The sequence below is a fragment of the Curcuma longa genome, chromosome 16, assembly GCF_044706935.1.
Source record: "Curcuma longa cultivar G26 ecotype Majalengka, Jawa Barat chromosome 16, ITB_CL_G26_1.1, whole genome shotgun sequence".
NCBI lineage: Eukaryota > Viridiplantae > Streptophyta > Magnoliopsida > Zingiberales > Zingiberaceae > Curcuma > Curcuma longa.
This window is the reverse complement of record NC_133876.1, coordinates 10,977,209-11,191,750: the sequence shown is the minus strand read 5'-3', so window position 1 is coordinate 11,191,750 and position 214,542 is coordinate 10,977,209. Positions and strand designations below refer to the sequence as shown.

General features: G+C 36.4%; 20 protein-coding genes, 2 long non-coding RNA genes, 4 other non-coding genes and 4 pseudogenes across 32 annotated transcripts; 15 read left to right on the top strand and 15 right to left on the bottom strand.

The window, feature by feature from the left end:
• Nucleotides 1-3,600: 3,600 nt before the first annotated feature.
• On the top strand, nt 3,601-10,847 carry LOC141847354 (uncharacterized). Its single transcript, XM_074735383.1, has 7 exons — nt 3,601-4,401; nt 5,400-5,524; nt 8,151-8,780; nt 8,868-9,126; nt 9,527-9,686; nt 10,285-10,387; nt 10,460-10,847. The coding sequence occupies exons 1-7, from the start codon at nt 3,616-3,618 to the stop codon at nt 10,575-10,577; spliced, it is 2,181 nt and encodes a 726-aa protein (XP_074591484.1). The 5' UTR covers nt 3,601-3,615; the 3' UTR covers nt 10,578-10,847.
• Nucleotides 10,848-14,860: 4,013 nt separating this feature from the next.
• On the top strand, nt 14,861-19,991 carry LOC141847421 (serine carboxypeptidase-like 51). Its single transcript, XM_074735464.1, is given in 14 exon segments — nt 14,861-14,890; nt 14,892-14,979; nt 15,077-15,171; nt 15,252-15,359; nt 15,485-15,725; nt 15,827-15,870; nt 15,932-15,999; nt 16,085-16,190; nt 16,264-16,460; nt 16,565-16,634; nt 16,720-16,770; nt 18,004-18,056; nt 18,164-18,302; nt 19,738-19,991. Coding segments are annotated over 14 exon segments (1,362 nt in total). The 3' UTR covers nt 19,810-19,991.
• Nucleotides 19,992-23,070: 3,079 nt separating this feature from the next.
• On the bottom strand, nt 23,071-24,275 carry LOC141847594 (putative xyloglucan endotransglucosylase/hydrolase protein 32; annotated as a pseudogene).
• Nucleotides 24,276-29,838: 5,563 nt separating this feature from the next.
• Nucleotides 29,839-31,374, top strand: LOC141847063 (putative pectinesterase 14). Its single transcript, XM_074735047.1, has 5 exons — nt 29,839-30,236; nt 30,307-30,478; nt 30,559-30,765; nt 30,833-31,092; nt 31,161-31,374. The coding sequence occupies exons 1-5, from the start codon at nt 29,839-29,841 to the stop codon at nt 31,372-31,374; spliced, it is 1,251 nt and encodes a 416-aa protein (XP_074591148.1).
• Nucleotides 31,375-34,757: 3,383 nt separating this feature from the next.
• On the top strand, nt 34,758-39,989 carry LOC141847870 (putative E3 ubiquitin-protein ligase RHB1A). Of its 2 annotated transcripts, none has more exons than XM_074735958.1 (5): nt 34,758-34,874; nt 36,100-36,259; nt 38,259-38,646; nt 39,330-39,439; nt 39,598-39,989. In XM_074735958.1, the coding sequence occupies exons 2-5, from the start codon at nt 36,194-36,196 to the stop codon at nt 39,649-39,651; spliced, it is 618 nt and encodes a 205-aa protein (XP_074592059.1). In that variant the 5' UTR covers nt 34,758-34,874; nt 36,100-36,193; the 3' UTR covers nt 39,652-39,989. The 2 variants fall into 2 exon arrangements, with proteins under 2 accessions (XP_074592059.1, XP_074592060.1); XM_074735959.1 differs by having other exon boundaries at nt 34,758-34,932.
• Nucleotides 39,990-45,550: 5,561 nt separating this feature from the next.
• On the bottom strand, nt 45,551-46,375 carry LOC141846900 (RING-H2 finger protein ATL1-like; annotated as a pseudogene).
• A 2,800-nt stretch (nt 46,376-49,175) lies between these two features.
• TRNAA-UGC (transfer RNA alanine (anticodon UGC)) lies at nt 49,176-49,248 on the top strand. Its single transcript has one exon. It is a non-coding gene; the product is annotated as a tRNA-Ala (tRNA).
• Nucleotides 49,249-49,341: 93 nt separating this feature from the next.
• TRNAA-UGC (transfer RNA alanine (anticodon UGC)) lies at nt 49,342-49,414 on the top strand. Its single transcript has one exon. It is a non-coding gene; the product is annotated as a tRNA-Ala (tRNA).
• Nucleotides 49,415-49,503: 89 nt separating this feature from the next.
• On the top strand, nt 49,504-49,576 carry TRNAA-UGC (transfer RNA alanine (anticodon UGC)). The gene has a single exon. It is a non-coding gene; the product is annotated as a tRNA-Ala (tRNA).
• An 11,650-nt stretch (nt 49,577-61,226) lies between these two features.
• Nucleotides 61,227-61,299, top strand: TRNAA-UGC (transfer RNA alanine (anticodon UGC)). Its single transcript has one exon. It is a non-coding gene; the product is annotated as a tRNA-Ala (tRNA).
• Nucleotides 61,300-66,564: 5,265 nt separating this feature from the next.
• On the bottom strand, nt 66,565-68,314 carry LOC141847904 (putative xyloglucan galactosyltransferase GT19). The gene has a single exon (XM_074736012.1). It carries the CDS (start codon nt 68,204-68,206, stop codon nt 66,788-66,790), a length of 1,419 nt encoding a protein of 472 aa, XP_074592113.1. The 5' UTR covers nt 68,207-68,314; the 3' UTR covers nt 66,565-66,787.
• A 4,437-nt stretch (nt 68,315-72,751) lies between these two features.
• Nucleotides 72,752-74,405, bottom strand: LOC141848032 (uncharacterized). The gene is made up of 4 exons (XM_074736145.1): nt 74,344-74,405; nt 73,721-73,768; nt 73,439-73,595; nt 72,752-73,359 (listed from the first exon to the last, which is right to left on the bottom strand). Exons 1-4 carry the CDS (start codon nt 74,389-74,391, stop codon nt 72,932-72,934), a joined length of 681 nt encoding a protein of 226 aa, XP_074592246.1. The 5' UTR covers nt 74,392-74,405; the 3' UTR covers nt 72,752-72,931.
• A 32-nt stretch (nt 74,406-74,437) lies between these two features.
• Nucleotides 74,438-75,732, bottom strand: LOC141847062 (protein FAR-RED IMPAIRED RESPONSE 1-like). Its single transcript, XM_074735046.1, has 2 exons — nt 74,611-75,732; nt 74,438-74,536 (listed from the first exon to the last, which is right to left on the bottom strand). The coding sequence occupies exons 1-2, from the start codon at nt 75,730-75,732 to the stop codon at nt 74,438-74,440; spliced, it is 1,221 nt and encodes a 406-aa protein (XP_074591147.1).
• Nucleotides 75,733-78,115: 2,383 nt separating this feature from the next.
• Nucleotides 78,116-84,924, top strand: LOC141847490 (protein LUTEIN DEFICIENT 5, chloroplastic-like). Its single transcript, XM_074735549.1, has 15 exons — nt 78,116-78,442; nt 78,530-78,755; nt 78,845-78,916; nt 78,996-79,106; nt 79,175-79,366; nt 79,471-79,632; nt 79,888-79,983; nt 80,068-80,169; nt 80,969-81,001; nt 81,083-81,163; nt 81,257-81,339; nt 81,451-81,582; nt 82,533-82,593; nt 84,193-84,258; nt 84,327-84,924. Exons 1-15 carry the CDS (start codon nt 78,162-78,164, stop codon nt 84,546-84,548), a joined length of 1,920 nt encoding a protein of 639 aa, XP_074591650.1. The 5' UTR covers nt 78,116-78,161; the 3' UTR covers nt 84,549-84,924.
• Nucleotides 84,925-88,161: 3,237 nt separating this feature from the next.
• Nucleotides 88,162-89,603, bottom strand: LOC141847319 (caffeic acid 3-O-methyltransferase-like). The gene is made up of 4 exons (XM_074735332.1): nt 89,130-89,603; nt 88,742-89,052; nt 88,605-88,669; nt 88,162-88,524 (listed from the first exon to the last, which is right to left on the bottom strand). Exons 1-4 carry the CDS (start codon nt 89,549-89,551, stop codon nt 88,228-88,230), a joined length of 1,095 nt encoding a protein of 364 aa, XP_074591433.1. The 5' UTR covers nt 89,552-89,603; the 3' UTR covers nt 88,162-88,227.
• A 9,919-nt stretch (nt 89,604-99,522) lies between these two features.
• LOC141847061 (uncharacterized) lies at nt 99,523-100,053 on the top strand. Its single transcript, XM_074735045.1, has one exon. The coding sequence runs from the start codon at nt 99,523-99,525 to the stop codon at nt 100,051-100,053; it is 531 nt and encodes a 176-aa protein (XP_074591146.1).
• An 11,726-nt stretch (nt 100,054-111,779) lies between these two features.
• LOC141848043 (uncharacterized) lies at nt 111,780-112,230 on the top strand. Its single transcript, XR_012603456.1, has 3 exons — nt 111,780-111,904; nt 111,970-112,142; nt 112,215-112,230. It is a non-coding gene; the product is annotated as an uncharacterized LOC141848043 (long non-coding RNA).
• A 5-nt stretch (nt 112,231-112,235) lies between these two features.
• On the top strand, nt 112,236-121,261 carry LOC141848042 (protein CCA1-like). 3 transcript variants are annotated; one of them, XM_074736154.1, is made up of 6 exons: nt 112,236-112,403; nt 112,477-112,588; nt 112,801-112,862; nt 119,020-119,238; nt 119,443-120,654; nt 120,757-121,261. In XM_074736154.1, the coding sequence occupies exons 1-6, from the start codon at nt 112,362-112,364 to the stop codon at nt 121,081-121,083; spliced, it is 1,974 nt and encodes a 657-aa protein (XP_074592255.1). In that variant the 5' UTR covers nt 112,236-112,361; the 3' UTR covers nt 121,084-121,261. The 3 variants fall into 3 exon arrangements, with proteins under 3 accessions (XP_074592255.1, XP_074592254.1, XP_074592253.1); XM_074736153.1 differs by having other exon boundaries at nt 119,344-120,654; XM_074736152.1 differs by having other exon boundaries at nt 119,326-120,654.
• Nucleotides 121,262-127,366: 6,105 nt separating this feature from the next.
• Nucleotides 127,367-129,709, bottom strand: LOC141847754 (WAT1-related protein At3g30340-like). 2 transcript variants are annotated; one of them, XM_074735837.1, is made up of 5 exons: nt 129,516-129,709; nt 129,381-129,443; nt 129,175-129,291; nt 128,713-129,112; nt 127,367-127,779 (listed from the first exon to the last, which is right to left on the bottom strand). In XM_074735837.1, exons 1-5 carry the CDS (start codon nt 129,683-129,685, stop codon nt 127,480-127,482), a joined length of 1,050 nt encoding a protein of 349 aa, XP_074591938.1. In that variant the 5' UTR covers nt 129,686-129,709; the 3' UTR covers nt 127,367-127,479. The 2 variants fall into 2 exon arrangements, with proteins under 2 accessions (XP_074591938.1, XP_074591939.1); XM_074735838.1 differs by having other exon boundaries at nt 127,367-127,683.
• A 13,649-nt stretch (nt 129,710-143,358) lies between these two features.
• Nucleotides 143,359-150,967, bottom strand: LOC141847060 (putative xyloglucan endotransglucosylase/hydrolase protein 30). The gene is made up of 6 exons (XM_074735044.1): nt 150,756-150,967; nt 150,589-150,675; nt 144,434-144,629; nt 144,247-144,347; nt 143,958-144,166; nt 143,359-143,878 (listed from the first exon to the last, which is right to left on the bottom strand). Exons 3-6 carry the CDS (start codon nt 144,615-144,617, stop codon nt 143,359-143,361), a joined length of 1,014 nt encoding a protein of 337 aa, XP_074591145.1. The 5' UTR covers nt 144,618-144,629; nt 150,589-150,675; nt 150,756-150,967.
• LOC141847059 (protein TOPLESS-RELATED PROTEIN 2-like) lies at nt 145,758-148,860 on the top strand. The gene is made up of 14 exons (XM_074735042.1): nt 145,758-145,837; nt 145,921-146,100; nt 146,174-146,446; nt 146,518-146,789; nt 146,867-146,949; nt 147,020-147,158; nt 147,235-147,344; nt 147,439-147,508; nt 147,578-147,651; nt 147,713-147,808; nt 147,895-147,990; nt 148,075-148,202; nt 148,361-148,595; nt 148,675-148,860. The coding sequence occupies exons 1-14, from the start codon at nt 145,758-145,760 to the stop codon at nt 148,858-148,860; spliced, it is 2,022 nt and encodes a 673-aa protein (XP_074591143.1).
• Nucleotides 150,880-163,325, bottom strand: LOC141847696 (MAG2-interacting protein 2). 2 transcript variants are annotated; one of them, XM_074735761.1, is made up of 11 exons: nt 163,102-163,325; nt 162,970-163,018; nt 162,606-162,779; nt 161,131-161,302; nt 160,806-161,011; nt 159,639-160,599; nt 157,079-158,249; nt 156,542-156,901; nt 154,458-155,688; nt 153,726-153,991; nt 150,880-153,645 (listed from the first exon to the last, which is right to left on the bottom strand). In XM_074735761.1, exons 1-11 carry the CDS (start codon nt 163,213-163,215, stop codon nt 151,063-151,065), a joined length of 7,287 nt encoding a protein of 2,428 aa, XP_074591862.1. In that variant the 5' UTR covers nt 163,216-163,325; the 3' UTR covers nt 150,880-151,062. The 2 variants fall into 2 exon arrangements, with proteins under 2 accessions (XP_074591862.1, XP_074591863.1); XM_074735762.1 differs by lacking the exons at nt 162,970-163,018; nt 163,102-163,325 and having other exon boundaries at nt 161,131-161,277; nt 162,606-162,688.
• Nucleotides 163,326-164,529: 1,204 nt separating this feature from the next.
• LOC141846931 (uncharacterized) lies at nt 164,530-165,216 on the bottom strand. The gene has a single exon (XM_074734955.1). It carries the CDS (start codon nt 165,214-165,216, stop codon nt 164,530-164,532), a length of 687 nt encoding a protein of 228 aa, XP_074591056.1.
• Nucleotides 165,217-172,115: 6,899 nt separating this feature from the next.
• LOC141848104 (homeobox-leucine zipper protein HOX11-like) lies at nt 172,116-172,809 on the bottom strand. Its single transcript, XM_074736225.1, has 2 exons — nt 172,487-172,809; nt 172,116-172,409 (listed from the first exon to the last, which is right to left on the bottom strand). The coding sequence occupies exons 1-2, from the start codon at nt 172,748-172,750 to the stop codon at nt 172,116-172,118; spliced, it is 558 nt and encodes a 185-aa protein (XP_074592326.1). The 5' UTR covers nt 172,751-172,809.
• A 1,759-nt stretch (nt 172,810-174,568) lies between these two features.
• Nucleotides 174,569-177,372, bottom strand: LOC141848017 (putative protein-S-isoprenylcysteine O-methyltransferase). Its single transcript, XM_074736128.1, has 5 exons — nt 177,148-177,372; nt 176,145-176,388; nt 175,132-175,260; nt 174,875-174,977; nt 174,569-174,782 (listed from the first exon to the last, which is right to left on the bottom strand). The coding sequence occupies exons 1-4, from the start codon at nt 177,278-177,280 to the stop codon at nt 174,887-174,889; spliced, it is 597 nt and encodes a 198-aa protein (XP_074592229.1). The 5' UTR covers nt 177,281-177,372; the 3' UTR covers nt 174,569-174,782; nt 174,875-174,886.
• A 3,896-nt stretch (nt 177,373-181,268) lies between these two features.
• On the top strand, nt 181,269-191,055 carry LOC141847058 (uncharacterized; annotated as a pseudogene).
• Nucleotides 183,344-185,457, top strand: LOC141848013 (uncharacterized). 2 transcript variants are annotated; one of them, XR_012603447.1, is made up of 5 exons: nt 183,344-183,538; nt 183,643-183,729; nt 183,810-183,912; nt 183,996-184,073; nt 185,264-185,457. It is a non-coding gene; the product is annotated as an uncharacterized LOC141848013 (long non-coding RNA). The 2 variants fall into 2 exon arrangements; XR_012603448.1 differs by having other exon boundaries at nt 183,617-183,729.
• An 11,910-nt stretch (nt 191,056-202,965) lies between the features above and the next one.
• Nucleotides 202,966-203,986, bottom strand: LOC141846910 (squamosa promoter-binding-like protein 10). Its single transcript, XM_074734938.1, has 2 exons — nt 203,472-203,986; nt 202,966-203,125 (listed from the first exon to the last, which is right to left on the bottom strand). The coding sequence occupies exons 1-2, from the start codon at nt 203,984-203,986 to the stop codon at nt 202,966-202,968; spliced, it is 675 nt and encodes a 224-aa protein (XP_074591039.1).
• Nucleotides 203,987-204,739: 753 nt separating this feature from the next.
• Nucleotides 204,740-207,020, bottom strand: LOC141846895 (uncharacterized; annotated as a pseudogene).
• A 176-nt stretch (nt 207,021-207,196) lies between these two features.
• On the bottom strand, nt 207,197-213,426 carry LOC141847176 (protein KAKU4-like). The gene is given in 11 exon segments (XM_074735156.1): nt 207,197-207,413; nt 207,783-207,855; nt 207,932-208,001; nt 208,128-208,387; nt 208,497-208,584; nt 211,102-211,137; nt 211,139-211,276; nt 211,556-211,916; nt 212,583-212,698; nt 212,844-212,896; nt 213,213-213,426. Coding segments are annotated over 11 exon segments (1,626 nt in total).
• Between the last annotated feature and the right edge of the window lie 1,116 nt (nt 213,427-214,542).

Here is a 214,542-nt window from a genome sequence, read left to right as displayed (position 1 = left end):
ATCATGAAAAACTTTTCCCATCTTTCTCCTATTTACTTAATAAGCAAACGGATTTAAAAATCTATCCATGGATTATATTTTTAATAAATAAATATTTATTTAAATCCGATGAAAAGTAATTTTTTTTTCTACAACAAGACAATCTAATTTATTTTTTTCTCAATATGTTTGTGATATAGCTCACAACTATGAACACGCCTCGTACGATTAAGAACGAAGTTAGGAATTTCATATCGAGAAGAAGAAAAATATATATTTATGTTAAGAGGGAGGCAATCATGTCATCGTTCACCATTCTCCTTTCTGTTATTCGTTTTCATTTCTATACTTATGCACCTATTGTATTAAAAAATTCAGATGAGATAGTTATCATCATCGCTCCCACTTTGACTCCGTCCTTGCACACACCTGTAAATGTATGTATGTATATATATTCTTTTTGCCTTCAGAATATAGTTGAGTTGATTACGATAAGATATAATTATTGAAGTGACAAAGATTGAATTTCGATGAAGCTGAGATAATATTCTCCTCCGTCATTATCAATTACAGTTTCTCGATTTACCTTCTCATAGATGATCGTGAAATTAACTGTGTATAAGACTGTTGGATGACGATTTCATCTTTTGCTTCTTTATTTTTTTTTCTGTCTTTAGTTTCTTTTCCTCTCCCATTCCATCTTTCAGAGTAAACAGGGCTTTGCGAAGAACACAACAGGAGATGCGATACGTGGAGCGAAGCGATCGAAGAATGCGAACACATGGATTACTCCAAAACCTCGTTCTTCAGGCCGAAAACATGGGACTCCAGCCCACCGGATTCATCCCGCCCTTCTCGCCGCCTTTATAAATCAAATGCTCATGCACGAACCGCTCTCACTCGCCCACTGCCCCAGCTTCTAGCTACGACTCAGCCTCCCTCCCCCCATGGACGACATTTACATACTGGAGGAGTACCTGGCTTGCCGGAGGAAGGAGAAGGCCGCCGCAGCGGAGGCAGCAGCAGCAAAGAGGAAGGCGGCCGAATCCCTGGCGGAGGAAGGCAAGGAGAAGAGGAGATACGAAGGCTCTGCTCTGAGAGTTATTGAGAGCAGCAGTAGAACCGAAAGTAGGGTTCTGGGCGAAGAAGAGAATGTCTTCGGCTGCTTCTCTGCTTAGCGCACAGCAGCAGTGGTAGTGGAGATAGAATATTGAAAATTTTGGGGGCTGAATTGAAAATATTGAAACAACTGCAATGCTTATTTTTACGTTGGGCAGAAATCAAAGGCCCTGGTCAAAAAAAATAATCTCTTTTTATATTAAAAATATTTTTATTTCAATGATTACTATAATAATAAAATAAAAATATTTTAATATAATAATATTTTTATTAAATGGATATATTTTTTATATTATAACACAACAGAGAACTTTTTAGAATACGATATGTTTTACATGAGTATTGCTATGCTGCGCGACGAGGAATATGCGATCCGATCTGACATCCGTGCCATTGTCGCCACCCCATCGCCGCGCCATCCGACCACCGCCGGCCGCCGCCTCGGGCGTGATCGACGCGTCACTTACGTCAGCGCTTCTGTCCGATGTCGGATTCCAAACAGATTGTGACTGAAATCCGAGTGGATTGTGATCGAAATTCGACACAATTTGACCGAAATACGGGTGTAGTGGCGTGCGTTGCGATAAAAAAATCGCGACCAGAGACCGACGGAGAAAGGGTCAGACATTTCTCGATCAATCGCGATCGTGATTTGGTCGGAATCCGGCGAATTTGGCTGAAAACGTGGCCGACAGTCTTCGCACGATTTTCGATCAAATCGCGATCGCTGTTGACCAGTCGCGCCACTGCCGGCCGACATGTTCGACCAAATTGCGTCGGATTTTAACCACAATCCGATCGGAATCCAACGCCGATCGAATCGCCGACGAGCGGCGTGTCGATCGCGCCCCGAGCTGGCGGCAACCAACGCGTGGCCGAGGGCGGCGGCAGCGGCGGGTGGCGACAGTGATGATGGATCAGGGAGTCACGTCGATGGACGGTGGATCACGTTAAAATATGTATTCGCAGGCGCGCACAATATTTCACGCAGGATATATCTTTTATATCTGTGTCTTAAAATATATATATTTTAATTTATATCGATTTCATATTTTATCTATTAAATAAATTTAAAAAATATCTTTTAATGTAATAAAAATCTCATTAGCTGTTCAAATATTAAATATTAAATTTTAATTATTTAAGAAAAAGTATTTTATTTTCTATCACCGCATTCTATTTTTTGCTTTGTTTACTTGGAGACGCGGATCAAGAAGAGAAAGGAAGACGAAGGAAAAAAAAGTAAACACGAAGACGAGAGAAAGGAAAGTAGCAACGCCACAACCTCGCTATCAGACTCGCGGAGAGGCGGCGGAGGGTGGCCGCTTGGAGGTCTTTCGGGGCTTCTTCTTGGGGAAGGGAAGGAGCAGGTGGAGGTGGAGAGGGAGAAGGATTGGACGTGAGGAAGGTGGAAGGGGACCTTGCAATAGAGCGGAGACTAGGAGGGGACTTCCCCATGAGTAGCTTACTATATCACTGCTCCGTCGACCGCCTCGACGACGCCTGCGCACTCATCCGCCGTCCCCTCGCCGCCGTTACCGACCGCTTTGCCTGCAATTACCTCATCCGCCGAATCGCTCATTTCCACCCCATCTCTTTCTTCTACACCCTCTTAGCGTCGAAGATGTCGGCCGCGACCTCGCAGCCAGGTCTCCTTGCCGCACGTAGCCTGCTACCTCACGGCTAGGTCGCCTCGCCGACCGCCGCAGCCAGCGACTTGGCGACCACCGACCAGGTCGCAACCTGTCGTCGAGATGTTAACGCCATGAACAGATAGAAGAATTCGTGTGGAATCCATCCTTCATATGATCCGCGCTCCGAAGTAAACAGGACATGAGGACAAATACGACTAGCCTACGTGGCACTTCTATTGTAATTTGATACTTTAGCCCCTAAAGTATGACCTATTTGTTTTGGCTCCTTAGGGTAAAATATGCCACATGTGAGTGAGTTGAGTTAGATGATGAACGAGCAACGATTTATCACGTCCAATTTCTCTGCATTTTCTTCTCTTTTTTTTTCTTCTTCTTCGTCTTCAGTTCGATTCCAGATTGCGTGTTATTAGGGTTTGTGCTTGTTGTTTGATCGCCTTCCCTGTCGATTCTGGACTCTGGAGCAGCATCTGCAATCGCTTTGCGCTTTTCCCCCTTTTCTTTTTCTAGATTCGATGGCGGTGATCGACGGTTGAAGTCGACAGCTCAAGTAATGGCGGAGTTCCGGCATAGGGACGCCGATCTGGAGTTCCGGCGCGGACTCGAGGAGCTCGTCCGTGGCCATCTTGACGGTTGCATGAGCGCCTGCGCCGCGGGGGGCGGCGAGGACGACGGGGAAGGGAATGCAATGGAGGCCGAGCAGATCGCCGCCCGCAGGCGCCGCAGGTCCGACCTTGAAGGCGACGACCTCGCTGAGTCTTCTTCCGCTGCGCGCCGACACTCGCGAGTGTTCAGCCGGTGGGTCGCTCGCCAGGCGGAGGAGATGATTACCACCATGGAGAGGCGAAGCCGTGAGTCTGAGCTGATGGCGCTGGCAGGTCTCCACACCGTGTCCATGCTCGATCCCTCCTTTCTCAGGGAGTCCCTCTGGTCGCCGTCGGCCACCGCCGCGGTGGAGAGGCCTGTTGTTTCTCGTGCATCATCGATGCTGCAGATGTGGCGGGAGCTCGAGGACATGACAGCTGGCGCAAGGGAACAGCGCAGGAGCACCGCGGCAGTGTCTGCACTTCGTGCTCGGGTTCCTTCGGAAGGCCGGGACGAGCTGGGTGGCAGCTCGGTTACAGCAGGCGAGAGCGAGTATACTGGATACGCACAGTGGGCTCATGGACATATGGACTCCTCTTCTAGACGGGGTGCGGTGGATGAGGATGATCGGGGATCAAGTAGAGGACAGTCTCCTGACCTTGATGACGAGGTAAGGGAGAGGGTGAGACAGATAGTTCGCGGTTGGATGACGGAGAGTGAGATTTCAGAACCAGCAGCTAGGATTGCCCACAGCATTGACACTCAGAGGGCGCATGGGCTAGGGGATCTTGAAAGGGAGAGGGTGAGATTAGTGAGAGAGTGGGTGATGACTAGTCAGCAGCCGAGAGATATCCGTGCTAGTCGGAGGGAGGAGCAGCAGAGGGAAAGAAATGAGTTTATGACAGATAGCCAACCTGAGCGTGTAAGGAGAGAATTGCTGGGCTTGAGAGGCAGACAAGCTCGACTCGAGTTAATCACAAGGATGGCATCGGAAAGGCAGAACGAGCTCCATGCATTATCAGAGCATCATACAGTCTCACAGTTCTCTCACCGCAATCGCATTCAAGTAATTTGATCATGTTATACATCTCTACAAATACATAGCATCACTTGGGTAGTAAGCAGCTGACTGTCAGCAGGAACCATTCTGAAGGGCAACTACTTCAATAAAAGAAACAACCAAATCATATGACTTTACAGAAATGGTTGACTTCTATTCTGTTATAAAAGAATGATTAGAGTGCCAAAGTTTTGTAAATCATAAAAGTAAATTGCATGTTATTAGCATGTTGTTTGTTTGATATATGCATTGGAAAACTAAGATCTCTAATGCAAAATTAGTAGTGATTTTAGGTTAGAGGATAAGTAAGCATTATGTTTAGTGTCTTTAGGCTAGATTTTGTTTAGTTCTTAATTCCCCTTTGTTTGTCAAACTTATAGTTTGAGCTATTTTATTTCTTCTCAAGTTAATATTTCCTTTGTATAAAAAAGGTTTTATGTATCATTCTTTTGAAGGGATTGAATGCTTATTTGACTTAAGAGACAAAGTTCTTGTCTTCTACTTCATTTTTGTGATTAATGAAGCATTACTTATTGTTTCGATAGCTACTGTAAATCTGCATTGAACCTCAAATTGTTCTTGAATTCAGAGGCAAGTCGAGGGTGTGCTGAACAATCAAACTGTTTAACTAATGAAGAGGAAAACAAACTTGGAAGTAGCAATATCCATATATTAATGTGAAAGTTTACATGCATTTAAGTCATTGTGCCACAGCTAGCCATTCACCTTCTATGGCATTGGTATTAATTCATAGCCGTAGTTTGGTTTCTTCGATATGAATTACCATATTGGCCTTTTGAGTCTGATTTTTTTATGCCCGTAAACCTACTTTACCTTGATTATTCTATGTAGCAATATCCTCTCAGCATTTCTTATTGTGTTCTTTGATTCTCTGATATAAATTACTTTTGCTTCGAGAATGCATGTCTACAATTTTGTTGCTATTTGATAATTCATGGAATTATTCATGTGACCATCTAATTTAAACATCTCTTATTTCACAGGCATTATTGAGGGGACGATTTTTACGAAATGGTGTAATGACACATGATGGTCAAGAGAGGTTGCCTTCAATTGCAGAAAGAGAATTAGGCCAGTTGAGGCAACATCATCGCGTCTCTGGTCTAAGGTAATGCTATCTATTTGTCACTTCATACTTGCCCATAATACAGTGACCAATTTCTGATGATTTTACTTTATAATGTGTAGTTCTTATGGTTGTAGTTTATTTTAACTATCCACATAATCTTGTCTTTTATTTCTGATCATTGTGCCAATGAAAATTAGAGCCATTGGTTGTTTTCTACTTTGCAACTTGAGTAGGGTGTTTTGTTCTAATTATATGCTGTTTTGTCCCTCTGAATAATGGAGTATCCATGCTAAGGATGACAGCACCTCTCTACATATGAAATAAATAATGAGTGTGGCTAATAACTACCACTTCAGCTGATAAGGTTCCAAGTCAAATACATCTTTACCAGAGTAGCAGGTTAGTTGGCAACAGCACGATAATTATTAATCTGTCGACAAGAATTGGGTTGGAAGAGCTTGTGTGTCAAGTGGTAGAACCTAAAACTGATTTTTGTCAATTTTGTAAAAATAGGAAGCTTAGATGGACTTCTATCAACCTGGTAAAGATAGTCCCTCCCTGTTGAATCAAATGGCACCTTGAACACCTGATTGAAAATTTTGACATTGGTCTTGATTAATGTTGCATAGTCGACAATGGTCGAATTCAGTCAACTGTCAAGCTTGGTAGTTGTTCTATTAGTCACTTTGTTGATGTCCTTCCTCCTTTCTCCTTTTCCATTCTAATTTTGATGTATGATTGAATGTATCATGGTAATAATGATCAAGAGAGTAGAATGTTTTTTTTATTCTATTTGGATTAAATTATGTGTAACATTTAATTTATAGTAGATTCACCAGGGATGATAGTGTATTTTGATATTAGAATATTGTTTCATTGATGTTCACATAGCAATTATATCTATTTTTAACATCACTTTATAATAAGCTAGTTGGATAATGTCTTTGAATTTTGAACTGATGCTATTTGAAATTTTGAATTGAAGAGAGCTATAAATAATTGTAAGTCCCAACATATTAAGTTTTAAAATTTGGCCAAATACACTGTTATGTCCAATAATCTTCCTATATCTCTGTCGTAAACTAAAGAGTCATGTCTAAATCTTTTATCTTTTTCTCATTATTATTATATGAATTTTTTTGCCATATTTAGGATGTTATTTACTATTTTGTACTAATTAGCTAGTTTTTAGAATAAATTCAAAACTTTAATTGTGGAGACAAGATTTCTAGTCTAAGTGTTTAAGTACAACTAGCACAGAATACAAGCTCAATGATAAGAAAATGTCAAATTGGATGGATAGAAAATCCTTGAAGGTAAAAAAGATATATATACACAATCAAGTTATTCAACACCTTTTAATGAAGAGGAGTTTTCTATGGTCTTCTATGATTACCATGTGCCCTTTTGTCCCATGGAAATAAAACAAATACCTTGTACATTAGAGATTTTTGTAGTTAAGACTAAATACACAAAATTAGCAGAATAGAACCAAGAATGTTGAAATGAATGTGTGAGTGTCTAAAGAAAGACAAAGCAATTTAGTAATTTACTGTATACAAACAATGAGGTAGCTCTTATTCATGTCAGGAACTAAGAAAATAGGTTATTTTGGTAATGACATGTGTAGCAACAGTTGACAAATTTTGTAGTTAAACAAGTGAATGAGTTAGAGTTGAAGGTGTGATGGAAGACAATGACCAAAGAAATATTCAACTTAATATGATTAAAAGTGATATAGATGACTCGATAAGAGAAAATACAAGTGAGAGAGAGAGAGAGAGATAAGAAGAGAGGTTAATAAAGGGAGAAGAAGATAAAAGAGTGGAATAGAGGCATAATGCCATTTATTAACTCATAACACCACCATACTCCATATGCTGACATGTCAATTTATGTAGGCTTTTCAAAAGAAACTAAAAAGGAGAAAATATAGTTGTGGGCAAGGTTTGAAATCTCGTGCCGTATCGGACGATACGCACGAAATTTTTCGTTCCGACGAGCCACCGGCACCGGCACAGCGCCGGCACACGAAATCCGGCCGGGAACGCCGCCGGAGGCGTCGCCCGGGCTCGTAGTTGTGGGATCATGTGGCTCATAAATTGATCAATCCTTCCCCTGTTAGATAAAATGAATGGAATGAACTTATGAAAATGTCTTATGTCTTTTGAACAAGTTTTCACCTGCGCATCAATAGTAGCTAGCTTTACATAGAGTTGTTTGAAATACTAGTAGCTATCACTATTCTGCCATAATATCCATGTAGCTGTTCGAAATATTTAGGAAATGACTTCTTGTTGTATATTCAGTCACCTGCAATGAGAGTAAATATGAGCAGATCAAAGTTGTTTTATTTTTTCTTTCCTCATTCAATTCACTAAATTCCTGCATAGCCATGAACTCTGTATAATTTTTGTATCTCTCCCTAGTATCACTTGAGATCATTAGGTTATGAAGCTGCTTTCTCATTATACTGGTGATTCCCTATACATCTTGCTACATGCATTTCATATTCACATATGCCCCGTTAATTTTATACTCTACATTGTTGCATGAGGTCCTTTTGTAGGTTAATACTTTGTTGAGACATACATGATGTGGAATGTCACGTTCTTTCTCATATTATCATTTTTTGGTATTGAGATATAATGTCTCATGTGAACAGAGAGGGTATTTACTTTCAATTAGAGAATGCCATTCATGATGAAGCAACAAGCCAGCCAAATTCTTTAGTTGATCATATTTCCGTGATGGATCAATTTCAAGCCAGTAGTGTAACATATTTATCTAGCATCAACACTGAGGAAGAGGCTCAACCTAGTGTGGATATTAACATTAACCAAACAGCAGAGAGAGAAGAGATGTTTGAATTGGAGAGTAATCATCGTCATGATACTCATGATATTCAGGAAACTCCTGCTGATGTAGCTGAGCAACAAGAAGATACGGGACAAGATAGAGTAGGCTGGGGATCAAATACTGTTGTTACTATAGTTGATCGGCCTGAATCAACTGGGGAAATTAATGAGGATTTCAATGCAAACTGGCAGGAAAACATGGATCAGGATTGGCCACTGGAAACCGCTGGGCATGATTTTGGAGAAGATAGTCCTCTACTTGAAGTTCATGAAGAATGGCATGAGGATGAACCTCCTGATACTGCAGAAAACTGGCAGGACGAACAGGAAGATCCAACATCAGATCGAAGGCCTAGTCCAATTAGAAGAGCTAACAGATTTATCCCTCCTGATGATGAACGTGTATACAGTATGGAGCTTAGGGAACTCCTTAGTAGGTACGGCATATTCTTTTAGCTCCTTGTATTTAACCATCACTGGATACTGTACTTCTGTCACTGTTGTGATGAATTACTTTGTTACAGGAGGAGTGTTTCTAACCTTCTTCACAGCGGATTTCGTGAAAGTTTAGACCAATTAATACAATCCTATGTTCAACAACAAGGCACAACTCCATTCAACTGGGATATAGGCAGACCACTGCCTACACTTACACCAGTAGAAGACGGGGATGAGAGAAGGGATGGTCAAAATCGAGCTACTAGGAGGTCTAATGTGTTTCCACCACTACTTTTGCCTCCAAGACCACCACTGTGGCACTCTGGGATGCATCTAAACAATTGGGTGAGGCAAAACATGCATTGCTCAGAAATTGTGTGCAATCTTTCTTCTATAGTTACACAATAAGTTTTAGTCAATATAAACAACCATGAAACTAGTGTTTTGTGACTGTACTTGATTTCCAAATTCCATTTATTGTTATCTGCTCTCTTTTTTTGTGGTTTGTACTCTGAAATTTGTTGGTTTCATCATTATACCTTCCATTTCAATTGTACCTTTAAGTATCCTTATCTCATGATTTCCATTATTTTTAAATTTTTAGTGGTCATGCGACTTCTTGTCCTGGTCATTTGGTAAATACAGTGTTTTGCCATTTTCCTGGATGGGCATTATTAAGAGTAGTAATAATGTTATATATCACGTGTTTTTGCATCCAAGCTAAACATAATGGTATTTTGTGCAGGAATGGGATGCTCTCAATGACTTAAAGGCAGAAATGGCTAGGATGCACCAGGGAATGAATAACATGCAAAGAATGGTGGAAGCTTGCATGGAAATGCAAGTGGAGTTACAACGTGCAGTTAGACAGGAAGTCTCTGCAGCTTTGAATCGGTCTTCTGGAGGTCAGTGCTATTTATTCTTAAGTTTTGTCATTGAATTATTGCGAACACTTGTTCTCCTGAAGCCCCCGCGAAGATGTTGATATCAAAGATTAAAGCATTTTGAACCAAGCATTATCCCAAACCCCTTTATTGAATATTTGCAGCTCTTTCCACTGTATGGTGTTTTGTTCCCATGATGGATTGATAATCTTTTAGTGTCTCCGGTTAGCAATATATTATTATTTCTCTTATGCATATTATCTATTTAATGAAATTACAAACTCTTACTTTGCATAAACTCATGCTTTACAAGTCCTAGATGTAGCTGAAGTCCTTGACTTATTTAGGTAGTCATCCTCTTTTATTCCAATCTGATTTAGAACTTTTTGAGGGCCTTTTCTTAGTCTGTCTACAATTGAGCTTAATCCAAGTGGATTACCTCTAGCTACATTTTTAAGTCTTTAAAAAGTTAGCTAATGCAAGTTTGCAAGAATTTTCATTTGTTTTATTCTGATAATAACCCAGGGCATATCTGCAACTTGTTTGTTCTACCACCTAAAGCTAAAGTTCCACTCATTTCCTCACTTAGAAACCTAACATCAGGCTGTGGCACGAGCAGGCTGCAGTGAGGAAGCATCTGTGGATGGATTCAATTGGAGTCGAGTTAGAAAAGGGACTTGCTGTGTCTGTTGCGATAACCATATCGAGTCTCTTCTTTACAGGTCCGAATCAGTTCTTCTAGAGACAGGTTTAACCTCATTATGCTCACATTTATTTTTCCTGGCACTGAACAGATGTGGTCATATGTGCACTTGCTCGAAGTGTGCTCGCGAGTTAGTCAAAACTGGAGGCAACTGCCCCTTGTGCCGCGCACCCATTATCGAGGTGGTCCGGGCCTACTCGATCAACTAGTGTAGGAGCTCCCCTGTGATGAAGAGGAGTAAGCCTCTTGTTCCAGAATTTTGTGTATGGTAAATGTTCTAAAACCTTTAATGTTTATATGTTCATAGTTTGCTGGTTTTTAGTTTTTAGTTTTTATTTTTTTCCCCTGGTGTTACTTTCTTTTTTTGTTCTGTGTTCTTGGAGCAACAAAAATGTCTCGAGTGGACTTGTAAATTGCCGCCTTGGTTTAAACTCAAACGATGAGAAAGAAATTCAATTTAAAAGTTTAACTGTGTTTTAGCTTGTTTATTTATATATTTATTAAAAATTCATACATCGACCCTCTGAGTAGGAAATAGATATTTTAATCTTTTATGTGGCCTTTGGTAGATATATTAGATAGAATATATAGAATTTAAATTTAATAGTATTAAATTTAATAAGATAATTATTAAGATAGAAAATAATAAATTATTTATAATTGTGAGTTTAAGTATTTAGAATTATTTTTATAAAATGATAGAGGGATTGAGAAAAATGTTTTATATAAAATACAAATGAGATGGTTTAAATGAAAGAGAGTGTTAGGTGTTTTGTGTGATGATAAATTATATTTAAAATTAATTTTTTTTATAAAATGGTAGTTAGATTTGTTATATTATATAGAAGTTAAATGTTAGATATGATTTAATCATATAAATAAAAAATAAGAATTACAGAGATTGAGGATGTTAAGATGGATATGTGAGATATATAAGGATGGATAAGATAAATAATAAAAATATTAAAAAGAAAGTTAATTATTTATTGAGAATTTAAAAAAAAAATATAAGATGATGAATGTGTATTTAGACGATCAATAAATATTTTAATTAAACAATATGAAATTATGACTATCAAACGAGGAAAAATAAGATAAAAAAAGACTTAATTAGTAATAATAAAATAAAATAAAATTTATTTGATGATATAATAGGAGATAAAATTTAATGACGTAGAAAGATATATATATATATGTTTTTCCACCTCGTAGGATAAGATTTGAATGTTATTATTGTATTCTTTGGATGATATTACAATTGCTGTGTTTCATTGACTGAAAAAAATAGCATATCAACTCAACTCTCATAAAGTTGTGATCCTCTCATTCTCTTTGTAGCTGTTCCTTTCATAAACAAAAATAAAAAAAGCTTATTCCTAAATTATTTCAGAACGTAGATTCTTAAGAAAACCAAAAAATCCTAGAGACCCAGTTACAATGTACAGGACCGACATGGAAGGCCAGTCAGTTGAGCTCGAGCTAACCGAGTTAACCGGTCGGAAATGGCAAGTGAGTTAGGCAAATCATGCGACTAGGTAAGTCAAGCAAGCGTGATCGAGACATATTAAAAGGGTTGAGTGGATCAGATAATCCAAGTTGATTAAAGAATTTGAAGAATCATTAGATAGTTGAGCTAATTAAGCAAGTCAAGTAGGTTGGATGATCTGAATAATCTAATGAACAAGACAATTTAGACGAATTGAGCGAGGCGATTCGACTGAGCAAACTAGGTTAAAGGGGCCTAGCAAGCCGAGGAAGTCAAGATAAATTAAATAAGTTGAGTAGGTTGGATGCCTTGGAATATATTGTGAAGTTGTGAAATAGAGAACAAATGCTCTTTTTAAAGAGAGATTTTTTTATGTTCATGGAGTTTAAATCTAGGGTTTTCACTTTCCCTCTTAGTGTTCAAAAAAGTGGTTTAAGGAATATGAATAAATTTTTGTGCACAAGTGTAATATCAATTATTTTTATCTTTTGTTCTTTGTTTAGCTAAACACGAATCTTAGCGTAATTGAAGATTTTAAATTTAGTAGAATAAAAATAAAATATATAAAATTTAAATTCAATAATATTAGACATAATACAATAATTATTAAGATAAAAGATGATGAATTATTTATAACTGAGAGTTTTAAGTACTTACGATTATTTTTACAAAGGATGGAGGAATTGAGGAGATGTTTTACATAGAATATAAGCGAGTTGATTAAAATGGAGAAGAGTGCCCGATGTTTTGTGTAATCGTAAAGTATTTTTAAAACTTAAATGAAAATTTTATACAACGATGATTAGATCTGTTTATATATAGTTGAATGTTGGGTTATGACTCGAGTATATGAATAGAAGATGAGAATTGCAGAAATAAAGATGTCAAAGTGGATGTGCAGACATATAAAAATAAATAAAATAAAAATATTAGAAAGAAAATCGGAGATACAGTTATTGAGGAAAAATTTTGAGCAACACATTTAAGATGATACAAATATATAGTTGGACGACCAATAAATGTTTTAGTTAGATGATATGAAACTATGACTATATTAAACAACGAATAGAAAGATCAAAAATGATTTGATTAGTAATAATAAAATAAAATAAAATTTATTTAATTATAAATGATGATAAGATTCATATATCGGACGTCACCTAGTGGAATAAGACTTAATTGTTATTATTATTTTATTTTTTATTTAAATTATTTTAATAAAGAAGGTGAAGATTCTCTAGTAATATATTTTATTTGATGTATTCATTGTTTTATGGGTAAAATTAAAAGGGTGTCCTTTTTATTAGAATCATCAAATTGAAAACTAAATTCATTTAAAGATTTTTTAATTATTATTTATTTATTTTTAGTTGGTATTAAATATCCAACCTTTTGAACTAAATTCTAGGATGATTGATTCAGTTATACGAAAATTTTTTATTTATTATCTGGGTAAATTGATAAATGCTCATAGTGAACGATTCAACAATTCAACGTTCTTAGATCAATTGCTCATTGAAGAAAATTCATTTGATAATTTAGAATAGTTGGGGCTTGATCATTAGATATTACAAAAGTGTCCTATAGTAGCATCGTGAGCTTCATTTTAAAATTTCTCGAATGGCAAAAGATGAAGTTGTCACCTTAACGACCCCTTCAGGGCAGTTTCACACACTCTGGAATGAGATAAATTACGAGGGCTTATTCAGCCTTAATCTAGTAACCTTCCTAGACATGGAACATGAGATAATCCAAAGTCGTATTTGCACATGTTCATTTTAAGATTTTTCTAGATTTCTATGGCAATTCTACACCGCATGATGATCAACTCGGCTATGCCAGAGGGCTCATTCATTCATATTATGATTTTTCATGGTGGCAAAAATGAATCTATCATCTAGACAACCCTTGTAAGGTGGCTCCTCACTTTATGAAAGAGAGATCCTTAATAACAATAACACTTACACTGTATTTGGGAGGAGGTGAGGAAAGAAAAAAGAAGGGTAAATAAGAGGAAGGGAACTTTAAACCTTGTTTGGAAAGAAGTGAGGGAAGGGTAAGTTTTAACATTCCTTACCTATAAAAAGAAAGATTTTCTTACATTCCAAATTAGGGTGTAAGGAAAGGGAAGGTAAATCTAAATATTATGTATTCTAATTTTATTTCTATTTTTAAAATATTAATTCTCAAATAATTTATTTAACCTAAATTTTTTAAATTTCTCTAGTTGAGCACAATTTTTTCACTCTTTTCTTACATCAATAAATTTTTATAGAAATATATATAAAAATACTGATTTATCCTTTATCGTACCAAAGTATATAGATTTTATATTTCACATACTTATTCTATATCTACTCATATTTTTTTAAAATTTTTTTATTTATTTAAATCATAAATATTAATTTTAATTAGTTTCATAAGTGATTTTAACAAGAAAAATCTTACATAGGTTTAATGACTATATATATATATTTTTCATATTTAGATTTAATTTAAGAAGGATATTTTTATAATTTTATATATTTAATTTTCATTCCCTTTCTTTGTAACATGTTAATGAACATTCCCTTTCTTTGTAACATAAATATTTTTCTTTTTTTTTCCTTTTCTTACTTCTCCTTCCTTCCATTGATGAATTTTCTCTTATCCCATCCAAATAAAGAGCATTCGAGAATCAATGAGATTTGCCCCCGGGGCATAACTGAGTTGGTTACGACGTTGTAGAGTTGCAGAAGAGGACAAGAGTTTGAATCACCAAGCAATACCTATGATTGTGGGATCGATTGTGTGACAAATGATTATGGGATCGATCGTGTGAGACTTACAAAGTTGCAAAAGAGGACGAGGGTTTGAATCGATAAAAAAAAAAAAAAAGGCATTTTAAACTAATTTTATCTCCTCTCTCTATCTTTGACTTGTTGGCCAGCGCAATATATAGTGGCTTTTTGCCTTCCCACATCGAATGAGACTCATTGCGACCATCGTCACCATCTCTCCTCCTCCATGGCTAAATTCCTCCTCCTCCTCCTCCTTCCTTTGCGCCGCCGTCCACTTCACGGTCGCCGCCGCATCCGGCACCGCCGACGGATCCGAGCAGTGGGGATACGTCCAAGTCCGGCCGAGTAATCGATCTCCCTTCGCTGGTTGTCTATCTATCGGGTTCACACTATCGGCGAGCGGCCGCCTCAATCGCTGTTTTTGTTTTTGTTCTTGATGCAGAGGCGCACTTGTTCTGGTGGCTCTACCGGAGTCCGCAGAGGACGGACGCCGGCCCGACGCCATGGCCGACCGTGCTCTGGCTTCAGGGCGGGCCTGTAAGTTCACGCTCCTCCTCTTCGGAAGATCGACCTCGAGATCTCCGACTCTGATCGAAGGTTCTGTTTTCCCTCTGCAGGGCGCGTCCGGCGTGGCCATCGGGAACTTCCAAGAAGTCGGGCCGCTGGACGCCAATCTCCAGCCTCGGAAATCGACATGGCTGCAAAAAGCTGACCTCCTTTTTGTGGTGATTCACTTGACCTTAAAATTGCATAAAGCCTGCAATCCATCGATTCCTGCGGTTTTCTTTAATCGACATTCGATCTTGATCGTCTTTGATGAGAAAGGGGGAAAACAAATTGGATTTGTCAGGACAACCCGGTGGGCACAGGGTTCAGCTACGTGCAGGACGAGAGCCGTTTTGTGAAGAGCGACGTGGAGGCGGCCACGGACTTGACGACGCTTCTCAAAAAGCTCTACAACGGCAATGAGACATGGCAGAAGAGCCCGCTCTTCGTTGTGGCAGAGTCTTATGGAGGCAAGTTTGCTGCCACTGTTGGTTTAGCCATTTTCAAAGCCATCAAAGCAGGGGAACTGAAGCTTAAGTTTGGAGGTACCTTTTCTTCCGTCCCTCCTTTTCTTCCCTTTCCTTCCGTCCCTTGATTCCTTGTCCTGGCAGCCAAAGAAACAAGTTGAATTTGTGCTTATTGACAGGTGTAGCTTTGGGAGATAGCTGGATTTCACCAGAAGATTTTGTGGTAAGCCATCATGATTTTCACTGTATTAGACAGATTGCTCATGCAAATTATTGCACCGCAGTTCTCTTGGGGGCCTCTATTGAAGGACGTCTCAAGGCTCGATGAAAAATCTGCAGAGGAATCAAACAAGTGATGTGTGCAGTTCTCAATTAGAGAATATTAAACTTACTTCTACCAAACTATTAACTTTGGATGATCATGTTGTTGATTTCAGCATGGCTGAAAAAATTAAGCAGCAGATAGCAAATGGGAAATACAGTGATGCAACAGACACATGGAGTAGTCTTGAAGGCTACATCAGTTCTAAGAGCAATGATGTCGTAAGTAACAAAAAGGAACAGTTGTTAAAGATTTTTTTTTTTATCACTCTGAGTTGATTCTGAACATTTGCAGGACTTTTACAATTTCTTATTGGACTCTGCAAGCGATCCTGTTTCACTGGCATCAACTAAAGAAGCAACAAGGAGGTTGGTAATGAAGACGTATACAACATACCTGAACTCCAAGGCTTCGTCTTCAGATGGTGACATATCAAGCCTCATGAATGGCCCAATCAGGGACAAGCTCAAGATTATTCCGAGAAATGTCAGGTATATTTTACTTCCTCTTCAATTAACTCAGAAACAATTAGTTCATAGCATTCAGCTTGGAAAAGATTGGTGTAAAAATAAACTGATTGTTGTCTTAAATGCAGCTGGGGAGACCAGTCTGGTCTTGTCTTCAGTTATCTTTCTAATGACTTCATGAAGCCAAGAATTAATGAGGTAGACCACTAACTGAGCAATAAAATTAGCTACAGAGAAAGTTCATGTTCTGATCATGTTCCGTTTGAATGATCTGTTCTTACAGGTTGATGAGCTCCTTTCCCTGGGAGTCAATGTCACTGTTTATAATGGACAGGTATGAATTGATATCTCACCATCTATGAAGGATTCAAAAGCCATTTCGGCCACTCATTATAGATTTCCCATATTTTTAGAAAGTCTCCTTAAGATTCTCATATCCAGAAAAACCTTCAAACTAATAATGAGTAGGGCCCAAAGAACACTATAAATTGGATCTTTTGTCTATTTAAAAAGTTCATAAACTCTTTATTCGAATAAAGAAGAGAACATAAATAAGAATAAGATGCTTCAGAGATGCCAACTGCCAAGTACAAAACCACTTATTTAAGACACAATAGCTTCCAAAAGCTTTGTAAGAGACAGAAAAGTAAAAAGTGGGATTGAGATCTATTTACTTTTACCTTCAACAGACTGAATTGGTTTTCTTCTTTGCTCAGTAGATTTCTCAACAAAAATACAACTCATAATGCAAAAGAAGTAAAGAATACTATATACATTTGCCAATACAATGAATATCTACTTGCTTAATGTATGCAATCCGTATATGGTTCAAGAGAGTTGAGCCACTGATAAAATAACATTTATAATTTTTAAATTTGATCATGAGTTACGAAATTAATTGGGTTGGAAATTCTAAGTCGTTTGAAACAAAAAAAGACACTAAATGATCTCTTATTCTACCACTGCATGTGTTGTCAATTGACTCTGTAATGAAGAAAAAGGGTGGCAAAGTTGTTGACCAGCGGTACTGGTGAATAATAATGCAAGTGGTCCACATACTGAACTTTGTTCTTGGAAACTAGTTAATAGTTTTTAGGGTATGAACGTGAGCAATAGCCGGTTGGCACCTCATTGAAGACAAAACATGACCTGTCCTGGAATCTGAACCTAGCCTATTAAAATTGAATCCAAATTCTTCACATGTCAAAGTGTATTGAGGTGATCTTAAGTGAATTAATAATAATAATAATAAATTGGCTTAGATGCTTTAGTTTATGCTGTGGTTCTTGGAAAGTGCCTGCCATGTTTAAACAAGTTTCAGATTATAATTTGCTCCTCAATCTCTGACACGGTGTTAGATTGACCCCTCAAAGTTCACATTTAGTCATCATTGTGCCTCTTCATCATAACACAATGCAAATTTGTGAATGGAAACATCATTCAAAATTTATAGTCTTTCCTTTGATAAACAAAATACATTGTGAAAAACAGAAACAATAGTTGTGCCATAGTATTTAACATTTTTTTCTATATGAAAAACTGTAATGTGCTTTGTTTCTGGGCATAGGTTGATCTAATTTGTGCAACCAAGGGCACTGAAGCATGGGTTCAAAAGCTGAAGTGAGAAGCATAAAACAACTTTTTGAATTTCAGTCTATTATTCTCTTTTTTTTTCAACATGGAAATATTTCTCTGGTGAAAGAAATCTCCTACCTTTTTACTTGCAGATGGGAAGGGTTAAAAAATTTCAACAACATAGATCGAACACCTTTATATTGTTCTAGTGAGGAAGCCGAAGTCACCAAGGGCTTCCTGAAATCTTATCAGAATTTGCACTTCTACTGGATTCTTGGAGCAGGACATTTTGTAAGTACTCTTTCTTTGTTGGTATTTTTACAAGTTAAAATGGCTAAAACTAATCTTTTTAAAAAAGAAACTTTTTTATATTTACTAGATATATATGATTTCTCTCTCACATGCCAAGAAAAAACTGTCTAAATTTGCTTATAAAACAACTGGAAGAATGGCATTTACCTTGACCAAAAAAAAAATCCTGAAGAAATGTATTGGGTTTATATGCGAAAGTGACAAGGACAAACCAAACAACAGAGCTGAAACATTTTTGAATAAGTCTTGGAAATAAAAAATGCGGTAAGCAAACCTCTATATATGTGTATATATTTTGAGGAAGAAGCAAAAACCTTAACGAGTTAGGTTTTGAATCTTTCCAAGTCTTCTTTGGAGGATTTTTTTTTTCTTTTTTTTTTGTTTGCAATGAAATTTTTTCCAAAAAGATAAAGATGCTATGCCAAATTTGTCTATTATTTCAGAACTTCTTATAAATTGTGTGACTCCCTAGATTTATGTAGTGAGCTATTATTAACTTGAAGTTTGAGGCAATGATTGATCTGACAACTGAGTTGATCATTATAATTGATTAAATCCTACAGAATTCTGGACATGGTTAGATATGTTTGTGTGAGGGAAGATTTAAGTGGAAGAGTTTATGACATCTTAATTTAGTTTCACATAGTGATTTCCATCACTAAATCAAGCTGCAAAATAATCACATTCTCTAGTTTACCCAGTGGATCTAAAGCATCAATGAGTCTTTCGAACATGATCATCTTGCTCAGCCTATATAGCTCATCCGAGTCCATCCGCTCAATTCGTGCAGATTGTATGATTTGCTCATCTACCCATCCACTCAACTTGTAGGTGCTGCTCAAAGAGTAAACCCTGCATGGTTAGCCCATCAATCCACTTTGCTCACTCAATTAACTCGACCGATCCACTCTACTAGGTGTCTCTAGTTTGCTTGGCTCATTCGACTCATTCACAAGTCTGACCAATCCGTCTTTATAATGCATTTTCTCTACATCACTTAGCCCATCCATTCCACCAAGCCCACTCAGCTCGTCTAGTCCACCAAGCTCATTTGTCCCACACAATTCTCCCAATTCGCTCACCTTGCTTAGCTCATCGGCGCTTCACTTATATGCCCCCACACAATTTGTCATACTTGCCTAACTTTGTGTTGTTCGAACAATCTAGCCCACCTGCTATGCCAAACCCATCTTTCCTACTAGGTCTTCTTGATTCACTAGGATCATTCAACCCGCCCAATGCGTTCGACTTAGTAGCCCTGCTGTTGGTTTGCTCGAGTCGTCTATCGTGCTCGGCCCACCTAACCCATTGTTTCTGAAAAGAATCGATTAGATTCCTGCAAACTTAATGCTAAGTTAAAATTCTCTCTGAAATTAATTCAGCTAAAATTGGAGTATTTCTGTTCTCTATGCAGGTTCCTGTGGACCAGCCTTGCATTTCCCTAAAGATGATTGCTGACATTACTAATTCTCCCGCTGCTTCTTAGCATTGATCATAAGTTTCCTGACATAAAGGACATGGAAAAAGATGCATCAAGGTAGCTCTTTTTTCGAACCATTATGTGTTTTTATTTTTCATATCTATTGTTTCGGTGAAAAGGGAAAATAAGAAGAAGAAGAAGCATTGTTCAAAATCAGACAGTGATTTGTTTATACTGATCAACTTGTCCTTGAATGATGTTGGAGTACTACAATATTCCTGATATATATTTATACTGTGTTTGTTCTTCACCAACTACGTTTATGAAAGACTAGATTTAGGGACAACAACAAACAACAGCATCAACGACAAAGAACGAGGAATCATCTGAGGAGAATCAATCATGAAGCAGAACCGACAGGCAAATCAGATCTGAAAGGCAAAGCCACAGGGCGATCTAAAGCAAAAACCACTTTACAACGATGAGATCGATCATCTATGGCAAGGCAAGGCAGGTAATACCCCAAATTGATATATTCAAATAAGCACTTCAAGTCCCCCGGGGCACGGTACATTGGTAGGGCTATCGGTGGATTTTTCATATAGTCACGGTTTGATTCTCAACTAGAGCATACACATGTTCTATTTGATGGAAAAAATTATGAGAAATAGTACGAAATACGATTAGCTAAGTCGATTAGATTATTATTTTGATGGAGCGATTGTGTTGCAGTTCATGGTTATTATACTCAAATATAAAATAAAATAAGTACTTCAAATATTATACTCCAAAATAGATATTATTTTAAAATATTATAATTTATAATAGATTATTAGATTTATTATTACTTATTCTTTCAAAATATTAAAATAGGTTATTGAATTTATTAATAATTTTTTATTGATTTGATCTTATTAAATGATTATATATATAAGTCATTATGTAATTTTTTAAAATAAATAATAATTAAATTAATTTAGAGATGGATTCTCTCAAAGTGATCATCTCATCCTTTTAGTCTCGTTCTTTTCTTTCATTTTCTATTAGATAGGACACGAATTTCTATCAACTTGATGGTCAATCCCTTTATTGGAGGAGTAGAGATTCTGTTGTTGGATGGATTTCAAAAGGTGAAATATTTTTTCGCTTATATAGTCGTTTCCTTCACGTTTTTAACCAAATTCATTATTGATTAGGATGAAAATTATTGAATATTTTTATAGAAGGATTTCATCCTAAGATCCAAAAAGAGATTAAGATGTACTATCCGATCCTCGCACCCTAAAAGTTTCATTCTCCTTTGCATGATTATAAGAAGAGAAAATCAATGAGTAAACGAGAAGAAATAATAAGTGACATCAAAATCATCAATGTATGCAAAAAACAATATTGATAATGGTTATACTAATAGAAGATTTAAAGGAAGAAAATAATATCAAGGAAGAAGAAATATAAAAAAGTATTAATGAAATACAAGAGGACACTATCCACAAAATCAATTCATGCCTTTGAAGGGTTACAACCTCCACAAATAATAAAAGTAAAAGGATTCACTAATAATAACGAGATATTTATAAAGATAATGTACACGAAGAGCTAAACTTTGAAGTAATTATAGAAGAATTCATCTATCACAATTTTAGTGATATACATCATTGAAGTCATTGCATCTACATAAATCTTTACTTTCATTGTTCAAGTGAATAAAGCAATAATAATTTATCATCACCAACATCCGATAAGTTATGGAATATTTTTCATCACCACTATAAGGACACAATGCAAGGCTAAACGAAGGAAAAAAATATTGGCAAAGAAAATATTAGCATGCTCATAGAAGATCCAAAATAATACACATATTAAAATAGAAAGAAAAATATTTTATTATTAATAAGTTCATTTGTCTTTATTGAAAGAAGAATGCATAATAAAAAAATATTTAATGTAAATCATCTAAAGAAAAAAAAACCTTAGCTTCACGATAAGATTCTGTTGAAGACAGTGGAATAATATAATCTAAAAAGACATATTAAAATTATTCAATTTAAAATATTATCATTAGAATAAATTACTAAATTTATTATTAATTTCTTCTCTCTAAATATAATTTATATTAGATTATTAAATTTATTATTATTTATTTTTTTTAAATTATTAGAATAAATTATTAGACTTATTAATAATATTTATATTGACTATATATATACATTATATAATTTTTAAAAATAAATAATAAAATAATACGATTGATTAATCAGATCAATTTGATTATTGAAAATTGATCCTCTTACTCTCATCATTTTCTCAAATTTTCTATAAGATAGATGTTAGATAAAAACCGATTAAATTTTTGGCAAAGTCATTTGCTTGATTAATTTTATAATCCACGAAATCGAAGTAATATCCTCCATCGTAGTGATCATGAGATCGATAAAATTAGACGGTTGGAGTAGCGGATTTTACTAAAGAGAATGCTTTACTTTTTTACCATCACATCAATTTAAATGTGATTAATTTGCAATTACTTCAGCAAAAGGTGAAATTCACCACCTAGCCCCCGAGGCATAGCTGAGTTGGTTACTGGTTACGACGTAGCAGAGTTGCAGAAGAGGGCAAAGGTTCGAATCCTGTCGAAGTCAGGCAATACCCTCCTGCGTCGTGACCTGCAGTTTCTCGATTTACCTCCTCACAGATGGTCGTGAGGCCGACCGTGTGGGGTCATCGTTAAGGTGACGCGATTATCCCACATCAAGATCATCTATGAGGAAGTAAATCGAGAAGCTGTATTTGATCACGACGAGAAGGGTATTGTCTCAGTTTTGCCGAGATTCCATTTTGTTCACTTCAACAAATCTGTTCCGTCGTAACCAACTCAACTATGCTCCAGTAGCATTAATTTGCAATTACAAGATGCTTTACCTCCAATCCATCAAGGAAAAAAACACAGAACATCTGAAAAAGATTAACGTAAAAGATTGCCGAAGAACAAACACCCTGCAATTACAAACACAGAGGAGGAGGAACAGTCCGGTCCCCCCTTCAGCTTTTAGCTGCGTAAAGGGAAGGGAGATGACAGTCTCCAGCGTCTGAGCTTGGATTTTTCTAACCAAGTTAAAAAAAAAAAAATCGATCGATCAAAAAGCTTCCATCTTTTTTATTCTCTGAAACGGTAGAATATTTAGATCCGAGCATCAAACCAACAGCCAGACACTCAGAAATGACAAACGAAGAAGAAGACAACAAGAAGAAGAAGAAGAAGAAGAAGCAGCAGCCCAACATTATGCTCTGCACTCTTCCTTTACCTTTTGAATTTCTCTCCTTTTTTATTTTCTCCATCATCAAGGCTTGAAGCTCAAGATAATGGCTGATAATAATAATCATAATAATAGTTACATCGATCGATCGTTCTTGTTCAGGATCGGCATTCAGGGATGAAGGAATGATCTCTCTTCGGATCGCTGCAGTAGTTGTAGACCATGAAGTTCTTCTGCGCCCACTGCATTGCCGCGTTCTGGCGAGGGCTGAGCCCGGGCGCCGCTCCCCGACGGCGGAACCGGGAGGCAGCCCGGCGGCGCGAAGGCTGAGCAGCCGTGGACGGTGAACCTGGCGAACCGCGCCACGAACGGCTGGTACCGGTAGTCCGCCTTGTACTTGCCGTCCTCCGTCGCCCACGAGGACGCGTCCCAGATGGATCCGTACAGCCACATCGGCCTCAGCGGGTACGTGCCGGCGTCCCTGCGCCGGTACCGGCGGATGGGTACGTCGTCGACGAAGAACCTGCAGCGCCGGCGATTAGTTGGCTCGATCAAGAAAAAACAGAGCAGACATGATCTTGGATCGAGGTCACTCACACGATCTCAGTTGGATTCCAGAGAATGGCGTAGTTGTGGAAGTCCGCAGTGGGATCGAACCAGAGGTGGAACTTCATCTCCCTGCCGATGACCGTGCCGTCGCCGCTGCCTCTCACGTACACGTTCGTCTGCAACGTGTACGGCTTCCCCGGCGTCGTCCCCAGGAACTCGATGTCCACCTCGTCGTGGTACCCGGGATGCGCTTGGTTGTTGGAGAGCTGAAATCAAGGCCCAAAAATGGCATCTTCTTCAAGCTGAAACAGAACAGAGCATTCTAAAAAAGGAAAAAAAATCCTCACGTAGAAGGCGGTGTTCACTCCGGCGGTGTACCCAGGCTGAAGCTTGATCGATGCGCTAAAGTACCCGTTTCGAAACGGCTTGATGGATTTGAATCCGCTCCCTGCGAAAGCAGAGAATGAGACATTGATGATGCTTCAGACAATGGGGAGGAGGAACCAGCTAGCTGCAACCTGAGTGGCTGTCGAGCCAAATGGTGACGGAACGCTGGTCGCCGGCGACGATCTGGTGCTCGGGGCCCCACAGGTTGTTGAACCCGCGGTAGAAGCCCCTGAGCGGCCGGTACCGGTAGCTGGGGAAGTAACCAGGGGAAGGCTGAGCAGTGCAGCAACGCAGCACCAGATGAAGAAGAAGAAGAAGAAGCCATGGCTGAAGGAGATCCATGAAGACGATTGAGGAAATGCTAAGGCAGTGGCAGATTGTGATGCAGACGCAATAAATAGCAAGGTTTGAGCTCGGGAAGCTGCTAACAGTCGTGGTGGGGGACAATGGAGTTAATGGGTTGGGTAGAAATGGAGCAGCAGCGGTGCTTCTACACAACCTACACCTCCCTCACCACCATTTTTAACAGTGCCGAGGGAGGAAGGCAGTCTGTGCTGTGCTGTGAGCTCGAGGAATGAGGAGGAGGAGTCGAGCGCGGTACAAATCCAATGATTGAGGTCTGAGTCGTTTGACCCAACAGCTCTTTTGCTCCCAGTTAGATCTCGCGGGTTGTGGGCCAGGGGATCTAGAGAGCGAGGGCCTGGATTCGTCGAAGATCCATGGAAACCCTGTGAGCAGGTAGCCGTTGGAGGTTGCATCAAATGTCGTGCGAAGAAGACGAGGAAGAAGGAGAGAGGAGAGAGAGAGACGTTGGGGAAGGAAGAAGGGGAGTTGAGAGAGGTGGAGGGTTGAGGTTTGTAGATAAGATTATTGTTTCATTTGATGGATCTAAACTAGTCTAAATTAGGTCTAGCATTAGACCTAGCCACGAGCTCATGGCCGTCTCGCGAGATCTTAGTCTAAGTTACTTTCTTGTGAGCTTGCGGCTAGGTCGTTATAAGTTCGTATCCTTCTCATGAGCCGTTGGGGAGAAGGAATGGAAATTGTTTTATTTATCTTTATATTAGATGAATGGAATCAAACTTGTTCGTTTGTCTCGAGAGTTAAATTATATGACTCCTTTCTCATGAGCTTATGATTAAAGCTGTTGCAACCTCGTAACCGCCTTATGAGTATATGACGAATGCAATAACACCCTTGCAAACTCGTAGCAACTACAAAAGGTGGCCTCACAAACTCCCTTCTCGCGATCTCACGGAAATCATATGGATCCTCTTCTCTATAGGATCATTAAAGGGAGTTCCATTTTGATTTTTTATCGAAAGAACACTCATCCTACTTTCAGTCGTGTATACTTACTCAATTATCCTTGAATATTATTTAGTACTATTATCTTCCGTCTAAATCTTGCATTGATTAGGTGTATTGTAGCATCTACAAAATTATAGCTATTACAATGTGAATGTTTACCGTTCACATTGTTACAATTATGAAAATCATAAATGCTACAACATAAATAAGAATTCCTGTTCACATTGTAACAGTCACAATTCAATAAAAATTTATATTGTAACAGTTATGAAATCGTAATTATTATAATATAAATTTAAATTCATATTATAGCAGTTACTATTTTATAGTTGCTACAACGCGCTATATTAATTCAGATATTAGATGGAAAATAATAATATTATACAATACTGAAGAGGTAATTAGATAATTATACACAATTAAACATTTAAGTGAGATATCCTTTTGATTAAAAAAATAAAAAAATATATATATCTTCCTGATTTTTATTTTATTTTTTATTATTTCTTTTTATCCATCATTTAGGGTAAATAGATAATAAGTATATCAGTGTGAATGGTTCATGTGAATTAGAAGACGAATTTGAGAATCATAATTGTAATGACATGACACGGTTTTGTACCCTTCGTCCTGTTGTGCAACATGGGCTTGTGACTAGTGAGCCCCACCCACCCTCCAATGTGTTTTTTGTCAAGATTCCTCTTTTGGTGACATATAGTTTTTATTTTGACTTGAAAATGACATTTTCCCCCCAAATTTAATAAAAATAATAATAAATATTGCCTGTGGCTTTACTTTACTTGACTTTACTGGCGAAAGCGCGTGGGGCTGTTTACTTGAGCGGATTCTGCATGGGAGGAGAGGAGAGTTCTTGATTCTGAGGAGGATTCTCAGCAAATGCGATGTCGAAGAGTAAACGAGTTAAAGCTATTTATTTTTTCTTATTTAGCTTGTTCAACATTGTTTTTTAAAAATTTTAATTAAACTTAAACGTGTTAAAGAAACTCACCGACAATTATTTTCATTAAAATATTATTGATGTAATAAAATATATATATATATATATATATTAATATTGAATGAGTTTAAATAAATTCTTATTAAATGAAAAGACGTTTGATTCCATCCGTGTATATGTATAGTGTACAAAGGAATTATAAAAGGATAAATTTAAATTTTAAATAGGATATGTGTAAATTATATTCTAGATTTACTGGGTAAGCAGTCTAAAAAATATATCATCTACTTTCTTTCAGGATTAATCTTATGACATCTGACCACTTAGATTACTTTAAAAAAACTCGATTCATTTACAATACTAGCGTTGTAGTAGGTGCGATAACAAGATATGAGTCTCCGGAACATAGCTGAGTTGGTTATGACGGAGCAGACTTGCAGAAGAAGACAAGGGTTCGAATCTTAACGAAGCCGAGCAATACCCTTTTCCATCGTGATCAATTGCAGTTTCTCGATTTACTTCCTCACAGATGGTCGTGGGACCAACCGTGTGGGGCCGCTGTTGGTTCCACCTTTTTATAGAAGATAACAAGACATGAAACACAAATGATAGACACCGTTCTTAGGAAAGGAAAGGAAGAAAAGGAAAGGAAAGGAGAACATTTTGATCTATATACAAATTGACTTTTGATTCGTTGGTTGGCATGATCACATGAAACTAAAAGGCTCAATCTCCAAAAGACCTCAAATAAACAAATATATCTTTCATCTTATAAATTTATATTTTTTTTCATATATATACGGGGTTTTTGTTGTATCTCAACAATCAATGGTATGATATTGACCACTTTAGACTTAAATCTTTATGATTTTATTTTTGAGCTCAATCCAAAAGGTCTCAAACTAATAGAGATATTTTTCATCTTATAAACTCATATTTTTTATATATATATTTATAATGTAGAACTTTGATTATATTTTAACATTCTTGAGCATAGTCAATCAGCTTATCAATTTGATCAATCTTGACTTAAACAAAGCTCGGATGAGAGATGAGATAACGGATGGCGAACGAGGTGCAACCCATGCAACGACAAGGGCATCAAATGTGATAACTTTGAAAGGAAAAAGGAAAGGAAAGGAAAGGTAAGGTAAGGACAACATTTTTATCTATATACAAATTGACTTTTGATTTCTTGGTCGGCATGATCACATGAAATAGATCTGCCGACACTTACTATTCCACCATAAAATTGACAAACCACTCCTTCACTGATCAATTTGGACCTACAAGAACTATTCTATTTATTACTCAACATTTTTACTCTACAAATTAAGCCCTTTTTTTTATAGGGTGGTGTTCTAAGATAATTCAATAGTTTTTCTTTAATAGGCTTAAACCCTAAACATTAATTGTCTACATTTTATTCTTATGAACCATTATTCACTGTGGATTACATAGGAACATTTCTTTCTTTAATTTTAAATAGTTTCCTATTACTAAACCCTTAAAAACTAAACCCTAAATCCTAAAGTAATATACTTGATTATAGTTAACACATATATATTCTTCTTGACATTGATGACTTACATTAGAAAATTTGTGAGAGCTTCATTCCACAAGCATTATTTGATATAGAACCTTATGTACCCTTCGCCAAATTGGTTCGACACATATGTTATAACTCGACTATGCTACATTAATATTGCCCCCCAAGTCTAAACAAAGGCATTAATATACAAGACCAATCTATTATTCATAGAAGGTACCACTAGCACTTAGGCATTCACCAACCTAAGCTTTAACTTCTAATAATTGACTTCGCAAATTACAACTTAGAGAAACTTCACTCCCTTCCTAGAGAGACAAGTCGAGCTCGAAAACTTCACTACCTTATACAAGAGTTCATGCATCTCCTTAAGCACCACTCTATACGGGGTTGTATAGATAAGGGTTGTACGTAGTTGTAGGTCAATGATGAACTCAATTTGTCATTGGCAAGTCCTTCAATAATACCCATAAGTACTCTTTGATAACAATTACCTCGATAAACTTATTAGGCCAAGTGTTTTAGCCCCAATAGAGAAACTAGGTGCCCCTCTCGTACCCTATCCAAGAGTGTTGTATATCCCGCGATGATAGTTACTTTAAAATTTCCAAGAGAATGTGCTTGGATATGATTAATTTCACCAATAATTCAAGCCTTCGAATCTAAGCTAATCTCTCGAGTATACAATCTTCATGATCACCACATCCACAACTCATTCTCATTAAGTCCATAATCTCTCAAGTCATTAAGTATACAATCTTCATGATCACAATGATGCATCTATCAAAAAATACCCGACTTAAATTATATTGTCAACACATTAAAATAACATAGTTGAGCTCAATCTTAAGGCACGAGTCACTCCTCCAACGAGGTTGACTTACACGAGCATATGCTTACTCTTAACTTATAGGAGCATATCGCTAATCATCCTTATCTTTGTTCAAATACTAAAAAGGTATCGCCTTTGATTTTGGAAACTCGTCTAGCATTTTTCTTGCTGCCTAGCTAGAAGATAGATCTCAATCAAGAGGGGTGATCAGTTAGAAGTGATTTAACTTCTATATTGTGTTCATTTCATATCATCTTGAGAGGGCAATTGCTTCTAAATGGGATCTAGAAGCAATCAATTTGTCATGTTTACTTCTCTCTAGTCTCTAACAACAAGAATGGATCATGGTGGTGGTGAAATGAGCTTTTCCTATATGACCGTGTGAGAAATATCATGAGAAGTGAGCAAAGTATTTCATCAGGATAAATTTGAAGCATAATTTATGTACATTTAGAGATCAAAAATAGAGTATTTTATTTTTACAATTCAATTCATCATTTATTGTCCACTTTGGATCCACACTCCCTTATCATTTTATTTTTAGTACTTTACCCAAAAGGCCTCGTACCAATATAAATATCTCCATCTTATAATCCTAAAATTTTTTTCATATATTTTCAATGTAGAACTTTGATTGTATCTCCACATGACACCACATATATAGACCTATTCTGATACCACTGTTAGATCGGATGAATTCCACATATATCTCTAAAATGGTATGATATTGTCCACTTTAAACTCACGCCCTCATGATTTTATTTTTAAGCTTTACCCAAAAAGTTTCATACCAATATATAGATATCTCCATCTTGTAACCAGGATCTTTTTTATGTATTTCCAATACAAGAAATCCCAACAACATCATCTCTACAGGAGAAACCCTAAATCTTCCATGCAACTTCTGCGTGCGTTTTTGACTTCCAAACACTAGAATTTTGCCTTGCAAGATATCCAAACTCCACTGATCACTACTGTTTAATTGGTTTAAGGAACAATTTTGAGTTGATACTGCCATCGAGTACTTGACCTTTTTCCTTGTCAAGCCATCGATTACGCCCAAAGGAAAAGAGATCTTCTAGAGGAGAATTTATGAACTGAAATGGAGAAAGAGCTCCATCATCACTGTGCCACTGGCACTCTCCAACCTCCACCGGAGCTTTGCACTTTGCTTCCCCTTTACGATTCCCCTCAAGTAGTAGGCGAATAAATGTATCGTAGCCTCATCGCCTACGGCGTCGAAGCTACCACGGTCATGAGGAAGCCAATTACGAGGCCGTTCTTCTTTTGGACCTCAGCCGTCGCCGTCGCCCTCATCTCCATCCTCCTCCACCTCAACCACGTTCCCCCTCACGGCCGACTGGTAGTTCCTAGCGCCAACGCCGCCAGCAATGCGCTGAGCTCGTTCTCGGCCGTCTTCGACGACGTCGCGTCGTCAGTCCTATGGCGGAGCGACCGCCGGAGGCGGCGGAAGACAGGGTGCGATAGTTCTGAGTGGGCGTCGCCGATAGCTTCCGAGCAGAACGTGACGCTGGTGCTCACCGTGGATCAGCAGGGGTGTGCAAATTTCAGCAGCGTGCAGGCGGCTGTCGACGCCGTGCCGGAGTTTAGCCTGAGCCGGACGCTTATCATCGTCGGCGCCGGCATCTACTGGTGGTTTTAATTTCCTTAAATCTTTGAAAAATCTAAAGATTTGATCATGACAAACACCAATTTGAGGCAGGGAGAAAGTTGTGGTGTGGGCTAACAAGACCAACATCACCATGCAAGGCAAAGGCTACTTGAACACCGCCATTTCATGGAACGACACAGCCAATTCCACCGGCGGAACTATTTACAGCGCCTCTGTTTCCATCTTCGCTTTCAATTTCATCGCCTACAACATAAGTTTTCAGGCAAGCGAAATCGAATTGATCGATACTGCCGCCATTTGAATCCAATTTTTCAGATTAATTTACGTATACGATCTCAGCAGAATGCTGCTCCTCCGGCACTGCCCGGCGACGTCGGAGCGCAAGCGGTGGCGCTCAGGATCGCCGGCGACCAGGCGGCGTTCTACGGCTGCGGATTCTACGGCGCGCAAGACACGCTGCTCGATGAGCGCGGGAGACATTACTTTCGAGGCTGCTTCATCGAAGGCTCCATCGACTTCATTTTCGGCAACGCCAAATCCTTGTACGAGGTAAACAATCACGAAGTTACTCGATCGATCTGCTTCCTGTTTCTCTCGTAATCAGTTCTCGTTGCAGGACTGCACGATCAATTCCATCGCGAAGCAAGCGGCGGCCGACGAAGGAGGGATAACGGGATGCATCACGGCACACGGGAGGGCGTCGATGGAGGAGGACACCGGGTTCTCGTTCGTGAACTGCAGCGTGGAGGGCAGCGGCAGGATCTGGCTGGGGCGCGCTTGGGGAGCTTACGCCACCGCCGTCTTCTCCCGGACGTACCTGCCCGGCATCGTAGCTCCGGAAGGGTGGAACGACTGGAACGACCCGTCGAGAGACCAGTCGGTGGTGCATTTCCTCTCTCTCTCTCTCTGTCTCTCTCGTTGGCATTTTATCGAGCAGTTTGCAGGTGGGTGTACTTCGGGGAGTACGAGTGCACAGGGCCAGGCGCCGGCTCCGCGCTGAGGGCGGCGTATGCGAGGCAGCTGGGGCGATGCGAGGCTGCTCGCTTCATGGACGCGTCGTACATCGACGGCGAGGAGTGGGTGCTGCCGCCGGAGTCCGGCGGATGGAATGACCCGTGCGCAGATTCGACGGCTGGAGATCAAATAGAGGACATGTGAGTGGAGATGATGGTGAAAGGGCAGTTATTATAGTTGTCGATTTGGCAGTTATATCCGTTAAGTGAGGAGTTAGATTAGGAGAATCTACGGCATCATATTTAGATGTGCAGAATCGAACATGTTCTCGAACTTTTCCAATGGATTTAAAAAATATTTAATTCTTATTTAAAATTATCAAATTAGAGTCTAACTTAAATACGTTTATAACTTTTTCGAATTGAGTTTGAATTTATAATGTTTTATTTAATTATTCATGAATTATTGATGAATCAAATTTGAATCGAATGATTATATATTTCTGTTTAACTTCATCTTTCGAATAAGTCGTCGGTCACCTAACTTGTAGGTTGACTGTCAAAACGGCAATCACGAGCAGCGAGGGAGTGAGTCAGATCCTCTATAAAGGAAAAGAAGAGGGTTAATGGAAATTAAAGTGTCCTGACTCAACTGCTCCGACGCTTGAATTAGGCCGCCACAAGAGAGGGAAGCATGAACATGAAGAAATGAGAGTGTTCTTGTTTGAGTATGCGTATCTGCACCCGCGAGATGCGGGATCGTTATATAGAGTTACGAGAGAGAAAGACGTCCTATCTTAATTAAGGAGAATATCTCATTGGTAAAGATTTTATTAGAGGAGATATCTTGGTTGGTAAAGAGAATATCCCATCACTGTCGCCGTTGTAGTGAATGGTCTTATCACTCATGCCTGATAGAGTATCAGACTATGCCATCATAAATCGTGGTGGTTTAATGGGACAGGTGAGCTATCTCAAATATCATATCATAGTACGTGCCCTTCTGATGACGGTCTGACAAGCTGAATGATGGAGTGTTAGGAGTCAAACTCGGAGGGACCGAGCTGATTGGACACTAAGCAGTGCACTAGGTGAGAGGAGCTCACACGGCAAAGAGAGTTCAAGCCGAGGGTGCCTGAGATTGAGAGTTGAGACATGGTCCAAGATGGAGTTTGGGACCGAATGGAGACTTATGAACAAATTAGTCACCGAGTCGAGACCTGACCACCTTGCTAGGTTAGAGAGTGTGGGCGTATAATTCGATTGTGGAGCCCAGGTGTGGAATCAAACTATTCAATTTTAGAGTCAAATTTTCCGTCCGATGTATCATTTCTAATCGAACTAGGTCTTAACTTTCTGGATCAAGTTATACCAACCCATAACATTATAAATTCCCGATCACCTAGTTTTGAATGGGTTGGTCTACGACCGTGCTGGAGTTTTTTTTCTACAGTTGAGATCCTTGTCGCAACAGATTCCCGTCACAAATTTATGACGAGAATCTGGACCGTTCGATTTTAAAATAGAAGATTAAATTCAGGCCATCGCAATCACCCATTCAATCTACGGTCTGGATTTAATCTTAACTTTAAAATCGAACGGTGCAGATTTTCGTCATAAATTTGTGACGGGAGTCTATTGTGACAAGCAGCTTTTTTGTTTTTTTGTTTTTTCTAATGTGTTTTTTTTAGCTCAATTTAGTTCAGTTAGAAAAAAATAAGCAATAAATGAATATTTTGGAAAATAAGTGTGATTTTTTTTAATATGAAAGGAAGACGTTTTTTTTTGGAGTATTTTTAAAAGTTGAGTGTCTTATTTGTTAATTTGATAGTAAATCACTGGACTTAAAAGATAATATATTATGAAGGTAAAAGTTGGCTTGAATGCATTGCTTCTGTTATCTACAATCCAATTAGGGATGCAAACGAAATATAATAAAAATATTAATATTTAAATTTGAGTTTGAAATATATATATATATATATATATATATATATATATATATATATATATATATATATATATATATATATATATATATATATATATATATATATATATATGTGATATTTGAATTTGATTATATAAATAATTTTGGTTCAAATTCAGTTGGAAATAAAATTTTGAATTGTTATAGTAGAATTGAACTATAGTTTAAAATGATTTATTCGTGTTTGGTTCAAGTTATTAGAACTTTAATTTGGATATATTTAAATTAAAATTATGTGAAAATAACCAAAGTTCAGTTCGAGTTTGGTTGCGAGTAATTTATGAACAATCAAATAAATTATTATGAGTTCGAATTCATAGGGCTGTAAATAAATAAAGTTAAGCTAAATTTTATGATGTTCAAACTTATTTGATAAGATAACCGAGCTAAGCCAAATCTAAAATAAACCTAGTCAGCCAAATCTAAAATAAACCTAGTCGTTGAAATAATTATTCAATTTTAATTTAGTTTCTTTTTTATGAGCTTGAGTTTAGTTCAAACTTAGCTTGAGCTTGGTTTAAACTTGACTTGAGTTTGGTTTATTTAGGTGTTATCAAACTCTCAATTCAAACTTATTTGATTGTTTGAAATTTTTACATTTTAAGTTTGTTTGGTTGGTGATTGAACTTAATAATATAAATTTATTTATTTATTTTGAAAGTATTTTTATTATGCATATGGATAAGAATTTTATTGATAAACATAGTTCACGAACATTATTCATAAATATTATTCACGAATGTTGTTCATGAGCATTGTTCGTGAATATTATTTACTAATATTGTTCATGAATGTTGTTCATAAATATTAACGAGTTAAATATATATGTGTTCAAGTTTTTTATTTAGTTTAATGAGTTGTTAAAGTTTGTTCATTTAATTGATCTCGTGTGTATTTGTGTCTCGTATTTTTTATGTTATATTTGTGTCTTTAATTAGTGCATGTCTTTATTAAAATGTCAGTAAAAAAAAATCGAGCTTTTGATTTACAAAGTCCTTATTCATCTTTTTCCTCTAAAGATCCGAATCGCTTCTACACTAACATTTCTCATCAAACACTCAATCATGCCAAAGTAAAATTCCTCATCGAGATAAATTTTTTCACAAAAATGTTTAAAATTTGTACAAAATAAAATTTTAAAATTTTAAGCTCTATTCAATAAGATTCTCACAAATCTGATTTAAATTAAGCATGCATTAACTCACTTCAATCATTAAGCTCCCTACGTGACGTCACGACTGAACCAGAACGTCACGGAGAGGCGACTCCTGAGGTCCCGCTGATCGTGACTCAATTCGTCAACCCATTCGCTCCCCTGCCTTCTCCACAATTCACCCACATGTTCTCCGTGCTCGCACCTTCACCAGTCTATCATTGGCTGAAATAACTATCCCTGCCGGTGGTCCCAGACTCGGACGAAGAGGGTGGCGGATTAATGAGTACGACGGACAATTCTGACGTGGCATCTGGCGGTCACTAATTTTGTGCGTTACTTACGTAGAAGTCTACGCATAATTATGGATTTATACGGCGTAGCCGTATTTGAAAATAAATAAAGCCTCAACTATTTTCTTTCTCCCTTTTTTCTGAAATTTTGGAGGAAGCGGAAGACTGCGAACGGAAAAGGCCGACGACGTTCCCCTCTCGCTTCTTCGCCGTCGATGGTTCGACAAGATTTCTTCGCCGATAGGATTTGGGATTTCACGGCCATCTCGGTAAACCTCCGGATTCCCCTTCCTTCTTAGCTGCGGAGTTCAATAGCGTTGATCCTAGGTTCGTTTTTCGTGATCGATTGGAATGGAGTGACTGTTCGATTGTCGTGTTCTTTCTTCGATTTGGTGTTTGAGTTAGATCTCTGTGCACGTCTTTCTTCCTGAAAATTTAAGGAGAGCTCCTGGCTTTGGATTTGTTTGCTCTATTTGTTTATTTAATTTAAGGATTGGATCTACCTTGCGGTCTAGATCATTTGGTTAATGATGAGGAGCTCCCGAATAGGATGCGACCGATGTCTTAAACATCCATAACAATTCGATTATTTGTCAATGGAGTTCTAGCATCTAATATCTGGACAGCATGGATAAAACAGAAAACTTTTAATTCGAGTTATTAAATGAACGGAAGCTTTTAATTACATCAGACAACAACAAATTGTGGAAAAGATTTCAGTATAGTCTATTAACAGTCTTTTTTTTATGGTTTCCTTTTGAAGATTATGCTTTAGAACTTCTAGTTTTTAACGTGTCTACATTCTTAAGGTCAGTTGTATATCTGTATTGCAAATATTTGACATTTCGTATATCATAATAAAGCCACCCAGTGAACATATTGTTTGAACTTTGAAGAATCAAGCACGATCAAGGAAACATACAACTGACTGCAGCTCTCAACGACGATATGGCAGACAACTTGAGTTGTTTCTTGCTTTCCTACATTTAAGCTAGGACAATGTTGGGACCTCTTTGAGTTTGCTTGTTATAATCTTTAGTTTGCTACTAAGTGGAGCAACATTATTCCGAATTAGTTGATGATGGGCAGTTTCTAATCAGGTCTTACAATGACTATAGACTTGGTAAATTCTTCCTGGGACACTGGATAGCCAATCTAATCCTGGTTTTCCCTTCGCTAGACCATTGAGCTATCATCACATTTTTAAACACACGTCTCAGGAACTTTTACTTGAGGATTGAAATACCCATCAACAATGGTTTGTTTGAAGTGTTTCATTTATGAAATTAGTTGAAGGGCCTCATTAAAGAAGAGAAGGCTATCTTTATTTCTATCTGCTTATGTACTTGGACTGATATTTATTGATTATGTTTGATGAGTTAGCATCCTTATGTATGTATGATTGATGTCAAATTTTACTTTTAAGGAGTGCAGATTATTACATGGTATTTGTGCTGTCAAAGATCTAACATGAATTTATGCTTCTTATTTCAGATTGAAAACTCGAAGACAATTATGTAAAGATCCAGTGCACATTTAAGTTGGATTGCACTTTTGATTTAGACTAGTACCAAAAAATAAATTGGTAATGGGCGGTTGTTGTTGCTGTTCTTCAAGAGGAGTTGAATCAGACCGACCACCAGCTTACTACTACGTGAGTAGATCTTTTCCTTTGGGTTATTGTGCTTGCCATGTTTATTCTAGTATGCAAACTTTACATATGTCAGTTGCTCAAGGATTTCGGTATATAACTGTATTTAGGGGTTGGTATTTCACACTGTTTTGTTGAATTTATTCCTACAAGATTTCATTGATTATGTTGGAAGGATTTTTTTTTTATTTAATGATTAAGCCTTGGCCAAAAATTATTGTGCTTCAAGCTTCACAAACTATCCATGCATTACAAAACTTTCTTTCTTTAGATGATTATTGACAAGCATTTTTATAGTAAAACCAGTACTTATTATGAACTTAGATTAATATAAAAGGGGACCATTATATCATTTGGTCACTGCCTTTCCTGGCCAGTCAGTCAGATACAGTATTTGCTATCAACTTATACAAGTGAAAATGAAAGTAATGCATTGAAGCAGGGATAAACACTAAAATAATTGACGTTAACCTTATTCCTTTGGCTCATTGTATTCAAAGAAAACTAACAGTACAAGTTATCTTGGAATGAGAAAAACTTCAAAATGGTGGCGTAGGAAACTAGACCTCGAGGCATCTCAGGAATTGTAAATAGGATGACCATCTGGGAGTTTGGATATGGATTATGGTCTCCATTTTCTACTTAAAGTTAGCACTTGTCTAGGATAGTCTCTCTACTTCTCCAAGTGATCCTACTGAAAGGCATGTAGATAGTTCCCCGGTGATGATCCAAAAACACAAAATAAAGATGCTTGCAAATTCATTTGTCATTTCTCTGTACTATATTGAACTTTCCTGTCATCATATAGTCTAATTTTGAGGTTCATCTCTTTGTCAGGCTTAACAAAATAAGACTTTCTGTGTAAACTATTGTTCCAGAATCTTGTAAGTAGTTATCCAGTTTCCAGAGGTATTTTCTTCCAGCCAAGTTCAGTGATCTTTAATGAAAATATGGGTTCATGTTATTTAAAATAAACTAATAGCACAAGGTATTATGGAATGAGAAAATCTGCAAAATCGTAGGGGGAAACCTAGATTATGAGACTTCAAAAACCACAGGAGCTGTAAATAAGATGACCCTCTGGGAGTTTGGATGTGTTTGGCGCTTACACCGCCAAGTTAGCTACTTCTCCAAGTGACCTACTGAAGGGTGCACAGATTAGTTACCCAGAAATGACCCCAACAACTCAAACTAAAGATGCTTACAATTGTATTTGTCATTTGTGCACTAGATTGAACTGTCCTATCATCGGATAGGCTAATTTTCAGGTCTTTCTTAGGCTAAACAAAAATGGGCTTTCTGAGTAAGACTATTGTTCCATGAATCTGGTAAAAAGTTGTTTCAGTTTCCAGATATATTAGTTTTCTTGTAGTCGCATAGAGGAAAGCATTTTCTGTGAACCATGGAAAAGTTAATCTGGATCTGAGTGGATATTCTTGGAAGCATGTTCAACTCTGTGCTTTTATTGTTAGTCCTTCTCAAGTTTAGGTGTGGCTTGTCATGTAGCATGGCTACATATGAAGAGGAGTTTTGGTAGAGAGTGAAAACGGCAGTGAGTGAAATATTTGAAGAGTAGACGTAGAAAGCAATATAAAGATAGATTAGTTGTAATCATCATGCCTGTTGGCAATTAGCATATGAAACATCTTTGTATTTCTGAAGCAACTGTAATTTCTCTAACACCTAAACAAAAATTAGTGGCCTTTTGGAAAGCAAGCATGAAAACATGAGCTATCAATCTACTGCAAATCTATGTTGGATCCTCATATAGTAATGATCTGTCTTTTTGGTAATAAAATAAGCTGATTAGCTTTTTCGTGACCTTTGAGTCTGCTTGGGACAACTTGGTAGTTTAATTCTATCTTTTTTGTTGATTTTTAATTCTCTTTTATATTGTTGCATGCTTATTTCTATGGTGATAATTGGCTTCATAATCATTACTGCCTATGAAATATCTGGTATCAGAAGAGTTATATTCTAAATTTCTTAGCACAAATTGCAGTGTCCTCAAGTTTTGGAAGAGCATGAACCACTGTCATCTACCAACCATGATACGTTGCCTGCAACCTCTTTAGGACTGCTTGTCAATACTAATCTGGACACATCAACAACTGACACATACCAATCACCTCCTGCACCTTTGCCCTATGATACGAGTTTGGAGAGCCAATCAACATTGCTCGGAGATGCCGAGATCTGTGGCAGTAAAACTGATCAAACACCTATACTGAATTCCCAGACAACAGGACAGAATAATGATTGTTTTGAAACCTCAGACTGCAAGAAGAAAACTGACAGTGAGAAAAATTCTCCTAAAATTAGTGAAGATGAGATCAGTAAGCCCACCACAATTTCAGATGAGGAGGATGTTTGCCCTATTTGTCTTGAAGGTAGTTTTTTTGGTACTTGAAGTGAATTATTTTTCCAGTATATGTTTCAACACTGGAACACAGATACGATATTAAGTGATTAAGATAGTTATAGTCAGTTTCAAGTCTGACAACTTTTACTTGATCTGTTTTAGACTTTTAGCTGCATCTCGTTTGTGCTAATTTGCTATCACCCTAGGACTCCTGGTTATTTTAAATAACTTGATTATAGGCTTTCCCAATGCTCATTTAACTCTGCTTTTCTAGTTGAGATGTGTTATCTGATGAAGTATAAGGACATTATGCAGTTTTATGCCATGAACCATATGTATTATTTGGTGAAGATATTAGAACCATGTTAAAGTAAAAAAATGTGAACTTTTATGCTGGTCCATGACAGTTGCTATTTTTTTTGTCCTACGTCTATTCGATTATAGTTTATTACAAATAAAGTTTATCTTGACACTGTACTTTCATTTGCTTATGAGAATAGTGAGTTTTGATATTGCAACTAAACTGATTTGGATGCTTACGTTTCCTTGGGATGAAGGAACCATATTTAAGCATTAAATGAGAACACATTTCCTGTGAAATTAGTGTTTCTAAATGTTCAGTTTGTGTCAAAGGAAGCATGTGAAACTATACTTTCTACGTGCTTGGTTTTGATAATCTGATCAGTTCCTTTGCTGCCCCTTCCTTTTCAGATTATGATGCAGAGAATCCTCGTATCTCGACAAAATGTGAACACCATTTCCATTTGTCTTGCATTCTAGAATGGATGGAGAGAAGTGATACTTGTGCCATCTGTGATCAGGTAGGCATACTAGATAAACCAAGACAATCTCTAGGAGATGATTTTAATTTTGACGCCTACTTATTGTCATCAAATATTATATTGCTCACTAGGGATCTGAAGATTTGTCTCTTTTATTCCTTGTTCACGGCGTTAACGGTAAATTTTTCTGTTTGCAGATAATGATGATTGACAACATGTACAATACGGTGGCTCCTGATCGAAGTTCCTAACGCCCAATGCAGTTGAGTGGATTCTCATACAAATGAAGTTTTTGGGTGGAATCCTACATGTATACAGTCAAATTCATCTGAAGTCGCTAGCTTATTTGAAGGTCATGATATTTCTTCAAACTATTCCATTTAAATCCTCTCTGATCCCCCTAGTGTTGCAGTACGAGAAGATGTAAATTCCGTTTGACACTAGAACAGGTATATGTTTGTCCAGCAATTCTTTCTGCAATTTTCTCCTGTTGATAACTTCAGCCCTTTTTTCCTCTTCTTTGTATAAATTTTCCTTGTGAATATTTTTATATTTGTCATTGTCATCTTGCTAAATTAACAATTCATAATCAACCGTAGCCCATGTCATTTGTTTCTTTCTAGCTGCATGATTGTTTTTGTTCTGCTAATAGCAATAATATGTTAATAGGCAGGTGTACTGTGTGTTGATTCTCATATATGCTCTAATCAATTTAAGTTGTTAACAAGGTACGTACTATTAAAATAAATAAATAAATAAATAAATTATCCAATGGTCTGTAAAGTAAAACATATTAGCGGGGGCTAGTGTTGCTGGCATTGCTTCTCCGACGATCAAATTAGTATCGGAATGAGAAAGACTCGTAAAGATGTAAGAAAAAAAATGAATGGGTAGTGAAAAAGAGTTTTCTCCATGTGATGAGAAGAAAATTTTACCTTATCTTTAAGTTTGTTATATAGTCGGCGGAAAGAATCTTCACGTATGATGCCAACGTGTCCCTTGAGAGGCGGTTAGAGTACAAACTAAGAGATAATCGTTGATCCGTACCCTAGCACGATCTGGCAGAAACTCTACATAGAATGCTACGTACCTACTAGTCATCCATCTAAGGGGTGGTTAGAGCACCAAGGGGCAATAGATCTCCACATAACAAATACATGCCCATTAGTTGTCCATTTTAGGGTGGTTAGGACACCAAAGGATAACAGTCGTAGAGAGAATGACAGTTAAGGTACCAAAGGGCGATAGCCATTGAAATGTGTATTGAAGAATCTTCACATGAGATGGCCTGTGTTTGCCACATGCACTAATAATTTCGCAAGGGTGTCAACTCATCAAAAGTTGAGATCGCGTACTCAATTGGCTAATTCGAAGTGGGTCTCCTGAGTCTAAATGGATCGATGTTAGACGAATGTCAAGTGGTGGCAGCGCATATCCCAATTGTTGCCTTCTCGAATCTAAATGGGATATCATGGGATGAATACTGAGTGCTCGGGAATGTCGAGCCCAAGTGACCTTCCCGAGCTCGATTGGGATGTCATTGGATGAACGGGCATGTCGGTCCCGAGCAACCTTCTTGAACCCCCGATTGAGATGTCGTTGGACAAGCACTGAATGCTCATGGAAGGAGTTTGGCGAGGTAGGGTGTTCGGGGAATGAAATTGATCAGTCAGGAAGTGAGACTGATTGCTCAGGAAATAATCTCAGATACCACCACATGTCCATCTTCAAGTCAAACTAAAGAGCAGAGTTGAATGAAGCCGATTAAGTATAAGTCGACTGTCACCTTCAGTTGTTGTTGGAGTAGGTAGAGTCTTGAGAAGGCATTGAACCGCGTAAGGGGAGTGACTGACCCTGCCTGTAAATGGGCTTACCCCTCCAAATGAGCTTACCTAAGCTATATCACATGTCTCCCTTCGAGTCAGACAGGGAGTTAATAAAACTTCTCCGCTTAGAATAATGTTGAGCTATAAAATAAAACCAAAGAATCAAAGGACCAATCCCACTGGGATATCACCGAGGATATTGACAAGAGATCAGAAGACCCATCCAAGTTCTTCATCTTCTTTACAGCTCATATGCGTTCTTCATCGAATCCTTTCAAGCACTGTTTTATGACCACTTATGAGAGACTTAATGACTGAATTCACTGAATCCTTTTCCCTATATTCAGGTCCCAAAGATGGAATAAGCAAAAACAGACATCAACTCTGTTATCAAAAAACAGTGGAATGGATCTCGCAGCTTGGCATTTATGTTTACTATGATTCAATGTGATAAATTAACTACAAACTCATGGAGAATTAGACCAAAAACAAGAGACATAATTCTGTTGAGAGATGGATAAGTTTCAGAGAAGTAGTGAAAAGGGTGGTGGAGGACCATAAGCATGGACGAGAACATTATTGGGTGTTGTTGAGAGGAGGCTTTCAGCTTCCCCAGAACTCCTAGCTGTCATTTGCATCGAGGGAGTACAATTTCTCATCATTGTTTCAGCATTTCAGATTTGCTACTGTGTACTTTAATCGAACGATTAAACCACACAAATACTAACCTCTTTGCATTTATTGCGATTTAAATTTGTTTCTTAATGTGCAAGAGTTCTTGTGATTTAAGCCCCTCAGAGCACGGTGCAAGGGTAAGGTACTCGGTGGCATAAACTAGAGCATCATGGTTTAAAACTCCACTCAAAAAGCAATTTCCACCTACGGTGGGTTTCGGACCATGAAAGTCCAACATTGTTGGTATGATGTGAGTAATTTTTGAATTTATTTTGGTGGTCGATGGAAAACTTTTATGGGATCAAGTCGATTATCTATAGGATTAATCGATTTGAAGAGCTGGATACCTTAATTATGTATATAAAAAAGAGTTATTGTGATTTAGCTTGTTTTCATTTTATAAAGGATAATAATTCAGGGATCTTAAATTATATATAAAAGATAAAAATCACAAGAACACCTTTTTTTTATTGAAATAGTCAAAACAACATCCTATCCCACCTCAACACATTTTTATTTCTGAAAATACTTTTTTTAAAGATTGTTATAGCAACTACAAGATTATACATGGTAATTATAATTCATAATCGGTACAATATGAGTACTTCATCTCTAGTCAACACTGATCAATATTATATTGTAACAGCTATGATTCGTAACTGCTACAACATAAACAGTTTATTTTTGATTAACAGTTGTTACACAATTATACCAATCATCTCTAGTTAATACTAATTAGCATTATATTGTAGCAATTACGAATCATAGCTGCTACAATATAGTTTATTTCTTTACCAACTACAGGATCGTAGTTATTACAATTATGTAGTTGTTACATGAGCATAACTACTACAACTGTGTACTATTTTTTCATATATGGTGCAATTTTTCAAAAATAAAAGTATTTTTAAAAATAAAAATAGATTGAGATGGGATAAGATGTCATTTCAATAATAAATGAGAAGGGATCGGAGACCCTTTCTTATATTCTAATAAAAAAATATCCATTTGATTTTTAAAGATCCACCTCTAAATTATATATATATATATATATACAAGTATCCATTTTCTTCCTTGTGAAATTTGATATTTTATAGGGTTGTTAGGGCTTCCATTAATCACAATTTGACACAAGAAGTACGTCCACATGTTGCCTAGAATACAAATTTTGGTGAGGGATCTCATATATATGACTTTCTATGGATACAAAGAAATTTGATTCTGACTATGAATAGTGAAGTGGTTAATCTAATAGCGAAGATCCTTAAGATGGACCCGATCGATGGAGCTTATAAGAAATTGTAGGTCCGGTATAAACTTTGTATTCTAATGATTAGTGATATATGCGGCAGAGATTGCCATTTCATTTGAGAATGTTGATGAAGCTTTTGAAATTGCTAAAGAACATAGTCGACTTTATGAGAAATAATACACATAAGAAGATTCGTCGGGAGTTATTTTAAAATCCTTCCCATGTCTATATTATCATATATATATTATCATATATATATTATCATGGTGTTCCAAATAGTAAAATGAAAAGAGAGAAAGTAGAGAGAGAGAGTTTCCTTTTAGGGAGCATATATATTTGATATTTATGGGTACGAGTAGATAAGATGTTGGAGTTGACCAAGTTAATAAGAAGTCCTGACCTAGGTAAGAGAAAAGCCCAGTCAAGTTAAAATTGATCGGATAACTAGTAAAGGGAAGTAAGTTGGTGAGAAGTTCAAGCAGGTGAATGTGGATCGGATGCTTAACAGATAAGTGAGAAGTCTAAGCAAGGGAAAAGTCCAGCTAGGTCAAGGTTGACTGAATCACTACAAAGGAAAAATCTAAGCAGGTAAAAGTTGACTAGATGCTTGACAAAGAAAAAGTTCAAGTAGCTCATGGTTGATCAGATGTTTGACAAAGGTAAAATTTCAAACAGGTCAAAGGATGACCAGATGTCTGATAAAGAAAAAGCCAAAGTAAGTCAAGAGTCACTAGATGCTTAGCAAAAGAAAAAAAATTTTAGGAGTAAATCTTAGATAGTGAGAAGTCTTAGAGGAATAAACTCCAAGCAAGTGTGACTAATAGGTTTGGGCGATCGAAATAAAATTTTTGATCTACAGGATCAACGTATTTGGTCGACCAAAGTATAGTGTTGCTAACACTGTTTTGCATTACTATTTTTATCTATTGGTAGGGGTTTTTAGTCAACTGAGTAGTACTTTTGGTACACTAGACGGTTCGAGCAACCAAACTAAGAAGTTCAATCTACCAATAACTCAAGATAGGTTCGAGTGAGATACAATCTAACTCCAGAAGGAAAAATCAGAATCGATCAACCGATACTATAGATCAGTCGATCGAACTCGGATTCGATCAACGGATTGGGTGCGTTGTGATTTGGCGAAGGAAAGTGAAGGATCAGTCGATAGATCTTGATGATCAGTTAATCGAAAAATTAAATCGTGAGGGGATTTGATCTGATCTGTGAACTTAGATGAGAACTTGCACAACACTGTGGTTTGGTCGACTGAACCCAGTTGACCAGTTGATTGAAAAAGAGGAAATCAAGCGCTGATTTGGCGTAATAAGATATTTATCATTTGATTGAAAAAGAGGATCGGTTGACTAATAAAATTCTATAAAAGAAGGTTTGAATGCAAAGGCTTAGAATGATTAACTAGCCTTGATACTCTTCATTTTGTATCTGGAAAAGCTCTTAGAAATTTTGCTTGTGTGATTGAAGAAGCGCAAGAGGAGTGTGCAATATTCAGGATTTCCGGACTATATCGATACAAGTTTATTTGTATAATTTATATTATACACATCTCACTTTTTATACTTATATCCTGTAAAAGATTTTTCCGTCTCCAAAAAATTTTGAAAAGGTAAAAAAGAAATAGTGGATTCATGTCGATTATACATGCCTTGGAGTAGCATCCTGGGGATATATGAATCCAGTAAATTTATTGTGTCATTTATCTTTTCTTTAAGTTTTTTTCTATTATGCTGTTATTTACACTCTGATTAAAAAAGAATGACCATCGTTATTCACTCCTTTTTAGTGTGTTTCTCAATCCTACACAAGATACCTTGGAAATCATAAGAAAGCGGATAACACATTATAGGAAAATAGAGAGTACATCATGACCCATGTTTCTATATAGTCTGTTGAGTCCGGCTAAACGAGCTCAAGAGAGCCCGGAGGGCTCGATCTAGCGACTCGGTAGCTCGGACTAGCTTTGCAGGCCGACAACTCGATCTAGCTCAATAGATCGGCAGGTCGATTGGTCAGACTAGCTTAATAACTTGGCAACTCGAATCAACTCGGACTTTGTTAGCTCGAGATAGAACTATGTAGGCGCATCTTATTGAACTAGAGCGAGCCGGATACTGATGCTATCAATTAGCATGTTTAAATCTATGCCAAAATAAAAATACTCATTTGTGTAATAAAATAAAATAAAATAATTTTAAATTTAGTAATAAAATACTTATTTTGTTTGTCTAATTTTTCACATTTGATTTGCCAAAATAATAATAATAATAGAAAGGAAAGTATTCTTCTTATTCCCCGATCCAACCAAACAATTAATAGATTTGACGATAAAATAAATTCTACATTTCGATTTCTGATCCAATTCCAGAATCTTCCTTCCGTTCACAGAGGAAGAACGGAGCCGCGGGAACTCCGCCGAATGCGAGCAGAGATCGCCGGAATATGCCGCCGCCCGCACCATCGCCCTGCTGCAGGATCCTCTGCAGTGCCACGTGGAGGCGCGCATCCCTCGAAGAATCCACGGAGAGTGACCTCCGCATCGGCTGCGCGCGCAGAGCTTCATCCTTCTTCCCCGCGCCGATCCACTCGTCTCCCCTGCTCGCGAACAGCTCCGCCTTCCTCCGCTCCCCTGCTTCGCCTACCGTTTCGCCACCGAAGCGGCGAGCCATCGCCGCGGCGAGAGGATCAACAGGCGCCGGCGCGGTGACGCTCGCCCTGCAGAGCGGGCAGTTGGCGTTGGATTGGAGCCAGGTGTCGACGCAATCAATGTGGAAGACGTGGAGGCAGCCGGGCAGCAGCCGGATCCTCTCCTGCTCTCGGAACCCGCTGAGGCAGACGGCGCACTCTCCCGGCCCGGCGAGGAGCTGCCGGTACCTCAGCGTCGGGATCGCGCGAATGGTGGACTCGTCGAGGCCGATTTGTCTGCCGGCGGCGGAGTGGCCGTGCCGCCGGAAACCCTCTTGTCCGTTGCGGCCGCACTTGGTCACGAAGACGTAGTAGCCGAGGAGGAGGAGGGAGGTGGCGAGGATTCCGACGATGGACACGGCGACGACGGGGAAGCCGGCGACGGAGGAAGAAGGCGACGTCATGGGATGGGAGGAGAGTGGAATCCAGTTGGAGTAGTTGAGCTGAGTTGACCTTTTTATATTATTCTTCCTCTGGAAAATTTGTCATAGATCATGGTCGGAAGAAGGATCAGAAGTCAAATGGGAGGAGGAGATCGAGCAAAGTATAAAAGATTGGGAGATGAAGAACAGATCGATCGAATTGTTTGAGCTTTTTTTTAGGATTATATATGTATATATATATATAGCTGTGATGAACTAACTCATCCCTGCAAAGGGCTGGGCTTGTAGTGGAGACAATGTCAAAGGTAATCAATGAGGAAGCAGGGAACTGTAGCTTGTTTTGGCTTTGTACGGTGAATACCTGGAATCCATCAATGCCATGGATAATGCCTTGGGTAGGGTTTGTCAAAGTGCTATGATCTTTGGCACAATGCTCATTAATGAATTTTTCGAAATGTCACGGTTTGTTTTTCGACATGTGAGGAGGTAAATATAGTTAGTCATGATATATATTATCTCGATTTCGTCGAGATTCAATTCTTGTCTATTTCAATAAGTTTAGTTCGTCGTAACCAACTCAATTATATTATAAATTTTATATTCATAATTTGATAGAAAAATTTATGAGAAATAATATGAAGTAAGATTATCTAAGTGGATTGGACTACATTTAATGGAACAGTCATATTGCAATCCATGATTCTAATACTCAAATGGAGTATGACGCTAGATCAATTGTGGAGATTGGCTAGTTTGTAATCTCAATGTGAACACTTTTCAAAATATCTTAGTGGCTGATGAAAAATTTCAATGGAGCAAATTGATCATATCTTCAGGATTAATTCGATTCAAAGAACTAGAAATATGGATTAAAAAAAAATAGTGCTTGTAAAACTCACACAATGGGATTGCTATGCCAATAAACAACCGAGCAAGGTAAAATTTAAAATGCCTTTATATTATTCAAACTTATTTGATAAAATAATCGAATTAAATCATATCGAATCTAAAATAAATTTTATAGTTGAAATGGTTATTAAGCTTGTTTGATTTCTTTTTATGAATTTAAAATGTTATCTAGCACTTAATTTAAATTTATTTAATTATTTAAAATTTTTATATGTTAAAACTTATTTAATTGGTTATTGAATTTGATATTAAGAACTTGTTTATTTATTTTGTAAGCTTATATTGATAAGTGCTTTGTGGATAAATATAGTTCATAAATTTTGTTTATAAATATTATTCATGAATGTTACTTATGAACCATTCACAATCAACATTAACAGATCGAACACATATGTGTTCAAGTTTGTTCGTTTAATTTAGTTAGGTGTTAAGTATATTGAACGAATAAAAATAAACTCTTATAAAGGCAACATTAAATTTACTCACAAATATTTAATTCCTTTACAAATCTATTTAAATTTGACTTAGTTTTGTTTCAAATTTAAGTTTGATTTAAGTTTCGTTCGTTTAGATGTTACCTAATTTTTAATTTGAATAAAATGACAAGGTCACATTTTTTTATTTTTTATTGCAAAATGAGAGTATATTCTAAATTATAGGATGGTAAAATTTAAAATTATATAGTGCAATATTAAAATATTTTTAATAATTAATCAGGTATTAATTTATGAATTAATTTTTAATTATGATGTATTATGAATTAATTTTTTAATAAAAAAATAATTTTAAAATACAAATTGTGTTGTGTTTAATTTTAAAACACAAATTGAGGATTATTTAAAAATTAGATACCATATTAAAAAAAAAACAAACTAAAAGGCACTCATTTTTGTTTTGATGTTGATGTGATGTGTGGAAGTGGATGAATAATATATTAATGGTACAATTTCCATATTCCCTTGCGATGTGGACAAGGAGGGAGTGATAAGGGATCAAATCAGGTGGGGAAATGGTGAGAGTTAAAGACATGGATGATGTGATGTGGTATCTCCCTAAAAGATCATTTAATTCGTCTGCCTTATTTCTGCCTAATCTTCTACCTCAAGAAGCACCAAATTAAACTACTCTTCTCCTCTTCATCCAAATTTAACCATGTGTAATTTTCAAGCTGTCGAAGAGAAGAAACTTTGATCACTCATCTTATCAAAATTATTATCGAAAGTGTTTGATGACTCTAAAGATAAATGAACATTATTAATACAGAATTGACAAATGAAGAAATTCAAATGAGTTATGACTTCACGGTTAGAAATTCAATTAGAAATTGACAAAGATGAAGTCCGAATGAATCATGAAGGATCAGATATTTAGCAAGAATGAAGTTCAAGTGGATCAAGGTGTTGGTGTAATCGACCTCTAATCAAGGTTGACTAGGTTGATCAAGCTTGAGTTGGATTTCGATGTTTGATTAATATATTAGTTGATCGAGTGAAATGTCAAGTAAGTTAAGGTTAACTGAATACTTAATAGTTAATTAATAAGTTAGTTTGATTGAGTAAGAGTCAAGTAGATCAAGATTGACAGATACTTGACAAAGAAGTAAAAAGTCCAAGTGAGTCATAGTTAACTGAACATTTGTTGATCAAAAGTCTAACATGGAATTGGCATGAGACGAAAAGTTCAAATAGATCATAGTTGACTAGACACTTAGTGATCGAAAGTTCAATGGGAAGTTAGCAAGTGAGAAGCCCAAGTGGGTCATGGTTAATTAGACATTTGGTGATTAAAAGTCTAACATAAATTGACACAAGAAGAAAGTCCAAGTGGATTATGATTAATAGAATACTTGGCGATGGCATGAGAAGTAAAGTCCCAGCAGATTAAAGTTGATCGAATGCTAGACAATGAGAAAGTTATAGCAGGTCATGATTGACCATGCGCTAGGCGATAAACAATCTCGATAGGTCAAGGTTAACTGAATGTCAGGTAAAGAAATTCCTGATAGGTTGAGATTAATTTAATATTTACAAGGGGATGTAGCTCAAATGGTAGAGCGCTCGCTTTGCATGCGAGAGGCACAGGGTTCGATCCCCTGCATCTCCATTTTTTTTTACCTTCTCCGCTAACCCTAATTTGTTAGCCTTTTTTTGCAAGTATCGAGTTGACCTCTATGTTGATGCAATTGATTATAAATAAGGGGATGTAGCTCAAATGGTAGAGCGCTCGCTTTGCATGCGAGAGGCACGGGGTTCGATCCCCCGCATCTCCATTTTTTTTTACCTTCACCTAATCCTAATTTGTTAGCCTTTTTGCAAGTATTGAATTGACTTCTATGTTGATGCAATTGATTATAAATAAGGGGATGTAGCTCAAATGGTAGAGCGCTCGCTTTGCATGCGAGAGGCACGGGGTTCGATCCCCCGCATCTCCATTTTTTTTCTTTACCTTCTTTGCCTAACCCTAATTTGTTAGCCTTTTTTGCAAGTATCGAGTTGACCTCTATGTTGATGCAATCGATTTGTAATTAAGATTGGCAAAGTTGATTAAGTTTGAGTTTAATTTCGATGTTCAATTAATATGTTTATCGACAAGAGTAACGATAAGTAAAAGAATATTATTAGAAAGAGATTATTGTTAGTGTAATCAATCTTAAATCTGATTAATCAAAATTGATGTAGATATAAATGTTCGAGCAAAAAGTTAAGCAAGCCAAGGCTGATTAGATACTCGACAGTAAAAAGTTCAAGTGAGTCACGATTAATTGAACATTTAACAATCGAAAATCCAATAAAAAATTGGCAGATGAAGAAATCCAAATGAGTTACAAATCGGACACTTCACGATTGGAAGTTCAATTAGAAATTGATAAAAGTGAAGCCCAAGTGAGTCGTGAAGGATTAGCTATTTAGCAAGAATGAAGTTTAAGTTGATTAAGGTGTTGGTGTAATCAATCTCTAGTCAATGTTGATCAGGTTGACCATGCTCGAGTTGAATCGAGTTAGGTTTCGATATTTGATTAATATGTTAGTTGAACAAGTGAAATGCCAAATATGTTAAAGTTAATCAGATACTTGATAGTCAATCAATAGGTTAGTTTGATTGAGTAAGAGTCAAGTAAGTCAAGATTGATCGGATACTTAATAAAGAAGTGAAAGTTCAAGTGGGTCATGGTTGACCGAACACTTGATGATCAGAAGTTCAACATGAAGTTGGCACGAGACGAAAAGTCCAAATGGATTATGGTTAACCGAACACTTGGTGATCAGAAGTCCTACGCGGAATTGACAAGTGGGAAGTCCAAGTGGATCATAGGTGGTCGAATACTTAGTGGTCGGAAGTCCAACATGAAGTTGACACAAGAAGAAAGTTTAAGTGAGTCACGGTTAATCAAATACTTGACGGTTGGATGTGAAGCCCCAATGGGTCAAGGATGACCTGATGCTTAATGATGAAAATCTCAATAGGTAAGGTTGACCGGATGTTGAGTAAAGGAAGTCCTATAAGTTGAGGTCAACTCAATATCAGACAAGATAAGAATTCAGCTTTGTTATAGTTGAAATAGGAGTATTAGTCAATTGATAGAGTGTATCGATCGACTAATGATCTTATAATCTAAAAAATAGGGTTGTTATAATATTACTACAGGATTGCTACAATACTGCTACAGTGTTACAACGGTAACGATAAACAACAATCATGAATAGTAATTTGCTATAGTTAATTACTACAATGTCAGTTGATTGATGACACTTTGATAGCGTACAAAAGTTTCAAAAATCGATTGAAAAACTTGACTGATGCTATTAGTCAACTAATGGATTTAATCAGTCGACTGATGATACTTTGGCAGCGAATAGAAGCTTCAGAAATCGATTAGAGAACTCGACTAATGATGGGTATTAATCAATTGATGTCGATCATGAACCAAATAGAAGTAAATTGATTCGATTACAGGATTCAACTGATTAGACAATAATAGACTGATAGTAATAAACAATCGACTTATGATGAGATGGATGAAGCCATTAAGTTGACCAGTCAGAGTAATGTTTGAATCTACAGTGGATTAATCAACTAATTGGTGGAAATCAGCTCCGACCTAAAGGCTACAAAAGAAGGCTTTAGTGGACATTTTCGATGTCGATTCTTGAGGGATATGAGGATGAGGTATTACTGCATTTCCAAACTAATAAGAGGCATTCCAAAGCTATCAACAACAATCAAAGTGAAGTTCTCATCTTCTAAAATTGTTTTGCTTTCATTTGTAACTGTCTTCTTATTTCATTATTATATTGCTGTAAAAAGATTGTAAGAGGCTTCTCCGCCTCCAAAAGGTATCTTATTTTATTGGCATTGAGTTTGTTTCAAGTTTCCGCTGCACATTCAAATGATGAGCACAAAATTAAGACGAACTCATCAAAGCTATTCACCCCCTTTAGCTCGCATAAGTCATAACACAAGGTTAATCAAACACTTGGCAATGATAAAAGTCTGTACAAGTCATGGAGGATCGAATGCTACATGTGAGAAGGAAAATCTAAATAAGTCAAAGAGAACTAGATATTTGATAATAATGAAGTTTGACTGATACGGAGATTAGAAATATTGACATAGTCAAGATAGCCTCCATGTGGAAAGTACTTGACTTGGTCAAAACTAACTATACGCAGCACCTTTTTGACTTGGTAAAAGTGGTTGAAGTCAGCTTTGTCCAAGAAGGTATTCAAATTAAGCCAGATTTGTTCTAGGAGAAGTCAAAACGTGTACGGGGGACTCGATAGTATTCAAGATTGCTTTCCCTACTTGATAAGAGACTCGACATTGTTTAGGGTCACTCAGTCAAGCTCAGAAGTAGGCTACTAAGAAGTATGGGAATTCATTCGAGTCCGGAGGCAGCTTGTTTGGCAGGACATTTAGATAGAACTTAGACTAGGTAGAGCAAAGGGTATATTAATTATGAACACCAGATAAACAATTGAAATAATTATTTCTAGTACAGATTATTGGTGCAATGAAAGTTTTTCTTGGATCGCTAGAGGGGAGGAGTCAATAACGACCTGCAAATATAATTAACTCTTTCTCTTACTAACATTTTAGAAAAGATATACTAATTAAAATGTAAATATAACATAAGAAATTACGAAGCACAGAATGTACTTGATTACAACCCTCGAGTTGTTAGTCCAAGACTATGAAAGCTCTAATCAAAAGTCGTCTCATTGGAATTGATCCGGAGGCAGAGAAACCTCGTACAATGGTTGAGCATGGACTAACAATAAACTGAACGAAACAAATAATTCAAGTGTGTGTGTTCTTCTTCAAGCTTCAGTGTATTTATAGTCTTCACTTTGATTTGACCATTGTGATGACGTGATACTTCTGGGCGCCTAGAAGCCTTTTGAGAGCCTGTATTCATCAATCCCAATTTAATTTGTCAACGATCCGCCAATGGATCTGGATGACTCCTCATGATCCAGGCGCCTAAAAAATCTTCAGGCAACTAGACTTCACTTACATAGACTCCATTCTCATCCATTTCGACAACAACTTGCACCGACTTGGCTTGGGTATCAGGGCACCTGGACTCTCGGGCGCCCAAAATGGATACAAGCACTTGGACGCCGAGGCTCCCAGAGTGGATCAAACACCTAGAATGGTCAACTTAATGTTGACCATTTTCCTCCTCCATTATCCATTCTATCTTGGTCATCTTGCACAATCTTCCTCCCAACTTCTCATCTCTCGGATGCACCAAGCCCTTCTGGCTTGCTCCCGTGTGCCCTTCTCGCTCTGTTGGAGTACTCTTCAACAACTCCTTATATCTCGGATGCACTGAGTTCGTCAGTTCCATTTTCGTGCCATCCTTTTCACTCGCTTGCGTCTTCTGCCAAGGTTCGTCATCTAGATATTATCTTTGTGATATCCTAAATTCCTATACCCTTAGACACACCTGTCAAATTCCACAGGACCTAATTTCATATTTATTTGACTACACATCAAAAGTCCATTGGGGTACTGATACAGATGTGAATAGTAAGGGAAAGGTGTGTTAATTATAAAAGCAAGAAGAGGCAATGGTTACAAGTGTAGAAGTTAGTCGTCTATTTGAAAGTATGAAAGAATATGTAAGAGACGGGTTGTTCCTTGCATATGAAGTCACAACCGTCAAAGTTAACTTTACTTCTAAAGAGTCCTAGCGGTCGGAATTAAAAGGCATTAGAAAATGAAGAGTCAAGTTTTTTTCCTTTTCTATAAAAGGTATTTGCTCCAATAATTGAAGGTATGCATAATCAACTAAGCAACTACTTCCTCTCCACTCATTTCTCCGTTCATTTTCTCATTTTTGACTTGAGCGTCAGAGGAGGCACACCAAGGTGCCCTTGATCCCCTCTAACCTTGTGTTAATCTCTTTCATAGAGGAGAGGGTCCTTGAAATTCAATTGATCTCGTTTGTTGAATAGTCAAGTCATCATCCACTTACTGTCTGATAAAAGAGTTATCAGTAGTTGTCTCGCTCTCAACAAATCTGTTAAAATTCGGCTCATTAAAGAGACAGATCCAATTAAAATATAGTAGTCGATTCATCGTCATCAAGAAATCAATTTGTCAAGGAGTTGATCTATCTCTCATTCTCATATTAGAACACTGATAAATCAAGATGGATAGTGGATCCAAGAACGTTGATTGTTAGGTTGGACGGTACGCCATCTTCATTCCATGAGATCGGAGTGATTATATTACCTCTAGGATTAATCGGCCCGAAGGATTGGATACCTAATGCCAATTAAAAAAAATTAAGTTGCGGCAGAGGATGAATTCACTATCCTAATTATTTTTTAATTATATATCCTTTAACAGTAGCATCATTATTAATCTGTGCCTTAATCAAGATTTTGAATTGCTTTTATTTGCAATTTTAGAAGTTTCTTTAAGCATTTTGATTATAAAAAAACAACAAAGAATTCTTTGATGGTGTGAGAAAATGTCATCTTCTGATTAGAACAATTTAATTCTTGCATGCATTATATAACTAGTCTAATAATATCAAATTAATATAATAAATTTGTAATTATGATTTAATATAAAAAGATAAATCTTGACGCAATGATAAAATTTTTATCTTGTAACCTTGAGATTCATGCCATCAAAATATAGTGACCTTTATGTTAAAATATTAATTTTATTATTTCAGAAATAAAAATCTAAAATAAATTTCCCCAACCAAAATACCAAATAGGCCTTAGAACTTTGAATTTATCAAAACATAATGATTTATAATTTATTATTATTTTTTAAAAAAAAGTATATTGATGGCCACGCCTAATTATACGCTCCTCTTTTAAAAATTATAATTTAATATTTAAAATATTCTTCTGAACTCCACGGTAGAGTAGTTTATATATATAAAATGGTAGCTAAAATGATATTATAACACAATTTCTCTTTATTTGATCAAAATTATATCATCTTGAATTAACTTTGATAAATTTATTCTATTTATTTTAGAGATACACTATTTTAATTAAAATTGCACCGTCTTGCTCTATTTTGGAATAATTTTGACTAGAATTATATCACTTTAAAGTAACTTTAATTAAAATTGTATCATCTTAAAGTACATTTTGATAAAATTATATGGCCTTTGAGTGGATGTAGTCAGGATTACTTTAAAAATTTTCCATTTTAAAGTTTTTTAAAACATTATTTTTACAATATAAATAATTAAGAGTGATCACTTTTTTTCTTCTCTTCTCCGCCTAACCCTAATTTTTTAGCCCCTTTTTTTCTCTCTTTATCTTAAAGTGACGATGGATTTCATTATAATTTTGATGATTCATGTGATGTGATATATCAAAAAGCTATTGAATCCATTGATTCAAATATTAATATCGAAAATAATTTTTTTTAATTTATTGATTTATGTAAGAATATTAGGAATCATGAAAAGAGTGGATTTAGTCAAAATTACTCTAGAATTTTCCATTTTAAAGTGCTTTTTTTTAATTATTCTTTTTACAATATAAATAATTAAGAGTGTCATTATTAAATCTCAGCACCGTCCTGCTCCATTTTGAAAATGTTTTGATTAGAATTGTATCATCTTAAGGTATTGTATATTTTTGATAAAATGATATTGCCTTTGAATCTTAAGGTGGAATCTGTTACCCTAGCGGTCTCACACGATCGGACTCATGATCATCTGTGAGAAGGTAAATCGAGAAACTACAGTTGACCACGACGGAGGAGGGTATTGTTTCGGCTTTATCGAGATTCAAACCCTTGCCACGATCATATATGAGGAGGTAAATCGAGAAATTGCAGTTGGCCATGATAGAGGAGGATATTATTTTGACTTCGTCGAGATTCGAATCCTTGTCCTCTTTTGTAACTCTACTTTGTCGTAACCAACTCAGCTATGTCCTAGAAATAAATAATTTATTACTCAATATCACAATGTTTACAATGAGAATATAGTTCAAACGATAGAGTGTTCATTTTGCATGCAAGAGACACGAGGGGATGTAATTCAAATTGTGGAGTGTTTAGGATTTAGGGTTCATTTTGCATGCGAGAGGCACAAGGTTCGATTTCTCGCATCTCTATTTATTTTCTTTATCGTCTCCGCCTAACCCTAATTTGTTAGCCCCTTTTTGCACGTATCACACATCACATCTGACGTCCAAAATCTCAACCAATCGAATCGATATATGTTTTGAAGGGTGGTGATCTTTCTCATCTTTGTTCATTTTCCTATTCTGTGTTTTTTTTATTTTTTTTCTGGATTGATTTAAAGTGACGATGGATCATTTAGATTTCATTACAATTTTGATGATTCATATGATGTGACGTAGCAAGAAGTTATTGAATTATTAATTCATACATAAATATTAAAAATAATCTTTTAAAATATATTAATTTGACATAAAAAATGATATCAAATGGGATAACTATTATTCCACAGGCAATCTTAATTGAATCCGTTGATTTAACTATGAATGTTAAAAATAATCTTTTAAAATATATTGATTTGATATAAAATTATGACATCGGACGGAATAACGATTATCTCACCGACAATATTGAATCAATTGGTTCGATTGTGAACGTTAGAAATAATCTTGTAAAATGTATTGATTATATAAAAATATGACATTGGATAGGATAACAATTATCTCACGGGTAATATTGAATCTGTTGGTTCGATGTGAACGTCGAAAATAATCTTCTAAAATCTATTAATTCAAAAAAAATATCAAAAAATAAAAAAAAACGTGCTATCAAAAAATATTATTAAATCAAAAATTTTCTTCTTAAATATCAACTAGATAATTATTTAAATAGACTCATATCAACTAGCGTAATAATTATTTAAATATACTATAATCCTAGAGGTAGAAAAAAAAAAATCAAAGATTTTAACCACTCAAAATCTAAAATATTTTAAACGGACTCAAAATAAAAAAATACAAAGGATAAAAATTACTATAAAAATATCTTAAATATCAAAATTTTGAAATTTATTAAAATAAAAATGTACTAAAAATAATCTTAAAAAAATCCATTAAATTTTACATCAATATCATCTTGGGTCGAAAAAATAAACTTCATCCTCTTTAAGTTTAGATTAATATCACGGGGTAGCCTAGGAAAAGATATAAACTAACACATTTAATTATTGAAAAATATATGACAAATGCTTCAATTATGTTTGCTGATGCATTAGGATCGTAATATACAATCGTTGGAATTGGTTTTCCAACTTCATTATAACTATAATCTGATAGGAAACAGATGGAAGATCTTTTATTATTAAAAAAATTTATTTTAATGAAAATTCTTTTATATCAATCGAACAGTGCTTCGTTTCGCGAGACCCCAGAATTTTCACAAGGCCACATCACACCTGCATAACTACGCAAGAGAATTTGATGCCACTTCATGCATTTAATGCACTGCTCATGCCTGCATGCATAAGAAGTTGCTGCATGCATGAGAATTAATGCATGACTGAATTGATATTTGATGCATCATTCTAAAAACAACGGTAAGATTAATTAATTTTATATTAATTATAATTATTATATTATTATAAAAATATAAAATTCTATTTATATGTCAATATAAATAATTTTCTTTTCTTTCTTCTCATTTTATATCTTCATTCTCTCAAAGAGATCTGTTAGCTCTATAATTTTCTTTATCGATGATTTTCTAAAAGTCATCCTTCTTCTCAAGGCTCAGTTTTCCTCCATTCGATAAATGATTGCAAATGAAATGAATATAGAACTAAAATTTCATGAAATACATGTAATTAGAAGAAATAAACGATTTGATAAAAATACAAGTAATGAGGTGAAACTTTCACCTAAAGAATTTTTTTAATTAATTATTTTAATTATATTATTGATCATGCTATTTTTTTACTTCAACGTAGATTTGAACAATTTAAAATATATGAAGATAATTTTAATTTTTTATATGACGTAGAAAACTTAAAATTACTTGATGATAATTTTTTAAAAATAAAATGTTTAAATCTTGAAAAAATTTTAACACATAACATATTATTGATGGTTTAGATTTATTTTTAGAATTAAAAGTTTTAAAAGAAATAATAAATCCAGAATTAAAAAACACAATTGAGGTATTAAACCTTATAAAAATAAATAAATTCTTTTCCTAATACATGGATAGCTTATAGAATATTATTAACTATACCTGTTATGTAACATCAACAGAAAGAAGTTTTTTAAAATTAAAATTAATAAAGTCTTATTATTTACATTCAACAATGTTTCAAGAAAGATTAAATAATCTAGCAATTTTATCAATTAAAAAAATTTATTAATAAAACTTGAATATAAAAATTTAATTAATAATTTTGCATCTCAAAAAACTAGAAAACTAAATTTTATATAAAAATTTATTTTTAAATTAATAGCTAGAAAACTAAATTTTATATAAAAATCTATTTTTAAATTAATATTTTATTTTAAAAAAAATTAAATCTACCGTTGTTGGTCCCAAGTCCGAACGAAAAAGGATGAGGAAAAATTTTATATTTTAAAAAATATATTAAAGGTCTAAAAAAAATTTTAGCCTAGGGCCTCGTAAAATCTTGAGACGACCCTGTATCAACAAAACCTCAGCGCCCCTTGGAGCACCATAGGAAGCTGCTGTCATGCTTGACGAGGTCCGATGAGACGCTAGGTTGTGGATGGAGCAGAGTAGAGCCGACATTGTAATTAACTCGCTGAGAGGAAGTGTCATCGATTCTCTTTCAGAGTCCTTCACTAAACTGTTCTTCCTCCCATTTTCTCTCCTCTTCATCCTCATCATTATTGATATTAATGTCTCCTTTCCTGAATCCACCATCCATCTTTCTTTCATCCGTGACAATAAGCCGAATCAATGCACTCAAAAACACTCTTCTTCGACTTGTCATCCGCCTTAGTCTCAAATAAAGAAATCCTCTCTTGGAAATCAATATCTTCTTCATCACTTGAATCGTAAACAAAAGAGCAACTACTTGGCATACCACCATCAAGGGATATGAAATCTAGATCAGGTTATCGTGGTTGCTGAAGTTGTTGTCTCTTTGCACGAATGACTTTTATAATTTTTGGATCGGGAATAGTCGGAAGCTTCAACCCTTGTTTGTCAATTTTTGTAACCAAAACACTGTTAGTATTTAATTCCTCTTTTTCAAGGTCCATATCCTTGTCAACTTCATCATTGTTATATATTGACTCATTAATCATCTTGGTTTCATCTACATGCTAAATAAATTGGGGTGTTGGATCAATGTAAAGCGAGACTACAGAGACTGAGGCTTTGTCGATAGATGAATTAGTTTGCTACTTGTTGTCTGATAAACTGGGCTTCTGGTTGTCGATCAACACTGCATCTAGTTCTATCTCTTCTTCGTCAATATCGTAAAAAATTGAATCACCAAATATTTCAATTTTCTCCGTTGCCTCTTGTGCTCAGATGATCGAGAGAGTATGACTGATTGTACTCGATGTTATAGAAGTTCGCATCTTCATGGTTGTCTCCGTTATTGTAGGAGGAAGGGGGCGTAGAGGTGTTTCGGAGTTGGTGTTCTCTCGAAGTTGTAGGTGCATGGCAGGGCTGGCTGATCACAATTCCTCAAAATCAAACTTGTACTTCAACATCTCTCCTGGATTAGAAATTAAGGATTTTTCAAAAGGAGAATAAAGGAACTTACAACTTTTAGGATCTTGCGCTATTAGATGTTGGGACAACTTTGTGACTCATCTTTATAGATCTTGAAGTATTTCGTCTCGAGTGCTAGGATCACGATGTGAGACTTCCTTAGCCGAAACCTACCTGTCACGACCATGACGACGATCCATCAGATCTCAGAGCTTTGATATCAATTGACATAGGACGTGATAGCGATTATCCTACAACAGTATTGAATCCATTGGTTCGACTATGAATGACAAAAATAATCTTCTAAAATTGTTGATTCAGAAAAATACCAGGAGATAGGAAAATAAACGACAATGTTTAAAAGTATTATTAAATAAAAAACTTTTCTTAAATATCAACTAATAATTATTTAAATAGATCCAAAACTCAGAGGTAAAAAAAGAAAAAAATCTAATAGAAAGGAAAATTTTTTAATCGATTCAAAATAAAAATTATTCTAAAGGGAATCAAATTAAAAAATACAAAGAATAAAAATTATTTTAAAAATCTAAAAAAGTTACTAAAAATAATAAAAAAATATCCATGAATCCTCTTGCATCATCAAAATATTAGGAATTAGAAAAACAAAGTGGATTTAGTCCAAATTACTCTAAAATTTTTCATTTTAAAGGTTTTTTTAAAACATTCTTTTCACAATATAAATAATTAAGGGAGTGTTTGGTTGGAGGTTATCATTGATAACCAAAGTTATCTGTCCAAGGTTATTAACGATAACCTTGTTTGATTCAGGTTATAATCGATTCTCAAGAAATATAACATCATCGTCACATCAACAAATGGGTTATAATCCGAGAATGTGATTACCTTAGCAGCCTAAGATTTTCTATAATTCCAGAGGTTAAGGAAATTTTTTTTATCATTACCCTTCGATTTTAAAACTGATTTAATGAAAATGTACTATGAAATCTAATTGAATTCAAATTAATTCAATATATTTTAATTTAAATATTTATAAATTAAAAAATAATTTATTTTAAATTTTAAAAAAATAAAATTAATAAATTATATTTATTAATTTAACAAATTATTTTAATAAAATAATTGTTTTATTAAATTATTTTATTAAAATATATATAAATTTCTTTTAAATTTTAAAAATTAAATTAATAAATTATATTTATTAATTTATTAAAATAATTATTTTTAATGAATTATTTTATTAAAATAAAATTATCAAATTATATTGATTAATTTAATGAATTATTTTATTAAAATAATTATAAATTTATTTTAAATTTAAAAAAAATAAAATTAAGGAATTATATTTATTAATTTAATGAATTATTTTATTAAAATATATATATATTTAAAATTATCAAATTATATTTATTAATTTAATAAATTATTTTATTAAAATAAATACAAATTTATTTTAAATTTAAAAAAATAAAATTAAGAAATTATTCTTATTAATTTAATAATTATTTTATTAAAATAACTATTTTAATGAATTATTTTATTAAAAATATATAAATTTATTTTAAATTTTAAAAAATTATAAATAAATTATATATATTTTTATATATTATCAAATTATTATCATCATTAATAATATTAATATTATTAATTTAATTTATTCTTAAAATAAATTGAATGATGGGTAATATAGTAAATGTTAAACTGGTTATGTTTTATTCCCTCTAAATAAATAAATTGAACCAAACAATATTAGGTTATGTTTTATATTTCATAATCTTAGTTATGTGATTACCTGGTAATTATATAATCAAGGATATACATCATAACTTGAAGCAAATGCACCCTAGAGTATTATTATTAAATCTCAGCTAAAGTTGCTAATAATTAAATAATTTAGTACACATTATTAAAATGGATATATAAATGGGGATGTAGCTCAAATGGTAGAGCGCTCGCTTTGCATGCGAGAGGCACAGGGTTCGATCCCCTGCATCTCCATTTTTTCCAATTTATCTTCTCCACCTAACCCTAATCACTTTTGATTTGAATCAAATTAGTTTTGTTTATTTCATATTCATAAGATGAATTTCATCATTTTGTCCTTTGTCCGGTTTAATCAGAATTTATTTCTCTCGATCTGAGAATCTAATTATCAAACTCGTTTTAAATCCTTTGAAGAACTTATATTGTGTGTAACTCAATAGGTTCTTAATTATTAATTGGTCATACATCACCATGACATCCCCAATTGGTTCAAAAAATCATTTTTAAATCTTTCAACAACTAAAATAAAACGTGTCTCGTTCCTTTAACTGTCTTATACCCGCTTGGTTCAGGATATGATTTATGTGTGTTAGTCCCCATTAGGTTGACTACGTCACAACTAGCCCAAGTTTGGTTTCTTGTCTTGTGGTTTCAAGTTACTTGTACATGTGTCCAAGAGTACCATACTCTTGACATGCTATGCTTTGACCAAAGACTTTTAGTAACAATTTTGACAAACGACTGTAGGGTATACATCTCCTTTTTAAGGAGCAATGAATCCTCTGTAGGCTATTCAAATACCTTCGAGTACTTTGACTTATACTCAATCATCTTGGGTCCATACCTCCTCGGAGATGTTTACTTAAAATGTCAAAATATAAGCCTCCATGACCAAGGTGACTTGAATACCGCAAGTCTAAGGAAACTCGCACTTAAGCTACATTGAGATCTTCACAGACATATGTATTAAATCATATGAAGTCTCACGATAGGTCACTCCAATGAACTAGTTACCTTTAACTAGCATCCACATTTTACTCTCAACATCCAATGTCTCCAGCCAGCGAGATCGACTGCTTGGTTAACCAAGGAGTTTAAACGTGCTAGTCTCAAAAATCGATGACGTCCGTGCTCATCAATTTCTCGACTAGGGATAATTTCAATACATTCATAATTGTACATGTAGAAATGTTCACTAGTTGTAATCCAATCATAAATTCTCTCATGCTATGAATCTTATTGTGGACATTCAGTAATTGAGTTTAAGATCCAATCAAACATATAGAGAATGTACACTCAAATAGTGAATTGTTATTTATCCAATAAATAGTATAACCGTAAGGTGATTGCCTTAGGACACCTCTCAAATATAATAATATATCCCCTTCAGTTGATATATTAAATTAAAATGAATATATAATCAATTAGTTTTTTCAATTTTAGCGGGCATTCAATTGGGATCCATCTGAAGAATTAGAAATAAAGAGAATCTTTAAGGAAAAAAAATATGAGGATCACATTCGGCATGTACTCAATCATGCAAAAACTAGGAGAAAAGGCTACCCTACATCACCGAAGAAAATTGGGCTAGGATAGTCGATTTTTTGACAAACCGAGGAGAGTAAACAAAGGAGTCACCAGAATAAAGTAAATCAAACTTATAATTTATAATTCTGGAGACTCATCTGTGACATATGCGGGAGGCTCAATCAATATTGGTGAACATACACGTAGATTGGTAAATATTTTATATATAAACATGAAGTTATTAATTGATTTTAAACTATTATATTATTTATAATAATATATTTTTAGACTAAGAAAATGGGGAATGAGCTCACAATTTATAGACACTTTTACCGTACATTTCAAAAGAAAGATAAGACTTAGAGCGGGGATAGTGCTAGAGTTATTAAGGTTTAGATTAAACTTGTATCTTAATTTCTAACTTAATTAAATTCTAATAGTTATGTACCTACTCTATCTAACTTATTAAATGTGTTTGTATTATAATATAGGAAAAATATGATGAGCTAAGCTAGCATAGAGAAGTTCAAGTGCTAGTGATAACAATGATGGATCTGAGCCCTCTATTGGAAATGATCTGAATATCTGGCTGGAGGCGAGTGGGGGATCCAAGGGGGGGAAGGATATTGAGAATGAGTTCTTTGAGCAGAACTCATCGAGTTGCTGATACATCTTCTTCCACCCCACCAGCAGTAAGGGCACAAATAGAAAGCCTAACTGAAGAGGTTAGCAATTTGAAGGGGATAATATTGCAAAGGGATGAAGAAATGAGAGAAATGCGCTAACAACAGGATTTCATAATACGACATCTTCAGTTAGGCTTCCGCTCCAAGTCAGATTCCTCCTGGTTCTGGTGATGACAATGATGATGATTCTTCATAAGCCTAGTTGTGTATAATTTTGATTTTTCTCACAATTAGTGTTGCTCCATATTTTTTATTTCATTTGTAAACCCTTTATTTTTTTATTATTGATTAGTACTATTATTTTATTTCGAACAGGATTGGTGAGACCAAGGATGGCGGTGAAGTAAGTCTTTACATATTATAGTTATTTTGTATAAAATGATATTTTTTGTGTTTTATTTTCTAATGTAGGAAAATAAAAAGAAGAATGGAAGGAGCAGAAAGTGGAGCAGAGAGTATTTGCCATGGACGATGATGCCGAGGATGATCATATTTTTTATATCTTGTTGTCATTTTGAGACTTTGATATGGGATGTTGTTATCTGGATATGTTTGATGTTGGATTGCTTTTAGTTTCTTGCATGTTTATATGTATGGATTGTTTATCTTTCTTTTGTTTATATATATGGATTGAATGATGTTAGAATTAATGTTATGTTTGGTTTAGTATTGTATTGGATTGAATGATGTTAAAATTAATGTTATGTTTGATTTAGTATTGTGTTGGAATTATATGTTATGTTTGGTTTAGTGTTGGATTGTTTACTATTGTGTTGGATTATGTTGTTTAGTATTGTGTTGGATTGTTTAGTATTGTTTGTAAATATGGTTGAAGAATAAAAATGTAAATTGTTTAGTATTGTATTATGTTGGATTGTTTAGAGTATATATGATTGTAAATATGGTTGAAGAATGAAAATGAGATGTTGCTAAAAAAATTATAGCATTTTGCGAAATTTGAATATATTTTCAACGCAAAAGTATCATAACTTTATTGTGTACATCGAACTTTGATGACAAAATCATATTTCGTTGTCAATTTAGCGATAAAAATATATTTTCGTCAGTAAATTAGTCAAGAAACATAATTTCATCGCCAAATTAGCGACAAAAATTTTTTTCGTCGCCAAATAATGATCAATTTCGATAATAAAATTTGTCAAAATCTTAGCGACGAAATATTTTTCATCGTTTATCAGCGACGAAAAACTATTTTGGTCACCGATTTAGTGACGAAAAGGTCATCGTAAAATTCTGTGATGAAAAATTTATCCGTCACAAAACATCGGTTATGGAAGTTTGTGACAAATATGATTTTTGTCGCAAATTAGCAACGAATTTAATGATGAAAGTTTATTTCGTCATAAAATTGAGATAAATTTATATTTTTTTCATCATAAAATTCTGCAATGAGTTATTACCCACGAAAATATTTTCATCGTCAAATATTTTTACGATGAATATTTTATTAAATTTGTCATAAAAGATCTATTTTTTTTAATGAATAGGAATAGAGGAGTTTAGGATTTATATACAGACTTTAATATATGCTAAGCTTAAGGATTTTTTTATTGAGCAAAAATTAAAAGGACACTCTTTATTTTTAAAAGATTTTTTTAATCAAAAAGGGGCATCTCCGTATATGATTAGCCAACCACTCCTCACTGTATTATTCTCATTATTATATCTATCTTATATTTTTCATTTAAATCTTGAACCTTAGACGCATTGTAATAACTATGAAACTATAGTTAAGGCTATAAAACCGTAACATGTAGTAGTTATGATTTCGTAGTTATTACAACTGAGCTGCCACAAAGTTGTAGCAATTGTAAAATCGTAACTGTTACAGCTGTGAATGTTATGTAAGCTTTGAGAGATCATAGGACGCACGATATATTAAATCAAAGCTAGTTCAAAGATTTACATTTGTTACTGGGTATAACCTATAACGACCAAGTCTCAGGTCAAAAAATGTCATTTAAAGACTTTTCATAGACTTTGAAAAGTTTTAGTCCTCTTTATTTAAGATTATTTTATATGTTGTAGCAGTTACGATTTTATAGCTATTATAATTACTATAGTTGTAGTAGTTAAGAAATCGTAGCCACTATAACTATAAGTTACAATTGTTGTAGTTGTAGCAACTACAGTATCATAGCTGCTACAATATGTGCAATAATTATGAATTCGTAATTGTTATAATATATTCGATCGGTGGCACATTGAACAAATCCATGTTTTATTTGACAATTTGGTATCCAAAAATTTTCTTATCCGATTATTTGATTATTTAATTAAATTCAACAAAATTCTTTTATACTCTTTTTTATTTAGGTCGGATATTAGATCCTCTATCAGATTCAAAGGAAATTGTTATTCCTAATATAGACACTTCTCGTGGTGATGGGAAAAAAACTATTATGACAAAAATCCCAAACAATCTAATGTATTATCAAAGTTCCCAAACTTATCAAGATAATAATTTACTTTCATCGCCAGCAGCATTCTACTATTGAGATGTAATATAAAAGCCCCAAGGGTACAGTTGAATTGGTTACGACGAACAGAATTGTTGAAATATATAAAGATCGAATCTCGACAAAATCGAAGTAATGTCTTTCTCCGTCGTAACCAATTGCAGTTTCTCGATTTATCTTCTTATAGATGGTCGTAGGGGTGATTATGTGAAACTGTTGAAGTGACGAATTTTACTTTTTTACTGAAGAGATGTAATATAAAGATTTAGATAACAAATAGCATAATAGTCTTGATGTTCATTGTTTTGTGCTTTTAGTTTCTGGCGTTGCATGATATGCACATCGATTAGAATTTCTGTTTAGAATCGTAGAGCTAACTCGTATGGTCTATAAATTTAAAATAGAAAACTAAACAGGAACAGACAAGCAACTTCAACAAGAACTTAACCAATAAAGGTGATGAATTTTGAGGGTTTTCCTAGCGTTTGACTTTCAAAATATTCTCCCTATCAAAATTTGAATTTTGATGTTCTTTTCTGTTCTAATTAAGACTTGTTTTGATTCCTGAGGAAAACTGTGATGAGTTAGCTGTAGTTAGTGTCGGCAGGGAAGCATGTTACTGAACTCTTATGTAAAAGGCGAAATTCATCATCTCAATCGGTTTCATGATCATCTGTGAGAAAATAAATCAAAAAATTATAATTAATCACGACACAAATATTGCCTAGTTCACTGGAATTCAAATCTTTATCCTCTTCTATAATTTTGTTGTATCATAACCAACTCAATTATATTCGAGGGCAGCATGGTACTGAACTCAGTGACATCCTCTTCGTTATGAATGATTATTCTACAGATATTGATGAATGTCTGAACAAGGTATTCATCAAGATATTGATCGATCTATGTTTTGTTTCTTCCAAGAATCCTAAGAGTAAAAAGAAAGAAAGAGATTTGATCTGATATTTATTTGGCCTTTTGAATCTGATCTAATACTGAATTGATGCAGAGGTTGCAATTCCGACGGGGTTATTGACGTCCGTCCGTCGACGTCGACGTCTCGTCCTCTTCCTCGTCGACCAACAGGAGCGGGTCCTTTCCCTGCTCCATCTCCCGTACGCGCCGGCGGATTCGCCGGAGTACCCCGTCGACGGCGATATCGAACGCGTCCTTCCGCGCCCGTAGCGCCGCCGAGCTACCGTGCCGGCGGTAGATCACCGCCGGCGCCAGCTCCAGCACTGCCTCCCTCATCCGGAGCACCCGCGCCGGGGGTATGGCCTGCAGCACGTCGATGATCCGCCTTCCCCCGAACACCACCTCCTCCTTGGGTATCGTGACGGAGAAGTCGTCGTAACGGCGGCGTGGCAGGTGCCAGCCGAACTGCCTCTCCGCGGAGGCTTCCTCGAAGAACACCGGGATGCACCCGGCGAGGATGCCGTCGAAGGTGGACCGGCGCGTCGGGGTCTCGCTGGGCGGCTGGAGGCAGAACCGGGCGCGGAGCATGGGGCGCATGAACCTGGCCGGCTCGTGGACGCAGGAGCCCTTGGAACAGTCGACGAGGTCGCAGAGGTCGGGCCGGAGCTCGCACTCGGCGTGGATGCTGGAGGCGATGTTGGGCCTTCCGCCGGTGGGCGCCGCCCCTCCGGCGAAGAGCATGAGAAGGGGGCGGCGGGAGCGGCCCGCGCGGGTGAGCCAGGCCTCGAGGCGGGCGACGGTGGCTGGGTGGAAGGAGGTCGGCGGCGGGACGGCGTGCTCCTGCAAGGGCCACGCGCGGGACTCCAGGGCGATGACCGTGAGGTTGTAAAGCTCGGGGAGGCCCAGGAAGGCCGTGCCCCAGAGGGGCGTCTGGTCGGGGTCGTTATCGAAGTCCCAGGCGGAGCCGGCCACGACGAGGAAGTGGTCGTGGCCGGCGCGCCGCGACCAGATCGCCGGGCGGTCGCCGCGGAGGAGCCAATCGGCGAGGTCGCGGCCGTGGAGTGCGGAATCGTTCCAATTCGTCGGGGAGTAGAGGAAGGGAAGCGCGGCCAGGGCCGTGTAGTACGGCACAAAGACCGCGTCGGCGTGGACGGGGTCGGCGACGAGGCAGGGGTACTCGCGCACGCGCCGGTGGAAGAGCAGCTCGAAGAAGAGGGGTTCGGTGCGGTACCAGGAGCGAGATCGGTTGTACGTGAGCGGGCCGAGGCCGTGGTTGGCGAGGAAAGGAAGAAGGCTCTTCTCCTGGCTCTCCCGGAGCTCGAACAGGATGGGGAAGTCGTCGCAGGTGGCGAGGAGGTCGGCGTTGAACCCAGATGGCAGGTCGCGGACGTAGATCCTTCGGCCGGCGCACTGCGACCTGTTGGCCGCGCCAATGGCGATGACTTTATGGCCAGATCTGGCGGCGGCGGCGCTGGGTTCCCACGAGAGCAGGAGGCGGAGGAGGAAGAAGAAGAGGAGGACGGGGAAAGGCATGACCGAAAAGGGAGGGGAAGAAGGTTTTCATCTACTAAACCTGATTAACGGGGAAAATGGCGATGCATCGGGACTGGAAGTGGGAGGGAGGGAGGAAGGAACGGGGAAAGGGAGCTTTTGGTGTTTCAGGGTTAAAAAAAGGAAAGAAAAAACAGTAATGGAGTTTGTGGTGGGACACCAAATGCGGTAATATGCCGGCAGATCATGGGGAGAAAGATAAGTTGGGTTGGTTAGCGGTCGATATTAACCGCAACTAAATCTGTTGGTTTAGATTCGATACGGGCCATTTTGCCAAAAGCCCCCTGATGTATACAATTATCACGAGGCACCTCTATAATCAAAAGTTATCAAAAAGCACCCTATGATTTTTCTTTTATCTCAAGTGATAAATATGGACCTGTTGTTTCGAGTTTCGAACTGCGCCTCCCTGAGTTACAATCCGAGTTTTCCTCTTAGTAACATGTATTTATTGACTGAGGTGTTGTTTCTTTGAATCTTAACAACATGTATTTGTTGGCTGAGATATTATTTCGGTGTAGACTTTTATCAACATAGTGGTACCCGTACCTCTAAAAAATCTCTTAAGGAGTTTTCTGATATGGGACCATTTCGACGGTGACCAATACAATTTTTTTTCTCATAGATGGTCGTGGGTCGACCGTGTAGGGCCGTTAAGGTGTCGGATTCCACCTTTTACAGAAGAAAAGAAAAGATTTGATATGGGTCATTTTGCCAAAAGCTCCTTGATGTATACAATTATCACGAGGCACCTCTATAATCAAAAGTTATCAAAAAACACCCTATGATTTTTTCAAAATAATAAATTTATTATGCAAGTAAAATTTCAGTAAGAATTTAGGTAAAGATAAAAAAAGATGCTCTTATTGTAGTAGCTAAATCGGTTTAACTTAGTCTACATAATCTCTTTAACATGATCAAAATTACTATAAATCATAATAGGTTAATTTATTATGATTTTGATAAAATTTAAATAATTTTAATTAAATTAATAAAATATTTTTGTTATATAAAAGTGCTCTATATTTAATAATTTTTATGATGATCAAATCAGTTCGATGAGGGCCTTTGCTTGCTATGAGTACGTGGAGCATTTGGGTATGAGTTAAGAGATTAGTGTAGACTCGGATAGATGAAGTAATTAAGAAGCTTTTAAGGGGTTGTTATACCTTCTCATCTTTCATGAAGAAAAAATTAATATTATATGTCTCTATTCTCTTGAATTTCATCATGGAAGAGATTTGAAATGAGGATTGACATCGATATCATGGAGTACAGGCGATTGAATATTAGACAATAACAACGTATATTATGTGAGGAATTATTTTATCCTCTTTCTTTTCTCTCCTTTACTCACTCCATCCCAAATAAAAATTAAAATTCTCTTGTCTCCTTCCAATCAGAGTGTCATAAGGAGGGAAAATCTATCTGATATGAATAGAGTGCAATGTACGTAGTTGTTGATCTCATAAGTAGATTGATTAGAACTCTTTTATTTCAGCAAAAGATGGAATCTGTCATTCCAACGCTTCCATGATCATCTGTGAAAAGATAAATCAAAAAGTTACAATTGATCATGATAAAAGAGAGTAGTGTCTCGATTTCATTAAAATTCGATCTTTGTCTACTTCAGTAATTTTGTTTCATCGTAACCGACTCAACTATGTCTCAGAGCTGATTAAAATTCCTTTATAGTTTGTGCTGAGGCAGCTGTGATCTTCTTCTGCAAAAAGGTGAAATCCGCCACCTTAGCAGCCTTACACAGTCGTCTGGTCGCCTCCACGACCATCTATGAGGAGGTAAATCGAGAAACTGCAATTGGCCACGACGCAGGAGGGTATTGTCTGGCTTCGCCAGGATTTGAACCCTTGTTCTCTTCTGTAACTCTACTGCATCGTAACTAACTCAGGTATACCCCGGAGGCAGCTGTGATCAAGTTCATGTAAGAAGGTTATCTGTATTGAGAAATGATAGAGAACATGAAACCGTAGCAGGAATCGCAGCATGACACACGTGGCGGTCCACGTGTGTCATGCCACGTGGACTGCCACATGGGTTTCATGTTCTCTCCCCCCCCCCCCTCCCCCAAAATCCCGAAACCCATTTCCTCCTTCGGCGAAAACCCATTTCCCTCCTTCGGCGAAAACGCAAACCCTAACCCTCATCTCTTCCTCCTCCTCCTTCGCCTTTTGTCGCCGTCTCTTCCTCTTCGGCAACCAAAACTCATTTCCCTCCTTCGGCGAAAACGCAAACCCTAACCCTCGTCTCTTCCTCCTCCTCCTTCGCCAGCTTCTGTCGCCGTCTCTTCCTCTTCGACAGGAATCTCCGCGCCGCCTCCTCTCTCCCTTTTCGTTTGCCGCCGTTGCTGCCGCCGAGAGGACCGCGCGTTCCTCTTCTCCGCGCCGCCTCCTCTTCTGCGCCTTTTCCTTCTTCCTCCTCCTCCTCTACTTCCGCCGGCCAAGTCCTTCTCCTCTGCGACCGCCGCCCCATCTTCCTTCCTTTGCACCGCATCTTCCTTCATTTTCCTCTCCGCCGCATCTTCCTTCTTCCTCCTCTTCTGCGCCTTTTCCTTCTTCCTCCTCCTCCTCTGCTTCTGCCGGCCAAGTCCTTCTCTTCTCTACGACCGCCGCCCCATCTTCCTTCCTCTGCGCCGCATCTTCCTTCTTCCTTCTCTGTGACCGCCGCCGCATCTTCCTTCTTCCTCCTCCTCTGCGCTGCTCCTTCCTTAGTCTCTCCACCGAAGGCTGGTAATTTTAGATTTTCCACCTCCTCTTCTGCAATTTTATTTATATATGTAAGGAAGATAAATTAGCACAATTTTGATCTTTCAAGTAGAGATGAGTGAACATTATTCCAAATCGATTCTTTAACAGTTACATCGTTATAACATCAAGAAGGGTTCATTTTCTCTTCATTTTTTTTTTTTGCAATTTAGTTTGAACCTATCCTTTGTTTTTTCCTCGTATAGTTTGATTTTAGTATCTAATTGAGCAGAAAATGTAATGTTCCATAGAAGTTGTGGAATCTGTTGTAGCCAGCAGTATCCGTTGTGAAGAGAAGGTTAAGTAGGAAATGGAAACTTAGAAGAATGCTGGATTTTGATATTTCTAGTTTAACTAGGTGTATTTTGTTTGAACTTGGTTGGTAGCCTGATTCTTGTTTAATCTCTCATCTTTTGTTCTTCTGAGTTCTGAGATCGGATCGATGGAAACGTAAATATTTCATTGTTAGCCTGTAAATATTTCATATTTGATTTTGAATTTAGAGCATAATCTTTAAATTCTTGTATTTTGTGTATACCATGATATCTGCCATAGGATGTCAGCTCATTATTGTATGTTAATATTGTGATGATGCAAATTGATTCATATATTGTTGAAGTTTAAATTTTTTAGTGGTGTTTGGAGTTTGTAATTTATAAAGTATGTTTGTCCTTGCAGGTTAAAAATGCCTAAGTATTACACTAATACACCGAAATGCAGATGTGGACTAACGGCGAAAATCATCACCTCATGGACTGTTGATAACCCAAGAAGGAGATTTGCTATATGCTCACTATTTGAGGTAGGAAAAAGTTAACATTATTTGTCAATTTTTTATGTGTAAAATATGGACATTTAATCTCATAAATAACTTGGAATTGCAGAATGAAGGGGGGTGTGGTTTCTGGACATGGGTTGATGATGAGATGTGTAGTAGATCAACACAAGTAATACCAGGATTGCTAAGAAGAATAACCAAATTGGAGGATGATGCTAAAACTGCAGAGAATGTAATGAAGGAGTTAGAGGCTAACACCAAAAGTGTAGAGAATACCATGAAGGAGTTGAAGATCCAAAATTACAAGTTACTCTTTGATTTGGATAAAACAAAGAAAAGAAATCGACAACTACTTGTGGTGATGATGTGTTTGATAATGTGGATTGTCACACGTGTAGCTTTCTATTCAGATGAATATAACTGAATTTAATTTATTGTATTTCACAAACTTGTAGTTGGAGTTATAATTGTTTTTGCTTGGAACATTAAAAGTGGCAAAGTATGCTTGGAAAGCTATAAATGCTTAAGTTGTATTACTTTTGATGCTTAAATTGTCATATTAGACCTCTGTTCGAAGTTTATAATGGTGTTGCATTTGCGCAGAGATTGGTTGGCTTTCTAGTGTGTGTGATAGCTGTTAACTCTTGTATGACTATGTTGATGTAGTTTACATGAACAGAAACATCTTGTGCAAAAGTGTACTCAATTTTTGTTTTCAAAAAGAACATATTGTGTACTTAATCTCAGAATGTAAGTTTCAGTAGTTTGTGATTGCCACATGATTCTTGAATCCTGGTTCATTCAATGTGTAGGTCATGCTATATATCCAATGAATGTCTTGGGGAACTGGAAGTTGCATGTTGCTTTCATCCTACATTTTTGGCTTCAATTCTAATCTTCCTAAAGGCAAAATTGCAAGGTTACCTTTTGTTTGTCGTTGAGTTGCATTGGAAAGAAGAGCAGATCAAACATCATGTTCAATGAACCGAAGTCACTAGTTGAATTGGATAATATAAATGCCCATGTAGTTGCAAGAGACATCACAATGTCAAGCATTCCTTGGTCATTGAAGGGAAATAGAAAATTGACACACACAGCAGTGTACATTATGCAAACCTCAACTCCTAAAACCATTTCCAACTTAACCATCAATGGTTCAACAATAAATCAAGCACAAGCACTCAAGCTTCTTAGTATTTGAGCGTAAACAGTAACCGACACGAAGGTGACACTGCGGAACTCTATAATTCTGTCAACTTCCGTACTTAGGCTCAGTCCTGCCGGCGCAAGCAGAACATTGGATGAGAGTAGAGACACCCAAGGAGTGCATTTGAAGAACTTCTCCTGTATCTCCTTGAGGGCCTCATAAATGCAGTCAAATAGGAGCTTTGGATCATCTATCTGTGGATAACATGAAATCCTTACTTCATCATAAACAGATTGCTCAAGTAAATTGTTGGCCAAATGCCATCTCGAGAAGTCAATAGCTCTTAACTCTGATGCTTCCAGAACAGCTTCAATGAACTTGATTCTAGCTTTCCCATCGGCAAAATATGTCCTTGATGTGATTCGCTCTTCTTTTGTTGGAAATATGGCTGCAGGTTCGCAACAATACCAGTTGATTCATATAGGGAATACAGAACTGAGAAAATGAAATGGATAATAATATTATACGGTGCACAGCTCTGAGTTTAGGAATGGTGAAATTGTCTGGGATGAATTTCTCAAAAGTAGAAACTGACGATCGCCCTGGCTTCTTTGTAGGGCTTTCAGAAGCCTTGAAGCTTTCTTTGCAGTAAGAACTTGGCACTGATTGAATCATAGAGTGTGCCTGCAGCACCGACGGATCCAAATCAAGATAAGACATATACATATGAGGTAGTGTACATTGCTAGACAAAAAGAAATGTGATGACTGATGATATAACCTAGCAAATTTTCTCCCTAAAAAACATACCAAATGTTCACTCGACACTGCAAATGCAACAGCAGCTTTGCCAAGAGCCTAGAGAGACAATGATGTTGCTTTATTGGTTGAGTGAGGTAAATACACATGAGATACAAGGTAGATAATATCCTTCGATGCAATTTCATATTTACACAAACAAATACATTAGTCTATAATGGAAATACATTAGTCTGTAATATTAAAATGTTAAATACCAAAAAGAGAACAGAAGTTAACAATCACATGTTCAGAGAAGATACAGACACATCTAGATGAAGAGACCAATCACATGTAGCTTCCGATGAAAATCAAAAAGAAAAGCAGCACAACCACCATCTGAGAAGCAACACAACCGCCAATTCTGCAGGCAAAGGTTTCATTAGAGATCATTAGAACAGACCATAAAACTACAAATTAATGGCAACGTTCAATCAGGAAAAGATCATAGTAAAATATACATCCCAAGCTGTTGAAAAACAGAAACAAGAAAAACCCACAGCCATATGGGAAAGCTACTCAAATACAAGGTGATCCCTGAAGCTTAAACCATACCTGAAGCTTAAACCATATGCACTATTGTTGATAAAAAGAAAACTATACTGCTTTATCAGTTACAAATACCTGAAGCTTACACAAGATAACCTCCACATGATCCCTGTCCTTTTGATTGATTTTTTCATAATCTCGTGATTTTTGGATCTACAAATACAAACAGGGGTATAAAAATCAATTAATTCTTGTAAGAAAGAAGAGCTTACATAATCTCGTGATTTTATGCCCAACATTTGATAAATCTTCTTGCTCTTTGCCGCCACCTCTCACATCCTGTTGACAAAAAACTTATGTTTAATATTAACAATTATATCCAAAACATAAAATCAAAGTATAATGAGTTAAACCTTAGCTTGGTTTCTACTCTTTGCCGCCACCTTTTTCACAATTTGCTCAACTTTAGATTGCTTTCTTTTTGTTGGTGGACGTCCACGAGCTCTTACTTTTAGTGGAGTGTGGAACTCCTTGCTCTCTATTCTAGATTCCACATGTATCGTGTTGCTATCATGATCACCATCTATTGAATCAACACTGTTACTATCCATGAGTCTTTGTTTTGCATCTTTCAATATCCTCATTAAAATAGAGAAACTCTCATCATTTGTGGACCCAAGATGATGGACTTCTTGTATCAAGGGTTGAAGATTATTATATCTTTGTCTTTCTTCTTCATGAAAATAAGAATCATCATAAATATTGGTGATGCCTTGATACCGTCGTTTAATGTCTTTGCGCCATCGTTCTAAAATATACTTTTCTGGAACTCTAGTGGCATTTATTTTGATAAAAACAGAAAGCATGTGTCTACACAAAATTCCTCGAAACTCAAATAGACGGCACAAACATTTCAGCTCACAGTCCACCTCATTATATTGTACTAACAATGGAATATTTTTTGGAGTTTCTCCCTCTTTTCCCAATACAATTTCCACCACTTCATATAAGATAATTGACCCTTCTTGCTTCACAAAGGAAGTGTTACAAAACATCAAACTCCTGATTTCATCCTGAAATAACTTGAATATCTTATTAGTATAAACACTTTGAAATTGCTTTTCAATTGGATGACCACTAATGACCGGAATAATTGAGTTGAAAGATGCAAAATCAGAATTATTTTCCTTTTCAATCTTGCTTTTCAAAGCGTTGTCATACTGTTCAACAAACTGCTTCAAAGTTGTTTTTGAATGAACATAACCATCAAAAAAGGCATTCATACTCTCACTTCTTTGACTTGTTGACATTCCTGCCCAAAATTTATCTTTCACATACACAGGCATCCACTTATGGCGACAACTCCATAAAGAACTCAACCAATCATTGTTCTCCAAATTAAAATCTTGAATCAGTTTTTTCCAATTGCTATCACATTTTTCAAAAGATAAAGAATTATAAACAATATTTTTCAGATTTTTCTTTATCAACTTATAGTTGACATGACTACCAAACTTGGCTGGAATTTTTTTCATTATATGCCAAAGACATAAGCGATGATGAGAGTCTGGAAATACCTCAAGAATTGCAATTTCCATGACTTTGCACTGATCCGTAATAATACCTCGGGGAGCTCGTCCTCTCATGCATGTCAACCATGATTTAAATAACCAAATGAATGTTTCAGAGTCTTCACTGGATATCAAGCCACAACCAAGTAACACAGATTCACCATGATGATTTACTCCAACAAATAGAGCAAACGGCATATCATAACTATTGGTGAGATATGTAGTATCAAATGTAATGACATCAGAAAAATACTCATATGAAGCCCTACATCTAGCATCAGCCCAAAATATATTTCTTATACGACAATCTTCATCTACATCGATCGTATAAAAGAAATCTGAATTTCTACTTTGCATACGACAAAAGTAATTATTTAAGGCTTTTGCATCACCATGCCCGAGTCTTAATCTGCGTGCTTCAACTACATAATTTTTGCACTTTCTCTCATCATATGATAAATTTTCATAGCCACCTGCTTCAGCAACAAATGATTGAAAACTCTTACTCAATGTTATTTCCGCTTGATCATTCAACTCTAATTTCCTCTTAGTTTGGGAATCTAACACTTTGTTGCATCTAAAATGTCTCGACTTCCTTGGACTTAATGGATGATTGTGTTCAAGGTGAATACTATTAATGAGAAATAACCCATCATCTTGGACTTTAATATTTATGCGTGCTTTGCAATCCGTTTTGCTACAAGGTCTAGGATAAAAAGAACTTTTACCTTTGTAAACACTTTTACCATTTTTAGAACATCCATATGAAATGTACTTCTGCTGACCATCATCCCCTTTTTTAGAGTACATTTTTGAAATACCAAAACCAAGACCTTGGGCATACTTTTTATAAAAATCACGAGCTTCCTCCTCAGATGGAAAATGCATACCAACTTGTGGAGTATCAATTTCCTTACTATTTGATGAATCCCCTAATTCTTGTAAATCATTATCATTTAATGGCACACATGATTCAATCATTGCTAGCTCCATGACAATTTTAAGACCTGCTTTTGACAGTAAAAATTTAAATTTAAACAATGAATCAGTATATGTATGCATCAGTATATTTAAACTAATAAAATGTATTCAAACGAATAAAAGAAATGAAAAAATTTTCAAAACCAAAAGTAGATCTAAACTAGATCATAAAGAGGAGGTTTTGAACCTGACTGCTTCATATTACAATTATAATTATAACACAGCTGTGCAAACTAAAGCTATTTATCTACCTGAATTCTGAGTGTATATGAATTTGTTTACTCTGCTGGATCTTATCACATGAAAGTTACTTATTTGTTGATACTAATCTAGTTGGTATTAGCACAACCCATTCTGATTACAGAATTACACTATTCATTCACCAGGTAGGGATGAACCACATGACTTTGAAATAAAGTCCATACTAAAGCCAGTAGACTGTTATAGGCCTTAAACCAAAACGATCTGTTGGCAGGTTTAGCTATGAGACTAACTTCTATAGTCTAGCAACTTACAACAAATACCTATGGCAAAAAGTGATCTACTAGGCAGCAGTTGAAGTCCACCACCACTGATATGCTTTTTGGGGTTTGTTACCCACCATTGAACTACTAGTTCTACTCCAAACCATTGGTAGGAACTTCAGATATTAAGAGTTTGGTCCCTAACCTCAGACGCAGAAGAAGGAAAAGGCGCAGAAGAGGAGGAACGCGCGGTCCTCTCGGCGGCAGCAACGGCGGCAAACGGAAAGGGAGAGACGAGGCGGCGCGGAGATTCCTGCCGAAGAGGAAGAGACGGCGACAGAAGCTGGCGAAGGAGGAGGAGGAAGAGACGAAGGTTAGGGTTTGCGTTTTCGCCGAAGGAGGGAAATGGGTTTTCGCCGAAGGAGGAAATGGGTTTCGGGATTTTGGAGGGGGGGGAGAGAACATGAAACCCACGTGGCAGTCCACGTGGCATGACACACGTGGACCGCCACGTGTGTCATGCTGCGATTCCTGCTGCGGTTTCATGTTCTCTATCATTTCTCATCTGTATTATTTTCACATGAATGATAGTTCATGTAAAGTGAAGAGGGAGCAGCAGCTCCTGAGCATCTGCATGAAAGAGATCGAGGAGGTGAATCAAAAAGTCGTGAACACGGAGAACTGCAGTGCCAAAAAAGACTCCGTCAGTGTTGACACTGTCAAATGGATGCTTTAATTGAGCTCAAGAATGTTTGTGTCAGATCCTCGTTGCTATCTTTGTCTTCATCTGTTGTCAGTCGGCGACAAGGTGAGAAGGCTATTTGTTTATCTTGCTCAAGTTTCTTTCTCCGCCTCTCAAAGATGTATCGGTCTCGCTGCTTCCGCCGTTTATAGATGTGGTAACTCACTTTTTCCTCGCCGGGCGAGTGAAGGAGGGGGCGACGCGTCATGGCTGTTAACCTCTCCTCGCCTCTTCTCCAAGCCGGCCATGTCTCATCCCAACGATGGCCGTGGTCTAATTCGGTAGCTACCGCTTCTGCTCACGAACGTCATCGCCCGTTCGTCAAGGAGCGGCCCTCTGCGCCGTCCATCCGTTGCACCGCTCCGAGATCCGGCGGCGGAGACGAGGACCAGACGGTGAAGGAAGTAGAGCGTCTGTTGGAGGAGAAGCGGAGGGCGGAGGTCGCCGCACGTGTCGCCTTCGGCGAGTACACGGTCCAACAACCCGGGTACTTCTCCTTCTCCGCTTCCCCCTTTGCCCAAGTTACTTCTTTTCCGCACTGGTATTGAATTTGGACCTCTGTTTTCAAGAAAAGTTGGGTGCTTGCGTTGAGAAATGGGCTCTCGAAGCTGGGGCCGCCGGGGGAGTTCCTTGAAGGCTTGTTGTCAAGATGGGCCACCGGAGGCAGTGAAAGACGACGCCTTGAGATCCCTCAAGTGAAAGACTCAATCAATGCCATTACCGGCCAGTCCTTCTTCATCCCTCTCTACCACCACTTCCTTACATATGGAGGCATATACCGCCTCACCTTTGGTCCCAAGGTAACAGCTTAGATATCAATTCCAATTTGTATGTTCAATATAGATAGCAATTTTGCTTACTTTAGCACTAAAGTTTTATTTGCCACCAGTCCTTTCTGATTGTTTCAGATCCACAAATCGCCAAACACATATTAAAGGACAATGCTAAGGCTTATTCCAAGGTACCTTAATGATCTGATCATTTTACCTGTTCATTTTGTTTAGAGTGTCTGTCGTGCATCAGAGTTGTGGGGTGTGCAGGGTATACTGGCTGAAATTTTGGAGTTTGTGATGGGAACGGGTTTGATCCCAGCTGATGGTGAGATCTGGCGTGTCAGGAGACGCGCAATTGTGCCAGCTTTGCATCAGAAGGTGATACATCATAGTTATATTTTTATATGGTTGTGTTTGCAACTCATTAAGATCTTTGTAATTCACAGTATGTTGTTGCCATGATCAAACTTTTTGGAGAAGCTTCATATAAGCTATGCAAGAAGTTGGATGTTGCAGCCTCGGATGGGGAGGATGTGGAGATGGAGTCGCTGTTTTCACGGTTGACACTCGATGTAATTGGAAAGGCAATTTTCAATTATGAGTTTGATTCCTTAACCCATGATAATGGGATTGTTGAGGTGATTAATTATTTGCACAATGTACCATTTAAGCATTTTAACTTTATTTTACTTCATGTGGTTATGCTATGGATGGCATCATATGCTTCTTTATGGATTGTCAGGCAGTTTATATTGTTCTTCGGGAAGCAGAGATGCGAAGTACTTCTCTGATTCCTACATGGGAGATTCCAATTTGGAAAGACATCTCTCCAAGGCAGAAGAAGGTATCGCAGGCCCTCAAGTTGATAAATAGCACACTTGATTACCTCATTGCTATCTGCAAGGTAAAGTAGATAAAACGTAAATGATCATTTGTATTTTCATTTCTTTTCTTTTATTAGAAAAAAATATCTTGATATACTGAAAGATCAGCAGTCTTCTATCCAATATCAGAAATTCTATTTCCTTGTTATCAAACTCACTGTATTGTGTAACAATATGGTGATTCTTACCTATCTCGTGAGTTGTGGCATAATTTTGCATTATCTACTGATAAAGTTCGCTAGTATATGAAGTTTTATACTTTTTCATATTTTCAGAAAATGGTAGAGCAAGAGGCATTGCAATTCCATGAAGAATACATGAATGAACAAGATCCTAGCATTCTACACTTCCTACTTGCTTCTGGCGATGATGTATGCTTGCAATAATCCAGTCTTGTAATTAGACTTGCCTCATGATGATTTTCATTCATCTAATTTTGTTTACTGTCTTTTTAGGTATCTAGCAAGCAGCTAAGGGATGACCTCATGACAATGCTTATAGCTGGTCATGAGACATCTGCTGCAGTACTAACATGGACATTTTATCTTCTTTCTAAGGTATATATCGAAATTCCAATAGACCTGGGTATGTGCTTGACAATCATCATTGTTAATTCCAAGACATTTTTACTCCTTATTCAAGTTATCAGATGATCAACCTTTTTTTCTTTTCATATCCATCAAATTCACCATAATATTCATGCTTACAATTTTTTATAAGTAATTTTTTGATCTACCCACTCTTGTGTACATCTAAATATGCTTGCACATTATAGGGCATAATCGCTCCCAGGTCATGTATAAGAAAAAAGGTTCCAGTTATTATGTATTTTGCTCTTTCTCGTTGATTAAGCTAGTGAATTGGTGATTTTGGAGAAAATTTGATCCTAATGTTTTTTTCTGAGCCTAGTTAGTTTGGCTGTTGTCTTTGTGTTTTCTTCCTTGTCCTAATGGCCAATAATTCTCGATGCATTCTTTTCGTTTGTGTTTCGTTTTCTAAGGTCATTGGTGTGTTACATAAGCACCTCAAAATGAATTTGTACTGTAAATTGAGGTTTTAGCAACTTCATAGTGTATATATTGGCTTCTTTCAGATAGTTTATGCTGTTGCAAGATGGATTGATAATCGAGTGTACAAAACTTGAGCGAGACTTTAATTGACTTCATTATAACAATCACTTCACATAATATAAGTACATGTGTTTACTGACAGGAAACAGGTGCTTTGCTTAATTTTTGGTAGGGAGCACTGCGTTTATTAGAAATATTGCAATTTATAATCTACTCTTGTGATTTGATTTCGATATAGCTTATAAAAAACAGTTCATACAACTGAGATGTTCATATTTGTCCACAGTCACCAGAGGTAGTGGCCAAGCTCCAAGATGAGGTAAAGTAATTAAGGTTGGAAGAAAAGGTTTTTCTTTATTTTGATTAAAAACATATGATTCTCTTGTTTTTTGGTCATTAGGTTGATTCTGTTTTAGGGGATCGATTTCCAACAATTGAGGATCTGAAGAAGCTGAAGTATACTACTCGAGTGATTAATGAAGTGAGTCTTGTCATTCACTATGATGAGTAGAAGTGAGATTTCTTGTTTGAAGTATGAAATACTATATAACATAGCATCCAACATTTGCTGCAGTCATTGCGACTTTATCCACAACCACCTGTCTTAATTCGTCGTTCTCTTGAAGATGATATGCTCGGCGAGTACCCCATAAAAAGGTAAGGGTATGAAACTGAATTAGATGTGGATTTATATCTGCCCAAAAAATTGGAATTGACAATAATGTCATTTTAATACAATGTCGATGATTTTTCTTGATAAAATAATAGGGGTGAAGATATTTTTATCTCTGTGTGGAATCTCCATCGAAGTCCTAAGCATTGGGTTGATGCTGAGAAATTCAATCCAGAGAGATGGCCATTGGACGAGCCAAACCCAAATGAGAACAATCAAAACTTCAGGTTCTCAACTGACTCCAAATTAGCAGATATTGAAATTTAACTATTTTCCCTAGTTTGTGATTCTCTTTAAAATGGAAATCAAATTATTCGTATTCGGAGAAATTGATGTGTTTTCCTTGCTTGCTCGCAAGTTGCATCATTCTTGGAGCCAATGACTTGCTTTAATCTAAAGGTCGGAATGACTATAAAATCATCCAAAGAAACCATTCAGTTACATATGCTTCTCGTCTGTCTCTAAACCAATTATGTTGGAGTAATTTCTGAATAAATAAATCGAAATCTGTTCTTTGTGCTGAGTCGAGTGCATACTGCCCCTATCAAGCTTTATGACTTTTTATTTTTCTATTCATATTCTTAGATCTAGGATAACAACTATGATGCTTCTATCTTCTGCAGTGCTAAGTTGTAGACTTTTCTAGTTGGCGCGGATAAACTAAGACAACCGAATTAGCAATTTTTGGTTAGCAAACTTCGATATGAGATAGAACTATTGTACAACTTTATGCATTGGTCAATCAACATCGAATAGCTACTCCTGAATCTTGATCATCTTATTACCGACCTTCACTATAGCTGAAAATTGAGTATAGGACAGACTTAGCTAATAACAATTCGTTAGTTTCTCACTTTCAGCATGTTGTCACCGATTTGTTTCCATGGGGATTCCTTTTGTGAAATTCTGGGATCAGTGAGGCTATAAGAATTGCTAGTTAAAGATCAATGAATCTCCGATATCAGGGTTTTCAGCAATTAAGTAAAACAACAATCTCGATAAACAGCTTAGCAACTCTGTAGTCCCGATACTCCGTCTATCCACTGATAACAATATCTATTCATTACATCATTTACATATATAAGGGAGTCAATGGTTGTTAGTCATAATAGATAATGAAGGTTTCAATATTTTGTTTCTATCTGCTTTGTTACCCATATCGATATACCTTTTTCAGTTACTTGCCATTTGGTGGCGGACCGAGGAAATGTGTTGGAGACATGTTTGCTACATTTGAGGTAATGTATACCTAGTTTCACATGTTTAGTACAGGGCTGTAAGCAAATTATCTTCTCTATTTTATTTATCCTGCCAATCAATCTTGTGAAAAAAAAAACAGAAAAAAGATTTATCTCCAGACCATGTTAAATTTCTAAATATTCTTTTCTTTTCAAATTTTGGTTTATTCCCATTTCTTTTAATGTTGAAGCTGAATATCCTCGATTTTTCCTTGTTTTCTTGCTTGTATGATCTCTGTAAGTTAGTTGTTTTTCCTCAATTTATAACTTCTCTATTGCATACACGCAGATGATGTTCAATATTGTTACGAACCTAATTGTAAATGATAGATTACATAAGAGAGCTTAGTGCACGAAACTCCCGTCAATACGGAGTCCCGAGGAAGAGTCTATTGTACACAACCTTATCTTGCTTTGCAAGAGACTATTTCCGTGATTCAAACCCGTAACATCTAGGTCACACAACAACAATTTTACCGTTGTGCTAAGGCTCCCCTTCTTAATATTAAATACCTAATGCTAACCAATTTCCTTCTAGAGGTGGACCCTCTTGCATGTCATCTCCTCTCATCTTGCGCTGTTCACAACATCTCCAAGATATGTCTGTGATTGTGAAAACCACATCTCGATCAACACCTGAGCACCTCTATTTGTTACTATGCTCATTTGTCATATCTCCTAGCTTTGACCGCTAAACACTCTACATTGCTCGTTGACACATGTGCTCCACCACATTGCCCTAGTGTGTGATCTTCTCATGCAAGCGGCCTTCTAGTAGACTTTCCAAGCTTCCATCATTGGTTATCTCGTGACATGGGCGTGCACATGCAGGGCATTCTAATGAATCCTTTGGCCTTTTCCCCTCTAAAGCAAGAAACTCTTGCATCACTAGCTCTACCTTGGCCTTTGATGGTGATCGCGACACCCTTAATTCTCCCACCTTCTTGGGTTGTAGAGCAGAGGCTCTTTATTAACAAAATATTAAAGTGACGTATTGATCTCCTTATGTCGCCTATTTTGTTGGACTACATGTCTATTTTACTTGGTAAATCTTCTAAAGCGATCGCTTAAGTTCAAAAAATGTCGGATTCCTCAATTTCATCATATATGGCTCTATGATAAATATAATTGATAAGTTGAACATCAAGAACTATGCATAATGAGCTACAATAGTTAAGAGTGTACTTTTGCAGGTCAAGGTTATCTTCAATACCTTACCACCTACCTACCGAGATTCCGAGTCCACTAAAGCTTTGTGGGAGAGATGATACTCGACTACTTATTCGCTTGCTATGAGACTTGGGCTTAACTAGGAATTTGTACACACTCTCTAGTTTACGATATGATGATCACTACACATATTGTCCAATGTCAAACCATTTATGATACCTTCAAGATTTTAAATTTGCATATTGCTAATGATATTGTCTTGCATAGAGTTCAATGGCAGTATAAAATCTATATAGCCAATCTTAAATAGTTGAGATAAACACGATTTGATGATCATAATGATTAAACTTTTAAACAAACAGTGAAGTTTATCGATCATCGGTTGGCAAATGTAAAATATTTATTGATCTTATAGTTCATTTTTCACAGACAGTGGTTGCAACAGCAATGCTAGTTAGAAGATTCAACTTCCAAATAGCCCCAGGAGCTCCACCGGTATGCTAACTACTCTTTGTATGCTAAGAATTCCCTATAGAACAGTGTTTTACGGTTGTATTGTACAGGTAGAGATGACCACTGGCGCGACGATCCATACAACCGAAGGTTTGGAGATGGCAGTCACACGTAGAACGATCCCACCGATCATCCCCAATTTGGAGACCGAAGAACTAACATTCGATGGTAGTCGACAGCTCAACTCAAACCTCCCGGAAGCAATATCAGTTACCAGCAGCTTACCTGAAGAGGAGCAGCAAGGTGAAATCTCTGCAGCCCCTGTTTCATAAGAATCCCATGAACACTGCGAATAAGCTGTTTGGCTCTATCCGCTTCGGGCTGATTCGAAGGATTGGCTTATCGTAATGCTTCGATAGCTCTACTCGCGGATTTACCTTCTCTGAATTTCCCGCATTGTATAGTGTAAATATGGAGTTGCTTCAACAGAATGGTCTGTTCAATTGGAGTTGCTTAAATAGGATTCACCATACTAGTGAAGCTCTTTCTCTAGCACTAGTGACCAAGTTTTGGAATTGAAGCTTGGTCTGAACAGCGCGCCGCAATGGTATATCGAAAAATTGGGTCTACTAGGATGAGTTGATTGCCAAGCGAGGTATCGTATTAGATCTAGGATGAGTTAATATGATCCGGGATCATATTAGATCTATTAGGCATATAGTCTTATCCTATATTATAAGAGGTTATTTGATGCAAGGGTGATATAGGAGGAGTTGAACTTGAGTATCAAAATGAGGCATGATCGATTTTTAATTGGAACTCTTTCAAAGATCTCTATTCGGTATCAGTGAAATTCGTATTGATCCACTTTCGAATCCATCAAACATCATTTATGCCTTTTAGGAGGTTTTCTGCAAGTGAGGCTCCAAACATATCTTTTATTAGTATTTATAGTAATTTTTAGTTTTAAGATTTAGGATATTTTTGACTTTTTCAAATTAGAGTTTTATTTAGGGTTTATTTATATCCATATTTAATTGCATATTATTGAATGACTTTTTATTATTGAATAAATTTTTTTTAGTAAAAATTTGTGGTGTTGTGATTTCTCAACTTCTCATGTTTATTTTTTCTTCTATTAATTATGTTACAAATTTTTTCTAATCTCGACTGTTTATTTTTATGTTTTTTTTATAAATTCTTCTCTAATCTTTCGACTCTAAAATAATCACTATTTTTCTGGTCGATGTTATTATTTTTATGATTCTAATTTATGGCTATCAAATTATATGATAATAATTTTATCGTGGCATTAAGGTTTTTCTTCGTAATTAGTATTATTATGAAATTATTAAAATATTACATTCAAAAAGATATTCTATTCTTAAAAAAAATAATAGGATATTTTAAGAAAGTAAGTAAAGTTTCTTACTTTTACTAAAGGCGCATTGTAGTTGTGGAATACCTAAATTGCGCACTCTACTTTCTTTTAGTATACTTTGCCATCTAACCAAATAGATTCATATTGTGCATTGGCAAGCTCATTCCCTCCTCCATTGGCGATCTCTAAAATTACTTCTTAGATGAGTTTAAAGGATAAAACCTACCTCACTTATCGTACACAAGACTCAACTGTTGAATGTTATCGCTTATGATTTCAAATTTGATTTTGGTTATTTTTCTCAAGTTTAATGTGGAAAATTTTAACAAGGAATTTAGCAAAGTCGATAATTGAAGATGGTTGAGAGATTAATTGGATGAGTTTAAAGTAGTTAGATTATAGCAAGAAATATGAAAATGTCATATAATGAAATTAAAAATATATAGATATGGAAGATCAATTAAAAAATTAAATTTGAAATTAATTTGCAAATTTAATATAAAGGAAAAAATAGGAATAAATAAGGGATGATTTAAGCGAGGAATAATAGGTAACTTATTAAATATTTGCATTCGATAGCAACAATTGTAATAAATAGTAGATTAATTTAATTATATCCAAGAAAAAATATATGGCAGAAAAATATAGGATTAATATAGTTTCCAATTAGTTGGAGTTATTGATATAAAATTAATTAAAATGAGTAAAAAGTTTTAAAAGAAAATATACTAATGAAAGATGAGCATGACTTTTTTATGATTAAATTTAGGTTTACATTTATTTTCATTTATATTTTAAAATATAATTTTAAATATATTGATTATAATACTCTTTGATACTTATATTAAGTTACTTTTGTGATAAATATAAAAAATTTAAAAATAATTTAAGCACATTATTTAATGGTTGAACATTAAAAAATATAAAAATAACTCTATTTTTTTTTTTTAAAGAATTTGTATTGAGTTATTATCCAAAACATTCTTTATTCTTTAATCTGACCATAAGACTCCGAATTATCTGTCTAATCATTGTTTTAGTCAAAGTAAAATTAGAATTTTGGTCAAAACAGCTATAAGTTGAAATTATTTCAGTAAAAAAAAATCTAAAATAGCAATTTTGATCGAAACAGTTCATAGGTTAAACAATTTTAATCAAAATAATTATAAATTTTAATTGAGATTACTCTAATATTCTAGGATAAAAATTAAAACAGCATCCCAAATTATGTAAATGGATCTCTTTAAAAAATAATAATAATAAATCAAGAGGATGTGCATCAAATATTTTATCTATGAGAATACTTTTATTTCCAAGGCTGTTATAACAACTATGATTAACTGCTATAACATATAAAAGCTATTCAATAATTATTACAACGTGTAACACTTTATATAATATTATTATAATTTTGTAGTAGTTTCTATATAATAGCTTCGTTATACAATTATAATTAAATTTTAAATCTTAAAATTTAAATCATAATTCTAAACATTATTATATTAAAATATTCTTTATTAATTTGATTAAAATTATATTAACTTTATCAAAATTATTTTAAATTAATCAAAATTATGATAGCAACTTTTGTAATTTTTGTAACTAAAACAGCTACATAATAATTTTTACACAATATAATAACTAATCGTAACTATTGTAATAATATTGGAAGTAAAAAATGATATTATAACAATTACTCGATAGCTATTACAATAATATTAAATAAAAAATATTTTTTAAAATATTTAATTTGATAGGATGCTCTTTTAATTTTTTTAAGAGATGTTTTTTTTATTTTTGTTCAAATTATAAATGGAGTAATATTTTTTAAGAGTGAAGTGAAATTTTAATGAAAATGATAATAAAGAGTACTTTTTTATTTATTTATATTAAATTTTGAAGTGGAGTTGAGAAATGGGAATCAAAACACATTCGAAATCACATAATGAAAATGCTACATTTGCACATGCATATCTAGCATAATTGCACATGTCTCCATCAAACTAAAAGAGAGAGATTCCTTGCTTCCATCAAACTATAAACAAGTTATTATTTATTTAAAATTAATAATATTTTTCGATATTACAAAAGATTTACAAAAATTAAATTGTAGTTTATAATATCAAGAATGCTTTAGCCACGTGAAACAAAGAAAAATGAGGGAGAAGAGCATCTTTTGATTTAATCGAGGAGAAGAGAGTAGTCTTGGAGTATAGTTGAATTGGGTAGAATTGAATTGGATATGATAGAATAAATTTATAGAAGAGAGCAAGATTCGAATATCGATGAAGTCGAACAATATTTTCTTTCGTTGTGATCAATTATAGTTTTTTGATTTACTTTTTCGTACCGTGTGAAACCGTTGGAATAACGAATTTAACTATTTTGCAAAATAGTAGAAAGAGAGTAGCCCGACGCATAACTGAGGTGGTTGTTAAAAACAATCCAGAGCCATCGTGTGGAGGCCATTAACAGGCAGCTTCATGTAGACTGCAAATTCTGTTCGATTTGAACAGATTAAACACCCAGAAAGTGAGATCTGCGAGCTCATATTCAACGGATCATGAAACACCTAGAAAGTTTATTGATCTGGATCAAGAAATCGATCGATACATAAGACATCAGTCAGTCTATTTGATGAATTCCATGACAAAAGAGTCGGCGACCACAGGAGCAAGGTTGAAGCCGCGGAAGCCCGCCGCCGCCGCCAGAGCCTTAAACTCCTCCTCCGTTCTCTCTTTGCCTCCCACGTTGTACGCCATCATGCACAGGTCCAACTGGAGTATGGCTTTCGACTTGGCGCTCGAGTCCGGCACCGCCGGAACGACGACCTCCACCACGATCACCTTGCCTTTCTCCGGCAACGATTTCCAGCAGTTCTTCAGCAGTTTCACGCACAGCTCGTCGCTCCAGTCATGGAGAATCAACTGCAGTACTCGTTATTCATTTCAGGGTACATGAAATCGAGAACATGGTAGCTGATTGTGAGTTATAAGCTTTTTAGAACCTTGAGGAAAATGGCGTCGCCGGTGGGAACTGATTCAAACATGTCTCCGCCACGGTGCTCGACTCCTGCGGTATAATTGATCGCCGTGATTACTTACTATTTTTTTCGATGTGTAAGCAGTTAATTAGTATTGGGACCTGACAACGGCGGAGCGCCGGCGATGATGTGAGGGAGGTCGAAGTTGATGCCCTTGATGTGGGGGTGGAAGCAGGTGATCATGTGGATGTTGCCGCCGACGTTTCCGCCGACGTCGACCAGCACCTCGACGCCATCGAAGCCGTTGTATTTGGGCAGGAGATGCTTGACGACGAGGGAGGAGATGCCTTTCATCCCGTTGTTGAACACCTTGTTGAACCGCGGATCGCCGGCTTGGTACTCGAACGTCGTCATGCCGTACGCCGCCAGCACAGGGTGGCCGCCGTTCAGGATCGCCTCCGTCAAGTAGTGCCTGTTCGATTCGTCGTCAAAAATAATCGTTTACTATATTTCGGAAAAGAAATCGAGCAGAGTGATCAGTCTCCGCACCAAATGTCTATCATGACTTTATCTTGATGCATCAAGACTAGATTGCCCATGGAGCCGGCGGCGGCGGCGGAGTTGTCGGTGAGGTACTTGCAGATGGGCGCCCGGGAGTACTTCCGGCGGCCGCCTTCGGCGGCTGCGCAGCGGACGATGTCGTTGGCGGCAAGCAGGCGGAGAATTCTGTCGACCATGTCGGCGGCCGCGGGGTTGCGCGTGGGCAGGCGAGCGGCGATCTCGTCGGGCCCCAGCGCCGCGGCGGGGCCGGCGTCGACGAGCATCTGGAGGAGGCCGAGCTCGATGGCGGCCTTCAGGACCATGGGGAGGACAGCGCCGGTGCTGAGCTGGCGGGCGCGCACGCACGCCTCCTCGTCCTCCTCCGGCGTAAGCTGGAACGCGGCGGCAGGCGCGGCGCCGTTGGAATTCATGGCGACGACAGCAGATCGCCGGAATCGCAAAATCCGAAGAGATCTGGATCAGAGCAGACAGCGTTGATCGAATTTATCGATGACCTGGTTCTGATCGTTCACGTGCATGCGAGGAGTGCCTAGGCTAGGCCACGTGGCAGGGGTTCAGGAGATGGGCCAGGCGGGGCATGGTTGGTGCCCTCCACCAAATCCCCGAAAGAAAGGTAAGAATAAAGGGCAACTCTCAATTTCTCATGGCTAAAAATTATGATAGCACTAAAATATTTTCCTATTTATCTCATTTTTTTTCCATTCTCACCCTTTCTTTCTCTCTTTCTATTTTTATTATTTAATTATTTTTAAAATATTGATTTATTTCTATCTATGTATTATTCTTTCTAATTAAGGCTCTTGATTTTAATAATTTAAATTTTATTTATATTTAATTTTATTAGGGCTTCTGAATGTTTGTTTTTGTTAGTGTTGTATGTTAGTGGGAGGTGGTGGGTGGTTATGTCTCTCTAATTTAAAAAGTTTGGAAGTGAGGTGTTGAACCTTATCTTCAGTGATCTATGTGTTATTAATTTCTAGAGTGCTTTCTAATCAATTAGGTGTATGTGAGTGGTTTTGTTCAGCAATATCATTGTTTGATGGTCTATAATGTTTTTAATTTAATGAGAAGGTTGTGTTGGAGATGAATAGGCATAGAAAAAGATTTGATTAATGTCCCCTAATATGGTAATAAATCCTCAGTAATCAGTATTAGAAACTGAGTTGATATTAAAATTCGCAGCAAATCAGACTTATGATGTACTAGTTCACTAATACTTTCATATTTGAATTTGTATTTGTAGTCTAAAGGACGATTATGATGAATCACCCTTGTTGAATCACGAACCAAATCTCTTTGCTCTTTGCATGTCTTTTCCTCTTCACAAGAATAGAGTTCTTGTCACTCTCATCAATAAGTTCTTCACTTCTTTGCTTAGATACATTCTTTAATGGGGGAGGGGACCTGTAGCTCAGCAGTCCCCCCATTATCAACATCTTACACTTTTGGAAGAGAGGGGGACTTGTAGCCCCACAGTCCCCCATTATCAACATCGGCAGGGGAGGGGGTCCTGTAGCCCCACAGGTAGCCCTGTAGTAGGCCCCCCACTATCAACATCTTCCGCTTGGGGGGACAGGGCAATTGTAGCCCTAGAGTCCTCTCACTATCAACATCATTCACTTGTTTAAGTCAAATCACAAAGATCAAATAACAACATCTAATTCATACTTAAAAAAAATAATTCGTGTCCCCGGGGCAATGGTGCAACAGTAGGACATCCGGATTGTAACTCAGGGATCCGCGGTTCGATCCCCAGCTACGGCGTATTTGCAGGAATTTTCCTCCAAATGGGAAACGCAATCAAAGGATGCTGGGCATCTGGATTGGCCGCCGTTTGCGCTTCCCGATTTACCCTGGTGGTTGGTGGGAAACTTCCGTGGGACCGGGCCGGCCACCCCCAGAGATGTGGCTACTAGGATTATCTTTTAAAAAAAAAAATAATTCGTGCGACAACAAGCATACTGAGTGATTAATGTTAAAAAAGTTATTACACTTTATATAATCACTCTTCAAGATAAATTGGAGACATCAACATCTTATATTTACCTTAGATTAAATTATTTATATCAACATGAACATATCTAATCCCTCATAATGACTATTATGTCAAGAACATGTTCGATATCTCGATCTATTCAATATAATTATTCATAATTATGTTTTATGTACTTAACAAAAAAATATAATTGATTGACCTACGAATAAATGTTAAAAATATAAATTTATTTTAATCTTCCTTTTTAGTTAAAATTATTCATTTTAATCAGTCATTTTCCTAGTCATGTTCCATAAACCGAATCATTCATAGTCAATAGAATACATGCAAAAGTATCAGACCCTGATTAAAACTTTAAGTAAATAGTTAAATAGTCACTCAAGATAAAATCGAGATTATCTTATAATCTCAAGGGTCTCACATAATAAAGAAGCAGAGATCAATTCTCCTACTATCATTATTATTGCTATAACACATGTAATATGAATCACGTACTACGATGTTATTCTTTTTACTATTAAAGAGCGCATGTTTTTCTCAAATATAAGATCGTACATATTTTGATCTAAATATTCCCAATGCCTAATCCTGATTCAACTCATGAATTTTAATCTGACTTCTAACATGTTTAGTAAATGGTGGGTACATTTATTCTGATCATCAATTTTAAATGATCTCATCTTGATACTTCTATTAAGGCGACCCTAGCTTACAGATATGTCTTCATTCACAGTTTCATTAGTTGTCCCATAACCAATGATCTTACTTTTATTTATACTTAACAAATAAAGATGATTGTCCATGTAAGAGGATCAATCTCAACCTATCAATATGCTCATCGAGACTTTATTTAAATGTAACAAAGATATATACACTGAATAGATCATGACATTTCACATATCTAATATTGACTTTATAATATGTTACATTTTACGAAGTCCTAAAGACTTTACATGTTTTTGAAATGATTCTTTAGCCAATGACTTTGTAAAAGGATTACAAACATAGTATATGTTTGTAGATCGAGACCTTGGAGGAGGAGCTTCTGGGCGGTCTCGTTGGGATCCATGGAAAATCTCCTCGTCGCTGTGGTTGTCGGCGATCTCCTTGATGTTCTGGATCGTGCGCCGCACGCCGGCAGGGATCGAAACCCTAGCCCGTCCGCCACTCATCTAGAGCTGTCAAACGGGCCAACCCATGACGGGGCGGGCTAACCCATGGCGGGCCCATCATATGGCGGGCCGGGGCGGGCTAACCCACTAATTTGGCGGGTTAGGAAATCTCCAACCCAACCCAACTCAAGGCGGGCCGCGGGTTAGGCGGGTCGACCCGCGGGCCTGTTAAAAAATAAAAAAATATTAAAAATTTTAAGTTTAAAGTATAATTTAAATTGATTAAGTTGAAAGTTTTAAATTTGAATTATAATTTTTAAACTTAAATTGTATTTTAAATAGATGAAACTCACTAATTCATTAAGTTTTATACTTTAATTTTAAATTTTTAAATAAATAAATAAAATTTCTCAACCCGCGGGCCAACCCAAGCCCGCCGCGGGCCAACCCATGTGGGTCGCGGGCCTAGGCGGGCCAACCCACCTCAACCCATCTTAAAATGGGTTGATAAAATTTCAACCCAATCCGCCTAAATTTCTTTACGGGGCGGGCCGACCCGACGGGCCTAACCCAACTTGACAGCTATACACTCATCTTTGTTCTGATCCAAGGGAGGAGGAGGTGGAGGGAGGCCGAGCGGAAGGGTTTAGAGAGGGAGAAAACAGGGAAGGCGAGCTCAGAGAGAGACCCCTTTTTATTTTCCCTCTTTTTGTGACAAGAGCAAGTAGGACAAATTAATTTTGTTTGGTGGCATTTTTTTAATATTTAGAATAGATGCATTTCATTTTGTACCTTATAATGTCAAATTTTCACTTTGTTTTCGAAAATTTTACACATCAAAGTTTTCATACTCCTCTTGTAGCTTTATATAGTGCGCTACTTAATATTAATAAAATAGTAGTTTAATATATTTTTAAAAAATATTTTTTATTTCAATATTATTATAATAAATACATCATGATTATATATTTGAGTGATTATATATTTGAGGATTCCACTAATTACACAACGTCTTCCACACTACAACCTACTAGTTGACTTTTTGGTCCGATGAACTTATATTTAGCTATCTGTTTCCTTTTAAGGCGACTTTAGCTATTGCAAGTATGGTCAGAGGAAGTACAATTCTCCATCTGGATATTGTGCTAACATGACAATAGTTGCTAGCTAGTAAAACATATAATGACATGTTATCTTTAGTCAAGTAAGCAATCTCCATCTCTTGTTTTATTTGAAAAAATAAATCAATGCACATTTTCTTTCTTATATTTCTTAGTGTTTATAGTTTTATTTTTTACTGTAGGAATTTGGCAACCTGGAGTCTCCAATACATGTGAGACTTCACTATTTTTTTACCACAATATTTAACAGGTTATCACTTGTATCTTTGTTCTTTAGATATTGAGCTGCAGGCTAAAGTCAATTCTTATAAAATATTGATCTAGAATAAATTCTCATTACTTACAAATGGTCTTTGTCTTCAATCAGATGTAGTAGTGAAAAGTTATATAGAGTATAATTCATTGAATGGCTAGCCAGTTTCCTTGTGGTTTCTAGGCTTTCATCTCTGTATTGCAATTAACATGGGGATGTAGCATTGCTTCAAAACAAGTGAACTTGAGTATTGAATTCATTAGCTATGTATAATTTATAATTTTCGCTGTTTATAAAAAGTTTTATTGTAATGCAGAACAAATGAAGATATCATCCCAACCAGCTATTGTCTCCCTTCCAATATGCTACGTTGATTGTCAGCACAGCTGCACAAGTTAATGAAATAAAGAATGTTTTATTTTATCAAAATTTCTGACTTTATTTTTGATTGAGTTGCCTTCTTAGTTTTATACAACAAACTTTTGATAATTTCATTCCCATTCTTTCTTACTTGCATTGTCCTTGACTAGAATTTTTTCACTTTCTTATTTTATGCATGTATCATTGCCTAAGTCAAATTTCCTACATCTATCTTTTTCAATGCAATAAACATCTATCATTGACCGAACTAAGATTCGATCGCTAAAATAGTGACCGAATCAAAATTCGATCGCTAAAATAGCGATCGAACCCGAGTTCGATCGCTAAATTAGCGACCGACGGGATTTCGATCACTAAAATAGCGACCGAACCAGGGTACTGGAAAAGAGCCATGACCAACTGACCGGAGAAAGAGGTGATGGAGTGCTTGCACGTCTTTCCTCTTCCTCCTCCTCTTCCGCCACGGTTGATGGGACGCCATCCTCCTCCCTGTAGTTTTCCTCCTCGTCTTTCGCGTTCTGCACCACCCCAGAAATCGGTCATGATGTGTCGGTGGGTTCGTCCGCTCGTCGGTGAAATCTCGATCAACTGCGACGCATCGGTCCGTAACGATTGCATCAGCCTCGGGTGCATCGGTCGCAGCCACATCGGTGTGATGGTGTTCGTCGTCGTCGCAGCGCGTAGAAACAAAGCCGGTAACTCTGTGGTCTATCATGAACTGGAAGCGATCCTAAAATTAGCGATCGATTAAATTTCAGTCGCAATTTTAGCGACTGATTTTTAACTTCGATCGTTAAATAGCGACCGAATTATAATCGATCGCTAAATTAGCGATTGAAAATAATTCGGTCGCTAAATTAGCGATGAAAATTTAATTGGTCGCTAATTTGCGATCGAAGTTAAAACTCGATCACTATTTGGTGACGAAAATGAAATGTTGATCGCTAAAATTGCGATCAAAATTTAATTGAGTCACTAATTTTATAATTGGACGGCTTGGGATGAAATTTAGCAGGCCTTAGCGATCAAATTTTGATTCGATCGTTAATATTTAGCGATCGAACTAAGATTCGATCGCTAAAATAGCGACAGAATCAAAATTCGATCGCTAAAATAGCGATCGGACTAAGATTCAGTCGCTAAATTAGCGACTGAACTAAGATTCAGCCGCTAAAATAGCGATTGAACCCGAGTTTGATCGCTAAATTAGCGACCGATGGGATTTCGATCATTAAAATAGCGATCGAACCAGGGTATTGGAAAAGAACCAAGAACGACTAGCCAGAGAAAGAGGCGATGGAGTACTTGCATAGCTTTCCTCTTCCTCCTCCTCTTCCGCCACGGTTGATGGGACGTCATCCTCCTCCTCGTAGTTTTCATCCTCGTCTTTCATGTTCTGCACCACCCCAGAAATCGATTGTGATGTGTCAGTGGGTTCGTCCGCTCGCCGGTGAAATCTCGATCAACTGCGACGCATCAGTCTGCAACGATCGTATCGGTCTCGGCCTCGGGTGCATCAGTCGCAACCACATCAATGTGATGGTGTTCGCCGTCGTCACAGCCCGTAGAAACAAAGCCGGTAACTCCGTAGTCTATCATGAACTGAAAGCGATCCTAAGAGGACTACAAGAAGCTCTCTGCAGAGGCTTCTCCGCCGTCAGAGTTTTCTCCGACGAATTTAGCGATCGATTAAATTTCAGTCGCAATTTAAGCGACTGATTTTTAACTTCGATCGTTAAATAGCGACCGAATTATAATCGGTTGCTAAATTAGCGATTGAAAATAATTGGGTCGCTAAATTAGCAATGAAAATTTAATCGGTCGCTAATTTACGATCGAAATTAAAACTTGGTCACTATTTGGTGATGAAAATGAAATGTTGATCGCTAAAATTGCGACCGAAATTTAATTGGGTCACTAATTTTATAATTGGACGACTTGGGATGAAATTTAGCGCGCCTTAGTGATTGGATTTTGATTCGGTCGTTAATATTTAGCGATCGAACTAAGATTCGATCGCTAAAATAGTGACTGAATCAAAATTCGATCGCTAAAATAGCGACCAAACTAAGATTCTGTCGCTAAAATAGCGATTGAAACCGAGTTCGATCGCTAAATTAGCGATCGACGGGATTTCGGTTAATAAATTAGCGACCGAACTAGGACACTGGAAAAGAGTCATGACCGACTAACCAGAGAAAGAGGCTATGGAGTGCTTGCACAACTTTCCTCTTCCTCCTCTTCCGCCACGATTGATGGGACACCATCCTCCTCCCCGTAGTTTTCCTCCTCGTCTTTCGCGTTCTGCACCACCCCAGAAATCGATCGTGGTGTGTGGGTGGGTTCGTTCGCTCGCCGGTGAAATCTCGACCAACTGTGACGCATCGGTCCACAATGATCGCATCGGCCTCGGGTGCATCGGTCCCAGCCACATCGGTGTGGTGGTGTTCGCCGTCGCCGCAACGCGCAGAAACAAAGCCGGTAACTCGGTGGTCTATTTTGAATTGGAAGCGATCCTGAGAGGACTACAAAAAGCTCTCTGCAGAGGCTTCTCCGCCGTCAGAGTTTTCTCCGACGAATTTAGCGACCGATTAAATTTCAGTCGCAATTTTAGCGACTAATTTTTAACTTCTGTTCGTTAAATAGCGACCGAATTATAATCGGTCGCTAAATTAGCGATTGAAAATAATTCGATCGCTAAATTAGCGATGGAAATTTAATTGGTCGCTAATTTGCGACCGAAGTTAAAACTCGGTCGCTATTTGGTGACGAAAATGAAATGTCGATCGCTAAAATTGCGAAAGAAATTTAATTGGGTCACTAATTTTATAATTGGACGGCTTGGGATGAATTTTAGCGGGCCTTAGCGATGGATTTTTGATTCGATCGTTAATATTTAGCGACCGAACTAAGATTCGATCGCTAAAATATTGAATCAAAATTCGATCGTTAAAATAGCGAAAATTCGATCGCTAAAATAGCGACGAGTTCGATCGCTAAATTAGCGACCGACGGGATTTCGATCACTAAAATAGCGACCCAACCAGGGTACTGGAAAAGAGCCATGACCGACTGACCAGAGAAAGAGGCGATGGAGTGCTTGCACAGCTTTCCTCTTCCTCCTCCTCTTCCGCCACGGTTGATGGGACGCCATCCTCCTCCCCGTAGTTTTTTTCCTCGTCTTTCGCGTTCTGCACCACCCTAGAAACCGGTCGTGATGTGTCGGTGGGTTCGTCCGCTCACTGGTGAAATCTCGATCAACTGCAACGCATCAGTCCGCAACGATCGCATCGGCCTCAGGTGCATCGGTCGCAGCCACATCGGTGTGGTGGTGTTCGCCGTCGCCGCAGCGCGCAGAAACAAAGTCGATAACTCCGTGGTGTATCATGAACTAGAAGCGATCCTGAGAGGACTACAAGAAGCTCTCTGCAGAGGCTTCTCCGTCGTCAGAGTTTTCTCCGACTCTTTAATATCGGTCCAGATTCTGAACGGCGATAGAGAAGCAGACAGTTCTTGCCACCACCTGATTTTTTAGATCGTCGTCGCCGCCTCCATGCTTCGATTCGTCTCCTTCTCCTTCACCTACCGAGAAGCCAACTTGTCGGCGGATTTCTTTTCCAAGTACTGCCACTCCGACGAGTTTGAATGGGTCTCCGACGACAGCATGGCCAGCGACTATCCAAAGAATTCAAGTATTTACTCGGCATCGACGCATTCGGCATGTTCCATCTGAGACAACCCAAGTAACCGCTACTATCCGTCGACACTGAATTCCGATGATATGAAAACATGTCCACTGTTATTTTTTATTCTATAGCATAAAACTCCGAGCCCATTTAAAGGCTTAAACATGTCATTGTTATTTTTTTTTTCAGTCTTTTAAGAAATTTTTTCGGAAGAATTTCTCCTTGAATATTTTTTTTTATATTTTAAATATTTTTTAGAATTTTATCTATCGGAAACCCTTTCGCTTCTCGATCGCTCCAAATGCAATGTATTTGCCGCTCGCTCAGTAGCTACCGGAATTGGAATAAGCTAGAGCAATCGGCTTTTGCTTTTAGTATATTAATATAAATATACTAAAAGCAAAAAAAAAACAACCAAATAATAATACAGTATATTAATATAAATAATAATAGAAGAGAAAATTACATTTGGAGCCAGAGCTTTTCTAATTTTTTTATTATACCTTAGAATTTTTAAAAACTACATTTCAGCCATTGTGGATTGTCAGCCATTGGGTATAGTGGGGGCAAATTATTTTATCTTATAAAAAGAGGGGTGATATATGAAATAGAAAAGAAGATTTGGAGGCAACATATGATTATTATATATTTATAATGTACAAAAATGAATTATTTAAAGAGATTTTAAAATTATCATCAACTATATCTTTCTTGTTCATTATCGTCTAACAAAAATATTTTTTATTTTTATAAAATTCTATAAAAATAAAAATAAATCATGTATGAGTTCGTATTCACATAATTTTTAAATTTTACCTCTAAAAATTCGTCTCTTAACGTCAAGAATTCAAATACTTTTTGTTGTTATAAAATTGATTTATTTTTTTCATTTATTATTAACAATTCTAAAGTCAAAAGTGAAGTGAATAAGTCTCAGAGCTACGGTGCAATCGTAGAATGCCTACGTAGTTTGTTGGGCATTTAAGATTTGAGTTTCAATTACAACGCACTGTAGGATGCATTTCTCAGAGATTCAATATAATGCAGCAAAGAAACATATATAAATTTTGAGTCACTATACACTGTTAGAACCGTCAAGAATGTACGAATCTCCATTATATCAGATCATTTAATGTTTTCTTCCTCATAGTTTCTAGATCAATTAGTTGAGCAAACATTCTTTAAATAATTCTATTTTTCAGCTAGTAAGGAATAGGATACATATATATATATACAGGGATCCATCGTGTGTAAAATATTTTAGATATATATATATATATGCCAACCTTACATGGTTCATGTTTGCCTAATTATGAAATGCTTTATTATGAGGCTGCAGAGCTACAAAATGATACTGAAGCTTCATGTGAGGTTGTTGGTGAGGGTTAATTGGTTCACTCTATCGAAAGATCGATCGAGCGGTTTAAGACTGGGCCGGGAAATCCTTTTCCAACCACTTATTGGCGGGCCGTAAGTTTTTAAATTAATTATTGATTCTGTTAATTCCGTTTATTATTTTTTGGTGAAATCCGTTTTTCAACCACTTAGTGGCGGACTGCAAGTTTTTAAAATAATTATCGATTCTGTTAATTCTGTTTATTATTTTTTAATATAAAAAAGCCAGTAGCAGCGCCTAGTTTTCTTCATTTTCCGCTGTGACTGTAGAAAGAGCAGTGACCGATCGACTGACGGGAGAAAGAGGTGATGGAGTGCTTGCACAGTTTTCCTCTTCCTCCTCTTCGTTCGCCAAGGTTGATGGGACGTCGTTATCCTCCTCCCCGTAGTCTTCCTCCGCGCCTTTTGCGTTCTGCACTACCCAGCAGCCGCCCGTGATGTGCCGGTGGATTCCTCCACCCGCAGGTGAAATCTCGATCAACTGCGATGCATCGGTCCGCAATGATCGCATCGGCCTCGGGTGCATCGGTCGCAACCACATCGGTGCAGTGGTGTTCGCCGTCGCCGCAGCGCGCAGAAACAGAGCCGGTAACTCTGTGGTCTTTCATGAGCTGGAAGCGATCCTGAGAGGACTACAAGAAGCTCTCCGCAGAGGCTTCTCCGCTGTCAGAGTTTTCTCCGACTCCTTAATATCGGTGCAGATTTTGAACGGCGATAGAGAAGCAGACAGTTCTTGCGACCACCTGATTTTCCAGATCGCCGCCGCCGCCTCCATGCTTCGATCCTTCTCCTTCTCTTTCACCTACCGAGAAGCCAACTCACCGGCGGATTTCCTTTCTAAGTATTGCCACCCTGACGAGTTTGAATGGGTCTTCGACGACAGCATGATCGGCGACTACCAAGAAGAATTCCAGTATTTACTCTGCATCGACGCATTCGGCATGTTTCATCTGAGACAGCCCAAGTAGCTCATTACTATTCGTCGGCGCTGAATTCCAACGACATGAAAGCATGTTCACTGTTATTTTTTACTTTATAGCATAAAACTCTGAGCCTATCTAAAGGCTGAAACATTATTGTTCTGTCTGTAAGAAACTTTTCTAGAGAATTTCTCCCTAAATATATTCTTTTTTATGTTTTGAATATTTTGTAGAATTTTATTAACTATAGTTTAGATTCAATCGTTTATTATCTTTTATGAGTAAACTAGTACAGTTATTAGATCATTATCATTAAATTATCTTGAATGTTAAACTCAGACATGATAAAATTAAGGGATTATTATTATTATTATTTATGTTTTAAATAATTTTTGATTGTGCTTATTAATAATTCAATTTTTATTGTGTTTATTAATAATTCCCGGGTATCTCGTCGACTAATCTAGAAAAATCAGCCCGGGTAGATACCCGGGCGGGCTCCGCCATTAATTACATCTAAACAAATCCACTTTAAATTGGTAAAAACGAAACAAAATTAAGCTTAATAATATTTCAATTTTAAACTCTACTTAATTTCACTTATTTTATTAAATAATCATGAACAATGTACATATATTGAATATAATATACAATATAGAGAAGATAATATATATTCTTCTAATTTGTATGCTATATTAGTTAATAAAAGTCTTAATTTTTAAAATAAATAAATACTTTGATTATTTTGTAAATGTATGAATTTTATCGTTTTTGAATCTTAATATTTTTTATTTTAAGACGCGATGAGATTAAATTCTTTAACAATGTTTTATACATTTTAGTTTTTTTTAAATCTAGTTCTTTTATTAGATTAAGCAATTATTAGTAAAATTATAATTTGATAAATACTCAAATTGTTAGTGTAGAGATGTTTATTCATTAAATATAGTAATGATAATAAATCCATTCATTAAATATAGTAATGATAATAAATCCTGCTATATATATATATATAACAATTAAAATCTATTCAACTTAAAAAATTTAGTTAAACCTATCAATATTTTTTAAAAATAATAAAATAATTTTAATTGTTGAAATAACAGCAATAATTAGTTGATTTATCATATATATTTTCGTCATCGATCTCTTAACGTTAAGAATTCAAATACTTTTTGTTTTGTTGTTATAAAATTAATTTATTTTTTTTCATTTATTAATAACTTTTAAAGTCAAAAGTGAAGTGAATAAGTCTCAGAGCTATGGTGCAATCGTAGAATGCCTACATAGTTTGTTGGATATTTAAGATTTGAGTCTCAATTATAACGCACTGCAGCATGAATTTATTCTAGTGGAAAGTTGGGTTTAAAAAAGTCAAACTGTTGAATCACTCGTTGCACGATCCACTCCAATGGAAAGTTGGGTACTAAGAAAGTCAGACTATTTGATCACTTAGCTTGTTGTAAGTACTTTCGAGTTTATCTTGACGATCAGTGAGAAATTTTTATGGGATCAAAAGAAAGTTGAGTTGAAAAAGGAGTGATTAATTAAGATATTTGTGGTAGTATCTGGACCCGTAGCATGAGATATTCTTGAAAAAGGAGTGATCAAGTACACCTTCATATTAGAAATCTATGGTACTTGAATATTAGTACTATGTAATTTGTGATACTTCTGTAACACAGCTTAATTGTTTTAGGCTTGCACGAGTGGTAGATGTGAATATCTTTTAAGAATGTTCAATCAGGAAAATTAGGAAAACATATTTGTTTTGTAAAATGTTAAAACTTGCTAAATGATTATGGTTTTAATTATTGTGATCCTTGTTACTATTGACCACTAGGATATTGGTTAAGTACGTTCAGTAACTGCCCCTGGGGCATAGGTGAGTTGGTTACGACGCAGCAGACTTGCAGAAGAGGGCAAGGGTTCGAATCTTGGCGAAGCCAGACAATACCCTCCTGCGTCATAACCAACTGCACTTTCTCGATTTACCTCCTCACAGATGGTCGTGGGGCCGACCGTGTGGGGCCGCTAAGGTGGCGGATCCACCTTTTTGCAGAAGAAAAGTACGTTCAGTAACTTCAATATTGCACTGTGTGAAAGGTTACGTTAATGCCTCTTACTGACATTCTCATGCCAGCATGCGGCCTTTGTTGCTCAGTTGCTATGTTGGTTGAAAGAGGTTCCTTACGTCTCCGTATATATAGTTTTCTAACATACAGGTTTTTGTTTTCACAGTTCTCGAAGGTATTAATTGTTAGGCATGATATCGATCAGCATTGAAATAGTGGGACAAGGTGCATGCTCTAAAGCTTACTGCATTTCTCACAGAATTAATGCAGCAAAGAAACATATATATATAAATTTCGAGTCACTATATATACACTGTTAGAACCATCAAGGAGTTATGAATCTCCATTATCAGATCATTTAATGTTTTCTTCCTCATAGTTTCTAGATCAATTGAGCAAACATTCTTCAAATAATTATATTTGAGGATACATACATATATACGGGGATCCATCGTGTGTAAAATATTTTAGATATATGCCAACCTTACAGTTCATGTTTGCCTAATTATGAAATGCTTTATTATGAGGCAGAGCTACAAAATGATACTGAATTGCTTCATGTGAGGTTGTTGGTGAGGGTTAATTGGTTCACTCTATCGAAAGATCGAGCGGTTTAAGACTGGGGAAATTCTTTTCCAACCATTTATTGGCGGGCTGTAAAATTTTAAATTAATTATTGATTCTGTTAATTCCGTTTATTATTTTTTTTGGGAAATCCGTTTTCCAACCACTTAGTGGCGGACTGCAAGTTTTTAAAATAATTATCGATTCTGTTAATTCTGTTTATTATTTTTTAATATAAAAAAAAGCCAGTAGCAGCGCTTAGTTTTCTTCATTTCCCGCTGTGACTTTAGAAAGAGCGGTGACCGACCGACTGACGGAAGCAAGAGGTGATGGAGTGTTTGCGCAGTTTTCCTCTTCCTCCTCTTTCGCCGCGGTTGATGGAACGTCGTCCTCCTCCCCGTAGTCTTCCTCCGCGTCTTTCGCGTGCTGCACCACCCCAGAAGCCGACCGTGATGTGCCGGTGGGTTCCTCCGCCCGCCGGTGAAATCTCGATCAATTGTGACGCGTCGGTCCGCAACGATCGCATCGGCCTCGGGTGCATCGGTCGCAACCATATCGGGGCGGTGGTGTTCGCTGTCGCCGCAGCGCACAGAAACAAAGCCGGTAACTCCGTGGTCTACCATGAATTAGAAGCGATTTTGAGAGGACTACAAGAAGCTCTCTGCAGAGGCTTCTCCGCCGTCAGAGTTTTCTCCGACTCTTTAATATCGGTGCAGATTCTGAACGGCGATAGAGAAGCAGACAGTTCTTGCCACCACCTGATTTTCGAAATCGCCGCCGCTGCCTCCATGCTTCGATCCATCTTCTTCTCCTTCACCTACCGAGAAGCCAACTCGCCAGCGGATTTCCTTTCCAAGTACTGCCACCCCGACGAGTTTGAATGGGTCTCCGACGACAGCATGGTTGGCGACTACCCGGAAGAATTCAGTATTTACTCTGTATCGACGCATTCGGCATGTTCCATCTGAGAAAACCCAAGTAGTCGTTATTATCCATCGGGCTGAATTCTGATGACACGAAAACATGTCCACTATTATTTTTTATTTTGTAGCATAAAACTCCAAGCCCATTTAAAGGCTTAAACATGTTCACTGTTATTTTTTATTCTTTCTAGAAACTTTTTCTAGAGAATTTATCCCTGAATATATTTTTGTTTATGTTTTGAATATTTTGTAAAATTTTATTTTTCAACGAATCTCACGTGATATTATCAGCTATATTAAATCATGTTCATGTTTATTATCTTTTATAACTAAATTAGTATCAGCTATTACATCATCATTAAATTCTCTTGAATATTAAACTTGTCTGATAAAAGGGATTATTATTATTATTATTTATGTTTTGAATAATTTTTTATCGTATTTATTAATACAATGAATAGAAAGCTTAATTACATACTTATTTTATTAAATAAACATGAACATATAACGTACATATATATATTGAATATAATATACAATATAAAGAAGATAATATATATACTGCTAATTTGTAAGCTATATTAGCTAATAAAAGTCTTAATTCTTAAAATAAATAAATAATTTTGTAATATAAAACTAGCTAACTAATTAAATAAATTTAAAAATTAAACAAATTTAATTGAAAGCTTAATCACATCTAAACAAATTATGTTTAAATTTATAAAAAAAATAAAATTAAGTTTAAATAATTAGTTCATTTTAAACTCAGCTTATTAAATAAGTTTAAACATAACAAATTTTTTCGGATTGACTCATTTATGGGCCCGAATTATATTTTTCATTTCACTCCTTTTCTTTTTTTTTTTCATATAGCAGATATTTAATTTCAATGTAAACCATTCATAGCAAAATGAGATATATATGAAAAGTATAGGGGTATTATGATTTTTTTTTAAAGATAGTAAAGGCGAAGGGATATTAAGCCGCATAGGGCACAGACAAGGTCACGGACAATAAATATTAAGCCGCATAGGGCACGGATAATACCCTCCTCCGTCGTGGCCAATTGTAGTTTCTTGATTTACTTCCTCACAGATGGTCGTAGGATCGTTGGGGTGCAGATTCCATCTTTTTGCAAAAAAAAATTTTGCCTTTCAGTATGGATTTAAATGGTTAATTTGGGATCGATATTTCGCCACTCATGGTGGATTTTGTTTTATTTCGGGATGATTTAGATTTTGAAAGAAACAAGGATAAAAAGAATAATTATGTGTTTGAATTTGATTTGAAAAAATTATGAAACACCCTTAACTTATACTTCATAATTACTAGTATTTTGTGAAAATTTTCCTATAAAATAGGCAAAAATGATTATTAAATCCAACAGCTTACAAGTTGATAGATAAGATTTAAACTTATAATTCTCTTATTTTATTTATTTAAATTAATAATTAATTCATATTTTAAAATTTAATTAGATCATGATTGTTCTATTTATTGTGTAATTATTTTTATGAGATATAATGAATAAATAATTATTTTATTTAAAAATAATTCTCTTTTATTTTTTTTTAATTTGATAGAGAAAAGTCAATAGAGCCGAGAGCACCGTTGCGGATCGCATGGGTTATTGGATAATCTAAGTAAGATCCATTAACTTGTTAAGCGCTGAAAGAAAGTGTTAATGATACTTAACATGAAAAATCCAATATGAATGGAGCATGACACTCACAACTGCATGCAGTGGGTCCCACTGTCATACAGTGGGACCCACTGTCAATGTGAGTGTCATGTTCCATTCATATTGAGATTTTTCATGTTAAGTATTATTTCCCTTTCCCACCACCACTTACCCTCTGTTTGGATCGGGTGAGGGACGGTTCATTAATGGAAGGGGAAGGGAAGGGAAAGGGAAAGGGAAGGGAGGAGAAGAAAAGTAACTTTGTTTGGGAGGAAAGGAAGGTCCAAAGGGAAGGAAATGAGAGTTAAAGATATAAAATGTCAAAAATCTCCTCGATTCCATCTCCTTCCTCCTCCTCGTCTTCGACCTCCGCCGTCCCGCAGCCGCCTCTTCCCCTCCGCCGCACCAGCGGATTCCCTCGCCGCCAGCTCCCGCGACGTCAGCGGAGGCGACGTCAGCGGAGGCGACGTGGTCGTCCTCGAGCCCCGCCGTCGGTGGCCGGTTGCTAGTGGCCTCGCACCTCCGATCTCGCAGTGCCGGTGATCCGCCTTTCCTACGGAGACCGATCCCTCCCGCAGGTCAGTTGCCCCCTCCTCTCGCGACCTTTGATCTCGCAGGCTGATCCTCTGCTTCCATATCGCTCATTAGCATTATCTCTGGCTCGCAGGCCGGCCACAGCATCCAGTTTCCCCAGTCCAGCAGCCTTCGAATTTGGACGCATCCACGACGACGTAGCTCTTGAACACCATAGAAACGAGAAAGGGGATGGGTAAAATTGGAATAAACATGTTCAATATTTATTTCCCCTTCCTTACACCCCGATTTGGGGTGTAAGAAAATCTGCTTATTCATGAGCACGGAAGGGGAAGCTTTCCCCTTCTTTCTCCTTCCCTTCCTTATCTCACCTCATCCCAAACACAGGGAAAATTTTTTTTCCCCCTTCCTTACCTTTCCCTCCCCTTCCCTCACCTCCTCCCAAACAGAGCGTAAAGTACATGGAAAAGATCATGGGATTAAAAGGATGGAAAGTATCTCCATTGGTATAAGGTCTTTTGGGGAAAGCCCAAGAACAAAGCCATGAGGGTATAGGCCCAAAGTGGACAATATCATACCATTGTGGAGATATTTTGATTCCATCGGTTTTAACACAGTTTGCATTTAATAAGTTTACTATCTTTATTCCAAAAGATCATATAATTATGTTATCAACAAGAAACAACTCTGGTATCAATTGAGTCATTACATTATCAATTAATAGGGAGCAACTCTGACATCAAATGATAAATATCATCGTAATATCGTTATGAGACATGATGTTCTGCCTTGATGTTCAATAGCCTTGCAATAGTTGATAATTGAGAATGACTAGAAGGAATGCTTTCACACACTTCTATTTCACTAGCCTTTAACATATCAAATAATTTCTAAACTTCACGCGTTGGTAATTCATCAATATTTCTATGATCAAGCAAATTCATCATATCATAAACTATGGATTGCATTGCATTGTCATTAAATGATGATTCTTGTTGAGCAATAGGGGCAGGTGACGAAGCAGCAGAATGTCCAATTGGCTCAAACACATAAGGTTCTTCATGACAGTACTGTTTGTAATAATTTAGAATAAATTCATTTTTTCCTAGATGTACTTTCACAGTATCTTTATCATGGAAAATTATATTTCTATATTTGCAATGATTATACGGACAACATAACTTATCGTCATCCATACAGTTTGGATGACGCTTAGCAGAGTTCACAAACTCTTCAACTTCATCAAAATATTCATTAGTGATAAAATCATTTTCTAACCTATTATACATCCAAGCTTTATTCATATATATTGTAACCTAAATAAAAATAAATTTACAACATTATTAAACATATAAAGGTAAACGTGTACATAGTTATAACATAAACTTAATTAAATTATTAAAACATAATACTATCAATAGCACTTAAACTTAAATTAAATATTAAGTTTGAACCTCAAAAGAAATAGTACCATTGAAAGAGAAGTTAGTAAACGAGTACATATAAGAGTTTAGAAAATGCAGTATACCTGAAGATAATAAAAATTTAACATCAGTTACATTACATAATATCTTAAATACAATAATAAAATTCTTTCAATATACCACTTTTTCCTCTTAGACATAATAATGAAACAAGGATGCAGTAATCAATTACTTGTATATAAAAATATAAAAAAATTCTTTTGCATTACATTTCGATCACCGAGGTCGAAAATCAAAAGGGATCGGGATATTCGAGATCTTTAAGATTTTAGGGGTCAGGATTTCTGTCGTCGAGTTTTTTTTTTTTGAGTCAAGATTTAGTGACTGAAGTATATTTTCATAGCAAATTTAGAGATCGAAGTATATTTTGGTCGCTAAATCCAAAATAAAATTCAATCGCCAATTTAGTGATCGAAATAAAGTTCGATCACTAAATTTGCAATGAAATTTTATTTCAATTGTTAATTAAATAGGAAGTTACAATTCTTATTTATATCGACTAATTTAGCGATCGAAATAATATTTTGGTCGCTAAATTAGTAAGATCTAGGATTAAATTCTGTTGCTTTGTGAGGATATTCTTGTAGTAGGAAGAAGTTTTATTAATGATTGATGCTGCCTAGGTAAACTCGATTAGACCGCCGGCCTATCAGGACTAGATGTAATTGATTGGCACCTCTTCTTGATCACGGGAGTCCAGTCGGCTTTTGACTAAGTGGCCATGTTAGGGGTCGGCTATAAGAGAGCTTGGCTGAGCTGGCTCTCTCGTGTTTTACGTCCAACTACCCTTGATGCAGGAACAACTATCGCCAGTCTGCCCACTTGGAAAGTGACATTTAACAACCAAATAAAATTGGCAATACAAACCTACAATTTTCGCTTCTAGTGCAAGGGTCACTCATGTGGTCGGGTGAGCGGCAGCTCTCCACTCGTGCGATCGTCCATGTAACCCATCCAGCGCTAGCACGTGGACACTTTTCCTCTGCGGCTTTATAAGCCCTTGAGAAGGTAGGTGAAGCTATAAGGGATGATTTTTCTTGAGACCCACATTCTTTCCATCTTTCTCTTTTAAGCTCCTTACTCTCTTCTCAGTCTCTTTAGCAATTTAACCGTCGGAGGGGCCACACTGACAATGTCAATCCCCGACTGACGCTAGTTGACTCATAGATTTCCCTAAAGGAGAAAGGAAAGGAGGAGCACGAGCGGATGAAAAGAGACACCATCAATGATATATAAATAGTAGGTTGATACTTTTCATACTCACAATCACTCAAAACTCTTATTACGATTTAAATACTCTCCATGCTCCTTCTCATAAATTGATAACATGACTCAATCTAAATCCCAATATGACTTAATCTAAACCTAAAAATAATAATAATAAAAGGAAAACCAAGCAACATACAACATTTTAGTTTATTCGATAAAGAAAAATTCTAATCATCCTATTTCTAAAATTTATTCTAATGAACAATTATTCCTAAAAATAAAGAGAGTGAGACAGTGAGTTTTCACTATCTAATTGGTTCTACTTGATTCTAAGTCATGTCAAACTCCATCCAAACCCCATTCGTTGCCACAATTTATGCCTCAAAGTGATTATTTACTTAAATAGAGAAAAGTTAGTGCAAATAGCAACTTCTTAGATTTCTAAGTGTGCTTCAGCTAGTCCTCGTGTTGCATCTATTTTTTAAGACAACCCCACTTAATGAGATATTGTATAGCGACTTCATAGATTTGTGAACTAATTATAGTGTACTCTACGAAAGATATCTCGCTAGATTGCGGTTGGTCATCCTTTGGTTTGCATCATGTTATGCTTTCGACATCTTTCTAGTTGTCACTCCGCACATTAATTCGATTTGTATGCCATGTGAAAGGATATGAAGGTGAAGTGATGAGGTGCCTAATTGTTAGTTCCTTGAAAGGTACCTTTTAATTCCATTTGTATGCCATGTGAAAGGATATTATGAAGGTGAAGTGATGAGGAGCCTAATTGTTAGTTCCTTGAAAGCTACCTTTTCTTGGCCTCAAGAACAAAAACAAAACAACAAATAAATATTAAGATCAAGGCATCATATGATTCAATATAATTTAATTATATATATCCCTCATCAACTTCACTAAAGATTATAAAGCATTTGATGGATTGTGCTCGATCTCCATGAGTGCGATGCAATGATAACATCCTTAAGTGAACAAATAAGAGTATCAGAATTCGAATTCTAAAGATGGATATTCTAAAGGTCGACTTCGAAATGTATATAAATTATGTTTTAGATTTACTTGATAGATGAACTGAAAGAAAATCATCATGAAACTTAGACACATGAATTATATATATAAAAAAATTGAATGGATTGTGCCCAAGTATATTGGATCATGACATCCATAAGGTCTTTAATTTATTGATGAAGTTATTTTGTTGCCTGAGTTTAATTAAATTGTTAGAAAAATTAATCAATCTATATATTTGTATGATATTCGAAATCCTTAATTTCATCATGAATAAGATGAAAAAAGTGTCATGATGTAGGAGGATCAACAACTCATATTAAATCATTAACGAGACAACCATTGATGCATCAGTTAAAGAGACAACCATGGCCCACCAACTCGTCTTTTATATTTGTAGATTAGACATTCACATATCTTTGGAGATTCGAAGGTCAATTTCTTTCCAAATAATATCTTATATGATATCAAGTTTAGGTATAAGTTGTCCACAGACATAGTCGAGTTGGTATTCAGATGAAAAATTGTTACAAGAGAGTAGGGATCGAATCCCAGAAGGACAATGCATTGTGGAATAAAATCTCTCCCATCTGAAAATGTTGTTCAATCACTATGATTTACTCCCTTCAAATCCCTATTGGGCCAGCATTAAGGAGGTCCGGGAGTGAGTGTTTCACCTTTTGCTACAAGTTTAGGTATTAGTTGCCCCAGGTTTTATGGTGAGAGATGAGACGAACTCATTAAGGATTCAAATCTTACGCAGAGCACATTGCATCTAGGGAGTTTGAAAAACTTGTGACATTGGACCGTCTGCTATGACCAATCTATGCTTCCTGATTTACTCTAATGACGGATGAGAAATTTCTGTAGAGTCGAACCGACCATCTTCAGAATTAATTGGATCGTAAGAACTGAATACGTAAATTATAAAAAAATAGAAGTTTAGGTATAAGTTGTCCTCGGAGGGCATGGTGCCATGGTAAGCAATAGATCGGTTATATGGGGGGATCGCCTTCAAAATTAATTGATTTCAAGAGTTGGATATCTGGATTATCTCATACAACGAGGGTTCAATTCTATACTCGTAGGGTATATTATACATCTTGGTACTCGAACTGTTAGTGATGCTAGGTGCCGCATCAAGAGGTGCTTGGGCTTCCTAGATTTACTCGGTGGGTGAACCAGGAGAGAAGGTTACCAATCTTTAGGATTAGTTAGAACGAAAAGTTGGATACTTGAATTATCAATAAAAAAAAGTTTAGGTATAAATTTTTAGATTTGTGAGTTTATTCATATTTGACTATCTCTTCTTTTGTTTATAAATATATAACTCTTTTGTTTATAAATATATAACTCTTGTCTTATGAACTAGAACAATCAAATTAATCTAACACAATATGATGGTTTATTAGCAAAACTAAAAAATTTAGATAATTTGTTGTTAAAAAATATTAAAATTACCCAAAGGTAGCATAAAACATAGGAGATATTGATTATGCCATGACGAATAGATCTAGATTGAACTAACAAGAGCTTATAATGAGTCATGTGATATCAACAAAATGATAATAATTTTTATGAAATTTATTTATTTATTTGTAAAATAATTTTAATTTTTTATGCCATACTAATTTTATACTTTATAATATTATTTTTAAGAATAATACTATGTTTATATTAGTTTATATATATATATATATATACTTACAAAATTTTCAATTAATAATAATAATAAAAGGAATTGCCATTTCCAGCCTCACAGATCCCTCGCATCAGCCAACTGGCGACGATAAAACAACCACTAGTTGGTCGCAGGTAGCGGATAAGGAAGAACACGAGCGCCACGTGTAACGCGCGTACCGCACTTTCACAAAACGCCATGCACTTTCCGGCGCATCCTCTCAGTGGCCGCGATCGCCCGCATGCGGACGTCCTCCTCGTTCGACATGAGGACCGTCCATGAGGTCTGTCCAACGAAGGATCTATCTCCGCATAGGTACTTCTTTGCGCGGCGGCGCGCAAGTAACTCGCCCAAATTCAGAAGCTTTTCCACTTCCGGTGCGGCTTTGCCACGTTATCACCATCCCAACCACTAACATGGCTCCACGTAGCACAGTCTCCTGCATGAGTCTCTGCTGCTGCTGTCAGCCACAAAAAAATCGGAATTTATTTATTTTTAAAAAGTAATTAATTAAACTTCTCGAACAGTCCTCCTCTTCTCCTCCATATATTTCATTTAAATTTCACTTTTTATATTTCTGCTGAGGGTTGTGGAAAGCCACGAGAAAATTCGTGGCTGAGATTGCTCCGCCAACCGTCGAGAAGACGAGGCCGCCTCCGCCCACGGCCGCCGCTTCTTCCTTCTCCAGTCGCCATTGCCGCCGACCTCCGCTTCCATTCGATGTAAGTCAACGCTTCGTCTTGCTTCCTCCCTCTAGGTTTCGTATCTGATTCGCTCTGGTATGCAGAAGAGGCTTTTAGTGGGGATGGCTTGGTGCTCGTAGTGCTGCAAATTTGTCGCCTGAGGTGGTTTTCGAGCTTCTGCTACCTAGGGTTCCAGTTGTCGGCCGCTCTTTTGTTGTGGATCTCTTGTTTTCTTTTTGGGTGTAGATCAAGGCGACTGGACTGATTGGGATCAGGGGTAAGTCACTTTATTTCCTCTTATTTCGGAGTTCTTCTAGTGTGCTGTTAGATGACGGTGATGTGTCTTTAGTGAGATACCTGCTGGCTGCTGCTCCAAATCGAGCATCTGGTTGGAGACATTGAGGGTGGATTTGTTTTTTATTCGACGGCTTGAAGTCCCGCTGATCTATACTTGTTCCCTTCTCTTGGCGCTGCTTCATCGATTCGAGATAAGAGTATGGAAGGGAACTCCTCCGATGAAGAGTTGGGTGTTATTAAGGTCTGGGATCACAGACGTCTCAATTGGTATTTTTTCCGCCTTTGAATTCATGCATAAAGGTCTTGTCATGTAGAAAAGGAAGCCATATACGATCACCAAGCAAAGGGAGAAGTGGACTCAGGAAGAGCACACCCTCTTTCTTGAAGCTTTGAAACTCTATGGGAGAGCATGGCAACGCATTGAAGGTTCGTGGATATTTGATCATGATGGCATTTTACTGAATATAGCCTTTTCTCCCCTGAATATTTTTTTTTCAAAGTCGAGTTCCCAGTGGCCTTACTGCCACAGATCAAGTCGAAAGAATAACAAAAACATTGCAGTTATTTGTAGCAGTAAGCGGTAATTCATCACAGATTAATCTATCAACTTTTTTTCTTGGTTTATGGGCTTGTTACAGAACATATTGGCACAAAGACGGCAGTGCAAATTAGGAGTCATGCACAAAAGTTCTTCACCAAGGTCAGTTGCTTTTATACATATCCATGAGTGGAATCCACTGATTACTAACGTTTTCGGTTTCTTTTATAGAGGGGATGTTTTGATGTTTGCTTAATTCAACTAGAAGGTTAATTTCTCTGTTGTTGCAGTTACTTCTTGATCGACTTTACTTATCTGGAAACTCTCTCTGATAGTGAAATTGTTCCACATGAGCCTGAATAATCATTCACTTTCTTGAAGAGTTGTAGTCAGTATATACCATTTGCACTGAAATTAATTTGGTTCTATTTTAAGATACTGGTCAGTTTGCTCCATCACTTTGCCTTAAGAAACTCTAACTTGCATGGTTGCTAGTCAATTTCATGTACATCTATCAATCTAAATTTGGTTGGATTTTTTACCTGCTAGTCTCAAGACACTTAAATCAAGCTTGAGAATCTAGCTTGAGGACTTATTATTGAAGTTTTTCTTAAAAAATTAGGTCTTGCAGTAGTGTTCACTTAAGTCTACGCACCATTAGGTTGAGAGAGATTGCAAACTGAAAATTACGTGCAAAGGATCTCCGATAAGCTAATTCTAAGTTAAATTCATGTTGTAATCTACTCTGGAAATTAGCTTGCAGAAATTGACAGAAAGAAGTTTTGAAAGGAATCTTGAAATTGAAAGGGTATAATAGGAAGAAAAATAGTGATGTGTACGGTTTGGTAAAATTCAATTAATGAGGCGTGATTCGGTAAAAACTAACTAAAAGGGGCATGATCATCAAACAACCTAGTAATGTTTACAATTATTTTTGTTGTATCGCACTTTTATCTGTGATGCTTAAAATCATTGTCTTTATCAAGATTCATAGTGTTCATATTTTGGTTTCTCGAAGCATTTTGGTGAAGATCAGCATGATACTATTGATTTCATTGGACTACTTATCAAGTATTCTAGTTTTTTATTTTTATTACAAAGAAGGAATATTATCACATAAGTCTTATTTATCCGCTAGGTTTGCCATCACAAAGAAGGCATCTTGCCATTTCTTCTGCAACAGTATTCTTTTCCTGGAGAAGAACTACTAAATCCAGAAGAGTTGACTAACATTTCTAGGTCAAGAGATGATGCTTATAAATATCTTGCATAGATCATTCTTCCTTTTAAGGACAGACTTAGTAGCTGAATCATGCCATATAATAACAGACTATAGTGTGTGCTCTCAGAGGGCCTTTCTCTTTGATCATACTTAGAAGGCATCATTAACCAGATATATAGCCAATTCATGGGCAATCATTTTGAAAAAGAGAAAACAGGAGCCACACTACATATAAGATGCAGTGTTCCCATGTTGAATATAATTTACAGGTAAGTTTTAACATAATCCATATAAAATTTTCATTAATTTTCTTCTTTTATGGTGTTTTTGCTTAATTAAACATGCAAGTTATGTCTATTTTTTTGCGACTGTCTTTATTAATTTCTCCGGTGGTTCTACCTTAATGTTTAACACATGCCTTGATTTGTTGGGCACTTGACAAAAATACATGCACTGTTATCAACTTGTAAATAAACGCTCTTCACATAATACATTTTCAGCTGTCAGTTTGTAAATGTTTCTAAGAGGAAGATTATTAAGATCATTATTAGTTTCAAGGGAAATATTTTAAGGCCAAATTTTCAATCTGGGCTTGGTCCCCAGATATAATTTTTTATATATTTTATGTATTTATATACTCTATTGTAATCACAAGCTTGCAACATCTTAACACATAGGATAGTACTTATATTTTAAGCAATTTTTATTCTAAAATGTGTTTTTCTTATTTGCATTTATTATTTTCATATTATTTAATTTTTCTTGTTATATTTATTATAAAGTTGTAATTATGAACTTGTACATTGTTGGTTTTCTATGGTGCCAGGGTTGGACAAAATTTTGGGAACCTGAAAATATCCTAATTGTTTGAACAAAAAAAGGAATGGAAGAGACCTTTTTTGAAAAAATTACCCGAATAGGGTTCCTTTAGAATGATTTTTCAAAAATAACCTTGACTGTTGTTGAAATCTCATAGGTCATTGAAGTTGGCCAAGCATTGTTGGAGTTCACTACTGATTGTCGGTTTGAGTTTCACTATAGTAACTCATTGATTGGAGAAATTTATTATGTTAAATAGAAACTGAAAATGTTCTCCTCGATGAGATTTGAATCCTTGATCTCTTAAGAAGAAAAATCCTCCCTCTACCAACTTGGCTACTTACCACATCTTTAAAAAGGATTGTAAAACACTATAACTTTGGTTTGCACAAAAGTGACCTTTCCCAAAACATAATTTTGTACAAACCATTTAGTCAAAACATGATTTTATGCCATAGAGATTCATTGGCTTTAATTTTTATATGTAAGAATCAGTAGACCTCACTAATGCTGTGTTTAATGTTTTTCACATTTTTTGGCACTATAGTAAGTGCAAAATACATGGTTTTATTCCCAAGTAAGTTTATGCAGACATTCTTACACCTTACTAATAACATTTAGTTTGCAAAATGAAAAAGTAATAGAGACATAATAATTTTTACCTAAAACTTATAATATAATAGTAAAACTAAAAAAGTGATGTTTAGAAGTAAATTCTGTTCAACCAAAACCAAGTCAATAAGTTTAGTTTGATTTTAATTTGGTTTGCATGCTTATTCAATTAAGTTTCAAAAGAAAAATATTGGACTGATTTAATTTGGTTTGGTAGAACCTAATATACACTCCAAGTGTTGTCTGGTGGGATGTAGAGATATTTGCATATGAGAATAGATGTACCTTTTTGGCACATAACATGTTTTAAACCAAACATGATTTTGCATTTTTATAGTACCAAAAAAAATATGGAAATATTTAAAATTTTGCTAGTGAGATATTGTGATGGCTAGAAATGGAATCAAAACCCAACATGTATCGCTGTTGTACCATCAAAATATGGTTTTGCGAAATGTTATTAGTAAAGTTCTAGTGATGTCTACATAGAGAATGAAAGCTAATAAATACTTATATGACACTTTGAGCATTTTTTAAGTGCCAAGAAATGTCTAAATATTAGAAATATGATTAGTTAGGAGTGAGATGTAGCGATACTTACATATGAGAATGCAAGCTAACGAATATTTTTTTGGTATAAAATTATATTTTGAACATGATTTTTCATAATATATGTTTGGGCAACAACTATGTATATTGATTTGTTGTACCTTGTAATTAGATGTGGTAATTTGCCAAGTGCATAGAAGGTGGGAGCTGGTATTCAGAGGTGAAACATAGAACTCACCAAAATCATCTGTTATGGGTTAGTACACTTAGGTCAAGAAAGTCAAGATCTGGTTCAATTGGCAGTGACACGACAGAGGCAAGGCCTGATCTCATGGCTGACTGGCTCAGTTCGGTGCCCAACCCCTCAGCTAGCTCGGCTCGATGCCCCGCACTCTAAGCCCGAGCTCTCCCCTCTAGCTCAGTTGTCGATCTCCGACTCGACCCTCTGGTCAACCGTCCAATCTCTCCCCTCTAGCTCAGTGGCCGATCTTCGACTCTAGCTCCGACCGACTTCCTCGACTTCATGACCAAGCTCATGCCCGACTCCTAGACCGCTCGACCGCCCAAGCTCCCCACTTTAGCCCAGTGGTCGAGTTGCGGCTCGGCTCCTTGGTCAACCGACTCTGCAACTCACTCAACGCCCCACTTGGTGCTTCACTGGCTTTGCTCTCGAATGAATCCATGATCTCCTAGCTAGAGATCGACCCCTCAGTCAGCTCCGCCTCTTCGAGTCCGCGCTTCTGCCAAGATCGCCACCAAAAGGATATGTGCAATTATATAATATTTGATGGTAGCTCACCTACCTCATCAGTACAATATGATTAACGTAGCATGGTCCTGGACCATATCAGGTATGGGCAATAAGACCCTTAATTACCGTGGTGATAGGATATTCTCCTTACCGACGATGGGATATCTCCCTCAATGACTCCATATAATAACCCTGCTTCTCACAGGCACAGGTACACGGATACACAATCAACACTCTCCTTCTCTAACATTTCGGTTCTTCTTCTCCATCTCTGGTTCGCGGTGTGACTTGAGTGTCGGAGTGGTTAAGTCCAGGACACCTCCCTGGCCTCCATCCTCACCCTCCTTCTCTTTGTAGCCTGACAGGAGCTCCACCGTCTGCGGATTTTGCGTGACCTCACCATCATCAGCCGGTGACTCATCCATAGGTGATCTCAAGCAGGAACATCATCAAAGGGTATAATCTGGTATTTGAGATCAACTTAAATGTCTCATATATCCACAAATTTCTATTATAGGGTATTTATCATCATCCTTAGTCCAGTCAATGATCAATTCCAACGAGATTCTGTTGAACATCGAGTATGTTTTGAAAAATCTCTAACAAGGGTCCTGATTCAAGCCTTTTAAAGAGGAGACTTCAGGCTCTTTTTGAAAAAAAGGGCCTATTAGGGCTTTTTGCATTAAAATTTGTTGGCTTGATTTCAGACTTCGGTCTTGCTTCAACAAGATATATTGGCCCAACTCACATCAAGCTTTGTATATCCAATGATTGGCTCTATATGGGTGACCTCCATGGCTAGCATGGTCCAATCTAGGCAATTGAACTTGGAGACAAACTATCTATTCTTGTGTTACTACATGTCTTTCTATTTTTGGTGGCCAACTCAATTCCTACAATTCCAAATTGCATAGTTATTTTTATCTCTCCTATAGCACTTTTTGTTCATAGTCATGAGCTAACTGCATACTATTAGAAGCCACTCATTCTCCTAGCCCTTCAATCTTGGATTTTAGTGGTTCTAAGAATTTGTATGATAATTGTTGATTACTAAATACACTTGGGGATATTTACTCTATTTTACTTTACCAATTGCTCTAGAACTTTAATCAAAGGAATTGATAAATCCTATTTCTTTCTACCTCTACCACTTGCTTTTCACCTAGCTTGGTGTTCTTCTAGCTTAATTTATATCAATAAACATAATTTTTCTCTCATTATATTGATTTAGGATTGCATTATTGGAGATCAGAATGAAGGCGAGTCGTTTATCTCAGTATTAAATGTCCATGTTGAATTTGTTCATCGTTGCACTATTGTTGCTTCCTCTACTTCATATTCATAGTTGGTCGGTTCCTCCTTATTTTCCATTTGTAGAAAATGATTCATGTTTTTTTATGTCTAAATTTTATAGTCTCTCATCCACTAATCTCATCTACTTGGAAACAAAGTCGTATTTGGTTTCTAGTCATCTGAACTTTGGAAGTTTATCATGTTCATCTGATACAGGTGGTTCTTGTTGAAACTGGGATCCTCCATCCTACATGGATAAGTGTGGTGCTCCATTAGAAGTGTGTCTCCTAATCAAATGATTAGTTATTTTGTGATAGAATGGACTCTATTGCATGTAAAGAGCTAGGCCTTAGCTATTGAGTTTTGATGAACATGAGGTAGTTCCACGTGGACAAGTGTGGTGGTACATCATGTCTATATAGTAGAAGAGTGCCCCCTCTTAAATGATAAGTTCCACCCAAATTTTTATTAGTTCTAGGTGCTAAGATAAAATCCAATTTGGGCTTTATATTTATATTTAGTACTCACAAATGTTTCTCTATTCTATTTCTATATTTGTTGTCTCTCTAGGGTAGCTTTCAGACTTCCATGTATATTTTTCACAAATATAGTACTCTATATATTTGTTGTCCTTATTTGCATGTTGATAGACCCACAAGCCTAACTCAATATGCAAAAATGCCCTCATGAGCTTATTCAGTTATTTTCATTATATATTTACTCATTTGTCATTACACCCTTACCTACTACTTGATTGATATTTTTAACCATTCACTCTTCACCTACTTCTGGAGTGAATGACACTTTGGAGATCTTTGGGGGAAATATAGTAGTACTCTTTATGATACATGGAATTCAGTGTTTACAAATATTCTTGTAAGAATTTTCCATATTGATGACAAATAAACAGAGAAAAAGAAAAGAATTTCCAAAATTTTATTTTACAGACTATTGAATGCTACGACTGGTAATTTGATTGGATACGTATTGTATAAAAGAAACATAAATTTTGAGTTCTAAACAGTTGATTAGAAAAAAAAAAGATTGTACGGCTAAACCAAGTCAAATTACAGCTTGAAAAAGAAGCAGTTGAGAAAGGTATCGCCCCAGGACAAGTTCATGATATAGATATACCTCCTCCAAGACCTAAAAGAAAATCAAGCAGTCCATATCCAAGAAAGTCCAGCATTGGCACTCCCACTTCCGAAGCAATGAGCAGAAACCAAGAAAAATCAATGCCTCTCCTTGGCGAAAATCAAGTAGTAGACATCAAAAGTGATTCTTCTGGAGAGGTAACCACTTGTTTTTCTAGGTTTTCATGAAATTAATATATTTGCGCATTTTCCAATACTTATATATTTGTTAGCTGCTTTGATTAGAATTTAATGGCAACACAGAAATTATCAAGTAAAGGGATTTCAGAATATGCCAATTGCTCAGAAGTTGTTACTACATCTAAAGATGCAAAATCTAATTCCATCTCTTCTTTAAACAAGATCTCTTCCAGCCATAGCGTATTTATTGAATTCTTGCCAACTAAGGAGACAATGCCGGAGAAGATTGCAGCCGACAAGTCTTCAGCTCCTCTTGAGAATAATAAATCTTTTATAGAAGAAGAAACTGTAGAACACCAAAGAAAGTGTTCACGGCAGCAAAGCAATTTGGGTCTAGAAGATGAAGGAAAAACATCAAAACTTGAAGGGCTGACAATACTAGATTCATCTGAAGGTGATCAAACCCATGCAAATAAGTCTACTTTGCATGTTAGCAATGGTGGACAGAGCATGCAAATTGATTCATCTGATAGCCAGAACCATTTTTTACTAACTAACCAAGTAGGTGTCGAAGCAAATGGAAGCCTAGCTTCTACTATACCAGTCCAGGATGCATCGACAATCAGTTATTTTCATCACCCGCATACAGCCCCTGTACCTCTTACCCATCTTCACAATGATCAAGATGTGTATAGGTCATTCCTCAACTCATCCACATTTCCAAGTCTTATTGTTTCTACCTTGCTACAAAATCCAGCAGTTCATGCTGCAGCAAACCTTGCTGCAACATTCTGCCCATCTACGGTGCTTCATTCAACCCCATATATCCAAGAAGTTCATAATGCACATATGAATCCAACTCCAAGCTTGGAGGCTATAGCTGCAGCTACAGTTTCTGCTGCGGCTGCATGGTGGGCAACTCAGGGTCTATTGCCGTGTTTTCCTCCTCTTGCTGGTTTTGCATTTGCTCCTCCAAACAGAAATGTTCCCTGTACAGGCATAGCTCAACTTCCAGTTCATGTTACAGCTAATGAGAATTTTCCAAAAGAGATGCAGCAAATTGAAGATCAAAATAAATCTGAGGCTATAAAACCTCAGCATGCCTCTTCTAAATCATCATCTTCTTCTGGCTCTGATGATTGTGATGGAATAGATGAGAATTCTAAGGAGCTTAAAGACACAGGATCCAGCAAGATAAAGACATTAGCAGGTCACAGATCTTCTGATTTAGACAAGGCTAGGAATCAGAAGAAAGTGGATCGCTCTTCTTGTGGATCCAATACGGCATCAAGTAGCGACGTAGAAACATACACCATGGAGAAGAAACATGAAAAAGTGAATGATGAGGGGAACAAAGACTACGACAATTTTTCGAAATGTGGGTTCAACAATTACAGGCTCAGAAGTAGCGGAAGTTTGAATGAATCCTTGAAGGTATCTTCAGAGGTTATAATATGATAATTTCTTCTGACCAATTAATCAATTGGACATTCAAGTATGTATCACTGCATATCTAATATATCTTGTATTTGTTAGGGTCGACTAGCCTTCCAAGCATTGTTTGATCGGGAAGTACTTCCACAAAGTTTTTCACCTCCACATACTGAGAAAGCTACCACTTTGAGTAAGAAAGAAGCCAGTGAATCAAAAGTTAATCACAAGAAGACCGAATGCTGTGCAACCAATCTGAACCAACAAGGCGACAAGTCAAAGGAAGAAATGTGTATAGCACATGAAACGCGCAAGGTTCATCAATCAGGATTTAAGCCTTATAGGAGGTGTTCAGTAGCAGCTGAAAGCAACGCATTAGCTGAAGGAACTGGTAACAAAAGGATTCGTCTGCAAGGAGAAGCTTCCTCTTGACTACATGCTCACAAAGAATCATTCGTCTTCTCCTATGTTGTTCTATGAATTCACAGATGGTGCCATAAAATTTTAGAACTCATCTAATTATATCCTTAATTCATCCAGTAGGCCTCCCACTTGGTAAACTACTCAAGAACCTGTATTTAAGCAAACTAAACTAAATAATTTTTTTTCATGGCTGTTTGTGACATGGTCAAATTGTAATCATATAACTGCAAGTGCTTGGTCTAGCCAAGTGTAGACCATGGATATGCTTCTTTGCTGAATGAAGACACAGATGATCTACACACCCTGTCAACTCAGTTCAGAGAATTGTTGGCAGTCCATCCGAACTTCCTTATGATACTCTCAATTATGAGGTAAGTCAACTTCTGCCGCTGCATTTTGATCCACTTGGAATTCCTGTTTCCGCTGCCTTTGGTCTCCTTGGTGCACCATTACAGCAGAAACAATTTCTGTTGTTTTTTGGATGGAGTAGTAGCTGCGAAAATATTTGTTGCTGCGCTGTTGTAGGTGAAGTCTGCTTTGAAGCAATTTCCTTCTTTTGTTGAAACGTAGATTGAAAAACATGTTCACTCAGGAAGAGTGGAAAGTCAGGAAGACTACATCAGGTCATCCACAGCTACAAAGTCTACAGGTGCCATAAATTTCATTTGCTGTGCTTCATTCGGTTTGCTACACTTGTAACATTTGGGAAGCAAAAGATAATTTTGTTTCTTCAGTGTGTTATTCCATGTTTGATGTATTTCTCGTGTACTTGGACTCGATAGAGTGCATATTCAAGTGACGATCCTTTGGACTTCTCTTACAGTTTGCACACTTGGATGATGCGAAGAAGCATCGAGTCTCAGTCAATTCTTACCCTTATCTTGTTCTCACTATGGCCACAATGAATGAGGTTTTTTTTATTGAGAATTGAATAACATCTCATGTTGCACCTTTTTTATGTGATGTGTGAATCATGGTCTTAGTACAAAATGATGGATATACAATTTTAAAGGGAAGACACAAGATTCTTGCTTCTATGATTGAAATGGGAAAAAGCGACCTTAGATGAGAAATGTGTGGTTGTTGTCCAATTATACATGTCGAATGAAGTTCTGAAAAAGCCAAAAATTAAATTAGTGCTCAATGACTTCGAGAAATTGGAGTCAAGTACATGATAAAAACTGGCTTAATTTCTAAAGTCAAACTAAAAAGAGGCAAAGATGACAACGTGAACTTAAGAGCTTGGCTTGTCAGTATTCTAAAAACTAAAGGCATATTATTAACAATTGTTAGAAGTTGAAAAAGAAATATAAATAAAAAAAATTTTTTTTCTTTTGTGGCAATAGATTGAAGGAGTAAATCACGATGATGAAACCGTCTCAATTTCTGTTCTTATGTGATAATCTACTACTCGAATATCAACTCAATTATGTTCGTAGGGGTTTTTTTTCTTTCGGAAACTAACTAGTGTTGTAAAAGAGAACTTTTGATGTTGATATTTTTGTTGCTACTCATTTTGTAGAAAAGGCTAAAGAGGCACAATTCAACGTGCTATAAATTTGGAGAAGAATCTCATCATTTTAGGCACTTTTAAAGAGAAAAGGTGCATATGCCAGCCCAAAGTGAGGTTTTGCACGTTTCTAGAGGCACTCTAGTTGTAATGAAAGTTAAATAAAAAGAGTTTAAATTGTTAGATTTAATCTCTTATGATTTTATATTTTTAAGATGGGCTTAATTATAGTTTATATAGGCTAATATGAATCGAACCCTTTTAAATGATTTAACTAAGATTTATTAAATTTTAGATTATCGGATATTGATTGAATATGTACAATCTGTTAGTTCATTTCAATATTATCGGATGTGAATTAAATATGCAGAATCCGTTAGCCCGTTCCATTATTATCTATGGATTGATAATGGATCGGATTTCTATATATAGGGTTTAGTCCCTGAGAATTTAGGATCATCTGACATCCTGCATTCGTTTTCTATTGATGAAGATTTTACGGTGCTATCACCCTAATTCCCTTAGAAGATCACCCTCTTGCTTCCTCTTCATCTTCTTCCATAAAGATCGAGCGATTGATGTTACAGGGCAAGGACAATGATACTCCAATCAAATTCTTTATCATTATTTACATATTTTATATGTTAAACTATGTTCCATTGAAATTAGATCCTTATTTTATTTGTATTTCTAATTATTCGATTTCTTATTCGATTTATAGAATGTATATGGTTTAGGATTTACAAATTCTTTTAATTGGTATCAAAGTCATTTTCTGTTTCATCATATTTCATGGTTTACAAGATCGTATTTATTGTGCGATTGGTGGCATATTTGTTTCAAATTGATTGTGAACAGGTTGAATTAGGTGTAGGCTCAATTTGTTGCACGGTTCATAATATGGAAGGAACATGAGATTTTTTTAAAATGAATGTGGGAACGTGAAAACAAAGAATGTGAAAATTTTCAAAAAAAAATTTTCTTTCCCTCGTTCCAAAAAAAACGTGGAAGGTGTTTTCCACATGAGAATTTTTTTTTTTTTTTTTGAGAACATGGAAACCTTTCGAGTTTTTTTTCTTTTGACAAATGATTGACAATCCTAAATTAGTGACAAAATTGATTATCTAATTTGATTGCTTCTAGTAATCAATTTAAATGATTGATTGGTAGCCACCAATCGATGGTTATGAATCAACAATTGATTGATAAGTTAGATGTCGAACACATAAAGATTTGTGATTGATAAGCGAAATCAATTGGTTGACACCAATCGATTGACACTCATCCTCAATTGATTGATAATCTTGAAGTCGCATACAGTAAACTTTCTAATCAATTGAATGATATCAATCGATTTTCATATGGTATCAATTGATTAATAAGTCTAATTCTTCTTGGGTCTATCTACCCATGTATTACTAAATTGAACTATTATGTTGGCTCAAAGAAAGATATTAGATAGATTAGTGTATGTTGTGTCGATAGACATATATCTATGCTAAAAGTAATTAGCCCCAAGGAAAATTACTTTTATACCAAATATATATTCAAGGTACCTTACAACTATAAAATAAATTTATTTTATTCAAATAATGTATAAAATATGTCAGCCCAAAAGAAGACATATTGCATGGCTGATTAAGATTGATGTAAGTTATGGACCAATATATAACTCATATAAAGTGTCGAATTATGCGCATAATGAATCGACCTAAAAGAAAGTTTATTATGTAACAAACTAAAGTTTGAGTTATATTATAGAGTACCACTAACAAATTATATTTTAATCTAAAGAGTAAAATATAATATTATATTTGGTATCTCATAAATAGCCCATTTATATGCTTTATTTGTATATTTTATTATCTATACTTATATATATTCTTAGGTAATTTTGTGGGTTATTTTGAAAAGTCTAGAGGGTATAAATTTTATGATCCCTCTAACAGATCTTTCTTCGAAATGGAAAACATCAAATTTATTGAGAACAATGGAAGTGATAAAGTTAGAAAAATAATTTTTTAAAAAAATATAAGCAATCCTCCTATAGTCACTACTAGTGCAATCAGTGGTGGTATGGTTATCATACAACATATCATGGATATTGCATATCTAGAGGGAGTAGTAAATCAAAATATTTCCATGACATCTCTAATACAGTTGAAGGATCCTTCTACTCAAATGAGATATTGTCTTATATTGATGAGCAAATACCTCAACCATCTCAAGAATAAGTACCGTTAAGGCAATATATAAGAGAACGAAGATCCACAATGTCTCGTGATTATGTTTATCTCCAAGAGGACGAGTTTGACGTTAGGTTGGAAAATGATCCTATATCTTTTCAAGAAGTCAAACGATGTCCTAATCATGAAAGATGGATTAATGTCATGTAAGAAGAGTTGAAGTTTATGGCAGACAATGACATTTGGGAATTTGTCGAATTGTCCGAAGGTACGAAAACCATTGGTAGTAAATGAATATTTAAAACCAAGTGAGATTCAAAGGGCAATGTCAAAAACTATAAGACTCGTTTTGTTGCTAAGAGATTCACTCAAAAGGAGACTTTCTCACTTATATCAACGAAAGACTCTCTTAGTATAATCATAACAATTGTAGTTGCATCAGATGGGCGTAAAGACTACATTTCTCAATGGAGACATTGAGCAATCTATATATATGGTGCAATTGGAGAACTTTGAATCTAAAGATTTAAAGCACCTAATATGTAGATTAAAGAAGTCTATTTATGATTTAAAACATGCATCTCATTAATAGAATCAAAAATTTAATCAAGTGATCATCTCATTTGGATATGGAGAAAACCTGTTGATTAGTGCATATATGTCAAGTTTAGTAGGAGCAAGTTTGTTATACTTGTCCTGCATATGGATGATATATTGAGGATCAACTGTGATAATAAAGCCGCAGAACTTTATGCTAAGAATAATCATAGTTCGTCAAAGTCCAAGCATATCAACATCAAGTTTTTAGCAGTTAAAGAAAGAGTTCAAAGTCATCAAATGATGATAGAACATATTAATAAAAATTCCATATTGGCATATCCACTCACCAAGGGTTTGGTGCCAAAAGTGTTTCATGTGCATGTTGTAGATATGAGAGTTCTTCTCATGGAAGAAGAATTCATTTAGTGTGAATCTATATACATTTTATTACTCTACATTTGTTAATAAATATAAACATTTTGTTTTATTATTGTAAATACTTAAAGTTTAAAATATTAATAGGTATTTATATGTTTGTTTGACACTTTGAAATAAAATATCATGATTTGCCATTGCAGTTTTACATTTGGTATTTATAAATATAATACAAATTTTTTTAGGAATCATAAGGTTTGGATCATGATTTCCTGTTACAGTTTAACATAAAGTATTTGTAAATATAATCATACCCTTTTGGGTCATTAGGGATCAATTAAAAATTGATATGTATTGATCATATTTCATAGAATTTTCACACTGCATACCACATCTTTTCTGCAAAAAAGGTGGATCCGCCACCTTAGCGGCCCTACACGGTCGGCCCCACGACCATCTATGAGGAGGTAAATCGAGAAAGTGCAGTTGGTTACGACGCAGGAGGGTATTGCCTGGCTTCGCCAGGAACAAAACTGTAGTGGGTAAACTTTTTATAGTGACCGATCCCACCGCCGAAACGGTCCCATATCAGAAAACCCCCTAAAGAATTTTTGGAGGCACGGTACCACTAGGTTGATAAGAGCATACTGCCGAAACAGCACCTTAGCCGAGCTAAGACTTGAATCGCACAGTACCTCAGTCAACAAATATATGTTGCTAAGAGGATTCGAACTCGAAACCTCAAGCAACAGGTGTCTCCATGCTTACCACTTGGGATAAAACACTTCAACTACATACCACATCTTGATCTATGTCATTAATGATATTGGTATTATGATAATTGTTGGGACTTATTACAGATATATATAATAGTTATGACCTTTTTAGTCCTATACCAACGAAGTTAATGGACCAAATTATTTACAGAGGTATTTTTATACCCATAAAATTTGATATCAACTAAACTTATAATCGTATATCATGTACACATCACAGTAACCCAAGTGAGAGATTGTTAGATTTAATCTCTTATGAATTTAATCTCTTAAGGTGAACTTAATTGTAATTTATATATATGGATACGAACTGAATCCATTTAAGTGATCTAACTAAAGTTTATCGGATTTTGAATTATTGGATGTTGATTAAATATGTACAATCTATTAGTTTATTCCGATATTATCAGATGTGGATTAAATATATAGAATTTATTAGTCTATTTCGTTATAGGTTGATAACGGATCAAATTTTTATATATAGGGTTTGGTCTCTGAGGATTTAGAATCAACTGACATCCTATTTTCGTTTCTCATTGACGAAGGTTTTACAGCGTCGTCACTCTAATTCTTTTAGAAGATCACTCTCTTGCTTTTGCTTTATATTCTTCTATAGGAATTGAACAATTGATGCTGCAGGGTAAGAACGATGGTTCTCTAATCAAGTTCTTTATCGTTATTTTTATATTTTATATGTTAAATCATATTTTATTCAAACTAAATCTTTATTTTATTTGTATTTTTAATTATTCAAATTCTTATTCGATTTATAAAACTTACACGATTTAGGATTTATAATTTTTTTTAATGAATGAGTCACTAATGTCTTTGTGGTGATCAAACTACTAGAAACTTAAGTTATAAAGTCTTCTCCTAAGCGCAAGTCTAATCGAATAGGACTTAGAAATTTGTTGGATTACACCTTTAATCCAATAGAGCAGTTAATTTGTCGACCTTATTCAATGGTAAATTAAATTCAGAATATAATTAAATCAACAATGAGATGTAGTTTAAGCATTCAAACATTCGGAGTTTGCACTTGGTCGTCGTCTCCATTAACTCTGCTTTCTTCTTCCTTTGCTACGACACTGCCTTTGCCTGCTTCCTTGTTCTTCCCCCAGAGCAGCGAGTAGAGCCCAGCGATCACCAAAACTGACCCCAAGACACTGCCGATGTAGACTTGTTCGTGGAGGAAGGCGAAGTCGATGACGGCCACCAGGATCTGTATCAGAGGAGTGAATGCAGCAGTGAACACAGGCCCTCTCTGTTCTATACACCATGACATGGCCACAATCCCAAACCCAGACCCCACTGCCCCCTGCATTTACATGTTCTACACAAATTCAATCAACAACTTCTCTCTTTCTCTTTCTTTTGTTTTTTTTTAAAATAAAAAATAAAAAATAAAAAATAAAAAATAAAAACAAAACAATGTGTGTGGATATGCTTTACATCAATTAAAGTTGAAGCAGCATGGTCACCCTTTGGACCATTCAAAAAGTTGAAGCAGCATGGTCACCCTTTGGACCATTCTAAAAATTAACTTTGCTTACAAAACTTGGTGGAGAAATAAAGACCAAGTGGAATACATTAGATATCTCCATCTTATAATTAAAAAATTTCATACTAATATAAATATCTCCATCTTATAATCTCAGAATATTTTTTATATATTTTCAATGTGGAACTTTAATTGTATCCTAATAATCTACACTTCAAACAAAGGACCACTGAGAGTCTCAAACAAAGGACTACTGAGAGTCCCTTTTTAATGGTTCCAACGGACCGTTTACTAGTCCGAGTCCCAACGAATCCATCCCCTTAACGGTCTCAATGGCTTCTTACTAGGAGCCCTCAATCTTTCCTTTTTGAAGGTCCCCATATATAGTACCATATAGACCTGCTCTGATACTACTGTTAGAATAGATAGAATCCACATATATCTCCAAAATAATATGATATTGTTCATTTTAGACATACACCCTCCTGATTTTATTTTTGGACTTTATCCAAAAAGGCCTCGTACCAATATAGATATCTTCATCTTTATAACTACAAAAATATGTATAATTCGTATCTACTTCTAAAATTAATCAGGTGAAACTTAAACACATGAATTTTAAAAAAAAAATCTTATGCAAGACTCATCCAATTCAGAGCAAGGAATCTGATTCAGTTTGAGAAACATGGTTATCTGAAATTTGTCTTTCACTGTTATCGATATGTAATTTAGAGTCAAAAAGATGCTTACTGAAAAAATGACAGTGGCGATCTCCATCTTCTTCCTCAAGATCCAGACCGAGGCTCCCCTCTGCGTGGCCAAGCTCAAGCTCGCAGCCTGCAGGAAACTGAGCAAGAACACCAGCGCAGTGCAGGAACAGAGAGCGGGGTACTTGCGCCCGAGTCTGGCCTGCAACGGGAACCACGCCGACCAACTCACGCACCCAGCGATCACTGCAATGGAACCCGTCAACCATTTCCTCGATCCATACTCTGCTCCTCCCGTTCTCGACGATCCTCCGACCGCCGCGCTGCTGCTGTTCAATGCCACGCCCTTGTAGAGCGTGAGCACGAGCACGCCGAGGAAGCAAACGAGCGTCCCGACTGCCTTTGCCCTCCCCTCCTTGGTTTTCAGATCCACAAACTCCATCCTGCATTCGTGTGAGTAAGAAGGAAGAGGAAGATCGAAGAAGACTTCGACTTTTCGATTTACCTCGTTGCTAAGGATATCAGGAAGGTGCACACGGGGGCGATGTTGAGGAAGGCGCAAGCAAATGTGGCAGAGGTCTGCTCCAGTCCAAGGAAGAAGAGGTACTGAGTCAGAGAAGCACTGCGCGAGCAAGCAAACATTAACAGACCTGTTCATTCATATTCTGAACAAATTAAATGTTTCAGCATCGATCGTCAAAGATGAAATACCCAAACATGGCGCTGAAGAAGAGATAGACGCAGATTTCCAGAGTCAACTTTGGCCTGATCTTCCTGCAATCAAGCAACATGAACATCTAGCTGGATGATCATATGATCAGTGCGAGTTCGAATGATTATCTGTACCTCTCGTAGAAGAAGGCAATGGGGGAGATGAAGAGAGTGGCTACTGCGTGCCTGAGTGTGATGAAGACGAGCTTGTTCATGCCCTCGCTCAGTGCCTTCTTGACCATGACGTTCATCACTGCAAGTGCCACATCCACTGCGAGCATTGCGGCCGCTGGTCTCCACTCCATCGCGCTCAGTCACTGGATAGATGCTGCAATCGCTAGCTGCCATGGATGAGCTCTGGTGGCTGCTATTTATCGATGCATCTAAGACCTAACCAAGCTCCACTGCATGTGGATTCTAATGGCGACGATGATATCAGCAAGATAACGTCATACATATGGAGCATGCGAAGTTATGGTTGCAGATTTTTGCTGTTAATCTTTTTAGACCAAAATATATTACAGATAAAGTCCAAACATGGGGAAAACGATGGAGTTTTTATCAATGGTTTCTGTGTGATGATCCCAAAATTTAATGAAATTCTAGCATCGTTTATTCAAATTATTGGGAGAGTTTTGGTTTACTTTCATGTAATCAAATTCTTATACAAATTCTTGTAATACAGAATAAATTACGTACAATAGATTTTTATCTGATATCTTGTATCAATAAAAATTTAATACTTTTATTTATTCTAACTATTCTTTGAGGATGGAAGTTAGAAATGTGAAAGAAAATAAATGAAAAATGAGACAAATTAAATGTGAATATTATTTAGTGTACTCTCCTCTTTCATGTGCAATAGTTGTAGAGTTCCTCGGATATAGTTGAGTTGATTATGATCAAGTAGAGTTGCAGATAACAAATTTCACTTTTTACTGAAATATTGAAGTTATTTAGTGAAACTCTCTTGCTCTTGCAGTGCACTAGTGGAGGAGTGCACTAGGATGTGATTCCACTAACGAGGTTTGCGCATAATGAATGTTAGGGCGGTCAAGATGAAAATAAACGCATTAATGGGCAATAATACGAGGAGTTAATGATGGATTTCCAGCCTATAAATGTAGACTCATTTCCTCAATCTCAACAGCAACATCCAATAACAAATCTTCTTCTTTTCCTCCTCTTTTTCCTAATTTCCGTGCTTCCTTGACAACATTTAGATATAAATTAATTCATCATAAACAATTTATGTTCTATTATAACATATGCTTCTCTTCTTCTCTTGTCCACTATCGAATCAATCAATTAATCTTGATGAAAGTTTTTCATCGATCATTAAATAAATATGAGAAACACATATAAGCTAGTCCTAACAGATGATCAACATCATGAATGATTCGAGGGTCCCGAGGGTCTTCTCTTCTCTTACCCAATTAATACCGTACTGATGCTTGGCATGGCATCTCATTAAGTGTGAGTTTTAAGCACAATTCTATCTTGTCTCGTCAGGCATCAATTCTATCCATGATCATCACAGACATAGTGTCGCAAGTGCTCTCATCTTTCAATGATTTCACAAATTTTTATTTCGACAGTGCCTGTAAAGCACCATGTTCTTGTTCTTGTGTGTCCTCGATACCAATTGAAATATAAATTTATATAGGAATGCATATATGTACGTTAAAGGCTAAAAAGAGAGCCCATAAAATAAAATCTCTGTGGAATTAATGTCTCGAGGAAGAAACTAGGAAAGTTCTTCGATCTCTTCTTCTTGTTTGTCGCTTTCATTGACGAAGGAGGTAGGAGACTCAGTGGCAAAGCAAAGTAATGGAATGCGACGCTGATTGGGAGATCCACAAAAGCTTCACTAGTGCTTCAAACTTTATGTTTAATTTGTTATGTATTATTCACCGCAAACTGAGAACTTATAATCTGATTGGAATTTTATAGATACTTGTCGCAGAATAAGGCGATCTTATAGATTTAGGTTCTACTTTGGCGTGACTCTTTCCACGTTCAAATTAAGCTCGAAGAAGAAAACATAGTAGTTGTTGGAAATATGAATGGAAACAATGAAATAGAAGGATAAAGAAGACCCTCATATGAAGGAGTTTAGTCCTACATTAGTAGTAACTTGGTTGGTTTATATTGTATCACAAGCATTGATTTGTGAACAAATGCAAGGGGAGAGGCTTGGGTGCCAGGGGGTGCAAATCAGCTGCCCGTAAGGTAACTTGTGTGCGAGTGCGACCTGCGCGCGTCGAATGTCGGATTGGTCAGGGCAGAATTTGCCTACTCTTTCCTCTGCTTCCCCCTATGATAGCCTACGGATGTAATCAGTTCGCCGGGAACGATCTGTGCTTGATCGCTTGTTCGGTTCGATCGTTGTATCCTGGGAACAGACGTCCGTCATGACTTCTAAGCATCGACGGAGGGGACAAATCTGTTTTAAGGAAACTGTCTTAAACGCAGGCCTCGGCCATTCGGCAACTCGGCAACTCGGTTCGACCATTCGGCATGCATGCACCTTCGGCAACTCGGCTCGGTAACTCGGCTAGACCAATCTGAGATTAGGCCACTCGGAAGACCGAGGTGTACTTTGCCACTCGGCTCGACCGTATCATTAGGAAAATTTTTATGAACAGTAGTAGAATGGAGAATAGTAGTCAAAATAGAAGTGTTATGATGAATTGAGCATACCCTTTTTGTGCTGGAATAATTATCTTATTTATAGAGAAGAGTAGAAGAGACCTTCCTTAGGTACTGGTGGTGTTTCTGTCTTTATGCGGCTTCTTTATTTATAGATAATGAGCAAAACTCGACTAGCTGTCCAATCGGCATATCCTAATGATTTTGACTTAAATTTACTAAACTCGACCAAATAAGTCAAGATATCGTCAAGCTCCTTACAAACGCTACCGAGTTCTTGATGGGTACTATACTGAGCTCTCGATAAATATTATCGAGTTTGATGGAGTCACGTCTATACAACAGATGTGATAACCGCTCACGTCTACACGTTGTGCAGTTGTGGAAGGTATTTTATTACCTGTAAAAAGGCTACACTTGATTCATTCGATCATTGCATCTAAGGGAGAAATACAAAGAGAAATAGAAGGAGGATAGAACGTGAGAAAACGCTGCAGGATCTTTTCGAAGACTGCGTGTCTTATGAAAATTTCTCCGGAGAAGGAACATCTACTACCGAATGGGATTTGGTTCGTGAATAATGAAGGATTGTTCGATCCATAACGTTCTTCCGACAATAAGTATGAAGAATAAGATCATCATAAAAATCGTTACAAGTGTTTACCTTTTTTTGTTTAATAATTCATGTATTTGAATCGACAAAGCTAGCTTCTGTTAAATATTGTCGAGCTCTCGCCAGGTCGTTAACTAGCGACGGAATTAAAATATTCGTCGTTAATTAGCGACGGAATTATTTATCCGTCGCAGATTTTATCATTAGCGACGGAATTTAATATTCTGTCGCTAATAATAGCGACGGAATAAAATTCCGTTGCTATTTCATGATTTTTTTTGTAGTGGAGCTTCTGTTAAATATTATCGAGCTCTCGCCAGGTCCAAACTACTTTAAACATAACTTTAGTCCCCGGGGCAATGGTGCAACGGTAGGACATCCGGATTGTGACCCAGGGATCCGCGGTTCAATTCCCAGCTATGGCGTATTTGCAAGAATTTTCTTCTAAATGGGGAACGCAATCAAAGGATATTGGGCATCTGGATTGGCCGCCGTATGCGCTTCCCGATTTACCCTGGTGGTCGGTGGGAAATTTCCGTGGGACCGGACTGGCCACCCCTAGGGATTGAGTTCATGAGACTGATTGAGATTTATCATTTTTTTTTTAACATAACTTTAAGATTCTAACTACGCGGAATCTATATTGATCGAGTCAAAATTATACCACGCAAGAGGTCTCTATTCACCTCCCTGGCAGTCAATTAGCTCGTTGATAATTAAGCTGAGGACTAAAACCAGCAAGGTGTCTTTTTCACTCGATTTCACACTCTCAATAGTTTTCCAAGAATCTGAACGAATGCACTGTAAATTAGTGTTTGACAGCTATTCGATAGATTTATTACAAAGAAAAAAAACTAATTTCCAACACAATTGTTATTAAAATAATATAGAAAAAAAATTAAAGAAAAAGAAAAAGAGTGATACAAAATTAAAGACTTTGCACAATGATATGCAAGCTTCTAATAATTATATGGTCATTGCTTTATTGATGGAAAGAAAAAAGCTAATTTCCTTCTATCGCTTTAGCAAATGGTGAAGTAGGGCATACTTGTTCACTAAGTCTTGTTTGAAACCATAGAAAAAATGCATGGCTTTTATCGATCGATCGAAAACTATATATGTTTTCACATGTAAAAAGGTAAGTCTTGAGTCGTCGCAAGCGACTTAAAAGAGCTAGTATCGTCCGTCCGACCGATTGTGATTGTTCACATGTGAATCATGTACAAGTTCTAGATTTCACTTGAAGTTTTAAACTTTGATCTTCACATAATTTAGTAGTGGTAGTAGTAATAGTAGTGGTAGTAGAAACAAGAAAACTCTTAGTGTATATGGTGGCACCTCAGACACTAGCTAGCTCCTTTTAGGCTCTCTTAGATGATAAGTCCTAACCTAATCTCACTAAGCAAGTAGATGCCAAGATGTTCTTTTGATGAGTTTAATAATTTAGGGTGTATATCATAAAGTGATGATCTCGATCCTACAATTATTCGACAAGGCATAAGTACTAGGATGAACCAATATGCACAAACACACCGACATGGATCAACAAACCAACACATGCAAAAGCAAGTGTGGTCCTGGATTTAGCATGCATGAATGCAAGTACCACATCATGAACACACAAGGATATGTACCTAACTATCTCCGGGGCTACGATGCAACGACAAGACATTTGTGCAGTTTCTTAGGAATCTAAAAATCGAATCTCAACTATGGTGAATTGTCGGATGAATTTCTTTTAATAGATAGTTGACCTAATTAGAATGTTGGACTATTAGATCGTTTGTTACGAGTACTTTTTAAAAAATATTTCAACCGAACCGATCACTCATAAAATTAATCAATCTGAAAGACTAAATATATATATATAATATACACATATTCTTTTTGCAAAATAAATATGTGCGTAGGTTAGGTACATAGTGACTCAATGGGCTAGCATGTGTGGTCCCAAATTAGCATATATGCATGAATACTAGCACCACATCATGAGCATGCAAGGATAATGCATGTGGGTAAGTGCCCCACGGATATAGCAAAGTCATAAAGTATTTAGAAAAATAAATTAATTAATTAAAGTTTTAATTTTAATACGAATGAATATTTTAAAAATTAATTTTAAAGGTACATAAAATGTATTCTAAATTTATTCGATAGGTGAACTATTAGGATTAGTCACACAAAATTTAAATACTTAAATCATCAAAAAAAAAATATGTGCAAGCTAGGTGAAGTAGCGGAAATATATAATAATAAAAAATTGACTTATTGATTCACACAGAATAGTTTAAAAAATTACTATGATATCAATTGATGTAGCAAAAATATAAAATAAAAAGGATTAATCTATTGATTCACATGAGAAAAATCATAAAAATATGATAAATATAATCTCAAATTTGAGTTGTCGAATCACAAAAGAAGCTTGAAACAAAATTAATGCGGCAAAGAAGAAAATAATCTGAAAAAAATCAAATATCAAATTGTATTAATCCCCAGTGTTAGAATCGATGGAATTAAAATATCTCCATAATAGTATGATATTGTCCACTTTGGATTTAAGCTCTCATGACTTTTTTTTGGGCTCTCCCAAAAGGTCTCATTCCAATAGAGATATTTGTCATCCTTTTAAACACATGATCTTTTCCATTCCATGTGTTTTAGATGTGAGACTATGTTTACACTCTTGCAATCTAACAATCCCCCTCAAACAAAGGACCACATGACCCCCTTCAAACCGAAAGCTTTTGTTTGATGTCCAAATCTTCGACCCACCAGGACTTTCTACCCCTCGGTCCACCCGACCTACTAGGATTTCTTGCCTAGCCATAACTAAGACTTTCTGCCTCTCAGTCCATCCGACCCACTAGGACTTCCTACCTAGCCGTAACTAGGACTTTCTGCCCCTCGGTCCATCCGACCTATTAGGACTTTCTACCTAGCCGCAACTAGGACTTTCTGCATGCCTAGTGTCTGGTCCTCTTGATTCAGACACGGGAACATCCACTTCCTTTGTTTAAGGTTCAACCCACATAGTTAGATCTGGATCATGGCTCTTCCAGCGGTTAGTCCAGTAAAGAGCGGCCCTCGCTCTGATACCACTTGTTAGAATCGATGGAATCAAAATATCTCTACAATGACATGATATTGTCCACTTTGGACTTAAGCCCTCATGACTTTGTTCTTGGGCTCTCCCCAAAAGGCCTCATTCTATATGGAGATATATTTTATCCTTTTAAACCTATGATCTTTTTCATGTGTTTTAGATATGAAACTATGTTTACACCCTTGTAACCCAACACCCAGCTCATTAAAATACAAGAATCTATACTATTTTTTTATTGACTACTGGATAACAAATATAAAATAAATATTTTAAATAAATAAATTACTTTTAATAGAGATTATAATTATTTCATATTTATTACTAAAATAAAAGATAGATATTAATTATCACATGATAACAATTAAATCATGCATTAATCTTGAATGTATTTTAATTTAGGTACAAATCTTGAATGTTTTTTTATATTTTGATATCTTTCAAAAAAAAATTCTTTTATCGCACATGCTTCAATCTTGAATTTATATTTTTTAAAACTCGACCGACTTCTCTCTTTTTATTTTTGACTATTGCAAGTCTCAGACAATAAATGCATGAGCAGAACTTACATGGGTCTAGTGATAGCACCAAGACCTTCTAGATATTACTCAACTCAATTGATTCAATCATAAATCATTGAATTTGAAACCAAGGAGCCTTTGCTGGTGCATTCATAATGCATGTTCCATAGAATAATTCAACATCAAATTGAGGCCAAGCAGATTACAGAACGACTGAGGAAGCTATTTCAGATACTTTTTGGGCAGGTGCCAATGAGAAAGTCTCCAAACTAGAAACTTTTATATATATATATATATATATATATATATATAGCAATGATATGTAGCATGAAAATAATATGGCACACTCAACTGCATACATGTGGGTCTCACTCTCATATATATATATATATATATATATATATATATATATATATATATATATATATATATATATATATATAAAAGGTTTCTGAACAAGATTGGATAAAGCAATCTTCAAAGTTTAATTTCTTGGCAAATCAGAAAAACTAGGATCAAACCTTGAAATACATTGTCGTTCATGTTAAGATCACCCCTTGGACACGTCACTGGCCACCTAGCACCAGAGTTGACTTCGCGGGAAGAAAGGAGGATGACGAGCTTCGTGATCCTGCAAGCACCAAGAAGATAAGAATGGAGGTCAAGAGTGTCATGGCTCGACCACTCTGACGTTCAAGTCAATTTCTTCACCAGTATAAGAAGGAGGATGCAAAAATTTAATTGAGAAAGTGTAGTATTGGGCGTGTATGCATACCTGTATATGCGAAGGGTGGGGATTATATAGACTTGCTGAAGAGATGTCATGTTATGTCGTGATTAATGAGAATATCAGTGAGGAAGATTTTGTTAGAGAAAATATCTTATCGTAGTAAGGAGAGTGTCCCATCACCGTCATAATATCAAAAAGTCATATTATTCATCATCATACTGCACCATCATGCCACATTAATGATAGCTTATATCCTTTGGTGGTGGTTTAGTTGACTGAGGGAAAGGAGTGGAGTCGTCTAAGTATTAAACAGGGCACTGAGAGAACGAGATCGACAGATGAAATTGGAACCGAAGTCAAGGTCTACTAGGATCGAACTTTGATAAAGATCGGGTATGAGATCCAGAGGTGAATTTAACACTGAATCGAGTGCTTAAACCCGACCCGAGCCATCTCCTAAGTCAAACTCAGGCACTCGAGTAGAGCTGAGAGGGGGGAGGGGCGAACCCAAGTATAAAACCTAGTGTCGAGTCCGGTTGGGGAGCCCGAACTGATGCAATTTTGAGTTGAACTTTCTTCCAAATGGCCAATTGACCTTGGCCGAGGTCATTCCCTGAGTCAGGTCATCTACCCGGCTTACTAAGTTGAGGTCACTGAGCTAAGGACAAACCCCATTGATTCTGGGGGTCTGTCATCGAGTTAAACTAGATCTTGCCTCTCTTGACTCGATCGTACTAACCTATTGATATGGTCATACAGATCTATAACACGAGCCTCTCCTCAAGTCTAGTCAAAGAAAGCGTGAGTCAGACTGACTACACAGTGTTTAACTCTAGGTCGAGAACGAGCCAAGGGAGTCGCCTAGGTGTGGGTGAACCAGGGAGGTCGCCATGGTTCCACTGACTTAGGTGTTCATAGGGAAATGTGCCAGTTGACACGTGTCCTCGTGGGAGGTGACACAGGCCTTACCGAGGAGGCCATTTTTATCGAGGAGGAGTAAAGGAGGCGCAAGGATCAATAGTAGATCATCATCATGATCGAGATTATATGGAATTGTGAGCCAAATCGGATGGCTCTCAGTCCTTCCCACCTTTTCTTGGATGGCCCATCCGACAGCTGAGGCATAACTACTCACGCATATAATAGGGTTGGGGAGTCATTTGCGCGGCGCATCATCTTCCCCAGTTTCTGTCGTCCTCCCGTTGTCCGCCCCTAGCGCTACTTCTTATGTCCCATCCTTTCTAATGTGCGGCTTCCTCTGTAGGGAGTCCTTTGTGGTAAATAAAAATTCACAATGGAAAAAAGGATCCCTTTAGCGATTCATGCAAAAGAAAACTCATACAAGTTTATATATAAAATCCTATCTAATAGGATATATCTTTGGAGTGTGTCTTTCGCTTATTCCGCTCGTCCAAAGTTTGTCAGATCTCTTACACGTTCAAGTGTTCATGCCTCTATACGTATCCACACGAGCACTCACTTTTGGAGAAAATGTTGGTTGTGCTAGCAACCCATCTTGTAAGGCTCGGCCAAGAAGAAGAGGAGAGAAGAAGATGAACATCCAACATGACTTTTGGGAAGAAAAACTCTTTTTATACCCAAGTCATGAATACCAAAGATTTTTAGGCTTTTGGTATTCAATCATCAATGCGTGATTAATCCTATTAATCATGCATGATAACTTCCTCTTCTTCAATACATGATTAATCCACATTAATCATGCATGATGAATCAATCTTTATTCATCAACTTGGTTTAATTTAAGTCTAACTCAAATTTAACCAACTTGAGTCTAACTAAATTCTTTGCCATCCAATGAGCTTAATTGTTCCTTTAGTCAAACTAAAATGAACTTATATCCAAAATAGAATGTTATTTATGTGTGTCACAATAGGTTCTCGTAACGTTGGCAATGTCTCTAATACCCATTTTAGAAACATAAGCAATGAGTAGCATCTAACAATGCCTCATTACTACTCAAGTGATAAGAATGTCGAGATTCGACATAACCTTCGTGATTATCATAATGTATGATCATGTTCTTCTATCATCGATATCTAGATTGATCAATGAGACATACAATGTGTCATCCTCTTATCAATTTTTGTGTTTTTTGATCCCCAAGTAGACTCACTCAAACAAATGAGCTCAATATCTCATATTGACTCATTTGAGCATGGTCATGCATTTCGTGGTCCTACTCTATCAAAAGACCTCAAGATATCACTCTCCGTCATATAGGAGAGATAGATCACATCTACATCACTCACATCCCTCCGCATAATTTGTTACATACCCAGTGATGGTCTTTATAGTCCACCCTATTATGGGTGACATTTGACGACACCAAAGTACATAACTCCTTATGTAAGGAATCGTAGTGACTTCAGGTCTAAGGACTATTCATACCAATAATCACATGAGAAAGTTTATGACACTCATATAATGATCCATGAAACTTTCTCATGGCGGGTCAATTCAATATACATTCTCTAATGTATACACATGTGTCAACTCGATATCCCATATCCATGACTTGTGAGATCAAGTCATCCAGTTGACCTACATGCTAGTCTCAATGCATTAATATCGTCCCTAAATATTAATGCTTGACTAGGAATGATTAAGAGTAGTATTCTCTACATCATCTCACTATCAATTAAAACAATCGATATGATGTAGATTAAAACTAGCTACCCAAGGACATTATTATACTTAGTTATTTGGTACAAACATAAAGTAAGTATAATAACTAAAAACCTTGTCTTTATTAATAATAGAATATGATACAAAAGTCCCTAGTCAATCATCACATAATTGGCTCTAGGGCTACTACTAACATCCTCCCCTCCCAACTCGTAAGTCTCTTTCGCCGACATCCTTTTCTCCTCCTTCAAGTCAAGAGCCCTTAGGACTTTCCTCTTGTCAACTTTCTTATTGGACTTCTGATCACCAAATGCCCAATCAATCTTGATTCACTTAGACTTTCCATCTCATGTCAAGTGTCTGATCCTTGGACTTGGACTTCACGTCTTGTACTAAGTGTTTGATCCTCCATGATCCACTTGCACTTTCCGTCGTTAACTATCCGGTCAATCTGGATATACTTGACACCTAACCAATATATTGATCAAATATCAAAACCCAACTTGAATCGAACCAAAATTAATCAATTTGATCAACATCTAAGATGGATTACATTAATAAATTAATCAAGTGATTAAACTTCACTATTTACTCTTTCATTTTTTATTAAAGAGTTATCGACTTCTCTCTTTTTATTTTTTACTATTGTAAGTGTTAAAACCGATAGAATCAAAATATCTCCATAATAGTATGATATTGTCCACTTTAGACCTAAACTCTCATGCCTTTGTTCTTGGGCTCTCCCCAAAAGACCTCATACCAATGAAGATATTTTCCATCCTTTTAACCCCATGATCTTTTCCATGTGTTTTAGATGTGGGACTATGTTTGCACCCTTGCAACCCAACAATCCCCCCTCAAACAAAGGACCACAAGCCCTCTCCCAACGTCGTTTTGATGTTTAAATCCTTGACCCACCAGGACTTTTTGTCCCTCGGTCCACCCGACCTATTACCTAGCCGCAGCTAGGACTTTTTGCCCCTCGGTCCACTCGACTTACCAGGACTTTTCACCTGGTGTCTGGTCTTATTGATTCAGACACGGGAATACACACTTCCTTTGTTTAAGGTTCAAACCACATGGTTAGATCTGGATCATGGCTCATCTAGCGGTTAGTCCGTGAAGAGCGGTCTCGCTCTGATACCACTTGTTAAAATCGATGGAATCAAAATATCTCCACAATAGTAAGATATTGTCTACTTTGTGCCTAAGCCCTCATGGCTTTGTTCTTGGACTCTCCCCAAAAGGGCTCATATCAATGGAGATACTTTCCATCCTTTTAATCCCATAATCTTTTTCATATATTTTAGATGTGGGACTATATTTACACCCTTACAACCTAATAATAAGTCTCAAACAGTGAGTGAGTTATGGATAGGGACAGGAGTTGAAGTTTGAGGATGATAAATAATGAAGATAACTAGTCTTATAATTGAACCATCAAATTTTAATTAACTCTGATATCAATTATTGCATAAACATATAATAACAAATGACTAACCAATTGATTTAGACACAATAGTTAAGAAAATATTGATGTTACAAAAGCATAAAGTAATAAAAGGTTATTACAAAATAATGATATTTAACGAACGAAATTTTGATTGTTAATCGATCGTTAAACTCATTCAGCGATCATAGATAAAAAAAATTATAAAAAAAATTCATCATAATTTAATTTAGTGATTGAATTAAAATTCGATCACTAATTAGCAATCAAATTAGGTGTCAATCACTAAATTTAATGACCGAATTAATTAAGAGTCGGTCGATTAATCTATCGATTCATACAAAATAATTAGAAAAATCTCAAAAACTATGAAGCTATGAAGGAACAGTTGGAACAAAATTAATGAAGTGAAGAAAAAAACAATCTCACATAGATGACAGCTGAAAAACTTAAGAAGTTAAATTAAAAATTATATTAATTCCAAGCTCATTAAAATACACGACTCTATATTTTATATATATAATAAACATTTTAAATAAAAAATATGCTATACTTAATAAAAATTATAATTATTTCTTATTTATTATCAAAATAAAAAATATTAATTACCATATCATAAAAATTAAATCTCTAATTATTTATATTTTATTACTTGAATATTTCTTGAAGCAAATTATTTCATTATTCCTTATTTCTTGATGTATTAATCTTGAATATTTGTCATTTTATTTCTATTTATTTTAGATACATCAATCTTGAATGTTTTTCATTTTTGAATATCTTTCAATTTCTTTTCTTTTATCGTAGATGCACCAATCTAGAATTTATCTTTAATTTATTATTTTAAAAATTATTTTCTTTTCTACATTATTTGTTTCCTCGTCTACATATCACCATGCCAGCTTATTGTGGTTGTAAGATTGTCGTAGTTATACTAAGTGATTATATCACTTCTAAACTCCACTATTCACTCATTCATTTTTATTAAAGAGTTCTTACTAAGTGTAATGTATGTAATGATTTCTTTCCGCAATATAATTATTTATTGATTTTTTTAAAAAACTATGTTATTATTATATTCTTAAATTAATGATGTCCATATTGTAGTCATTAATTTTTTATGTAACTTTTAATAATATTTCATTAAAAATCACCATGAGGATCATATGAACTTCCTAAATTGTCATTTTTTATTAATTAAAGAAATGATTATTGACTATTATTTTTTATTATATTTTCTTGTTTTCGCAAGCATTTATTGTAATAAATGGTACAGATAATTAAATATTTAAAGGGTAATTGTTTTTATTAAGTCCACACTTTGATAATATGGACTAGTATAATAATGTTTAGGTTATTTTTTTTCCTTATTGAATTTAGGATGAAATTATTATATGAATTTAATTTTCACCATACATATTGAGTAAAAAAAATTAAAAATTAATTAATTAATTATTAATTCATGGGTTGATAAATCTACACATTCATTTTATTTGAAGCGGAAAAAAAAAAGAGAAGAGAAGTTTAAAAAGATTAAAATGCTCAAATTTTTTCCAAAATTTGAGAAGAAATAAATTTTCTTATCTTTTATAAATGCACTTAATTAATCCCTTCTTCCTTAACTCTTCGTATAGGTTTTTAAAAGAAAATTCCACTGAAGTTTTAAATATTCAATATTTATCTTTTTTTATTCTCTCTAAAAAAAAGAATAAATACTATTTTTCTAAAATGAAGAACATCATTTGTCTTCCTTCATCTTCAATATAGTTAGCTATATTCTTAATTAGTCTTAATTATTATTTTAACCATAATTAATAAATATCTATTTATTTATTTACTAATATAATTTAGGTGTTTAAATTTTATCATATTATTCTTAAAGGTAACAATCTTTGTTTCTAGATAGTTTATCTCGGATGAATTAGAAGTATAATTTAGGCACATTTAAATTTAAATTTAAAGAATGATTTTTTTAGCAAAAGATGAAATTTGTCACTCCAACAGTCTCACACGGTCGATTTTGCAATCATATGTGAGGAGGTAAATCGAAAAATTACAGTTGACCACTACGAAGATAGCATAGTTTCGGTTTTATATCTTTGTCTACTTCAGTAAATTTGTACCGTAATAATCAATTCAATTATGTCCCAAAGCACGAAGATCGCGAAATCATGGCGTTGGCAATGCAATTATTTAATAAAAGTTTGAAGATGTTCCTCCTCAATTTAGTTTATTTCCCTCCAATTTCGGCTTGCGTCTTGGATCACTGAGCTGCTGCCCTGGCTACCCCCCTCCGGCGCCGGACCCGGCGGCGCTGCGCCAGGACCGGCGGCGGCCGCGGCCGAGCGTGCCCATTCTCGCGGAACCGCGCCCTCTCCGACTCCACGACGCGGCAGTCCGGGAAGGGCGTCGGGTAGCGCAGCGCGTCGTAGCAGAAGGAGTACGTCATGTAGCGCTCGCGGAAGGCGAGCATGGAGCGGAGGCGGTCGGGGGTCATGTCGCCGAGCCCGGTGGCGGCGAGCGTCGCGTCGTCGTCGTCGCAGGAGTCGTCGTCGAAGGGCGCCTCCCGGAGCGGGTCGGCGCGGCAGCCGAGGAGCGCGAGGCCGTCGTACTCGGCGACGAAGGGCGCGTAGGCGTAGTCGACCTTGTACGTGCCGCCGGCGGTGGCCCAGCTGGAGGCGTCCCAGATGGTAGCGTACAGCGACATGGGCTTCGACGGGTAGTCCCCGCCCATGGCCGCCGACCGCCGGACCTCCCTGATCGGCACGTCGTCGACGTAAAATCTGACCATCAACGACAACACGGAGATGATCAATTCCAATTCGATCGAATTGGCCACCGATCGAACACCTCCGATCTTACATGATGTTCCGGGCGGTCCAAACGATCGAGTAGCGGTGGAAGTCGGCGGTGGGGTCGAAGGAGAGGAAGTAGCGCTCCTCGCGGCCGCGACTGGTGCTTCCGTTGCCGTAGACGTTGGTCTGGATTCGCCACTGCTTGCCCTGGACGTTCCCTAGAAACTCGAAGTCCAACTCGTCGTGCGTCCGCTCGAACACGTCGCCGTTCGACGTCTTCAGATCAAATCGAATCCACCTTTCTTTAGCAGTTTCCGACGAAACCATAAAAAGAAAGAAGAAAAAACAGCACTCACATAGAAAGCAATGACCACGCCGGCGGTGTAATCCGCCGGTAACTTCATCAGCGCGCTGAACAGCCCATACTGGTACATCGACGACGATATAAATCCCGATCCTATCAAATCGAACATAAATCAAACTCAGTGCCATGAACCATCAACGCGAGCTCAAGATCGAGTCGATCGATCGATCGACGACTACCGGAATATTGATCGAGGTAGAGCAGCACTCTCCGGCCGTCGGCGGAGCGGACGAGCCGCTCGTCGCCGAACAGCGGCGTGAAGCCCTCGTCGAACGTGAGGGTGCTCACGTTAAAAGCGACGGCGACGGAGACGAGAAGGCAGAGCAAAGGAAAGAGGACGACGACGAGCTTCCGGCGATCCATCTCGAGCGCTTTCTGCAACGCGATCGTTGAAATTACCGTTATATCGGTTAAAAAAAGAGTGGGAAATTACTAAATTAAGTAAAATTCAAACGAGAAATTCGATAAAAAGAATTAAATTTAGTTAAATTAAGGGGTGGAAAAAAAATAGAAGGCTAAAAAAAGAGATAAATTGATAAAAGAGGAAAAGACTAATTAAAATAATATATTTATGTTTATGTATATAGCAAATTAATGCATGCATCTACTTGGATAAATAAATATGGTTACTAATTTAAAGACTACATAATTTAATAATCTTTAGTTGTTTTGGCTAAATAATTTGGTAATTAAAAAATTTAGATTTATTTGCTGAAATAAAAAAGTAAAATATTTATTTAAAAGGCTTAATTTAAGTAATAGTGTGAATGTCTTCCTTTTGGTGCGAATTGACCTTTTTGCCCTCGGGCGACGAGGGGAAAGCGAATGTGCATAGCTCTTTTTCGAATTTATTTGACGGTTTTGCCCTCCGGCGCCATATGCTTCTCCCCGAGGCGGCTGCCATGGGCATTCCGCCGTGGGAGTATAAAACGACCAGAGAGCAGGGCGACTGGTGAATTGGTGGTGAGGACGGGGAGGAGCAGGGGAAACGGATCCGCCGGATTCCCTTCTTCCCTTCCTTCCAGGTAACTTCGCTGCTTTAATTTCCTTGCTGTTCTGGATCGAGTGGTTTTGTGTAGTCTCGTGAAGGAAGAATTTTTGTTGTTGTTGTTGTTGTTGCTTGATCAAATGATCAGATCGAGTCGAGTTGCTTGGTGATCTTTTCCCTCTGTTTCGATGGCGATCCGTTGGCTTTTGCGGGTTGATGTTTCCCCTTTTTTCGTTCACAAGCTAAAAACGGCGAATTTTAGGGTTCTTTTCTGTTTGATGATCTTCGTGAATCTGGAACCGCGTGGATGAGTCTCTGTTGTTGGTGGATCTTCCAAATCTGAGGTTTTAATTTGGAATTTGGAAATAAATCTTATTTTCGATCGATTCGATTCCATTGAAGGGGGCAGAAGTGCTCTCAGTTTCTTGTTTAGATTAAGGGTTTCCTTCCAATTATACAGAAGTACTCTTCAAATCCAACATCCTCTGATTAGGAAGATTGACTGCTGGGCGACAATGTCTCCTTTAAAAAAGGATATAGTTTTCATGATCCTAAAGTTTCTAAGTGAAGGGAAGTTCAAGGAAACAGTTCATATGTAAGCACCCTTCTTATCATTGGATATATAAACATCGATTGATCGATCATCCATGTTTGCTTAAAGGATCGGTTGAATCACAGGTTGGAGCAGGAATGCGGGTTTTACTTCAACATGGAACATTTTGAAGAACTAGTTCAGGCAGGCCGATGGGATGAAGTAGAACGATATCTTGGCGGTTTTACCAAAGTCGACGACAATCAATTTTCGATGAAAATCTTCTTGGAAGTTAGAAAACAGAAGTACCTCGAAGCACTTGAAAGGTAGGAGGAAGGATCACATTGCTATTCTTTGTCCCCTTTCTTTTACTAATGTTTTGAGTGTTATACTTTTCAGTAATGATAGGACTAAGGCCGCCGAGATATTTGTAAAAGATCTCAAGGTTTTTTATTCTTACAATGAGGAGATCTTCAAGGAGGTCACTATGTTGCTTGATCAGGAGAAATACAGTAAGAATAAGCAGCTATCCAAGTGCAGACATACAAAATTGGCACGCAATATAATGTTCATGGAGCTTAAGAAGCTTATCGAGGCTAATCCTTTACTGAATGACAAGTTAAACTATCCATCATTTAGTTCTAATCGCTTAGAATCACTAATCAATCAAAGGTACATATTCAATTTCTTTGTCAAGTTTGAAGTATTAGTATCAATCTAAAGGCTACTTACTCCTTGTCTAGTCTTAATTGGCAGCATTATCTTTGCAAGGATCCCCAACCTGACCCTGATATTGAAACACTCTTCACTGATCACTCTTGTGCTTCTTCTGCCAATGGTGCACGAGCACCCCCAGCAAGCAATGAGCCACTCTTTGGGGCTATTTCCAACTCTACGGCATTCCGACCGTCGTCGTCGGCCATGGCCGGGTGGATGGCCAATGCTAACCCACCACTAACTCAGGAAGCTGCTGTAGCACAATGCCTTCCACATTTTGTACAACCTTCCAGTTTTGGTATGTCACCTTCAAAACTTTCATCTCCTATGTGATTGGACAAGTAGTAACATTTTGCCATTATCGACATGCAGCAGCATCGTTTCTGAGTAACCCAAGGCTTCATATTCCAGATGCTGTACACTTGATGAAGAGGATTCGTATAGGCCAACCAGATGAGGCACAAAAATAATATTGCTCTTCTTGTTTTTGTTTTTGTATTAAGATTGAATATTATCTTTGTTATCTAGGGATCACTCTCAGATGCAACTCATCAGCACAACATTTATCCTAAGGATGACATTCCCAAAACTGTCATATGGACTTTTAATCAGGGCTCTGCTGCGATGAGCTTGGACTTTCACCCTATGCATCATAAAATTCTTCTAGGTAGCTTCGCGAATCGCGTATATGTAGAACCTTATTATTTCGTATTCACCTATAGCGTCTCGACTTTGCCTTTCAGTTGGAACGAACGTCGGTGACATTACCATATGGGAAGTTGGATCGCGAGAAATGATCGCACACAAGACTTTTCAAGTTAGGGATATTGATTCTTGTTCTTTGGCCTTCAAGGTATTACATGCTGCTTTACCATACTGTAATAAGATGAACTTTAGTTTGTCTCATGGCATGATTTCTTACTCAAATAATGTACAATATTCTGCAGACAATGCTTGCAAAAGATGCTTCAGTTACTGTCAAACGATGCATTTGGTCTCCTGATGGTTCCATTCTTGGTACATAAACATACCTATAATGAATGTGTTTCATTTCCTTCTTATCTGACTGTTCTAAGATTCTTGTAGGTGTTGCATTCTCAAAGCATCTAGTCCAGACATATTCTTTTGATTTAAATAAGGAATTGCATCAAATGTTGGAGGTAAGCTATGAAAACTAAATTATAAAAAGCCAATGGTTTCTGACAACTTGTTCTTGCCTAGATTGATGCTCATGTTGGCAGTGTCAATGACATTGCATTTTCCCATCCCAATAAGAGTTTGTCAATTGTCACTTGTGGTGATGACAAGACAATTAAAGTGAGTAATGAATGGTGTGGTTTAAAACATTGCCAAGCTAATGCAAAGATAGAAAAGTATGTCCTTAGAATCTTTATCATGGACAGGTTTGGGACACTACAACAGGGCAAAAGCAGTACATATTTGAGGGTCATGAAGCCCCAGTTTACTGTGTCTGTCCTCATTATAAAGAGTCTATCCAGGTTTGAATGTTCCAGACAACTTTGTAAAGTCAAATTGGGCTATTTGTTGACACTCACTTTGGGAATTACCTCTTGCCCTTCTAGTTCATCTTCTCTACTGCAATGGATGGGAAAATCAAAATATGGGTTTATGATTGTTTGGAATCCAAAATTGACTTTGATCCTCCTGGACAGTGCTGCACCAGAATGGCATATAGCACTGATGGAACAAGGTAAGATGTTTCTAACATAATTTGTTCTCGCTACTTGAATTAATTCTCATGACACAAGTAGAGATATAGAAACTAACACATCTCCAGCATTGTTTAGCATCTAGTCTGAAAACAATCCCTTCAAATACCCTAAATCTGTGTATCATCTCCTCATGCAGGCTTTTTTCTTGTGGAAGGAGTAAAGATGGAGAAACACTTCTAATGGAGTGGAATGAGAGTGAGGGATCTATTAAAAGGATCTACTCTGGCTTGAGAAAAAATCCATCAGAAGTTGTCCAGTTCGACACGACTAAGAATCACTTCTTGGTTGCTGGAGATGATTTCGCGGTTAAGTTTTGGGACATGGATAATGCTAATATCTTGCATTCTATTGTCTCAGATGGTGGACTTCCTGTAAGTTGCTTTTATCGGTTTGATCGTCTTTGAATTCGTTACAGTTGGATGTATTTGCTTACACCTTATTCAGTTGCAGGCAAGTCCAAAGGTGAAATTCAATAGGGAGGGCACACTTCTTGCAGTTACAACAAGCAATTGTAGAATCAAAATCTTGGCGAACACCGATGGACAAAGGATCGTAATGATGCACGAGAGATCACAAGGCCCTTCTCAACATATTAGTACAAATGTTAAGGTAGAATTCAAGCCACCTAAATTTTGATACACTAGTAAAAGTTTGAAACTTCAATTTCTCGAGGAAGTTTATCTAACTGTCAAAGTGATTTGTATCACTTTTGGTTGAGTTGAGCTACTGGATCTTCAAAAGAACTCTACTTGAAGAATAATTAACAGTGGTCCATATTACCACTTGTATACACATATGTAATGCCAACATATGCAATGCAGTCAATTGTTTTAATCTTCGATCGACTCATCCAGACCGAAGTGATTCACTTGCTTAACAACATATCTGATGTTTATTTAGTTTAAATATAGAGAATCAACAAAATGGGAAGGGAAAAGTTCTTTGCAGTATCAAGGAGTATTACTTGTTTGATCTTCATGTACCCTAGGCAAATCATGATATGAAGTACCCAACTGTGCTAGTTGGCACGGGTGGAGTTTGTTGTTTCGTCCACCGTCTAGCATGAAACAGCATTCGACATAACATAACCAAATAGAGAAGTCTTTGAACTAAGGGGCAAATCATGGTATGAAGTACCCTAGTCGTCATGGGTGGACTTTGTTGTTTCATCCGCCATCCATCACAACATATTCAACACAATGAAATAGAGAAGACATTGAGGTATAAACTTGGGAGGGTTCAGTTTATAGATGATCTTATATAGGCACTCTTTTAATTGCTTTAAAGTGGAATCTTGGTTGCTATCTCTATAGATGCTCATTTACATATGGAATTTAGACTTCTCATAAAATGTTTCATAATGCATTGATTAATATTAATGAAATTAAAATGATGGATGGGTTTGGTTCGTAAAAACTGTTTTTGGCAAACAAAAGAATTCAAGCAGTGGACTTTTCTAAATTAATTTACCATGATTCTAAACGTTCTTTATCTACCTTAAATATCAGATTCCAAATATTACCTTTTCACAAAACATTGAAAAACTGAATTTGTATTGACATTTTCAACTCAAAATTATGCACAATAGCATATTTCATCGACAAACTTATTTATGTTCATTCAATATTAAAAAAATATATAAACAAATAAACTTAAACACTAATATGCTTAATTTGTTAACATTCATGAACAAAGTTGATGAATAAACTTATTTATTAATTTATATAAAATTAAATTATAAATTTAATTTTTTATTTTTATTTAAATATGTAAAAATATAAATATAGTAATCTATAAATTTTTATAATCTTAAATTATTCATAATATCTTTTAAAAATAATATAAATTTAATATATTAAATGAACATTTAACCTTATTTATAAAGATAATACTCCTAGTTGAGCTCAATAAAAAAACTTGAACTTACTTGAACTAATAAGTTTTTTAATAAACAAGTTTGAATAAGCTCGATAAGTAAATAAATAAATTCAAACACAGCTAACCTCAACTCAGTTTAGCTTGTTTACATCCTTAGGAATCAAGCACTAAAACTTTTCATTTTCAATCTTCAAACTTAAATTTACTACAAGACGACATAATGTTCTACAAAAGAAAAAAAAAATTTTAATCATAGACAACTACAGAAATAGGTAATTTTCAAAATGCCTCTAAACTTTTCATTTTGTCATCAAAATACCCCCTCTCTTTTAACAAATGAATAGCCTAGGTAGTAATTTAAAAGACTGAAATAGATATTTTTGTCTAAGATATGAGGCATTTTAAGAATAAAATGGAAGGCTTGGGTTGATCAGATCAATTTAATCATGTATGAATGAAAATAACAAAATTGAGTATCTGACATACCAGCACCTTGGAACCTCAAGGAATACTCTTCTTGTTGCATTAAGAGATGGTTAGGAACTGGTGCTGAGCCAATTGCCGAAACCAAACCTACACACAGCGGAATTATTGTGAAGCGATAAACGTGGATCAAAAAGTTCAAAATGAGCATATTGGAAGCAAACAATTACCTCCAAGATGACACTCTCATGGCTTGAGCTAAGGTGTTCAACCAAACTTGGCTAGACATTTACGGGTACATATCAATCACCCAAAGAAAAATGCAGTGCTGGTTTGCATTACACTAACTAAAAATTTTTCACATGAAAAGGAATAAACTATTTAGATAAAATACAGACTTCTTTACAATAGTTAATTAATGAACAATTACCGTCGGAAATAACTTCGGTTGAAGCTTTTTTTACCCCAAAAAGTTCATCATTGCAATTAATTGCCAGATTTCTATACCTCCCAGCTCCAGCACTCAAAAACAAATACCTATCTGGTGTCACTCTCAGGAAGGAGCAATAATGCAGATCGTAGCTGGGTATGCAATTTGGTCCTTAAATTCAAATATGTGTTGAGTAATGATTGAGACGAGTCCTCCACAATGCCAAATTCATGGTCCGCTAAACTCTTTAATTGTAGGATTTGCTGTTCCAAATATCGTCTTAGACTAGTTTCCACAATATCAATCAGGCTTAGGCATGTATGAGTATGCATCCATTTCGACACGATAAACCCAGCTATCAAAGGTTGACCTCCAGACACAAGTTCTGATATGAGAAATGGCAATAGAACTCTGATAAATAATAATGATTCATTTCGTTTAGGTCTGCTTTCATTATTCCCACAATAATTACGCAGGTCTTCTTGGGAATCCTGAGCAAGAAGACCAACTGTATAGCAGATATATGAGAATACTTTGCAGAAAGATGGATTAGTGGCGATGTCTCGTACTACCCCGGATGATAGTACAATCGCAAGAAGCTCATGGTTATTGGCAGAAGATCCATTTGGAATACTTCCAGATTTCAATTTACTCTCGAGCATGTATAGGCACTGAGAACGGGGGGTTTCATATGGGAGAAGCAAGAGTAATTTCAAAGCCATGATGCAGTCCATCCCCATCACTAGCTGCAACAGAGAATGGGCTTCATCTTCATCCAGAAGGACAGTATCAGATTTTACAGATGATATGTCAAGCAAATTCATGACAAGATGTAGTTCAGAAAACCCAATAAGTCCTTTAATAATTTCCATCCAACAAGTGTGAAGGGGCCTAGCAGTTGCAGAACCCTTGATTTTTGTGTCTGTACTATCTAGTTCCTCCCATCCTCCATCCCATTTGTCATCGCTCCAGTTGTTTGATTCTTTTGGTGATTCAATTTTGTTTTCCCTATCAGTTTGCTCAGAGAATAAATCTTCCCATTCTTCCAAAATAACCTGAAGAACACTGAGATGTTCGACACAAGTAGCATTTTCAGATAAATGTAAGAAGCAAGAGACTGCTGAGTCAAGGCTAGTTAAGCTTTCTGAAGTGATCTCAATATCTGGGGAAATTACTGAGATAAGCTGAGTAGATTTAAGTGCAACCAAAGTACTCGTAACACTAGTAGATATATCTACTCCTCCAGAAGTATTGGAGGCCTTTGTACTGATAGACTCATCCCAGCCTTCCCAAGGTTCTACCTCTGAAACAAGTTCAGCTGGAAGACTTTTCAAGTTTATTCCTGTAATACATTGCATCAACTGCAGTGCATATACTCTAGTGTGGCTTGCTAAATGCATGTTATCTGAAAATTCTCTCAACTTTGCCCAAACCTCCAATCTGACCATCTTAAGATCTTCAGCATAGTTAACTGCCAATCTACTCAGAGAGGACAGCAGATAATGCAACTTTTTGGGTTTGCCTAATTCCAAGCTTAAATGAGCTAGAACTTCCTCAGTCAAATTCTTATAAAGATTGAGAATATACTCGACAGCAGTATCCTGATTGGGTATTTCTAAAAATAATCCTACTTTGTAGCATGCTTCAGCAATTAATTTAAAAGCACTACCTGAGACTACCATAGCTTTCATAAATGCTGAGGCATCTGGTACCAAAAGGTCCAGAAGACCATCTTGGACATAGTTGGAGATGGTACTCCAGCCTTGATTTACTGAAATCTCATCATCCACCAACAAGTTTTTGAAAACTATCAGACACCTTACAAAAATCTTGGTGTCAGTGTGGAATAATTTTTCTTCAAAGACGTTACTGTTTAAGTTCTCAGGAATGTCATCAACCAACTTAATCCAAAAGGTCAAAAGAATGAGAAGACAATCCTTCCATGAAGGATCCTCTGGCAGGCTTCTTAAACTATGAGGAAAACATAGTGTACAAAATCTCCTGAAAACATATGGAATATCTGCCTCAGGAAGAGCTCTAACATACTTCTTGCACTTATCATAACTCAGCTCAATTTGCATCAAAAACTCGTACAACTCAGAAGCCTCAATGCTATCTGTCATAGCTTCCTTCTGAGCTTCTAAAGAAGCCAAAATAGCTAAGACATAATGCTTATAAACACCCTCTCTTGATATGAGGCCCTTGGTGTGTGAGACATCATAGATTGCAACAAGAGCCTGCACCAAATCTGCCAATGCTTCCACAGTAGCTTCACAAATGTTAGTACAGATTTCCTCATTGAAATGCTCAAAGTTCAAATCATCCAATCCAGCAATATTTTTGAAGTTCAAATCCTTGATGAATGAGACTCTTTGGCATTCTTGTTCAAGAACCTTGTAAAATTCAAATGGCTCCATTGTATGAATATGCCCCTGATCCCCATATGTTGCTATCAATGAGTCTCCGTCCCTTTTCAAGCGCGAATAGCAAGCTGAGAGCACGCTGTACATGTAGCAAAGTCTTTCCTTGTTATGCCCATAGATTTCTGGATAGACAACTTTGTGAATCACGTCAATGAGTTCCTTGGCACATTTGACAATGTCATTTCTATATTCTGAAATTTCTGCCAAGATATCATTGTTTTCCCAGTGTTCAGACACAAGGGTGCAAGCAAAGAAATGTAGTATTACCTAGAAACAAGGGAAAGGCAGCAGTAAGGGCAGGCTAGAATATGCAAAGACACTGATGGAGGGAGTAGGTAAGGAGATACCTCAATGCGGTCCAAACCATATGCATCTGCCAACATCACTGCATCCTTAAGAATGTGTTTCTTCTCCTGTTTTACAGTATCAATGAATGAGAACATAACACTCTTTATGTACACCATATCCCTGGATAGAAAGCGAGCAGTTTCTATTCCAGGAATTATTTGTTCCAACTCTCTTGCTTGATCTGCAAATCTTCTCTGATCTTCTAGTTTGTTCTTCCACTCTCTCCAAAATGTTGATTGCATTTTGTCAATCTGCTCCCTTTCATCTAAGATGAAGTGCAAAGAAGAATAGTCAACAATAAATATTTTCAGTTAATCTCATCCTCTAGCCTATTATGACTTTTTCAGCCAAAGACTAAATATTGCAAGAATGCAATGCAGGTGAATTTATGGCCTCCCCCAAGTAGAACACCATAAGAAGAAACTTTAATTTTAACCTGCTTTGAATCAAAATTGAGAAGAATAAAAAAATTTTAAAAATATATTATTCAACTAGAAAAGGTAATATTGCACCCATATACAACCCAATACAACACCTAAAGAATAAATACGGACTATCATCCATAGAACTCTTAACTCTAACAGTACAAAATGATTTTATTTTATTCAAAAAAAATATTCAATTGAAGCAGACCAAAATTTGTGAAACATAGCCTCCTAAATGAAGTAGCATGTTTCAAGACTAGAATAAACAAACTAAATAAGGAACATTTGATGAGTATAGCAACATACCTGAACTAAATGATACTTGTTTCTCGTGGAACATTTGAAGTAACAGCTTCCTTCTTTGTTCAGGACTTGAGCACTTTTTCTGAGCATTGTTAAGCGAAGAATACACCATCCCGACATTCATGATGCTATATACTTTTTCATATTCCGTCCTTCTCTTTAGTTGTTCCTCAATAATTTCTACTCCATGAAAAGCATCTACAAGATTTAATAAAACACAGCATCCTAGTAATTCATCCTCTTCAGTAATAGGAGGTTCCAATAGAGATTTGGCAAGGGACTTGATCATGTCATCAGCTGGAGCAATATTATCATTACCCATCCAACAGAGTATACTTAGCAATGCCTGCATACGTGTGCTAACATGACTTCTAAAAGAAAATTTGGACCATGGAGCCGAGAGTTTACCATATTCTTCTTTTTCAGACAACTCAAGAAGCCAAGGAAGTTTGGAAGCTGCAAATGAAAGGAATTTTCTATTCTCTCTTAAAACAGTGTCCCAACACACACCATTTTCACTCTCTAATTCTGTACCAACTTTAGAAAGTAAATCTTTGATCTGGTCATATTGTATTTGATCACCATTAAGATATAAGCCATGTTTTTCGGGGTTTGAGTCATCCCATTGGTCAAATATTTCTTTGGTGCCATCTGATGAAAGTGATGAGCTAAATAATTTTTGTGAACTACCTCCAGACGAAGTTATTAAATGCTCAGCTTGAACATTTGTATCTACCTCTTTCCATGCATTCAGTAGCTCTCCAATGGATTCCTCATCACAGTGGCTTAGAGCAAAACCCAAGAGCTGCTTCCTGGAAGATGAATCCATATTATCAAGATGGGGACCCCGTGCAATTGCAGCACATAAGTCCCAAATTGATCCATGACCTTTCTTTGCTAGGACTAGACAGAGATCAGAAGCCAATGGAAGGTCACCAGCAACAGCAGCTTCTCTAGCTATGGCTTCTTCTACAGTAGCAATGTCAACTGGGGAGTTCAACCCAAGGAGTTTGGCAATTTCAATTAGCTCTTCTACATTTAGATAAGCACCAGCTTGGCTTGTAATCGCCATATTAATAATTTCCATCAGGTTTTTTATTTGTTTAAACTGCATGGGTAGAAGAGAAACCCCGAGGTTTGGAAGTCTAATAGTGAGAGCGTCAATCATGTCAGCTTCCGCTTTAACAGCTTTACTACTTGAAAAAAGGCTCAAACATTCTTTAGCCTTCCAGATCTGTAATATGAAAATTCCTTAGTATGGTGCCATCCATATCGCAGAGATTACAATAAGCAAGTATAACACAAAGCAATACAATCAATTCTCCACCTTGAGCAAAACCTAGCTATATGTGAATGCAAAGTGAACAAAAATGCACTGTTTTAGTTGATGTAATTATCTTCTCATTAAATAAAGCACAGATGATATTGTTCACATATTCTAAGTAGTTGTGTGGGTGAAGTTTAGGACAATGATGACAAAAATTAGAGTGGAGCTTCCTAATATCTGATACCAAAGAGCCTAAGATAAAATGCTCTACCCACCCATCAATGCGCAAAATCTAGCACCATGGAATATGGTAACTGATTTGCTGGTATAATCAGTTTAAGAAAGCTATCCCGTTGGTGCATTTCAAATACTATAATTCCAAATAATTGTTACCAGAAGACAAAGGTTTGCTATAGCAAATGTTTTTTCCCCAATTACGAATATTTTTGCTCAATACTTTGTATCAGTTTGATAGGTTATGTCATGCCATTCTTTAACATCATGATTAAAAATTCAAAACAACAAATTATCTATCTTTAGCAATGAGCAAAAAATGTTACAACCTCCCGAGCCAAACGGCTAACCTTTTCATTTTGTATGTTTGAACATCCATTGGATTTTGAAACAGAAAGAAATCAAGAAATTTTCGATGCCGCTATGGAGTAAATTTATGATAAGTAAATGAGTTTATGTTTTGATTCAACCAAAATGCTTAACATAGCAAAGTAGAAACACTTCAAAAAAATCACATAATGATAAAAGGCCAAATTACAAGACTATTAGCATATGCACAAAACGGGATATTGGTGCAAGTACTCACTTCACTGCAGGAAAGACTTGAAGCTGAAAAAAAATACTCTCTTGCAGCTTGAATGACAAGATTTTCAGCCCTTCCACTAGTTAAAGATACAGAAGCAGTGCCTTTAAGGTAGTTTCTTGCAAGGGAGAATTTTCCAGCTTTCAGAAGCCCTCTGATGAATTCTGTTAGAATGTACTCTAGCTCAAGAAAAGGAAATGCTTTTTCCTGAAAAGATAACAAATCACGCCACATGGTAGCCCAATCATTATCTGATCTAACTGGCTGGCGACGACTGAATTTTGATAGAATCAGACGAAGAAGTTGTTTAACATTTTTTTCATCAGACTGAGCACTTAGGAAGAAGGATATTGGTTTTGGAACCTGCATAAATGAAAGAAAAGCAAACATGATAATAATTTTTTTACTGTTAAATAGAAATAATTAGCATGTCCAGCACTTTGTATGGACTACATGCAATTAAGACACTGTATTTCAATAAAAATTCAGTTAAGGAAAACAAATTTGGAGTTTTTAATATATGACTAGAAAGTCTCAAACCTGATAATAGGCCATCAATCTTCCAACTTCTACATGACCCTCTGCAAGTTTTATCCTCTTTTCCCAGCTATCAACAGTAGACAACTTGCTGACATATCTAAAACTGTCAGAAGTCAATCCTTCATGATCATAATTTACAAAAGAAATTTTTGAGTTTTCAACATCATATTTAGGATAACTCGGATTGACATTTTTATCAGAAGCAAATAGGTTATCTCTTTGAATGTTTCGCGGAAGCTTCGACAAAATGGACGCCATCAAGCTCCATTGATTGGTAAGGGAGCATGAATAAATGCAATGCAATGCTGTTTCTATTAGTACAACGTCATCCTTAAATAGTTCACCAACAGATGAATCCCCACGACCATTTTCAATAACTAACAGACATAAGTCTAAATGATTGTCTGAAGCAACCTCCTTCAACCATCTAACTAAGAACGAATCTTCATTGTCATCATTTTTCTCATCTGCAGAATCAGATGCCTTGGAGTTGAATCGGTTTTGCATAAAGGGAATGGCATTTTCCTGCAGTCTTTTAACTATTGCCTCCTTTTTTACTCCCTTGAGTATCATTTTAAACTTCTCATAGTCTGGAAGTTGTTCCCAAGTTACAAGATTCATGGTAAATTCTTCATCATAGTCATCAGAGTAGATGATTTGAAGTAAATATGAAATGTCCTCCAGAAGTTGCTGTAACCCTGAAATACCACTTCGACATCCAAACTGGATGAGAGAAAGGCAATTATTCAGCTGGCCGCTCAAATTATCAATATCCTCAGCCCTTTTCCTATACCAAGAAGAAATATCAGATAGTGATGGCCAAATATAGCCTGTAGAAAGTCTCAATAAATTTTCTGTGAAAATTTCATTGCTCTTTTCTGATCTGCTTGGCAGGCTGTTTAAGTAGGATAGCATCTCTTCACATTCAACCCAATCTGCATTTCTTAAAGCATTTGTTCTAGGAGATGGCCCAGGCAGCAGCTGACTATATGATTCAACTGGAACAGTTTCAGGAATAGAGGATAGTATAATCAAAATATTTGGGGTGATTGAATATGGATGACGCTTAAAGAGTAAGTTAAGAGCTCCAATTTTGCTGCTTTCAGCAAGAGCTACAGCGGCTTCATCAAGTGGCTTAGAACGAAATTTGCTATAATCATGTGCCATAAACCTAAAGTCAATAACATTAATGCTAAGTACAACAAAGAGGGGAAAAAACACAAATATGCTCGAAAAAACCAATGATGATATGTAGCATAATCCATTAAGCTTCAATAAGCTTGATGCTTTTAAGGTCCTACACTCCACAAAGAACTAGCCTCCTCACCATACTAATTGCACTGAAGTTAAAACTAATTTATTATTCTTTTGAATTTTATAAAAAAAGATGCACCAATAGCTTGGTAATCCCATCATGAAATGATGGGTAGAGGTAGTGGGGTTAATGTGCGTCATTTTGGAACAAAACCACAGCCTCTACCACTATGCTGGTTGTAAGCTTTATACTTTTCCTTTTATAAGGGAATAATATTTGCAGGACAAAGAAGACTTAGGAAGTGCTGACACTGTTGATGCAAATATGTATATAACTCATTACTACTTTTTTTTTTTGCACAAGGCAAGCTATACATAACTTATTACTTTAATACATAGAGAGCCAATTAAAGCACTCTTCAGACTATCAAATGTATTTAATATAATGCTTTGCTTGGTCATCCTTTTGGACTCTAATTAATCATGTGTGAGATAAAATCTATTATCTGAAATATTTAAAACTTGGAGCTGCTTAGTTATAACTTATGTCATCTTATAGGTGATCAAAATGTCTTATAATTGATAATAAAAATAAGATAATAAAGATTATTCTTCATCAATAGCATTGTGTGTATCCTAATGATCATCATTGTCAAGCCATGTTTATTCTAACTATTTAGGGTCGACGACGACTTTCCTCATTTTCTATCCAATTATATATTGGCATGCATTCAGTGTTACTTTCTAGGAAAAAAATGCATGGCATGCAATTCCACTTATGATACGCTAGCCAAAAATTCAGCAAATACTTAATATATACACCACCTAGCGTGCACAGCATAAAACTGGCTAACTTTCCAATGATCCAATCAACATGGGGGAAAATCAATTTTCATTGTCACTAATGGACTCTGTCTTATTTAGAACTCATGTTGGAACTACAAAATACATGGAAATACTTTAATACGTATCACAGATTATTTTCTAAACTCGACTAGGTATCAACACATGTTAGTCCCTTCTGAAGTTGACTAGGTAAATCATTGATGTTATGTCTTCTGAACTTGACTAGTTAATAATTAATGTCAATTGCACTTTGTCTAAACTAGTGAAATAACCAACCATCCCCCCAAAAGAATATATATATATATATATATATATATATATATATATATATATATATATATATATATATAAGGTGCAGGAGTTTGAGTTGGAACAAATAGTGATGCAAGCAAAAATTATCTTGCAACTAATAACAGAAAAGAAATATGATTCTTATGAGCAGAACAACCACATCAATTACCTTCCCATACTTATACCCATGAATGTCTCCAACCGGTCTCTGAACTGCAACAATTGCAGTCTAAACATCCGGATGTTCCAGATTGAGCTGCAGTCATTAATGCTGAAATCAGAAAATTTATATTGGTCACTTACACAAAGGCCATGAGAAAGAAGAGCCCGTGCAATCTCTTCGGTATTCCCAACTCTATTTATGCATTCTGACAGTACATACTCCAAATCCTTGATCTGTGATAGGTATAGATTTATTTCAAGGATGCCATTCGAAGAACTTAACCACTGGGCTTTGAAAACTTCATCTGTATCCAGACAATGATTTGAAGCAAACTCTAAAGCAGCCTGGTATTTTTGACTTTTTATCAGGACAGTATACATTTCTGAAGAAGACCTCCTAGAGAATGAAAGCAAACTCCAGGATGGTTTATGATTTTCCTGTTTATGTTTCACTTTCTCAGTAATTAGTGTATTATCTGCAGACAATGAATTTTCCAACAGGAAAATAAATCCTTGGCAATCTTTGGGTCTTTCAATGAGTGGCATGCAAAACATCGGATCATTTTCTGAAAGCTTTGTACAGTTAAGTATATCATACATGTAAATATCGCCAGTAGTGCCTGCAACAACAAGAATATCATCTGTCCACCAAGTGATATCACCAATGTCATAGAAGAATTTCTTCTTTTTATGTGCTGCTATATCTAAGTTCTCCTGTTGTTGGTTTACCACAAAAGAATGAAGAGAAAGAGACCGTTGTTCAACATCAAGTTTGAAAACATCCACACAACCCATAAAATCCAGAGTGGCAACATAGTTTCCCTGTGGCGAGATTGCCACCTTTGGATCTCTGTAGCCATTTGGGCATCCTTTAGTAGAGTCAAACTTTCCTTCACAATTTTCACTGGAAACTACTAACTCTGTTTCTGAATTTGCAGTTATTCTTATTATGTGCAGAGAGTAACTACCTACATAAAAATAAGTTCATGAGATTAAAAGTAGGTGCTTGTATTTCATGATTTTCCTATTCTTAAAAATAATACAAAAACTGAAAACAATAACGTGTGACATGGCCAGAACTTTCCTACATTGTAGAAAGACATTGTAAAAGTTTCAATATTTATGACTGAAAACTCTCCAACAAATTCCATATGAAAGATTTGGTAAAACATACCAGAATTGTCCTCAGAGCTCACTGAGATGCTGCCACAGACTACAGTTATCAAAGATAGATCTTGATGAAAATCCAAGCAAGTCACCTTATAGGGCAGATGTAGGTGACCACTCGGAGCAAGTGATAGAGATACTGATACATTGGGCTCTTTAGCAATCTCAATATGATGCACCAAACCATCTTCTGTCATGATGTGGGTGCCACACCTGTCAAGAATTTCACTTCATTGAGTCTATGGAAAATCATGATAACATATATATATATATATATGTCCACTCCAGAACGAGCATGTTATCCAATATTTAGCATACATGCATAAACTTACAAGCAAAAAAGATCAATGATAGGTGTAGATAACTTTAGCTGGCTCCTAGTCCTTCTGAGTATTTCTTCCCCATTAGTTCTGATAACATAGAGGGTACTAAGATCATCAATCATACCAAGAAAGTCCCATGTCTCCAACCAAACTCCACTGTGAAACACCACATGTTTATCACCTGATTACACAGTGATAAGAAAAATATTTCAAAGTAAAGCCGCATTATTTCATTTATCATTTGCTACACAATTTATAAAACAGGAAAAAAACTATGAAAAAACATAGAAAACTCTGCAGTAAGAACAAGGCAAAGATCAACCTAAGAAAGATCTTTGATTAGATATGCATCACAAAAAATTCATGTAGCTAATGTGGGAGTCTAAATGAATCAAGATGCCTAACTCCTGAATATTAGAAGCTAAGCTACTCTCTAAATCCATCTATGAGAGCTTAATAGTTTATGACTATCGTGAAAGAGAAGGTTAGTGTTTTAGTGCAGTAACTTATAGATGCTGCAAAATGCATCAACTGAAAACAACTGAGCTTTAAACTAATAAAATGAGTCTAGTAAGGGTACATCAAGACCTCAAGTTTGGAGAAAGTGTGGAATAAGTTCTGTCTCCTAAAAGCAATATAAAAGTCATACTTGCTAGGCACCACTTAATAATCCACTATATTCACCTGTGCCCCAAAAAACTGCCAAGTACTCCTACTTAGCGGTCAAAAAATTACCAAGTAGGAAAGCAGAAAGATGCATCATGAAAAATAAAAAATTATAAATAATCATAAAAGAGTAAACTTAAGAATGCAGGTAAATTTTCTTGCATGAATGCAAACCATGTCTGAATTTGTCAATAGGACCTCAGTTCTACTTATATGTTTAGGTATTAAGTTACAAACATCAAAATATGACTTGTCTGTTTAAGGTGACATGTTTGTAAAATAGGTGTGGCATTCGTCATTATATACACCAATATATCATAAAGCACTTGCAGTTTTCATATGCACGCAATTTCTCTCTCCATGTACATGAAATTGGTGGCGTCCATGAATCTCTATGGCATACACGCACAAAGAGTAGTAAATATAGTAACCTTTGTGGAATTCCATTGGACTTGATGAAATTGATTTCACTACGTATTTCACTACGTACATATGACAGGCAAACTCAGATAAATCTTCTCATACACACTAAATTAAACCACTGAGATTACCTCATCATCAGAATGATCATGAAGCATTAGTCAATTATGGTATTGCAATGCATGTTGAAACACAAAATCTAGTTCTAATCATGTCAACACAAAACAGCAATATTCCTCCAGTTGACCAAGATACGAACAACACTCTACAGTCAAAGATGAACCTTCTTATATTAAGTAAATAAGCAAGAAAAATGTTGAAATAACATACAGATATAAATGAAGGCTTTAGTTTCTGTGCAAAATAAACATTCTTTACTAAAAAAAATGGGCACCTACATGTATATACACCGCATGGATTCAAATAGTCATCATCCTTGTGAAAAATGGTGATTTGATTTCCAACTGCAACAGCCACATGCTCGCCGCCAGAAGACACAATGAGTGACACCTTCCTGTTCACTGCCCTGGACTTCCTATTCTCGTACCACCTTTCCTTGAAATGGACAACGCCTTCATAAAAACAAAGAAATACCATGAGTCATGATCATCTCCCTAGCCCCCGACGAAGAAGAAACCAGATCTTTACAAATATATACCCTCAAAAAACAGCCAAATAGATGAAAAAGGATCGCAATCAAATGTAGCTTCAAAATAAAAAATAACTTCACAGATGACTAATCGGTGTAGTAAATAGTAATACCTCTGAGCGAGAGATAGGAGAGAAAGCCCCCGCTGGAACTACTGGCGACCTGATTCCAAATTCCAACACAGAAGAAAGCCAGCGACAATAAGAAATCAGTAAGCGACAACAAGCAGGGTTCGATCTGATTACCGACGGTGGAGACGTATCTGATGGGAGATCCGCCGATGCGTGATGACGGATTTCGTAGAGCACCCCTCCGGTCGCAACCGTCCGGTTTCTCTCCTCTGCCATCTCCTGCTCCATCGCTTCTCAACCCTGCCCAGCATCCACGGGCTTGATCCGGCAGAGTAGAATTCACAGGCGGGCGACGAAAAGGAAGAAATGGGTCTTTGGACAGGGGAGAGGCGAAGGCGGCGTCGATCGACGGCGAGACCCAAGTTATGTCCACGGGCCGAATATAACGGCGCCGACTCTTGTGAAATGGGCTCTTTATCTTCCCCGTATTGGGCCGCCTTTAATTTGATTTTGTTTATTTTATCTAATAAATATTACTAAATATTATTAAATCATATTGTAGATTATTAAATATATTATAAATAATATTAAATTAAATCATGCTACTAAATTATATAATAAATATGGCAAAAAATGACCCATTATTTTATCTCAAAAGGATGTTTATTTTATAAAAAAATATAATTACAATATAAAATAAAATTATTATACATAAAATATTATTTTATCAAAGGATTTTTAATAATTTAGATAAAATTATTCAAACTTAATTAAAATTGCTTCAACACTATTATATAGCAACTATAACACTTAAAAAAATAAATAAATAAGAATATGAGAAAGAATCTCTAAATGTATAGATTTACTCAATAAGTAAATATTTTTGAGATAAAAAATTAATAAAGTACCCTTTTGATATTTTTTTTAAAAAATAAAACACCCTTTAAAACACTTTTTAAATTTTTCTCAATAAATATTACCAAATAATGTTATAGGTGTTAAAGGGATGTAAACAAATAAAATCAAAAAATATAAAAATATTAATATTTGAATTCGAACTCAAAAATTATATAAATTCAAACTTAATTTTGACTCAAATTACCAAATCAAATGATTCCAAGAGCATATTCAAATCATAATTATATATAATAAAATAAAAAACTACAATAAACAAAATTCAAAATTAATTGTTGTCCAAATAATATATTAAAAATTCAAAATTTGAAACAACCTTTTTATTCTTTAATTCTTATATAGGTATCAATTTCGTATTTAACTTTTATATTTACTTTCTATTATAATTTTAATATTACTAATTAAATCCTATATATATTTTATATTTGTTAAATTAATACGATTTTAAAATTAATGATTTATAACCAGTCTTAGATTTTGTTAAGTACTTTGATCTTAAGGTTCCCCCTTTCCGGATCATTCTTTCTGAGAAACTCTCACAGCATTTCTTGTTCAAATGGCAAGGAACGAGCTTTCAAACATAGATTCAAAGTCAGAAGCTTCCGTTGATCATTCAATCAAGAACTAGAAAGATTTACAATGTTCGTGATGCAAGGAAGATCGGAGGATGAGAAAATTCACCGAAGATTATTGCTTGTTCCTCGGTGAAGTCCTCCTCGGCGGTCCACCGTCCGCCGGCTTCGGCTTCTTCTTCTCGGCGCCGCCTTTCTTGTGGAGAGCAGGGGCATTTGGCTCCGATTCATCCTGTTCGATTTCCTCTCCGATTGACCTCCGGCTACGAGTCCTTGCTGCCGCGCCGCCTAATTGGATCTTCGGTGCCTTCAGCAACTCCGCCGCGATCCTGTCGAACTCCTCCCCGAGCCTCCTCACCCTCTTCCTCTTCTTCTCGGCAGGTCCGGTAGAGGATTGAACACCGCCACCGGCTTTGCTATCCTTCTGAGGCTTCTCAACCGCCACCTCTCCCTCGTTTCTATCCGCTGGGTTCGGGTCGAGGCGTGAAAGATTTAGCGTGATCTTGCCTCTGGGCTTCGAGATCGCCGGCTTTGTTGGCGCGGCGGAAGGAGGAGAGACAGTTCGCCGCTGGATCTTCTTCTCTTGCTGAGCGCGGAGCTTCTTGATGGAGCCCTCGATGCGGCCCTGGAGGCGGTGGCGACTGAAGCTCAGGCCGCCCATGGACCAGTGCGCCTCGTTGGCCCACGAGAGGAGAGGATCCGAGACGGGCGCCGGCGGATCGACCCGCTCGTCATCAGCGAAGAAGCGGGGGCGCGGGAGGCTGCTCCCGTAGAATCTCCCCGGACCCAAAGCCACCACCATCTCTGCGAGAAGAAGGATAAAGAAGGAGAGCAAGATCGGGAGGGGAAGAAGAAGAACTGGGATCTGTAGTTTAATAGGCGCGGCAATGGAGTTGGCGGGAAGGGTTGGCGCCAGCAACGTGGGCGGGATACGGCGAAAAGAAGCGCGGGGAGGCCGAGGAGATGGCGGGAAATAAGATTCGTGGTGCTAAAACTGCTCTATTTTTAAAAAATATATAATATTTTATGAGCATGAACAATTTTAATTAATATTTACAATTTTGATCAAAATATTCTAAATTACATATTAAAATATATTTTAGCTAAGTGGTTAGATGTAATTTTTTTTTATCAAATAATCTTCAAAATTCATTTGAACAAAAGATGGAATCTATCACCTCAACTGTCTCACACGATCGATCTCATAATCATCTGTAAAGAAATAAATCAAAAAGTTGTAGTTGACCACTATAGAGGAGGGTATTATTTCAACTTCATCGAGATTCGACCTTTATTCACTTAATAAATTTGTCCCATACTAATTAATTCAATCATACTTCGAGAGCAAAATTCAAAATTCATGTAGTATATATACATGGTGTTTGAAAAACTAATAATGAGAGGATGTGTAAAATACGATAAAAAAAAAAAAAGGTTAATGGTTAACGGGTTTAAAACCCGTTAACCCATTAGGAATCCATAACTTTTTCCCCCTACGGCGCTTCTTCTTTCGCCAAAAACGCACGAGCGTTTTCTTCTTCCGGCCGAAAACGGCGAATGCCGTTTCCTTCCCCTCCGCGAAACTGACGCTGCCCCTTCTTCTGTTTCTTCTTCTCCTTTTCTCCGCCGAGCCGAAGAATCCTTTCTTCTCCTTGTGGAAACGAAGCTCTCCTTTTCCACGACCGTCCGGCTGCCGTCGCCTCCTCCCTCGTTTCCGAACTTGCGCAGCGTCGGCCGTCGGTCACAGATCGAGCGCCGCCGTGTGGAGAAGAAGCCAACACCTCTCCCTCTTCCTCTCCTCTGTGCCCTAGTCGCAAGCCTCTGCCGCCGTCGCCGTGAGAAGGGTTTGCCGGTTGTTTTTCGTCAATCAGCTTACTGGAATCGATTTGAACTTGGAGGTGAGTTCTTTTTCCTTGGTTTCGGTTAGGTTTCCCTTTGGCTTGAATGTTGATCGGAGTGTTTGTGGGTTTTGGCAGGAGGTGGAAATTTCAGAAATCAAGGGATCTAGGGCAAGGGCTTTTGATTTGAGGTAAGAAGGCTTTTAATTCGGTTAGTTTTGATTTGGGAAATAATAGGATTTGATGAATGTTTCGGTCATGTTGAATGGATTTCTCTGTTCGGTTGGAATGGTAGGTTAATGGGAGTTTTTGTGGATTAGAAACGGTTAGAGGATAAAACTATTTATTTGGTTGTGTTGAATGGGGTTAGGGCTCCTTTGGTGGAGTGACAGTTTCGGTTAAGAATCTATTTTATTAGTTTGTGTGGCATGATTTTGAGATTAAGAAAGTTATAGATTTCCATTATCAAGTAAAACTTGTTCCACACCATTGGTTGATTTATTTTTATGTTCAGTGAAATTTAGAAAAAAACAATCCACTGTTTGTACAGATTACCTTTGGATCCAATATAGAAGCCAAGATGCTCTTGGCTGTGATTTCACATTACCAACATTGATTTCATGATAGGGTTGGGATTTGCTGTCGTGAAGAGGGGATTACTGTGTATGAACTCTATGATTAACTTTGAAGTTAATTGAATTAGTTTAAGGTCGGTGAATAGTTAAACAACATTAATTAAATAATTAATGAGTCAATTAATCTATTAATTGATTTGATATTTAGTTAATAATTGATTAAATCAATTTAATGGATAAACTGTAGAATCCGTTTGTTGAAGGATTTAAATATAATATGGTATTTAGAAGATATTTAATTGAAATATGCATCTTGATTTGTGGATCCTATTGTACACGGAGGTTTTCTTTTCGGTCACGGACTACATTCGGAAGGCGGGTATCTTGTCTTATCTTTTTAGATAAGTTATTTGACATGTATAGTTTTGCTATAGCTAGTAGTAATGCTATTTATGCTTTTATATATGTCTTGGTATATCACTACTTGCTTATACATGTTATATACCATTTTTACCTGATACCTGTTTAGTTCCTTAGCATGTTGATACTTGCATGTGCATATGGATTCATCATAGTAGTGATATACCGTTCTTTATTGGGCATTGTCTATTCACTAGATATACCTTGTATGCATTAGCGTCATGCACCATCCTTGCATGATTGCATGCTGGCGGTCGTCGACTCCTTTGTAGTTGAGTCCGTCGCCAGTTACATGGTCTGCACACACTGCCACTCATGGGTTAGTGGTACATCAGGAGGGTGTGTGCAGTTGCTCTGTCATGCTCCGCTCGGCCGCTCAGGGGTAGTGGTTCCGCAGCGTGGTAGCATACAGGGATCCCTCCTTCGCATCGTGACACGAGGAGATGAGAGCTTTGCTCCCCCATATTACTTGGGGCAGGAGGATAGGTGTACTCCGACAGCATCCTGTCCACTCGGTCACTCAGGAGCAGTGATGGCAGAGTGCACAGTTGTCACAGCCCTACCCACTCGACCTCACCATCGTGGTGACGTTAAAAATCATCATTCTTTTCAGGTCATTGCGCTGCTAGTCCCCTATCGAGATTCTATTAACTTTTTTTTAATGACTCAATTGACTAAACTCTAAGAAGATCAGTTCATTCTGATCGAAATTTTTTATTGATTATCAAGATAAATTAAAAAATACACAATTATCCTATCATCCTGGGATGATCAATTTGATACTACGAAAAAATTTTATCAACCATCAAAATAAATCAAAAAGTACAAATACATAGTTGTCCTATCAAAAGTGGTCTCAACATCTTAAATTTAGAAAATTTTATCCCAGTTAAAAATTTAATATAATCATTATCATTTTCATATTATTATAAAAATAATTATTTTTTTATAAAAAAGTGAAATTTATCATTCCAACAGTCTCATATTGTCATCTATGAGAAGGTAAATTGAGAAATTATAATTGATCACGAATAATTATCTTTTTTTTTTAATTTATAATGAGGTGTTCTAAATTCGTTTGACTAGTTTAAAGATGAATAGTTTGTTTCGGTCGGATAAATTTGAAGCATGATTTATATATTCAAAAAACGATTTTCAAAATATTTACCCTATTTGAATTTAAAATTTAATCCTTTATTATTATTTTTTGAATGTTTTATATCGATCTTTATTTTTAGTTCAAAATTCTGTGCATTAATAATTAACTGATTCATAAATTGATCTTTCAATATAAATGATTCTAATTGAAAGTAAATGATTATAATAAATAAAAAAATAATAAATCTCAGTCAGTCTTATGGACTCAATTCTTGAGGATGGTCAATTCGATCCTATGGAAGTTTTTCATCGACCATCAAGTAAATCGGGAAGCGCATACGTATTTAAATAAACAAATCGTGAGAGAAGAAAAGAGTCTTTTTCTTTAAACATTAAAAGAATTTCATTCTAAACGTTAAAAGAGAGTTCGTTCATAAAAATAAAAATAAAAACCCCTAAAATCCTAAATTTATATACGTATTTAAATAAACTTATAATATAAATGCTACATCAATTATAAAATATTAAGAATTATTTTATAAAAAGTATTTAAAAACATAAATTCTATTATACATTTAAAAAATGTTAAAGAATATAAAATTAGAAAACATTATAAATTTTTAAAAAATATATATCATAATTAGATAAAGTGATACAAAATTCGTAACAATTATTTTTAAAAAGTGAAATGTAAATAAGATAATATGAAATTTTTGATCAAAGATGTCTATATTGAATGATAAAATCCCTTCTCATGCCCAATTGGAAGGGATGACAATATGTGTTTGTTAGGTGTTGGGGGTGTCAATTCGGATGGATCGGATGAGTTTAGATCAGGTCAAAGAAAGAGTATTAGAAAAAAATTTCAACTTAAATCCAATCGTGATCCAAAATTATAAATATAATCCCGATCCAAAAATTATAAATCTGAAATCAAATAACTTGACAAACTCAAATAACCTGGCCAACTCGATTAAAAAAATCTTTTATTATTTTTAAAATAATTCTTCACTTCTATATCAATAATTCATCATTATCATATTAATCTTTTGTCAATGATGCATATAAAATATCTTAATTTTCAAAACAAAATTTGATTTAACCTCTTTTTCATCATAAATTTGAATCAACCGCGTCAACCCGAACCCAACTTGACACAAAAAATTTCAAGTCAAATTTTGGGTCCAACTCAAGTTGACCCAAACTCTAAAATTCTCAATCTATAATTCAATATTTTTTAAGTCAACTCGGGTCGAATTAGTGGGTCGGATTCATTTTTGACACCGTTCATTAGGTGCTCTATTTTTTATCCATTTGATCCCATAAGAGTTTATCATTAGCCACCAGAATAAATTAAAGAAGTGTTCAATGTTGAGATCATTGACAACCGACCTCCACGACCTCCACGATCAATCTAGTAGAGCGACATGAATGCTCTATTTGAGTATTAAAACTTGATATGACTGCCTCGCGAGGTGATAGTCTGATCCATCCAAATAATAATACTTCATATTATTTTTTATAATTTTTTTCATGAAATAAAGAGTATATATATATATATACTCCAATTAAAAAATTGAACGGTGACTATATTGATCCACGCACATTTAAAGATAATTATCCAAATTTAAAAATTTTCATATTTAATTATTTAATTGGGTTTAAAAAAATATATAACTGAGACTCCAAAGGACTATATTGATCAAGTCAAAGATATATCATGGAGAGTCTATGTTAATCTAGTCAGAGATATATCATGATAAGTTTCTTATTCACCTCCATGTCACTGCCGTATCAATTATTAAAAGAACTAATTTGTTTCTAAACTAAAAAATATATACTTCCCTTTAATTTTTATTTTAAATAATTATTTTATAATAATTTATCGTAGAACACTACGTCAATATGATCCACGCACTGCTACAATATTCCAAATTCTTTTTTTTTTAAATTTAAAAAACACATTCCCCACCTCAACTTGTAATTTGGGGTATTGACTGTTGACCATAGAAACCAAGTAAGATATTCAAATAGTCAACGCGAGCCATTCGTGTTCGTGGAATTCCGTGCATGGTTTCTAACGTGGAACGTTGACTTCCGTAACGTACGACAAAACCCCAAATTAAACGATCAAATCCCTTAGTCGAGCACAATTCCAAACGCATGAAATTAGTGCCTTAATCGATTCAACCAAACAATAATTTTTGCTCACATAATTCCGTTGACTAATATATCTGACTTACATTATCGTCTCACCAACGACTCGGATCCAACACGATTCACTAGATCAATCATATCCGATATCATAGTTTGTAGGATCGTAATTCTATACCGAATTAATTTGAGATTAGAATAGATCCGTTGGGATTGGATTATAAAATTATCCGATCTTACTAAAAAAATTTTAAATTTTAATTTAATATTTAATAGAATGATGAAATTAATTGATAAGATTAAATAATTTGATATTTAGTAAACTTTTTAAAGAATATATTAAATTAAATTATTAATAATATTATTAATGATATTAATGACAATAATAGGATGAAAAATATATAGAATAGGTAAATATAATTTATTATAATTTTAAAATTTTAAAATAAATTAATATATATTTTAATAGGATAATTCGATTAGGGTATGAGGAAATCTGTTTCATCTATCTTATTTAGTTTGGAGTTTATTTAATCAATTAACTAAGGTCGTTCATCGTGTTGTGCTCTCTCTCATCCACGTGCTCGTAGCTTCCCTCACCAGCGTGCTGGCCACCGTTGCTTCCCTCACCCGCCGTTGCTAGCTGTCAGCTAACACCTTTTCCTCTTTTTCCCATCATAAATAGTCGAAGAAAAGTCAGAGTCGTCCATCGGAGATAGTCCCTGCCGCAAGAAACTAGTGATGCTCAACTGCCCAAATTCGTGTGCACCCATCTACATGCCACTGATGTCATCTCATCACACACGCTCGTGTGCCACCTCGGCTTTCTCAGCCCATCGACGAGGACCCCCTCCGCTATCGCAACTTACCAATGAGGATGTTGTGTGGTTGTCCATGGTTCCAACGTGTGTGAAATCACTCATAATGTGAAATCGGTATGATCTCATTAATCTTGTACAATTTCAACGATCATATTCCAATTCCACTGCAAAATCCAATCTCAATCTATCCCGGATCGATTTATTGCTTCTAGGTCATAGGATCATACGATCCTACAATCCAGATTGCGATTGTACCTATCAATGTCGTGACCCAGACACCTGCGGTTCGATCTCCAGTTACAGTGTATTTGCAGGAATTTTTCTCCAGATGGGGAACGCAATCAAAGAATGTTGACGTTTGGACTGGCCGTTGCGTGCACTTCCCGATTTACCCTGTGGCCGATGGAAAACTTTCATGAGGCCGAATCGGTCACCCCAGAAATAGTCAATGGGACTAACTAGGTTTATCAAATTTTTTTTTTATAATCCTAAACCCTGATCCTAATCCAAAACGCCACGCCCATGATGACGTCAGTGCCTTCGATGTTGACTAAATTTTTTGACCCCACATTGACCGTACGTGCATTTCCTCGAAATTCAACGAAATATACCGATCAACGCCGGGATTTCACTTGCACTAACCTCGATCGGCGACGATCGCAAGGCGTGTGCTGATTAATCGTCTCAATTTTAACCACAAACAAACTCCAACAATTATTGCTTACTTCTGAAGTAGAATTCGAACACAAAATTATTTGAAAAATAATATTATAATAATTTATATACAATCGTCAGTTACGTTCGCCGGTGGCGAATCCCGGCGGCGTCCACCGGCGCGCCCTTCCTCCTGTTACCGGTGATCCTCTCACAGGAAGGGCACAGTACGGACACAGCCATCGCCTTCGCCAGCTGCAGCAGCTCCTTCTTCAGCCTCCGGTTCTCCTCGTCCAGCCTCTCGCAGCGCCGCCTCAGGTGCTCGCACTCCGCCTCCATCTGCCTCGTCTTCGTCCTCGCTCGCCTGTTCTGGAACCACACCTCCACTTGCCGCGGCCGGATGCAGAGCCGCTCGGCCAGATCCTGCTTTTGCGCCTGCAACGACGACAGCCTCAACGATCAAATCCAAGCACAAAAATAAAATTAAACCACGATCGAGTTCAATTACGTACCGTATCGAGAGTGCTGCGCTCGCCGAAGCTTTCCTCGAGCAGCCGGACTTGCTCCCTCGCGAGCTTGAGCTTCTTCTTCCTCCCGCAAACTGTCTGCCTCTCGCTGCTGCAGTTGCTGGCTGCTTTTCCAGTACTGACGACTTCTTCGTCGTCTTCTTCCTTCAACCGAACCGGAAACAGAGCATCGAAATGGAGCGTAGCAGTGGGGTTTCTGGTGCCGATTCCGAGTGCAAGCCTGGTGTCGAATTCTTCTTCCCCTTCCATGAACTGAAACAGGGGAGGAGGACGATCGAGCGAGGACAAATCAGTTTGGCTGGAAGAAGAGAGACATGGAAACAAAGACTTTATAGAGAAATCAATAATCAATGTTTGAATAAACCATTAACTCATCAGCCCTTAAATTTCCTGGCAGTTTCCTGAAGAATTTTTTTCTTATTAAAAAAAAAAAGAGTCAAGTGACAAACATGCTTGATCGATCAGTTTCTGTCAGTGCAGAATAAATCTCATTTATGCATATATTTAATTTTGACATGGTTCATTTACTGTCATGCAGATGATTGTTGTTACTAGAACACAGAATCTAAATCTTGAAGAGAAAGATTTTGGTGAAGCAATGAGTGCATGCATGCATGCAGCAGCAGCAGCTGCTGCTGGTGGGTCCACCACCTGCAACCCTAACTCCCAAGCAAGAACTCATGATTCATCACCAAACACCATTATTATAACGTATGAGGAAGAAAGGTTGTGGACCTTAATTGTTTGTGTATGCTCCATTAGATGATCTTAACTACGGCATTAACATCTCCTTCATGGCATTAGATGAGAGTTGAAGGCTAAGGATTTGGAGGAAGGAGACATGATTTTGGATTATGATGGACCAGATCTTTCTTTCTTCATGGATACTGATCAGTTGAAGAAGACTCTGAGTTACACTTGCACAACCTTTTTTGACTAGTCAAGAACATGATTGATCTATCATTACTGGTATTGCTAAGTTATCTATAAATATAAAAGAAAATTACTTGTTTAGCTTTGCCTTTTTGTTTTTCTGAAAAAAATATTAGTACAGAATATAATATTTTTTGAAAATCAAAGGTATGCATAAGTCCGAGATCTATTGACTAGTTAAGTGAGTCACTCCTTAAAATCTACTATCAATCTCCTTCAAGAGATGGAGAAAAGCTCGTAGGTAAATTTTCTCTTATAAGAGAGTATATGAATGGTAACAAGAGAAGTTATCAAAAAGCTTATATATAGAATATGAGCCTTCTCTTAATCCAAAATCTTTGAAAATCGTTTCCTTTCCTCTTTTGTCATAGTAGTATGTCACTTAATTTTGTGCATTATTGTTGAAAAAAAGACACCTAAGAGTTATATAAATAAGGCTTCAACAACTAAGTTTTGAATACTTTCCAAAGGTCTATAGATTAGTCAACTAGACAAATTTCCAATCAACTATCCTAGTGTCTAATCAATTGAATTCTAATCTAGTCGATTTGAGCTCGAATATATTTTTATTATTCTCTATGCAGAATGCTTTTAATCAACTCATTCCTTTAGTCAACTAGGGTCACTTCAAGTCGATATAATTTATTCAGAGATTCTAACTTTACTCAACTTACAACCTACTGTCTCTATGTAAACCACTTGTTCCTTTATTGAAAGCTAATACATTACCACCCTAATGACATTTCTAAAATGTGAACCCCAAGATTCTAGTCTCTCTCAATCTCTAGTAACTAATTTGTCTACTAGGTCTTCTAGTTCTATGACAACCTACCAAACTCGCGGTTAACTTTAATCTTACGAGCAATCTAGAAGACCTCTCGAGCTTCTCGGTACCCTAATGACATGATTATTGGGGTAACATGTATTAATATCACATTCTTACTCCTGTTCTAATGGGAATCTCATTCCACTTTGGTCCTTTGCTTTGTTCCTGCCTAACAAGTATGGCCTTTTTCACAATCCCTGTGTACACTATGCATAATTCTGAGTGTTCTTTCTGATTCTCGACCAGGAGCTACTAACTGAATTGTTAGGAATTTTATTGCCAAAACTTCAAATAGTCCAAACTTGAAGCCTTCTTTCTCATCCTTTAAGAACTGTGACAAGATAATAATTAAAACTAAATTATTCAACACCAGAAATTTCTCAACATGACTAGTTCTTTATAATCTTATTACAAGATAGTCTCCTTGGAAACCACTGTGGATCCTACTTACATTTTTCCTTTTTCTAGCTCAGCTGAAGCGAAGATCGGATGCGCTTCAATTTATTTGTTGAATGTCTTCCACTGGATAGGCATCAGAAATTCTGTTAAGACAAGTTCATGGATGATCCATAGGCTTAACGATGTGCTACGAAAAGTAATTGAATATTACCAACCATGTTACTAGTTTATTTAACAAAAGGAAGGCCAGATGGAACTCTTCTTGCATATTCCGCATACAGTGAACCAAAAAACTGCCTCAAGAAAAATTCTTCATATCTGTTCCTCGTTAAGGACCAAACTAGAATTGTGCAATTTCTTTGAACCGCAAAATAATGATGCTCAATCAATCAGGTTTGTAGCTAAAAAGCCAAAAAAGAAGTATATAGAAATAGGCAAAAGATAGAAAATAATTCCTTCACAAACAGGATACGGTATCCGTGTGTAGAAAAATCGCCAAACAACAGCTACAAAACCAATGAAGGAGACTGGATTGCAGAGCATAACCTGTGTTCCAGCTGCCCAAATGAAGAATCCAGAATAGCCAGGATGGCGAACAAATCTGTTTCTCAGATATAGTGAAGATACAAGGAAATCTTAGTTACTGATCTTGATAACATGAGAAAATAGATGAATATTTGAAAAGTATGCTCTTGAAGAATTAACGTATATAACATTATAAATCAATTCCAGGACTGAGTTCAAGATATTCAAAGAGTGATTCACAAGATATGAGACTATGAGTTGAATCACTGGCCATCGGAGGAGATTCAAGCTAACAGACTGGGGAAAATAACACATCTGAAACCATAATTGAGCATTTGCAAAGATATCTTCGCTGTTTTTCAACAAATGAACAATATTCTCCAATAAACGGACAGTTATTTTCATGCATATGAAAATAATGTCCTAAGAGTTGATGAAAATCTAGTTAATGTAATCACAAATGGAGTTGTTCTCATTTTATCCAATAGTTCATAATTGATTTCAACACTGCTAGCGTCAGCATTGAATTGAGACGAATGGTGGATAAAATCCATGTAGTTGACCCGTGATATTGATAAATCATGCGTTACCAGATAGAAATTAACATGTAAGAAGAACAAATTCTAAGTTGTTCAAATTGATAAGTTAAGCACTAATAACACTTGTTCTTCCCATGTCCTTTCGTCTTTAGTTATCAAATACTTTTCTTCTTGAAATATCCACACGAACAAAAACAGATAAATTGTCCTAGCCTGTGCTGGTTCTATCTGATATATCATTCATTTATGAAAATTGTGTTATATGTAAATCTAATTTCTTATTCATAAAGAAGAATTACAAGCCCTAGTTCCACTAAATAAATAGATTGTTGCTTGAGCCAACCACAACAAAGGAAAAGTAATATGCTCTAATTTTGGTACTAAAATAGAGACAAGCCATCACATAAATGCATTCTAATACCTGTAAATACCATGAGTAATCAATTCATGATCATCCTCATAATATCTTCTTATCATATGTGTGAACGACCGGCCAGCAGTAAGGATGGCAGCTTTACGTATAAACTCTCCAAATAGCACCATCATAAGTCCAATATTACTAACCAACCAATGCTCTTTTAAACTCGGAAAGAAGTGAAACTCTATAGCATATTCCATCAGTGCACAAGTCATCGCAATGAGATAATGCTGGCTAATCAAAAGTGCTGCACAATAAGCATATTATCAATGCATTAATCTCTCAGAATGAATTAGCAAGAAAATCACAAGAATAACCACATTTTGATCCTCCAATTTCATGAAAACATATATAGGAATACAGAGACCCATTGTGTTTTGATAAAAAAAAATATTTCAGCATAGGCACAATATCTTGGACAATGGAATTATTAAACAAGGTCATAAGTTCCAGAACTTTTGAAATACAGACGCTTTAAAAGATTATGTGCTCAGCCTCCATCATAAAAATCAGTATAAGCTTCTACCATTTTTACGTGAATTAAAGGCCAACAAGAGCAACAAACAATTCATGGATTAAAGATGTCTGTTAGTTGAACTAAAAACAAAATATATATGCTTAAATGAGATATACTTACCAAATTTACAGTGGAAGAAAAACTATTTAACGCCCGATTATCACAAAGAGGGTCACTTTTTCCAATGGAAAATTCACAACATCATTAAACCCAAAAAAAACAACAAAGTGAAATGCATAAAAGACAGAAAAAGAAAGAAGCCCTAATAATTCAAGTCAAAATTATATAAAATCTCATGCACGAGTTAATAGTTTACCTCTACACATGACTCCATACATATATACCAAAATAGAAATTGTTTCTAGCAACATGAACAAACATTTTACTGTCCAATAATTTTCAAATTCAAAGGTGAACTCCTCGAACCAATAAGTATAGAAACTAACAACTCAAGATGTACATACACAGAGAGGGAATAGAGCTACTCACAGCTGAGGGTAACACTGGACTGGCCATGGAAGAAGATAGCAAGCATGTATTCAGAGGAGTGGAAGCAGATGATGGCAACAAGGAACTCCAATAGATGCCAGGAAGCTGTGCTGGTCATGGGAGCTGTCAGCATTAGTTGACCAATGTTTTGAGACTTGTAACCCTTTCAATCAGGTGCAGCATCAGGAAAAGGAGTACAGGATTAGGTTACTCGGGCCTTGGCTTCCATATTTCTATATCTATATATACATGTAAAGCAATGTTTAATGTGGAATACGAACCAAGCAAGGAAATTACTTGAAATTGGCTAAAAATTTGGAATGAAAAAGATTATCATACAAAATCAATCGCACAATTTGATTCAACAAAATACTACTCATAAGAGTGATTAAAAAAATCTGCAAGATAACCTCAAAGTATTAACAAGGGAAACAACCAATCTCACAATTAGAAAGCGGATGAGTAAACAAAAATTGGGAGAAGGAAGAACACTTAAATTCCAAACTTTACATATTTTTCAGCTTTATCCTTCTGAAGGTTCAAGTGATGAATACTTCTGAGACCAAATAGAGAAATACAACAAATATACAAAGAAGAATTAATGAGACAACCTTCTATTTAGTTTCAAGTCAAGACAACGAAGCTCCACAATTCCTTTGTTCACCTGAGTTTCACATCCCTTTAAATCTGTCCAAGCACCACAAAAATCTCCTCTCCCTAAGTGACACCTCCACCCCGACGTTCTCTCCCCCTTGGCAGGCATCAAATCCTATAAGCCAGAGCCCTACTATTGATAAGTTAAAAATTTTAAACACACATTTGTTTAGTTTTCCTCTAATAAAGAAAAATATATTTTAGTAAGAATAATCCTTTGGCAACCACATCAAAACATTATGATTAGATTTTTAATTTGGTACCTGATTGCATCAATACCTACAACTTCCTCCCCCAAACGCTAATTGTTCCCCGCTTAGCTCACGTCATTGAGCCCTCCTTGTGTCGAGCTTCGCTACATAGCTCCATTCTTCTCCCTTGAGTTTCTCTTATGCCCCCTTACTGTTGGCGGTTGCTACAAGTCTAATTGCAACAAAGTTTTTCCCTGATGCTGACTACTTAGGTTGCTACTCCGGCATTTTCAAAAGCCCCTAGCAAGAGGACCCTACCGGAATCTTCCTAGACCTCTATTATATGGTGAGTTTCCTAAACCTCAATTATTTTAATGATGCACAGGGTAAGCTAAAAGGAACATTCAGGAGCACCCACTTGAATGAGAACTCAAACCCCACTGGCTCGCCCCAAAAATCTATAAGCACCTCTAACTAATTGATCTACATAGAAGCACCTAAATTGATGCATTACATTTGAATTATATAATGCAGTTAATTTAATCAAAAATAACTAAATACTCATCTCCACCCTCCTATGAGATATGCTCAAGCATACCACTAGAGTTAAGCCTTTTATACAAAAGGTGAGTAACCCAACATTAACAAATGTCTAAAACAGAAACTATCTAAATAAGTTTGCATACAAAGTTAGTAGTATACAAAACATAGAACTACAATAACTATACTAAAAATCATAAAAGGAAATTCAATCCATTAGGCATCATACAATATATTAGAATATGCTTTTCTATTTGCGGACCTTAAACGAAAATAATAGTGATGCTATAAAGCATAGAGTTGATTATTACATAGCCCTTCCTGAACGGTCACAATACATCATCAATCTCAAAGGTTGGAGGCACCATTTGTCCGCAAACAAGCAGTAAGCTCCCACCATGAATTCAAAATGAAACCAAGGGAATAGATATGAGGTCTCACCGACAGCAAAGCAAGGGGTGTCAACTCTCGAGTGAGAATGTTGTGCTAGGGAAGTAATTGTCAATCCCAACCGAAACCACAAGGCTGTTAACAATTGCCTTGGCAGAGGCTAGCAACAAATTCTCAAAACAAAACTGGAAGGAAAAAAAATTAAAGTGGATGGTGACGATGTGTGTGTAGGTTGACATGAGGGGGGAGGGAGTTGTTGGGTTGACTACAAGAAACTCACCAACAAAGATTCCAACAGGGGTCAACCTAGGTAGCTAGTGTCAGGGTAAAACTCTTACAGCTGGACCAACAACAGCAAACAATAGTGAAGGGGCCTGAGAAACTTGAGGGAGAAGAGGCGCCTTGAGTAGCTCAGCGCAACTAGGGAGGGCTCGACAGTGTGATTTCTTAGTAGGGGAACAGCTAGGCTTTAAGGGTGGATGTCACAACGCTTGACTAAAGTGTTGCAAGGGGAGGAAACCTCACAGAAAGTTCACAACAATGGAGTCATGTAGGCTATGGAAGTTAGGTCAAAGGAGTCTCACATGAGGGATAGAAAAATTCATTTATGTTGTGTTTATTTCGGTGAAAGAAGATCAATTCCATGGAAATGCACAATTTCTACTATGAGCCATATTCCTCCTTGTTTACTCTAGCACATCCGCTAGCAAATTGAAACCTGCAAAAATCCATTTGGCTCCTATGTTTTTCACCAAACTATGGGCATAATTAGTTGGGAAGAGAGGGAAAGCTCATTCTTGATGTGGAAAACCCATTTTACCCTTCATCCATGTTGGCTCCCAGTTTTGCAAGAAGTTGGCGATGGTAAAAGATCATGATCAGTAAGGTAATGGCTGCAGACGACGGACTACAAGCTGAAGAGTGAAATCTCATTTGATCAAAAATATTCAAAAGTGAAATCTCATTTAATCTGAAACATTCACAAACAGAATTGAGTCATCCATTTTTTCTGAAATCCAAAGTCATTGAACACATGTTTCTATCAGCATTATTTAATCCGAGTAAAACTACACATGAGGGTAAAAGTATAACTTTGATCTCTATCCAAAGTCACCAAGAATCTCTACATCCTAATCAAATTAGAAACCAGAGAACAAATAATGATCAAAAAGAAGAAACCAAAACAAATTGGGAATCCAAAATTGAAACAACTAAATGGCTGCTGAACAACTGATCTGCCTTCTCTTCCTTTGTAGCAAGCATCTATGCTCTTCTACTTTGCATTGATCTCAGATATAGACAGAAAATGGGAAATCCCAGCTGAACTAGATGTATAAATTCCCAAGGGCAATTTAATCATCTCCATTACAATTCCAAATGTCACTAACTGGTGACACAAAAGCATAAATATAAAATTGAGCAGATAGTCGAACTAGATGAGCTATGTATCACTAGTTTAGGGATCAGACCAGTGTCAAACATTCGAACTGCCTGTTGAGCTGGACATTGATCTGGTAGAGTCCATTAGTCAAACCAACCTAGATCCATCAAGATCATAAATCCCAACTAAAATAATTAAGTTTTTTTTTTTTCACAAGGGCAAGTGAGTGTTTTTTGGATTAGAAAGAATATATGCATGTACCCTCTGAACAAAATCTTTTGAAAAAAGTCTTCATCTCCTCTATCAGCTCATAATCCAAAAATGAAAAGCTGAAAAGACAGTACAAACTATTCACATGTATTCTACAAGGTGCCAACAAAACCTATCTTTCCATCCATCATCTCATTTGATTTAAGCTCAGCTGAAACAGTTTTGAGACTCCAATCAATTTTTATGTTTCACACAACACAAACAATATGAGAACAATGCACCACAATCAACATGAAAACACTGTAAACAGAATCCAAAACCAAACACAATTCAAAGTCAGTTTTCCAGAACCAGATCCAGATTATCCATCCATGTGACCATAATATCACATTCAAATTCATATTCAAGCCCAGAAACTGAAATCAGATTCAGTTTGAACCTGAATCTTCTCAGGTTCAAAACTTCATAAATCATTTCGAATTTCCCAGATTTCCATCCATGTGAACAAGGAAATCAGGGATATAAATTTGGAATGAATAGATCATAGGCATGGACGACCTGCTGTGGCAACGGTGTGAGGCCAGGAGGAGGAGGACGGTTGCGCGTGGACGAATGCACGATCGACGACGTGTGGGACCGCCGGCGTGCGCGAGGTGAGGAAGAGGACGTGAGGTGGTAGAAGATCTGCCGACTTGGTGATTCTCCGGTGATGTGGCCGTGAGTTAGGTGAGATGTAGGAGTCAAGGAGATCAACGATGTCCGACGCCGGCGGCTTCTCGCGATTGGTGCTCGCCGGTTGGTCCTCTTCGTTCGGGACTCGGGATCGGGAACGGGAATGCGGAGAAGTGTGTTTCGGTCGCTAGGGGTATATATATATATATATATTCATGGGGAAAAAAACTACGATAATCTAAAATGAGTATTTCATTTTTTTAATTGACCAAATTAAATATGTTTTTATTCTCTTTCCTAAAGTACTCCTTCCTTTTGGCTATTCATTCGAGAAAAAAAAAACTGTGAATTATTTTAGTTTTTTTTTTAAAAAAAACTTAATCTCTTTTATTATTGTCTTCGTCTAAAAATTTGCTTCTGAGTCGCCATTCAATATAGTATATCATATTATTATTCGAGGACATATATATATTCAAGAACATTAGATGAGTAGATAGATGTTCGTTTGAAATTATTCCGAGTTCTTTAAGTCTATTAGTCACCTTTGGATGAAACTGATCGATGGACATTCGTTATTCACAAAATCAAAATTTTGATATCTTTCAAAAATAGAAGTTCAAGGAACTGATTTGTGGTGTGTTGGTAAGTGAGTATGATCGTCGTGATCCTTGTAATGCACTTTTAACATCATTTATCATACTTGAATCAAGTTGGAAAAAATCGTTGTTGTCAATATAGTGTATCGTGATTATGTTTGACGATATGGCAATTCAATCATATAGAAGTTTGTTTAGAATGATTTGGACATCTCTAGGTCTATCAACCACTTTTTAGACGAAATCGATTGATGGACCTAGGACATTCTAAAAATTAAAAATTTAATTTTGTCTATTATAGGAGAGTCTCATCAACTCATTTGTAGTGTCGGATAGATAGTGTCATTGTCATACCATTTACAATGAGGCTCCGATACCATTTCTCAAGACGGGAACGAGTTTAAAAAAATGGATTCAATATAGTGTATCACGATGATGTTTGACGGCATGAGTGTAATAAGGAAACTGAGTCGAACACATAAGAGTTTGTTTGGAGTGATTTGAATATCTCTAGGTCCATTAATCACTTTTGAGACAAAACTAGTTGATGGAGCTAAGATATTTTAAAAAAAATTTAAAATTTATACAATATATGAGTCCTATGAACTCATTTATTGTGTCAGATAGTGAGTATTATTGTCTTACCATTTACAATAAGTTAATACCAATAATAAACTGTAACCCTTTAAGTCGTACCAAGTGTTAAGGGAGGACTATTAGGGTTGGTCTATGATGCTTTATTTCTCCAAGTTCAATTTTTTATGTGATTTGGATCCTGGTGGGTCACAGAGTAGTATTTTTGCTCAATTTCCATGAATGGATTTGAAAGGATACTAATGAAAAAACATGATGCTGTATATGATGAACCTGATGTTTATAACTAGATAATTCAGTAACACATTTCATGGTCCTTATTTGTGAATACTCGTTTGCCATGCAGGAGCTCTCAGGTGAACTACCAGAAAATAAAACTACAACAAAAATATTGCAGCAAATAATCCTACGGACAATATAATTTTAGAATTTGAACAATTTATTAAGAAGAAAATTTTCACAAGGTAAGTACCTTACGCCATTCTTCTCCTTGAAATTCATTGTCATTTGAAACACCTCAAAACTAGAGTTATTAGTAAGGTTGAGCTTCTTGGATTCCTTCCTTCTATATCAATCCTTCTTATTAGAAAGTTGCTATGGATGTAGAGAGGAAGATTCTTTTGTTTGCCTATAAAATACTAGAAATTGTAGGGGTTGTTTGTAAACAAATAATCATAATTGTTGAGGTTTAAGAGAGGATTAAAGAAGCCATTTAAGGGGTTAAATGAGGTAAATAAGCTTTACCTCTAATAGTTGTCATTAAGGTTTAATAAAACAAATTAATATTAATCCCATTTAAGCTCAATTGGATCAGCTAATGAAGAGCCTAAATAAACTGGCCCATTAACCCATAAGCCCATTTAGGATATAGGGTTAAAGGTTACAAATCGGGTTAACCCGTTAACGTTGGGAATTCGTATAAAACCGCGATTCTTCCCTTTGCCGAGCCGTGACCTCTTTCCCTGTTTGATCGCGATTTCGCCTCTGTTCATCTTCGTCTTCTCGATCGCATTAGCTGCCCTCGTCTGTGCCGACGACGAGGAGAGCTGCCGGTGGTTAGGATCTTCGGCCGTCGGACGGGAATCTCGCCGAGGGTGGTTGAGGGCTATCGGGCGACGGCAATCAACGCGAAGCGACAGAGGGGAGAGCGGAGGAATCGATCGGTAAGTGGAATTTCTTGGTTTCGTCGGAATTTCTTGGATCTTTGGGTATATTCTTTCCTATTCTGATGGAGTTTATAGCTTGATTTGCTGGAATCCGATTGAAGGGGTGACGGTGGGTGTCGACAGCGAAGGGGAGGAACCGAAGCTGGATTTAGGGCAAGGCTGGTTCTAGGGCATCCAATTGATCTGAGGTAAGTTTCTTATCTTGATTTCTGGTTAGATTTTGTTGTAGATTAGAAGTTGGGGTTATTCCGTTCATTCGGATTTCAAGGATTGATCTGTGGGTTGGCGGCGAATCTTGATCAGAGATTTGGTCTGGATTAGGGAAGAACGGCTGAAGTCTGAAGTCTAGGGCAAGATCAGCTTGAATCGAGGTAAGTTCTTTTCTAGAATTTGATTAAGCATTGTTTCGGACATGGCTTGAAGGTTGGTTGATGAATGATGCTCTGTTCGGTAGGATTCTGTGGATTTTGGACAGAGAAGGAGGGATTGGAATTGGGCTGATCTAGGGCACGATCGCTTCTCATCCGTTGAGGTAAGATCTTGATTCTAGTTCATCATTGTTTGATGATAGTAGATCTATTGGGATTCAATGAGTTTATGGGATCGGTGTGATTAGGTTATAGGATGAACTGATCTGTCCAGATCTGTTGATTTTGTTGTAAGGGTTGGAATTGATAGAGTTAGAATTGGTCGGTTAGGATTGTGGTGATTGGGTTTGATGAGTTGTTTTACATTTGCTTGATCTATACAGTGTAGGATTTTTGTGTGGTTGATTGTTACTTTGATGGATTTTGATGGACTTGTTGGAGTTAGATGTTGAGGTTGGTTGTATGGTTGGATTTTAGGGTTTCAAGTTGAATCTGATTGGATCTGTTAGTTGTAGCTTGAATTAATGGCAAGACTCGATCAGGCACAATCCGATCAGAGATTAGGTTTTGATGTGGGATAGGTTGGATCCGTTTGGTTAAGTAGGATTATGATCTGTTGTGGGTTTCTGTTGATCGGTTCGGGACTGGTTGATTGGATTAATAGTTGCTTGATGATAGGTTAGTTAGTTTAGTTAGGTTAATTAGGTTAGTTAGGTTAATTAAATTAGTTTGATGTGGGATCCGGTGGATTTGTTTTATTAGGATTTTGTGTTATAGGTTGGTTAGGGTTGTTGAGTTTGCCGATTAGAGGTTGTTGTCCATTTGATATGTGTTGCATATGTGTATGCATATATTGGTAGGTTATTTTACTGCACTTGCTAATAGTTTATTTATTGCATCATCTGTATGTGATTGTTGCACTTGTATGATATATGTTTGTTGCATTATTTGACATTACATGCATTGATTGCATTTGCATGATTCCTATTACTTGTTATACAGTATTGATCTTTTTCTTAGGTATCACTTGTAGAGACTGTATACTTTTGTTATCCCAGTTGATATATCATGTTCTATTCCATAATTCCTGTTACCTGTTGATTAGTAGTTATCTTTTCTTTATGTATCATTGTAGAGACTGTATACCTTTTCTTTACCTCAGTTGATATATCCTATTATCTGTTGATTAGTAGTTACCTTTTCCTTATGTATCCTTTGTAGAGACTGTATACCTTTGATATCTATGCTTACATTCCTTTGATACCTTGTTATATTGTGCACTTCTATTTTGTATTCCACTAAGTATTGTATACTCACTACCCAGACCCTAGGAATTTTCCTTATTCTTCCCCAGGTAGCAGATAGAGAGATTTATTTGGAGCTTGGAGATCTGCCAGGCTGCTTCCATCTCACAGCAGGAGACTTTATGGGTTGGTTTGTATTGATTCTAGTTGTATTCATTATGTGGAGTTATTCGTGGACTTGTATTAGTATTTGAGATTGTGCTTATTGTGTTCTGGTTCTAGTTATGTTTTGCTGCGAAAATTTTATATCTTGTACTTGTATGGATTCGTCGTTTTTACATTCTAGTTTTTAGTTGCATGTGTTAGTTTAGTTGTTGTGGCCCTGTAGGCCTTATATCTTATCTGTTATGTATCTGTGTTGTGTGTGGTTGGACGTGTAGTCCATATAACGGCTGTGTTGGCCTTTTTATACACATGTATTCAGGGAATTATCATAGTTACAGGGGAGATGTTGTCGAAAATTTTCGGACGGTCATCTCTCGGACGTGACAATGCCATGTCATATCATCCTTTAATTACAACTTGGAGGCTTCTTTGTTAATTCATGTATCTTTAATCTTAACCTTCATAACTTTGTGTGGAAATGTTCTTCACCAGCTACCTATGCATGCATCTAGAATTGATTTCCATGTCATCCACTGGATCAATTACCTGCATTTTTTTTTTTACATCTATGTGTCTTTGTCATCTTTTCCTATTAACTTTTGATTTCAGTTTGGAAGATGAACCAGACTCAAGAAATTGATCATATGCATCTAAAGGTTTTGTTTGGCTTTTTAAGTGTTGTTTTTAACTCCTTTTATTCCTCGTACCCATCATTTTTATCTTTTAACAGAGCTCAATGTGAGCATTTGATGAGATATATTGCAGTCAAGAATTGTTGATTTAGACTTAAAGAAATCTGGAGCAAGTGGTATGAAAAATGATGATGTAGTTGTTCCTCTACAAGCAATAATATCTCACCAGGATTCTATGAGTTCTTTAGCTATCTCACTCTTCAAAAAAAAAAAAACATAATCATTCATTACATCTGATTTTAGTGATAACTCCTATATTTCTTTTGATTTAGTATATACTCCTCTGAAATAGATAATTCCAAGAATAACTTAACGTGTCTAGAGAATTAATCTGTAATCTTCTCTATGTTATCCTTTATCTTCCTAACATTGCTTTAATCATGAATTTTTTTTAGTTTAGTTTTGCATGTTGTGTTTCTTGAAATTTTTGAGTGGATAAAGATTATGCCTTTGACTTTAATATTCGAAATTGATGAAAATAAAAATATGATTAGATAGTTAAAATAAAAATCCATGAAGAATAATGCTCAAAATGCTACTAATTTGGAGGGTAGATCCAAAAAGAATTTCAAATTTGTACTTAATTGGGTCAGTCTTTTCTTATGAAAAATCTATTAAAGTTAGGTTTTTGTTTATTTCCCCGATTCCAAAAAGCATCAGCTTGTTTTGGATTTCTATTAAATTCTAAGACTTTTACTCTCCTTTTCATTACTAGACTCTAGTGTTAATGTACTTTAAGATGACTTCTATTTGATATTATTCTTCAAAATAACTTGTACAAGAAATCTCTTTAACGTAATAAAGTAGCAACTTTTAATTTGTCTAGCTTGAGCCTGTACATGTTAAAACTTTCTTATCTATATTTTTATCATATTATGAAAGATTGATAATGGCAGAAGCATTTCACTACTATCTTACGGGTGTAAACGAGTTGGGTCTAATAGTGTTCAAGTTTGTTTATTTACTTATCAAACTTGTTTATTAAAAATCTTATCGAGCTCAACTAACTACATTGGTGTCCTTATAAATTAGGTTAAATATTTATCTAAATTTGTTTATAAAATTTTTATGAATTTTATTTATGAACATTAACGAGCTAAGCTCACTAGTGTTGAAGCATGTTTAGTTTATATACCTTTTCATTATTGAACGAATATAAACGAGCTTTATCGACCCAAACACCAAATTTGTTCACTAACATCTGGTACATTTACAACCCTAACTACAAACTCTAGCTTGAGTGAAGGACATATATTTTGTGTCTTGTAACTTGGGATTCTCTTCTTGTCTTTTTTTATTATTATTTTGTTTTTGGTAGGATTGCATGAGAAAAATATTAGTTCATTAAATTTTGTGATATAATGTGTGATCACTTAAAAATTTTAAACTGTCTCATTATCTGTAGGTGTTGAAATAAAGAAGTTCAACATCGTATGATAAATTTTGATGAACTTGTCTCATACGAAGAGTTCGTCAAAAGCTTGGTCTGAATTCTTCAAAAAGAATAATCCATTCAGTTCTTCCTGGAAATATTGAACCTTGTACCTCTACTGTATTTAAAAAAGATTTTCAAGATAATCCATCACCAAATCAAAGACTTAATTATTTAGATGGACACGAGGAAAGTATTTTTAATAAAAGATCCAGCTGTGATATTGCCCCTGCTTTAGCTCAATCAACTAAGATGGAAAACTAAATCTTGCAAAGACTACAAGAGTTAGCACCTTCACCAACAAGAAAATCACCCAAACTAGAGGATAATTCCCTTGATGTAACAATTGCTGATGGTATTCATTCATTTTCAAAATGCCAAGCTCTCATTGATCTTCTCTTACAATTCAAAAGCATATAAACCTACTTTTGTTTGTCTTATTGAGGGTTTTATTAATTCTTTATCTCATAATCAAGAAGGGTTGGAGTGTTTAAGGAGGACGCATCAACTTCTTTCGGAGTCAAATATATAAATGCAGCTAATGATATTAATTTAGTGTTGCAGCTACTACCATACATGGTAATAATGATGTTGATGCTGGAATCTCAAATTGCAAAGCAATTTTTGGGAATCACAAGTAAGCTTTTCAGATAAGAGAATCAGAGGTATTGAAGTTCTTCTGTCATGGCTGAAAATATTGTAATGTATTTCCATATCTAAGTGGTGTTTTTTTATCCTTCCAATTGTATTTAAGATTTTTTTTTCATCATTTTGTTGTTCAGGATAAAGTGATGGATCCTTCATCTCAACTCAAGCATGAAGACGAGTTGAATATTTCTCAGCATAAAGCTATCCCATCAACAAGAACTGAGGGATCTCCTCTAAGTGTGCTTGCAAACTTTCCTTCAACATCTTTATTCTCTAAGGCATTTGATCTAAAGCCTTCCATTGATTCTGTTGCTGAGTATAGCAAGGGTTTTACTTTTCCCTCCATGCCTTCTTCCTTTACTTCTCAACCACCGCCAACACCTACTATTGCATGACTTTTAATTCAGAAGCTTGTGACACAAAAAGAACGTGGTATGACTCCTTCGTTTACCTCAGCGTCCATGGGAGCTAATAGAGCTTTATTTTCTTTACCTATGACAAAGGACAATTCTCACTCTTCTACGCTAGAACATGGCACAAGGTATGGAACTATTTTTGTTTTTTGGTTATGTAATTATTGCTAGGGGCAAATTGTAAATGTTATTCTTTGAACAATATATATGTTTCTATCCCAAAATGCATTCCTTTATTCCCTTTTTTGTTTCTTAAAGAAAGTGAAGCAAGCATATGGTTGGACACTAAGACCTAATGGACTAAATTCTTAGTATAGGTCAGAAAATTCGAGGAAGTACTTGTATAGACAAGATATGCACAAGTTAATATGCTAAATTTCCTGCCTTTGTTTCAGGTACTGTGTATTTAAAAGCTAAAATATTTTTTGGTGTTTCTCACTATGGAAGCTTTTCTTGTGGTTTAATTAAATTTGTCTTACCCATCTTCTGCTATTCCACTGGTGGCGGTTTATGAAATGATTGATAGCATTACTTTCCTTGCTACCAGGTTAAGCAATAATTCAACGTCATATGTAGCAGGTATATTTTCCACCATTCCTACACTCGACTTTGGATCTACATCCTTGATCATTTCTTCCACTTCGGCATCTCAACCATTGAATGAAGTTAATGATACAAATTTGGAAGGAAAACCTCACAATGAATCACTGGTGAATTCAAATAGTTTCGATCATGATAACACTACACTTTTTAAGTTTAGAAGCAAATCCTCTACATCAACTGTTGTGTCTCTATTTCGAAGCACTGATAGTGGCTCTGTTTTAGCAGCAATTAGTCTTTCCAATTCTGCAGTCGGTTCTACTACTGCATCAACTCTTCCTCCAGATAGTAGAAGTCAATCTTCTCTTGTTGCAAAAACATTATCAGATGCAAGCAACAATTTTAATTTCATTTCATCAAAGTCTAATAAGTTAGATTCATTGTATCCAGACAATAGTGCCAACAGCTTGTCTAGTGTTAATGTTACTGGATTTGGTGGAACTTGTGCAACTCAAGTTGAAAGTCCAACCTCACAAAATTCTGCTTCAGCAAGTCTATTCTAGTTAACATATGGGAACAGAGTTAACAGTAGCTTCGATATGGCAACATCCACAGTCCCAAGCTTTGGAAATGATTCTGCTGCTGTATCAAGTCTGTTTCCTAGTGCTGGAGTGAACCAATCTACTTTTTCACCAACTTTATTAGGTACAAGTGACAATAAGTTTAATTTCAGTTCAACAAAAGTTGATAATCTAGCCTCATCAGATCTGCACAATGGTGGCAAAACCTCTCCACATGCTACTCCCCTGGGTTTGCTGGAACTCTTTCAACTCAAGTTGAAAGTGGAAGCTCTGACAATTTAGTGAATCAAATCCTGTCAACATCTGAACACAGAGCTGGCGGTTGTACTGTTTCTGCAACACCCAGTATTTCAAGCTTTGCAATCACTTCTCTTGTATCAAGTTTGTTTCTGCATGCTGGTGGAAGCCAACCAACTATTGCACCAACAACAATATCAGGTGCAAGCAACAACCTTTTCAGTTTTATATCTAAACATAGAGACACTGGCTCCTTCGATACTGGATAACAGCCAACAGTCCTTCCTTAGTGTTATTGTTACTGGATTTGGTCGAACTCCTCCAACTCAAGTTCAAAGTGGAACCTCACTTATTTCTAGCAGCTTGACGAGTCAGTTTCAGTCGTTCATCCCCTCTTCAACTATCGGAATGAAAATTTCTTCCTCAACAAGTTTGGGCAGCTCATTTTTTGGAACAACAATTTCTAATCCTTTCATCTCAAGTTCATCTTTTTCCATGGATGCTGGTTTTTCCAGTCCCAGTACTGCTGCTGCTACTACTACCTTTCCATTGGCAACGATCTCTAATTTGTTTGGTTTGAATTCTAAACCACCAACGTTGCCTACTTTTGGTCTTTTTGTTTCTAGCGCATCTTCTCAAAATTCTGGATTTCCATTTGCCACACCATTTATATTTAATTCGTCTTCCAATTTAGCATCTTCTTTTAGTTCTGCTACTAGTACTTCATCAGTCTGTTCTAGACATCCCACATTTGGCTTGCAGAATTTAGCAGTTGTTGTCAGCATAGCTGGAGACAATGAGATGAGTATTGAGAAAATTGAAGACAATAACCAGTCAGCAGACAGTATGTTTCAACAGTTGGGCCAACCAGGAACTTCACCAGCTGGACCAGTGTTTGGTGTGCCGGTAGTTCAGCCTGCTTCACCAGTCTTTCAGTTTGCTGGTCAACAGAATCTTTCACCTCCAGTTACACCACAATTTCAACCATCTGGCAGTGTAGAGTTCCCTCAAGGAGAAAACTTTGCCTTTGGCAGTGGTGGTGGTGGTGGTGTTGACAAGTCTAACCGCTGAATAATAAGGGTTAGAAAAGATAAAATATCCAAAAAAATAGCATTAAAACACGAAGATGCAATTGCATGGCTTATTCTGAGCATGTCTTGTTTTTGCTCTCTTGTGCAGGTGGTGAAAAGGTAAGAAGCAAGATTTTTGTAATGCTTCAAGCATTGCTGGAAATAGATTGTTACAAACTTGCCATCACTTTTATGTTCCAAATTTTGGTCCATCCTTGGTGAACAACATTGCGATAAAGTTCTTCTACTGTCAGTTCTTAGTGTGTAATATATATTTATATATATCTCATCTTTTAACTTATTCATTAAGAAATTATTAAATATATTTAGTTAATAGATTTGTTTTTGCTATATTATTGTCTTATCCTTATTAAGAACTTGTCTTAGCACTTTTATGTTCCAAATATATTATTAGTTAATAGATTTGTTCCCTCTTCCTTGTCATGTAAATATATGATAGTAAGTCTAGCATTCCTAGACCACCTCACTTTCATATATTTACCAGACAAGGAAGAGGAAACAAATCTATTAACTAATAATATATTTGGAACATAAAAGTGCTAAGGCAAGTTCGTAATGAGGATAAGACAATAATATAGCAAAAATAAATCTATTAACTAAATATATTTAATAATTTTTTAATGAATAAGTTAAAAGATGAGATATATATACATATATATTACACACTAAGAACAGACCAGTACAAGAACTTTATCGCAATGTTGTTCACCAGGGATGGACCAAATTTAGAACATAAAAGTGATGACAAGTTTGTAACAATCTAATTTCCAGCAATGCTCGAAGCATTACAAAAATCTTGCTTCTTGCCTTTTCACCACCTGCACAAGAGAGCAAAAACAAGACATGCTCAGAATAAGCCATGCAGCTGCATCTTCGTGTTTCAATGCTATTTTTTTGATATTTTATCTTTTCTAACCCTTATTATTCAGCGGTTGGACTTGTCAACACCACCACCACCACCACTGCCTAAGGCAAAGTTTTCTCCTTGAGGGAACTCTACACTGCCAAATGGTTGAAATTGTGGTGTAACTGGAGGCGAGAGATTCTGTTGACCAGCAAACTGAAAGACTGGTGAAGCAGGCTGAACTTCCGGCACACCAAACACTGGTCCAGCTGGTGAAGTTCCTGGTTGGCCCAACTGTTGAAACATACTGTCTGCTGACTGGTTATTGTCTTCAATTTTCTCAATACTCATCTCATTGTCTCCAGCTGTGCTGACAACAACTGCTAAATTCTGCAAGCCAAATGTGGGATGTCTAGAACAGACTGATGAAGTACTAGCAGCAGAACTAAAAGAAGATGCTAAATTGGAAGACGAATTAAATATAAATGGTGTGGCAAATGGAAATCCAGAATTTTGAGAAGATGCGCTAGAAACAAAAAGACCAAAAGTAGGCAACGTTGGTGGTTTAGAATTCAAACCAAACAAATTAGAGATCGTTGCCAATGGAAAGGTAGTAGTAGCAGCAGCAGTACTGGGACTGGAAAAACCAGCATCCATGGAAAAAGATGAACTTGAGATGAAAGGATTAGAAATTGTTGTTCTAAAAAATGAGCTGCCCAAACTTGTTGAGGAAGAAATTTTCATTCCGATAGTTGAAGAGGGGATGAACGACTGGAACTGACTCGTCAAGCTGCTAGAAATAAGTGAGGTTCCACTTTGAACTTGAGTTGGAGGAGTTCGACCAAATCCAGTAACAATAACACTAAGGAAGGACTGTTGGCTGTTATCCAGTATCGAAGGAGCCAGTGTCTCTATGTTTAGATATAAAACTGAAAAGGTTGTTGCTTGCACCTGATATTGTTGTTGGTGCAATAGTTGGTTGGCTTCCACCAGCATGCAGAAACAAACTTGATACAAGAGAAGTGATTGCAAAGCTTGAAATACTGGGTGTTGCAGAAACAGTACAACCGCCAGCTCTGTGTTCAGATGTTGACAGGATTTGATTCACTAAATTGTCAGAGCTTCCACTTTCAACTTGAGTTGAAAGAGTTCCAGCAAACCCAGGGGAGTAGCATGTGGAGAGGTTTTGCCACCATTGTGCAGATCTGATGAGGCTAGATTATCAACTTTTGTTGAACTGAAATTAAACTTATTGTCACTTGTACCTAATAAAGTTGGTGAAAAAGTAGATTGGTTCACTCCAGCACTAGGAAACAGACTTGATACAGCAGCAGAATCATTTCCAAAGCTTGGGACTGTGGATGTTGCCATATCGAAGCTACTGTTAACTCTGTTCCCATATGTTAACTAGAATAGACTTGCTGAAGCAGAATTTTGTGAGGTTGGACTTTCAACTTGAGTTGCACAAGTTCCACCAAATCCAGTAACATTAACACTAGACAAGCTGTTGGCACTATTGTCTGGATACAATGAATCTAACTTATTAGACTTTGATGAAATGAAATTAAAATTGTTGCTTGCATCTGATAATGTTTTTGCAACAAGAGAAGATTGACTTCTACTATCTGGAGGAAGAGTTGATGCAGTAGTAGAACCGACTGCAGAATTGGAAAGACTAATTGCTGCTAAAACAGAGCCACTATCAGTGCTTCGAAATAGAGACACAACAGTTGATGTAGAGGATTTGCTTCTAAACTTAAAAAGTGTAGTGTTATCATGATCGAAACTATTTGAATTCACCAGTGATTCATTGTGAGGTTTTCCTTCCAAATTTGTATCATTAACTTCATTCAATGGTTGAGATGCCGAAGTGGAAGAAATGATCAAGGATGTAGATCCAAAGTCGAGTGTAGGAATGGTGGAAAATATACCTGCTACATATGACGTTGAATTATTGCTTAACCTGGTAGCAAGGAAAGTAATGCTATCAATCATTTCATAAACTGCCACCAGTGGAATAGCAGAAGATGGGTAAGACAAATTTAATTAAACCACAACAAAAGCTTCCATAGTGAGAAACACCAAAAAATATTTTAGCTTTTAAATACACAGTACCTGAAACAAAGGCAGGAAATTTAGCATATTAACTTGTGCATATCTTGTCTATACAAGTACTTCCTCGAATTTTCTGACCTATACTAAGAATTTAGTCCATTAGGTCTTAGTGTCCAACCATATGCTTGCTTCACTTTCTTTAAGAAACAAAAAAGGGAATAAAGGAATGCATTTTGGGATAGAAACATATATATTGTTCAAAGAATAACATTTACAATTTGCCCCTAGCAATAATTACATAACCAAAAAACAAAAATAGTTCCATACCTTGTGCCATGTTCTAGCGTAGAAGAGTGAGAATTGTCCTTTGTCATAGGTAAAGAAAATAAAGCTCTATTAGCTCCCATGGACGCTGAGGTAAACGAAGGAGTCATACCACGTTCTTTTTGTGGCACAAGCTTCTGAATTAAAAGTCATGCCATAGTAGGTGTTGGCGGTGGTTGAGAAGTAAAGGAAGAAGGCATGGAGGGAAAAGTAAAACCCTTGCTATACTCAGCAACAGAATCAATGGAAGGCTTTAGATCAGATGCCTTAGAGAATAAAGATGTTGAAGGAAAGTTTGCAAGCACACTTAGAGGAGATCCCTCAGTTCTTGTTGATGGGATAGCTTTATGCTGAGAAATATTCAACTCGTCTTCATGCTTGAGTTGAGATGAAGGATCCATCACTTTATCTTGAACAACAAAATGATGAAAAAAAATCTTAAATACAATTGGAAGGATAAAAAAACACCACTTAGATATGGAAATACATTACAATATTTTCAGCCATGACAGAAGAACTTCAATACCTCATATTCTCTTATCTGAAAGTTTACTTGTGATTCCCAAAAATTGCTTTGCAATTTGAGATTCCAGCATCAACATCATTATTACCATGTATGGTAGTAGCTGCAACACTAAATTAATATCATTAGCTGCATTTATATATTTGACTCCGAAAGAAGTTGATGCATCCTCCTTAAACACTCCAACCCTTCTTGATTATGAGATAAAGAATTAATAAAACCCTCAATAAGACAAACAAAAGTAGGTTTATATGCTTTTGAATTGTAAGAGAAGATCAATGAGAGCTTGGCATTTTGAAAATGAATGAATACCATCAGCAATTGTTACATCAAGGGAATTATCCTCTAGTTTGGGTGATTTTCTTGTTGGTGAAGGTGCTAACTCATGTAGTCTTTGCAAGATTTAGTTTTCCATCTTAGTTGATTGAGCTAAAGCAGGGGCAATATCACAGCTGGATCTTTTATTAAAAATACTTTCCTCGTGTCCATCTAAATAATTAAGTCTTTGATTTGGTGATGGATTATCTTGAAAATCTTTTTTAAATACAGTAGAGGTACAAGGTTCAATATTTCCAAGAAGAACTGAATGGATTATTCTTTTTGAAGAATTCAGACCGAGCTTTTGACGAACTCTTCGTATGAGACAAGTTCATCAAAATTTATCGTACGATGTTGAACTTCTTTGTTTCAACACCTACAGATAATGAGACAGTTCAAAATTTTTAAGTGATCACACATTATATCACAAAATTTAATGAACTAACGTTTTGCTCATGCAATCCTACCAAATGACATCTTAGCTTTCTAAACTTTTTAAGTGATCAAAATTTAATGAACTAACATTTTTAGTGATCACACATTATTCTTTTTTTCTAATTTTAGAAATCTTGTGGATATTATTTTTTTTTCAATTCTTAGCTTTAAATGACATGAAAATTTTCATAAGTTTTAAACTTTATTATAGTCTATTTTTTCACAAAATTAGCTACTACAATATCTAAAATGTAAATTGATTAACTTTGTTAAATAATTCATGATTAGGTGAGATAAATAAAGTGCATTTAACAATTCTACCTACCAGAGAATTAATGTAAAACAATGTGAAAAGATAAATGTCTTTTAGATATTTATCATGAATATACCATCATCCTCATTCAACAACAACAAATAGACTGTTTAGCCTAACAATTTAGGGGCAGTTAGATGGATCAAACATGACATTAAATTGGATAAAGGCTATGCGGTACCAAGACTAGTTACAACAATATACATCATCACAAAACAAAAAAGGTAACAGATTTAAGACCAGTAAATTACCTATCCCACTGTTTGATTGGCTCTTGATGTCTCAAAAGACAAGGACCCAACATAACCATCTTTGGAAGATCCCTCACCCTTAAATGACAGAAAAACTAAATTAGAAGAGAATATTAATCCTCAGAAATATTCAGGAGAGGGGATTTCATATGTAAGAAATAAATCTTTTCTCTATATCTAGACACATTATGCAGGCAGGAACATCACAAATATTAACATAAGAAGACCCTAACATTTTATAGATTGTAGATGCTTGAACATATCCTGAAGTGAAATAGTTATTTTCAGAAATCTCAACAGATACATGAGATAGAATGGGTGGCTTTTTGACCATTAAGGCTGAACTTTTTTGTTGAATTTAAATTACTTTGCACTTGTTTATATTGGTCGGTGGCTACCGGGAGGATGCAAACTGATATCAGATCGTCGAGGCTAGTATTCAATACTATCTCCATAAAATGATATTGCTCCGCTATAGGTGCTTACGAATAGCAGCAATTCGTTTTCCAAGATACAACGACGACATCTCGGAATAGTAGCACTTCAAATTTCGAGACCAGCGAACTTTTTCATAGGCTTTTTGGACTCCGAATGCATAAGATGAGATGAATGCTTCAAAGGATGAGTTGAATCGATGATTTGATGATATTTCCAACGTCTGGAGGGATCTATTTATACAAAGGAAAGAGGTAGAATACCTTTTGGTGAGTGGTTGTGACTGTTGGGCAGGATTGATCTAGGTCATTCGATCTGGAGGGTTGTAACCCTTCAGATATCCCTTTAATCTGCATCCGTCAGATCTGGAGGGTTGTAATCCTTTAGATCCCCTTTTATCATCAGTCGTCGGATCTGGATCCAATGATCCATTCGATTTGACGCTTCAGATCAAGTCTCATCACCAGCGGTCAGATCGCAAAGAGATCCAACGCTCCAGATCGCATCACATGCGATCCATCACACTTCTTTGATCAACGGTTGTCATCCGTTCGCCCAGTCGGCTATCCAGTCATCTCTGTCCCACGTGGATGTCACATAGGCACTGCCACTTCACATGTGAGACTGACACGTCACCCGAGTGTCACGTAGACACTGCCACATCCTCTGGAGCATAAATTTAAGGTCCTTAATGCTCCTCAAAGTGCGCCAACAAAGCGCTCATTGTGCACGTGCACGCGTGGCGGGCCGCGGGCTCGCAGGTGCAAGCACCAGCTCGCCCGTGAGAAGAGAGCACATGGACTTTTGTGTTAACTCCATTCACACAACAACATTAATAAGGAAGGGAAGTCCATCAAAATTTTCTAATGTGGGACTATTTCGCATGCACTTCCTTATATAATATTAATTAATAATTAATGTTATTCTGAGCTGACTTTGAACAATTAATTTCTCATTCATCTTCAATTGGTTTTGAGCATAGGTATGCACACATCTACCCTAATTTTCCCAAGTCATTAAACTCCTTTCTCACGCCGAACCCTAACTTGAGCGTCGGAGTGGCTTATTAGGATTCACTCCCCGGCATCATTCTAACTCTCTTTTTAAGTGCTTTTTAGGTTCTCTCATCTCTCCGGATGATTTTTCTCGAGGCGCGTGCACGTCGGCAAAGCCTTGAACCAGCGTTAGAACCATCCACGGTGTATTGACTGGAACATGTCATTGATATCGCATAGCCTTTATCCAATTTAATGTCATGTTTGATCCATCTAACTGCCCTTAAATTGTTAAGCTAAACAGTCTATTTGTTGTTGCTGAATGATGATGATGGTATATTCATGATAAATATCTAAAAAATATTTATCTTTTCCCATTATTTTACATTAATTCTCTGGTAGGTAGGATTGTTAAAGCACTTTTGTCAAATCTTTTATCTCACCTAATCATGAATTATTCAACAAAGTTAATCAATTTACATTTTAGATATTGTAGTAGTAATTTTGTGAAAAAATAGACTATAATAAAGTTTAAAACTTATTAAAATTTTCATGTCATTTAAACCTAAGAATTGAAAAAAAAAATTATCCATAAGATTTCTAAAATTACAAAAAAGAAATTTATGTTTAGATTATATTAGATGTTTGAAAGACAAAGGTGCAGATGAAATAATGAAGAGAAATAATGTTGCAAATTAGTTAATAACACTTTATGAAACATCTAACTTTGCATATTAAAATTAGGGTAAGTTTATGAATGACAGTTCTTATATTAGATTAAATGGCTTTTTAGCGAATAGATAAATTATTTTTATATGAATAAAGGTGAAGTCAATGTTTTTTAATGGTAAAGTAATTAAATTGATAAGTTACACTATGAAAATTTTTGAATGTCTTTTATTATTAATTTATTCTCTTTATTTTTTTATAAAATTATGTAATTATTAATAATTTTCTCACTTAGTCTAATTTGTTGGCCTAATATGGCCAATACATAACTTTTTTGAACTTTCAATATTAACAAGCAAGATAACATGTGCCTTGTAAGTCTTATGAGAACATTATATGCCACTTTAAAATGAAATGACAAATTATATGATACAACATACTTTATTTGGGTAGATAAATAAGTGAGCAAAATTAGAATAGTTTTCTATATGAGTAGATGATAACTATTAAATAAATTATTTTATAGTTATCAACATTTATTTTTTATTTGTATATATGATACTACAAAAGGATCATCAAAAGAGTCATGCACCTTTTAGAATAATCGACTCTTGTCATTAGTCTCAACAACTATTTTTTTATTTGACCCTAGTCTTGAGTAGGGGTGCAAATGAACCGAATTGAGAGCTGAATTGTATGAAAATATGATATTCGAGTTTGGGCTTGAAAAATATGTGATATTCGGATTCCATTCAAATCTTGAAAATACAAATGATTTTGGCTCGAGTTCGGTTCGAGTTGTTCAAACCTTGATTCAAGCAGAAACTCATTTACAGTAAGCTTACTATAAAAAAACTGGGTGATAGTTCAATTGTAGTAGCTATGGTTTCATAGCTGCTCCAACATGAATGTTAAATTTTAAATTTTAAGAGATCTTAACTTTTAACTCGGGTTGAACCATAGGACGTACAATATATCAAATCAAAGCTCGTTCAGATATCTTTGATTTGATATTTGTGCATTCCATGATTCAACTTGAGTCAAAAGTTATAGTCTCTTAAAATTTAAAATTTAACATTCATGTTGTAGCAGTTATGAAACCATAGTTGCTATAACTGAGCATATAGTAGCAGTTACAATTTCGTAGTTGCTACAATATAAATGTTAAATCCTAAATTTTGAGAGGTTATAACTCTTGACTCGGTTTGAACCACGAAACACAATATATCGAATGTCGAGACTTGCTAAATCAAGAAAAACATAACTCATAACTTACCTTTCAGGAAATGTTGAGACTTGCTAAATCAACAATAACATATTGAGAATAATTTTGTTAAAGCAACAGAGGAAGCAAAAATTAATTATAGGATTCGACTATAGCCATCAATCAAGTGCAGCAGATTTCTTATGAATCATGGTTTCTCATTTCATGGTCACAATGAATCTGAAAATTCAAGCAATCAAAGACTTTTTATTGAGCTATTACAATTTCTTACTGACAATAATGAAGAAGTTAAGAGAATTGTACTTCAAAATACCCCTGGGAATATGAAGTTGACTTCACCTAAAATTCAAAAAGATTTTGTGAGGGTTGTAGTATTTGAAACAACTAAAGCTATAATTAGAGAGCTTGGTGAGGGATTATTTTCAGTTCTTATTGATGAATCTCGTGATGTGTCTATAAAAGAGCACATGACTATTGTTTTGAGATTTGTGGATAAAAGTGGATATGTGGTTGAGCGATTTTTTGATCTTAAACATGTTATAAGTACTACTACAAAATCACTAAAAGAAGCACTTGATGATCTATTTTTGGCATATGGTTTGAGCATTTCGATGTTGCGAGGTCAAGGTTATGATGGAGCTAGCAATAGGTAAGGTGAGTATAATGGACTTGGCTCTCGTCTTAAAAGAGAATGAGTTTGCACATTATACTCATTGTTTTCCTCATCAACTTCAATTAGCTCTGGTGGTAATAGCGAGGAAACATGTACTTAGCTTGTTGTCGGACTTTTCAATTTAATTTTTGATATTGTTAATGTCGTTGGAGCCTCATGTAAGTGACAAGATATTTTATGAGAGTCACAAGTTGCTAGAATAATTGCTAGTCTAGAAAAGGAAGAAATCCTTAGTGGGCAGAGATTGAATTAAGAGATATCTCTCGTTCGTCCTAGTGATACACATTGGGAGTCACATTATAGAACTCTAAATGATTTCATTACGTTATTTACATCTATGGTTGATGGACTTGATGTAATGGTGAAAGAGGGCTTATTTTCGGATAAAAGTTTGAGGCATCTCATTTACTAGAGACAATCCAATCTTTTGAGTTTGTGATTATTCTTCATTTGATGCAATCATTATTGGGAATAACAAATGAGTTATCACAAGCTTTGCAGAGGAAAGATCAAGATATTAAGAATGCTATGAGATTAGTTGATATTTCTAAACAACGCCTTCAATTAATGAGGGATGTTGGTTGGAGTTCTTTGTTGGATGTGGCTTCCAATTTTTGTGGGAAATATTTTATTCATGTTCCCAATATGGATGATACTTTGTAGATCAAGGAAAATCATGACACAAAATTGAAGAGATGACAAATTTCTATCACTACCATGTTGAATTATTTAACACTGTCATTGATATGCAATTACATAAGCTAAATAATCGATTTAATGAGACCAACACTGAATTGTTGCTTTGTGTTGCATGCTTAAATCCATCTAATTCTTTTGCTTCTTTTGACAATCAAAAGTTGATTCGATTAGTTATATTTATTCTAAGAGATTTTTCTGATGTTAACCTTTTGGAACTCTCAAATCAACTCTAGAATTTCATCATAAATGTTCGCTCAAATATTAAAGTTTCAAATTTGAAGAGATTGAGTGGCATTACTTGGCTAATGGTGGAAAATAGAAGACATCTAGCATATCCATTGATTTACAAGCTTTTAACATTGACTTTGATTTTGCCGGTTGCATTTCCACACTGGAGAGAACTTTTTTAGCTATGAAGATTATGAAGAATCGACTTCACACTAGAATGGATGATCAATAGTTAAATGACTCTTTGGTGTCATATATTGAAAAAGAGATTTTTTTTAAAAAAATGATAATCCCAGTAGCCACATCTCTAGAATGGCCGGATGGAAGTTTTCCCACCGACCACCAGGTAAATCGAGAAGCGCATACGGCGGCCAATCCAGATGCCCAGCATCCTTTGATTGTGTTCCCCATTTAGAGAAAAATTCCTGCAAATACGCCGTAGCTGGGGATCGAACCGCGGGTCCTTGAGTTACAACCCGGATGTCCTATCGTTGTACCATTGCCCCGGGGACGAAAAAGAGATTTTTAATAACTTATCAATTGATTGTATCATAAATTATTATCAACAAATGAAAGACCATAAAGGTCAATTGTAACTCGCATTTGAATGGATGATAATGTTTTAACCTTTTTGCTCATCTTTTAATTGATATAAATTATACTTTATGATTTTATATGAATTGTACCTCTAAATAAAATTTCTAGGTCCTCCCCTGATAATACTCATACATTAACATTAATGTGGGTGCTCTTAGTAATTTTGAGTACATTCAAATAATTTTAATCAAAATTATAATTTTAAATGTTTTGAGGTATACAATACTTTTTTAATATATATATATATATTTTTAAATTGAGTGATCTAATAAAAATAAGGGATGTTTTCTACCTTAGTATAGTTATTACTTTGTAAAAAGACATAGATATATCTTTATATTTTAATTTTTTTATACTATATATATTGCACACCATGTGAGCACCTAGTATAAAATATATTTTTTAAAATTTTTATTTACTTTAATTTAAATATTAAACTCTAAATCCTAAATAATATATATATATATATATATTGATGTGTGTTTAAAGAGAATTTTTTTGTTGAAATTTTACTACCAATACTTGCTACTTATTCTATTTTCAAGTGAATTTTAAAAATATTTTATGTTCACATGATTAATTTGTAAAATATTTAATTAATGGTCAAGAGCACGATTAGTATCGATTACACCTCCTAAGTTAAAATCACATATTATGAAACCCCAACAAATCATATATTTATATCCTTAGGACAATTGTGAGAAAATTATTCTTTGTACTTAAAGAGATTTAGGGTAATTAAAGATCATCATTTGAAAAGAAGAAAAACAAGTAAATTTGATATTTAATTTAATAAAAATTTATTAATATATATATTAATTAAATGAATAAGTTTATATATATATATATATATATATATATATATATTTAATATTTATGAATAGATATTGTGAATAATATTTATAATTTTTTTATCAATATCATAAATAAATAAACAAGTTTATAATATGAAAGTTCATTAGATAAATTTTAACAATATAAAGTTTAGCTACTGATTGACATCCCTAAAGAAAAAAGAAAATGGAGTAGTGCTAGACTTGTGGCAGTGATCTAGGATGAAATTCATCTTCAAGAACAGTTAGAATTTAATCTACTACAGAAGATTCTGAATCAAAACTGCAGCTAATTCATGCATCAATTACATCAAATGAAGTCCGATTGGTCAAGGTGGAGGTGGCTTGACGATCCTGCTCCCATGGACATGGAAGCCTCATTCGGTGCAGAGCTCCAGATGTTCTGATGGTGCAAGAAGCGGCTCTTGCATTGATCTGCAAGAGAGGAGAAACACTGCTGCTGCTGCTGCAGCTGCCGGCGCCGCCGCCGCTGTGAGACCGCTACTTCATCCTTCAGGTGATCTCCCTGTCCAGTACTCATTCCACTTGTTCCTGCTAACGAAGCCAATAGCATGAGCATAGATCGATCGAGGGAATTAAAAAAAGTGAATTTTTAATTGCTTGCTTGGAGTAATCATGGAGGTTGAGCAATCTGCGTCATGTTTCGTCTGAGGCTTCCTCCTCCGGCGATTGTGGTCGGCCAAGCGCTTCCTGCAGCTCCGCTTGGCCTCATCGAACTCTGCAAGCACGTGAAACCTGGACACCATTCGCCGGAGAAGAATATATTATATAGGAGAAGAAACAAGGCATCCATCATCTCCATGAGAGGAATGTGGCCAAAGATTAAAGATCCTGTACACCTTTCTGTCTCTTTCCCTCGTGAAGGAAAAGAGAAGATTTCCATAAAGGGAAGCTTTTAATTCTAAGCTTTTAATTAGTAGGAGAAGACATTGGGAAGAACTTGCTGCAGGAAAGAACTGTGTTTTAAGTAAAGAAATCGTGGTTTCCTGCTGCTTTGAGATAATTTCAGAGATTACGCGCATGCGGAAATGATCAAAATTTGATTTTGAGTTGGATGATTTTCGAGCTTGATCTTGGTTACCTGCTGCATTGCTGGCAGAAGCGCTGCTGCAGGCCGTGGGCGATGACGACGGTGGCCTTGGAGTGGAAGTCGCAGACTTTGTGGCGGCGGTGGTAGTGCTTGGCGCCGGAGAGGTCGGACTTGCACCCCTCAGCTTGGCACTGGCAACGAGACGGCTGGTGGCTGGGCGACCACACGGCGGCGCCGCCGCCGCCGGAGGAGGAGGAAGAGAAGTAGGTCCGCTGGCCCAAATTGAGACCAATTTGGCCGGCGGCCCCCGCGACGTTGTCCTCCCTCTTCAGGAGAAGTCCCAGGGGAGAATAAGGATACTCGGCCGGCGGGAAGAAGCAGAGGCTGGTGCTCATGTCCTCCATGGTCGGATCTTGATGACAGAATAGGTAGCTTTGGAGGCCGGCGGCGGAGTTGACATCCCAAAGCTGCTCTTTTTTACTACCTCCGCTGCCTCCGATCTCAGAGAAAGACGCCATGGAAGCAGGGGCGAAGGAGGCATCCGAAGAACCCAACCCGTTCATCATCTTCCCATCAAATGGACAACAAGAAACGAAAGGAAAGCTGCTCAAGCCTGCAACTAAAGGTGTTATTTAAAGAAGAGAAGAAGAAGAGCGAGGGAGAGAGAGAGAGAGAGAAATAGAGAGAGAAAGGAGATTCTTCTTCTCTGCTCGGCTCGTAGCAATTGTACTACTCGTCCATTATTGCTACTGCAGCCGCCTGCAATCTGCAAAAGCTTCAACAAGTGGTGGGATTCTGAAAGCAATGCAGGGAGGAAGGTGGACTGAGAGCGCCACCATTGGAGGATAAGTGGAAGCTTTAAAGCAAGAATAACTAGAACTTTTAGAAGAACGATCAAGACGCCGCTCTTTCTCGATCCATGGCTTTTTTGCATGTAATCCTTGTCAGAAACGTCGATGGCGACGGAGGTACGAAGTAGGGAAGGTGAAGACTTTACTTTCTCTTCTTCTTTACAAGGCTCTGTGCTTTTGGACCTTTTTGATTCAAAATATTTGGTGGGACAATGGAATTATTGCTTTTTAACAGAAGATTTAGGTTTTAGGATATTGATTGTGTCAACTAAGAGATTTGAAGCAAATATGAACAATTGGAAGTCATGATCAAACACATTTCAAGATTGAGAGACAGGACAAATGTGACACTACAACAAATTATTCAGCACAAAGTATCTGCATGATTTCTTTGCTCCAGTTCATGCAAATCTGTATCAAAATACTATGAACTCCATTTACACATCAACAGATGCAAATCCCATTCCATCAATGATGGGATTTTCTGTCTTCTACCCTGAGGGCTAGCTTATTCACCAGCTGCTCAGGAAAAGATGAATCTCTATTCCTACTGTCAGCTACAAACTGATTGGCTTCCTCAAATCTTTTGGCTCAGCATCTTTGAACATCTCCATGCTCACATATCCGGCGATCAAGGTGTTGTAAGAGTGAAACTCCTTTAGTTATCATGTCTGTCAAAATCCTTAAGGCTTCACTCATGAGGCCTTGTTTGCAAAATCCATTAATCACAGTATTGTAAGACACCACATCAGGCTTCAACCCAGAGCTTTCGAGCTGTTTCAGCATGTCTTCTGCTGCCTGACATTCTCCATCTTTCACATACAGGTCCATCATACTGTTATAAGTGATGAGATCAGGTAGGAGCCCACTTGGATGAATCAGATTGACCCATTCTTTGCATAAATTGAGAGCATTGAATTAAGGATCACCAAATCAGGTTTGTAGCCATTCCTCTTCAGCTCCTCAAATGCCTTTTGCATAAGAATCCTAAGAATCAGTCAGCTAGGAAAAATTTTGCCATCATATACTTCTTGTTCAATCGCCTTTATAGCTTCAAGGTGTCTTCCTTTGCATAAGTTTGAAGCAACAAACAGTATGAAAGATCATTAGGCTTGAAGCCCTTCCTCTTCATATCTGATATGACAGATTCTGCAGCTACCCAATCACCCTTCCTGGCTATTGCATTCAAGAGTGCATTGTATGTTGTAGTGCAAGGAGTAAAGCCTGCCTGGACCATCTCATCATACATCCGCAAAGCATCGGTACCGGAACCACAACGACCATATGCAGCAATCATAGTGTTGAAGGTATCCCTGTCTGCTTCAACTCCTGATTTCTTCATCTCGGTGTACACTTGGCTTACATAATCCTCCATGCCCCTTTTACCACACATGGCTAACATTGTGTTCCATGTCACCCAACATATCCTCCATTCTTGATTTCCTTCCAAGCATTCCTAATATCGTATTGTAAGTACAAACGTTAGGAACACAACCGAATTTCTTCATCCTCTGAAACAGCATCAAAGCTTCATCCTCTTTTCCACCTTTGCCATACCCATTAATCACAGTGGTGTATGTAATAGAATTTGGCATAATTCCTTCCCTTGTTCATAAAAGCCAGCTCGAGCATAGGTTGCTACAAGCTCATTGTAGGTAACACCATCAGCTGGGCAGCCATTGTCTTCCATTTCCTTCAAGACTCAGTGCTGCTGGATAGTTTCCGGCCTTGCCATATGCCTGGAGTAGTGAATTGTAGGTGACAGTGCCAGGAACATAGCCCTGCAACTTCAATTGTTCGAAGAACTCCGAAGCCTCTGTTAATAACCCTTCCCTTCCACAGGCAGAAATCACTGTACTATAGGTGAACTCATCATAGCTCACTCTTCTGCTTTTCATCTCATCCAAAATCTCCAGAATTTTGCTCCAGGACTGTCCCTTGCGACCATACACATCGACAATCACATTGTATCTGGTTAAACAATGCAATTGCTTTGTCATACTTCCCTGCACGAGAGTAGCTATGAAGCAGAGTAGTGTAAGCACTGATATCAAGCCGGAATTCCTTCCAGAGGAATACAGTCAAACAGCTTTGCGGCGACCGAATGTTGCGAACTCTTCCCCAATACCCTGATCATCACCTCGATGGCTTGGGCGTCTAATCTGGATTCTTCAGCATAAGAACTGGACGCAGCCCATTCGAACAACGCGAGAGCTTTCTCCCAATTGCACAATACCTGGAGCGCCTTCAAGAGGCCAACCCAATCCATGCCAAAATCTCATCTTTTCTGGATTCAAGCAGCGAGATGACGTCGACGAGCGGCCACTCGATGATGGATCTCAGCAACGACTTGCCTGCGGCGGGGAGGAAGCCGAGGCGAGGGTCCTTCAGAAACCGAGCGCCACCTTTTTTAAAATTTTGACACCACTTATCCTACAAAAGAAAAAAAATAAAAAGAATTAACTATAAGACGCCAGACAGCCGCGTGTGCGGCGACCGAGACGATTTCTCGCGAGCGGACGAGGTCGAGGCAAGGCGCAAAGAGGGAAAGCTGGGATTTTTACTGTTTGATGGAGGGCGAAAGGTGGTTCTGGCCTCCTTGGCGAGGTGTTGGAGGATGGAGTCCAAAGGAAGGAAGGAAGGAAGGCGGCGGCGGCGGCGGAACAGGAAGGTTCAATTTCGGTTGAATTACGATCTTGGGGCTCTGGTTGGGAAGAGCAGGTCGGCTTGGGAATGGAGCTCCCTCCATTGGCGTGAAGACCAAGAGACTCAAGTGAAGTAGGATCAGTCTTTTGGGTCAAATATCATATAAATTATTTCCAATGTTTGCAAAAAAAAAAAAAAGATAATGTAAACAAATCTTCTGCTGCAACTTCTGATGATGATGAACAAATCTTCTGCAGCAACTGGAGCTGTACAAAGGGATCAATGTTCCAATGTTCTTCCTCCTTTTGATCTTGCAGCTACTTTTATCTTCAACCCTCCATGAGATTGTCTACCTGTGGAGCTACTTGGCGGATTAACAGGGTTGGCAGCAGCAGCAGTATCAGATGAAGTCTGGGGCTCCTCTTTAATGGCAGTTTTTGAACTGGGACGTTTCTTCAATCTTGCGCATGGAAATCTAGGCAATGCAAGCACTGGACTGGACCAAGTTGAAGCTTTGTTAGTTTAATGAGGGCCGTGATAAGTTGAAGGCAAACAAGGCTTTTCCACCAGAAGCAAGAACCACTTTAAAGAATCTTCTTTCATGAGATCAATAACATTCTCATTGTTCATGGTAAACAGCTCAAGATTAATCAAACTCGAAACTATTTAGCCATATTTAACCTCTTGACAGAAGTCAAGCAAAACATTGACAAAAACCTTTCTATGTCTATGGCCATGAACAACCCTGGTATTTTCAAAGATTCATATTTAAAGAAAATGTCTGATTTTACTCCATCCTTGTGGAAACGATCCAGTAATAATTTATAAAATTTTCATCAAATCTTAAGGACTAAAAATTACTGACCCTTTTTCAGATTTGATGACTTCAACTGCAGTAGCTGGTTGTTCAGAATAAAGAACGTATTGCTTATTATTTCCTGCAAAGAAAGAAAATGTATTGTTTATGCATTAAGCGATTATCGATCTGGGAAATCTGGAAATATATTGCATTACCATCTTTCTCAATTTCTGAGCTTCCCATGACTTTGAGATGCTGTGTAGCCATCAAAGTTTCTCGAATGCCCTTCAAATATGTAACACGATTACTTCACTTGCATGAAACAATATCTACACTTGTCTAAAGTCGAATGACAAAAAATTTACATGATAAGATAATCAAAATATCCTTGAGTAACATGGGTTGGCGAACCTGTTTGTCATCTGGCATGTCGTTGATAGGATCAAGGAAAAATGAGCAACCTCCAACTCTGGGATCAGTAGGCTCTAGAGCAGTTGAGTTTGAGGTGTGAGTTAATATTGTCTCGCTAGCCATGTTCATATCTGTGGCATTGTTCACTGGAAGTGGCTTTACATGCTCATTTGTTCTTTCATTAGATTGCCTAATGGCAATAGTTGCATTTTCATCTTCAGCGTGCAACGCCAATGCCTTAGGCAAAGTTGAGCATGGACCTAATCCAGCAGTAGTTGTTAGTGAACCATTTGAAATATGATGGATGCGTATAACAGGTTGAGCTATTTCATCTGATTCTTATGAGACTACAAATTTTTGTAAGAAAACCTGATAATAAGTTGTATGTAGATTTTGGTCGTACTCTTCGGTTTTGGTCAACTTTTTTGCCTGTTGTAGATGTAAGGTAGTTCCTTTTCTGAGTAGAAAATAGAGACAAAAGCCACACATCAAATGAAATTTGAGCTAAAATTGGTGTTAGATGGCAAAGACACTAAACAATTTTCTTAAAAAAGACTGAATACTAAACGAGAAGAATAAAAAATAGCAAAAAGACTCCCTATATTTTCCCTTCATAGGAAATGAGTGGAACTGCACTTCTCAATTTTGGATCCTTGTGGAGATTTATCTTGCTGCCCAAAATTCTAATATTGATGAATGAGGATGAAAAAAAATTTATACTAGACTGAAGATGATTAATACAGATCCCATCCCCTTTATGGACTGTCAATAAGACCAAATTCTTTATAAGCAATGACCTACCTTAAACAACTTTAACAAATATTCTAACTGAAAAAATTAAAGAAAACCCTAAATTTATCCCTAAATCTAAGACTACATCATTCTCCTTGACCAATGGGAACTCAATTCAAGGCGAATTGTTAGAACTTCCTTTGGTTGTCGTTTCCAAGCACAAGTAGTGATTGCCACATAAAATATGATATTCTTTTTGGGGACCTCTCGAACAGGAAAGAAAGTGGTTAATCTTTATCTTTGTTTTATAACTATTCCTTTTTGGTCATTCCTTTTAATAAGTCAGGAAATACTATCTTTCATCAAGAGGTGAAAATAGTCTTTGTAGCTTCCCTGTGATAAAGTCAAATGCAAAGATGAAGGTTTAAATTACTCAATAATTTCACACACTCTCTACAACAACAATCAAGCTTTATCCCACTAAGTGGGGTCAGTTATATGAATCCTCCTATACCATTAGGCTCTATCCTCTATATTATCATCTATTTTAAAATAAATTTTTTTCTATTTTATTTTTACTAACCAAGTTTTCTTTGGTTTTCCTCTTCCTCATTTAATATGTACATTTGTCATAGTTTCATATCGTCTAACTAGAGCATTTATTGGTCTCTAAATAAATGTTCATACCATCTTAAATGCATTTCTCAAAGTTTTCCCTCAATAAGCATAATCTCAATTTTCTCTCTAATGTTCTTAGTTCTTATCATGTTCATCCTGGTATATCCACACATCCATCTTAACATTCTCATCTCTAAGACTCTCATCTTCTACTTGTGTGCTCGAGTCATAGCCTAATATTCAACTTCATATAACATAGCAAGTCTGACCGCTATTTTATAAAACTTTCCCTTAAATTTTAATTTCAAACACTCTCTAGTTTGAAAATTAAACTAATATTTAAATAAGTTGGTAAGTTAAATAAATATAAAATAGAATCAATTTTTCTTATAATAATAATGAATGTCAATGCCTTCATAGGACTTCTTAAGGGATTTTCTAGGTTTAATGAATGCATAGATGTGTTAATACATCAATATGTGTATATTAATCATTACTTAATTCAATTCTTCCTGTATGAATATGTAGTGTATCAATATGTGTTTCTCTTATTCACATGATAAATCAATTAGAGGTAGGCAAAGGAACCAAATCAATATGTTGCTAAGTTTTAAACCCCAAAAGTTACTATAAATGGACACAATTGCAAATGTCTTAGTAGAATAATTATAAGCAATTTTATCATTTTTTAATCCTATCTTATCCCTTTATTCTTATAATTTTGTTGGTCCTTTTAAGCACTTAAGTTAGTGTAACAATCGTAGACTTAGATCATAGCTGAGGGGCATGTGTCAAACACTATGAGTTGTCAAAGAGTTTTGTAGAAAACTCAAGGTTAGCTGAGGAGATTTTTAGGAGAATCAAATAAAAGTTTGATAAGGGGTCATTTAAGTGAAGGATCATAAGGACTTTTTAGAAGGATTAAGTCAAGAACTTTTGCTTGAGTAGGAGATTGTTCGAGAAGATTAGGTAAAAAATTGTTAGGGGTTCCTTAGGTAGTTGAGTAAAGGGTGGCTAGGTGACCCCTAAGAAGGCTCAAGAAAAGGTTATCAAGGAGCTTTTTAACATGAGGTTCTTTGATGATCATACCATTAAGGGGCTTACCTAAGGAATCATTGAAGGACCATTTTAGGTTAAGTTATCAAAAAATTTAGGAGAGTCCTTTAAAGTCAAATAATAATCATTAGGGAGATCTTTTAGAATTTTTGTTCATCGAGGGACCCCTCAAGGTAAGTCGCCAAGGGAATCTTCTATGATTAGGTCATCAATGGAGTCCTTTAAGGTAAGTCATTAGAAGAGTCCTTAAAGTCAAATTATTAGAGAGATCTTGTACACTTTCTACACAGGATTTTCCTGAGTTTGATTCGAACTAGAGGCTTTCAATGTTGTCTTTAATTTTGGTTCACTAAAGGAGTATTGTTTTGGGTTGTCAAAAGCATTATGCATTTGTCTTTTAAAATTCGGTGGAACATATTTTTGCATAAATTTTCTTTTTATTTAATGCCAACGTGTGATGAATTTTGCGCTTATCATGTAATGTAATGGTTTAAAAATAAAACTAATTAACAGAAAAAGATGTGTACATTTTCTTTTGTAATATGGAAAAATAACTTGCTCAAAGTACCTTGGATGATGGCGAAGGATGATAAGATGTTGAATTAAGTTCTATCATTGCACGAACTCATTCCTCTTGATGGTGTGGTTTTGTACATACTTGTATCTATATTTTCAGACTGACAAGCTGGCAAGGATCTCATATATGATTTGGCAACATCCACCGGGCATAAACCTTCAAGATCCTAAAGGTGATAGGAATGTTTGTCAGACTGGCATTATGATCATTAAGTATTAAAAACAGGCATTGTTAAACAACTTGAGTATATTTTCTACACTCTCATTAAGGCAATAATACCTAATTCTAAGGAATTAACCATTATGGAGAACAAACTATCAAATAAATACAAGCTCAAATAATAAATATGTTATTTAGCATGGATAACAATCCAACAAAGACTTGTAAAAACTTACGATGCATAAGCATATTGTAAAAAATTAGAACGGTGGGCAATTGAACATACAGATTGAAGCATATCCATATGCAGAGTAGAAGGCCTGTGATCAAAAGCAGTTTTTGAGCTCGATGAAGACCTTTTTGACTCAAGCCATCTGTTAACTTTCCTAATGGCTGAATCTGGGAATGTGTCATCTTCTTGACAAGTGCAAGATGTAGGAGAAAGGGATTTCAGAACAGAAGGTGAATATGTACTCTTTGGCAGATCTCCAGAAGGATGCAATGGCTGATAAGATTGTGGGTAAGTAATGTCCTTGCTAACAACCATGTCAGACATGTCTTTTGGTAAACGACACGGATCAACTTCTGCAGAATGATCATCCACAACTCGTGATTCGATTGTCTTTATTAGTTTGTTGCACTCATCCCTGCTGGACAATACAAAACAAAAGAAAAGAAAAGGGAAATGCACATAAGTCTGAAGCATAACAGCTCAAGTTGACAATTGACGGTTCTAAGTTTTAATAAACAAAAAGAACATAGGCATTGAATTGTTAGTTGAAATTTTCTTGTAGTATCGTCATTAGGAAGATAAACTTCTGAATGATTTTAGCAAGTAAAAAACAACAAATAGCAGACTAAATGAATATGAGAAGAAGCTTCAAAAAATTTTATGAGAAGATGTCTTTTATAGATTGCAAACTGTAGACAAAGAAAGTATCTCTTTCGTTTTACCATGAAATGAGTTTGTTCTTTTGTCTTTTACTAATACACATTTATGTTTTTCATATGAATAACTATCACAACAAGGTTAGCAAATTTTTACCCCTAAATTCAATTGAAGAATAGCATGAGAATAAGTAGGAATTATTTTGTTTTTCTTTTGCTTGATGCACTAACATAGAGAAATCAAATGCAGATTGGCAATATAAAACCATGTTGGAATCTTGAAGAGGCCATCCATATAGAGGAAAATTAGTCGAAAGTTCTTGGATGAACCTATAGGAGGCTACATAAAAAAAGATGAATATTTAGATGGAAAATTAAAGGAAATTCATATTAACAGAATAAATAGAACCATCCACTACAATTACCTAGTAAACGTTTCTTGCAGTAGCAGTTGCTCTATCGCAGATTTGCTCCCAACTTCTTTGAGAATAACAATGGAACCCTCCATCGAGTCATTGACTAAATATGATGTTTTTAGTTTCTGAAAATATGCACAAGTGACTTCTTAACATCTACCAGCAATGTTAATCAGATTCATATCAACAGTAGATTGTTCAGCATTAGCAACATTCTCCTACTTCTTTTTAAAATGAAAAAAAAACTAAAAAAACAGATGAGGGATCTACATCATTTAGTTGTTCACTTTGTCGTAGATCCAGAGAAACATTTTCATCTTCATCTGCAATATCAATTTAAGAATTCAAATGCTCAATAACAGAAGTCCTGATAAAAGGAGTAAGAAAAGAACTAATAAATGTCCGATAGTAGGAAACACTTCATAACTAAGAGACAATATAAAAAGCAAAAAGGGAAGGGGTTTGTCAAATTGGATCCCGTTGATCTTCTAAGATTCAAATTCGCAATCACAAAAGAAAATTCCTGCAATAATAATCTACGAATTTCCCATGCAAGATAACAACTTTGCCACATTAACGTGCTCAGTACCATTTTTTTTAGTTTCAGAAATGAAAACTAGAAAAAAAAGGGTACTTTACTCGAATTCCCATCGGTCTCCTCTTCCAAGGAGCAGCAATAAGAGGAGGATGACGCGGAATCGGAGCCGAAGACAGAAGAGACGAGTTTCCCCGCTCCATAGACGATATTGGCGAGCCATCCACCGCCAGCATTTCCAGGCGGTGCGGCGTGAGGAGACGGGGGAGGAGGCGGCGTTTCCTCCGGCCGGCGACGGTGGCCGAAGAGGGAGGACATAGAAGGAGAGGCGGAAGAATCCAGAAGAGGAAATGCCGCGCGAGCACCGCCCGTTCGCTTCCCCCGCGGTGGAAGCCCGATGCTTTCTCTCGCGGGATGAGCAGCCGTGACGTCACCAAATCGTCCTATTCTTACTTTTTATGAAATGGACGTTTTATTTTATTTTATTTAAAACATCAAATGTAATCTTAAACAATTATAATAATTAAGACATATTTTATTACAATATTATTAATATAAAATAATGTTATATCAAAATATTTTTATTAATATAATTAAAATTATTTCAACTCACTTAAAATCATTTAAAAATAATTATATATTTTGATATAATAATACAGAGCAATTTTAGTTTAGGATGGAAAATATGTCCAGGGTTATTTTGATATTTAATAAAAAAATACCTTTTTAATGAAAATTATAATTAACAAGGGTGCCATTTTTTATTTTTATCAATTTTTTCCCATTTCAATCATTTTTACTATTTTAGCTTAAATTTGTATGGGTAAATATGTTGATGCTTAGTTAAATAAGAGTATATGTGGAGGGTCAGGTCTTTAACTTGATCAACATAGATTCTATAAGACATGTCAATTATCGAGTTGACTTGATTAGTCATGTCATCAACCTCCCTGAGGAGTCTTTTCGACAAAAATTGACTCCTCATTCTTTCCCATAAAGACTGATTCCTTAGTCTTCTTTATGAAAATCGACTCTTCAATTTTTCCGACAAAGGTTGACTCCCCAATTTTCCCATGAACATTGACTCCTCAGTCTTTCCCATGAAAGCTAACTCTCCAGCCTTTTCCATGAAGACCGATTCTTCAATCTTCCTAACAAAGGCAGACCATTCAGTCTTCCATACAAAGGTTGACTCCCCTCTCTAATCTTTTCTATGAAGGCTGACTGTTTAATCTTTCCCACTTAAGCCGACTCCCTAATCTTCCCCATAAAGTCGACTCCCCATGCAGTCAGCTCAGTCCTACCGAATCGACACTCTTGCTTATCTCCTCTTGACCCCACAGATCCAACACCATTGTCCTAGTCGACTCAGCTCTACCGACTCAAACGGTTGACCCAACCAACCCAAGATGAGAGGCTTATCCATTTAGCTCA

Bases quoted from the DNA above. Each gene is read 5' to 3' on its own strand.
- LOC141847354 (XM_074735383.1), top strand. From the start codon at position 3,616: ATGGCGCTGGCAGGTCTCCACACCGTGTCCATGCTCGATCCCTCCTTT. The intron at 9,127-9,526 runs GTGAGGCAAAAC...TATTTTGTGCAG, and splicing joins GGATGCATCTAAACAATTGG to GAATGGGATGCTCTCAATGA. The intron at 10,388-10,459 runs GTCCGAATCAGT...GGCACTGAACAG, and splicing joins ATCGAGTCTCTTCTTTACAG to ATGTGGTCATATGTGCACTT.
- LOC141847063 (XM_074735047.1), top strand. From the start codon at position 29,839: ATGAGGAAGCCAATTACGAGGCCGTTCTTCTTTTGGACCTCAGCCGTC. The intron at 30,479-30,558 runs GCAAGCGAAATC...CGATCTCAGCAG, and splicing joins CCTACAACATAAGTTTTCAG to AATGCTGCTCCTCCGGCACT. The intron at 30,766-30,832 runs GTAAACAATCAC...TTCTCGTTGCAG, and splicing joins ACGCCAAATCCTTGTACGAG to GACTGCACGATCAATTCCAT.
- LOC141847870 (XM_074735958.1), top strand. From the start codon at position 36,194: ATGGGCGGTTGTTGTTGCTGTTCTTCAAGAGGAGTTGAATCAGACCGA. The intron at 36,260-38,258 runs GTGAGTAGATCT...CACAAATTGCAG, and splicing joins GACCACCAGCTTACTACTAC to TGTCCTCAAGTTTTGGAAGA. The intron at 39,440-39,597 runs GTAGGCATACTA...TTCTGTTTGCAG, and splicing joins CTTGTGCCATCTGTGATCAG to ATAATGATGATTGACAACAT.
- LOC141847904 (XM_074736012.1), bottom strand. From the start codon at position 68,206: ATGCCTTTCCCCGTCCTCCTCTTCTTCTTCCTCCTCCGCCTCCTGCTC.
- LOC141848032 (XM_074736145.1), bottom strand. From the start codon at position 74,391: ATGAAAAAATCAATCAAAAGGACAGGGATCATGTGGAGGTTATCTTGT. The intron at 73,769-74,343 runs GTAAGCTTCAGG...TTGTCTCTCTAG, and splicing joins TCATGTGGAGGTTATCTTGT to GCTCTTGGCAAAGCTGCTGT. The intron at 73,360-73,438 runs GTATAATATTAT...GCGAACCTGCAG, and splicing joins TAAACTCAGAGCTGTGCACC to CCATATTTCCAACAAAAGAA.
- LOC141847062 (XM_074735046.1), bottom strand. From the start codon at position 75,732: ATGAAAAAAATTCCAGCCAAGTTTGGTAGTCATGTCAACTATAAGTTG. The intron at 74,537-74,610 runs GTTTAACTCATT...TTTTGTCAACAG, and splicing joins AGAGTAGAAACCAAGCTAAG to GATGTGAGAGGTGGCGGCAA.
- LOC141847490 (XM_074735549.1), top strand. From the start codon at position 78,162: ATGGCTGTTAACCTCTCCTCGCCTCTTCTCCAAGCCGGCCATGTCTCA. The intron at 81,164-81,256 runs GTGAGTCTTGTC...CATTTGCTGCAG, and splicing joins CTACTCGAGTGATTAATGAA to TCATTGCGACTTTATCCACA. The intron at 81,583-82,532 runs GTTCTCAACTGA...TACCTTTTTCAG, and splicing joins GAGAACAATCAAAACTTCAG to TTACTTGCCATTTGGTGGCG.
- LOC141847319 (XM_074735332.1), bottom strand. From the start codon at position 89,551: ATGAATTCCAACGGCGCCGCGCCTGCCGCCGCGTTCCAGCTTACGCCG. The intron at 89,053-89,129 runs GTGCGGAGACTG...CGAATCGAACAG, and splicing joins AAAGTCATGATAGACATTTG to GCACTACTTGACGGAGGCGA. The intron at 88,525-88,604 runs GTTCTAAAAAGC...CGAGTACTGCAG, and splicing joins GCGACGCCATTTTCCTCAAG to TTGATTCTCCATGACTGGAG.
- LOC141847061 (XM_074735045.1), top strand. From the start codon at position 99,523: ATGTGCCGGTGGATTCCTCCACCCGCAGGTGAAATCTCGATCAACTGC.
- LOC141848042 (XM_074736152.1), top strand. From the start codon at position 112,362: ATGGAAGGGAACTCCTCCGATGAAGAGTTGGGTGTTATTAAG. The intron at 112,404-112,476 runs GTCTGGGATCAC...CTTGTCATGTAG, and splicing joins AAGAGTTGGGTGTTATTAAG to AAAAGGAAGCCATATACGAT. The intron at 120,655-120,756 runs GTATCTTCAGAG...TGTATTTGTTAG, and splicing joins GTTTGAATGAATCCTTGAAG to GGTCGACTAGCCTTCCAAGC.
- LOC141847754 (XM_074735837.1), bottom strand. From the start codon at position 129,685: ATGGAGTGGAGACCAGCGGCCGCAATGCTCGCAGTGGATGTGGCACTT. The intron at 129,444-129,515 runs GTACAGATAATC...GCTTGATTGCAG, and splicing joins ATTGCCTTCTTCTACGAGAG to GAAGATCAGGCCAAAGTTGA. The intron at 129,113-129,174 runs GTAAATCGAAAA...ACACGAATGCAG, and splicing joins CTGATATCCTTAGCAACGAG to GATGGAGTTTGTGGATCTGA.
- LOC141847060 (XM_074735044.1), bottom strand. From the start codon at position 144,617: ATGGATCGCCGGAAGCTCGTCGTCGTCCTCTTTCCTTTGCTCTGCCTT. The intron at 144,348-144,433 runs GTAGTCGTCGAT...TCGATTTGATAG, and splicing joins CTACCTCGATCAATATTCCG to GATCGGGATTTATATCGTCG. The intron at 143,879-143,957 runs GTAAGATCGGAG...GTTGATGGTCAG, and splicing joins TGGACCGCCCGGAACATCAT to ATTTTACGTCGACGACGTGC.
- LOC141847059 (XM_074735042.1), top strand. From the start codon at position 145,758: ATGTCTCCTTTAAAAAAGGATATAGTTTTCATGATCCTAAAGTTTCTA. The intron at 145,838-145,920 runs GTAAGCACCCTT...GTTGAATCACAG, and splicing joins TTCAAGGAAACAGTTCATAT to GTTGGAGCAGGAATGCGGGT. The intron at 147,991-148,074 runs GTTTGAATGTTC...TTGCCCTTCTAG, and splicing joins ATTATAAAGAGTCTATCCAG to TTCATCTTCTCTACTGCAAT.
- LOC141847696 (XM_074735761.1), bottom strand. From the start codon at position 163,215: ATGGAGCAGGAGATGGCAGAGGAGAGAAACCGGACGGTTGCGACCGGA. The intron at 156,902-157,078 runs GTTTGAGACTTT...TCATTTATGCAG, and splicing joins GATTGATGGCCTATTATCAG to GTTCCAAAACCAATATCCTT. The intron at 155,689-156,541 runs GTGAGTACTTGC...TTCATATTACAG, and splicing joins CAAGTCTTTCCTGCAGTGAA to ATCTGGAAGGCTAAAGAATG.
- LOC141846931 (XM_074734955.1), bottom strand. From the start codon at position 165,216: ATGGTGGTGGCTTTGGGTCCGGGGAGATTCTACGGGAGCAGCCTCCCG.
- LOC141848104 (XM_074736225.1), bottom strand. From the start codon at position 172,750: ATGGAAGGGGAAGAAGAATTCGACACCAGGCTTGCACTCGGAATCGGC. The intron at 172,410-172,486 runs GTACGTAATTGA...TCGTCGTTGCAG, and splicing joins AGCGCAGCACTCTCGATACG to GCGCAAAAGCAGGATCTGGC.
- LOC141848017 (XM_074736128.1), bottom strand. From the start codon at position 177,280: ATGCTGACAGCTCCCATGACCAGCACAGCTTCCTGGCATCTATTGGAG. The intron at 176,389-177,147 runs GTGAGTAGCTCT...CTTATTGTGCAG, and splicing joins GTCCAGTGTTACCCTCAGCT to CACTTTTGATTAGCCAGCAT. The intron at 174,978-175,131 runs GTATCCTGTTTG...AACGAGGAACAG, and splicing joins TTTTTCTACACACGGATACC to ATATGAAGAATTTTTCTTGA.
- LOC141846910 (XM_074734938.1), bottom strand. From the start codon at position 203,986: ATGATGAACGGGTTGGGTTCTTCGGATGCCTCCTTCGCCCCTGCTTCC. The intron at 203,126-203,471 runs GTAACCAAGATC...AATGGTGTCCAG, and splicing joins TTCTGCCAGCAATGCAGCAG to GTTTCACGTGCTTGCAGAGT.